The following is a 269901-nucleotide window of genomic DNA, read 5'->3' as shown; positions in this document are numbered from 1 at the left end:
AAGCAGCGCAGTACCAAGGCATGGGCTGATCAGGACCAGTCCGGCACGTGCAGGCTCCCACCTGGGCTGAACTCTATCCACTTCAGCCATAGGCTGGACCTGTTGGTGCTCAAAGATCCACCTTAGACCTTAGGCCTGCGGAAAGGGTAGTAGGTGAGCAAGGGGACATAAAGGCATTTAATTCCTATGCTTGCCCTCTGAGATCTTCCCTTTTAGCTTCAGTAGTAGGAAGAGTTAGAGAGAGAGAGAGAAAAGGCTCAGAAAATCTATCCAGTCTTCCCCTCAGGCCAAGAATTCTTGGTATTAGAAACAGCAAATTATATTTACCGGAAACACGGGACCTATGTTAATTAACTGACCTCTCTTGCTTTAGCTTTGGAAGGAATGAGGTTCCATCCCTAAAGGGGCTTATGGTAAACCTGATCTCCCTCTCTGAATCTGAAGTTTCCACTAAAGACACATCCAGTTGGAAAATTTTGGAATAAAGATAATGGGAATTTTTACTCCATGAAAAGGTAACGATAAATTTACTGGGTCTCCTTGTCATTAATCTTTCTCCTTCTTGGTTCATCGTGTACACATCCTACCAGTTTAACCTTAAAAAAACAAAAACAAAACCCAAACAGCTTTTTTTTATAGAAATCTCCTAACATAACAAAAGTAAGGAAAAATAGTATCATAAACTCCTATTGACCCTTTCCAGGCTTCAGTAATTACAAACATTTCTTTGATTATCTTAAATCATCCAGCATGGCCTGGAACAGTGTTTTCTAAACTTCTGTAAGCCCTGTACCACTCTAACCTCATGAATTTTGCTGCACCCAAGTACCATTTTGTTGTGATTTATTTAAGATTTTGACATCAGCATGCATTTAAAAAATTAAATGAATATATTTTAAAAGGAAGCGTTACCATACTTCATTTAGATTCTTTGACTATGCTGGAGAAATGAATTTCAAGAGCATGTCCTGTGAGTTAAGCCAGTATTTATTCAGGTAGGGCAGGAAGAGAAATGGGAGAAAATAGCAGATCCAGGTAGAGAAGAAGGGGCTGAAAAGTGATAAAGAGGGCTGATTTACAGGCTACAATTTCCCATTATAGGTTAAAAATGCCCAGGTTTTACTTGCATGGTGACCCATGCAGGGGAGAAGGCAGCTGGAGCCTGAATCGGGAGGCAAAAAAGTGCAGGCAAAGAGCAAGAGGGCTCTCTCAGGCCTTGCGCCTGGCTCTTGAACTGTTAATTATCCCACCCCTTTGCTAATGCAGGGGAGGAGTTCCAGCTGTTTACTGTTTTGATTACTTATTTTCCCCATCAATCTCCCAGGAGGGTCCAATGATAAAGTCCTTAAAGAATATCCCAGGCTTCTCCTGGCTTCTGGAGGGAGTCTTCTTTTGAGTGGCAGAATCTTGGGGAGGGTCTTCCAGCAGCCATCCTGGGGTTGCTGATGTCCACATGGACTTCTTGCCAGGTTTCAGATCCATCTATTGTTTCCCTATCTTACTAGCCTGCTTCAGAAGCATCACAGAACTATCATAAATGGAAACCAGGATCACTTGCCATAAACGGAAATTGTAGAAATAAATAGATAAATGCATAAATACAACAAAAACATTGTTAAATGTCGGATATTGTTGCCTGCCAACTTCGGAGCTTGAGATCTACTCAAAAGGGTGGGGAGGAAGTTGTTAGCAAATGTTAGAGATGTTAAAAATCCTATCAACACCAAACTGAGGCTTTCTTCCAGAGTTAATCAGGATTGAAAGAGAATTTAAATGGAATTAGCTCCTCCCTTACATTGTTTGCTCCTGTACCATCCAAAGGTTTCCAGGGTGCTCTTTCCACATATCTCTAGAGGCGCCAGCGCTGTAATCTGGGAAACCCTGTGCTAAACAACTCAATTTTCTCTTTCCACCCTCAATTCCGATTGGTACCTATGATGGTCACTTTTATGTGTAAACTGGGGTGTCCAGTTATTCAATCAAACACTAGCCTTGCTTTTGCTATGAAGGTGTATTGTAGATGTGGCTAACATCTGCAGTCAGCTGACTTCTTTAAGATTACCCTGGGTTACCTGAGGTGGGCCTCTTCCAATCAGGTGGAAGGTCTTAAGAGCAGAACTGCCTGTGGGCGGCAGGTAGCCCGCCCTTCCTGACAGCCTGCCCTAGGGACTTTAGACTTGCCTAGCCAGTCCCCACAATTGTGTAAGCCAATTCCTTGCAATAAACCTCTTGCAATATATATACTGCATATATATCCATTCTTCTGATTCTGCCTGGTGGAAACCCAGCGATAGTGAACCCCATATGGGTGTTCTGCGGCAGCTAGAATCATATTGTGGTTCCCTTAAAATGCCAAGTGCATCTCCACCTCTGTGGCTTGGCTTAGTCCTTTCCCGCTGCCTGGAATGTTCTCTTCCATGAGCCCACTTCCCAAGTCTTACGTCCTGCCTTCAAGGGCCAGTCTGAATAGACATGGCTGCCTCCAGGGAGCCTGCCTGGCTTCTTCAGGTCTGTCAGCACTCTCTCCCTTTGCTGAATCACCCAGCCTTATGGGAGACCACCTGTTTGGACCTCAGCATAACTTATCTTTTTATGGCCCCTCAAGAGTCAGAACCAAGACTTCTGTATCTCGGTCTCCCCAATACCCGACCATTGTCGATGCATTTGTCGATGATGCTACTGAAGCTCTGCCAGCGTAAGAGGGCTATCGTTAGCTTTCTCATGCTTCCTAATTCCTGTACCTTCACACCTGCCAACATTTTCATCATGTGGAACACCCCCAACCATCTTCTGGGACACGACAAGCTAGAACAGAAGGGGGCCCTTTAGCTGCCGCCCAAAGCAGAGAAGAGAAACGAAGTAAAAAATAGAGGAGTTATGTCAAGAGGCCTGAGGTCAAGCTTCCACTTTCTCCACTTCCCAAGCTGCAGGGATTTGGAGTCCTCCCAGGCTCCACGAAGGGAAAACCTGACAGAATGGAACTGAATGTCTAACATCCTGGGCCCAAGAGCCAAGCAAAAGAAGGACACTAAACGGAGGTGGAAGGGGGCCATGGGGGCTAAAATCCTGGAGCTTAGTGGAGGAGAGAGTCCATCAAAAGGTGGTTCCTAAGTTCTGCAAGACAGGGAGAGGGATAACCAGGTGGGAAGCCTGGGAAGAAGGCATTAGGTGACCTGCAGCAGCCGGCAGGACAGGACTGCAATAAAGGAGCCCCACCCGAAAGGACACACCCTCCTCGGAAGTAAGGACAGGGTGCAAATTCCTTCTGGACTCCTAGTATGCTTGTGATTCATCAGCTCCTCCTGCCCGTTCTCAGCGATGGCTGCGCCATTCTGCCCTGGGGTGGGGTGGGAGTGCGAGTGAGTGCAGGGATCCCTGCCAAAAAGCTGAGTAGGGCGGGCTCCTGCAGCCCACCACCCTCCCACTCCAATCTTGCCCTCCAGACCTTTCTCACCTCTCTGCGAGCAGAAGGAATATAAATTCCCTGGGAGGAGAAAGTAAGGGGCATGGGCCTTCTGACTCCAGCTCAGTTACTTCTGGAGTAAAAACTTTCTCCAGAAAGGCCTGAGATTGCAGACTTGCGCTCCAGTTTGGCTGCAGGGAAATCTTGAGGTCTGACCTTTCCTCTGAGGTGGGGCAGTTCAGAGAGAGCTCTGCAGTGTGGCTGGGGATGAGAGGGAGGAAGAGAGGGGCAAAACAGGGGCACAGTCCCTCATTAAGGACTGGAGTCCTGCTGAATGTACTAATGACAAATACATTTTTCTCCTCAATGATGAACTCTTAAATTAACTGGTTACCAACTGAAGCTCAAAATCAACAGTGAATGACAAGCTTGCTCTCTGTAATCATTTCTCAGGGATCAACATCTGACTAATAAACACAGGAGAGAAAAGTTCCCCCTCACTAGTAATCAGGGAAATGTAAATTTTATCAAGGAGGTACTTCCACCTACCTTTTTAAAAAGCCTTCTCTTACACAAGCAGGTGGGAGTATATGTACATAGGCTTTCTGAAAAGCCACTTGGTAATACATAACAAGAACTTTGGGAAGTGCATGTAGCTCAAGTGGTTGAGCGCCTGCTTCCCATGTATGAGGTCCTGAATTCAATCCCTGGTACCTCCTAGGAACGAAAAACCAAACAAATGAAAAAACCAACTCTCATTGGGGAGCAGATATAGCTCAGTGGTTGAGTGCCTGCTGCCCATGTACGAGATCCTGGGTTTATTTCCCCGTACCTACTAAAAAAATTGACGCAGTAATTTCACTTCTAAGAACTGATTCTAAAGAAATAATGAGGGAAGAGGACTTGGCCCAATGGATAGGATGTCCGTCTACCACATGGGAGGTCAGCGGTTCAAACCCTGGGCCTCCTTGACCCATGCGGAGCTGGCCCATGCGTAGTGCTGATGTGCACAAGGAGTGCCCTGGCACGCAGGGGTGTCCCCCGCATAGGGGAGCCCCACGCACAAGGAGTGCGCCCCATAAGGAGAGCCGCCCAGCCTGAAAGAAAGTGCAGCCTGCCCAGGAATGGCGCCGCACACACGGAGAGCTGACACAACAAGATGACACAACAAAAAGAAACACAGATTCCCGGTGCCACTGATAAGGATAAAAGTGGTCACAGAAGAACACACAGCGAATGGACACAGAGAGCAGACAACTGGGGGGGGAGAGAAATAAAAAAAAAAGAAATAATGAGGCGCAACTCACCGTGCAGTATGCCCGCAGTTCATGCCTTGGACCGTATACTTTTCTCGTTTCCTTCTTTCTTAATAAATTCTTTACTCCCTTGCCTATACCCCCCCCAAAAAAAACCCCACAAAAAAACAAAGAAACAAAAAAAGAAATGAGCTGTGACTTGATTTTAAGCAAAGGTTATTCTTTTTGCTACATTATAAATCTATATTGGAGAACATTATGTCATTAAAAATGGCATCTGCTGGTATAAGCAACATGATCGAACCTGGGACCTGGTATATGGGAAGCAGGAGCTCAACACTGAGCCACTTCCCCAGTGGGCATGTTAAATCTTTGCTAGCTTGGGCAAGCAACAATGCCTCTCTGAGCCTCACTTTTCTAATCTGTAAAATGAATTTATCAGTAGCTACCTTGGATAGTGGCTGTGAGAACTAAATATGATAATGTATGTAAAATGCTGTGCAGAGTTCCTGGCTTATTATAAGACTCAATAAATGTGAGCAATTATTTCACCATGGACATGGATACTTTTTTAAATAAGGGAAAAGAATCCTAATTCACACTAATTTAAAATAATATTTTAGAAGACTTGGTGATGAAGCAGAACACAAAATAATGTTCAATATATAAGCAAAATACAAAGCATGTAAATATGATCTCACTTTTGCAACACACACACATACTCACCCACTAACATAGGTACGCATTTCAAAAACACTTAAAGGAGTGTTACCAGTGGTTATGTTATGGCTTATGGGTGATAGTCGTTTTCTTCTTTACACTCTAGTGTACTCTACTCGCAAAGGTTTCTACAGTAAGCCCTTGAGCGTTTTTTAAAACACAGAGATTTTCAGAAGGTCTGAGTCTCACATGTCAAGAACCTAGAAAGAGCTGTGTGACCTCCAGCTGTGTGGCTGTGCCATCCGTGGCAGGCTCCACGGGGAGCAGAGTCACCGCTCTGGGGCCCGAGTATCCTGTGAAATATATAGACCAGGTCACAATGGCTTGGGGGGCGTGATGGCCTTGGCGGACCTTCCTGGGGACGGGGCTCTCTGCCACCTAGGCCTCTATCTTAATGAGATAAGGTATGTGAGAGCACTTTGCCAAAGAGAAATCTCCATCCAGATCCGTGATTCGGGGGCTTACTCCAGAGAAAGGAGGCTCTCCCAGAGCATTCCATTAAGGAATTTCACACTCTACCTCCTCCTCCAAACTCGTCTCTTTTTCTCCCTCCCCTGGACAGAAATATATTTAGTAACCCTATCTAAATCCCCTTCTTTCCCTTAATTTGATTAAGGAGCTAAGGGAACAAGGGATGAAGTGGGGGATGAAGAGAGCGGGAGATTGAGCTGTGGGGAGAGATTAGCGGAGCTGCATGTGTATCTTGGGCCAAGTGCTGCCTGAGTGTGGACAGGACAAGAGCCTCCGGCACTCAGAACAGCGGCTCAGAGCGCATGGGGAGGGGACGCAGTGGGTTGCGGAACACGTCCCCGTGGCCCATGGGAGAAGAGGGGTGTGGGGGGATACGACGACACATTTCCTAAAGCAGGAGCAGGCGACTCGCGGTCTCTTTTTGCTTCCTGGAGAATTAGGGTCTTGGGGTCCCTAAGAGGTTCCAAGAGACTAATGTGTTGGGTACTTTCACATATGTCTACTAATTTACTCTTTTTTTTTTTTTTTGCCGGGGTTAATTTACTCTTTGTAAGTGTCATCATCTCCCAGGAAGCTGATGCTCAGAGAGATTAGATACTTTGCCCCAACGCATGCTGGTCATTAGTGGATAGGGGTACTGGGGCTCAAATCTGGGTCTGCCTGATTCTACCACTCTCCCTGGCAAATACTAGCCTCTGACGGGAAATAGCAGCGGCCGTCACTTATTCAGCCCTAGGTGCCAGGCACTGTGCTGTGTGCCTCACAACCATGTTAGCTCATTATTTAGTCCTCACACGACCCTATGAGGAAGGTACTATAAATTACCCAGGTTTACAGATGAGGAAACTGTGGCTTAGATTAAACAAGTAATCTAAAGTCACAGAGCTGGCAAATGGCAAGAGACCAGGGCCCTGGAGAGCCAGGAAGGTAAAGAAACATTGGGGATGCGGTGCTCAGAGTGAGAGGGCCGGGTCTCATGTGCGCCTCTTGCGGTGGGCTGGCTGCTCAAGGACACAAGCCTTACTTTATCCCGTCTTCCCCGCCCCAAATGCAATGCCTGGAACAAAGGGAATGCTTACTGCAAGCACTAGTGGTACTTGATAAACTGGGCTATGAAGTCTCCCCTGGAGGCCAACTTGGTGAGGATTAGTGAGACATATTTGTCTAGGGATTTCCAAGTCCCAAATGTCACAGTGCTGGCCTTTAGAAAAGGCTCTGTTGGCAATGGGGATCCCTGCAGAAGGCTTTAAAGGTGACCAGGACCTTGACAATGAGCAAGCAGGGGTGGGACGGGACTGGCACATGCTCCCTACTGTTTCCTTCCAAAGGGACATCTCAGGGACATCTCCAAACCCTGGGGGATAAAACATCAGAAAAGAGATGGGGAGCGGGGAAGCCTGCCTCCTGGGTGGCTTAGAAAGATGGGGGAGGGAGGAAGAGGGATTAGTGTTTTAAATAATAGGGGTCTAAGACTCTTCTAGAAATGGGTTTGCAAGAATGAAGGCAGAAATTTGGTCTTTTGTAGAGAAAGGACTAACACTCCTCCAGGAAAGATCCACAGGCTACAGCAAAATTCTCTCTCTACTGATTAATAAAGACCTCATTGCTCTATAGTCTACGGCAGCTTTAGATTTTGTATTCGGGCTTCTCTTCCTTCTACAACCCATTGAGGAAGGTTACCAAAGGGCAGAGAACAGAAACAGGCACCGAGTTCCTGGGCCAACTCCAGAGCTTCCTGGCCTGTATTCAGGCAGCCCCAGCCTTTCTCTACCTCCTGCAACAGTTCTTGGTGTCTTTATGTGAGTTGCTTATTAACCAGGGGATATAAGGACAGTGGGAGGGGAAAGCCAGTGAGTGTGATTCAGAAACAGAGCGTTGGACAAAGCTGACGTGTGCAGTGTCTGACAGAGGCAGCTGGTGGGAGGATGGAACCAGCTTTTGGGCACTGCATTGGAGCATCAGATTGGAGGGCCCTGTGGCCTCAGGGGCAGGTGGGGAGGGCCAGGAGATAACTGGTAGCACTTCATGTCCACAGAGGAGGTCCATCTACTTGGATGCAGAGGGAATGGATGGCCCTGAGGCAGCTGGAGGCATCCAAGTGGGGTTGGGACAAGGCTTGGGGCTGACAGACTCCCTTAGCTCAGCAAACGGAGGAGGCTCTTACAATTCTCCAGAGTCTCCTCTTCCCTTTCCCTTCTCCAACAGACTCTCTTTCAAGAGGAGTCCCAGAATGAGCATCTAAATCCTGGGCATCCTCTTCCCTCTCTCCCAGGAAGCTGCTGATGACTGCCACAGTCTATCTACAGATCAAGTGCTGACTGGCTACATCCGCCAGCTGGCCCCTCAGGGTCAAACCAAGGAAGCAGCACCCTGAGGTCCTGAGATGGTTCCTGACACCAGGCCATGGAATGGCTTCATGCTGTGTCTAAGGAAACAGGCTCAGCCAGGCTTCGGTTGGCTACACTACTGCACGTCTTAGGTTTCAGGTTGGTACCAGCTGCACTGAGGGAAAATGGGTGGGGAAATTCCCCCGTTTGGCTTTGGTCCACATGGTGGATGGCTAAAGGAAGAGAGAGCTTAGAGCTGCCGTGGTAGTGCCTTAAAAATAAGGATATAAACAAAGCCGCCGAAGTCTGCCGGTGGAGTGCCCAATGCACACCGAGAAGAAACGTCCTGACTTACCCTTCAACCCAGGCTCTGCAAACAGAAGTGACCCAGCCTTCATCTATCACCTCAGAAGCTAAACAACTTCCTCGGATGGCCCACAGACTATAAATCAAGAGGGCCCTGGCTTCTAAGAAATCTGTATACAATGAACAGCCTTCAGCGAGAGACTTCTTAAGTTTCAGAAGCCAGGACCAGCAGGTCATACTTCCGTTGACTACAGCAAATGACCTTAAATGTGTTGCCTCGTCAAATCTCAGTCCTCATCAATTAACAGGGATAATGTTAGTATCTGTCTCATGGCTTTGAAGTGAAAATTCAATGACATAATTGATGTAGAGTGCTTAGTACAGTATCTCGGTAAATGTTAGCTGTTCTATCTCTATCACCTCATTGGTTGAAAGCACATTCCCAGGTTCGAAGCAGGGAGAGAGAGACAAAACAAAACGAAACAATGCACTCTAATACTAGTCCAAAATAAGGAGAGCCGAGGGCCAGAGGCGCAGTGATTTCCTAGCATGCAAGGCTTCTTTCCCCTGCTCTCTCACATACGTGTCTCTGCCAGACCTGGTTACACTTGGCAACCTGGGAGGCCTCCAATTTGTTTAAATACTCAGAGAATCCAGACAGAAACTTAGAACTGCTGGGGTAGAGACAAATTCAAACACACCGGGGCATCTGTGAAATGCAGTGTGAGGAATAACCACAGAAGGTAGTTTGTTCAGCCTCTATGAATGCCCAAGGAGCTGTGGGCTACACAGATAGCTCCACTCTTCGAGCAGGGCAGGGGAGCTGGCTTAAGCATTCTTTCTCCTCATCCATACTTCCACCACAGGATCACAGGCCCTGGGACAGCCACGTTTGCCTCCCAGTTGCATGGGTAAAGGCACGGTGGCGTTTCTGCTTGAAGGGGTGGAAGCCCAGAGCCTAAGCACCTGCTCTGCTGTCCTAACCTTCCCTGCCTGGGACCTGGAGCTAAGGTAATGGGGTGACCCAGCAGGCAGAGTCGAGCGATTCCTGCACCGTGTCGCCACGCAGGGAAAACCTGGGCCTGCGGCCTGGAGGCGGCCCTCAGCACACCACCTTTGTCCCTGTTTGCTCCGGGACAGGGCGGGCGCTGCCAGCACTGCTCCCCTCTCGCTGTGTCTTCCCGGGCCTCCTGGCTGATCCTATGTTCCCGGGGACCTAAGAAGACCTGGCCCTGGTGGATGGCATGTAGAGACCTCTTTAGGCAGCCCAAAGGCACTTGGGGACATCCGGAATGACAGGGCAGGTGGGACTTACAGGGATGTGCATTCTCTACCCGCAACGAAAGCTCTTCCCTGTAGGCTCTTGTCCAGCCAGAAAGCTTATCATTAACTAGTCATCTATTCCTCTACCCAAGGACACTCCGAGGGAAAATATCAAAGAACAGGGCCTCGAATGTGAGCTGGGCAGGTTGCTCTACTCTCTTTAGGCTTTGCTCTCCGACTCTGGTGGAGGAGAGTGCTCCTCTGTTAATCTTGCTCACTGCCAGTCAGTGACTGTCTTGAGAAAGCTGTGAATTCTCTTCTGGCCACGTTTCCAGGTGCCTGGTTCCCCAGGACAGACGCGGGTAGGTGTAGGTGGTGCACAGCTCTGGCGGGGCAGTGGGGGCGCTCTCTAGCTCTTTTTCGGTAAGACTTCCTGCTTACTCTTTTCTTTCTTATTATAATTTCCCTGGATGACGCCACAGAGCTTGAGCCAGACAAGCAACCTTTCTTGAGCAAAGTCTGTGGGTTTTCTCTTCATTTAAGGAGGAAGCTGGAGCACGGGTCCCTATCCCCTTCACCTTAGAGAGGGCACCTCAGCTGCCAGTTTCCTTTCTGCTGGCAGGGGATCTCAAAAAGGTCAGAGAGAAGCATCCTTCTCATTCTCAAATAAACAAATCCAACCCATGTGCTAGAGGACTTAGGGTATATTAATAGCCAGATATTTTGTTTTCCTAGTCTGTGCTTATCCCCTTCCACTAGTATGAGCGATAAGAGAACACAAAATGTTCTCCACCAGCCACCCTTCTCTCCTCCCCCAGGCAGAGGCAAGCCAGGGGTGTGAGCTATTCTGTTTAAAGCCATCACTGATGTACAGACTCTGAGAAAATAGACTTAAAAGTTTATATTCCGTCTCTCTTGGCTACTGTTGCTGCTCAGCAAAGAAACCCTATATTGTTTAAACCCTCCGGGCAAATGGGTTGCAAGGCAACCTTCAAACAATAGAAAATACCCCAAAGTAAAAATACAGGCATCAAAGGAGGGAAAGATTGGTAGCTCTTGGGCGAAATGATTCCAAAATTAGGGCAAAGGAGAATGTGGCCAACTTAGCTGCTTTTATGTCATATCAGTCCCCTGTTTGCCTGCTTTTACCCTTATTCATTGCTTTTCCTGGGCTTCTAGTCCTTTCAGTGGTCACCAATGTCTCTATTGGGTGGGCCTGTAATGTTGGGCTGCTCCTTGTCCTAAGTAAAGTTTTAAAAACTCCAATCAGTGCACTTTCTCCACTGGCTCCTAGCACTCGCAGTGATCTGAACTCGTATTCCCAGGAGTCTCTAGAAACCCAAGAACAAGGAGGGCTGGGATAGGAGGGCTTGGGAATGGAGCCAAAGCAGAGGATACCAGCAACGTGCTCACTGGGACTTTCCTGAGTCAGACTCCAAGGCCTGTGTCCTTGCTGGCCATTCGCCTTTCCCTGTAGGTCCTTGCTGCATCCATAAGGGCCCCTGGCTCCTTGGGCAGCCCTGGGCTCACATCAGCCCAACTTTCTCCCTGGGAGCAACTCTGCTTAGCAACAGAAGGTAGAAGTTGAGAATCTACGTGAATACTTCTAGATTATTAGTGGAAGCCAGTTCTCTTCTTAATGACAAGGGTCATTGGGCGTCAAGTGTCTAGAACTCAAGCTTTGGATCCTGAAAGGCAACTGTGGTAGAAAGAATAACCCCCGAAGAAGCCTTACATGGCAAAAGGGACTTGGAGATGGGGAGAGGCTCCTCGATTATCTGGGTGGCCCAGTATAATCACAAGGGTCCTTATTAGAGGGAGGCAAGAGGGTCAGAGGTAGGGCGATGTGTTGAGGGAAGCAGAGGTTGGTGTGTTGCCATTGCTGGAAGGGGCTGAGGGCCAAGTAATGTGAGTGGCCTCTGGACGTGGGAAAAGGCCAGGCAGAGGATTCTCCCCTGGATCTTCCAGAAGGAACCCAGCTACATATACTTTGATTTAGCCTTTTTAAAACCCACTTGGACTTCTGATCTCTAGAAATATGTTTAGCTTTAATGCACTAAATCTGTGGTAATTTGTTGGAAGCAGTAGGAAACTAATACAGCAACTAAGAACCTAAGGAAGTTTTATAAGGATAAGAAACCTAGAGGGAAATGGACTTGGTTCAGTGGTTAGGGCGTCTGTCTACCACATGGGAGGTCCGTGGTTCAAACCCGGGCCTCCTTGACCGTGTGGAGCTGGCCCATGTGCAGTGCTGATGCGCGCAAGGAGTGCCGTGCCACGCATGGGTGTCCCCCACGTAGGGGGGCCCCACGTGCAAGGAGTGCGCCCGTAAGGAGAGCCGCCCAGCGCGAAAGAAAGTGTAGCCTGCCCAGGAATGGCGCCGCCCACACTTCCCGTGCTGCTGACGGCAACAGAAGCGGACAAAGAAACAAGACGCAGCAAATAGACACAGAGAACAGACAACGGGGGGAGGGGGGGATTAAATAAATAAATAAATAAATAAATAAATATCAAAACAAAACAGATAAATGTTTAAAAAAAAAAAAAAAAGAAACCTAGAGTTATTTGGAATCTGGGCACTCCAGTATTCCAGGCAGATGATGGTGAAAGCAGGGGATGTCCTCTGCCTTCAGTTGCAGAGGCCAGCAGAGACACCCAATCAGCTGGCTGATCCACTCTTCTGTATGATGGCTTACTTAACAGACCATCAACACACCACAACTCAATAAACCGGCTGCTCTCACTTTGCCCACTTACAGGGCAGGCTGATCAATGTATTATTCGATAGGCAGACTTGAGCAGCAGGGACCTTCTTTGCTCCCATAACATAAGGCCCATCCCAACCGGTGTCACTCAAATGGAAATCAGACTGGATAGGGAAACTGGGAGAAAGTAAAGAAATCACCTCTACGACCCCACTCCAGGTTACTGGACAGAAACTACAGAAGAATCTCTTGGACTTGTGACTGGAAGGGGACATGTAAGAGACTCTCTTCTTCTGTGAACAGGTTGCCTTTTTTTCAAACTATTCTCTGATTAAACACCTTTTAAAGGCTTGCATAAGGGAGCCTAGGAAACTGTATCTCAACCAAAAAAAGAGAAAAACACTTAGGATTTCTCTAGTTTCCTGCCTACTAGACACATAAGCCCTTTAGGAACACAATTTACTGTTTTCACTGTATTGCCAGGAGACAAGAACCAGTCCCATTTTATAATTTGGGGCCCTGAAGCACAGAGGGCAAGCAGTATGGATGTAGTCACACAGCAAGTCAAAAGGGATGGACCCAAACCAAAACTTTCTTGATTCCTAGATGGGCCTGGCCCCTGAGTTCTCATGCTAGTCTCATGAGTAACCAGATCAGGAGGGTGTGGCCTCAGGGTAGGTGGTCTCTGTGGAATGCAGAAATGAAACCACTAAAACCTGCCAGCACAAGGCAAGTTACTGATGCCCCAGTGGAAAGATTTTCCAGACCAGAACTTGGAGTTGCTCTGTGTGTCTGTTACATGTGTGTGTATGTCTGTTGTACATGTATGTGTGTGTGTGTGTGAATTTGGAAGGTGCTCAGGGGAGGAACGAAGACACCAAACAACTGCTGGACCATGGTGCTTGGCACTCTACCTTGGATAAATAAACCCATGAAGAGATTCATGTTTTCTAGCATCAGTAAAAATCATTATTCCCCTACTCTTCCACTTCTCCTCTCTCTCTCACACACACATACACCTGTCATTCTTTTGAGAAGAAGCTGGAATCTAAGGTTAGGAGCAAAATAAACAGATTCCCCAAACTCACTGCAAGGGGCCTGAGCTGGCTTATCCTTAATAGTCACTGAGGCCTCAGGGCCAGAGCTATCAACACCCAGAGCTCTGTGCACCATCCACCATTCTCACTACTGTTTCATAATAAGGGGCTTTGCAAAGCCCCCTCATTTTGTGACCCCCAAATTTTGTGACTCTCAAGGACTATGAAAGAGGCCCCCTGTTTCCTCTAAAGTATAAAGATTGGGGAATGAGTGGTTTGTGTCCAAATTGTACTGTGGGGTTTCAAGTATTTTAAAAGTATAATGGACTGCCAAAGTGGTTGTTAGGTAAAAGCACATGTAGAAAGGAAGCCGACAGCTGCTTTCCTTTAGGGGCACAGTGGGCAGTACTGAAACATGGAGTCTGAGTCAGATCACGCAGATGGCAGAAAACAGCAGCTGGAAAAGGTGAAAACAAACCCAGTGGCCCTCAAAACTCAAATGGAGGAAGGTGACTGAACAATTGGTGGTCCAGAGAGGCCAAGATAGGACTCGTCATAGGATTAAAGGAGGGAATGATGAGACATGGCTCTTGTGGACTCAGGCTTGGCTTACTATCCCTAAATCTTATCTTAGTCCTAAACTAAACATAATCTTTGTCCTCAAATACCCTCTTCTTAAGCTGTATACATGTACTGGGACTTGGGGCAAATGATCCGATGGGAGAAAAGCCCCAGACTCACTGACCCACTTTATGAGGCCAACTTCTGAGAAGAAAACTACTAACAACTCAAAAATAATGTCTGTCACCTCAAGACAGACACATCACAGAAGATATGTAACAGAGGAGACCGTGAGCTTCTAAATATCAGGCTGACTTCTAGACATCCTTCAGGACTTAGCATCAGTGACAACTGATACTAAGTGCTCCTGCATTCCCACAGCCAGTGAACCTCCCCCATCATGGGAACCCTAATAAAACTGTACATTACTCAACTATTCTCAAATTAGACGAAAAAATGTTATCAACAAATGGAGATGTGGTCTGCAAGATGTTGAGAAAAAGAGTGTCCCCTACTCCAATCAAGAAGTTGACAGCATTTATATTGAGGTATACAGATGAGGACAGAGACACAGTCTCCTGGTCAGTTTTCCAGCCACTACAACACTGAACTTACTTACAGTTAGAAATAAAAGTACCTTAAAAGTTTGCAGCTACTCTCCAGGCTCTCCATAAGAGCATTTATTTACCAACTGTGTATTAGAATCCTTGATAACTGGAAAAGAGATAAGTTGGCTACCAGACATATTCCAAGCCCTGGGGTTCAATTTCTAAATCTGTAAAACTTTTAATCAGACTCTGTAAAGTGAGGATTGCAACAGTGTTGCTTTCCCTGGGAAGGCCCTGCTTGACCTTCCCTTGTGACTTCTTTCTCTCTTAAACAATAATAGCCTTAAAAAGGCCCCCAGAATCCCTTTGGGCTGGAAATACCAAGGTGAAGAGTAGTAGCCAGCCCCTTTATGTACCACACTCACTCCCATTCCACTTTCTTTTCAGGCTCAGCTGTCCTGACTGCTTAGCAATGATCTCTAGGCCAATCCATATCTAAACCAGGTCCACAAACTCCTCTAAGTTTCAAAAGTTCCCCTCCCCTCTTCACTTTCCCTTTTAATTTCCCCAGGCAATAACACATTTTAATATCACAATGAAAAAGGAATATGTGAAGGGTTTGAACAGTAAAGGTTTTCAACCTTGCCATGGGCAGGTTCCATAGTGGAGAGTTTTCCATAGAATCACAGCATTGGGGAAAACAATGAAGCTGTAAGGAGAAAAATGGTAGGGGGAAAACCCAGGAGAGCACAGAGGGATGGAGCGGTGGGATGGGAAGGGAAGATGAGACTTAAATATTTTAGACTCTCAAATGATTATGTCCAGCCCTGACCACTTCCTGGAACGTGAAGGTCAGACTCCTAGATGAAGCTCCTACCTGATACTCCTTCCTGGATGTCCAACTGGTGTCTCAAACATAAACACAGACAAAGTAGAACTCTTCATTTGACCCACCCTACCTCAATATGCTTCTCCCTTAACCATTCCTAGCTTAGTACATGACAAAAATCTGAAAGTCATTCTCTTTTTTTAAGATTTATTTCTCCCTACCCCCTTGCTGTGTCTGTTTGTTATGTGCTCATCTTCCTTTTTTAGGAGGCACCAGGAACCAAACCCAGGATGTGGGAGGGAGGTTCCTAATCACTTGAGCTACCTCTGCTCCCTGCTTTGTTGTGTCTCTCATTAGGTTTTCCTCCTTGTGTCTCATTGTATCATCTTGTTGTGTCAGCTTGCTGTCTTCTTGTCTTCTTTAGGAGGCACTGGAAACTGAACCTGGGACCTTCCAAGTCGTAGGCAGGAGCACAATCGCTTGAGCCACAGCCAGTCCCTGAAAGTCATTCTTTTTTTTTCTTTTAAAGATTTATTTTATTTATCTCTCCTTCCCCCATTGTCTGCTCTCTGTGTCCATTTGCTGTGTGTTCTTCTGTGTCCGCTTGCATTATCCAGCAGCACTGGGAAACTGCGTCTCTTTTTTGTTGTGTCATCTTGCTGCATAAGCTCTCCGTGTGTGTGGCACCACTCCTGGGTGGGCTGTGCTTTTTTCATGTGGGGCAGCTCTCCTTGTGGGGCACACTCCTTGTGCGTGGGGCATCCCTGTATGGCATGGCATTCCTTGTGTGTGGCAGCACTGCGTGTAGGCCAGCTTACTACACGGGTCAGGATCAAACCCTAGACCCTCCCTATGGTAGACAGACGCTCTATCAGTTGAGGCACGTCCACTTCCCCTGAAAGTCATTCTTGATTCCTCTTTAATTGACCCCCCCACAGTAGAAAATCTTATTGACTCTACCTTCAAAACATATCCTGAATCCACCCACTTCTTTCCATTTCCATTGCCATTATCCTAGTCTAAGCCATCATCATTTTTCATCTGGGCTACTACAACGGTCTCCTCAATTCACTCTTCTACTTCCATTCTATAACACCTATGACCCATTTTCCATCTGGTAGTCAGTTATTTTAAAAATTCAAATCAGATCATGTCACTTTCTTGCTTAAAAGTTTTCAGTATCTTCTTAGAATAAAATCCAACCTCTTTACCCTAGCTCTAAAGCCCTTCATAATCCAGAATTTGTATCTCTCTCCTACCTCACCTTGAATCACTCTTCTCTGACTCTGCCCCACCCACAATGGTCATATTGCTCATCCTCAAACAAGCTTAGCTGCTTCCTACCTTACAGCCTCTGCACTGGTAGAATATTTTGTCTGGGATATTCATTCTTATATCTGTCCGTGGCTGGCTCCTTCCCATTATTCATATTTCAGATTAAATGACATTGCTTCAGAGACATTTTCCCTGAGTATCTCAGCTAAAGTTGGCATGAGGTCACTTATTTCTATGTGATATTTTTCTCACTTACTAACTTTTTTAGTGTCTTATCCACTTGAATGTAAGCTCCATAAGGGCAGTAGGCTTTATCATTTATACCGCTGATCCCACCTAAAATAGTGAATGGCACAGAATAGGTGTTAATAAGTAGTTGAATAGATAATGAAAATATAATCATTCCCTGACATAAATGACACCTGTTTAAAAGGAGCAAAGCAAGGAACAGAAGATATTAAATAAGATAAAGACATCACTAGAAAAGAAAACTAAAGACTGTTATCTCTTATAAATACAGAAACAAACAAAAATTCTCAATAAAATATGAACAAACCAAATCGAGCAACATATAAAAAGGATTACATACCATAACCAAGTGGGATTTGTCTCAGGAATGAAGAGTTGGCTTAGCGTCTAAAAATCAATTAATATATACAAAATGCACCAAAATATACAGAATATACTCCATATATACAATAGCAACATATATAATAATAGGGTATACTATAATAATTGAGTAAAAGACAAAAACCACATGATCATTTCAATAGATGAAGAAAAAACATTCGACAAAATCCAAGATCATTTCATGATAAAAACACTCAACTGACTAGAAATAGAAGGGACCTTCTTTAGTATGATAAGAGGCATCTACAAAAAACCCACAGCTGACATCATATTTAAGTGGTGAGAAAATGAATGCTTTTCCCGAAAATCAGGAAGAAGACAAGAGAGTTCACTCTTGCTACTTTTAGTCGATATCGTCCTAGAGGTTCTATACAGGCAATTAGACAAGAAAAAGAAATAAAAAGTATCCACATTGAAAATGAAGAAGTATACCAAATCCAATGGATGTGTCATGATGATGGGAACGAGTGTTGTTGGGGGGGCGGAGAGGGGGGGTGGGGGGGTGGGGTTGAATGGGACCTCACATATATATTTTTAATGTAATATTATTACAAAGTCAATAAAAAATAAAAAAATTAATAAAAAAAAAAAACAAAAAAAAAATGAAGAAGTAAAACTACCTCTATTCAGGGATGGCATGAAATTTTTTTTTTAAGATTTATTTTATTTATTTCTCTTCCCCTTCCCTTCCCTCCTCCCCCATTGTCTGCTCTCGTGCCCATTCACACTGTGTGTTCTTCTGTGTCTGCTTGCATTCTTGGTGGGACTGAGAATCTGTGTCTCTTTTTGTCGCATCATCTTGCTGCATCAGCTCTCCATATGTGTGGCACCAGTCCTGGGTGGGCTGCGCTTTTTTCGTGCGGGGCGGCTCTCCTTGAGGGGTGCATTCCATGTGCGTGGGGCTCCCCTACGCAGGGGACACCCCTGCATGGCATGGCACTCCTTGTGTGTGGCAGCGCTGCATGTGGGCCAGCTCACCAACATGGGCCAGGAGGCCCTGGGTTTGAACCTTGGACCTCCTATATAGTAGGTAGATGCTATATCAGTTGAGCCATATCCACTTCCCAGCATGACTTTATATATAGAAAATCCTAAGGAATCCATTAAAAAACTACTAGAACTAATAAACCTGTTCAACCAGGTTGCAAGGTAGAAGATGAATATACAAAAACCAATTGTACAATTCCATTTATAATAGTATCAAAAGGAATAAAACACAGGAATAAATTAAACAAAAGAAGTGTAAGACTTGTACACTGAAAACTACAAAAATAGTAGAAATGAAAGATGACCTAAATAAATGGAAAGATATCCCATGTTCATATATAAGAAGACTTAATATTGCTAGAATGGTAACACAGTCCCTATCAAAATCCCAGCTGATTTTTTTTGCAGTAATTGAAAAGCTGAGCTTAAAAATTCATATGTAAATACAAGGAACTCTTGATAGCAAAGCAATCTTGAAAAAGAACCACCAAGTTGGCGGACTCACACTTCCCAATTTCAAAACTTCCTCAAAACTTACAATAATCAATAAAATATAGTACTGCCATAGGGATAATATATGTACGCACACATACATACATACATAATGCATTATTATGGTGTATATAAGATATATATAGCTGTATGGAGTAGAATAAAGTCCAGAAATAACCTCTCACACCTTCACATTTATGGTGAATTGATTTTTTTCTATCTGATTGCATCATAATCTTTTTGGTGTGTTGCTTCGCCATGCAGGGGCCTTGCACCTCACGGTGCATGTCTGAGATGACTTTTTTCTCTTTTTACTAGGAGGTCCCGGGAATTGAACCTGGGTCCTCTGTATGGTAAACGGGAGCTCAATTACTTGAGCCACAGTTGCTTCTCAAAGATTTATTTATTTATTTTTCCCCACCCCCCTTGTTTTTACACTTGCTGTGTCTGTTCATCTTCCTTTCTTTTTAGGAGGCACTGGGAGCCGAACCCAGGACCTCTGATGTGGGAGGGAGGTGTCCAATTGCTTAAGCCACTTCTGCTCCTTTATGGTCAATTAATTTTTTGATTGGTCAAAAAAATTCAAAGGGGAAAGAACAGTCTCTTCAATAAATGATGCTGAGAATGGGATATCCACACGCAAAAGACTGATGTTGGATTGCTTCCTTACACTATATGTAAAAATTAAGTAAAAAATGCATCACTGACCTAAATGCTAAGAGGTAAAACTATAAAACTCTTAGAGGAGGGAAACGGACTTTGGCCCAGTGGTTAGGGCGTCCGTCTACCATATGGGAGGTCCGCGGTTCAAACCCCGGGCCTCCTTGACCCGTGTGGAGCTGGCCATGCGCAGTGCTGATGCGCGCAAGGAGTGCCCTGCCACGCAGGGTGTCCCCCGCGTGGGGGAGCCCCACGCGCAAGGAGTGCGCCCGTGAGGAGAGCCGCCCAGCGTGAAAAGAAAGAGCAGCCTGCCCAGGAATGGCGCCGCCCACACTTCCCGTGCCGCTGACGACAACAGAAGCGGACAAAGAAACAAGACGCAGCAAATAGACACCAAGAACAGACAACCAGGGGAGGGGGGGAAATTAAATAAATAAATAAATCTTTAAAAAAAAAAAAAAAAAAAACCTCTTAGAGGAGAGCATAGGGGTAAATCGTGATCCTCCTGGGTTAGCCAAAGCCTTCTTAGATATGACACCAAAAGCAAAAGTGAACAAAAAAATAGCTAAATTGGGCTTTATCAAAATTAAAAACTTTTGTGCTCCAAAGGATACCATTAAGAAAGTAACAACCCACAACCCACAGAATGGGAGAACATTTTTGTATCTCATGTATCTGATAAGGGACTTATAGCCAGGATATATATATATAAAATGCATATATGTGTGTGTGTATATATATAGTGGATATATGCATATATATAAACTCATAACTCAACATTAAAAAGACAAACTGATTAAAATGGGCAAATAATGTGAACAGGCATTTCTCAAAGAAGACATACAAATGGCCAATAAGCACATGAAAATTAGTCATCAAGGAAATGCAAATCGAAACCAGAATCAGATACAACTCACATCCACTAGGTTGGCTGAAATAAAAAAGACAGATGCTAACAAGTGTTGGTGAGGAGGTGAAGAAATTAGAACCCTTATACATTCCTGGTGTGGCTATAAAAAGGTACAGTCCCTTTGGAAGGCAGTTTGGCAGTTCCTTAAGAAGGTAAACATGGAGTTACCATTTGACCTAACAATTCTATTCCTAGGTATATATCCAAGAGAACAAAAATATTTGTGCACAAAAAAGTTATATATGAATGCTCATAGCAGCACTGCTCATAACTGTCCAAAGTGGAAACAATCCAAATGTCCATCATCTGATGAACAGATAAATTAAATGTGGTATAGCCATAAAACAGAATATTTGGCCAGTAGAAGAAATATAGTATTGACATATGCTACAAATGGAAGAACCCTATGCTAAGTGAAACAAGCCAGACACAAAAGGCTACATATTATGATTCCATTTATATGGAATTTCCAGAATTGGCAAGTTATTATACAGACAGCAGGTAGATTAGTGGTTGACAGGGCTGGAAAAGTTGAGGGGGAAATGGCATATGATTGCTAAGGGATACAGGATTTCTTGTAGGGGAGATGAAATGTTCTAAAATTGAATGCGGTGATGTCAATATGCTAAACCCACTGAACTGTATATTTTAAATGGGTGAATTGTATGGTATTTTACTTATATCTCAATAAAGCTAAAAAAAGTAAGATAGGAAGATTGAGAATGAATGAACTCTGCTTCTTTTTAAAAAAAGTACTTGTTAGATCAAACAATATCTACAGTTGGCACCTGTGATCGCTCAATTAAATGTGGGAACAATGTGAGGTCGTTGCTAGGACAAAATAAGGGAAGAGTGTTCACAAACAGGAATACAGCTAACTCAACCTGAACAGGCTAGGAAGAATGCCTGCAGGCTTCAGGGAAAAAATAAACTAGCAGCAGAGACACATTATAAAACAGTTCAAAAAAAGTTTTTTAAAAAATTTCTTTTGGGCGGCGGACTTGGCCCAGTGGTTAGGGCGTCTGTCTACCATATGGGAGGTCCGCGGTTCAAACCCCAGGCCTCCTTGACCCGTGTGGAGCTGGCCATGCGCAGTGCTGATGCACGCAAGGAGTGCCCTGCCATGCAGGGGTGTCCCCCGTGTAGGGGAGCCCCACACGCAAGGAGTGCGCCCCATAAGGAGAGCCGCCAAGCATGAAAGAAAGTTCAGCCTGCCCAGGAATGGTGCTGCACACACAGAGAGCTGACACAAGATGACGAAACAAAAAAAGAAACACAGATTTCTGTGCTGCTGACAACAACAGAAGCGGACAAAGAACATGCAGCAAACAGACACAGAGAAGAGACAACCGGGTTGGGGGGGAAGGGGAGAAATAAATAAATAATCTTAAAAAAAAATTTTTTTTTTCATAGCATATGTTTTATTTTTCTCCCCTCCCTCTCCCCTCCCCCATCTCCCATCCTCATCCCCCACCCCCATCCCGTCCTGATGTTTTTGCTGTCTGTGTCCATTCGCTGTGTGATCTTTTCTATCTATTTCTCTTTTTGTCTTCTCTTCTCGTCTTTCTCCTCTAGAATTCACTGGAATTCGATCCTGAGGACCTCTGATGTCGAGAGAGGTTCCCTGTCATTGTGTCACCTCAGTTCCTGGTCTCTGCTGAGCTTCACCTTGACTCTCCCCTTTGTCTCTCTCTTGTTGCGTCATCTTGCTGCATTAGTCACTTGCACAGGCACTGGCTCGCTGCATGAGCACTGGCTCACCACACGGGCACTCACCTGGGCACTCGGTTCTCCACTCAGGCACTCGGATTGGCATATGGGCACTAGTGCAGGCGCTTGGCTCACCATGCAGGCACTCACATGGGCACTTGGCTTGCCATGCGGGCACTCATGTGGGCACTAGTCTTGCCACATGGGCTCTTGGCTCATTATGTGAGCACTTGCATGGGCACTAGGCTCACCACGTGGGCACTAGGCTTGCCATGTGGACACCCACATGGGCACTTGGCTTGCTGTGCGGGCACTCAGCTCACTGCACGGGCACTCGGCTAGCTGTGTGGGCACGCTTTCTCTTCTTTTCACCAGGAGACCCCAGGGATCAAACCTGGCTCCTCCCATATGGTAGGCGGAAGCCACATCTACTTCCCTCAAAAAAAGTTTCAATAGATCTAACACATTTCTAGAAAAACAAAACAGCACCTAAAACCTTCAATACAAAATTTGCAAAGGTCTTTAAGGCCTAATTGATAATTTTGTATCAAATAGTTTTTCTTCATTGAGGATGAACTGCATTGTTTAATCATTTTACAAAACCTATTTTGATTTCTTGACAAGAGAATCTGGAAGACCAACTGTGCATTTCAATTTGCCTTTCCTCATTCTGTGTTGATTATGCTTTGGGATATTAACTTAGACAATATTTGGAGTTTATAGAATAGATTGCACCATGAAATAGATATTAAAAAGGATAGCATGGAGTTAAAAGTTCTAATAAAAGTTTCATTTTTATTCTGCTATTAAAGTATGACTGACATGGTAAGAATTTTCAAATTCTGATGGGGAGTAGATGTAGCTCAGTGGCTAAGTGCCTACTTCCCATGTATGAGGTCCTGGGTTCAATCCCCAGTACCTCCAAAAAAAAAAAGTTTCTGGCTGTGTTTATCTTTACTTTTTACTCCTGCTGGAATAATGAAAACAGACTACTTGGTTTACTTTTGCAATTAATTTTACTTCCTGGTTCCTGCCTGATTATGCAATGTTTTTGGTTACAAATAGAAAAGGGAAAGTTTACATAGCTAGCTTATTATTTTCATGGTATTACATTAAAAGGACTGAAAAATGTTTCTACTTACATGAAGTTTTTATACAAATTTATTTTAAAATAAATGTGAATTTGGGGGCCTGGGCCGTTAGGTAAAGTAACGTCTCTTAGGTCTATGAGCTGATGCTATTTTAGAGTTCAAGTTTATTCCATAGTTACTGGTCTTACAGTAAGTACACTGGCTTCCTCTTTCAGCAAACTTAAGAGGTCATAAAATTGATCTTGAGTAACACAAAATCTTACATGCAGATAGATTTTTTTGATTTCATCATATTAATGTCAAAATGTAACCACTGCTTCTGTCTTTGACAACTTGATACAAAATATCCTAAAAAGGACAAATGTTCCCTTACAGTCATGTGCAATAGGTCAATTCTGAGAATAACAACTACTAATTATTCCCTGCAGGTACCATGTGCTTTCCTGAGTTACTACTTCTCCCTTTAAACAATAATTACACAGACACATTTGTAAGTGTCTTAAAGGCATAACCTCCATTTTCCATAAACTTCACCTTAAGCCTTGAGGGTGTTCTAACATTAAATTTAAATAAGATACTTTTGAATACTGTGAAAGAGGCAGTGACTAAGATGCCAAAGTCTCCAGGACATATCAACTTTTCTTATTAAAATCAGGATCCCTTAAATTGTTCTCCAGTAAATTCTATGACAGTATCATTGGCTGCCTCTCTTTGTGTAAAATGACAATAATGTGTTCTCTTGTAGGATACACTATAAAGACCGGGGACAATTATTTGTAATTATAAAGCTGCATTATGTTTACTTTGCTCTCTAGTTAACTTGGGCATTTGCTACAGTAGAGCCTCCTTGACTGGGGCCTGAATGGGAATTTGATCCAGCTCTGGAAAAATAACCGGGAGGCCATCTATTTGGAGAGGGCTCCTAGTCTCACCCACCATTTTCACACATTATACTGATTTGGTCCTTTCAGTATTTCCATGAAGTTGTCAGAGAAGTAAACAGGTTCATAGCAATTAAGTGACTTAACTCAATGTCACATTTGTTCTTCAGTTAATATAGTATTTTTTTTTCAATTTAAAAAAATTAGTATTTTTAAAAAAGCTTTAGATTACATAAATTTTACATAAAAAATATAAGGGATTCCCATATACCTCACCCAATTTTCCCCATTAATAACATAGTATTTATTGGTCAAATTTATCAATGTATCTTAAGTAGCACAGAGAATACTACCACCAACAAGAAACCAATCCTGCCTTCCAGGATCTTATAGTCCAAAAGGAGAATCAGATAAGGAAACATATGGATTTGTATCTTTGAGTGGCTGACCCTATGTGCTAATCATTTTACCATTCCCAAGGTGTTCAACATACTTCCTGCACGTTCCTATCCCATCTTGGCTCACTAATCTCATCATCTGTAATACATGGAGATATGTAGGTAATGATTACATACACACATTTACATAGACACATATATTATATACGTGTGTGTGTGAAGGAGATGTGCATGTTCAATGTTTTTAAGGTGCAAGATTCCTCTACCTTCCATGATACTAAGGAATCATACAATTCATCTCCTCTACTGAGAGACCTATTGGTTCCTAGGAAATCACACCCACCCTGAGCCTTGGTAGTGACAGGACAGTGTCAAGGAAAGAATGTTAATGATTTTTCCACTAGCTGATCCCAAAAGCTCGGCAGAGGGGAGCTCATCCACTGAATATTTATATAGCGCCTTGATTAAAAAGCTCAAAGCAGTACTCTAAGTAGCTGAATTATTACCTCATTTCTGAACTGTGTATTTTAAATAAAAAATTCCCTTACCAACCCTAATTATTTGTTAGATAAATTTCATAGAAAAAAGCTTAGAAGCAAATACAACTGTAAATGGTGATAATTTCTGGGTGGTGGAATTATAGGTAATTTTCATTATTTTCTTCACCATTAAAATTTTCTGCAACAAACTTTATGGTCTTCTTTTCAATTTGAAGAGAAGTTATATAAGATTAAAAATAAACCCATAAAAAACTCAACCTCATTCATAATTTTACAAATACAAATTAAATTGACTCTTTAAAACTTATTGGCAAAAGTTATAAAGCCAACACACTTAGCGCAAACAAGGGGACCGCAAACAAGGTGCTGTCACACACTAACTGATGAGAGAACAGATTAGCGCTGCCCTTTTGGAGGGAAATTTGGCAATTCCTATCAAAATTCTATATACACATGCTTATTAACCTAAGAACTCTATTTCTAGGGTATTTTTCTTACAGAGATACTTGCATAAGCGTGCAAAGATATATGTAGAAGGGTGTTCAATAAGATAATCGAGTTATACTGTATCAGGATAGTGACATTCTTTGCAACACTATAAGATGACTCTGTATGCACATATGGTTATGTTTAGTGTAAGAAGAAAGTTGCAGAACAGTGACTATAAACCCTATTGTGTAAAATTTTAAAAGGATGTAAATATACATATATGCTAGTATATACAGTTAAAATGTCTGAAAGAATACTCCAAAATTCCGAGAAAATACTTCTGAAAAGTGCTGGGGTAGGTGAGGACTTTTTTTTACTTAATATTCTTTCATATTATTTGAATTTTCTTATATTGAACATGGATTTTCATACTTGAACAGTTTTATTGAGATATAATTGACATCATATAGAATTCACTCATCTAAAATTTACAATTCAATGGTTTTTTTTTTTGTATATTCACATGGTTGTACAATCATCACCAAAGTATATAGTTGTTGGGTTTTTTTAATGGTGCCGAGGCCAGGGAATGAGCCCCTGACAGCGCTTAACCACTGAGCCACATCAACTCCCCTGAGTTGGTTTTTCGTTTGTTTGTTTGTTCTTTGTTTTTAGGAGACACCAGAGACCGAACCCAGGACCCTCCCATGTGGGAAGCAGGGGCTCAGACGCTTGAGCCACATCTGCTCCCCTAATGAAAGATATTTTTGAAAGATGCTCCCAAAATAAATTTACTATCAACAAGAGAATGTGTGTGAGATAGGATCAGCAAATGTTCAAATAGTAGGGAACAAAACACATGAACAGGCAAGAAAAATATGTGAGAACAAAATGGAGAGGCCCAGAGACAGAAAAAAAGAGAAAACGTTTTAAAACAAGTTTTAGCAAGGAACATATTAGATCTGCCTCCATTAAATAAACACTTCTGGGCTTTGTAACAAAAAGATCAAGGTAAGATATATGGGCACGATAAGGAAAAGAAAAAGAAAATAAAGAAATCTTTGATTTGATGATAATGTAAATATTTGGATAAATCAGATTTTATATAAATCTGCAGACAGCTGGATATGAACTCCATCTATGGAAGACACAGATAAAAAGAGTTACAGAAATATGTTTACTCTGCAGCTGATGCTAGATCGCTCTCCTGCCTTAAGAAGGCTGACATAGGTACTCATTCTCAAGCAATGAATTCTTACTGAAAATCAACAATGACCCACTGATTTGGTTCAGAGGATTTGAGAATATAAAGAAAGCTAGGTAGATGAATTGGCTCCTGAAACACACTGACACATTTCAAAAGTACAAAACATGCGGGAAATATTAATAAAATATTCTCTTTGGTTCAAAGTTTTATCTATGTTTTAGAAGGCTGAGAAAACATACTTTCAAAAACGAATAATGTTTTATGAAAACATTCAGCCAAACTTACACTTAATCTCTTACTTAAAATAAAAGATTTTCTCTGAGTGACTTTTCCCTCGTTAAAATCTTCCTTTAGGACTACAGATCTTAACATCTTGGAGAATATCACCTTATTTTCCTTTTGTATCTTTAAAAAGTAGAGTTCAAAAGTTGGGCAGTGGAGTTCCTGGTGCCAGGAAAAGCAAACTTTACTGCTTATCCTGTAAAATCAACTGGCTTGGGTTCTATGAGCTCTTATTTAATTATGGCAGTGTGGCAACTTTAGCAATTGCTCTAGTTCAACATCAATAAAATAATGGAAAGGTACACAGGATAGCCACACCCATGCAAAACCTGTTTTTATTAAGGAGTAAATGTCAGATTAAAAATAAATGTTGCAGTTTTTTAGTTAGGAAACTGCAAAGTAATGCTGATGCAATACTTTGTAACAATTTAAAAATTAAGGGGAACGGATGTGGTTCAAGCAGTTGAGCACCTGCCTCCCATATGGGAAGTCCTGGGTTTGGTTCCCAGTGCTTTTTTAAAAAAAAGATTTATTTATTTATTTATTTATTCCTCTCCCCTTCCCCCCCCCCCCCCTTCCCCAGTTGTCTGTTCTCTGTGTCTATTTGCTGCGTTTTCTTCTTTGTCTGTTTCTGTTGTTGTCAGCGGCACGGGAATCTGTGTTTCTTTTTGTTGCGTTATCTTGTTGTGTCAGCTCTCTGTGTGTGCGGTGCCACTCCTGGGCAGGCTGCACTTTCTTTTGCGCTGGGCGGCTCTCCTTATGGGGTGCACTCCTTGCGCATGGGGCTTCCCTACGCGGGGGACACCCCTGCGTGGCAGGGCACTTCTTAAGCGCATCAGCACTGCGCATGGGCCAGCTCCACACGGGTCAAGGAGGCCCGGGGTTTGAACCGTGGACCTCCCATGTGGTAGACGGACGCCCTAACCACTGGGCTGAGTCTTCCACCCCCACCCCCCCCCCCCAGTGCCTCCTGAAGAAAAAGAAACAACAAGCAAAACAAATGAAAAAACCAACTCAGGGATGCTGATAGTGGTTGAGCACTGGCTTCCCACAGACGAGGTTCCAGGTTCAATCACTGGTTTCTGGTACCTCAAAAAAAAAAAAAAGATCAGCTCTGTTGTCTGATGGGATAGGATGGGTCATCTTTAAAAGTAACTTAAATAATAATAGTTTTAAATCTGTTGACTATCTGTTCAAAATCATTCAGCTTGTGACTAACAGTTTCAAATCAAGCAACAAGGAATCCTCAAGAAAAGCTATCCTTCAAAGTGTGATACTATGATATGTTTACTTCCACATGAGCATGTGCATGTATAACATATGTGTGTGCATGTGTGTAACACAGCATTTTATTGGGAATTAATGTATTGTACATTTTGGAGACTAATGCCACACTGATCATTTCTATATAAACGCTCTAATCAACTGTAACATCTTAGGGAACTATGTGGAAACAGAAAATGCTACTACCTTGGTAATAGGTCATACAAGGCAATGATCAAATGACATTCTTGGCTTTTTTATTTACTTAAAAGAAAAACCGTATCAAAAAAGTTACCTAAGATTTGTCTTGTGACTGTGGCAACAAATTAAAAGTGAAACTGCTTATATCTCCTAAATACGTAAAATGTTAAGTGTAAGACTGTCACTTTAACGACAGTTAAAACCATCCATCTCTATGGGTTAACGGAGATACAACTGGAAGCTAACCTTAGCTTTCAGGCTTGAGGTTAGACTAGCAGGACTTCTATTGTCATCTGGACAGGTGGCAATACCCTTAGAAGGGGATGTCAGAGCTTCCAAAATCCTCTTTTAGATCTTACATCAACCCACAAAGAACCCTGGCTTCAAACCAAATTTTGAATGCCAGAAAGCCAAGGTGAAGGGTTAACTCTGGTTATTTTTTATTTCTTATGCTAAAATATTTTAAAAAGTAAGGACAGCTCAATTTAGATTACAAAAAGACAATCTGATGAAAAGCACATGTGTTCCAAATGTATTTTGAAGTAGATGGTTAGAAAGCTAATATAGAATTTGTGGTCTAAATATATCATTTCTTTTAGTGGCAGAACATACTGTTAGGGGGAAAGTTCCCTATCATAGGACTTACGGCACACAGTAGCAAAAATGGTTTTCTACTCATTGAATTTCAAATGTTTGAGAATATTATTATTCAGGGGCCTAGAGAGAAGTCCTAAATTGGAAAAGCAGCTGAGTCCAAGGTCATCTCTCTTGTTTCCAAATATATCTTGAAACAAATGTAAGAAGGGCACTTTGCTGAGTGTTATCTGGACATATATAGTTTCAATCAAATTCTTCAAGAAGTGTCAGAATAAAAGCTGAACATTTGTTTGACACTGCCAAGTCACTAGCAAGTAAGTCTCTCTAAGGGTTGAGGCTCTCCTTGGCAACTGTAATAATTACAATGAAAAGGATTTCTTTCTTTCTACTACACTCAAGGAAAAAAGAGATCAAGCACATTCAAATAACAATTTAAAATTTTTTCTTGAAATATAGTAAATCATACAAACTTATAAAACTGATAAAATTTCTCCTAATAAAAAACACAACTTTTTAATACTCTTTTTTTATCAGTTAAATTCCTTGGAATTACCAACTCTTTCTCACAAATCTGAAAATAAAAATGCAACAAAAAACGGTGTGATGATATAGATGATACAGAGTCATAGGTGCATCAAAGACTAAAATACTGAATTTTTAAATTTAAAAAAGAAACCCAAATACAAGGAAACAAATTATAGCGGGCTTACTGTCTTATACATCTTTGTTAAAACAAACAAACAAAAAACAGAAAAAACCCAAGGAATTAATGCACAATGGGTACAAAGTTTCTGTTTGGGGTGATGGAAAACTTTTAGTAATGGATGGCAGTGTTCGCAGCACATTATCCAACATTGTGACTATAATTAACACCACTGAATTGTATACATAGAAGTGGTTAAAATGGGAAATGTTATATTGTATGTTACCACAATAATCTTTTTAAAATAAAAGTAGAACACTGATACCTGCTACAAATGGATGAACCTTGAAAACAACTGAGTGAAAGAAGCCACACACAAAAGACCACATATTGTGTGATTCTATTTACATGAAATATCCAGTAAAGGTATGCATGTATGTATGTATGTATCTATGAAGAGGTAAGATAAGATAAAATAGGGAAGCAGATTAGGCTCAACTGATAGAGCATCCCCCTACCATATGGGAGGTCCAGGGTTCAAACCCAGGGCCTCTTTTTTTTTTTTTTAAAGATTTATTTATTTATTTAATCCCCCCCCTCCCCCGGTTGTCTGTTCTCTGTGTCTATTTGCTTCGTCTTGTTTCTCTGTTCTCTGTGTCTATTTGCTGCGTCTTGTTTCTTTGTCCACTTCTGTTGTCGCTTCTGTTGTCGTCAGCGGCACAGGAAGTGTGTGTGGCACCACTCCTGGGCAGGCTGCACTTTCCTTCGCGCTGGGCGGCTCTCCTTACGGGGCGCACTCCTTGTACGTGGGGCTCCCCTACGCGGGGGACACCCCTGCGTGGCACGGCACTCCTTGCGCGCATCAGCACTGTGCATGGGCCAGCTCCACACGGGTCAAGGAGGCCCGGGGTTTGAACCGCAGACCTCCCATGTGGTAGACGGACGCCCTAACCACTGGGCCAAGTCCGTTTCCCCCAGGGCCTCTTGACCCGTGTGGCGAGCTGGCCCACGTGCAGTGCTGATGGGTACAAGGAGTGCTGTGCCATGTAGGGGTGTTCCCTGTGTAGGGGTGCCCCATGCGCAAGGAGTGCACCCCGTAAGGAGAGCTGTTCTGTGTGAGAAATGTGCAGCCTGCCCAGGAGTGGTGCCACACACACACACACACAGAGCTGATGCAGCAAGATGACACAACAAAAAAGAGATGCAGTTTCCCTGTGCTGCTGACAAGAATACAAAGGGACACAGAAGAACACGCAGTGAATGGACACAGACAGCAAACCCGGCGGTGGGGTGGGGGTGGGGTTGTGTGTGGAACGGGGAAGGGAAGAGGAAAAAAAAAAAGATAAAATAAACATACCATGATAGGAGTCTCCCATGGAGATTATCAATTGTCATTGTCTCCAATATAGTCCACTGATGGTCCAAAAGGAAGTAGGGATAATTAAGAACAACTCCAATGATTATATACCAAACAGAAAATGATTCACAATTGTACAGCCACTTGATTCCAATTCTCTTTTCAACTTTATTTCCATTATTCCTTCTACTCTTGTCTGCCTCCTTCCTCAGGTCATTCCCTTCTTGGGGCTTTCTCTTCCTATTGAAGTTCTTGTTCACCCCTTGAGCCAAATTCTACCTAGCCCTCCAGAACAGTTTTACTTGTACTCTTCCAGCCTGCCAAATTGCTCTAGTCCAAAGGTTTTTTTTTTTTTCTTTTTCTTTGAATTCTCTCAGCATTACTTATTTCCCACCCATTTAGCCTTGACTTCTCTCAGCATTACTTATTTCCCACCCATTTAGCCTTGACCCCATTCTACAAAGCTAAACTGAAACTTTCAGACACTCTCAACCCAAAACTAAACCAAGTGCCTTAAACTAAACCATATTATAAGTATACGTAATTAAAGAAAATGAAACTATAAAATGATTCCCCCAATGAAAACTTCTTTGATTTCTGAAATATCAAATACTTTCAGAAAATTTGGACTGCATCTGTTTGGGGTTCCTCTGTTTGCCAACTGGATAATCCAGAACTATATACTGTTCCAATTGTTGGTTATATTTTTCATCTTGATAGCTATATTTAATAAGCTCCTTGAAAGTAGGCACCAGGCCTTTTCCTTGCTATCCTTTAAAGGATAACTTAATGTGCTTTGTAGTGCCTATTACAGGAGAGGGGACTGTAGATACTTGCTGCTTTCACTCCTGCTCTTCTCTCATGCTCCCCTTATCTCATCTATCTTTCTGGGCCCAGATCAATTCCTTCCTCATTGATGAAGACTCCTTGACCCCTCCAGTTTACCCTCTGTTTGACTGAGCTTTTACAGTACCACAAAATTTAGTATTTTAGAGAAGATTTTGTTATTTGCTGTCGTGTGATTGTTTTCAGTCTTGTTAATGACAGAGACTATGCCACTTTATTTTTTTTAAGGAGTTACCGGGCATTGAACCTAGGATCTTGTACATGAGAAGCACTCAACCACTGAGCTGTATCTGCTCCCCTATGCCACATGTTTTTACTGCACCTTTTCCTAGGATCTAGCCCAGCAATTCAATTACAGAGCATGAGAGCACCCGTATAATCTATGGAGCCAGGTTGGACTTCTTGAATTTTCCTAAACATGCCACATTCCTAAATGCCTTTATGTCTTCCCCTTTTCCATGCCTGCTAAAATCTTAATTTATCTTTACAAATCGAGTCCAAATCCCACCTCTTCCATTTATCTTTCCTCAATATTCCTCATCAGAATGAGTCACTTATGTCTCTGAGTTTCCTGTTTTCTGTATACATAGCACATACTTATTTTTGGTGCATAGTATTTGACTCTTTTAGACTGTGAGGTCTTTAAGAACAAAAACCAGGTCATGTTCATTTTATATTTTCAGCATTTAGCACAATGTCAGGCACTCAGTACCCAATAGATATTTGTGTATAAATAAATTAATGGACTTACAACACAACTTCATTCTCCAGTTAATCAAGTAATACCTTGCTAATTTCCTTGGTTTAGCTTTGATATTTTCATAAAGAGGCAAAAAACGTCTTTTAAAATATTTAATAGTTTCTGTCTGGATTTGATCAAATTAATATATTTTGTAGTTTTATTTAATATTTTATTCTATTTTAATCTTTATTTAATTTTCATTGCATTACTTATAAAGTGAAAAACTAGAAATAGCCTAAGGTCTGAAAACATGAGACATATATGACTTTAACACTCTCACTGAGAAAGATTTAAACTAAAGGCCTATAAAGCTTGCTCTGTATCTAAAACTATTACTCATTATTTTCATTCATTTACTTGATATTTTTCTGTATAATTTCTTCATCTGGTTGATAGAGCTCTTTTTAAAAAAAATTTAATTATAGCAGTTGTCGGTTTACAGGAAAATCCTGCAGAGAATAAGAGTTTCCAAACAAAGTTTTCCCTATTAGTTTGTTCTGCAGGCACAGTAAGGGATCACATCTTCTTAAAAAGGAGCTTATAAAGAGCACTAAAAGTTATTTTATGCATATTATAGTTTGTGAGTGGACATCGACCTTTCTGCACACAAGTATATTTATGGGACAGCAGGGCAGTTAAGAGAACATATTTTGGAGAGAGACCTCCTGGGTTTGAATCCTGGCTCTGCCACAACTGTTAGCTATAATATATTGAAGAAGCTCTCTGTACCTTGGTTTCTTCATCTATAAAATGGGACTAATTGTACCTACGTCAGAGGGTTATTGTGAGAATTACATTCATTCATACATATAAAGCACTTTGGACAGTGCCTGGTACAGAGTAGGTCTCAACAGTGGGTCAGCTGCTGGTATCATCACCCTCACTATCATCACTATTATGATTATGATAATGGCGAAACTTCAGGGAGTAAAATTTCTCAAATCCTGCTTGCATACCTGCTGTTAATGCTTTTTTCCTTTTTCCGTAAGCTTGCTTTGCTTTTTGCTTTCTCAACTAAGAAAGCTCAAAAGGTCATACTCTTTAACAGTGGAACAATTTGCCTCATAAGGAGTGAGCTGCATGTCGCTACTCCACGAAGGCTGGAAAACAATTTGCTACCTGTGCTTCAGAACTGATTCTTACACTGTAGAGATGTTGGAAGCAATTCCTCAAAGGTCCCAGCGATTAAGTGATAACATAAGTTGTTCTGAGATTCCTTTCAAACTCCAAACTTCTATTACCATGTACCAGGTCACCGTGTGCAGCCTTAAGAAGCAGTCTTGCCAGGACACTTGCTGCTATACTTTGAGCTGAGGTGGAAACTAATACTTTGACCAAAAAACAGAAATCCTTAATTTCCTTCTGTGCTCTGAACAGTGAATTTCCATAGCAGTCAACCAAGTTTGGTGACTCAAGTTTCTCAGCACTTCTAGAAAGGAAATTGTGAAATTATTGGAGGGTGTGCTGAGAAAGTACTAACAGTTTACCAAAAGAGGGAGCATTTGAGCAGAAACCCTGTGTATGTACAAGTGTCTAAAAAATGCTTATTGGGATTCTGTGTTTTACTTTTTAAATTTCTTTTGCAAGGATGTGGTGGGACTAAACAATAGTTACAGCCAACTTTCTAGTTTTGAGATTGAAAAAACCCTGAAAATAGATAACATTTAACGATCCCTCTCTATCCTCCTCACCCCTGGCTCCCAGACACCAAAGAGCTCTAATTAAGCTTCTTGTATTAAAAGGAAAGGGAGGAGCAGTCACGCCAGTTTGAATAGGAAAACGACTGCATATTTTACATAGATGCAACTTTATTTCCTCCCTGGACTGCCATGGATTGCCTAAAAAAGAGATTTGCTGCATAAGTAATCTAGATCACACCTGCATAATAATAATGGAGAAGATATAGATATAACCAAGTTTAAGGCAAGTTGATCATCAGCGTACTATCTTACCCATTCCCTGGGGCCAAACACTCCCTCACACCAAGTCAGAGAAATGACCTAAGTGCCTGGAACTCTTTGTAGAAACAAGTTTTTGATTCTCAGTCATTAGTCACTCACTCATGGTGGGTGAATGCCTGCGGAAGTCAAGGAGGTTCTTCTGAGATACAACCTTCCCTTCAAAGCCATTTTTCAATACAAACTTTGATTTTGCCTTTGTAATGGTAGCTTTGGAAAGTAACCCAGTTGTGCATGTTTTCAAATACATTTCAGAAGAATTCTACCCATACATATTTTATTTTGAGAAACATATCCAGCTTATTTTCCTTAAATTATCAAGTGTTTTGCATCATGTTAGCTTGAATATCTTTAGAAATTAAATAGAGCTTATAATTTTCCAAGAACATTATATATGTTATATAAACTAATTAAGCAAAATAATATCTTTGAAGTTATTTGGTAAGTTCAGTGAAAAGGCTTCTCTTATTACTGTTGCTCTCTGGATGAAGAAGAAAGACGAGGTATTCTACAATTTCCTGAGATTTGATTCAATTTGTTCAAATGCCTTTGCACAATGTACTAAGACCCTTCTGGTAAACTCTCTAAATGTGGAAAATACATGATCTGGGATTAGTTGGTAATAGATTTATAACAGAAAATGTATTATCCTATTATAAAATTCTTTTAAAAGACAACCTTTAAGTTGGATTATTTCCTGATCTAATACAGAAAGCAAGATAATGCAGAGGCCTTTTGAAATGTACAGTTTATACAGTCAGTCCCATGCAAGAGCTGGCAACAAGTCCTAGAAGAAGGAAATCTGTGAAAGCAGAGGCCGATTTCATAGGGTACAATTTTCACCTTTATTTGGGCCATCACATAGAAGACAGATGATTTTTGAAAACCATTAAGTACTCTCCCAATTAGCCACTAGAGTCTCAATTCTAAGGAGAAATGTAACAAGCTCTTCTTCTGTAATTGCCAGCTGTCAAAAACTGTCAGAGTTAGTCAAAGCTTTTTAATGTTCCAATCAAATCACAAAATGAGTGGAAAGTCATGGCACAAAACCCATTAAGCTGCATTTCTAAATGTCCAATGTTACATAAAAACTAAAAATAACTTTGTACTTTTCAGGCTTAAGAAATTTGCTTTTCTTGAAATAATAATGATGTTCTTATCCAGTTAATAAAGTAATTTTGGAGCTGCCTTAGTGTTTGATCTACAGATGTTTTCTGTGTGGAATAATAAATCAGTAGAATTATAAGCATAGCTAATAGATACTCTTTAAAAAGAGAAGAGGGAAACGGACTTGGCCCAGTGGTTAGGGCGTCCACCTACCACATGGGAGGTTCGTGGTTCAAACCCCGGGCCTCCTTGACCAGTGTGGAGCTGGCCCACGTGCAGTGCTGATGCACACAAGGAGTGCCCTGCCACGCAGGGGTGTCCCCCCTGCGTAGGGGAGCCCCATGCGCAAGGAGAGTGCCCGTAAGGAGAGCTGCCCAGCGTGAAAGAAAATGCAGCCTGCCCAGGAGTGGCACCGCCCACACTTCCCATGCCGCTGACAACAGAAGCAGACAAAGAAACAAGACGCAGCAAATAGACACAGAGAACAGACAACCGGGGGAGGGGGAGAATTAAATAAAATAAATAAATCTTTAAAAAAATAAAATAAAAAGAGAAGAGTGGGATGTGGATGTGGCTCAAGCAATTGAGCTCCTACCTACCACACAGGAGGTCCTGGGTTAGGTTCCTGGTGCTTCCTGGAGAAGATGAGCAAGACAGCAAGGTGGTGAGATGGGCTGACATGGTGAGATGATGCAACAAGAAGACACAAAGAGGAAACAAAATGAGAGATACAACAAAGCAGGGAGTGGAGGTGGCTCAAGCAATTGAGTGCTTCTCTTCCACATGGGAGGTCCCAGGTTCAGTTTCTGGTGCCTCCTAAAGAGAAGATGAGCAGACACAGAGAGCACACAGCAAACAGACAGAGAGAGCAGACAGCAAGCACAAACAATGAGGGGGGGATTAAATAAAAATAAAATCTTAAAAAAACAAAACGAAACAAGAGTACCAAAGACAGCAGAGTGCTAAGTTTTTTTCATCACTAGGCTTAATAATCTTGATGCTCTTTAGGTAATAAAATACTGTTTCTGTGAAAGGCACCTTATCTTTTTCAAATATTTGGAGAGGAATTCATATACGGTTAAAGGAGCACCACTAACTATTGGCTCAAAAATAGCAAGTGAGTAGCCAATACTGCACAAAGTTACCTATCTTAATGTTCAAATATTAACTCTTGAATTAAGAAGAGCTTGTTGACACACAATGAAACCCATCTTTTCATCTATTAGTGTATGGCTGATCTCTGGTTGATCTAGTGGCACAATGAGAATGCTGGTAAGCAATACTTGTCCAACCAAGATGACAACTCAAGCCGACCAAGGCTAGATTCAAATCTCTTACTAACATTGAACACTGAAATGCTTTTGTTTTCCTTTAAAAAAACCGTTAAAGAAGTTTCTTTCTACAATTTTCTGGTAAATTTAGATGCTGGATCTCATCTTTTCTTGTGATGGCCTGTAAAATTATCATAATCTCTGGCCTAGAAGGGTTTTCTGAATACCAAAAAAGAAGCTTCCAAACATTCTTCTCAAACAAAAACTGAGAGTAGAACACATTTGGGAACAAAGAAATCCAAAGTCATAGTCAAGTTTATATATTCTGTACAGGGGAGAAACAACTTTCTTCACTAAAAATTTTTTTTTTTAGGATACCCGAAATGAACTAGCCCAAGATAGACATGCTAACTATTCTGAAATCTGAGTTCTCAGTCTAAAGGTAAAGTATTTTGAAAAAATAATACTGAAACTGAAATGGAAGAGTGGCATATAAATTTAGTATTTTTCTTCAAAGAAAAGTAAAGACATCTTCAAGTGCCTTGCCCAAATGAGGCAGAAATTGAAATAACTCTGAACTCTTGAATTTCACCTGGAATCTTGTGCTAACCTTTTACTATCTATATCTGTGGTGGTCTGAAGCTGTAGGTTCACTAGGAAAACATGTTCTTACATTTAATCCATTTCTATGGGTGTGTAAGAAGGTGTGGCCCACCTCAATCAGAATGGGTCTTAATCCTGTTACTGGAATCCTTTATAAGTGGAGTGAAATTCAGACAGAAAGAGAAAGCCACAGGAATAAGAAGCTGAAATCAACAAAACCCTGAAGAGAAGAAAGAGGCCAGGAGAAGCCCCAAGTGCATTGCCATGTGACAAGGTAAGGACGAAGACCTGTCAGCAGCCAGCTCCAGAACACCACAGCCTTTGAGGGGAAAGCAACGCCTTGACTTGGACTTTTTTTTAATCTCCAAATCGTAAGCAAATGAATTCCCATGTTTAACCTAACCCATTTCAAGGCATTTGCTTGAGCTGCTTAGGAAACTAAAACAATATCCTATGACAAATTTTTATACTTAGAATATGAGTTCCCAAGGCTTAAACACTACATTAGATTTTAGGTGAAAATAAATAATAATCCTTAAATTTAATACCACACTACAATGTGACTACTTAAAAAAGAATAAATTTTGACATGTCAACTATATAATTTGAAATAAATAACCATGATGTGTGCATCAAGTTTTATTTGCCTTTAAATTACACAAATACAACAAATATATCATTCAAAATATTAACTTTTCTTGAATTAACAGAAGAAAAAGAAACTGAAGTGAAACTGTAGGAATTGCTGAACTTCAGATAAATGTTTCTTCAAAACAAGAGATATTAGTTCCTAAAAGATTCCTCTAAAGTTAAAAAAAAAAGATTAAGAAAAACATTAAGCCATTGGGTTATTACTTAAAAAAAAAACCTACATGTTTCTTAATGGATATATGTTTACATTTACAGATGGTAAACTTAAGCCTCCTGTCTCATAAAACTCAGAAGACACCACTGATGTCTAAGCTAAGCAAAACAATAAAAATCTCTTTTACATTTTAAGAAACTTTAAAACCTAAATATACCTTCACATTATTTCCAAAGAAAACATAATAGGGAATAGTTAAACTGAAAGCAAAATGTGGTACAAATCACTTTCAAGAAAATACATCATGGGATTACGTTCGTAGCTAGTAGTATCAATTAAAAGCCCAAAATGATGACATATGAATTCAGAGTATCAGTCGGTCCTCTCCTCCCTCCTGAATTACCTGACCAATGGAAGTTTGGCTTTGCTGTTTCAAAAAGCACTGTTTCTTACATTCCATCAATTGTTCAAAATCACGCCACATTTTTGCTTGTTTCATATTTGGACCATGACTTTCTCGTACAGCCTTTTGCTTCTCCCGAAGTTTCTGTCATTAAAAAAACCAAGGATGATTAAATCTCAGTGTCAGGGATTTATTTCTATTGCTATAGTCAGTGGAATATGGCATGTTTTTGCACATTTGATGAATAATAGTTAACTATACCAGGTTACCCTATGATGTAGCAAAAGTAAGATGATAGGTGTCAATTAAATTTGTTATAGAAATAGGACAGTCTGAAGTTAGAAGGAATAGAAAAATATAAAAGAAAGGGAGGATAAACAGTAAAGGGAGTCCAGATAGTAGAAAAGTATCATGGTGTAGAAGAAAGAAAGAAGAGTTTGGAAGCCAAAAGACTTGATTTTCAATCTTGGCTTTGTCACTAGCTGTATGACCTTAAGCAAAACAGTTTTTCTGGACCTCAGTGTTCTTAATTGTCACTTTTTTTTTAAGATTTATTTATTTCTCTCCCCTTCCCCCGCTCCAGTTGTCTGTTCTCTGTGTCTATTTGCTGCGTGTTCTTCTTTGCCCGCTTCTGTTGCTGTCAGTGGCATGGGAATCTGTGTTTCTTTTTGTTGCATCATCTTGTTGTGTCAGCTCTCCGTGTGTGCGGTGCCATTCCTGGGCAGGTTGAACTTTCTTTCGCGCTGGGCGGCTCTCCTTACAGGGCACACTCCTTGTGCGTGGGGCTCCCCTACGCGGGGGACACCCCAGAGTGTCACGGCACTCCTTGCGTGCATCAGCACTGCACATGGGCCAGCTCCACACGGGTCAAGGAGGCCTGGGGTTTGAACCACGGACCTCCCATGTGGTAGATGGACACTATCCACTGGGCCAAGCCTGCTTCCCCTCTTAATTGTCACTTAAGGATAATAACGGGCTAATAAGAGTAACATAAGATTTTATTTTCACATGCAATAAGAAATATGGAAATGCTTGATAAACCATCAAGTATTATATATGTTAAGTATTGTATTCCATCTTTAAATAATGCATGTATGCCCAAATAAATTAAATTATATACACTTACCAGGCAGAAGGCCCAGGGTGTTTTTTTTTTTTAAAGATACTTAAAATACATAAATGCTACAGAGACCATATAGGGGATTCCCACATGTCCTGCTCCCACATTTTCCCCATTAGCAACATCTTTCATTAATGTGGTACATTCATTGCAATTAATATAAACATTTTGGCGCACTGCCACTAAGTATGGACTTTAGTTTACATTGTAGTTTACACTCTCTCCCACCCAATTCTGTAGGTTATGGCAAGACATATAATGGCCTGCATCTGTCATTGTAATGTCATTCAGGACTATTCCCAAGTCCCCAAAATGTTCCCATGTTACACCTGTCTTTCCTTCTCCCTATCCCAGAACCTCCAGTGGCCACTACCTCCACATCAATGATATTTCTTCCATTGCTAGAATCAATAAATCTATAGTAGAATGGTAGCAAAAAAATAAAGTATACTAGGCGGCGGACTTGGCCCAGTGGTTAGGGCGTCCATCTACCACATGGGAGGTCTGCGGTTCAAACCCTGGGCCTCCTTGACCCATGTGGAGCTGGCCCATGCGCAGTGCTGATGCACTCAAGGAGTGCTGTGCCACACAGGGCTGTCCCTGTGTAGGGGAGCCCCACACGCAAGAAGCGCGCCCTCTAAGGAGAGCCACCCAGCGTGAAAGAAAGTGCAGCCTGCCTAAGAATGGTGCTGCCCACACGGAGAGCTGACACAACAAGATGACACAACAAAAAGAAACACAGATTCCCGTGCCGCTGACAACAACAAAAGCGGACAAAGAACACACAGCAAACAGACACACAGAACAGACAACCAGGGTGCGGGGGGAAGGGGAGAGAAATAAATAAAATAAATCTTTTAAAAAAAAAGCATACTATTTTTAAAAAATGAGCCCATTTATTTATTTAAGATTTTTAATTTATTTTTTTATTTATTTCTCGCCCCCCCCCCAAGTTGTCTGCTCTGTGTGTCCATTCACTATGTGTTCTTCTATGTCAGTTTCTAGCCTTATCAGCAGCACCAGGAATCTGTGTCTCCTTTTGCTGTGTCACCTTGTTATGTCAGCTCTCCGTGTGTGCAGCGCCATTCCTGGGCAGGCTGCACTTTCTTTTGCGCTGGGCAGCTCTCCTTACGGGGCGCGCTCCTTGTGTGTGGGGATCCCCTATGTGGGGGACATCCCTGCGTGGCAGGGCACTCCTTGAGTGCATCAGCACTGTGCAGGGGCCAGCTCCACATGGATCAAGGAGGCCTGGGGTTTGAACCGCAGACCTCCCATGTGGTAAGCGGATGCCCTATCCTTTGGGCCAAGTTCCCTTCCCAAAGCATAATATTAAGTGGGCTAAAATCCTTATCAGAATGGTTTCTGTGGGAGCGGTTGTGACTAAAGCAGTTGAGTGACTGCTTCCCACATGGGAGGTCCCAGATTCACTTCCTGGTGCCCTCTAGAAAAAATAAAAACAAACAACAAGCAAAACAAACGAGAAAACCAACTCATGGGCACCAATGTGGCTCAGGAGTTGGGTACTGGCTTCTCACATATGAGGTCCTGGGTTCAATTCCAAGCCCCCAGTACCTTGGGGGAAAAAAAATGTTTTTTGTTAATATTGGCCTATATGGTTCCACCTGCCAAAACTGCTCTATTCTTTGACTTTAAAATTATGAACAAGAATAAAAAAATTTTTCAATAAATATGCAAAAATATACTTTGGTTCTATATAATAGAAAATTGATGAAGAGCAACTGGACATGGTAGTAGGCCTAAAATCAGTAAAAAGGAAGAAAAGAAAGAGAGAAGGAAGGAGGAAGGGAAGAAGGGAGGAAGGGAGAGAGGGAGGGAGGGAGGGAGAGAGGGAGGAAGTGAGGAAGGGAAGGAGGAAGGGAGGAAGGAAGAGAGGAAGGGAGGGAGGGAGGGAGGGAAAGAGGGAGGGAGGAAGGAAAAAACTGAGAAAGAGTGAAATTAAGAGAAGAGGCTGGGAAATGGATTTGGCTCAACAGATAAGAGTGTCCAGGGTTCAAACCCAGGGCCTTCTGACCTGTGTGATGAGCTGGCCCATGCACAGTGTTGATGCATGCAAGGAGTGCCGTGCCACACAGGGGTGTCGCTCGCGTAGGGAAGCCCCACGCACAAGGAGTGTGCCCTGTAAGGAGAGCCGCCCAGCATGAAAAAAGTGCAGCTTGCCCAGGAGTGGCACCACAAGGATGGAGAGCAGATGCAGCAAGATGACGCAACAAAAAGAGACACAGATTCCTGGTGCCATTGACAAGAATATAAGCAGACACAGAAGAACACACAGCGAATGGGCACAGAAAGCAAACAACTGGGGGGGGGCGCGGGGAAGGGGGAAAGATTAAAAAAAAATAAGAGAAGATGGTAGTACATATATAAGGAAACAGTGTGGGAGAAACACATATACTGAGTCAGAGTGTTAGAAAATCACCAAGAGAAACAAAAACACAAGAAAAGACAGAAGCAGGCCGATAGTTATTTGCCCAAATAAGAAAATAAACTAAGCTGAGGATCAGTTTCAAACACCTTATTAAAGACTGCCCATTCCAGGTATGGACAATGAAAGTAAAGTCTTACAGCTAATAGCAAAAGAAAACAAAATGATTCAGAAAATAAAATTTGGTTGTAACCAGAAAAGTTTTTTTTTTTAAAGATTTTATTTGTCGGCGTTCCCTCCCCACCCCCCAACTTGTTTTGCACTCGCTGTCTGCTCTCGCTGTCTGTGGCTGTTTGCTGTATGCTTGTCTTCTTTTTTGGCAGCACTGGGAACCAAATCCAGTGCCTCCCATGTGGAAGGGAGGTGCCCAATGGCTTAAGCCACCTCTGTTCCCACCAGAAAATTTTTGATGCAATACATGGCATGTGAATACATCTATTGAAATCTATGTTACAAGTAAAATATCTTATAGAAAACAATTTTATCTTTATAACAAAAACAAAAGTATTTCATAAGGTCACTGAGTCAAATTAAGATTTTTGAGTGGTCTGAGCGTGCATTTAAGGTTAAGATACTACTGAACTATAACTTTCTTATATTATTAGAATAATTCCCTTGTAAGAAATCCTAACAACCCATAAGTTATTTAAAGAAACAAAGACAGTATGGGGGCACTATTTGTGCCAGAAATATTAAAATTAAATTTGCTTCATTCTCATGCATATTTGAAACCTTTAACTACATGAATACAACTACTATGTAGTATGCTATATATTTTTAACATTGTCCTTTAATACAAATTATTTTGTTTACAGATGCAATGTAAAAAAAATAGTTATCACAGATTTTACTGTTCTTTAGAGGAGGAGGTGAATATATTAGGTGGAATATTTCAGTACAATATTCCATAGTATTTGTTAAGTGAATATTTTTGTATATGGTCGTATGAACTGTAGTGTTACAGGCTGATTTAACTCCAGAAACTCAGTCACTTTGAGGAGATCTGTGGGTGTTTGTCTATGTTGGTTTGGTGGAGGATAATGGATGGGATTCTAGATAAAGCAAGACTGGGCACAAGTTTAATTGTTGAAGTTATGTGATGGATACAGGCAGGTTCATTATATTATTATCATGACTCTAATACAGGTTTGAAATTTTCTACAATAAAAAGGTTTTTTAAAAAGTGGAGACCATATCCAATTTAGCAATTACTCCATTGTTTTTGACACAATTTACTTAAAGTTCACCTTTATAATACTACTTACAGGTTTCTGAGAGTTAATTCAGCTTTTATTTATGATTATCAACACATATATGTATTAAATAATGTTTTAAACCCAAAAATGTAAAGAAGGGTGAATAATTTTGCCATCAATCATTTTTTGAGTCTGATCAATACACTGTATAATTCCATTAAGATAGAAACAAACCACATTTTTGCACACATATTTGTACAGTGAAATTAGATACCAGTATATAGTCAATATTTTAAGAGAAAAATTGCAGTGAAACAATCCCTAAGAAACAGATGAAATTATGTATAGTGCATCATGGCTAACCTTCACTATGCAATATGGACTTAAAATCCTCTCAATAATCCCAAAGCTCATTTAGGCAATTTAATGTTTTAATTTCTAATTCATCTACTTGAGTTTAAATATGAGGACGTGAACCACAAAGTGGTGAAAGGGTTTATTTAGAACCACAAACCTAGGACTGACACTGTGCACCTGATGACTGGTTCAGCTTTCCTTCAAGCTATTGATAAAAATAGATTTTTTTTTAATAATGACAAGCTTATGTGTTTAAAATAACTGCCAATGTGTTGCTTTGAGAAGTTAGTTAGAATAATCAATTAGTTGGTATTAAGTCCTGATGGTCAAAGTCCTTACTGACAATTTTACACCCTTCTACTAGGAAAGGCTCAGAGAACTGAGAAAACAAGACTCAATCATACACTCCTATTTTCAATAGCCCTCATATAAAATTGGCAGGAAGGGAGCTGAATACCTTAGGAAAGGTTTTTTAATTATTTCTGTTCAATGAATCAATGTTTGAAAAGTGCTTAGACCAGCCCCTGGCTCATTAGTAAGAGCTTTGTTTTTATTAAATAAAATTAGTGAGTAAATGCGTACTTATCTCATAAAGAGAGATACTTGAGAATAATATGAAAAAAAAAACTGTAGTGGATTTTAGGGGGGCTTTTTTTGTTATTTAGAACTTTATCATGAACTCTTCGTTACCTAACGCTAGATGATTTTTTTTTCCTTCAAAAATCCATTTGTGGAAATAAAATCCATTTATGACTTCACTTTTATAAAAATAAATTCTCTGGAAGAGTCTTCATCTTTGGTAGGGATTAACTGGGATTCAATTTCCCTCAAACACTGTACCCAAACATTTTTAAAAGGATGACAATGTCATAATCATGTAGTACATGGCTGAATTAGACACATTTAAAAAAATAAATACATTCTTACCTTTCCAAGGTTCTCCTGTTCAGCAATATTTTTGGTATACTGTTCTCTGTGGAGTTAAGATAATGATTAAGTTTCAAGTTACTTTAATTCATTCAATTATACAACTAAATTATAAATTAATCTATCTATCTAAATATATACACACACATATTTTTAAGGATTTATTTATTTGTTTGTTTGTTTATTTATTTTTCTCCTTTTGTTTCCCCCCCAACTGTCTGCTCTCTGTGTCCATTCGCTGTGTGTTCTGCGTCTGCTTGTATTCTTGTCAGCAGCATGGGAATCTGTGCCTCTTTTTTTTATCTCTCTCTCCCCTCTCCAGTTGTCTGCTCTCTGTGTCCAATTTGCTGTGTGTTCTTCTGTGACTGCTTCTATCCTTATCAGCAGCACCGGGAATCTGTGTTTTCTTTTTGTTGCATCATCTTGTGTTAGCTCTCTGTGTGAAGTGCCACTCTTGGGCAGGCTGAACTTTCTTTCGCCCTGGGCGGCTCTCCTTAAGGGGTGCACTCCTTGCGCGTGGGGCTCCCCTACATGGGGGACACCCCCACGTGGCATGGCACTCCTTGTGCGCATCAGTACTGCGCATGGGCCAGCTTCACATGGGTCAAGGAGATCCTGGGTTTGAACTGTGGACCTCCCATGTGGTAGCTGGATGCCCTATCCATTGAGCCAAGTCCTTTTCCCTATCTAAATATATTTGATAATATAGTTTAGGATACTGGAGTTAAAATGAAGCCCATTATCAAATATTTGCCCTTTCCCATCTTTAGTCAGCTCTTCTAGTAAATAGTAATTTAAGAAAAGAAAGCAAAACATTGTATAGGCAAATAAGTTCAGAGAATTAAAATGTTAAGTACTATTTCTGGGTAGTCTACCCTTAAAACAATGGCAGCCAATTTTTAAAATTTAGACTTTGTTTTTGAAGAGGTTTGTAGAAAGGAGAAAGGATACATGTTTTAAAGAAATATTAAATAGCCTCTAACCTCACAATTCCACTTCTAGACATTCTATTTTTAAAACTTTAAAAAATTTATTTATTTATTTTTTGTCTTTTTAGGCAGTCATTCTAAAGAAACACTCCCTTAACTTCGTAATGATAAAAGCAATTACTATTTATTTCAGCATAGCTTATGACAGTGAAAATTTGAAAATAACCTAAATGTGTATAGATGGGGGAATGTTTAAATGGATATTTGAACATTCATTCCAAGTAATACTATGAGTTGTAAAAAAGAATGAGGTAGATCTAAAAATACTGAAGAGGGAAGAATTCTAGATAAATTATTAAGAGGAAAACTATCTGTAGTTTAATCTTATTTTTGTACACACATATCTGTTATTGTATGTGTGGATATATACATTTATATTATTTACCTATGCATGTGCTAACATACACATACATAGAGGTACAAATGCAGAGGAAAAAATACAGAATAATGTACATAAAGTCTTAACAATACGCATTACTGGGGCATGGCAATGTGGTAACATTTACTTTTTGCATAATATACTTAGTAGTGTGTTTTGTTTGTTTGTTTTTGTTTTTTTTTAGAAGGTACTGGGGATTGAACCCGGGAGCTCGTCCAGGCAAAGGAGACACTCAACCACTGATTAAACCCACTCCCCCGTAGTGTTTTTTTTTATCAAGTATTTTTTACAAGCTAAAAAATACAAAACTAAAATTTTAATGTAAAAAATTAAAAATGTAAATAACATTGTATTGTATTTTTAAACAAAAATAAAATTCTATTTAATAGTATACAAGGCTAGAAGTCAGGTTTAAAGTGGGTGACATGAGAAGAACAAAGATTAAAGGACAATGATAAGGTACTAAAGACAAAGAAAAGGGAGACTTTATACCTCAGAGTTGATGGAAGGATTGTTTTTCTTTTCTGTGTATACCACAATGTTGTATTTAAGAAGAAATTAAACAACACAAAATTATGACTCTAAGAAATCATAAACCACAAAGAGAAAATATAACAGCTTAAGTAAAGGAAGATTAGCATTTATACAAAAAAGGAGGTAAGAGTTATTAGAATGGAGAGAATGGCAATCAAAAGTACCCTATGTCATTTCAGAGTGGAAGTGAAGGTGGAATTGGTGGACAGGAATCAGGTGGGGGTGTGGGTATGTATAGAAATAAACACAATCCTGATGAACTTTCATTTTTTCTTAAAATTTACAAGACACTGAGTCGAATTGTTTGTCTTCCCAGCTTTCCAATGAAAAGCAAGGTAGGAACATATAAAGGACAATTGCTCAGGAAGAATATAGGAGTTCTAGCTCAGATAGCTTTAAATAATTAATTTATTACCTGAAGTCTGAGAAATGCCCAGTTTTAGAATTTACATTTATAGAAAAATTTCTGAAGAAACGAACAGATGTTAAGTCCGTTTCCCATATATTCCAAATACCGCTTAGATATTAATAATACTCAGTTTTTATTTATTCAATGAATTTATTCAAGAAATATCTACAGAGTACCTATTACGTGCCAAGCATGCCCTGAGGTTTAAAGCGGAAACAGGACAGACTGGGTCCTTGCCTTCAAGAAACTCTTGCTATAATTTCCAAAGCACTGTTGCATAAGTAATATTTAACTTGATCCTCTATAGTATATACTGTTCTCATTTTATACATGAGGAAGTGACTTGCCTAAAGAAACACAACTAGAAAGTGGAAAAGCCAGGTTAGAAAGAAAGTTTTATGAGCCCTGCTCTAGTACTTTGAACCAAAATATGCTGCCTCTTTAAATAAAATACAGATTTACAGAATCTTTCCAAGTCAAGCTAACTTATTCTACTCTGATCTTACCAGAGAGTAACAATCAAAGTTGAAAATGGAATAACAATAAAAATATTGTGTCTATTACAGTATTTTAAACATGTATTGGGGAGTTTAGAATGTAGACAACTCCATTTTATTCATAATAGTCTAGGTACTACTCTAGTCATGCCACAATATTATTTTTTACAGGAAAACTAAGAATGGTAAAAGTTTATAATGATTTTTTAACTTTTCTTTAAATCCCTCCCCGCCCCCCCCTTTTTTTTTTTAAGATACCGGGGGCCAGGAAATTGAACCCAGGACCTTGTATGTGGGAAGCTGGCACACAACCACTGAGCCACATCAGCTGCCCTGGAACTGGTTTTCTCGTTTGTTTTGCTAGTTGTTTGTTTTTTTTCTTTTAAGAGGCATGGGGACTAAATCCAGAACCTCCCATGTGGGAAGTAGGCACCCACCTGTTTGAGCCACATCTGCTCCCCATAATGATTTTTTAAATGATGAAAAAGAACAGCTGGGAGGAAAACTGATGAAAAAATCAATACTTAGCTGGGGAGCAATATTTCTTTACTATTTATATTGAGTTGATAATTTTGGAAGAGATGGAATTTAATTTCTGAAAGTTTTTGTTTTTCAAGAACAAAATTAACTTTTTACATTTCTAAGTATTGACTAAATAGCTTTATTTGAACAAAGACCATACTCAATGGAAGACACTATTCAGAGTCTTAGTCAAGTACATTTTTAATTTGTTAGGGCATTAGAAAAAATATTTTTCTATTATAGGATATTGTTAGCCTGGCTTGCATTCCAGGGCACTGTATAACAAATTTTTAGACTCTGCACAGACACTCTATTTCTTGGATTTGTTTTTGTCACACTGATGTATATGCCACCCAAAATCTCAACTTCAGTCTAGAATAAATGTAAATCCTACACTCTTAGTTCTTGGACGGTAAAAATGAAACATTTGAATTGTGATGAGAGGCAAAGAAAACTTATCTTGTTCAATTACTGCATTTTCTCGAAGCTAGCAAGAAATACAAATTAAGTGTATTTGTTATGGCAGCATTTGATTTATTATAGTATACCACAAGCTAGGATTTTTTAAAAAATCACCATATAAGGACTCGTGGTATTTACACACACTGCACATTTTGAAGGTTGGCATGCTGCAATTGCAGTTTCATACAGTCACCACACAATACAATTAGCAGGCAGATATCTAGAGTCCAGGCCATAGGGGACTTTTAAGAAACCACCCTCAGGGTTTACAAAAAGCAACTTAATCCTACTTACTTAGCAGGACTGCAATATCCAGAAGATGTTTAACAAGATTTCATCTTAAATAATATCTTAGTATATGCTTATTTAAGTACTCTAAATTCATATAATTCCTTCTTATTTATAAAACTTCTATAGATGAAAACATTAAGTAACTCAGTATATAGACAACAAAATTACTTGCCTAATTGCTTTTCTTTTTTCTTGTTGATCAGAAGAGACATATGCTTTCATCTCATCAGTAGCACGACGAAGTTGTACTTCTAGGTTCTAAGAGGAAAGACTAAGTTAGGTAAGTCCTCAATACAGGAAAATCTCAGAAAATGTTTGGATCTAATTTCTTTGTATTACCTTAATCATACAATTTGTATAATGGTATCTACTTTCTTCTTGAAGACATTCTTCACGGAGTCCTCTGACTTCCTACAATATATATATTTTAATAAGCAACATCGTTGAAACAATGAGAGAGATGCAGAGAAGATGACATAAAATTCAAAACAAAGAAATACCATTAGTCCTTTCTCCTTCTGTGATTTTTTCCCCACCTTCCACCCTCCCCCCAAGATAGCTCCCTCATCTGTTTGCTTGCTATTTTTGCTCATTGTTTTTGCTCATTGTTTGTGCATTGGTTTTGCTCGTTGTCTATCCATTGTCGGGTTGGTTTTTTTTCTTTAGTATGCATTGGAAACTGAACCCAGGACCTCCCACCATGTGGGATGCAGGCATTCAACTGCTTAGGCCACATCCATTCCCTGCTCATTTATTTTGCTTGTTGTCTGTTTTTGCTCATTGTGTTGCTTGCTGGCTGCTCATTGTTTTTGCTCGATGTCTGCTTATTCTCTGCTCCTTGTTGTTTGTCTTCTTTATGAGGCACTGTGAACTGAACCTAGGACCTCCCATGTGGCAGGTGGGTGCTCAAATGCTTGAGGCACATCTGCTCCTCCCTCCTGTGATTTTAACATTGTATTATAAAACAGAAAAGGTTAGTCTCTTCTAGAGACTACTCTTATCACTCTAAAACCTGCTGGTTTAGTTATTCATTTATTATACACCTACTATGTATCCAGCCCTGTCTTAGGTACTTGAGACACTGTAGTGAACAAGAAAGACAGGTCCCTGTTCTTATTTAAGTGGAAGGAACAGATATAAGGGGAACATGGAACAAAGGTAATTTCAGGTGGGGATAAGTGCTATGAAGAAAACTCAGCAGTATACAGTGACAGAATAATGGGGTGGGCCAAGTGGGAAAGGAGAATGGGCAATGTGCAATAGGATGACTAGGAAGACCTCTCCAAGGAGGTGACATTTAGGTTGAGACTTGAAAGAAGAAAAGGAGAGAGTAAGACAAAGAGTTACTTGCTCTTCATTTTATATTTATTTTCGACTATGGAAATGATGTTAGACAAAAAGCAAAATCAAACGATTTTCTTATTTGAGTTCAAAATGGGTCATAAAGCAGCAAAGACAACTTGCAACATCAACGAGGCATTTGGCCAGGAACTGCTACAGAGCGTACAGCACAGTGGTGGTTTAAGAAATTTTGCAAAGGAGACGAGAGCCTTGAAGATGAGGAGTGTACTGGCCAGTCATTGGAAGTTGACAACGACCAATTGAGAGCAATCATCAAAGCTGATCCTCTTAAACTACACGAGAAGTTGCCGAAGAACTCAACTCAACATGACATTCTATGGTCATTCAGCATTTGAAGCAAATTGGAAAGATGAGAAATCTCAATAACTGGGTGCCTCATGAGCAGACTGAAAATCAAAAAAATCATTTTTAAGTGTTGTCTTCTCTTATTCTACTCAACAACTACAAACCATTTCTCGATTCGATTGTGATATGCAACAAAAAATGGATTTTATATGACAATCGATGACAACCAGCTCAGTGGCTGGACCGGGAAGAAGCTCCAAAGCACTTCCCAAGCCAAACTTACACCAAAAAAAAGGTCATGGTTACTGTTTGGTGGTCTGCTGCTGGTCTGATCCACTACAGCTTTCTGAATCCTGGCAAAACCAATACATCTGAGAAGTAAGCTCAGCAAATTGATGAGATGCACCAAAAACGGCAACACCTGCAGCATACATTGGTCCAAAGAAAGGGCCCAATTCTTTTCCACAACAATATCCAAATGCATGTCGCCCAACCAATGCTTCAAAAGTTGAACAAATTGGACCATGAAGTTTTGCCTCATCCACTGTATTCACCTGACCTCTTGCCAGCTACCACTTCTTCAAGCATCTTGACAATTTTTTACAGGGAAAATGCTTTCCAAGAGTTGGTTGAATACAGAAGCACAGATTTTTACACTACAGGAATAAACAAACTTATTTCTCATTGGCAAAAATGTGTGGATTGTAATGGTTCCTATTTTGATTAATAAAGATGTGTTTGAGCCTAGTTATAATGATTTAAAATTCATGGTCCGAAACCGTAATTCCTTTTGCACCAACCTAATAGACCATAATTTGGATGTCAGATTTTATGTTAAGGGTAATGGGAAGCCAATGAAGGGTGTACTAAGTTTTAAACAGGCTTCTTTGGTTGTTCTACGAAGAACAAACTTTAAGAGGGTAAAAGGGAAGGCAGGGAGATGAGGTGGAAGGGATTGTGGCAGTTGAGTGAAAAGCAATGTAGCCTGAACTTCAGTGGTAATGGTATAGATGGTGAATTCATTTTGTACACATTGAGTTTAAAGAAATAAAGATCTCTAGAGCTTAGGAGCCAGGCTTGGGAGATGGTGATAAGGATTGGAGAATCATTTGAAATTGGTGTAGTGAAAGTATGCATACACAGTAAGTGTTTACTAAATTATTAATAAAATTTTTTGTTCTTACCTGTTCTAATTTGGACCTATTGCTTTCGAGGCCCGCTGCACAGCTATCATACTGGGATTTCTTTTCATCACACTCCTGGGTTAGTTCCTAGTGTGAAAAGGACAAATGACTGAACAAGTGAAAAACAAAGGCCTAAAATGTGGCTCTGAGACAAAGCATGTCCTTGTCAGTCTTGTAACTTAACTCTAAGCTTCTTGGCATACTTAAGAGTTATTTATAAAACAATCAGACATTTGAGAATTATGACAGATGAAGGTGCTGATAAAAATAATAGCTACCATGTATTGAGCTATGTTCCAGGTTCTTTGTTAGGAGTGAGGGACACAACAGTGAACAAAAGAGCCAAAAATCCTTCCCCTCAAGTAACATTCAGACAAGTAAACAGACCACTGAGTGCAACAGTGGGCATGTACAAGGTGGTATAGGCACACACAGGATTCCCACAGGACCTAACCCAGGCTTGAGGATCACTGGGGACAGCTTCCTGGAGAAACTGATATCTAAGTGGAGGCATGAAGGATTAGTAAGAACTAGTCAGGGGGAAGGTGAACAAGAGGAAGAGAGAGCTAAAAAAAATAACAACCAGGAATACCATGACTGGGGGGAGAGCGTTAGAAACTAAGCAAACAAGAAAAATTTACGAATTTACAAGTATTTCATTATGCTGGAGTGTGTCTGGGAAGTGGTGAGAGAGGAGGCTGAAGAGTTAGGCAGGGGCTGACCAGAGGAATCCTGTAAGCCATGCTAGGGACACTTTACATGAACTAAATCTCACAAAAACCCCTGGAGGTAAGTATAAATACTCTCATTTGATGCTTGGAGACTGTCCAGGCAGGCCAAGTACCTTGTCAAAGATTACACTGCTGGAAAAGGGTGGAGTAAGGGATTTGAAGTCAGGTTGTTTGAGTAGTTTCAAATTTTCTTCTAACATATTTTGAATGAGATCATTTAAAAACCTGCTACAAATACCTAGAAATGCTACAAGTGTCTACAAATGCTTGATAAGGTAAAATATCCTTTTAAATCCGGATTGGGGGAAGATGATGTGGGTCAAATGACTGGCCTCCCGTCTACCACATGGGAGGTCCAGGGTTTGATTCTCAGGGCATCCTAGTGAAGGCAAACTGGCCCAAATGGAGTGCTAGCCTATGCAGCGAACTGGCCCAGTGGAGTGCTGGCCCATCCAGATTTCTGGCCCGAGTGGAGAGCTGGTGCAGCAAGATGATGCAACAAAAAGAGACACAGAGAGACAATAAGAGACGCAGCAGACCAGGGAGCTGAGGTGGCACAAGAGATTGAGCATCTCCCTCCCATGCCGGAAGGTCCCAGGATTGGTTCCCAGAGCTGCTAAAGAGAAGATAAGCAGACACAGAAGAACACACAGTGAATGGACACAGAGAGCAGACAACGGGGGATGGAGAGTTAAGAGAACTAAATCTTAAAAAAAAAATCCAGATCTGAACTCAACTCTCAAGGATGTAAGAGGAATTACTGAAGCTAGGAAAAAAGGATGACACAATGGCTACCCTTAGGAAGGGAACTGGGGGTAGTTAGTTAGGGTAACTGATTTTAATGTTTACATAGGACGGAAGACAAAGACTTAAGCCTCTACAGACTAAGAAGTTAGAACTGAGAACCCCCACAGTAAATCTTTTTTAAATTTTTAAACAAATTTTATATTTTTTTACACTTTTTAAAAATTAAAGTTAATAGATTACAAAGAATGTTACATTAAAAAACATAAAAAACATAAGAGGTTCCCATATAACCCACTCCCCATCCCCCACCCCATCATTTTTGTAAATTCTATTTTTTTAAAGATGTATACATCACAAAAAAATGTTACACTAAAAAATATAAGATGGGAAGTGGACATGGCTCAACTGATAAGAGCACCTGCCTACCATATGGAGTGTCCAAGTTCCGATATCCAGGACCTCCTGACCCGTGTGGTGAGCTGGCCCACATACAGTGCTGCCGCGCACAAGGAGTGCTGTGCCATGTACAGGTGTCCCCTGCACAGGGGTGCCCCACGCGCAAGGAGTGCACCCTGCAAGGAGAGCCACCCCACATGAAAAAAAAGAGTGCAGCCTGCCCAGGAGTGGTGCCACACACACAGAGAGCTGATGCAGCAAGACGACGCAACAAAAAAAGAGACGTAGTTTCCCTGTGCCGCCTGATGCAAGCAGACGCAGAAGAACACACAGTGAATGGACACAGGGAGCTGACAATGCAGTGGGGGGTAAGGGGAGAGAAATAAATAAAATAAATCTTTAAAAAAAAAAATATATATATATATATAAGAGGTTCCTGTTTACCCCTCACCCCTGCACCCCACTCCTCCCATACCAACAACATCCTCCGTCATTGTGACACACTCATTGCACTTGGTGAACACATTTTGGAGCACTGCTGCACCTCAAAGATAATAGTTTACCCTGTAGTTCACACTCTCCCCCAGTACAGTCAGTGGGTTATGTCAGGATATATACACTCTAGTATCTGACCCTGCAATATCACTTAGGACAACTCAAAGTCCCAAAAATGCCTCCACATCACATCTCTTCTTCCCTCTCCCTGCCCTCAGCAACTGTGGCCACCTTCTCCACCTCAATGCTACAATTTCTTCTATTTCTAGTCACAATAGTTTTATAGAAGATTATCAGTAAGTCCACTCTAATCCATATTTTATTCCTCCATTCTGTGGACCCTGGGATGGTGATGTCCACTCCACCTCTGGATCAAGAGGGGGCTTCGATTCCACATGGATGACGGATGCAATTCCTCTGCTTGCAGTTGTTGGCACTCTTGATTCCCTGGTGTGGTGGCTGACCATCTTCACCTCCCTGTTAGCTGACCTGGGTAAGTCCAATGAACCAGACAGTAGGAGTCACAACTCTGCTGAGGCTCAGGGCCCAGCTAGCACATGGGCAGTCCAGAGATTCAAGTCCCTTGAGTACGCACCATCCCTAGCCAACCACAGGTTCAGTAAAAGTGACAGAAGAGGCATGTGTAGGAAGGTCACATCTGAGTCCAGCTCCATTACACTCAGGAGCACAAATTCCAAAGTAGGGCCCTCTGACATGGCACAGAACTCCAAGTCCATCTGCCATGACCATATAACCTGTGGATCTCCATAGCCTTCAGGAGAACCAGCACCTAGGGTTGTATCTACTTTGTCTCTCTCTGGGGTCCTGCTGAGGTGTGCGCTAGGGTGACCCCTCTGATGACCTCCCGACTCTTTCTGGAAGACTCTTAGCTATATAAACTCATTTGTCTTTGCCATTTCCCCCTTTTATTCAAGGTCAAAAAGCATTTTTTTAACACTTGATCCAACATGTACGCTGAGATATTCTTCTGGTCTGAGTTGATCCTTTTATCCAAGGTCTCTTTCTAGTTGCATCACCAGTGAGTCATTGGTAGTAATCCCTTGGCACCAGGGAGGCTCATCCCCAAGAGTCATGTCCCACACTGCGGGGAAGGTAATGCATTTACATGCTGAGTTTGGCTTAGAGACTCACAGTAAATCTAAACTGATTTTCAACCTGGGAACTTGTGAGTAAAGGGCGAACCCCAGGCCTGGACTGATGCACGTCAGCCTGAGAATGTTTTTACACAGCACCATTTCCTTGGAAACAGTAGAGTTAACATAAATGGTGAATGTCTGTGTGCCTGTGTGTGGAATTGCATCTGGGTTGGGATGACTAGTACAGTATAAAAGATTAGTGGGAAAAAAGGGCTGTAGCTTTTATGTGACAAGATGACTTATGGACACCTAGCTCTTATGGATGATAGTCCTGCATGCCCCAAGTAGGAGAAAAGGCAATAGAGGTTGTACACTTAGGTAGCAGCTAGCAGCTGGGCCTCCCAATGAGATGAAGATGCTGTACAAGATGAAAGTTTTATGTTTTTTTTTGTCTGTGTCTGACTACCAAACTGATCGGTAAATGCAGCTGTACTGCTGCAGAGACAATGGATAAAAAAGGCCTGCCCCCAAGCAGGTTAGGGGTTTGAATTTATCCTACCTCCATGGTCTAGGAGTACCCAAGCAAAGATATTAACTCAAAGTTAGCTCCAAGCTTATGATATTCCTAAAACACTTGGCAGAGGAACTGCAAAACCACTTAGAGGGATGCACCCTCCATCTGGGCTGCCAGGATTTAAGTGAAAAACCTACAAAAGATAAGCTTACAATCTTCACAATCCAAAAATATAAAATACATATAAGGAAACAACTGATCCATTATGAGTGAGAATCAGAAGACATAAAAAACAGCAGGACACTGACAATACCAAATGCTGACAAGGATGTGGAGAAACAAGGCTCTTTCACTGCTGGTGGGAATGCAAAAAATGGTACTTTGGAAGACAGTTTGACAGTATCTTACAAAGGTAAACATAGGTTTACCTTATGATCCATCAATTGCACTCCTAGATATTTATCCAAGGGAGTTTAAAATTTATGCCCATGCAGAAACCTGCACACAAATATTTATAGCAGCTTTGTTCACAATTGCCAAAAACTGAAAGCACCCAAGATGTCCTTCAATAGGAGAACAGATAAATAAACAGTAGGACATCCATTCAATGGAGTATTATTCAGGAATAAAAAGAAATGGGCTACTGATTCATAAAAAGACATGGAGGAGATTTAAATGTATATTGCTAAGTGAAAGTCAGTCTGAAAAGGCAACATATTGTATGATTCCAACCATATATGACATTCTGGAAAAGGCAAAACTACAGAGACAGCAAAAAGATCACTGGTTGCTACGGGTATAGGGACTGGGGATGAGTGATGAATATGTGGAATGCAGGGCATTTTAAGGACAGGGAAACTCTTCTGTATGATGTCATGGTGGTAGATACATGACATTATGCATTTTCCAAAACCCACACAACTGTTCAATGCAAAGAGTGAACCCCAATGTAAACAACAGACTTTAGTTACTAATAATCAATATTGGCCCACCAATTAAAACAAATTTACCACTCCAATGCAAGATGTTCGTAATAGGGGAAACTGTGTGTATATGTTTGTGTCATACATAGTAACTGCATTTAAAAAAAAAGAGATTTATTTATTTATTTCCCCCCTCTTCCTCTCCTCTTGCCCTGCGGTTTTTGCTGTTTGTTGTCTGTGTTGTCTTCCCTTCTCATTTTCTCTCCTCTAGGATTCACCGTGGTTCAATCCTGGAAACCTCTGATGGGGAGAGAGGTTCCCTGTCAATTGCGGCACCTCAGTTCCTGGTTTCTGCTGTGCTTCACCTTGACTCTCCCCTTGTCTCTCTCTTTTTTGTTTTTTTAAAGATTTATTTTTTATTTATCTCCCCTTCCACTCCACCCCCCCCCCCCCAGTTGTCTGCTCTCTGTGTCCATTTGCTGTGTGTTCTTCTGTGGCCACTTCTATCCTTATCAGCGGCACTGGGAATCTGTGATTCTTTTTGTTGCATCATCTTGCTGTGTCAGCTCTCTGTGTGTGTGGCATCATTCTTGGGCAGGCTGCACTTTTCTTTCATGCTGGGCGGCTCTCCTTATGGGATGCACTCCTTGCATGTGGGGCTCCCCTACGCGGGGGACACCCCTGTGTGGCACAGCACTCCTTGCGCGCATCAGCACTGCGCATGGGCCAGCTCCACACGGGTCAAGGAGGCCCGGGGTTTGAACCGCGGACCTCCCATGTAGTAGATGGATGCCCTATCCATTGGGCCAAGTCCGCTTCCCCCTTGTCTCTTTTTTAACGCATCATCATCTTGCTGCGTGACTCACTTGCGCAGGGCACTCACGAAGGCACTCACGAGGGCACTGGCTCATCACGTGGGCACTGGCTTGCCATGTGGACACGCTTTCTCTTCTTCTTTTTCACCAGGAGGGCCCAAGGATCGAACCCAGGTTCCCATATGGTAGGAGGAAGCTCTATTACTTGAGCCACATCTGCTTCCCTCTCTAATTTCTATGCAGTATTTCTGTAAACCTAAAACAGCTCTAAAATAAAGTGTATTATTTTAAAAAGTGAAACATTTGAACTATACCTCCAGGAATTATGGATACCACAAATAAACCTACTAAATAAGTATGTTTAAAACAGTTAAAATAGGGAAACGGACTTGGCCCAGTGGTTAGGGTGTCCATCTACCACATGGGAGGTCCGCGGTTCAAACCCCGGGCCTCCTTGACCCGTGTGGAGCTGGCCCATGCGCAGTGCTGATGCGTGCAAGGAGTGCCGCACCACGCAGGGGTGTCCCCCGTGTAGGGGAGCCCCACGTGCAAGGAGTGCTCCCGTAAGGAGAGCCGCCCAGCGCCAAAGAAAGTGCAGCCTGCCCAGGAATGGCGCCGCCCACACTTCCCGTGCCGCTGATGACAACAGAAGCGGACAAAGAAACAAGACGCAGCAAATAGACACAGAGAACAGACAACCGGGGTGTGGGGGGAATTAAATAAATAAATCTTTAAAAAAATAAAAAATAAAAAATAAAACAGTTAAAATATAAAGAACAGAAAAGAAAGAAAAAAAGGACACAGTGTGAAAAATAGACAAAAGTGAAAAATACAGTCATTGAAATAAAAAATTAAGTGGATGGAATAAACATAAGATAGGCACCGTTGAAGGAGATAATGAATGGTCTAGAAAACAGAGCTGAAGAAATTACCCAAAACTCAACACAGAGAGACAAAGAGATGAAAAGATGAAAGTGAGATTAAGTAATAAGGGACAGAATAAATATGTCAAACATACATCTAATAGTAATTACTGGAGAACGGATGAGAAAAATAGAGAATATCTGAAGATATTATATAGAATTTTCCAGAATGAATGGAAGACAAAGAGTATAAATTCCAGGAGAATAAACAAACTACATACAAATTTAGATACATGATAGTGAAACTGTACAACATCAAAAGTGAAGGTAAAAATCTTAAAATCAATTATAGGGAAGACATTATCTAAACAGAAATGATAAACTGATAGTACACAATAAGAGAAACCAGAAAATGATGAAAACATACTTTTGGACTCAGCCATTATTTAAGAAAAATTTTTAAAAAGATGGTTACTTGTAGTAATGATTCTTTACTGAGAGAACTATTAAAAGACAAAAAGAGGAAACTAAATATCAGGAAGAAGGAAGGAATAAAATATAAAAAGCAATGAAAAGTTAGCAAAAGAATTGCAAAATATCCAGGTAAATCTAAATAAGAAATTGTTGTATAAAATAATAATTATAATAGTAACGATGACCATGAGAAATTCTTTTAGAGATATAGAAATAAGACCAAAATAAAATACCGGAGGATAACAATACACATGCAAAGCAACACAGGGTGTTACATTACTATAAGGTTTCTATATTGTTTGTAAGATGCTGGTTAACTTTACGTTTTGTTAAATAAAGAATATATGTCAAAATCTTAAGAATAACCAATATAAGAAAAGAAATAGCAGTGAGAAAAGGAAATAAAGGGGAAAAAGAGGATAAAAGAAAATATGATTGGTGTAATGGAAGGTAGACAAAGAGAAAAGAAGCAAATAAAAAATAAATAGAGGGGAGCAGGTATAGCTCAAGCAGATGAGTGACCACTTCCCACATGGGAGGTCCTGTGGTTTGGTTCCCAGTGCCTCCTAAAAACAAAAAGATAAACAACAAGCAAAACAAACAAAAAACCAATTCTTGCATTTAAAAGCATTTTAAATAATTATAATGATAAATAGTCTGATTTTTAAAAAAATATTTATTATTATTATTTTTAATTACATTTAAAAAAATATATGAGGTCCCATTCAACCCCACCGCCCCCGCCCCCCACTCCCCCCACAGCAACACTCTCTCCCATCATCGTGATACATCCATTGCACCTGGTAAGTTCATCTCTGAGCATCACTGCACCCCATAGTCAATGGTCCACATCATAGCCCAGACTCTCTCACGTTCCATCCAGTGGGCCCTGGGGGGATCTACAGTGTCCCGTAATTGTCCGTGAAGCACTATCCAGGACAACTCCACGACCCGAAAACGCCTCCACATCTCATCTCTTCCTCCCGTTCCCCACACCCAGCAGCCCCCATGGCTACCGTTCCCACACCCATTCCACATTTTCTCTGTGGACATTGGATTGGTTGTGTCCATTGCACACCTATGTCAAGTGAGGGCTTAGACTGCACATGGGTACTGGATGCACTCTTCCCGCTTCTAGTTGTAGACACTCTAGGCTCCATGTTGTGGTGGTTGACCTTCTTCAACTCCATGTTAGCTGAGTGGAGTAAGTCCAATAAGTCAAAGTGTAGGAGCTGAAGTCTGTTGAGGCTCTGGGCCTGGGTGTCATATTATCAGTCCAGAGATTCAAATCCCCTACATATATCTTAAACCCAGCACCAACTACAATTCCAATAAAGTAGCATGCAAGTCTTGTGAAAATGATTTTTTTTTTTTTTTTGGCCTTACATATTAGGCACTGTGAAGAGCCTGATTACATGTATTTCATTTACTTTTTACCTTATTAAGAAGGGACTGTTTTACAGATGTGGAAACTAAGGCAGTATAGAGATGAAGTCACTTGCCCAAGGTTATCAAGGGTCTGCCTGCCGCACAGTCTATGTTCACTATTATTGTACCCAGATGCATTCCTTACAACTCTCGCCTCTGGTACAATGAGTGGAATCTGCCTTTCACCTGCTGTCATTTTCCAATCATAGCAAGTTGTAACATTTATCCTAAATCTATGCCACATATCCCTTATTGGCCCTAATATTGAAAGATGGCATTACTTAGTCACACACACTAAATGGTTCTTGTACTGAACTAATAGATTAGCACTACATTTCAAAAAAATTAACAAATGTGGAGCAGAATGGCTTAGTGGAAAGAAAAGGGGCATTGGACTGAAACAGACTCCAGATGGAATCCCTGTTCCATCACTTATCTTGTCTTAAGCAAGTTATTTAACTTCTCTAAGCCTCAATTACCTCATCCATGGAAAATCAGAAAATGTTTCTTTCATGTGGTTGTGAATATTAAATGTATATATGAGAAGGTGCTAATATACCTTGCAAAAGCTCAATAATTATTAATTTATCTAATTCTGTGGAAGTCCACTTCTATTTCTTTGGGATAGGTTTGAGATTATTTGTCAATCCCCAAAAGAGAAAGATTATGTTTATAAACTAATGTATTCCTCTGGGTTTGATACCCTTTGATTGTATGGGGGACCTATGATTAAGTGTACTTAATAAAATCAATTTAGGGTTTCTGATTGGGCTATGCCAGTAAGGTGTAACTCTAGTTGAGATCCCGCCCCCTTGGTGGGCCAGTATAAATGGACACTCAAGAAGACATGCAGATGGGACGCAGACTTGGCCCAATGGATAGGGCCTCCTTGACCTGTGTGGAGTTGGCTCATGCACAGTGCTGATGCGCTCAAGGAGTGCCGTGCCACACAGGGGTGTCCCCTGTGTAGGGGAGCCCCATGCGCAAGGAGTGTGCCCTGTAAGGAGAGCCGCCCAGTGCAAAAGAAAGTGCAGCCTGCCCAGGAATGGCTTCGCACACACGGAGAGCTGACACAGCAAGATGACGTAACAAAAAGAAACACAGATTCCCAGTGCCACTGATAAGGATAGAAGCGATCACAGAAGAACACACAGCGAATGGACATAGAGAGCAGACAACTGAGGTGGGAGGGGGGAAGGGGAGAGAAATAAATAAAAAATAAATCTTAAAAAAAAAAAAAAAAGAACACATGCAGAGGAGAAAACTTGGTCATTTCAGTCCTGTCAAGTAACAGAAAGGAAACGGCTCAAACAGTTAAAGCCCCAGGGGAGAGATGAGCCATTTGCCTAAGAGTTTGCAGCTGACTTTGGGAAGAGTCAAGACTGATACAGAAGACCTGGAAAGAAACGAGCCCTATGCCAGGAGAGAGGAAGCCCTGAGAGACCAGCCCTTTGCCAGTCAGTAGCTGAGAGAAAGGAAGCCCAGAGGGGAAGGCTGAACCCTCACAGAGATCAGCGACATCTTGCTTCAACACATGGCAACTGACTGGTGAGAAAGCGACCCTGATTGGACACTTTAAGGCCTTTTAACTGTAAGCTTTTACCCCAAATAAATACTCTTGATAAAAGCCAACAGATTTCTGGTACTTTGCATAGGCACCCTTTTGGCTGACTAATACACTCTAGAAGGCTCCACTTAACCATGTGCTTACTCACTTTTTCCCATAATGAGTCTGGTGTGGTTTTATTATTATCAAGCAAAGAGACATCAAAACAATCAGTAGTACAGAAGATAAAGAGGATATTCAAAAATGACAAAAACAATCCATTAAGAAGACATAACAATCCTAAATGTGTATGCACTTAATAGACGATTGAACAATACCAACCACCAAATAGAACTAACCGATTCATGACATTGTCCTATTTGTACTGTTAACCAGTCCATCATTCACCATGGGGTTCACTGTATTATACAGTCACCTGCCTTGTTCATTCCATCCAAAGTGTACCCTCAGTGGCTCTCAGTTTCATCACAGAGTTATGCTGTCATTAGCTCAGTCCATTTCAGAATGTTTTACTCCAAAAAAAAAAATCCCATACCCCATTATACCTCCCCCCATTACTGAGCCTTATCACTGATCGACAGTATTGTCTTTGCCATGGCTGTAAAAATATTACAATTTTATTGTTAATTACAGCCTACATGTTATATTAGTTGTATTCTTCCATGTATCTTCATATTCTTAATATCTCGTAATAGAGGAACTTTCTTAAGTTTGTACTATTTTTTTTTTAAGATTTATTTATTTATTACTCTCCCCTTTCCCCCCACCCCAGTTGTCTGTTCTCTGTGTCTATTCACTGCGTGTTCTTCGTTGTCCACTTCTGTTGTCACCGGCATGGGAATCTGTGTTTCTTTTTCTTGTGTCATCTTGTTGTGTCAGCTCTCCATGTGTGCAGCACCATTCCTGGGCAGGCTGCACTTTCTTTCACGCTGGGCGGCTCTCCTTACAGGGCGCGCTCCTTGTGCGTGGGGCTCCCCTACACGGGGACACCCCTGCGTGGCACAGTGGCACTCGTCGCGCGCATCAGCACTGCACATGGGCCAGCTCCACATGGGTCATGGAGGCCCGGGGTTTGAACCGCAGACCTCCCATGTGGTAGACGGACGCCGTAACCACTGGGCCAAGTCCGCTTCCCCTTAAGTTTGTACTATTTACCACAATCACCATCCACCACCAAAATCATTGTTATATAGTCCCTAGAGTATCCTCTAGCTTTCTTTCAATTGACATTAACCTCTCTACACTACTCCATTATACTCATATAATGTGTTACCATTAACTATCCATTTCCCCACATTTAAATCTACCTTATTAAATATTCTACATACATTCAGCATCAACTCCCCCTTCTCAACTCACATTCTATCTCTTAGTAACCTATACTCTAGAGTTTAACTCTAGGAGTTTATTCATCGTATTTAGTAGTTCATATTAGTGAAACCACACAGCAATTGCAGTTTTGTATATGGCTTATTCTCTCAACATAAAGCCATCAAGGTTCATCCATGTTGTCATATGCACCACAATTTCATTTCTTCTTCTAGCTGAATAGTATTCCATCATATGTTTATACTAATTTTATTTATTCATTTATCAGATGATGGACACTTGGGTTGTTTCCATCTTTTAGCAATTGTGAATAATCTCACTAAGAGTATTACTGTGCAAATGTCTGTCTGTATTATTGCTTTCACTTCTTTTGAATATATTCCTAGTAGTAAGATTGCCAGATCTTATGGTGGCTCTTTATTTAGCTTCCTGAGTAAATGCCAAACTGTCTTCCACAGAGGCTACACCACTTTAAAATCCCACCAACAATGAAGGAGTGTTCCTATTTCTCTGTATCCTCTCCAGCAATTGCAATTTTCTGTTATTTTAATAATGGCCATTCTATAAGACATGAAATGATATCTCACTGTAGTTTTAATCTGCATTTCCCTAATAGCCAGTAATGTTGAACATTTTCATGTTTTTAATTTTTAAAATTTTTTTTAAGTACTGGGGCTGAACCCAGGACCTCTTATGTGGAAAGTTGACAAACAACCACTGAGCCACATTGGCTCCCCTGAATCGTTTTTTTTTTTCCATTTGTTTTGCTTGTTTGTTTTAGCTTTTTCTAAGAGACACCAGGAACTGAATCTGGGACCTCTCATGTGGGAAGCAGGTGTTCAACCACTTGAGCCACATCAGCTATCCCATTTGCATTTCTTCTTTGAAAAAATGTCTGTTCAGTCACTTGTTCATTTTTAAATTGGGTTGTTAGTCTTTTTTTTGGGGGGGGGGGTTGCTAGTCTTTTTATCAATGAACTGTATGATCTCTTTATATAAATGGAGATCAAAACCTTATTGGATATGTGTTTCTGAAAATTTTCTCCCATTGAGTAGGTTGCCTTTTCAACTTCTTAATAGTGTTTAACTTTGAGGAGGTCCCATTTATCTATTTTTTTTTTTTTAAGATTTATTTTTATTTTTACTTAATTCCCCTCCCCTCCCCCGGTTTTCTGTTTTCTGTGTCTTTTTGCTGCGTCTTGTTTCTTTGTCCGCTTCTGTTGTCGTCAGCGGCACGGGAAGTGTGGGCGGCGCCATTCTGGGCAGGCTGCTCCCTCCTTCGCGCTGGGCGGCTCTTCCCATGGGTGCACTCCTTGCGCGTGGGGCTCCCCCACGCGGGGGACACCCCCGCGTGGCACGGCACCCCCTGCGCGCATCAGCACTGCGCATGGGCCAGCTCCACCCGGGTCAAGGAGGCCCGGGGCCCGAACCGTGGACCTCCCATGTGGCAGACAGACGCCCCAACCACTGGGCCAAAGTCCGTTTCCCTATTTTTTCTTTTGTTACTTGTGCTTTGGGTGTAAATTTTAAGAAACTACTGCCTCCCATAAGATCTTGAAGATGTTTCCCTACATTTTCTTCTAGGAGCTTTATGGTTCTAGATTTTATACTTCAGTCCTTGATGCCTTGGAGCTAATTTTTGTGTAAGGTGTGAGATAGAGGTCCTCTTTCCTTTCTTTCAGCTATGGATATCCAGTTCTAACAGCACCATTTGTTGAATAGACTGTTCTGACCCAGCTTGGTGGGTTTGACAGCCTTGTTGAAAATCACTTGACTGTAGATATAAGGGTCTATTTCTGAGGTTTCAATTCTATTCTATTGGTTAATATGTCTATCTTTATGCCAGTACCAGGCTGTTTTTACCACTGTAGCTAAGTAATATGCCTTAAAGTCAGGAAGTAAGAGTCCACCAACTTCATTTTCCTTTTAAAGACATTTTTGGCTACCTGGGGCCCCTTACCCTTTCAAATAAATTTTATAATTGGTTTTTCCATTTCTGCAAATGAGACTGTTGGAATTTTTACTGGGATTGCATTGTATCTGTAAATCAGTTTGGTTAGAATTGACATCTTAACGATATTTTAGTCTTCCAATTCATGAACATGGAATGTCCTTTCATTTATTTAAGCCTTTTTTGGTTTCTTTTAGCAATGTTTTGTAGTTTTCTGAATACAAGTGCTTTATGTCCTTATTTAAGTTTATTCCTAAATATTTGATACTTTTAGTCATTATTATAAATGGATTTTTCCTGACTTCTTCCTCAGACTTCTTCCTCAGACTGGGTCATTAGTAGCATACAGAAATGCTACTGATTTTTGGGTATTAGTCTTGTATCCTACCATTTGGCTGAAGTTGTCTATTAGCTCTGATAACTTTGTTGTGGATTTTTCTGAGATTTTCTAGGTATAGAACCATATCATCAGTGAATAATGAAAGTTTTACTTCTTCCTTTCCTATTTGGGTGACTTTCATTTCTTTATCTAGACTAATTGCTCTAGCTAGAACTTCTAGCACAACAGTGAATAACAGTGGTGACAGAGGGCATCCTTGTATTGTTACTGATCTCAGCAGGAAAGCTTTCAGTCATTCAGCATTGAGTACAATGCTAGCTGTGGGTTTTTCATACACACACTTTACCATGTTGAGAAAGCTTCCTTCTATTCCTATCTTATGGAGTTTTTTTTTTAAATCAATAAAGGATGCTATACACACACACGCACACACACACACACACATTTATTTATTTATTTCTCTTTCCTCCCCTGCGTGTGCATCCCCCCCCCCACCCAGTTGTCTGCTCTCGGAGTCCATTCGCTGTGTGTTCTGTGTCTGCCTGTATTCTTGTCAGCAGCACCGGGAATCTGTGTCTCTTTTTGTTGCTTCATCTTGCTGTGTCAGCTCTCCATGTGTGCGGCCCCACTCCTGGACAGACTGCACTTTTTTCGTGTTGGGCGGCTCTCCTCACGGGGCGTACTCCTTGCACGTGGGGCTCCCCTACACGGGGGACACCCCTGCGTGGCATGGCACTCCTTGCTCACATCAGCACTGTGCGTGGGCCAGCTGACCACACAGGTCAGGAGGCCCTGGGTTTGAACCTTGGACCTCCCATGTGTTAGGCGGATGTCCTATCCATTGGACCGAATCCGCTTCCCAGGATGCTATATTTTTTCAAATGCTTTTCTGCATCAATTGAGATGGTTCTGTGGTTTTCTTCTTCAATTTATTAATGTGGTTTATTTCACTAATAGCTTTTTTTGTGTTGAACCACCCTTACACACCTGGGATAAAACACACTTGATTGTGGTATATAATTACTTTAATGTGTTTTCGGATTCAGTTTGCAAGTATTTTTTTAAGGATTTTTTTTTTAATTGGATACCTTCATTTATTTATTTTTGTCTTTATTTTTTTAATGTTACATTAAAAAAATATGAGGTCCCCATATATCCCCCACCCCCCTCCTCCCCCCATAACAACAACCTCCTCCATCATCATGAGACATTCATTGCACTTGGTGAATACATCTCTGAGCACCACTGCACCTCATGGTCAATGGTCTTGTTAAGGATTTTTGCATCTATTCATTAGAGAAATTGGTATATAATTTTCTTTTTACATAGTATCTTTATCTGCTTTTGGCATTAGGATGATGTTGGCTTCATATAATGAGTTTGTTAATGTCGCCTCCTGTTCAATTTTTTGGAAGAGCTTGAGCAAGACTGGTATTAGATCATCTTTGAATGAATGGTATAATTCACCTGTGAAGCCACATAGTCCTGGGCTTTTAATTTTGGGGAGGTTTTTGATGACTGTTTCAACTGCTTTACTTGTGATTGGTTTGTTGGGGTCTTCCATTTTTTCTAGGGTCAGTATAGGTTGTTCACGTGTTTCCAGGAATTTTTCCATTTCATCTACATTGTCTAGTTTGTTGATGTACAGTTGCTCACAGTTCCCTCGTGATCTCTCTTATTTTTGTGGGGTCAGTGGTTGTGTCCCCTCTCTTGTTTCTGATTCTATTTACTTGCATCTTCTCTATTTTTCTTCATTAGTCTAGGGTTTGTTGATTTTGTTGATCCTCTTGAGGAATCAACTTTTTGTTTTGGTAACTATTTTTTAAATTTCTGCTCTGATTCTTATTTTTTTCTTCAATTTGGTTTGGGAGTAGTTTGCTGTTCTTTTTCTAGTTCCTCCAAGTGTAGTTAGGTGTTTGATTTTAGCTCTTTTTTAAATTTTAATGTAAGCATTGAGGGCTATAAATTTCCTTCTCTGCACTGTGTTTGCTATATCCCACTAATTTTGATATGCAGTGTTCTCGTTTTCATTTGTCTTGAGATATTTACTGTTTTCTCTTGTAATTTCTTCTTTGAACCAGAACCACTGATCATTTAAGAGTCTGTTGTTTAATCTCCATATATTTGGAAATTTTCCCTTTTTCCACCTGTTGATTTCCACTTTCATTCTGTTATGATCTGAGAAAGTGTTTTCTATAATTTCAATCTTTTTAAATTCACTGAGACCTGTCTTAATGATACAACATATGGTTTATCTGGAAGAAGGATCCATGAGTGCTTGGCAAGAATGTTTATGCTGCTGTTTGGGGGCATAATGCTTTATAAATGTCTATAAGTTCTAGTTCATTAAATCATATTATTCAAGCTCTGTTTCTTTATTTATCCTCTGTCCAGAAGTTCTATCCAGTACTGAGAGTGGTATATTGAACTCTCCAACCATTATTGTAGAAACACCTATTTCTTCCTTGAGTTTTGCCAGTGTGTGCTTTATATATCTTGGGGCACCCAGGTTAGGTGCATAAATATTTATTATAGTTATTTCTTCTTGGTCAATTGCCCCTTTATTAATATATAATGACCTTCTTCATGTCTTATAACAATTTTGCATTTAAAATCTATTTTGTCTGTTAATAGTATCACTACACCAGATCTTTTTGTGTTACTATTTACATGGAATATCTTTTTCCAACCTTTAACTTTCAATCTGGTTGTGTCTTTACATCTAAGGTGAGTCTCTTGCAGAGAGCATATAGATAGCTCATATTTTTTTAATCCATTCTATCAGTCTATGTTTTTTGAATGGGGAGTTCAAGTCCATGAATAACATTCAATGTTATTATTGTAAAGGCATTACTTACTTCATCCATTTTGTCCTTTGACTTTTCATTGTCATATCGTATTACTGTTTTGTCTTTTTACCCTTTGATTTATCCTTCCTAATAAACCTAATTCCTTTTTCATCTATAAATTGATTTATATTTATATTTTACATAAATGGAATCATACAATGTGTTACACAATATACTTAGTTCATAGTAGCAAAACCATACAATATTTATCTTTTTGTAATGCTTGCTTCACTGAACATAATGTCCTCCAGGCTCATCCATGTTGTCATATGCTTCATTAGTCAGCCAAAGGGGTGCTGATGCAAAATACCAGAAATCTCCTGGGCGTTATAAAGGGTATTTATTTGGAGTAGGGGCTTACAGTTACCAAGCCATAAAGCAAAAATTACTTCTCTCACTGAAGTCTATTTGGAGCAAGATGGCTGCAGACGTCTATGAGGATTCAGGCTTCCTGGGTTCTTACATTCCTGGGGCTTGCTTTTCTCTGGCTTCAAGGTTCCTTCCTTCCTGGGGTTGGCTTCTCTTTCCTCTGCATGCTGACTTCCCAGGGCTCCAGTTTAAGTCTTTAGGATCAAACTCCAAAATCAAAACTCTAACATTAAAAGCTCCAACTCTGTCCTTTGCCATGCCTTTCATCTGTGAGTCCCCACCCTCCAAGGGGTGGAGACTCAACGTCTTAATGACATTGCCCAATTAAAGCCCTAATCACAACTCAATCATGCCCAGTAATAGACCAGATTACAAATATAATCCAATATCTATTTTTGGAATTCATAACTATAGCAAACTGCTACATATGCTTTATGACTTCATTTCTTCTTAACAGCTGCATAATATTCCATCATCTGAATGCACCACAGTTTATTTATCCAATCATCAGTTGGTAGACACTTAAGTTGTTTCCAACTTTGAGAAATCATGAATAATCCTGCTATGAACATAAGTGTAGAGATGTGTCTATTTGTGTCACTGTTCTCAGTTCTTCTGGGTATATGTTCAGTAGTGTTATTGCAGGTCACATAGCACACCACATAATATACCACATTAACATACTGAAGGAAAAAAAAAACATGATCATCTCAGTTGACACATAAGTGGCATTCGACAAAATCCAGCATCCTTTCTTGATAAAAACCCTTCAAAAGATAGGAATAGAAGGAAAACTCCTCAATATGATAAAAGGCATATATGAAAACCCACTTCTTTAGGAACTGCCAAACAGTCCTCCACAGTGGCTGTATCATACTGCATTCCCACCAAAGTGAATAAGTCATCCTATCTCTCTACATCCTCCCCAGCACTTGCAGCTCTGTCTTTTTAATAGTGGCCATTCTGATAGGTATGAAATGATATCTCATTGTAGTTTTGATCTGCATTTCCCTAATCATTAGTGATGGTAAATATTATTTCATGGTGGGTTTTTCACCATTGGTATTTCTTTTTGGACAAGTATCTTTTCAAGTCTTTCGCCCATTTGTTATTCAGGTTGTCTTTTTATAGTTAAGTTGTAACATTTCTTTATATATCCTGGATATTAAACCCTTATCAGACATGTGATTTCTAAATATTTTCTCCCATTGAGTTGGTTGCCTTTTTGACAAAGTCCTGTGAGGTACAAAAGTGTTTAAGGAGGTCCCGTTTATCTATTTTTTCTTTTTTGTGTGTGCTTTGGGTGTAAGGTCTAAGAAACCACCACCTACAACAAGGTCTTTAAGATGTTTCCCTACATTTTCTTCTAGCAGTTTGATAGTCCTGGCTTTTATATTTAGGTTTTTGTTTGTTTTTTTAAATTTTTTCTTTTTATATTTAGGTTTTTGATCCATATTGACTTGATTCTTATATAGGGAGTAAGATAGGAGTCCTCTTTCATTCTTTTGTTTATTTTATAGATATCCAGTTCTTCCAACACCATCTGTTGAAGAGACTGTTTTGTCCTGTTAACATGGACTGAGTAGATTTGTCAAAAACCAGTTGGCTATAGAGGTGAGGGTTTATTTCTGGATTCTCAATTCTATTCCACTGATTGATGTGTCTATCTTTCTGCCAGTACCATGCTGTTTAGACCACTGTAGCTTTGTAATATGTTTCAAGGTCAGGCAGTGAAATTTTTTCCATATCGCTTTTCTTTTTTACAATGCTTTAGACTATTCAGGTGCACTTTTCCTTCCAAATGAATTTGTTAGTTGCCTTTTCAATTTCTGTAAAGTAGGCTGTTGGAATTTTGATTGGTACTCCATTGAATCTATAAATTAGTTTGGGCAGGATTGACATCTCCACGAAATTTAGTCTTCCAGTCCATGAACATGAAATGTTTTCCCGTTTGTTTAGGTCTTCATTGATATCTTATAGCATTTTTTGTATTTTTCTGCATATACATCCTGTACTTCCTTGGTTAAATTGATCCCTAGGTATTTTATTTTTTGTTGCTATTGTAAATGGAATTTTCCCTGATTTCCTTCTCAGATTGTTCAAAATAATGTACAAAAACATTACTAATTTTTGCATGTTGATCTTGTATCCTGCCACTTTGCTGAGCTCAAGTAGCTTTGCAATACACATTTCAGAATTTTCTAAATATAGGATCAAGTCATTTGCATATAGTGATAGTTTTACTTCCTCTTTTCCTACTTGGATGCCTTTTTTTTTCTTGTCTAACTGCTTTAGCTAGAACTTCTAGTACAATGCTGAATAACAGTGGTGACGGTGGGTATCCTTGTCTAGTTCCCAATCTTAGAAAGCTTTTAATCTTTCCCCATTGAGTATGATGTTGACTGTGGGTTTTCATATATGCCTTTTATCATATTGAGGAGTTTTCCTTCTATTCCTATCTTTTGAAGGGTTTTTATCAAGAAAGGATGCTGGATTTTGTCGAATGCCTCTTATGTGTCAACTGAGATGATCATGTGTTTTTTTTCCTTCAGTATGTTAATGTGGTGTATTATGTTGGTTGATTTTCTTATGTTGAACCAGCCTTGCATACCAGGAATAAATCCCACTTGGTCATGATGTATAAGTATTTTGATAATGCTGTTGAATTTGATTTGCAAGTATTTTGTTGAGAATTTTTGCATCTATATTCATTAGAGAGACTGGTCTGTTATTTTCTTGTAGGGTCTTTAAATGGCTTTGGTATTAGGGTGATGTTTGCTTCATAAAATGTGTTGGGTAATTTCCTCCCCCCCTCTTCAATTTTTCGGAAGAGTTTAAACAGGATTGGTGTTAATTCTTTTTGAAATGCTTGGTAGAATTCACCTGTGAAGTCATCTGGCCGTGGACTTTTCCCTGTTGTTGAGATTTTTTTGGTGAGATTTTTGATGATGGATTCAATCTCTTTAAACAGGCTGGTGTGTTAAGTACTTGTATGTCTTGTAGCATCAGTGTAGACTGTGCATTTCTAGAATTTTTTCCATTCCATCTAGGTTGTGTAGTTTGTTGGCATATAGTTTCTTATAATATCCTTTTATGATCCTTTTTATTTCTGTGTGGTCAGTCCTAACTTTCCCCCTCCCATTATTGTATTTATTTGCATCTTATCTCTTTTTTTCTTTGCTAGTTTAGCTAGGGGTTTGTCAATTGTATTGCTCTTCTCAAAGAATCAGATTTTGGTTTTATTGATTTTCTCTATTTTTTTTTTTCCCCTCAATTTCATGTTTCTGTTCTAATGGTTTATTATTTCTTTCCTTCTGCTTGCTTTGGGATTGGTTTGCTGTTGTTTTTCTAAGTTCTCCAGTTGCTCAGTTAGATCTTTTGAGTTCAGCTCTTCATTTTTATTTTAAATATAGGTGTTTAGGCTATGAATTTTCCTCTAAAAACTGCCTTCACTGTATCCAGTAAGTTTTAATAAGTTGTGTACTCATTTTCATTCGTCTTAATATATTTACTGATTTTACTTGCAATTTCTTCTTTGATCCACTGACCATTTAGGAGTGTGTTGTTAGTCTCCACGTATTTGCATTTTACCTCTTTCCTGTCTATCACTGACTTCCAGTTTCATTCCATTATGATCTGAGAAAGTGCTTTGTATAATTTCAATCTTTTTATATTTATTGAGACCTGAAACATGACCTAATGTGTTCTATCCTTGAGAAAGATCCATGAGCACTTGAGAAGAATGTACAACCCACTGAGTTTGGATATAATTTTCTGTATACGTCTATTAGGTCTAACTCATTTATCATATTGTTCAAGTTCTCTGTTTTCTTGTTGATCTTCTGTCTATTTGATCTATCTAATGATGTGAGGGTTGTGTTGAAGTCTCCCACGAATATTGTGAAGATACACATTTCTCCCTTTTTTTTTTTTTTTTTTAAAGATTTATTTATTTATTTAATTTCCCCCCTTCCCCTGATTGTCTGTTCTTGGTGTCTATTTGCTGCGTCTTGTTTCTTTGTCCGCTTCTGTTGTCGTCAGCGGCACGGGAAGTGTGGGCGGCGCCATTCCTGGGCAGGCTGCTCTTTCTTTTCACGCTGGGCGGCTTTTCCTCACGGGCGCACTCCTTGCGCGTGGGGCTCCCCCACGCGGGGGACACCCTTGCGTGGCACGGCACTCCTTGCACGCATCAGCACTGCGCATGGCCAGCTCCACACCGGTCAAGGAGGCCCGGGGTTTGAACCGCGGACCTCCCATATGGTAGACGGACGCCCTAACCACTGGGCCAAAGTCCGTTTCCCCCTTTTTCTTTTTTTAAGATTTATTTCTCTCCCCACCCTCCCCCCCAGTTGTCTGTTCTCTGTGTCTATTTGCTGCGTCTTGTTTCTTTGTCCGCTTCTGTTGTCAGTGGCACAGGAATCTGTGTCTCTTTTCTTGTTGTATCATCTTGTTGTGTCAGCTCTCCGTGTGGGTGGCGCCATTCTTAGGCAGGCTGCATTTTCTTTCACGCTGGGCGGCTCTCCTTACGGGGTGCACTCCTTGTGCATGGGCCAGCTCCACATGGGTCAAGGAGGTCCAGGGTTTGAACCATGGACTTCCCATGTGGTAGGCAGATGCCCTAACCACTGGACCAAGTCTGCTGCCCATTTCTCTCTTTTGTTTTGCCAGAGTTTGCCTCATGTATTTTGGGGGCACACTGGTTAGGTGCATAGATATTTATGTCTATTATATCTTCCTAGTGGATTGCCCATTTTATTAATATATAATGACTTTCTGTATCTCTTATAGCTTTTTCACATTTAAAGACTGTTTTGTCTCCTGACTTCACTATCTGAGTCAGAGGCAGTTCCTGAATAATTGCTTAAAAATACATACATACATACATACATACATACATAAGGTTTTGTCTGATATTATTATAGCTAACCCTGCTCTGTTTTGGTTACTATTTGCATGGAATATCTTTTTCCAACCTTTTACTTTCAGCCGGTTTGTATCCCTGGGTCTAAGGCAAGTCTCTTGTTAAGGAGCATATGGATCGTTCATGTTTTTTAAATCCATTCTGTCAGCCTATATCTTTTAATTGATCAGTTTAATCCATTCACATTCAATGGTATTACTGTAAATGCATTATTTACTTCCATCATTTTATTCTTTGGTTTTCATATGTCATACTTTCATTTTTTTCTTTTCTTTTTCGTTTTCATCATATTTTCATCTGTCTTTTTACTTTTTTGGTTATCCTTTCTGCTCTTCTTTCTTCTATTCTCTCCTCCAAGCCTCTCTCCTGTCTTTTTCTTTCATGCTGTAAGAGTTCCCTTAAAATTTCCTGAAAAGGTGGATTCTTTTTTACGAAGTCTCTTCGTTTCTGTTTGTTTGTGAATATTTTGTACTCACCTTCATATTTCTTTTTTTTTTTTGCTTTACATGCATCTCAAATTTATTTAAACTAGAATTTTAAAGTGGCATTATATTTACTAGGTTCTCACCCTTACCCAATTAATAGCTTGTGACTCTAGGGTAGTGTTAACTGCAAAGGTTTGAATTTTATCTACGTATTAATCCGCATAAGGTTTAATTATCCATTTACAAAATAAAAAAATCAATGTCTTTAATAAAAACAGATCACATGTGTGTTTCCTTTCCATGTCTGTAAAATGAAGGACTTTTTCTGGTTGATTTTCATTGCCAGTTTTTCAAAAATAACCTCATGGCATGAGCCCTCAGGAAGGAACTTCATAGCCAACTGGCCTTCAAAAGATAGCTATGCCTCATTCAAAATGAGGCTGCTATTTAGGAACATCAATATCCTCATTAGACTTCAATCAACCCCAAGGATGTTTTCAAAAATGTCATGTCTTTACTAACTTTCATCAAATATCCTTCTGCATTCTGCAACTTTCTTTTGCATCTTAGTATCGCCACACAACTTAGTATTGGCATAGCATTAGTAGATAGGGCCATTGTGCCTATATATATACTGGCCACCAACTCTCAAATCCTGACATAAATGGTCACCTTCATATTTCAAGGAGAGTTTTGCTGCATAAAGAACTCTGAGCTGGCAGTTTTTTTCTTTCAGTATCCTAATTGTATCATACCATTGTCTTCTCATCTCCATGGTTTCTGTTGAAAAATCTGCACTAAGTCTTACTGGGCATCCCTTGTACATGATCGTTTGCTTCTCCCTTGCTGCTCTGAGAATTTTCTCTTTTATATTTGATGTCTGGCATTCTTAGTAGTATGTGTCTTGGAATAGGTCGGTTTGGATTTGTACTGATTGAAGTATGCTGTATTTCTTGGGCATGAAAGTTATTTCTTTATTGAGAGTTGGGAAATTTTCGGCTTTTATTTTCTAAAAAACTCTTTCTGCCCTTCTCCCCTTCTCTTCTCCTTCTAGAATTCTGATGATATGTATGCTGTTGCGTTTTGTATTGTAATTCAACTCCCTGAGCCCCTGCTCAATTTTTTTCCATTCTTTTCTCTCTCTTCAATTTCAGCTGTTCTGTCTTCAGTTTCACTTATTCTTTCTTCTATCATTGAGTTTGCTGCTGTATACCTGTAATTTTTTTTTTTTTTAATTTACCTATTGTGTTTTTCATTTCCATGAGCTGTTACTTTCCTATTCAGGATTTCAAAATCTTTGTGTTTGCCCAATATATTCTATTTTTATTTTTCAAGATTTATTTATTTCTGCCCCCCTCCCTCATTGTCTACTGTCTGTGTCCATTCACTATGTGTTCTTCTGTGTCTGCTTGTCTTTTCTTTAGTCAGCACCAGGATCTGATCCTGGGACCTTCTGGAGTGGGAGAGAGGTGCTCATTCTCTTGCGCCACCTCAGCTCCCTCGTCTGCTGTGTCTCATTGTTTCTCTTCTGTGTCTCTTTTTGTTGCATCATCTTGCTGAGCCAGCTCTCTGCTCAGGTCAGCTTGCTGCACAGGTCAGCACTCCTGTATGGGCCAGCTTGCCATGCAGGCCAGCACTCTGCATTAACAGCTCTCTGCTCAGACCAGCTTGCCTTCATTGGGAGGCCCTGGCAATCAAACCATGGGCCTCCCATATGGTAGTAGATGGGAGCTCAACTGCTTGAGCCACATCCAGTTCCCCAATGTCTTCTCAACGTCATTAATCTCTTTAGCCATACTGTCTTTCAACTAAATTTAATTTTAGAAATTTGTGAGCATCTCTTTTTAGTTCTTCTCAAATCCTGTGTCTCTTCTGGGGCTCTGATATAGTCTTTTCCCTGGGTCATTTCTTTCATTTTCTTAGTGTGGCTCACAATTTTTTGCTGATGTCTTGGTATTTTATTAGAATGGTAGTTTATGCAGATGCTCAATTTCTCTCTTTCATAGGGGTTTAGTGGTGGGAGGCTCTGTGTTACTGCTGCTCTTTGATTATTGGCTCAATCTGGATCATTAGGATTATCCCTGTTAGGTGCTAAAAACTGGCCTCTGGACTCAGTCATGGGTTGCAGACTTGCTTCCTATGGCCTTGGGAAGGGAGGCTATAAAGGCTGGAAAGATCCTCTCTCACTAACTTACTTTCTATTTTCTCACATGCACTTTCTTGGTCTGTCAACAGATGGTCCTCTTTCACAGCCCCCTCAGTTCAATGCCTGGTCGGAGTGTATTTGCTGCAACAGGAACAGGATCAATGTGATATAAGTTCCTGCCTGACAGCTAAGGGCCTTGTAATTCAAACTTTCTCAGAGACAGTTCTCCAGCCTGTGCTGGCAGCCCCCTCCCTTTTCCTGGGTAGGAAATAATCCTATTTCCTTTTGCATCCTCACTGATCAGTACCATTTAGTATGGAGGGAGATTGGAAGTGCCCAACTCTTTAGTCCCAAGCTGGCTCCCAAGGTAAACAACGGCGTGGTCCCACCTGGCCTGGAAAGGCTCAGTGAACAGAGCAGACAGAATTTTTTAGTCAAAAGCTCAGACAGTCTTAGTCTGTGTCCCTCTCTCTCCCCTCTCCTGGGGAGGTGCATCCTCAACAGTTGGTCCCAGTTAGTAGAAAGGGAGACTGAGGTCAGATCTCTTTAGTGCCTAGCTGGCTCCCAAGGCAAACCATGGTGCAGCCCCACCCAGCCTGGAAGGGCTTGGGGGACACAAAAGACTAAATCTGTGGGTCAAAATCTGAGTCAGCCTAAGGCTGTGTCCTTCCTCCTCCCCTTTCTTGGGGAGGTGGGTCCATGGGGCCCTGTTTGTCTGTAGCTGGCCCAGAGACCTGAGAATTCAGAGAATTCAAAACTATCTTTAGTGTGGGGGAAGGTGCTAGCAGTAGCAGTTGCAGCCTTTACCTCACAGTTTTGCCATTGTGATTCTTTTCCTTTGTCCCTCTTTTCTGGGCAGTGTTCAGCCTTTGCCTGGTATCTTAAACCTAGAAGATTCCACCCCCCCCAGGCCTTTTCAGTCTGCCCTCTAGCTATTTTTCTGGAAGAGAAGAGAGTTTCATGATTTTCAAGTTCACCAACTTCCCAGAACTTATAATCTTCATTTCTATACTCTTCTCCAAGTCTCTTATCCTTGTTTTTTTCCTTTCAGGCTGCAGCACTCTCTTTAGTATCTCTTGTAAATCTGGTCTTTTCCTTTCTTTTCTCCTTCTGGGACACCAATCATGTGTATGTTTTCACATTTTGGATTGTCATTCAATTCTGAGACCCTGTTCCATTTTTCCCATTCTTTTCTCTTTCTGTTCTCCTGTCTTTTCCAGTTCAGATGTTCTGTTCTCAAAATCATTACTTCTGTCTTCGAGCAATTCAAGTGTGTGTTATGTGCCTCTAATTTTTTTTTTTAGAAGTTACTGGGGATTGAACCCAGGATTTCATACATGGGAAGCATCACTTAACCAATGAGCTACACATCCACTTCCCAATGAGACATGGTTTTTGCACTTTTTTTTTTGTTTTTAGGAGGTACTGGGGAATGAACCCATGACCTCATATATGGGAAGCAGCCACTCAACCACTTGAGCTACATCTGCTCTCCTTCTAATGTATTTTTTTAAAAGACTTATTTATTTTATTTTTTATTTATTTCTCTCCCCTTTCCCCCCTAACCCCCTCTTGTCTGCTCTCTGTGTCCATTCGCTCTGTGTTCTTCTGTGACTGCTTCTATCCTTATCAGCGGCACTGGGAATCTGTGTTTCTTTTTGTTGCGTCATCTTGCTGTGTCAGCTCTCTGTGTGCGGTGTTATTCCTGGGCAGGCTGCACTTTCTTTCGTGCTGGGCGGCTCTCCTTATGGGGCGCACTCCTTTGTGCGTGGGGATCCCCTACGTGGGGGACACCCCTGCATGGCACGGCACTCCTTGCGCACATCAGCACTGCGCATGGGCCAGCTCCACACGAGTCAAGGAGGCCCGGGGTTTGAATCGCAGACCTCCCATGTGGTAGGTGGAGGCCCTATCCATTGGGCCAAGTCCTCTTCCCTCTAATGTATTTTTAATTTCATCCATTATGTCTTTCATTTCCATAAGCTCTGTTACTTTTTTTCCCCTCCCACATTGTCTACTCTCTGTGTCCATTCTCTGTGTCCACTTGTATTCTTGTCAGCAGCACCAGGAATCTCTGTTTCTTTTTATTGCGTCACCTTGCTGCATCAGCTCTGTGTGTGCATGGCACCACTCCTGGGCAGGCTGAGTTTTTTGTGTGTGGGGCAGCTCTCCGTGTGGGGTGCTCTCCTTGCATGTGGGGCTCCCCTACATGGGGGACACCCCTGCGTAGCATGGCACGCCTTGCACACATCAGCATTGCATGTGGGCCGGCTCACCACACGAGTTAGGAGGCCCTAGGTTTGAATCCTGGACCTCCCATATGGTAGGTAGATGCTCTATCTGTTGAGCCAAATCTGCTTCCCTTGAGCCAAATCCGCTTCCCCCAGTGGCTTTTCAAATCTCCTTTATCTCTTTAGTTCACAGTTTCCTTCAACTTCTTGAGTAGATTTAGATTTGTGTGATTATCATTGATTAGTAGCTTTAAATCCTATGTTTTGTGAGGATTTTTAGATTGTTCCTCTGGCTAGGCCATCTCTTCTTATTTCTTAGTATGGATTGTAATTTTTTACTGATGTCTAGGCATCTGATTATGTTGATGAATTTACTCTGATAGTTTTTCTCTCTTGCCTAGGGTTTTTGTATCATGGCTCTTTTTTTTTTTTTTAAAGATTTATTTTATTTCTCTCCCCTCCCCCTGTTGTCTGTTCTCTGTGTCCATTTGCTGCATATTCTTTTTGTCCACTTCTGCTTTTGTCAGCGGCATGGGAATCTGTGTCTCTTTTTGTTATGTCATCTTGCTGTGTCTCTCCGTGTGTGCTGCGCCATTCTTGGGCAGGCTGCACTTTCTTTCGTGCTGGGCGGCTCTCCTTATGGGGTGTACTCCTTGTGCGTGGGGCTCCCCTGCGCGGGAACACCCCTGCATGGTACAGCACTCCTTGCGCACATCAGCACTGCACGTGGGCCGGTTCCACACGGGTCAAGGAGGCCTGGGGTTTGAACCGCGGACCTCCCATGTGATAGACGGACGCCCTATCCACTGGGCCAAGTCCCCTTCCCCATTGCTCTTCTTTGATTTTTGGTTCAATTTAGTTCTAAGTCTTTAAAATTGCCCAGCTTAATTGTACAAAGAATGGGACTGTATAATACAGTTAATCCTATAGTGGAAGATGGACTGTGGTTTACTAATACAGGCTGTTAATAATTGAGTAAGTTGCAGGAAAAATATACTAAATATAAGATACTGGATATAGTTAGTAGTAATATTTTGATGCTGCTGTCATAGTTTGTAACAAATGTTTCATAACAATGCAAGGTGTTGGTGGTGGGGTCATATATGGGAGTCCTGTATGCGTGTTTGATTTGTAAGTTCACAACTTTTACTATACATTTATTGTTTATATAGGTTCACGTATGACTGATATACGTCAATTTTTTTTTTTTAGGGAACCAAATACTTCTTTATGGTGAACCATAGTCCTATTTATCTGACTACAATGAAATGAAACTAAAAATCATTAACAGGAGAACTGGAAAACTCACAAATATACAAAGTTAAAAAAAAAAAATACACTGCTAAGGAACCAATGGATCAAAGACAAAATCATCAGGAAATGTGGAAATACCTTTTTTTTGTATTTTATGTGTCATTTTATTTTTGGAAATACCTTAAAAATTTTTATTTTAACTTTATTTTTAAATAAGTTTTAGATTACAGAAAAGTTACATTGAATATATAGGGCATTCCCATGTATTCCACCCTCACATTTTCCCGATAACATCTTATATTAGTGAGGTATATTTGTTACAATTAATGAACAGATTCAATATCTACTAACCATGGTCTATAGTTTACATTATGGTTTATTCTTTGCATTGTACAATTTTATAGGCTTTGGCAAAATGTATAATGGCCTGTATCCATCATTGCAGTCATGCAGAACAATTCCAATGCCCTAAAATGCCCTATGTTCTACCTATTCTTCCTTCCCCTTCCCCTCAGAACCTCTGGTAACCACTATCTTAATATCAATGTTATAAGTTCTTCCATTACTACAATAATGTCTTTTTTTAAAAATTTGGTTTTTGGTTATATTCCCCCCTTATGTTAAATTTTTTTAACGACCAAATTATCAAAATAGGGTCAGTGACTCACTAATTGGGCATAGATCTGATCCAAGGAGTCTGGGACATGAGACAACAAAAAGCGTTTTTTTCTTTTTGCAGTTTTCCATCCTGCCAGCATATGGTGCTCTTTAGCAAATCTTTCCAGGGAGATGTCTCAACCTCCACTTGCCTGTGACCCTGGTCTTGCCAGATTTGAGTTTCAAAGCAGGCTCTGCTGGCCAAACTCACTGAAAAGGAACTACTCTCCACTTTCCACTGCACCATCCCTCTTCCCAGGGAGGATAACATCCATTCCCTTTTCAGCTGGCTGCAAGTGAGTCATGGGTTTTATCCAGGCCGTCTGTCTTGAGGGTAGGGGATGGGTGCCATTCCTGGCCATGGGGCTAGTAATTCATGATTTTCACTTTAGCTTTTTCATCTCTCTTTCCCTCACTGTCTTAGGTGATATGCAGCACTCTCCAGGTCTGCAGGTCCCCAAAACAGCTCCCTTGGACAACTTTTTGCCCTTCCTCCATTGTTTTTGTAAGAGAGCTGAGACCTGCCTACCTATTCTGATGCCATCTTCCAGGAAGTCCATTTGCTTTGATTTTGAAAATTCTTTAATTCAACAGATACTTCTTGACCACCTACATTGCTCTAAACTTGGTTTTATAAACTGGACACTCCCAACTCTGGTTGAGATTATAGTAGGGATCTTAAAGGGGCAGCAATTTTTTTAAAATCCTAAAATAAATTCTATAAATATACAAAGTAATTTCATTAATATCATATGTGCTTGAACCAAAATTGCGGTGAAGTCAATGTCTCTAAACACGTTCATTCCGTGAAGTCTTCTTAGACCTTGTCTTGCTCCAAGCTCCTTTTAGCATACCATCACATCTAGGCAGACAATTACAAATTCGATTTTGAACCCTTCTTTTCCTGAGCTCTTCCTGGATATTAACCTTAATGTGTTTCTAACAGAATTAGTCTAATTCTGTTAACTAATAGAATTAGTTTTTCCTCATGCCTTACCTAAATTGTTAGTGGCTTTAAATCTCAAAATTATATTTGATATCTTCTTTTTTTATTTGTTTTCTACCTTTTTAAATTTTTATTTCTCCCCCCTCGCCCCATTTCTGCTCTCTGTGTCCATTTGCTGTGTGTCTTCTGTGTCATATTCTCATTAGGTGGTTCCAGGAACCCATCCTGGTATCTTCTGGAGTAAGAGAGAGGTGACCATTCTCTTGCTCCATCTCTGCACCCTAGTTCACTGTGTCTCATACTGTCTATTCTCTGTGTCGCTTTCATTGTGTCATCTTGCTGCATCAACTCTCTGTGTGGGCTGCACCACTCCTGGGCAGTCTGCCCTCCTGAGCAGGGTTGTAATCCTTGTGTGGGGGTCTGTCCTTGTGTGGGGGACACCCCTGTATGGGGGAGACACTTCTTGTGTGCAGCAGCACTCCATATGGGCCGGCTCATCACATGGGCCAGGAGGCCCTGGGTGTCAAACCCTGGACCTCCTATATGGTAGGTGGAAGCTTTACCCATTGAGCCATAGATGCTTCTCTGATTTCTTTTTTTTTTATAGGTACATATTTCCTTTTAAATTTTTATTTATTTACTTATTTATTTTTTCTCTCCTTTGCCCCTTCCCCCTTTCCCCTGTTGTCTGCTCTCTGTGTCCATTCACTGTGTGTTCTTCTGTGTCCACTTGCATTCTTGTCATGTGGCACTGGGAATCTGTGTCTCTTTTTGTTACGTCATCTTGCTGCATCAGCTCTCTGTGTGTGCAGTGCCACACCTGGGCAGGCTGCACTTTTTTTGCAGCTCTCCTTATGGGGTGCAATCCTTGCCCGTGGTGCTCCCCTATGTGGGGGACACCCCTGCATGGCATGGCACTCCCTGCACGCATTAGCACTGTGCATGGGCCAGCTCACCACACGGGCCAGGAGGCCCTGGGTTTGAACCCTGTACCTCCCGCGTGGTAGGCGCATGCTCTATCAGTTGAGCCAAATCCACTTCCCTCCCTTTTTTATTGTGGTAACATATATATATATGTGTATATATATATATATATATACACATATATAAAACACAAAACTTCACATTTTAACTATTTTTAGGTGTATAATTCAGTAATATTAACTACATTCTACAATATTGTACTACCATCACTACGATCCAACACCAAAACATATTCATCTTCCCAAAGAGAAACTCTGTACTCTTCAAGTAGTATTTCCTCATCACCAACCCCAGAAATCGGTAACCAGTAATCTACTTTCTGACTCTATGAATTTGCTTATTCTAGATATGTCACATTTGTGAAATCATACAATAATTGCCCTTTTGTGTCTAGCTTATTTCACTCAACATGAGGTCTTTAACGTTTATCCATGTTGCATCATGTATCAGAATTTAATTCCTTTTTATGCCTAAATAATGTTCCATTGTATGAATATTCCATATTTTGTCTACCATTCATCTGTTTATATCTGCAATCTTTTTTCACTTATCCACAACTAGTGCTTCCTCATATATTGTTTAAATCTTTTTTTTTTCTTCTTTTCCATTTCTTCTATCAATACTCTATCTAGTTCTCGTCCTTATCACCTCAATCCCAGGCTATCAAAAGGCCTCCTAATTGAGCATCCTGCATTTGATGCTGCTTTTATTTATCGAAAAGTAATTATAAAGACTAGGACAAACAAGGGGAATGTGAGTGATACATTATGTAAAATAATCTCAAAGTAACTGAGTGCAATGAATACTGTAGTTCCAATCATGAAAAAAGTTTACAGGAGAGGATAAGGATAAAATGCAAAGAAGAACACTGTTCAGTTGTTAGTAATAGGATAAGGGGTGGTACTCTAAACATGTTGATTAAAGTACCTGACATATCCATTGCCTCTCCAGAAGGAAAATTCCCTGCTTAGGGAAGCTCTAGGCAGTCACATTTGGTACCGTATCACCCTCCTTCCTCCTCAACCCACTCCTACTCCCAAATATAGCTGACTCATACTGAACTGTCCTGAGGTCTCCAACAGTCTGTGAGGTGCATCAAAAACTGCCCCAGAAGAGAGGACTTGGACCAGACTTTTGCTCTCAGGAGTCTGGACAGAAAAATGTAGAGAAAATAGGGATGTTAGTAGTGAAAACTAATAGAAAGTATATAGAGAGAAAGACCATAGTGTGAGATATGGACAATAAGGGGACATACATAAACTAAGGTTATGAATATGCCAATCCAGAGAATAAGGAAACACAATACGATAGAAGACACAGAGATGAGAAATCTGGCTGGCAGCAGAAAGACAGAGCAAGAAGCAGATGCAGAGATTCATCAATTCATGTTATTGGTGCTGTGTTAATATCAAGAACTTGGCTCTGCCCTTTAACAGTTGTGTGGCCTTGAGCAAATCCCTCTTCTCTCTGAGCCTTTATTTGCTCATTTGTGTAAAGAGGAGTCCCTACCTTACTGGGTTGTTAGGAGGCCTAAATGTGTTAATACATGTAATAGTGCCTGGTGTATAGAAAAGACTTCATAAATGTTAATAATATTATATTCATAATCATTATTCACAGTTCCTGCTGCTGAGGCCCCAGAAGCTTCCCTGGACCAAAGGTTCTAAACCTTGGGTTTTTATGTAGTACAATTCCTTTACTGCTCTAAGTATCCTTTCAACAAAACCCCTCTGTTCCTTGCAACGCAAATAGTCAAAAAAAATATAGGTGGATTTTTTTTTATAAGTGGATTTTTAAAAGCCTCTAATGTTACATATTTTTTTTCAATAAGAAAACATTTAAAATATAAGTGTATTTAAAAGTCTATTTACAAATGCAGATTTTATTATCTTACTAACAGGGAGAAATCTTATCATCACTAGAAATACATATAGCAGTTCTTTTTGTATTGAGTAAGGTGGCTCACTCAAGAATATCATGGAAGAAAAACAGGGAATTAGAATATAACTGTGAAAACAATTCTTGATGTCCTAAGTCGGAAAGCTTGCTCAAAAAGCTTCCTCTTTCTTTCTGTAAATTCACAGTCTTTTACTATACACTTATTGTTTATGTATGTTCATGTATGAATGATATCCTTAAAAAAATTTTATTTAAAAAAATCCTCTTTCTGCAACTTTTTTTTCCCTGACAACCACTTTATTTGCTTTCAAGTTATGCATTCAATTTTTATATATTTTTTCTATATTTGATTTTTTTAAAAAAATTTATTTCTATCCCCTCCCCCCCAGTTGTCTGCTCTCTGTGTCCATTCCTGTGTATTCTTCTGTGAACGCTTCTATCCTTATCAGCGGCACTGGGAATCTGTGCTTCTTTTTTGTTGTGTCATCTTGCTGTGTCAGCTCTCCGTGTGCGTGGTGCCGTTCTTGGGCAGGCTGCACTTTCTTTCGCGCTGGGTGGCTCTCCTTGTGCTTGGGGCTCCCTTACATGGGGGACACCCCTGCGTGGCACAGCACTCCTTGCATGCATCAGCACTGTGCATGGGCCAGCTCCACACGAGTCAAGGAGGCCCGGGATTTGAACTGCGGACCTCCCATGTGGTAGGCAGACACCCTATCCATTGAGTACTTCCCTATATACTTGATTTTAATTTGGGTTATCTTGTTTTTCTTGAATTTCTGTATGTGTTTGTCCCATCTCATCTAGCAAGACTATGAACTCTGGAGAAGATGGACTTGTCTCCTCCATTTCTTTTACGATGGCAGTTATGTGTAATGTAACAAAAAGGAGATATGAAATAAGATGATATAGATGCTGGAAAGTCAAGTCCCAACTGTCTCACACCTATATTTAGATAAGTCAGTAAACCTGTCTCAGACTCATGGCATTTCTGTAAAGGGGAGATGTTCTCTATCTGATTTCAAAGCCCATGGGATTATTCACTTTGCTTCTCTCACTCTGATGGATGAAATTCATGAAAAGTTTTATAGTTACATCCTCGGACATATGCAGTACAGCTCATATTCAAAACTAAAATTACTACACGGACAGTGATGAAATAACAATTGGTAATGTCAAATGGTCAAGGCTACCTAATCTTGATAAGTGGAAGGTATTTACCTTCTGACAGTTTATCTTGAAAGCAGTGGTTAGAATTAGCTTTCAGGTAATATTTCATCACTTATCATAAGCTACCAGAGTTTGTCCCCAGCTTGCCCCCTAGCAAGTTCATTAGCTAAAGTTAACTTGTTACTACTCATTGGCAGACTGTGAACTTTTACTAGGACATAGAAGATTGTGACTCATATTTATAGCTCTGACATGCATATAATTTAAAGCAAAAATCTCATCTGGCTGAATTTTGAGGATTTCAGCTTAAACTCTGTATTCTCCTTTCCCCTCCCCCAGTAATATATTACTGTAAGTAGCATAAATTAAACAAAATTCCTTACAGGTTACATTTTTACTCTCTTTTGTAGAATAATAATAACAATAATTTTTTTCTATAAATTGTCCAAGTAAAATAGTAAGGGTTGTAATTAGTGTGTCTGAACAAAGAGGATACTGAAAGAATCAAAATCACTTACTTGACATTTCTGACGTAACTGTCGTAGTTCTTTTATAACTGGGGCTAGAGCTGACTTCTTTTCAGATACCAATGAATTCAGTTTTTTCACCTGTTATTTAAACAAAAAGCATGATGTCTCAAAAAAAAAGGAATTCAAAAGCAGAAAAACACTACATGCATAAAGGTATTTATTGCAGGGTTATACAGAAGAGTAAAAAAATCTAAATGATTGAAGTAATGAATACACAACTATGTGATTATACCAAATACTATTGATTATACACTTTGGATGAACTGTATGCTTTATTAAAATATGTACCAATAAAACTGATTTGTTAAAAAAATATTTTAAAAAAATCTAATTTACTTCAATACTAAACAATTAGGAAGTGATGTAAATCTTGATTCCTCAATAAGATGATACCATTTAACTAATCAAAATGGTAACCATCAAGACTGTAAATGAGCATGGGGAAACATTAAAATTTTTAATATTAATATTTGTACCTAATATTGAATGACCAAATTACAAAGTTGTCTGTATACAACTACAATGTTATATTATGTAAAAAAAATACAACTATGTAAAGAATACATAAACGTGGATGGGGTGATAATCAGAATGGATATGAGTCATAGAGATGAGCAGGGTTTTGGAGGCTTCTGCTGTGCTAAATGTTAATTTTTCAGTAGTTAGACTGTGGGGAGATCCAGAAGGTCCTGGGGAGTAGCCCTTGAGGCCCAGGCAGCCAGTGTGGACACTTTGATAGTCTGGGGCCGCGGCCATTTACAAATGAGTAAGGAAAATTTTCAGCATTTTAATGCCTGGTGTAGTTGTACCAGGGCATTCTAGCTGAATAGCAGTCTTGAATATGAAAAGAGACTAAGGACATACACAAAGCTGAAATACTTTTATTTGTTAGGGTGGTATGATTTGGGAAAATTTATTTTTATCCTAAAAATTTCTTTAATGTTATGTAACTTTTACACATTTAAAAAACACAAAATGCATAAACTTTAGAGTTAAAAAACAAAACAAAAAGATAAGGACAGATAAAAGACTAATGTAAGATGAACAAACATGGTACAGAAATAACAAGTTTAAATCTTTCACTGAAAACAAAACAAAAGAAATACAAAAACATCTGCCTTCTAGTGACACAATAAAAGAAACTAAAAAAAAATTATGGAATCACCATTTCAGACATGTCATCCAATGTCCGTCCTTTCATTTCATCTACTTCACTCTTCAGTGCAGATACTCTTTCTAGTTCTTCTTGGGTGTAACTATATCCAGATATACCCTTTTTTTCCTCAATAGTTTGCTATAAGTAAAGAATAAAAAGGCCATAAAATGGGTGTCAAAACTTCAATAATTCCTATAAAAATATACAGACTTAATATATAACAATAAAGTTATAAATAAACTAAATTAGTTTAGACTCTTAAAGGACAATATTATATTCAGTAATAATTACATGTTTTGTAGGTTATAAATCTACATGAAATTTTACCATGGTATCTTCAGGTGCTAAGAAGTATTTCTAATTTTAGACTTTAGCATAATGCCATGTACTTAGCAAAGAACCTAAAACATAGAATGCATTCAGTAAATATTTGGTGAATGACTGAATTCTCAAGGGATCAATTATACTTGCATTTATTTGCTCAACTATATTGATTATATATCTAAATGTGCCAAGCATATTTCTAGGCACCAGGTATTTATCAGTGAATGAAAGAGGAAAAAATCCATCCCTCACAGAGTTTACTTCTAGTGGGTATAAACAAATAGTACATATAAATAAATAAGTAAGTAAATAAATAAATAAATAAATAAAGCACAGAGACAGTTGAGGTGAGACTGAGGCTGGAATCATAAATAACTGTGGTTAAAAAAGGTTTTCCTGAGAAGGTAACATTTAAGCAAAGACCTGAGTGCACATGCAAAAGCCCTGGGGTGGGAGCATACCTGGCCTGTTCAAGAAATAGCAAGGAGGTCAGTGTGGCTGAAGACAAGAGTGAGAATGAGGTAGGAGGGAAGGAAGGGATGGATGATTTAGGGCTAAACTGGTTGCTAGGACAGTTTCAGTTTACATCTGTTGCTCCTTTTACTCTCAAAAGTGTCTAAATTAGTTATATTTTTAGGCCAATGAGCTAAGGATTTAGAGTAGAGGAATTTTTAAATGATCACTTTAATATCTGTGCTGACAACAGATTATAGAAGGGCAAAGGTGGGACCAGGGAAGCCATTAGAAGACTATTCCAATAATTCAAGTTAGAGATGATGGTAGTGTGAGTCAGGGTGGTGGTGGTGGTGGAGGTAATGAGAAGGGGCTCTCTCTATATATTTTGAAGGTAGATCCAACAAGATGTTCTGACAGATTAGATGTGGGATGTGAGGGAAAGTCAAGGATAAAGAATGGCTCTGAGGTTTCTAGCCTAAGGAACTGAGAGGCTGGAGTTTCCATTTGTTGATATGAGGAAGAATGGGGATGAACAGGTGTTTTTTGGGGGTGGTGAAATCAGAAGTTTAGTTTTGGACACAATAAAAATTTGAGCTGTCTATTCAATATCCCATTGGAGATGTCAAGATGTTATATAAGGAAGCAGATGTGGCTCAACTGATAGAGCATCCACCTACCATAGGGAAGGTCCAAGGTTCAAATCCAGGGCCTCCTGACCTGTGTATTAAGCTGGCCCATGCACAGTGCAGCTGTGTGCAAGGAGTGCCATGCCATGCAGAGGTGTCCCCTGTGTAGGGGAGCCCCATGCGCAAGGAGTGCGCCTTGCAAGGAGAGCCACCTCATGTGAAAAAAGCGCAGCCCACCCAGAAGTGGCATCACACACACGGAGAGCTGATGCAGCAAGATGATGCAACAAAAAGAGACATGGATTCCTGGTGCCTCCTGACAATACAAGTGGACACAGAAGAACACACGGTGAATGGGTACAAAGAGCAGACAATGGGGAGGGGGGGAGAGGGAAGGAGAGAGAAATAAAATAAATGTTTAAAAAAAAAGATGTTATATAAACAAGACTGGAATTTGAGAAATCTAGGCTGGAGATATAAATTTGTGAGCTGTCAGCATACTGAGGGTCTTTAAAGCCAGTATGGATAGGGAAGCGGACTTGGCCCAGTGGTTAGGGCGTCCATCTACCACATGGGAGGTCCATGGTTCAAACCCCGGGCCTCCTTGACCCGTGTGGAGCTGACCCATGCCCAGTGCTGATGCTCGCAAGGAGTGCCATGCCAAGCAGGGGTGTCCCTCGTGTAGGAGAGCCCCACACACAAGGAGCGTGCCCCATAAGGAGAGCCGCCCAGCGCAAAAGAAAGTGCAGCCTGCCCAGGAATGGCTTCACACACATGGAGAGCTGACACAGCAAGATGACGCAACAAAAAGAAACACAGATTCCCATGCCGCTGACAACAACAGAAGCGGACAAAGAAGAAGCAGCAAATAGACACAGAGAACAGACAACTGGGACAGGGGGAAGGGAGAGAAATAAATAAATAAATAAATCTTGGAAAAAAAAAGCCAGTATGTATAAGATCATCTAGGGAGTAAGGGTAGATACAGAAGAGAGCCAAGGACTAAACCTGGGAACTCCAACACTCTGACCTTCAAGAAACAAGAACTAATTAGCAATAGAGTTTGAAAATAATCATATAAGGAAGGAGAAAAACCTGGTAGATATAGTCTCCTAAAAGACATAAGAAGAAAAATTTTTTACAGAAGGAAGTAAACAAATTATGTCAAATGCTGCTAGTAAGTCAAGTAAGAGAAGGACTAAGAGTTGATCATTGGTTTTAGCAGTGTCTGGAAGGTGTTGGTGATCTTGATAAAAGAAATTTCATTGGATTAGTTGGTGTGAAAATCTGATTGGAGAAGGTTCATAAGAAAATAAGAGTAACCAAAAAAAAAGAGAAAAAGACAAGGAGACTGAGAATGGGAAAAGATGAGTTAGAATTTGAGGCTGCCAATAAGACTGGTACCTAAAGAAGAGGAAACTATAAGAGAATTAGCCCAAAATTCTGTATGCAATTTTACTTTTATTTTTTTTTAAGATTTATTTTTTGTTTATTTCTCTCCCCTTCCCCGCCCCAGTTGTCTGCTGTGTCCATTTGCTGTATGTTCTTCTGTGTCCGCTTTGTATTCTTGTCAGCAACACTGGAATCTGTGTCTCTTTTTCTTGAATCATCTTGCTGTGTGCGGCCCCACTCCTGGGCATGCTGCACTTTTTTTGCTCTGGGTGGCTCTCCTTATGGGGCGCACTCCTTGCGTGTGGGGCTCCCCTACACGGGGGGCACCCCTGCATGGCAGGGCACGCCTTGTGTGCATCAGCACTGCACGTGGGCCAGCTCACCACCCTGGGTTTGAACCCTGGACCTCCCATGTGGTAGGCGGATGCTCTATCTGTTGAGCCAAATCCGCTTCCCCAATTTTACTTTTGACATTACTGAATCATAAACTGTGCACACACAAAGTACAACTCCAGCAGATGGGTTACTAAAGAGCTGAGCAGAGATTTCCACAATCTCATGGTGCTAGGGAAATAGAAGCTGGAATCCAAGACTTGTCAAGGTGTAGGAGCCTTATTAAGTGTCCAGGCTATCAGCTGAAACCCAAGGAAGGCTACTTCCTAGGAGTAAGGAACACTTTGTAGGAGTGAAATCTCTGCTACAGGCATAAGGACAATGTCTTAGGAGTAAGAGAAAAATGGAAAAATACTAGTTCTAACGAAACAAAACATTCACTCTCAAATGTATCAAGGTGATCTATCACCCCTTTCTGCTTTCCAGAAAAAAATTAAATCTTTAAAGGAAGACATACAGCCAGAGCCTCTACAATTTAATCAATGAAAAATTTCAGAAAAAAATTGCCAGATAAGCCAAGTAACAAGACCCAACTGGCGAAAATCAAGAGAAAAAAACCCCCACACGCTCATGGGTGAATTTATCAAACAGGAACTTAAAATAATTTTGATTAATATAATCAATAGAATACAGGAAAAATTGGAGAATGTTACAAAACCTGGAATCTATGAAATAGAATCAGATGAAATTTCGAGAACTGAGAAATATAATAACTGATACTAAAAATTCAATAAATGGATTTAATAACTGAATACAATATATAAAGAGGATGACTTAACTGGAAGAGAGAATAACACAAAAAGTCCAGATTGAATCACAGAGAGAAAAAATAATGGGAAGTGCGACAAAACAAAACTCATCAGAAATATATGGGAAATGGTAAAAAAAAAAAAAGTCTAACATTTATGTAACTGAGTTCAATTAAGAGAGAAGAGAATGAGACAGAGTAATATATGAAAAAATACTGGCTACAAGCTTTACAAAACTGACAAAGGATTCAAGAAGTTTTATAGACCCCAAGCTAGACAAATAGAAAGAAAACCAACCTAGGAAAATCATAATAAAACTGCTGAAAAGACAAAGACAAAGAGAAAATTTTAAATGTGACCAGAGAATACATACTATTTTAAAAAAATAAAAACAACCATCAAACTGACAGTTCACTACTCAGCAGAAATAATGGAAGCCAGAAAACAATGGAATTACATCTTTAAAGTGCTGAAAGAAGATAGCTGCCAACCAAGACTTCTTCATTCAGTGAAAATGTCCTTTAAAATGAAGGTGGAATCACGATGTTTTAAGGGAAAAAAAACTTGAGAGGATTTATTACCAGCAGACTTGCTCTAAATTGAAATACTAAAGATGAGCTCATCAGACAGAAGGAAAATGATATCAGAAGAAGAATGATGATATGGGAAGGAAGAAAGAGCCAAGAAAAGAGTAAACATGTATATAAATCTGAAGAACACTGAATAAAATAATATCATGTGGGATTTAAATTACATATGAAATTAAAATACATATCAACAATAGCACAAAATATGGAGAGGAGGTAAATGGAGTTAGAGTTTTTTAAGGTTCTTGCATTGCCCAGGATATGGTAAAGTACAAAGGTAGGGAAGACTATGTCAAAGGTGCATGTTATAATCTCTGGCATAAGCACTAAAAGGATAACAAATATATATATATACTCAATAAGCTAAAAAGGGGTAAGCACAGAATAATAAAAATATTTGACTAACACAAAAGAAGGAAAGAAAGGAGGAAAAAAAGGAACAAACTACAAATGGGACAAATATAAAACCTCTAAAATCAGCAATTATAGTAAACGAACTATATACTTTGAATAAAAAACAAAGATTGCCACATTATATATATAAATATATTTAAAAAATGAAACCTAACTATGTGTTCCTTACAAGAGATATATCATAAATATAAGAACAGAGAAGGGAGAAGCAGATGTGGCTCAAACGATTGGGCTCCCGTCTACCATACCGGAGGCCCAGGGTTTGAGTCCCAGGGCCTCCTGGTGAAGGCAAGCTGGATTGAGCAGAGAGCTGGCACAGCAAGATGACGCAACAAAAGGAGACACAGAGGAGAGACAATAAGAGATGCAGCAGACCAGGGAGCTGAGGTGGTGCAAGAGATTAAGCACCTCTCTCCCACTCTGGAAGATCCCAGGATCGCTTCTTGGTGTTGCCTAAAGAGAAGACAAGCAGACACAGAACACACAGCAAATGGACACAGAGAGCAGACAACGGGGTGGAGGGGTGGGGACAGAAGTAAATAAATCTTAAAAAGTAAAAGAGAAGGGTTGAAAGGATGCAAAAAGATATCTGTCACTTAAAATAAAGTTGATGTGGCTGTACTGATAACAGTTAAGTAAAGTTTAAGGCAAATGATATCACTAAAGATTAAAAGGGATATCTCAATTACTTTGTAAAAATGCAATTTATGCTACCAGATCCCTATGGGATCAGACTGAAAATTTCACTCCAGTTGAACCTACTTTTTCCCCTGCTTTATCCCACTTCCTTTGTTTCCTTTCTCATAAGAGCACTCCCTCAATGAATCACATGAATAGGATTAAGAATTTCTCTCAGGCTCTGCTTCTAGAGAACTTGACCAAAGACAGTTGGTACCAGGAGTGGTCTTAGGAAACAGCTCTAAGGATGGATTTCTGGAATAGGATCACTTATTGGATGAATGGAACTGAGGACTCCATCACTGGTGGTAGGTGAAATAGTGATAGTCCTAAGCATGCTCTAGCAGTGCAACTGCTAAGATTTCAAGAGAGACTGCTGAGAGGAACATAGGTGACTAATGGTCATAACTACCACCCTTCTGGATTCACCATGATGTCTGCACCAAGGCTATATGCCCCCCAGGCTAATTCCTATAAAATCTATACCTGAATGGAGTAAATTTAATGTGAGAAATAAGTAGATCTTAGCAGGGCAAGGGGCGGACTGTAGGGGATGCCACTGTGTCCCACTCAAACCAAATTCCAAGCTGTTATGAGTGCTGATTGCTAATGGCTCATAGCTGCTCCTTCTCCAGAGCATGCTCTCAGCCTAATGAGAGTTGTCTCACCTAGGAGGTTACATCCCACCACAGCCAATGACTGATTGGCATAAGCCCACAAAAGATGAGTCCCCTTGCCTCAAAGCAGAACCAACTCTAGGGTGTCATTTGTGCTTCAGAGTTTCTCATGGGATTAGAACGAAATTGTCTCCATGTGAGACCATATCCTTGTATGGCTTTTTTCTGCTTCCCTCGCTCCTCTTCTTTTGAGGAGGGCACTTCCTCAATAAATGACTTGTATAAGAATTCTCTTCTTAAGCTCTGCTTCTAGGAAACTCAACTTAAGAAAAAACATAAAGCAAAACTGATGGAACTAACAGGAGAAACAGATAAATCCACAACAGTATTTAGAGATTTTAACAGATCTCTCTCAATAACTGGTAGAACAAGCAGACAAAAAATAAATAAGGATACGGAAGATGTGAATCATGGTTAACACATTTGATTGAATTGACAAATATAAAACACTATACCCCAAAATTGAAGAATGTACATTCTTTTCAAGTACACATGAAACAACTGCCAAAATACATCATATACTTGCCATAATGCAAGACACAACAAATTTAAAAGGACTGAAATCACAGAGTATGTTCTCTGATCACAGTAGAATTAAGCTAGAAATTAACAACAGAAAGGTAACTAGAAAATCCCTAAAAATTTGGAAATTAGGCAATAACCCATAGGTCAAAGAAATCACAATAGAAATTAGAAAATATATTGAGGTGAATAATAATGCAGTTACAACACAAGAAATTTAGAAGTTAGCACCTGTGAGAATCCATGTTGATTTACAGTAAATTTTTCAGTTTGAAGTATATTAGCAATATTCAACAGCATGAGACACAAAAGTTCGTATTGCCAGCTAAATGGAAACACAACTGGCTGAAATTTTTGTTTACCTCTACCAGATTATTGCTAGCCTGTAAACCAACATCCTGATGAAATAGTATTCTCATGGGTGAAAGAAAAAAAAAAGCCAAATTAAAAAAAACTCAGAGATAACTACCATCCACATAAGAAGAGTTTGCTGTTAGAGGGACTAATCTTGTGTTAACTCCAGATTAACTTCAACCAAGGCACAAAATACATAAGGAACAAGTCTGCAGGCAAACTTCCACATAGTACCTTCCATATAGCTCTTTGAAAAGCTCTTTGGAAGTACCTGCTTAGAAATTTCTGCCCAGCAGCCATGATAGATAAATATTTTACAGCCACTGTCTTGGTATTATAATTATACTCATTTTCATAACAAACAAACAAACAAAAACCTATTCAGAATTCAATTTCTACCAATAAACCCAAAGGCAGCACACATAAAAATGTTAGTGCTTACTGCTAAATTTAAAATAAATGAATCAGGGAAACGGACTTTGGCCCAGTGGTTAGGGCGTCCGTCTACCATATGGGAGGTCCGCAGTTCAAACCCCGGGCCTCCTTGACCCGTGTGGAGCTGGCCATGCGCAGTGCTGATGCGCGCAAGGAGTGCCTTGCCACGCAAGGGTGACCCCCGCGTGGGGGAGCCCCGGAGTGCGCCCGTGAGGAGAGCCGCCCAGCGTGAAAAGAAAGTGCAGCCTGCCCAGGAAGCGCCGCCCACACTTCCCATGCCGCTGACGACAACAGAAGCGGACAAAGAAACAAGACGCAGCAAACAGACAACCAGGGGAAGGGGGGAGAAATTAAATAAGTAAATAAATCTTTAAAAAATAAAAAATAAAAAAATAAATAAATAAAATAAATGAATCAGCTTATTTAACACCTCTGTAATTAGCCAGAGAAAATTAATAATTTTATGACTTTTCCCTAAAACAATGACTTCAATATAAACTTGTAACCCACAAACCTCCTAGCATTTGTACTTATGGCGGCCTAAGATATTACCAGTTGATGTTGAATATTTTCATGTCGTTGTTTAAGAAGTTCTTCTGTCCTCTGCAAGAGACCGAATTCAGCTTTAAATTCAGCTATTATCTGATGCTTCTTTTTGAAAACTGTGCTCTTGCTTCGAAGTTTACTGACATATCGTTTGAACTGTAAAAAAAAAAAAGACAATATGTAATTTTATTAGTAGAAAAGTAGTTCCTAAATATTATATATAATCTCAATGTATTGGAAAATTTTTTTTCTTTACTGTCCAACATGCCACAGAAGTATACAATAAAATAATTTTATTTAAAAAAAATTGGGGGAAGCAGACTTGGCCCAATGGATAGGGCATCCGCCTACCACATGGGAGGTCCACGGTTCAAATTCCAGGCCTCCTTGACCTGTGTGGAGCTGGGCCACGCGCAGTGCTGATGCACGCAAGGAGTGCTGTGCCATGCAGGGGTGTCCCCCACGTAGGGGAGCCCCATGCACAAGGAGTGCACCCCATAAGGAGAGCCGTCCAGCACAGAAGAAAATGCAGCCTGCCCAAAATGGCACCGTACACACGGAGAGCTGACAAAACAAGATGACACAACAAAAAGAAACACAGATTCCTGGTGCTGCTGCTAAGGATAGAAGCAGTCACAGAAGAACACACAGCAAATGGATATAGAGAGCAGACAACTGGGGGGGAAGGGTGGAAGGGGAGACACAAATAAATAAATAAATCTTTAAAAAAACAAAAAATAAAAAAATAAAAAAACTTGGAAAGAGTAACTGCTCAATTAAAACACTTGTGGGGAAACGGACTTTGGCCCAGTGGTTAGGGCGTCCGTCTACCATATGGGAGGTCCGCGGTTCAAACCCCGGGCCTCCTTGACCCGTGTGGAGCTGGCCATGCGCAGCGCTGATGCGCGCAAGGAGTGCCGTGCCACGCAAGGGTGTCCCCCGCGTGGGGGAGCCCCACGCGCAAGGAGTGCGCCCGTGAGGAAAGCCGCCCAGCGTGAAAAGAAAGAGCAGCCTGCCCAGAAATGGCACCGCCCACACTTCCCGTGCCGCTGACGACAACAGAAGCGGACAAAGAAACAAGACGCAACAAATAGACACCAAGAACAGACAACCAGGGGAGGGGGGGGGAATTAAATAAATAAATAAAAAATCTTTAAAAAAAAAAACAAAAAAAAAAAAACACTTGTGTATGTTTATTTTTTGAACCCATCTAAATATTCTAAGTCCTTATATAAAAGATTTCTTTCTGGGCTTTATAACTAAGGATTAGGAAAACAGAAGTTAACCCTATAAGAGTAAAAAAGTAAACAAAAGAAAGAAGGAAAAATAGGAGATGATAACAATTCTAGTTGTGGTCTTATTGTGGTATATTTTATGTACAGTTGTAATGGTTAGGCTAATGTGTCAACTCAGCAAGGTAATTGTGCCTAGTTGTTTGGTCAAACAAGCACTGGGCTAACGTAATACAAAGCATTTATGAACTTTAGTTACCATTGACTTTACTGCAGTGGTAAATCATAGATATCTGATTACAATTATATAAATCAGGGAGACTGCCATCAGCAATGAGTGACACTTTATCCAATCAGTTGAATGCCTTAAAAGGGAAGTGATTCCAGCATTGAGTGAGAATTTCCCAGCTCGTCTTTTGACAGTCAACATCTCCTAGAACTCATCAAGAAACCTTTACTGGACTTTTATCAGAACCCCTGTTTGCAGCCTGCCTGAGGAATCTGGACTTGTGCATCCCCATGATCACGTGAGAGACACTTATAAAATCCATACTATTGACACATATCTCTTGTTGATTCTGTTTCCCCAGAGAACCCTGACTAATACAGCTTGGTATTGGGAGTGTTTCTTGAGGAACAGTCTTAAACATGGGGTGTCTGAGGTGGTTCTGGGAGTCTTGCAATTGGCTCTCTCCTCTAATTGGACTCTAGGGTATTGACGACTCCCTTTCCAGTAATGAAGAGGCTACAGTCCATGGCACGAGTTGTTAATCAAGATATTAAAAATATCATCACTTGATTCCCCTACTTCCTTGCTTATAAGAAGCAAGGATGTGGGTGAGAGTGTTTTCAACACCTTAACAGAGTTTTGTGGAGTCAAACGGTATAATAATGATGGCTGGCTCCTCCTACATACTCTGGATACTGTTACAAAAGAGATGAGTTAAAGGCTTCAAATTTGAAACTTAAATGCCATGTGAATAATGGGAAAATTTCTATGTGTGCTCCGAAAGAAAATCTTGTCTCCTGTAGCCACAGGCTCAAAATATCTGAAAACCAAACTCAGACTCTCCTTGTATGAACAGCAGAGTTACAAAGAAACTAAAATCTCAACCCTGCAGGGTTTCTGCAGTTAAAGTGAAGGCACTGATTGGAAAAGAGTGGAATCCAGAGAATTGGGATAGAGACATATGGGATGATGATGATATTGACAGAGACAATGGAACCCTGAATTCTGCTGAGACTTTACTAGATAAGCCTGCCATGGCCTGCCCTGTCCAGGCCACATCTTGTCAACCTTGTTTCATCCAGCCTCCAGCCTCCCCCAGGGAGTCTCAAACAACTTCCAGTGCTGAGGTAGGTCCCAGCCAAACTGAAACCTGACCTGCCCAGCCTCCAGCCTGCCCCAGGGAGTCTGGGCCTCCTCCCAGCCCTGAGGCACGTACCAGCCAAACTCCAGCCTGTACTGCCAAGCCTCCAGTCTGCCTGGAGGAAACTACCTTCCAACCCCTGCCTGAAGAGATTAACCCTTTCTCACCAGAAGAAAATACAAGGGAATGCTCTGAGGTCAGTAGCTTGCAAGGCATTTCTAATCCTTCTCCTTACCCACCCCACCACCTCTCTTGTCTTTGAGACCTATTACTAAAATCACAACAAGCCCCCAAAGATGAACTACAAAGTGTGACCCATGAGGAAGTAAGGAATACTTAGAAAGAACTGCTTGAGTTTTCCAACTTTTATAGACAGAAATCAGGGGAATATGTGTGGGAATGGATACTAAGGGTATGGGATAACAGTGGAAGGAATATAAAGTTAGATCAGGCTGAACTTATTGATATAGGCCGACTAAGCAGAAATTCTGGATTCAATGCTATAGCTCAAGGGGTTAGAAAGGGTTCTAACAGTTTGTTTGGGTGGCTGACTGAAACAGGGACCAAAAGATGACCTAGCATGTCTGAGACTGAGATGTCCAATTTGCCCTGGTATACAGTAGAAGAGGGAATTCAAAGGCTTAGGGAGATTGGAATGCTGGAATGGATTTACCATTTGAGAGCTGCCCACTCACCCCAGGAATGTCCAGAGGACACACCTTTAACCAGGACTGTGAGGAATAAATTAGTAAGGCTAACTCTATCTTCCCTGAAGAGCTCTGTGGTTGCTCTTCTCTGCAGTCCAGTTATTACTGTAGGGAAGGCTGTGATGGGATTAGAATCCTTAAACATTATGGGAATGATCAGATATTGCAAGTATCAGCAGTTAATCACCAAAGTCAAGGTGGGCGTGGCTACCGCAATGAAAGGTAGATTCAAAAAAGCACTTAAAATAGTCTGAGTGTGTAGAGCTATGGTGTTGGTTAATACATCATAGGGCACCTAGCAGTGAAACAGATGGGCAGTCTACTAAATTTCTTCTGGATCTGTATAAACAGAAGAGTTCTAGGTTGAGTGAACAAAACCCTAACTCAAATTACAGATGCAGAGAATCACGGCCCCTTAATCAATTCCAAGACTTGAGACAGTTTACACATCCAGAGCCCCTTGAATGAGAAGAAGGCCAGGTCTCCTTGGGGAAGGATCCTGTTAAACTGCCCAAAATTCTACTGTTAATCTTCCTTCCACCTTTCCCCAGAGAGATCTACGGCCTTTTACCAGAGTAACTGCACTGGGGAAAAGGAAATGATCAGACATTTCAAGGATTATTAGATACTGGCTCAGAAGTGACATTAATTCCAGGAGATTCAAAACGTCACTGTGGTCCACCAGTCAGAGTAGGGTCTTATGGAGGTCAGGTAATCAATGGAGTTTTAGCTCAGGTCCATATCACAGTTGGTCCAGTGGGTCCATGGACCCATTCTTTGGTTATTTCCCCAGTTCCAAAATGCCTAATTTGAACAGAGATACTCAGCAACTGGCAGAATCCCCACATTGGATCCCTGACTTGTGGAGTGAGGGCTATTATGGTTGGAAAGGCCAAGTGGAAGCCACTAGAACTGCCCCTACCTAGCAAAATTAGTAAACCAAAAGCAATACCAGATTCCTGGAGGGACTGCAGAAATTAGTGCCAACATCAAGAATTTGAAGGATGCAGGGGTGGTGATTCCCATCACATCCCCCTTCAGTGCTCGCATTTGGCCTGTACAGAAAGCAGATGGATCTTGGAGGATGACAGTAGATTATCATAAAGTTAACCAGGTGGTTGGGAAACGGACTTGGCCCAGTGGTTAGGGTGTCCGTCTACCACATGGGAGGTCCGCGGTTCAAACCCCGGGCCTCCTTGACCCATATGGAGCTGGCCCATGCGCAGTGCTGATGCACGCAAGGAGTGCCCTGCCACGCAGGGGTGTCCCCTGCGTAGGGGAGCCCCACACGCAAGAAGTGCGCCCCGTAAGGAGAGCCGCCCAGCGCGAAAGAAAGTGCAGCCTGCCCAGGAATGGCGCCGCCCACACTTCCCGTGCCGCTGACGACAACAGAAGTGGACAAAGAAACAAGACGCAGCAAATAGACACAGAGAACAGACAACCGGGGTAGGGGGGGGAATTAAATAAATAAATAAAATCTTAAAAATAAAATAAAATAAAATAAAGTTAACCAGGTGGTGACTCCAATTGTAGCTGCTGTCCCAGATGTGGTATCATTGCTTGAGCAAATCAACACGTCCCCTGGTACCTGTTATGCAGCTGTTGATTTGGCAAATGCTTTTTTCTCAATTGCTATTAGTAGGGAGCACCAGAAACAGTTTGCTTTCAGTTGGCAAAGCCAGTAGTATACCTTTACCGTCCTGCCTCAAGGGTATATCAACTCTCCAGCCCTATGTCATAATATTGTCTGTAGGCATCTTGATCATCTCTCCCTCCCACGAGACATCACACTGGTCCATTACATTGATGATATCATGTTGATAGGACCTAGTGAGCAAGAAGTAGCAAAGACTCTAGACTTATTAGTAAGGCATTTGCATGAGAGAGGATGGGAGATAAATCCAACTAAAATACAAGGTCTTTCCACTTCAGTGAAATTTCTGGGTGTCCAGTGGTGTGGGGCTTGTCGAGATATCCCTTCTCAAGTGAAGGATAAACTGTTGCATCTGGCCCCTCCTATGACCAAAAAAGAGACACAATGCTTAGTTGGTCTCTTTGGATTTTGGAGACAACACATTCCTCATTTGGGTGTGCTACTCTGGTCCATTTACCAGGTGACCAGAAAAGCTGCTAGTTTTGATTGGGGACTAGAACAAGAAGAGGCTCTGCATTAGGTCCAAGCTGCTGTGCAAGCTGCAGTACCACTTGGGCCACATGATTCAGCATACCAAATGGTGCTGGAAGTTTCAGTGGCAAATAAAGATGCTATCTGGAGCCTTTGGCAGGCCCCTATAGGAGAATCACAATGCAGACCCTTAGGATTTTGGAGCAAAGCCCTGCCGTCCTCTGCAGATAACTACTCCCCTTTTGAGAAAAAGCTTTTGACCTGCTACTGGGCTTTAGTGGAGACTGAATGCTTAACCATGGGCCATCAAGTTACCATGAGACCTGAGTTGTCTATCATGAGCTGGGTATTGTCTGACCCACCAAACCATAAAATTGGGTGTGCACAGCAGTACTCCATAATAAAGTGGAAGTGGTATATACAAGATAGGGCTTGAGCAGGTCCTGAAGGCACACGTAAGTTACATGAGGAAGTAGCCCAAATGCCCATGGTCACCACGCCTGCCATGTTACCTTCTCTTTCCCAGCCCACAGCAGTGGCCTCTTGGGGAGTCCCTTACAATCAGTTGACTGAGGAAGAGAAAACTCGGGCCTGATTTACAGATGGTTCTGCACGATATACAGGTACTACCCAAAAGTAGACAGCTGTAGCAATGCAGCCCCTTTCTGTGACATCCCTGAAGGACAGGGTGAGAGCAAATCCTCTCAGTGGGCAGAACTTCGAGCAGTGCAACTGGTTGTTCATTTTGCTTAGAAGAAGAAATGGCCAGAGGTGAGTTTGTACTCTGATTCATGAGCTGTCACCAATGGTTTGGCTGGATGGTCAGGGACTTGGAAGGAACGTGATTGGAAAATTGGTGACAAAGAGGTCTGGGGAAAAGGTATGTGGATAGACCTTTTTGAGTGGGATAAAAACATGAAAATATATATATATATTTTTTAAAGATTTATTTTTTATTTATTTAATTCCCCTCCCCTCCCCCAGTTGTCTGTTTTCTGTGTCTTTTTGCTGCGTCTTGTTTCTTTGTCCGCTTCTGTTGTCGTCAGCGGCACGGGAAGTGTGGGCGGCGCCATTCCTCGGCAGGCTGCTCCCTCCTTCGCGCTGGGCGGCTCTCCTTATGGGTGCACTCCTTGCGCGTGGGGCTCCCCTACGCGGGGGACACCCCTGTGTAGCACAGCACTCCTTGCGCGCATCAGCACTGCGCTTGGGCCAGCTCCACACGGGTCAAGGAGGCCCGGGGCTTGAACCGTGGACCTCCCATATGGTAGACGGACGCCCTAACCACTGGGCCAAAGTCCGTTTCCCAACATGAAAATATTTGTGTCCCACATGAATGCTCACCAGAGGGTGACTTCAGTAGAGGAAGATTTTAATAATCAAGTGGATAAGATGACCCACTCTGTGGCTAATGCTCAGCCTCTTTCCCCAGCCACCTCTGTCATTGCCCAGTGGGCTCATGAACAAAGTGGCCATGGAGGTAGGGATGAAGGTTATGCATGGGCTCAGCAACACAGACTTCCCCTTACCAAGGCTGACTTGGCTACAGCCACTGCTGAGTGCTCAATCTGCCAGCAGCAGAGACCCACACTCAGCACCTGATATGACACCATTACTCAAGGTAACTAGCCTGCTACCTGGTGGCAGGTTTACTACACTGGTCCACTTCCACCATGGAAGGGGCAGAAATTTGTTTTAACTGGAATAGACACGTATTCTGGATATGGGTTTGCATTTCCTGCATGCAATGTTTCTTCCAAAACTACCATCCATGGACTTACCAAATGTCTTATCTACCTCCATGGCATTCCACACAACATTGCTTCTGATCAAGGAACCCATTTCACAGCAAATGATGTGCGGGAATGGGCACATGCCCAGGGAATTCACTGGTCTTACCATGTTCCCCATCACCCTGAAGCAGCTGGATTGACAGAACAGTGGAATGGCCTTTTGAAGATGTAATTACGGCACCAACTAGGTGGCAATACCTTATAAACCTGGGGCAATGTCCTCCAGGAGGCTGTGTATGCTCTAAATCAGCATCCACTCTGTGGTGCTGTCTCTCCCATAACCAGGATCCATGGGTCTAAGAATCAAGGGGTAGAAATGGGAGAGGCACCACTCACTATTACCCTAGTGACCACTAGGAAAATTTTTGTTTCCTGTCTCTGCAACCTCAAAATCTGCTGGTCTACAGGTTTTAGTCCCAAAAGGAGGAATGTTGTCACCAGGGAACACAACAATGATTCCACTGAATCATTAAAACTGCTGCCTGGCTACTTTAGGCTCCTCTTACCTCTGAATCAACAGAGAATTACTGTACTGGCTGGGGTGACTGATCCTAACTATCAAGGGGAAATAGGACTGTATCTACATAATGAGGTAAAGAAGAGAGAGTTGCCTGGAATACAGGAGATCCTCTAGCACATCTCCTAGTACTGCCATGTCCTATGATTAAAGTCAATGGGAAATTGCAACAACCCAATTCAAGCAGGACTAATAATGGCCCAGAATCTCCAGGAATGAAGTTTGGTTCACCCCACCAAAGAACCACGGCCAGCTGAAGTACTTGCTGAGGGTAACAGAAACATGGAATGGGTAGTGGAAGAAGGTAGTGATAAATATGAACTTCAACCATGTGACCAGTTACAGAAATGAGGACAGTAATGGTCAAGAATCTTTGGGTGGCGGACTTGGCCCAGTGGTTAGGGCGTCCGTCTACCACATGGGAGGTCCGCGGTTCAAACCCCGGGCCTCCTTGACCTGTGTGGAACTGGCCCATGCACAGTGCTGATGAACGCAAGGAGTGCCCTGCCATGTAGGGGTGTCCCCTGCATAGGGGAGCCCCAAGTGCAAGGAGTGTGCCCCATAAGGAGAGCCACCCAGCACGAAAGAAAGTGCAGCCTGCCCAGGAATGGCGCCGCACACACGGAGAGCTGACACAAGATGACGCAACAAAAAGAAACATAGATTCCTGTGCCACTGACAACAACCAAAGCAGACAAAGACGACGCAGCAAACAGACACAGAGAACAGACAACAGGGGTGGGTGGGGGAGGGGAGAGAAATAAATAAATCTTAAGAAAAGAAGTTTTAATTACTTCACTCTAATGAAAAAAAACCAAACCTGTTATTAAGTAATACCAACTAGAGTTTAGAAAAGCAAACAAAGAAGGGAGCATAGAAGAATTCATTTGATATGTACTTGTATCATGTACTAGGCACTGTGATAGATCCTGATGATACAGCTCTAATCAAGATACTCAGAGGTCCTGCCCTCATCAAGCTTAAGGAATAGTGGAGGAAAACACTGACAGATATTTACAATTATGGTGAACATTACAGGAGTATAGGAGTATAGGGGCCCTAAAAATAAATGATAAGAGTCTTAACCTATGTTATGATGGAGAAGGAAGGTGGGAGGGTGGTATTTAGGGGAAATGAGTTACAGAAAGCTTCTCAGAATAAGTTATATTGAAGGCAAGACTGAAGGAATAAGAGAGTGCTAGAGGAAGGAGGAAAGAGGCAGGGAAGAGCATTCCAGGGAGAGGGAAGAGCACTGGCTCACTAATGGTATTGCTAAATGTGAAAAGCAAATGTGAAAAATTAGAAAATGTAAAAAATTATGAAACAGTACATAATACTTTTTTTAATCGCTTCCTTTTATATACCATCAACACTAATAATTTTCAGATGCTTTTTATTACATAAACTAACTCCTTCTGTTATATTAACTATTTTTTGCATTTTTAAATTTTATCTTTTAATATCAATGTTACAAGTTACTCCATTAACACAAGATAGTAATTACAATAACAATAAATCTGCTTTGGTCCATGGTTACATTCCCCCCTTATTTTTGTTCATCCCTCAATCTTGAGGGATTTGGGACAATGTCCACTCTGCTTCAGGCTCAGATTAACTATTGCTTTATTAACTACATTATAAAAACTTCTGCAGTAAGAACCTGCCCTACTATATTTAAACACCTCAGTCCACAACAAAAGCAATAAACTTCCAGCAAGGTAGCAGACTAGAAACATACCAGACTTTATTCTCTCCCAGAAAAATAGCTAGAGGACAGACAGAAACAGCTTGTAAAAAAATCTTTTAGGTTGAGGACACCAGGGGAATGCTGGACACCACCCCAAGGAGAGAGGGGCAAGGGAAAAGAATCAAGATGGCAAAACTGTGAGCTGAAACTTGCAGCTGCAAATATCAGCATTATGCCCCATCCTATAGACACTTCTGATTTCTCAGGCTTCCAGGGTGGTGGCTACAGACCAAGGAAGCTCCATGGATCCACCTGCCCAGGAAAAGGGTGAGAGGGAGACACAGCCTAAAGCTGGCTCAGCTTTTTAACCCAAAAATTTGGGCTACTGCCTCCCATGAGCCCTCCCAAGCAGGGTGGGGCTGCACTATCATTTGCCTTGGAGCCGGCAAGGGACTGAAGAGATCCGACCCTCTCAACCTCCCTCTCTAAAGACCGGGACTCGCTGTTGAGGATGCAGAGGGGAATGGAATGATTTCCTTCCCAGGAAAAGAGAGGGGGCTGCCATCAAAGGTTGGAGAACTGCCTCTGAGAAATTACAAGGGTCTTAGCACCTCAGGAAGGAAACTCTGTCACACTGATCCAGTCTATGCTGCACCAAACACACTCTGACCAGGCACTGAACTGAAAGAGCTGCCAAAGAGTGCCATCTATTGGAAGACCAAGGAAGTGCATGTGAAGAAAATAAGAGAGTCTTTTTCCTGTCTTCATAGCCTCCCTCCCCAAGGCAACTAGGAAGTGGGTCTGCAACCCATTACTGGGTCCAAAGCCCAGTTTTGAGCAACTCATAAAGATAATCCTAAAGACCTGGAACAAGCTGAACCAAGAATCAAAGAACAGCAGTAACACACAGCCTGCTACCACTAAAGCTCTACAAAAGACAGAAAAATCAAGCATCTGAGTAAACTCACCACCCTAATCAGATGCCTAGACATCAGCAAAAAATTACAAGCCATACCAAGAAAATGGAAGAAATGGCCCAAGAAAAGGAATATATCATAGTCCAAGATGATACAGGACTTGAGATAATAATCAATGAGGTGCACACAAATTTCTAAAATCAAATTAATGAGCTGAAAGACAATATGGCTGAAGAGATAAAGGACATCAAGAAGGCACTGAACAAGCATAAAGAAGAATTTGAGAAGTGGCTGTGGTTCAATTGATTGGGCTTCTGTCTACCATATGGAGACCCCGGGTTCGCATGCCGGGGCCTCCTTGAAAAGGCAAGCTGGCCTGCACCTGTGGAGAGCTGATGGCCCGCGCCCACAGAGAACTGATGCCCCGCACAAGTGGAGAGCTGACGGCCCACGCCCACGGAGAGCTAACAGAGAGAGAATTCTGAGAGCAGCAAGAAAAAAGCTATGCATAATATGTAAGGGATACCCAATAAGATTAAGTGCCAACTTCTCATCAGAAAACATGAAGGCAAGAAAGGAGTGGTATATTTAAGATAGTGCAAGAGAAAAACTGCCAGCAAAGAATTTTATATCCAGCAAGATTATTTTTCAAAAATGAGAGTGAGTTTAGAATATTCACAGATAAACAGAAACCGAGAGAGTTTATAACAAAAAGACAAGTTTTTTAGGAAATACTAAAGAGAATGTTACAGCCTGAAAAGGAAAGACAGGAAAGACAGGCTTGGAAGAGAGCCTAGAAATGATGGTTGTATCACTAACAGTAACTAGAAGTGTCAAAAGAGTGGTGAAAATAATATGGCAGATAACATCCAAAGGTCAAAATGGATGAAATAAGAACTGCCTTTATAGTAATAACATTGAATGTTCATGGGTTAAACTCCCCAATCAAAAGACACAGACTGGTGGAATAGATAAGAAAATATATGGTTTTTCAGGGTTTTTTGCAAGGGTATAGGACACGTGAGTGCACCAAAGTAGCAGCAGTTGCAGTTGCCGTAGCCTGTCTACAACTTCACGATGCTTCCTTTGGCCAAAAATGCACTGAGTCATCTCAGAGTTCGAAGCATTCAGGAAGCAATGGCAAGGCACAGTCACCAGAAGCATACACCTGATTTCCATGACAAATACAGTAATGCTGAATTAGCTAGTGGAGCCACTTTCTGTGTTGCTATATGGATATATGTAGCAACACAAATTGGAATAGAATGGAACCTGTCCCCTGTTGGCAGAGTCACCCCAAAGGAATGGAAAGATCAGTAATCATCCCAATTGGTGTGATATTAAATTGTTTCAAAACCAACTCATAATTGATAACAAGTAAAAGCATTATGTACCCATTAAAATATGGCATTGTTAAAGAAATAAAGTACATTTGACACCTTTAAAAAAAAAAAAAGAAAATATAAACCATCTATATGCTATCTGCAAGAGACTCATCTTAGACCCAAGAATACCAATAGATTGAAAATGAAAAGTTGGAAAAAGATATTCCACTCATGCAGTAACCAAAAAAAAAAAGCTGGGGTAGTTATACTTATATCAGATGAAACAGACTTAAAAAGCAAAACTGTTTTAGAGACAAGGAAGGACATTACATATTAATAAAAGGGGTGATTCACCAGGAAGAAATAACAATCATAAATGTATATGCAACAAATCAGGATGCCCCAAGATACATGAGGCAAACACTGGCAAAACTAAAGAGAGAAATGGACATCTCTACAATAATAGCTGGAGACTTCAATACACTACTCTCAGCATTAGATAGAACAACTGGGCAGAGAATGAATAAAGAAACAGAGATCTTGAATAATAATGATAAATGGACTAAACCTAATAGACATATATAAAACACTGCACCTCCAAACAGCAGGCTATACATTCTTTTCAAGTGCTCATGGATCTTTCTCCAGGATAGACCATATATTGGGTCACGAAGCAGATCTCAATAAATTCAACAAGATCAAAATTATACAAAGTACTTTCGCTGATCATAATGGAATAAAGTTGAAAATCAACAAGAGGTAGGACAAGGGAAAATTCACATATATACGGAGATTAAATAACACATTCTTAAGTAATCAGTGGGTCAAATAAGAAATTTCAAGAGAAATCAATAAATATCTTGAGACAAATGAGAGTAAGAACACAACACATCAGAACCTATGGGATTCAGTAAAGGCAGTGCTGAGTGGGAAATTTATAGCTCTCACTGCTTACATTAAAAAGAGAAGAAAGACCTAAAATTGATGACCTAACTACACAGCTGGAGGAAGTAGAAAAAGAACAGCATACTAATCCCAAAGTAAGTAGAAAGAATGAAATAACAAAGATCAGACAGAAATAAATGAAATTGAGAACAACAACAACAAAAAAACAATAGAGAGGAAAGCAAATGTAGCTCAAGCGATTGGGCTCCTGTCTACCATATGGGGGGGGTCCCAGGTTTGTTTCCCAGGGCTTCCTGGTGAAGGTGAGCTGGTGCAACAAAAGAGACAAAGAGGAGAGACAATGAGAGACACAACAGACCAGGGAGCTGAGGTGCCTCGAGCGACTGAGTGGCTCTCTCCCACATCAGCAGTCCTAGGATTAGTTCCTGGTGCCTCCTAAAGACAAGATGAGAAGAGAAGACAAGCAGACACAGAGAGCACACAGCAAATGATCACAGAGAGCACAGAGCAAGCACAAACAACAAGGGGGAGGTGATTTTAAAAATTTTTAGAGAGAACTAACAAAACCAAAAGTTGGTTCTTCAAGAAGATTAACAAAATTGACAGGGAAGCAAATGTAGCTCAATGGATTGGGCTCCAGTCTACCATATGGGAGGCCCTGGGTTCACATCCCAGGGCCTCCTTGTGAAGGCAAGCTGGCCTGTGCCCACAGAGAGCTGACAACCCACACCCTTAGGGAGCTGGCACAGCAAGATGATGCAACAAAGGGTGACAAGCAGACACAGAAGAAGACAGAGCAAATGGACACAGAGAGCAGACAGCAAGCAAGCAGCAAAAGGGGGGAATAAATAAATAAGTCTTTAAAAAAAAACCTGACAAATCCTTAGCTAGACTGACTAAGGAAAAAAGGAGAAGATGCAAATAAATGAAACACAAAATGAAGATGGGAACATTACTACTGACCCCACAGAAATAGAGAGATCATAAGGATACTATAAACAACTTTATGTCATAAAAACTAGACAATGTAGATAAAATAGAAAAATTCCTAGGAACATACAAACAACCTACACTGATTCTAGAAGAAAGAGAACACCTTAATAAACCAATCACAAGTAAAGAGATTGAAACAGTCATCAAATATCTCCCCAAAATGAAAAGCCCAGGAATAGATGGTTTCCCAGGTGAGTTCTATGAAACATTCAAAGAAGATTTAATACCAATCTTACTCAAGCTTTCCCAAAAAAACTGAACAAGAAGGAATGTTACCAAACTCATTTTATTGAGCAATATCACCCTAATACCAAAGTCAGATAAAGATATCATGAAAAAAGATGAAAGATCACTTCTCTAATGAATACAGATGCAAAAATCCTCAATAAAATACTTGCTAAATGAATCCAACAACACATTAAAAGAATTATTCACCATGATCAAGTGGGTTTTATACCAGTCATGTAAGGGTGGTTCAACACAAGAAAATCAATCAGCATAATATACCACATTAATAAATCAAAGAAGAAAAATCATATGATCTTATTGATTGACACAGAAAAGGCATTTGACAAAATACAGCATCCTTTCTTGATAAAAATACTACAAAAGATAGGAATTAAAGGAAACTTTCTCAACATGATAAAGGTCATATATGAAAAACACACAGCTAACAGTGTATTCAATGGTGAAAGACCAAAAGCTTTCCCACTGAGATCAGGAACAAGACAAGGATGCCCACTGTCACCACTGTTGTTCAATATAGTGCCAGAGGTTCTAGCTAGAGCAGTCAGGCAAGAAAAAGAAACAAAAGGCATCCAAATTGGAAAGGAAGAAGTAAAAGTTTCACTATTTGCAGATGATATAATCCTGTATCTAGAAAGTCCCAAAAAATCTACCACAAAGCTGCCAGAGCTAATAAATGATTTCAGTAGTGTCAAGATACAAAATCAGTGGTGTTTCTACACAATCGTAACACACAATCTGAGGAGGAAATTAGGAAAAAAATTCCATTTACAATAACAACTAAAAAAATCAAATATTTAGGAATCAACTTAACCAAAGATGTAAAACACTTGTATTCAGAAAATTACAATGCATTGCTAAAAGATATCAAAAAAGACCTAAATAATTGGAAGAACACTCCATGCTCATGGACTGCAAGACTACATATCATTAAGATGTCAAATTGATATACAGATTCAATGCAATCCCAATAAAAATTCCACCAGTATTTTAAAAATAAATAGAAAATATAATTATCAAATTTATCTGTAAGGGTAAGAGGCTCCAAATAGCCAGAAACATCTTAAAAAGTACAAGTGAATTTGGAGGACTCTCACTTTCAGACTTGAAATCATATTACCTACCTAGAGTGGTAAAAACAGCATGGTATTGGCATAAAGATAGACACAGACAAATAGAACTGAACTGATGGTTCAGAAACAGACCTTCACATCCATGGCCAAGTGATAACAAGCCTGTCAAACCCACTTTACTGGGGCAGAATAGTCTATTCAATAAATGGTGCTGAGGGAACTGGATATCAATATCCAAAATAAAGAAAGAGGACCCCTATCTCAAATCTTATACAAAAATTAACTCAAAATAGATCAAAGACCTAAATATAAAAGCAAGAGCCATAAAGCTCCTAGAAGAAAATGTCAGGAAACATATTAAAAACCTGGTGGTAGGTGATGGATTCTTAAACCTTACACCAAAAGCACAATCAACAAAAGAAAACATGGATAAATAGGGCCTCCTCAAACTTAAACACTTCTGTGATTCAAAGGACTTCAAGAAGGTGAAAAGGCAGCCCACTGAATGGAAGAAAATATTTGGAAACCACATTTCCGATAAGGGTTTGATTTCCATTCTATATAAATATGAGATCATTCAACTCAACAACACAAGAGCAAGCAATCCAACTTAAAAATGGGCAAAAGATTTAAATAGACATTTCTCCAAAGAAGAATTATAATTGGCCAAAAAGCACATGAAAAAATGTTCCACATTACTAGCTATTAGGGAAATGCAAATCAAAATGACAATGAGTTATCATCTAACACCATGAAGAATGACCATTATTTAAAAAACAGAAAACAGTAAGTGTGGGAGAAGATGTGGAGAAATAGAAACACTTCATCACTGTTGGTGGGATTGTAAAATGGTGTAGACTAGTGGAAGACAGTTTGGCAGTTCCTCAGGAAGCTAAATATAGAACTGCCATATGTCTCAGCAATTCCTTTACTAGGAATATATCCAGAGGAACTAAAAACTATGACACGAACAGACATCTGCACACTGATGTTCACAGCAGAGTTATTCACAAATTGCCAAAAGATGGAAACAACACAAGTGTCCATCAACCAATGAATGGATAAACAAAATGTGGCATATACATACGATGGAATACTATGCTGCAGTAAGAAGAAATGAAATTGGGACACATATAATAACAAATGAATCTTGAAGACATTATTCTAAGCAAAGGAAGCCAGATACAAAAGGACAAATATTGCATAGTCTCATTAATATGAACTAAATACGAAGAATAAATGCATGGAGTTAAAACCTAGAATATAGGTTATTAGGAGATAGGAGGGTTGAGAAGAACTTCTGATGCTTAATGTATGCAGATGTTTTAACTAACTTGACTGAAGAAGTGTAGAAATGGATAGAGTTGATGATAATACATTATAGGGAGTAGCAGGTGTTTTATAAATGGGATTGTGGCTGAAAAGGGTAGTCTGGGGAAGTAAATGTCAATTGAAGGAAAGTTAGAGGGCAGTGGATGCAACTCAACTCATGGGAGGTTCATGGTTCGGTTCCAGTCCTTCCTAAAGAAGACAGTGAGCTAGCGTGACGGGCAGGCACAGCAAGCTGACACAACAAAAAGCAGGGGGCAGAGATTTCCAGTGCCTCCTAAAGAAAATGAGCAAGACAGTGAGCTGACATGACAGGCAGGCGTGGCAAGCTGACACAAGATGATGCAACAAGAGACACAAGAAGAAGAAACATAATAAGAGACACAACAAAGCAGGGAACGGAGGTTGCTCAAGCAATTAGGTGCCTCCCTCCCACTTTAGAGGTCCCAGGTTCAGTTCACGGTGCCTCCTAAAGACATAGCATACAGCAAGTACAAAGAATGAGGGGGTAGGAGAAATAAATAAATAAATAAATAAAATCTTTAGGGGGAAAAAAAAGAAAGCTAGAGAATAATCTAAGGACTGAATAACAGTGAACCCAGAGGTGGATGCAAATTGTGGTTGATGGTATACATGCCAGAGTGTCCTTCTCTGAGGTAGAGAGACTGTACATCACTACTGCAGCGTGGTGGGAATGTACAGAAGTATGGGAAAAATACAATTGGTGTGACTTATGGACTGTGGTTAACAGCAATACTGTAATATTCTTGCATCAATGCCAAAGATGTACTGTGATGATAATGGGAGGGTATGGAAAAAGAATACCAAATACAGGCTATGGACCATAGTTGGTCCATGATGACATTATCTCATAATCTGTAACAAATATTCCACCACAGTGTGATGTGCTGGTGAAGGGGTGTTATATAGAAATTCTACACATGTGCGTGATTATTTTGCAAGTTCACAACTTCTATAATAATATATTTTTTAAAAATAGAATGGGTTGAGGGAAAAATACACTGAATGTAAGATAGGGACTATAGTTAGTAGTAATATTTTGACAATGTTCTTGCATAGTTTGTAACAAATGTTTCACAACAATGCAAGGTGTTGGTGGAGGGGTGATGTATGGGACCCCTGTATGATGTTATGCATGTTTATGTTATAAGTTGACAACCTTTACTATATACTTCTTGTTTATGCATGTTCATGTATGAAAGAGATATTTCAATAAAAATATATTAAAAGGGCACAAAAAATTAAGTGCAAAAAAGCAAGATTCAATAAAAGTGCATACTGTATAGTCCTAAAAAGACTGAAAAACTCTTCACATAGCAATAATCTTGCAATTCCTAGTTCAGAAATAATTTCAACATGGCAAACTTTGAAAAAATTTAAAAACACTATATTTTTGAGGTAGGAAGTTAGTTCAAAATATTTTTCTATTCATGATTAAATTAGTTTTAATATTAAGGAATCTGGCCCACACATTGCAAATTTTCAATGGTTGGATCACAGAAACTGGTTTAAAAATTTAAGTCATGCCAATGTAATGAGAGTCTATTAACTTGCAAATTTTCCTTTTAAAGAATAACTGAGTAAGCCTGACAACCACAGATGCAGAATCCCTAGAGTAACTATATGTTCTATTAAAAGTGTCCTGGGCAAAGTGCCCAAAATGAAATCAACCCTGTTCATCTGCTATCCTTTGTAATATCTAGGCCAATTTCCCCTTTCTCTAACTTGCTGTGCTCCAGAACTATTTTTAAAAGCTAAAAGCCATAAATGATTTTGGTGAAAGAACAAACCCACAAATTACTCAATGTACTCTATGCTGATTGGGTATTAGTTGACATCACTGCCCATATCACCTAAGGAAAGGGTAGGCAAGGGTCAGCTACCAATGTTTTTTTATCCCCTCATTGGAAGTTTCTTCCAATTATCATTTGGATTTTGAGTTATCTCTGAATTTTTAATGTTATAAAAAAAATTATGAACATACTAAAGCTAAATCTTCAGACACATTCTTAATGTGTATAGGGCCTATTTCCAGAAATGGTCAAAGGGAATATGGGCTTTTGATACATTCATCTAAACATGATATCTTACTTTTTATTTGCATTTCTTAAATTAGTAGCAAACTTCACTTTTTATTTATGTTTATTGAGCATTAATGGGGTTTTTGTTGTTGTTGTTTTAGTGATTTGTGTGTCTACAGCTTATTTTCCTGTTGGGGAATTGGTATTTTTTTTTCCCTATGGATTTATAAGAGTGATTTTCAAACTTTTGGTCTCAGGAATCCTTTTATACTCTTAAAATTATTGAAAATCCCAAAGAAATTTTGTATATGTGGGTTATACATATAGATAATTGCCATATTAAGAATTAAAACTAAGAAAATGTAAAAAGACAAGTACATACTCCATTAGATACCAGAGGGATGTCATCATCATTCACAGAGCCTCTGGGGACCTCCACTGTATTCCACTCATGAGAGAATAAGAGTAAAAACCACCCCGCTTCCTTTCCATTCCTGGGACAGAGGAGTCTGAATAGTGACTTGGGAGGGGGACAGTGAGGCAGGAGTGGGAAGGCTTGGATGCACATGCCAGACATGGGCAGCTGTATAGAGGCATGGTCCAGAGAGTCCAGAGGTCAGAGATGAAGGGAAAAGAGAGGGTTGGAAAGTCATGCAGAAGTACAGACCAGTGAGCTAGTGTTTGGGAACGTAATAGTGGAGGGAGTTATGGAGGTGCGGGCTAGCAGGCTGAATTGAAGGGCTCGGGATTTTGAACAGTGGGGCTGAGGAGACTGAGAAACCACATGGAAGCACAGACAGGCAGAAATGGATGCTGAGGACGTGGAATGGGAAGGGGGTCCTGGGAAGCTATGGGAAGCATGGGCACAGAGGGTAAGGATGTGACATGCTGGGGGTACAGAGTTGGTGTGTGGAGGAGGAAGCCAGAGGAGCTGGTAGATTAGTTAAGGTGAGCAAAAAAGTTAACTGATTGAGTAAATAAGTAAATGTACTAAGGAAAAAGAGAGTCACATTTCTCAAGGTCAGAGAGGATATTTTAAAACATGGAATGAGAATGCTAGAAAGAATCCAAGATGTAGGACTAGAATTAGAGGTATTATATTGAAGTCATTGTTTTGTAATACATGTGTACATTTAGATACAGAAAGTTATTTGTTTCTGAGCACAAATATATACATATACATACAATATTGTACTGAAGGAACTAGCCAATGCAATAAGAAAGAAATAAAAAGGTATAAGGATTGTAAAGAAAGAAATAAAATTGTCATTATTTGCATATGATAGGACTCTGAATAAAATCCAAAAGAATTTAAAGATAAATTATTATAATTAATATGAAAATTAGCAAGTCTGATGGATACAAATCAACAGCAAAAAGCAACTGCATTTTTATATGCCAAGAACAAAGACTTAAAAGATGTAATTTTACAACCACACACAAATGTGTGGAACTCCAACAAAAGATTTGTAAAACAAATAGGGAAAATTATAATGCGTTCCTCAAAGACATCTAAGAAGACCTAATAAATGGGAAGTTTCAGACACATGGATTGAAAAACTCAGTATCATAAAGGTGTCAAATTGATCACAGATACAATGCAATTCTAATAAAAATTCTAGCAGGTTTTTGCATAGAACCTGCTAAGCTGATTCTAAAATTTATATGCAAGGGCAAAAAGATAAGAATAGACCTGGCACACCCTGAAAAGAAAGAACAAGGTAGAGTAGGGATATTGTGGGGAATACTTGGTAGATAACACAATTTATTAAAGAGAAATACACACATAAACATACATGTATATACTTACACATGGAAACACATTTTCACCTACTCTATATTTCATACAACTTTAAAAAATTAAGTATTTTGAAAAGTAAATAGAAACTAAAGAATCAGTCTAGATGGTCCCAAATTTAATCAATAAGAGTTTCCAAAGGAGGGAACAAAAAGGGGTTGGGGGAGAAACAATGTAAGAACATTTCCCAAAACTAAAGGATATAACATAGGGTCCCAAATTAAAAGGGCCAATGGAATGCCCAGCTCAATAAAAGAAAAGAGAGGCTTACACTCTAGCCCATCACCTGAAAATTTAGAAGATCAGAGAAAGAGAGGACCCCAAAAGTTTCAAGAGGAGGTAAAGTAAAAACCACAGTGACAATAAAAGGTTGCATCCAAAGGATGGGAAATGAACAGCCTAGGTCAGCAGCACTGAATATTAGAAAACAGTAGGGGAAGTGGCACAATGGATAGGGCATCTGTCTACCACATGGGAGGCCCCCGGTTCAAACCCCGTGCCTCCTTGACCCGTGTGGAGGTGGCCCATACGCAGTGCTGATGTGCGCAAGAAGTGCTGTGCCACGCACGGGTGTCCCCCATGTAGGGGAGCCCCACACACAAGGAGTGCACCCCATAAGGAGAGCTGTCCAGCATGAAAGAAAGTGCAGCCTGCCCAAGAACGGTGCCGCACACACAGAGAGATGACACAACAAGATGACGCAATAAAAAGAAACACAGATTCCCGGTGCCATGATAAGGCTAGAAGCGGCCACAGAAGAAAACACAGCGAAGGGACACAGAGAGCAAATAAATGGGGGGGGAGGGTAAGGGGACAGAAAAAAAAAAATCTTAAAAAAAAAAACAGTAGAACAATGCCTTCAAAATTTTTAGGGAAAAAGATATTCAACCAAGAATTTATTACCTAGCCAAACTATTAATCATGTATAAGGATGGAACAAAGGCAGTTTCAAACATGCAAGGTCCTCAAAAAATTAACCCTTCAAATTAATTTTTTGATTAATAGAAAATAGTCTCTAAGACAACAGGAAACAGGAAAGAGGAGACTTGAAATGTAGGAAACAGGGGCTCCAAAAGAAGAAAGCAGTAAAAGGAGTTTCCAGGTTAATGAATGGGACACTCCCATTAGAGTTGTACAGCAAGCCTAGAAAGAATAATTAGACTGGAACAGAAAAATTAGAGGGCCCCAGAAAGGATGAATCTAAGAAAAAATATATAACTGATAGATAACTGTACATGGCCATATACCATATTGAGAAATTATAAGGTTCTATTAGGGGAAGCAGACTTGGCCCAGTGGATAGGGAATCCATCTACCACATGGGAGGTCCGCAGTTCAAACCCCGGGCCTCCTTGACCCGTGTGGAGCTGGCCCATGCACAGCACTGATGTGCGCAAGGAGTGCCGTGCCACGCAGGGGTGTCCCCACGTAGGGAAGCCCCACACACAAGGAGTGCGCCCCATAAGGAGAGCTGCCCAGTGAGAAAGAAAGTGCGGGGGGGGGGGGAGGGGAGAGAAATAAATAAAAAATAAATCTTTAAAAAAAAAGGTTCTATCAGAAAGTCTGGAGCTGAATAATAGGTACATATAAAACTAACCAAATAATAACAAAAAATGAAGTCAATATTAATTTTGGGAAAAAACAAAAGTAGTAAAAGAATGGAAATATAATTATGGTACACTATATGGTTCAGCTGTAAACAATATGTTTATGCAATCATAATGAATATACTAATTATTTAACCAAATATAAATATAATTATATTGGGAGGCTATAGAGAAGGAGTATGGGGGTTGGACCGGGAATAGGGCGTATAAGAACTAAATCCTCATTTCCCATGGCAGTACATTCAAAAGGGAAAAATCAATAAATTTCAGCATAAACATCATATTTAGAAACAAGGGAATAAATATTAGAAGAAAGCTAAAAGGTTAAGAATGGTTTCCTTTGGGAAGCATGTATTGGGAGTGTGGAGTGGGATGATTATTTTCATTATGAGCTTTGCAATATTACTTTACTTTTTAAGCTACATGCATGTATTAGTCTAAAAACTTGAAATAAACTAAAAAGAGAATATATTTAAGGAACTTTACCACCAACGAAAACACAGCTAATAGACTTATTTTGAATAGATCTTGTACAATTAAAAACTAAATTTGCTCATAATTATGTGTTGCAATAATTTATATGAGCATCGATTCCTAAGTAATTTCATTTAGAAATTAATCACTAAAGGTCATGGGGCAGTGGGACAGGGTCCAGAAGGAGTTCAGAGAATAGTTATGGGCTTTGGAATTAGAGAAAGTTAATTTCAAATCCTGGTTCCACCACTTAAGGAAAAACTGGACAAATTACTTTTTCTCTTTATGTATCAGTTTCTTTACACTGAAAAAAACATGATAATACTACTACTCATAGTGACTATCAGAATTACATATGAAAATGTATAAGGCAATTAGTACAGTGCCCAGTTCAGTATTTAATAAATAGTAGCTACCATTATTTCAATTTTGTCATAATGATTTAATAAAACAAATTCTTGACTTATATCTGCAACTACTAATCACCATAAAACAATTAGTAGTCATTTTTTAAAAAGATTTTTTTATTTACTTATTTCTCCTCACCCTCTCATTGTTTTGCACTTACTATGTCTGTCTTCCTTGTTTCTTTAGGGGGCACCAGGAATTGAACCCTGGACCTCTGGCATGGGAGGGAGAGACCTAATCACTTGGGCCACCTCTGTTCCCTGCTTTGTTGCGTCTCTCATTATGTTCTTCCTCCTGTGTCTCTTATTGCGTCAGCTTGCTATCCTGCACTGGGAACCTTTGCTTTTCTTGTGTTTCTCATTATGTTTTTCTTCTTGTTTCTCTTGTGGCATCATCTTGTTGTGTCAGCTTGCCACACATGCCCATTACATCAGCTCACTGTCTTCTTTAGGAGGCACTGGAAATGGAACCACAGACCTCCCATGTGGTAGGCGGGAGCTCAACTGCTTGAGCCACATCCGCTTCCCTAACAGCCAATTTTTGAATATATTTTATTATTTTGTAAAACATTTTCATAAACTTTGAGGATCAAAATACAGTGTGAAATATTATATATGATCATTTGTCTAAAAAATTCTATGTAGCTTTACACAAGATCTGTAAAATATACTAAAATTCTATAAAAATTGAATAGTGGATAATGATTAAAATCTGTTACTCTTGTATGACTGAAGAGTACCTAGAAAATAAGAGACAATTTTTTGCTCATTCTGCTTTAAATACTAAAGAGATAAAGAAATTTCAAGTAATTAGAATTAGAAAAGTAAATACCTAGCTGTGATGGATGCTATTAGAATTAAAGTAGCATAAGCACTACTCCAAATGGCTACAAATTTATATACTCTGAATACAATGGTGTAAAAATGCTGTGTATGTGTCTCTCTTTTTTTTTTTTTTCCTGAGGTACTGGGGCCAGGGATTGAATCTAGGGCCTCATATGTGGAAAACTGACACTCAACCCCTGAGCTTCCCTGGGATTTTTCATTTGTTTTGCCTGTTGTTTTTGCTTTTGTTAGGAGGCACTGGGAACCAAATCTAGGACTTCCCATGTGGGAGGAGGGCACTCAATTGCTTTAGCCACAACCACTCCCCATAAATCTCTTTTAAACCAAGATTGGAAGAGAATTAAGACATAAAAATAGCCATTGTGTTGGGCAAGATTGGGTTATTAGTGAATTCTCTGACATTTCTTTATAAAAATATTTTAATTTTAATAACTTAAACATAATATTTAAAAAGTAATTTCTTAAAGCAACTCTGGTATAGTAGATAAGCAACAAATCCTTGGAACATTAAGGAAAAAACATCCTATAGTACACTATATCCAACAAGTCAAGCAAACAAATGTGTCATTAAAGTGAACTAAAAAGCTTGCCACTAAGCAGGAAAGCCCATTATAGTAGCTATTACCAATCATATGGACTAATATATATTTGCAATCTAAATTTGTCATTTATGAAAGAGCAGCCATCATTCTAGATGCTGAGATCAATAAGATTAATGCTTTATGGTTAATGCCAGCAGGTGCTGAGAGAGTACTCAATTATGTAAAGCTCTAATCTTTATCTCTAACACTGCGTGCATTTATTTGGTTTTGGTAATGGATTAATGTTTTACAGTGCTAGCCTCTGGCTTCAGGACCAAATTTACAGACTCAGCTCCTTTGTGATGGAAATGGAATTTGACAGATGTCCTTTTACCTTTTACCATTTAATGTGTTTTAGAACCTTTAAAAGTAATGATTAAAATCTGGGCCAGCTTTTTAAATGGATGGGGAAGCTTATTTCCCTAAGTACACGACCATTTACAAATGCTTTTTCAAGCCTATCTGTAATTCAGAAGTATTACTGGATTCCAGACATCATTCAGGATATTTATGTGAAAACTAGATTCTGCTCCTGCTGCAAATCTCCTATGTCATTATCTGGCATGAAAGCCACTTCCATAATAATAAGCTATAAGGACTTTACAAGACAATCATATAATAAGAATTTTATATTGTACAAGAATCACAAAGAGCTTTTTGCTGAAAATCACTATTTCTATTTTACAAAGAAAGAAACCTATAGAGAAATCGATACAACTCACCAAAATGTAGTGAGGTAGAAAAACGGGACTAGAACAAGTACTTTTATTGTCAGTTTGCTGGTCCAAGATCCATGCTATTTTCCATTTCCCAATTAAATCACCTCTGTTAATTATTCCATCAAATGATTTTTAAACACAGAAAACTACAGGAACAGGCCCAATGGAGGTAGGTGTGAGACAGATAACGCCAACTATTTCAGGGTATCATGAATATGCCCAATGGCCATGTTTTCACCCATTTGTCAGGGTCTTGCCAGCTGTCTGAATTCAGGCTTGCAGAAAACCTGAAAATGTCTTATTTTTATGTCAATCTCCAATAAATCATTTAGATTCCCTGTAGTCTGGTCTCAGAGCTGCTATAACCTTTGTTTTCTGCTAAAATGATAGACTTTTCAAATCACACATCATACCTGGTGCCATATAAACACACATACAAATGCAATTCTAACCTTTTCCAACCTGTTAGTGTTACATTTTTAACTTTAAATTAGAAAATCTCAGCAGGCCAAGGATATACAATGTAACTACATATGGTTATGGATAGTTAAGTACCATTTCTTTTTTAGAGAGTTTATAATAAGCAATATGATATATGCTGGTAGAAATCTGTCTTAGATGAAACTTGCTGCAAGGAACATCCATCTGTGAAACACAGTTAATCATACCATCCAAGGTCTCTGTGCATCTATTATAAATCAAATCACCACCACACAGCTGTTACTATATCTCTAATGGGTTTGTCAACTGCTGTCCAAGCAATTAACTCGCCAAATAATAAAAAGAATGAAAACTGTGAAAAATTCTCATTTTGGTTTAAAATTATGGCATTACTTGAGTTGCATGCATAATGCACTACTTCTATTACAGTGAATTGAGCCAAATTTATCTGATTCTGTTTTGTTCCATCTCTCAGGAAATTTTAGGGGCAATGGGTCCTGCTATGAACTCCAAAGAGTACAATGTGATTTGAAGGGTTCTAAAAATATCACAGGTTTGCCAGGGCTCACTTAGATGGGTGGATGATTCAATTACAAGTGTCAAAATCTGATTCCTAATTTTGTGGGATCTGACAGCTGCAGCAAATCTTGCCAGGATTCCCCCATCTTCATAGTGCTTCTCTTTGAAGTATTTAAAGAAATTTCATAATCTCTGCTGGTTAGCTCTAGGAGTTCTGTCACTAGCTGTAAAATGAATTGGCTGGGCCTTTCTAAAGCTGCTTATAATAATACTTGACCAAGCACATTTTTAAAGTAGCTACAACTGCAAAACAGCTGAGCTTCTTGTAATGGCTAGGGGAGAAAATACAACGGACTATATATCCTTACACCATAAACCAGGAGTGACCTTTCAGTGGATGAAGTGCCAATGGAACCTTAACCAGAGGTTCATTTGTTACTATAAAAAAAGTTCAGATCCAAAAAGCACGCATTCCTTTGAATGACAGCTCTGGGAATGCTACTAGCATTATCACTGGGGTTGATTTTTTGCTTGTTTTACAAATCATTAAAGCAGAGACCATGAAAATATTAACCGAAAGAGAGCTGGGGTAGCAATACTAACATCAGATAAAATAGACTTTAAGTCAAAAGCTGTTACAAGAGACAAGAAAGGTCACTGTATACTGACAAAGGGGTCAATTCACCAAGAAGACATAATTATAAATATATATGCATCTTATGGCAGGGCCCTAAAATCTATAAAGCAAATACTGACAGGTTTGAAGGAAGAAATATATGGTTCTACATTAATTGGAGGAGACTTCAAAACACCACTTTCAGTAATGGATGGAACACCTAGACAGATCAATAAGGAAACAGAAGGTTTGAAAAATTCTATAAACCAACAAGACATAACAGACATATATAGAACAGTTCACCCAACAGCAGTGGAGTACATATTCTTCTCTAGTGCACATGGAACATTCTACAGGATAGACCATGTGTTAGGTCACAAAACAAGTCTTGAAAATTTTTAAAAAATACTGAAATCATTCAATGTATCTTCTCTGACTACAGTGGAAAGAAGCTAGAACACAATAACAGAGGGAGAATGGAAAATTCACAAATGTGTGGAAATCAAAAAGCACATTCTTAAACAACGAATGAGTCAGAAAGAAATCATAAGGGAAATTAGGAAATATCTTGAGGTGAATGAAGAAGAAAAATCAACATACCAGAACCTTTGGGATGTGGCAAAGGCAGTGCTGAAAGGGAAACTTATAACTCTAAATGTTTATATTAAAAAAGAAGAAAGATCTTAAATATTAGATGCAACCTCACAACTGTAGGACCTAGAAAAAGAAGAACAAACTAAGCCAAAGTGAATAGAAGGAAAGAAATAACAAATATTAGCGCAGAGATAAAGGAAATAGAGAATAAAAAAACAATAGAATCAATGAAACCAAAAGTTGGCTCTTTGGAAAACGGACTTTGGCCCAGTGGTTAGGGCGTCCGTCTACCACATGGGAGGTCCGTGGTTCAAGCCCTGGGCCTCCTTGACCCGTGTGGAGCTGGCCCATGTGCAGTGCTGATGCGCGCAAGGAGTGCCGTGCTACACAGGGCTGTCCCCCGCGTAGGGGAGCCTCACGCGCAAGGAGTGCACCCATAAGGAGAGCCGCCCAGCACGAAGGAGGGAGCAGCCTGCTGAGGAATGGCGCCGCCCACACTTCCCGTGCCGCTGACGACAACAGAAGCGGACAAAGAAACAAGACGCAGCAAAAAGACACAGAAAACAGACAACTGGGGGAGGGGAGGGGAATTAAATAAAATAAAAATAAATCTTAAAAAAAAAAAAAAAGTTGGCTCTTTGAAAAGATCGATGAAATTGACAAACCTTTAGCTAGACTGACAAAGAAAAACCCATTGAAACCAAAACTGAAGTCATAAAGGAAAGGGGGGACATTACTTCAATCCCACAGAAAAAAAAAGGATTATAAAAGGATACTATGAATAAACTGCCCACCAACAATTAGATAACATAGACAAAATGGGCAAATTCCTAGAAACATACAAACTACCTACACTAATTTATAAGAAATAGAAGTTCTAAACAGACCAATAAAAAGTAAGGAGAACCAGTGACAAAAACCACACAACAAAGAAAAACCCAGGACCAGAGGGCTTCACTGGTAAATTTTACCCAACATTCCAAGAAGAATGAACACCAATCCTGTACAAACTCTTCCAAAAAGTGGAAAAGGAGGGAACACCTCCTAATTCAATGAAGCCAACATCGCCCTCACACCAAAGCCAGATAAAGATATTACAAAGAAGAAAATTACAGACAAATCTAATGAACACAGATGCACAAATTCTCAGCAAAATACTTGCAAATTGAATCCCACAGCACATTAAAAGAATGATACACCATGATCAAGTGGAATTTGTTACAGGTATGTAAGAGTGGTTAACATAAGAAAATTAATTAACATACCACATTAATAGAAAAAAAAATGATCATTTCAATTGGTGCCAAAAAGGTATCTGACAAAATCCAGCACCTCTTCTTGATAAAAACACTTAGAAAACTAGGAACAGAAGGAAATTTCTGAAACATGATAAACACATCTACAAAAAACCCACAGCGAACATCCTACTCAATGGTGAAAGACTAAAGATATCCCTTGAAGATCAGGAATAAAATAAGGATGCTCACTGTTACCACTGTATCCAATATTGTACTAGAAGTCCTAGCCAGAGCAATTAGGAAAGAAAAAGAAATAAAAGGCATCCAAATTGGAAAGGAAGAAGTAAAACATTCCCGATTTCCAGGTGACATGATCATATATATAGAAAATTCTGAAAAATTCACAACAAAGCTACTAGAGCTAATAAACAAAATCAGCAAAGTGGCAGGATACAGGAACAACACACAAAAATCAACAGTGTCTATGCACTAGTAATGAACAATCTGAAGAGGGATTAAAAACTTTTCACTTACAATAGCAACAAAAAGAATCATATTTATAGCAATAAATTAACAAAGGAGGTAAAGGACTTATACATGAAAAACTACAAAACATTGCCAACAGAAATCAAAGAAAACCTAAATAAATTGAAGGATATTCTGTATTCATGGATTGGAAGACTAAATATGGTAATTGTCAATCCTACCCAAAATGACTTACAGATTAAAAAACATGCTAACCAAAATTCCAAAAGCCTTCTTTGCAGAAATGGAAAAGCCAAACATCAAATTTACATGGAAGGGTAAGTGGCCCTAAACAGCTAAAGCCATCTTGAAAAATAAAAATAAAATTGAAGGAGTCACATTTCCTGACTTTAAAACTTATTACAGGGAAGTGGATTTGGCTCAACTGATAGAGCATCTGCCTACCACATGGGTTCAAACCCAGGGCCTCCTGACCCATGTGGTGAGTTGGCCTGTGCACAGTGCTGATGTGTGCAAGAAGTGCTGGGCCATGCAGGGGTGTCCCCTGCATAGGGAAGCCCCATGCGCAAGGAGTAGGCCCCACAAGGAGAGCCACCCCATGCGAAAAAAGCGCAGTCTGCCCAGGAGTGGCACCACACAACAAAGAGAGCTGACACAGCAAGATGACACAACAAAAAGAGACACAGATTTCTGGTGCCACTGACAAGAATGCAAGCGGACACAGAAGAACACGCAGTGAATGGACACAGAGAGCAGACAACGGGGGGGCGGGGGAGGGAAGAGATAAAGAAATAAATCTTTAAAAAATAAATAAAACTTACTACAAAGTCATAGTAATCAAAACAGCATGACACTGGCACAAGATCAGAAACCCAGAACAGAGTTGAACTGAAAGTTCAGAAATAAACCCCAACATCTATGGCCAATAGTTTTTGTTTTTTTTTTCAGGTACTGGGGACCAGGGATTGAACCCAGGATTTCACATGTGGGAAGCCAGCACTCAACCACTGAGCCACACTGGCTTCCCTGAGTTTGTTTTCTCATTTGTTTTGCCTGTTGTTTGTTTTTGTTTCTTCAGGAGGCACCGGAAACCAAACCCGGAATCTCCCATGTGGGAGGTGGGCACCCAACCACTCGAACCACATCTGCTCCTCCCAATTGATTTTTTTTTTTAAGATTTATTTTTTTAATTTATTCCCTCCTTACCCCCTCCCTCCATTGTTTGTGCTCACTGTCTGCTCTCTGTTTGTCTTCTTTTTTATTTTAGGAGGCATTGGGAACTGAACCCAGGACCTCCCATGTGGGAAGGAGGCACCCAATCACTTGAGCCACATCCATCCCCTGCTTTTGAGTCTCTTAATGTGTTTCCTTGCTCTGTCTCTTCATTGTGTCATCTCGCTGCATCATCTTGTTGTGTCAGCTCACCACACCAGGCCATCGTACCAGCTTGCTGTCTTGCTCATCTTCTTTAGGAGGCACCAGAAACCAAACCCAGGACCTCTCATGTGGTAGGCAGGTGCCCAATTCCTTGAGCCACATCCACTTCCCCCCAAACTTTTTTAGATTATTTATTTATTTCTTCCCACCCCCTTGTTGTTTTTGACTTGCTATGTCTGTTCATTTCCTTGTTTCTTTAGGATGCACGGGGAACTAAACCTGGGACCTCAGGTAAGGGAGGAAGGTGCCTAATCCCTTGAGCCACCACTACTCCCTGCTTTATTGAGTCTCTCATTCTGTTTTTCCTCCCCACCTCTCTTGTTGTGTCATCTTCTTCCATTCAGCTCACCACGCCTGCCCACTTCTTCTAACAAATGTGGAAAAAAAAATACAGGGTATTCCCTTATAACCAACCCCCTCCCCCTTCCCACCCTTCCCCACATTAACAATATCTTTCATTAGTGCGGTACATTTGTTACAATTGATGAACACATATTGAAGCATTGCTACTAACATGGACTATAGTTTACACTATAGTTTACACTTTGACCCACACAAATTTATAGGTTTTGACAAAATGTATAAATGGTCTGTATTGGTCATTGCAATGTCATGCAGAACAATTTCAATGTCCCAAAAATGCCTCCATGTTATACCTATTCTTCTGTCTCCCAGCCCTCAGAACCTCTCGTGGCCATTATCTTTTCATTAATAGGATAATAATCAGTCTACTTTAGTCCACAGTTGCATTCCCCCTTATGTTAGTTCATTCCACAATCTTGAGGATTTGGGGATAATGATGTCCACTCTGTTTCTGATTGAGAGGGGGCCAATAATATATTAAAAAGATAAAACACCATGGCCAAGTAGCTTTTAACCTATAATCCAGGGTTGGTTTAATATTAGAAAATCAACTTACACTATAACATACCACACTAAAAAAACAAAGAAAATCATCTCAAAAGACAGAGAAGAAGTATTTGACAAAATTCAACATCCATTCTTGATTAAAACACTCTGAATAATAGGAAGAGAAGAGAAATCTCTCAATCTATGAAAAACCTACAGCTAACATCATACTTCATGGTGAAAGACTGAACGCTTCTCCCCTGAGATCAGGAACAAGACCGGGATGCTTGCTCTTAACCACTTCTATTCAACATCGTACTGGAGATTCTAGCTAGTATAACTCTATTTGCAGACAACATAATGGTTTCTGTAGAAATTCTGAAAGTATCTACCAAAAAAATTTAATAGAATTAATAATTGAGTTTAACACGGTTATAGAATACAAGAATAGCATACAAAAATCAATTTTATTCCTCCATTCTAGAAAATATGTACTTGGAAATTTAAATGAAAAACAGTACAATTTATACTAGCATAAAATATAAAGTATTTAGGGATAAGTCTGACAAAACATGTAAAAGATGTGTTTTCTGAAAGTTATAAAACATTCCTGAGAGAAATTAAAGACCTAAATAGAGAGATACACCATGTTCAAAGATCAGAAGACTTAATATTGTTATTTATCAATTCTCCCCAAATTGATCTATACAATGTTGCAACCCCAATCAAAATCTCAGCATGCTTTATTGTAGAAATTGACAAAATGATTCGAAAATTAATTTAGAAATGCAAAGATCCTAGAATTGCCAAAACAAACAACAAAGTTGGAGGACTAACACTATCTGATTTCTAGAATTATCATAAAATTACAATAATGAAAATAATGTGTAACTGGCATAAAGAGAAATAGATGAGGAGAACATAATACAGTCCAGAAAGAAATCCATACATAAATGGGCAACTGATTTTTAAAAAAAATTTATTGAAGTATATCACCCACATATAAACATACATAAATAAGTGTATAGTAATAGTTGTGAGCTTACAAAACAAACATACATATAGCATCACACAGGACTCTCATAACTCACCCTACCACCACCACCTTGCATTGTTGTTAAACATTTTAAACTAATGATTAAAAAGCATTGTCAAAATATTACTACTAACCAAAGTATTTTCCCCAACCCACCCTATTATTATTATTATCATTATATCATTTATATATGAACATACATAAATAAGTGTATAGTACAAGTTGTGGACTTACAAAGCAAACATGCATAATATTATATAGGGGTCCCATACATTAACCCTCCACCAACACCTTGCATTGTCATGAGACATTTGTTACAGATTATGAAAGAATATTGTCAAAAGCTTACTACTAATGATAGCCCTTATCTTACATTTGGTGTATTTTTCCCCCAACCCACCCTATTATTATTTGTTAAATATGTATTATGACAGAAGTTATAAACTTACAAAGCAAGCATGCACATATACAGAATTCCCAAACAACAGCCACCTATCAACACACCACACTGTGGTGGAACATTTGTTAGAGATAAAATAATACCATCTGATTGGTACCATGTCCACAGTGTACACTGGGCACACATTCTCCATACTGCCCCATTATCAACACAGTACATCTTTGGCATAGATGCAAGAATATTACATTATTACTGCTAACCATAGTCCATAGATCACTCCAGTTGTATTTTTCCCATGCTTTTCCACACTCCCACCACCCTACAGCAGTGATGTACATTTGCTCTAGATCACAAAGGACACTCTTGCATTTGTACCATCAACCACAATTGATGATTTACTGTGCCATTCAGTTCCTAGATTATTCTCTAGCATTCTGTCAATTGGCATTTACATCCCTAGACTACCATTTTCAGTCATATTCCAATTTATAAACTAGCTGTTACTATTTGTTACCATCCACTCTATACATTTCCATACTTTTACATTAAAGCTAATTAAAACTTCTACATATATATTTAAGTATCAGGAGTCCCTCTCAGTCCTCCTCTTATCTCCTTTAAGAATCCACCACCTACCACCAGGGCTTGAAGATATTTTTTTCCTACAATTTCTTCTAGAAGCTTTATGATTTTTGCTTTTGTATTTAGGTTTTTGATCCATTTTGAGTTAATTTTTGGATAAGGTGTGGTACTAGGACTGTTCTGCCCAAGCTGTGTGGGTTTGACAGGCTTGTCAAAAATCATTTGACCATACCTGTGAAAGTCTGTTTCTGAACCATCCATTGGTCTATGTGTCTGTCTTTATGCTAGTACCATGCTGTCTTTACCACTATAGCTAGGTAATACAATTAAAGGCTGCAGATGAGAGTTTGCTTTTCCTTTTTAAGATGTTTCTAGCTATTCAGGATCCTTACCCTTTCAAATAAATTTGATAATCATGTTTTCATTTTTAAAAAATGCTGGTGGAATTTTTATTGGGATTGCATTGAATCTGTGTATCAATCTGACTAGAATTGACATCTTTATGATATTTAGTCTTCCAATCCATGAGCACAGAATGTTCTTCCAGTTATTTAGGCATTTTTTCAATTCTTTTAACATTGAGTTGCAGTTTTCTGAATACAAGTGCTTTATATCATTGGTTAAGTTTATTCCTATTTGAGTTTTATCTGTCATATTTTATTTTCACCACTCTTTTGACACTTTTGATTACTTTTATTGATATAATCTTCATTTCTAGACTCTCTTCCAGGCCGTTTTCTCCTGTATTTTCTTTTCAGACTCTAGCACACCCTTTTGCATTTCCTGAAAATCTGATCTCTTGGTTAGAAATTCTCTTAGTTTCTGTTTATCTGTGAATATTCTAATCATGCCATCATTTTTGAAAGACAATCTTGCCAGATCTAAGATTCTTGGCTCGAAGTTTTTCTCTTGTAGTATCTTAAATATATCATACCACTGTCTTCTTGCCTCCATGGTTTCTGGTGAGAAATCAGCACTAAATCTTATTGGGTATCCTTTATATGTTATGCATTGTTTTCTCTTGCTGTTCTCAGAATTCTCTCTTTGTCTTCAGCATTTAACGTTCTGATTAGTATGTGTCTCATAGTTGGTCTATTCAGATTTTTTCAGATGGGAGTACGCTGTGCTTCTTGGACATGGATATCTATGTCCTTCGATAGGGTTGGGAAATTTTCTACCATTATTTCTTCAAATATTCCTTCTGCCCCTTTTCCCTTCTCTTTCCTCCTTTTGGGACACCCATGATACATATGTTTGCACACCTTGTGCTGTCATTTAGTTCCCTAAGACCTTGTTCAATTTTTCCCATTCTTCTCTTAACCTGTTCTTTTGCATGTTTACTTTCAGAGGACATTTCTTCAAGCTCACCAATCCTTTCTTCAGCCTCTTCAAATCTGCTATTATATGATTCCAATGTTTTTAAATTTCATTTATTGTACCTTTCATTCCCATAAGGTCTGCTATTTTTCTATGTATGCCTTCAAATTCTTTATGTTCATCCAATGTCTTCTTTATATCCTTAATCTCTTTAGCCATCTCATTGAATTTTTAAAGGATATTTGTTTGAACATCTATGATTAGTTGTCTCAACTCCTTTATGTCACCTGGAGCCTTGTCTTGTTCCTTTAACTAGGCCATATCTTCCTGTTTCTTGGTGTGGATTGTAATTTTTTGTTGGTGTCTTGGTATTTGACTTACTAGAGTATTTATTTTGGGTGCACTCTTTCTCCCTTGCTGGTTGTGCAGCAGGAGCCAAGGATGTAGTTGGTACTATAAGCTGTGGATGCTCAAGCTGCCCTCATTGTCCCAGGGACCAATGAAGTTTCTCCCAATTTTCTCCTTTGCCAGGGGTAGGACAGAGTCACAGCTGTGTGGAATAATCAAAGTTTTGCAGGCCTAGACTATAGCTGACCAGAGAGACTGATGAGGTTTCATGCCCCTTTCTCCCCTGCCTGGGGCAGGGATGGAGCTACAGGTGAGGGCAGCAATCTATGCAATGCAGGTCCAAGATGACTGCAATTGCCCCAGTAGACTTCTGATTATTCAGTCTGTGCCAGCTGAAGGTACCTGCAGTTGCCCGGATAGGCTGGTGCAGGGCCAGCCAGCCCCCTCCCTGCCAGAGGTGGGGCTGAAGCCTAGGCTAGGACTGCAGACTGATCTGGATGAAAGAAATCAGTTCCTACTGTCACTGTGATTTTTAGTCCTGGCTTCCCCTCAGGCTGGGGGTGGAGTCAAAATGGTGGCCACCAGCCTCTTTCTGAACTGGACAGATTCACACCCTAGCTGTTTCTAGGGTTATACCTCAGCTAGCTGAGTCTACCAATCAGTAGCCAAAATCAGTGGCCAACCATCTCCTCCTGCCATCTGGGAAATGAAGCTTTCAATTCCAGCCACAGAATAGCTCCTGGTGCAGCTTGCGTGCCAAAGTAGGAAAATCACCAGCCTCCATGGCTTGGTAATTTCCTGGAGAGGCTGGCACAGGTCCCCGCAGCTTCCTCCCTGCTGGAGGTGGGGCTGGAGCCTAGGCTACAGCTGTAGTCTGATCTGATGGAAAGAAGCCGGTCCCCACCAGCACTGGGATTTTTAGTCCACCCCGCTTTCCCTAATGCCAGGCACAGAGTTAAGATGGCAGCTACTGGCCTCTTTCTGACTTAGAGAGGCTCAAAATTCAGCTGTTCTCAGGATTATACTTCAGCCCACAGAATTTGCTCATCAGTAGCTGGAGTTGGTGCCCAACCGTCTCTTCTTCCCCCATTTTTGGGAAGTGGAGCTTTCAATTCCACCTGTGGAACATCTCCCCGGGCAACTTGTGCCTCCAGTGAAGGATGGGCACCAGCTTCCATGGAGTGGAGTACTCTATAAATCTTCTCTGCAGATGGGCAGTCTCCTCCTTCCATTCCTTGAAGGATGTAGCAGGATGCTCTCCTAGAGCGCCCAAACAGGTGTTTCAGTTAGCTCCAGATAGCTCTGGGTGTTTACTAACCGCCCTGTAGCAGGAGCTGACTCTAGGAGCTCCTTACACCTCTGCCATCTTGCTGGTTGTTCTGGCAGCTGATTTTTGACAAAGGTACAAAGGCAACGCAGTGGAGGAAAGATAGCCTTTTCAAAAGGGTGCCGGAATAATTGGATATACTTATGCAAAAAAAGAATGAACTTGGAGTCACACCTCACAGCACATACAAAAATTAACTCAAAATGGATCATAGACTTAAATGTAAACCTAAAATTCTAAAACTTCTAGAAGAAAACATAGGAGAAAAATTTTAGGAGTTGGAGTTAGGCAAAGATTTCTTAGATGTGATGCCAAAAGTACACCCATAAAAGAACAAACAGATGTACTGAATTTCCTCAAAATTATAAACTTCTGTTCTTCCAAAGACACTACCAGGAGAATTAAAAGATAAGCCACAGACTGGGAGAAAATATTTGCAAAGCATACATCTGATAAAGGAGGTGTATCCAGAACATATAAAGAACTCACAAAACTCAACAAGAAAATAATTTAATTTAAAGATGGGCAAAAGATGTAGTCAGTTCACCAAAAGAAGATATAAGAATGGCAAATAAGCACATCAAAAGCTGCTCAACATCTTAGTCATTAGGAAAATGCAAATAAATTGAAACCACAATGAGCTACCATAGCTTTTAGAATGGCTAAAATAAAAAAGACAGCCCATACTAAGGGTTGGCAAGAATATGGAGGAACTCAAGCTCTCATACATGGCTAGAAGTTCAAAATGGCACAACTACTTTGGAAAAGAGGTTGACAATTTCTTAAAAAGTTAAACATATAGTCAAGGCAGGCTAGATTAGGGAATAAAAAGACCAATCTGGGACCTGGTAGGAAAACACTGCGGTGAAACACGTGGCCACAGAGACCCCATAAGATGACTGCTGGAAGAATCCCGCGAGAATCCCAACTTGGAACAAGATTTCACTGGGATTAAGGAAAAGCCCCAGATTTTATCAAGGGACCTTGTCATTGGGCTCCCTGGGGGAATTGATGGGTGGGGGTAACCAATGAAAACAACAAACAACTGAAATTCCTCCCCCTGAACTTAGCAAAGGGGCAGAATAAATAATGATTTAAAAAGCAAGCATGGAAGTTACATCAGCCTGTTATGCCCTTTCTCTCCCTGCCTGGACCAGCATGCAAGTAGACCTGGGTACTAATCTCTGATGGGGATTTGTAATCTGTAAATAAGCCTTTTTTCAGCCCTTTGGCCCTTTTAGGCCCTTTTTGGTCCTTTTTCCTTTCTGCCTGGACCAGCCCACACAAGTATATCTGGGATCCACAATCTGTTTTTTTCTCCGATTTCTCTTTTCTCTTTTTTCATAATAAACTACTGGTCTAACGAAATGGGCATGTACTTAAATTCTTTTTTTGAAACATAGCCAAGAACCTAGAGAAAATCTGGCAATATACGTACCATATGATCTAGCTATTCCATTACCAGGTATTTACTCAAGGGAAAAGGACATACATGTCTATACAAAAAAATGTACATGAATGTTTATAAGAGCTTTATTTGTAGTACACAAAAATAGGAAATAATGCAAATGTCCACCAACAGGTCAATGTATAAACAAATTATGATATATCTATGTAAAAGAATATGACTCAGCAATAAATAAGAATGAACTATTGATATATACAATGATATGAATGAATCTCAAAGTAATTACAGTGATTGAAGCCAGACAAAAAAAGATATGTACTGTATAATTCCATCTGTATAATACTCTAGAAAATGTTTGTTTTGTGGGGGGGTAGGGAGGAGTGGAAGAAAAGGATTATAAGAGGGCAAAAGGAAACTTTTTTTACCTTTTTTAAATTCACTATCCTGATTATGGTGATGGTTTCATGGGTACATACATATATAAAAACTTACCAAACTGTACATTTAAATATATGCAGTTTATTGTGTATCAATTATATCTCAATCAAGTTGCTTGAAAAAAAAGGGGGGGGAAATTTCTCTGTGTGACAAAAGATGCCATATACAAAGTTAAGAGACAAGTGACAGACAGGAAGAAAACAACTGTCTATATTAAGAACTAGAATATATATAAGGGAAACCGACTTTGGCCCAGTGGTTAGGGCGTCGGTCTACCACATGGGAGGTCCGCGGTTCAAGCCCCAGGCCTCCTTGACCCGTGTGGAGCTGGCCCATGCGCAGTGCTGATGCGCGCAAGGAGTGCCGTGCTACACAGGGGTGTCCCCCGCGTAGGGGAGCCCCACGCGCAAGGAGTGCACCCATAAGGAGAGCCGCCCAGCACGAAGGAGGGAGCAGCCTGCCGAGGAATGGCGCCGCCCACACTTCCCGTGCCGCTGACGACAACAGAAGCGGACAAAGAAACAAGACGCAGCAAAAAGACACAGAAAACAGACAACCGGGGGAGGGGAGGGGAATTAAATAAATGAAAAATAAATCTTTAAAATATATATATATATATATAAAAATATGATAAATCAATAAGAAAACATTCAATCCATTAGAAAAAAAAAACAGAAAGAAAATAAACTGGCAAATGAGAGAAGAAATATAAATGACCAAACATGCACATGGATAGATGCCCAATCACACTAGTAAGCAGGAAAATGAAAACAAAATACTGTTACAATAGCAGAACGTCAGATTGAGATGATCAAGTGCTGGTGAGTTTTAAGGAACAGAGGAAACATACTCTTAGACACTCCTGGTTGTAATAAATTTGGTACATCCATTCTATGGAACATAATGCAGTAAATGAAATTAGGTACATGATAACTATTACTATTGTAAGTATTATTTATTAAGTGATTCCTATAAACCAGGAACTGTTTTATATTGTTTACTTGTACTAACTCATTTAGGCCTTACAGCATTATTATTCTCTACTTTACAAATGAGGACACTGAGGCATAGAAAAGTTACTAAGTGGCAGAGTAGAGATCTCCTCTCCAGTATTCTGGTTCCAGAGCTAATGTTCTTAAACCTCTAAAACAGCCTCTTCATTTACTGACATGAAAAAAAATCTCCAAGACATATTAATGAAAAAGAATTGCACAACACACACAGGATAACACCAATCACATTTTTAAAAACAAAACAATACTAACTATATCTGAATGTACCTCCAGAAAAAGAAATGAAAGGAACCTTAAAACTGGAAGCAGTGGTTTCTCGCTGGAAAAGGGCCTTAGGGTCTAGGACTGGAAGTAGGAGGTACTGAAGGGGCACTTTTGCTTTATCTGTACTGTTTGATTTTCATATGATGAGGATGTATTCAATTATTACTTGTATAATACGATTTTTTATGACTAAAAAGTCCAAAACATTGATCCAATGCAATCTTTTCTCCACTCACTGGACACCTTACTTCTAAAATGTTCCTCATCCTGCTTCTGCTGGAATCTTTTAAAGGGTAGAGCACTCTACTCACCCAAAGCAGCCTGCTCCATTATTCAAGGCGGCTTTTGTGGTAGAAATTTTTCCTTATAATCAACCAAATATTTCTAATCACCAGTCATTGGTCCTAATTTTGCCATCTGTCAAACAAGCAAGAATAATACTAAGCCATCTGGACCAGAAGTCTCCAAGACTACACCTAGGATCAGTGATTCACTAGGAGGACTCCCAGGACTGAGCAAACAGATGTACTCATGGCTATGACTCATTACAGCTAAAGGACACAAAGCAAAATAAGGGAAAAGGCACAAGAAGTGAAGTCCAGAGGAAATCAGGCACAAGCTTCTATTAGTATTCTCCCAGTGGAGTCAAAGAGGCACTTAATTTCTCTAGCTTACAATGTAAAAGTACATATAAAATGTTCTCAACCTGGAAGTTTACTAGATATTCTGTGCTCAGTGTTTTTACTGGGGGCTGGTGATGTAGGCATTCTCTGCCTACCACATACCAAAATTCTAGACTCCAACAGCATATGAAAACACTTATACATGACAATCAAGTGGGTTTCACTCCTGGTATACAAGGTGGTTCAACATAAGGAATCAATTAACATAATACACCACATTAACAAATAGAATGGAAAAAAACCACATCTCATCTCGATTGATGCAGAAAAGGCATTTGACAAAACCCAGCATCCTTTCTTGATAAAATGCTTCAGAAGATAGGTGTAGAAGGCAAGTTCCTCAATATAATAAAGGGCATATGTGAAAATCCCACAGCCAACATTATACTCAATGGGGAGAGGTTGAAAGCTTTCCCTCTAAGATTAGGAACAAGACAAGGATGCCCACTGTCACCACTGTTATTCAACATAGTGCTAGAAGGTCTAGCGCAATGTAGCATTTTGGTATTACTTATGAATTCCAAAAATAGATATTGGATTATGTTTGTAAACTGGTCTGTTCTTCTGGGCATATTATATTGTATTAGATTCAGAGGCTTCACTTTTACTTGATTAAATAATGATTAAGGCTTTGATTGGACCATGTCAGTAGGACACTGAGTCCCTGGCCACCAAGGGTGGGGACTCACAGAGAAAACAAGGCAGAGTAGTTATTGGGAGTTTTAATGATGGAGCCCTGGGAAATAAACACATGGAGAAGCAGACATGTGAGGAAAGAGAGAAGGCTCCATTAGACACACAGCAGAGGCCCCAGGAAGAGATTAGAGGTGGCCTTGTGGAGAGAGTAGAGAAGCTAAGCCCAGAGAGAAATGGGAGAGGGATGAGACTTATTCCAGCCTACTGCTAATAGTAGAAGAAGTTGGGACCATGAAGCCTTAAGAGGAAGAGGAGCCGGAATCCTTGCAGATGTCAGCAGCCCTCTTGCTCCAACATGTGGCAACAGACTTTGGTGAGGGAAGTAACTTATGCTTTATGGTCTGGTATCTGTAAGCTCCGACCCCAAATAAATACCCTTTGTAAAAACCAACTGATTTCTGGTATTTTGCATCAGTATCACTTTGGCTGATTAATATACTCAAGTAATTAGGCAAGAAAAAGAAAAAAAGGCATCCAAATTGGAAAAGGGTAATTAGGCAAAAAAAGAAATAAAAGGCATCCAAATTGGAAAATCACTATTCTTAGATGACATGTTCCTATAGTTAGAAAATCCCAAGACATCTAAAACAAAGCTACTTGAGCTAATAAATGAGGTTCAATAAAGTGGCAGGATATAAGATCAACATGAAAAAATCAGCAGGATTTCTATACATAAGTCATAAGCAAGGAAATCAAGAAAAAAATTCCATTTACAATAGCAATGAAAAGACTCAAATATCTAGGAATTAATTTAACCAGGAATGTAAGGGTCTGTATTCAGGAAACTACAAAACAGTACTAAAATAAATCAAAGAAGACCTAAACAAATGGAAGGATATTTCATGTTCATGGATTGGAAGACTAAAAGTCATGAAGATGTCAACTCTACCCAAATTGATTTATAGTTTCAATGCAGTATCAATTAAAATCCAACAGCCTACTTTACAGTAATAGAAAAGGTAATTGCCAAGTTTAATTAGAAGGGAAAAGGGTCCAAAAAGGTCAAAAATAACCTAAAAAAGAAGAGCGAAGTCGGAGGACTCATGCTCCCTGAACTTGAAATGTATTATAAAGCTACAGAGTCAAAACAGCATGTATTGGCATAAAAATAGATACATTAATCAAAGGAATCAAATCGAGAGTTCAGAAACAGACTCTCACTTCTATGTGCAACTCATTTTCAATAATCCTACCAAGCCCACTCTTTTGAGACAGAAAAGACTTCAACAAATGGTGCTGGGATAACAGAATATTCATAACCAAAAGAATGAAACAGGATTCCTATCTCATTCCCTAAACAAGAATCAACTCAAAATGGATCAAAAACCTAAACATAAAAGCCAGGACCATAAAACTCCTAGACGGTAACATAGGGAAACATGTACAAGACCTTGTGGTAGGTGAAAGTCTCTTAAACCTTTCACCCAAAGCATGAGCGACAAAAGAAAAAATAGATAAGTGGGACCTCCTCAAAATTAAATATTTCTGTACCTCAAAGGACTTTGTAAAGAGGGTTAAAAGGCAGCCTATTCAATGGGAGAAAATATTTGGAAATCACACATCCCTCAAGGGTCTAATATCCATGATATATACAGAGATGCTACGACTCAACACTAAAAAGACAAATGACCTGATTAAAAAAAGGACAAAAGACCTGAATAGATATTTTTCTAAAGAAGAAATACAAACTGTGAGAAAACACATGAAAAAATGCTCAGCATCACTGGCTAATAGGGAAATCCACATCAAAGCTATAATGAGATATCATTTCATACCTATTAGAATAGCCACTATGAACAAAACAAAGAAACTACAAGGGTTGGAGAGAATGTGGAGAGACAGGAATGCTTATTCACTGCGGTGGGAATGTAGAATGATACAGCCACTGTGGAAGACTGGTGGTTTCTAAGGAAGTTAGATATAGATCTACTATGTGATCCAGCAATACCGCTATCAGGTATATAACTGAGAGCAGTGACACAGACATCTGCACACCAACGTTCATAACGACATTATTCAAGATTGCCAAAAAATGAAACAACTTAGATGTCCACCAACTGACGAATGGTAAACTGTGGTATACACAGACAATGAAATGGTGATTATACTAAATGCCACTGATTGTACACTTTAGATAAATTTTATGGTTTATGAACAAAAAAAGATAAGGTGGGTTGGGGGAGAAATACACCAAAGGTAAGATATGGACTATAGTTAGTAGTAATACTTTGAGGATGCTCTTTCATAATTTGTTGCAAATGTTTCACAATAATTCAAGGTGTCTGTGGTGGGGTGATGAATGGGAGCCCTGTGTGATGTTATGCATGTTTGTTTTTTAAGTTGACAAATTTTACTATACATTTATTGTTTATGTATGTTCATGTTCAATCAATAGTTCAAATCCTTGCTCTGCAACTCACTATGCGACTTTGGGCAAGTTACAGAAATTTCTCGAAGACTGATTCCTTAGTTGTAAAACAGAGACAATATTTACCTCATAGGCCTTTTGAGAGGACTAATTAGGATATATTTTTAAAGTGCTCAAGAAAGTGCTGAGCACACTGTAATTGCTCAGTGAAATACATTACTCTTTATATATGGCAGCTAAAATAACTCTGATTAGTGTTATCTTAGCCCATCTTGAATCTGTTTAAATTATTTATTCCTAAGCAGAATCCTATTTTTAATTGCTTCTAGTTTGGGGAATACTAATATCAGTTTTTAAGTTGCAAACTACATTCCTAGCTTTCAAATTCTTCATCCAAGTGAACGATAAACATAAAAAGTATTAAGAGCTAACACTGAGAACTTACTATGTGCTCGGTGTTGTTCTAAGCACTTCATAGGTATTAAGAGGACTCATTTTATCCTCACAATAATTCTAGGAGGTATATAGCTTAGGAACATTCACATTTAACAGCTGAGTGCAAAGAGGTTAATGAACTTATCCTAGGGCACCCAGCTATCTACTAAGGGACAAAGCCAGGATGCACACTCAAACAAGGAAGATCTCAAGCCTGTGCTCTTCACCGCTCTACCACACTGCCACTCGCTCATGTGGTCACATGGATGGTCACTCTGGGATGCCAGATGTTCTATGTTGACAGAGACTTGGAGCTTTTCAGAAGCTTTGACACAGTTATTTCATGCGCTCTTCCTAACAACATTGAAAGGCCGTCATCTCCATTTCATAAAAAGAGAAATCAATCTCAGAAAGGTGAAGAGATTTGTTTAAGGACAATAAGAATATGTGGGAAAGGCCTGGATCCCAGCTACTTATTATCTGTATGAGTCTATAATCTTTCTGAGCCTCTCAACTGCAAAACAGAAATATAATAATACCCTTCCATAGGGTAATGGCAGGAAGTAAAGCAGTAGATATTTGTAAAGCATGTAGCCCACAGCCTTGTATATAACAAGTACTCAGTAAATGCTAGTCCCCTTCTCCATTCCTCAATCTCCTTCCTTAGGACTCCCTGGCATGGTTGTCCTTCCAAACTCCAGGCTACTCCTTCTCAGTACTCTCTCACCAGACTGTGTTAACAGACGACAGGCACAGAACATTATTTTTTTATCATTACCATGTGATACTGAATCAGACACCTCAGTGAAGTCCAGCTATATTATATAATTTTAAGCATAACAAACTTCCTTCCTTTTGTTCATATGGCCTATCACTTTATCAGAGAAGAAAATAAAATTGGTCTATCAAAATTTGTTCTTTATAAAATTATGTTGAATGTTCCCTGATACCTTCTGTTCTTTTAGGTAACTGCCAAATTTACTTGATTTGTTCTAGTTTCTGACCAGACATTGTTCAAAATTTAAGTTGACCAAACTTTTTTTTTCTTTTTAAACAATACTATTTATTTATTTATTTTTAAGATTTTGAAATTTATTTCTCTCTCCTTCCCTACCCCCCGCCCCAGTTGTTGGCTCTCTGTGTCCACTCACTGTGTGTTCTTCTGTGACCACTTCTATCCTTATCAGTGGCACTGGGAAACTGTTTCTTTTTGTTGCGTCATCTTGCTGTGTCAGCTCTCCATGTGCACGGCGCCATTCCTGGACAGGCTGCACTTTCTTTCATGCTGGGCAGCTCTCCTTATGGGGCGCACTCCTTGCACATGGGGCTCCCCTATGCAGGACACATCCCCATGTGGCATGGCACTCCCTGCGCATGGGCCAGCTCCACACAGGTCAAGGAGGCCCAGGGTTTGAACTGCGGACCTCCCATGTGGTAGACGGACGCCCTATCCATTGGGCCAAGTCCACTTCCCCACCATGGACTCTAAAAAATAAAAGTTACTATCTGGGCATGAGGCTCTTTTCCTCACATTTGCATACAGGAAACACCTAATACTGAATTATAAGCACTGTTCATGGCAAATATACCCTTATCAATCAGTATTACCAGTCAACTGGGAAGCATTTTCTTAAGAAAAGATTAATATGCTAGGAGGGAGCATGGTCTCTCAAAAAGCAAAATTGCTGCATAACTAATCTTTTTTTTCCCTTGGGTACAAAGGATGTCACGAAGCACACATTTTTGGCTTCCAAGTATCATTTAAAATACTCCCATGTCTTAAAGCAATCTGGAAGCTGATGTTAAAAGCCAAAGGAAATTTTTCAATAAGTGTTGACTTCCTAAACCTACTAATTGCCCAACAAGCTAAAAGGCTTGTTTTGGGAAGGCTAAAATCACAACTACCACCAAGAAAAGGGGTACTGTGGCAACAACTCATTTGTGTTTGGCACAGTGAATTTTACTGCTAATTTGTAACAGCATGGATTTAACAACTCTTGGCGTCTTTCATTCATTCTTTCTTGATCAAACTTCATGAAAAAGGGATAGAGAATTATATTTTTTGTGCTCAAGCTTAGGTATCTATAAACATTACTTGTCATACAAATCTCATGAGTTTGACAAAAAGATAAATGAAACAGCAGCTATTAAAGCATTGTTCAAAATTTAAAGTATATTTCAGTACAATATGATTTTAGTTTTTTACCTTATAAACATCAATGGTGAAGTTATTTCAATGATGCCAGCCCTACCAGCCAAATACAAATGATTGATAAGGTAACTTAGTGATATTTGCTCAGCTCTTTATGGAGGTACATTTATCAGCAAATATGAATTTCAATCTTATCTATTCTCATTCATTCTGTTTCACATTTGAAATTTAATACTCATAAAATAAATCCAATATTATTCACTTAATCAAAAAGTGAAAAACTGGAACATTATCTCATAAAACCACTAAGATCTCAGCCATTATATAATAAGAATATTTTATTGCAAAATGGCTTATTTTCAGTTTTAAGTAAATAATTGTTATAAACTAAGATGAACTTCCCATTATTGATATTCAAACTAAGAAAGTGAAACACATTAACAGTTTCAAACAAAAACAATACTCAAACACCTTTGTCCCATGAGATACCTCAATTTACCTCATCTCCCTTCAAAACTTCAGTGCCATCAAATTCACGAGTCTGATTTGTCTTCACTGATGCTTCTCTCTCAAGGCTGGCTAGCTTCTCCTTTGCCTCCTGAAGTTCCTCAGCTTTAGCTTCTTTTTTACGAGAAATGATGGATGCCTAATTGAGCATTAAATAAGGATAAAATAAGATATACAATCAATTTTCTATTACCTTGTGAAATTATCAGTATTTTAGATTTTTCCAAGCTGAATTTCAGCCTCAGGTTGGTTTCTCCGGACCAATACCCCTTGCCTCATGACCTACCAACACCAGTTATATATTTAGTTTAAATATGCAATGTATACTGAATATCAATCTAAAAACATTAAGGAGGACAAAAGTCCTGAAAATAAAGGAGATTATTGTCAGAGAAACAAAAATGCAATAATAATAATAATAATAATAATTTTTAAACACTGAAATATAATGAAAATATGTTCTAGGTAAGTAAACAGAAGCTAATGCTAACTAAGTTTATTGTTCTTCCATATGTTCTGGATTCTTTCATTGAAAGAAAACAAGAATGTTTGCTCTCAAAACTACAAACACTCAACAACAACAACGAAAAAACAAAACTACAAACACAGGTCTTCTCTAAGTTCAAATATTCGTACTTTTAAAATGAAATGTTATAAACAAGAAAATATTAAACTCTCATCCTGGGGAGTCCTGCTGTGTTCTCAAATAGAGGGACAAGAACCTCTTGAGTACACAGGCCTAAGCAATGCCTAATAAAAGAAAAGAGACTATTATGTCAAGCCCTCGATATTAATGCACATAACTATGAATCTTATTCTTCAAAAATTGAAATTTAGTGGTTGCCACAGATTCCAAGGGGAGGAGGGGGGAGAATGGGGCAAACATAGGGCATTTTGGGGGCACTGGAATTGTTCTGCATGATCTTGCAATGATGGAAACAGGTTATTACATGTTTTGTCAGAGCCTATGAAAATATACAGTACAAAATGTAAACCAGTGACCATTTAGTAGCAATGCTTTGGTATTTGTTCATCAATTGTAATGAATATACCACAGTCATGTAGGGTGTTATTGGTAGGGGAGGATAGGGCAGGGGGAGTGGCATAATAAAAGAAAAATTTTTAAATGTTAAAACACCTGTTGTATTTGGAGCATTCTGATACATAAAATGCAGGTTCAAAATCAAACACCTGACTCCCCAGAATTATGCAAATGAGTACAGAAGCCAAATATCAATAGCTGTTTGCAGCCATGAATGCAGCATTTTATATTGTCTAGGAACTCTTTGGGGATTTTCTTAAATGAATCATGGTGTACTAGTTTAATAAAATTATTAAGTCAAACTGTCTTCTTAAATGAAATAGTGCAAATATTTTCTTCAAATAAATTTGACAGGAGAGGGGGATCTAGTGGAACCCTTTAAAAATTCTACTGTCCTTCAAGTTTTTTAAAAAAAGAAAAGAGAGCTGATGAGAGAATGTTTCTCTCTATAGAAGTATTCAAGTAAAAAAAATTGAAGAAGGAATGATAGAGTATGAAAATTTTGTAGAAAGTGATGGTGTACGGTATCCTACCTTAACATGATTAAATAAATAAATATAAACCTGAGTTCAAAAGCCAGCATCTTCTTTTAAAAAATTTTTGTGGTTACACACATACACCTCAAAATTTTTCCTTTTAACTACTTTCAAGTGTATAATTCAGTGGTATTAATTGCATTCTGAATGTTGTGTTACCATCATCAGCATCCTTTACTGAAACTTTTTCCATCACCTCAAACAAAAACTGTGTACCTATTTAGAAACAACTCCCTATTATCTCCCCCAAACCCTGGTAAACTGTAATCTACTTTCTGTCTCTATGAATTCGCATTTTCAAGGTATTTCGTATAAGTGAAATCATACAAAATTTGTCCTTTTGTGTCTTACTTCACTTAACGTGATGTCTTCAAGGTTCATCCATGTAATAACATCAGAACTCCATGCCTTTTTAAAGCTGAATAATTGTCAGTTGTATGTATAGACCCCATTTATCCATTCATCTGTTGATGTACACTTGGGTTGTTTCCACTTTTTGGCTATTGTGAATAATGCTGCTATGAGCACTGGTGTACAATTATATGTTTAAGTCCCTGTTTTCAATTCTCTGGGGATATATATCTCAAAGTGGGACTACCAGGTCATATGGAAATTCTACGTTTTACTTTCTGAGGAACCACCAAACCGTTTCCACAGCAGCTACACCAATTTACATTCTCACCAACTACGAACCAGGGTTCCAATTTCTCCACACCCTTGCCAATACTTGTCATTTTTTTGTTGTTTTTAATTAATAACCATCCTAGTAGGTATGAAGTGGCATCTCATTGTGGTTTTGACTTGCACTTCCTGATGACGAACGATGCTGAGCATCTTTTCATGTACTTTAGGAATTTGTATACATTCTCGGAGAAATGTCTATTCAAATTCTTTGCCCATTTTTTAAAAAAAGATTTACTTATTTATCTTCTTCATACCCCATTGTTTGCATTTTCTGTGTCTGTTCATCTTCTTGTTTCTTTTTTTAGGAGGCATCAGGAACTGAACTCAGGACCTCTAATGTGGGAGGGAGGCGCCTAATCACGTAAGCCACCTCCATTCCCTGCTTTGTAGTGTCTCTTGTTATGTTTTTCCTTGTGTCTCTTGTTGCATCATCTTGTCACCTCAGGTCACCATGCCTGCCTGTAGTGCCACCTCACTGTCCTACTCATCCTCTTTAGGAGGTACCAGGAGCCTCTGCTCCCTGCTTTGTTGTGTTTCTATGTGTTTTTTTCCTTGTGTCTCTTGTTGTGTCAGCTTGCCACACCTGCCCATTGTGCCAGCTCACTGTCTTCTTTAGGAGGCATGGGGAACCAAACCACAGACCTCCCATGTGGTAGGCAGGGGCCCAATCGCTTGAGCCACATCTGCCTCCCCTGCCCATTTTTCAATTGTATTGTCTTTTTGTTGTTGAGTTTTAACAGTTCTTTATATATTCTGGATATTAAACCTTTATCAGATATATGATTTGCAACTATTTTCTCCCATTCTGTAAGCGGTCTTTTTACTTTCTTGATAATGATCTTTGATGCACAAAATTTTTCATTTTGATAAAGTCCATTTCATCTATTGTTTCTTCTGTTGCTTGAGCTTTTGGTGTCATATCTAAGAAATCAGGAGTTTTAATGCTGGAGCCCCAGGAAGTAAACACACAGAGCAGCAGATATGAGAGGAGAGAGAGGGCTCCATTAGACACGGCAGAGGCCCAGGAAGAGAGATGCACTGTTCATCTGAGAGTTTACAGCTGACCTTATGGAGAGAGCAGAGCAGCCAAGCCCAGAGAGAAACAAGCCCCAGGAGAAGAGACTTATCCTGGCCTACAGCGGAATATTGGAAGAAGCTGGGAACACAGACCTTTACGAGGAAGAGGAAGGCTGAAATTTTGTAGGTGTTGGCAGCCATCTTGCTCCAACATGTGGCAACAGACCTCAGTGAAGGAAAGTAACTTACGCTTTATGGCCTGGTAACTGTAAGCTTCTATCCTAAATACCCATTATGAAAGGCAAAAAAAAAAGAAATCACTGTCAAACCCAAGGTCATGAAGGTTTTCGCCTACATTTTCTTCTAAGAGTTTTTATGGTTTTAGCTTACTCATTTAGGTCCTTGATTTGTTTTGAGTTAATTTTTGTATATACTGTGAGGTACATTCTTTATTAGAGAAGTTATGGGTTTACAGAACAATCATGTATAAAATACAGTATTCCCATATACCACCCCACCACCAACACCTTGCACTGAAGGTGCATTTGTTACAATGATGATAACACATTTTTACCAACTGTAGGAAAGTGACTACTCAATTTTCCCAGCACTATTTATTGATAAGACTATTCTTTCTCCATTTATGTACTGGGCATTACAGTACATGTTGAAAGTAAGTTGGCAAGAGATATGTAACCAAAAGTCAGCATCTTTCTTAACTAAGAAACATGAGGGCATTTTTCATTAAAGTCAGGAACAAGATAAGGATGCCTATAACCTCCACTACAGTTTAAATAGTCTGTTGATGTTATTAGCCAATGCTATTAGACAAGTGAAAGCAATTAGATGCAGAGATGAAAGGAAAATTTGGAATTTACAGATTATATGGTTATGTATCTAAAAAAACCCAAAAGAATAAATTGAAAACCTAAGCAAACAAATCAATAGCTTTCATAAATGAACAAAATCAGTTTGAAGACATAAAAAAAGACCCCATTTATAAGAGCAAAAAAAAAAAGAAACACATAAGCATATATTTTTTTTTGTAGCAAATTTTTTGTCTTTTTTTTTTTTAAAAGATAACATAGATCACACAAAATGTTACATTAAAAAATTTGAGACGGAGGAAAGCAGCTGTGGCTCAATCAGTTGGGCTCCCATCTACCATATGGGAGGCCCTGGGTTCACGTCCCGGGGTCTCCTTGTGAAGGCAGGCTCGCCCGCATACTGCGGAGAACTGCCAGCCCAGGCGCACAGAGTGCCACCTGGCCTGCAAGCACCACAGAGAGCTGACTCAGCAAGATGATGCAACAAAAAGGGAGACAAGCAAAAATGCAGAAGAGCACGCAGTGAAAGGACACAGAGAGTGGACAGCAAACAAGATGCAAGGGGGGGATATAAATAAAAATAAAATACATACACAGAAGAATGTACAGCGAATAGACACAGAGAGCAGACTGCATGCAAAAAGTCGTGGGGGGCAGATAAAAAAATATATAAGAGATTCCCATATACCCCACTCCCCATCCCCCCCTCCTCCCCCATCAACAACCTCTTTCATCAGTGTGGCACAATCACTGCATTTGGTGAATACATTTTGGAGCACTGCTACACTGCATGGATTATAGTTTACACTCTCCCCTAGTCCATTCAGTGGGTTATAGCAGGATATATAATGTCCTGCATCTGTCCCTGCAATATCATTCAGGACAACAAGAAAAGTCCCAAACTTTTATGAGGAAAACTGTTAAAAATTCCTAAAACCCAGAAAAGTAAACTTGAACAAATGGAAAAACATACCATGTTTTTTTTAAAAAAGATTTATTTATTTATTCCACACAACCCCTTACTGTTTGCACTCACTGTCTGCCCGTTATGCACTCTCTGTGTTTGCTTGTCTTCTTTTAGGAAGCACTGGGAACCAAATCAGGGATCTCCCATATGGGAGGGAGATGCCCAATAGCTTTGAGCCACACTGGCTCCCTGCTTGTTGTGTCTCTCATATGTCTCCTCATTGCAACATCCTGTTGCAACATCTCATTGTGTCAGCTCACCGCACAGCCCTTCTTGTCAGCTCATTGTCTTGCTCATCTTCTTTAGGAGGCACCGGGAACCAAACCTGGGACTTCCCACATGGGAGGCGGGCACCCAATTACTTGAACCACATCTGCTGCCCGCACACCATGTTCTTAGGAAGTTTCAACATCATAAAGATGTAAGTTTTGAATTAACTGATAAATATAATACAATCCCAATAATTTAAAAAATTATCAGTTTTTTTCCCCCTAGACCTAAACAAGTTGATAATAAAGTTTCTTTTAGAGGAACATGCAAGCATGAATAATTAGGAAAACCCTGACAAAGTAAAGCAGTTGGGGGTGGAGGAGGCCAGTTTTACTGTATGTTAGAACTTGATTATAAAACTTCTATATATGAAACAGTTGATATGGGTAAATAAACACACAAATAGGCCAATGGAACAGAACAGGAAATCCAGAAATAAATCCAATAGCATTTAAAAATTTAGAACAAAATAAAGCAAAATCTCTTATCAGTAGAGGAAAATGGACTAACTGGTATTGGGACAATTAGGTAGTCATATGGAAAAAGAGATGCTATGTACCATACCTGTAATCCACCAGAAAAAATTCTAAATGGACAAGATTTAAATATAAAAAATTAAGTTATTTAAATCAAAAAAGAAAATGAGTAAATTTCTCTATAACCTAACAAAAGTAGGGAAAAACAGTTTTAACTATGACAAAATCTGGAAGCAATAAGAGAAAGGATTCATCAATTTGATCTCAAAAAAACAAATTTTTTCATGGCAAAAAGGACACCATAAGCAAAGTAAAAAGACAAATGAAAAACTGAGAATAAAACATTACAATTTATAAGCCAGGCAAAGAGTAAGTATTCATAATATATAAAGATTTTCTAAAAATAGAGAAAAGGCCAAGAACCCTATAGAAAAATGGTATCTATATATATGAAGCAACAATTAAGAGAAAAAGAAATTAAAATGGCTGTTACTCATATGAAAAGATATTCAACCCTGTTTATAACAAGATAAAGATAAATGAAAATGAAAACTATTAGGGTATACCAAGTCTCATCTACAAGGGTAGCAAAAATCCAAAAGTTCAAAAACATACTCTATTGGTGAGTGTAGCAGTTTGACATAGTTATGAATTTCAAAAATAGATATTAGATTATGTTTGTAAACTGGCCTGTACCTGGGCGTGATTAAATTATGATTAGGGCTTTGATTGGGCCATGTCAGTAAGGTGTTGAGTCCCTGCCCCTTAGTGGGTGGGGACTCACAGGTAAAAGGCATGCACAGGACGGAGATGGAGTTTTTGATGCTGGAGTTTTGAGTTGGAGCCCAGGAAGTAAACACAAAGAAGAAGAACACAGAGGAATAGAGACAGCTCCTTACACATGACAGAAGCCCTGGGGAGAGAGACAGGGCCTTTTACTTGATAGTCTACAGCTGGCCTTGTGGAGTGAGCACGGTAGCTGAGCCCAGAGAAAAACACAGCCCCAGGAAGAGAGAAACTCAGGAAGCTTGAAGTCTTAGCAGACATAAGCAGTCATCTTGCCCCAACACGTGGCAATAGACTTGGGTGAGGGAAGTAACTTACGCTTTATGGCCTTGTAACTGTAAGCCTCTACCCCAAATATATACCCTTTATAAAAACCAATAGATTTCTGGTGTTTTGCATCAGCACCCCTTTAGCTGACTAATACAGTGAGGCTGTGAGAAAACAGGCACTCTCATATTGCAGGTGGTACTGTAAAATGGTACGCTCCCATGAAGAGGAATTTGACATTATCTAGCAAAATTATATATGCATTTACCCTTTGATGCAGCCATCCCATTTCTAGGAGTCTATCTCAAAGACACCTGGCAAAAATATGCAAAGACATATGCATAAAGCTATTCACTGAAGCATTATTTTTTTTGGTTTCTTTTATTCTTTGTTTTATTTTTTTTCTTTTTTCATTTTTTAAAAATTTTATTTTAGTTGTTGAAGCATTATTTGTAATAGAAAAAGAATGGCAACAATCAAAATGTCCATCAATTGGAGACTGGCTGAATAGACTGTAATATACCCACTGAATGGAGTAGACCATGTAGCTGTAAAAAGAAAGAAGTATACCCACTAGGTTGGTTATAATAAAGACATAATAACAAGTGTTGACTAGGATGTGGAGAAATTGGAAACCTCATAGACTGTTGGTGAAAATGTAAAATGATGCAGCTGCACTGGAAAGCAGACTGGCAGTTCTTCAAAATGTTAAACATAGAGTTACTATGTATGACCCAGAAATTCCACTCCTAGGTATATATTCCCAAGAGGAATGAAAACACATGTCAACACAAAACCTGTACACAAATGTTCATAGCAGCATTATTCACAACAGTCAAAAAGTACAAACAGTTCAAATGACCCTCAGTTGATGAATGGATGGATAGACAAAAATGCCATGTAATGGAATATTTGGCAAATAAAATGAAACGAAGTACCGACACATTCTAGAACATAGATGAACCTTAAAAACATTATGCTAAGAAAAGAAAGGAACATATAGTATACGATTCCATTTATTTGAAATGTCCAGAATAGGCAAATGCATAGAGACAGAAAGAAGATTGTAACTGCCTGGGCTGGAGGTTTGGTGAAAACAGGGAGTGGCTGCTAATGAGTACGGGATATTCTTTTCGGGGTAATGAAAAAACTAAAATTGATTGTGGTGATGATTGCACAACTCTCTGAATATACTAAAAACTATTGATTTTCACTTTAATTGGGTGAATTGTATGTATGGTATGTGAATTATTTAATCTCAATAAAATTGTTATAAAAATGAATAAAGGTTATTCTACTGTGGACTTATCTCCAGCATATATTGTTAAATTTTTAAAAAAAGACAAAAAAGAAAAGTATATATAATATGCTCTTGTTTCTCTAAGAAGAAAGATAGATGAGCATACATATTTATTATAATCTGAAAAATAAGCCATAAAATTTCAAAAACTTGTTTCCTATGGGGGAAAGAAAGAATAGATTGGAGAGAGTACAGGTAAAGACACTAGAAATTTCTTTAAAGATTCCTGGTTTTATAGATTTGGCTTTGGAGCCATGTAAGTATTTTAAATAATTATAAAACAAGTTAATTCCTAAAAGTAATCCCTAAAACTTGAAACAAACCTGTATATATATCTCCAATCTAATTGGTGGCATAATCATAGAGTGAAACTACTTAAGTGACTTTAAAACAAGGACTGTATGGTTCTTATGGGATATATACTAAAGACAAAACAAATTGAAAAAAATTTAAACAATTTTTAGTACTAATCATAGTCTTGGTGGTAGTAATGATTGGTACTTGTATTCTGAGACCGTTGCGTGTAAAATGTGGAATAAGACAAATGACGAAATTATCTTGGTGTCTTTAAGAACCAGGATTTTGAATGTAGAATTGGAGACAGATGTGAGAATAATGAGGTCAAGAAAAAACTCGGTATTCCTGAATCTGTACTAGAAGGATTACCATGAACTCATGGATTACTTCAGGGGAGAGAAAGGAATAAAAAACCAAAACTTTCCTACCTCTGGCCAAAGAAAAGACCTAAATTGTCCATTCCAAGAGCAATGAGGGAAGCAGACATGCCTTAACTGATAGTGTTTCCTACTATATGGAGGGTCAGAGTTCGATCCCGAGGGCCTCCTGACCTGTGTGGTAAGCTGGCCCATGCTCAGTGCTGCCACGTGCAAGGAGTGCCATGCCATGCAAGGGTGCTCCGTGCACAAGGTGTGCACCCCACAAGGAGAGTTGTTCCATGTGAAAAAAGTGCAGCCCGCCCAGGAGTGGCACCACACACACGGAGAGCTGACGTAGCAAGATAACGCAACAAAAAAGACAGTTTCCCAGTGCTACTGGATAATGCAAGTGGACACAGAAGAACAAGAACACACAGAGAATGGACACAGAGAGCAGACAATGGGGGGGGGGGGAAGAGAGATAAATAAAATAAATCTTTAAAAAAAAAAGGAGCAATGAGAACTCTGGCATCCAGATTGTGGTCTCTAAGTATCATTTTCTATGAAAACAAATCAGAGTTCGCTGGAGAAAGTCTAATTCTAGGTCTAGGGTAGGAAATGTAAAAGATGAGACTAGAAATGTCTTAAGTCATACCAGAATGCAAGGAAATGATCAAGGACTACTAGAATCTTGAAAGGACTAAAAACTTAACTTGAAAAATGTTCTACCAGCCAAAAATGGGACAATTTGAGTATCGCTAAAGAAAATATTTAGTTTATTAAATATGCTTATTTCTATGGCTCATAAAGACAGTAAACAAATAAATAGCTAAACAACACCAACCCTAACTGATCACTTTTACTGTTTGAAAATACAAAGGAAACCAACTCATTCTGAAAACTAATAGGTAACGATAAAGTTCAAGCATGTATCCTGCCTTTCCTATATGAACATGCTTCCAAATAGTTGATGAGAGGAAGCTTCCCTTATAGAATTATTCCAGTTAATAAATGAAGAAGGACTAATGGTTCAACATTTTGCAACCTTAAATGAAATTAATGAATTGGCAATGATAATAAATGGTTGCTAACTTCACAAAAAGAGAGTCAATCAAACATTATGTACCACCGAATGAAATGACACACCACCACCTAGAAAGTATTCTTGCCCAAAAAAGTATCAAAACAGAATCTGTTTTAGGAGCAGATGTAGCTCAAGTGGCTCAGTGCCTGGTTGCCATGTATGAGGTCCTGGATTCAATTCCCGGTACCTCCTAAAAAAACAAACAGCAACATCTGTTTAGGCTTCTAGTTCTAATTAACAGAAAATACAGGAGACAGAGGAACATGTTAAAAGATACCATAGGGATGCAATCAGTAAAATCTAAATCATAGAAATGCTATAGGATAAATGACCAAGTTTCCTCAATAAATAAATTGCAAGAATTTTATTAAATAAATATAAATAAATGGGTAGGAGAAACCTACATAGTAAAAGATACTTGAATATATCAACCAAATGCAGTGTATAAATGCTGTATCTATCCTGATTCAAACAAAGCAACCGTAAAAAGGAAATGACACAATTAGGGAAATCTGAACACTGCCTAAATATGTGCTGATATTGCAAGAAAGGGTCTAGATCAGTGGTTGGGTGCCTGCTTTGCATGTACAAGGTCCCGGGTTCAATCCCCAGTACCTCCTACAAAAAAAAAATCACTGATATTAAGGAATTATTGTTACTTTTTTCAGATGTGGTAGGTCACTGTGGTTTAAATTTTTTTAAAGTTTATCTTTTACAGAAAAAAATCTGAAATATTTACAGATGAAATTACATGAAGCCTTTATAAGATCTGCTTCAGAATAATTATGTTGGGGATGGGGGGTATATATGAAACTGGCCTTGATAGCAGTAGCATAGGGACCTTTGAGGGAATATTGTACTATTCCCTCTACCTTTGAATATTGTTGAAATTTTCCACTATAAAGAGTTTTTTAAAATTCTAGTGTTCTTGAATTTTTTGCTATATAGCTCAGTGTTTTCTGAGGTTATAGACTACACTTCACACTAACCTCCTCTTGGCTGGGTTCCTGTCAGATAAACCATGGCTTTCATTTGAATCATTTGTTGAAAATACAAAACAACATATATACCCTTACAACCTAATAAAAATTGCCTTATCGTTAAAATTTAATTTATTTTACAAATGCAAACTTTAAATCTGAAAAAGTTATAGTGCCTTTTAGTTCATTAAAGATTATAAATATTTTTATTTATACCGCTAAGGAAAGCTTTCGATTATAAAAGATGAAATTCTACACTCACAGAAATAAACACAAACAGCTCTATCACAACAGCTGGCAGACACTAAGGAAACTAGGCATTATCAGCTGTACTGCATTTCTAACTTGAACATGCGTCTTTTGTGGCTTTTCCACAAACACTGTGTTAGAACCTGGAGATTAACGCAGCTGGTGGTTTAAATGGTAAGGTTCACCAAGAAGATTACAAATCTAAACATGTGGGTCAAAAGAGTAGTCTTACCTGTTGTCTATACAGTGAGAGTTTGCCTTCAATTGGCTCATTTCTCATCATTTTCTTTTCAATCAGCTGATTGATCTGTGTGTTTATTTCATTTATCTAAAACAACATGAAAGTAAAAAATGTTAAAACTCTCTCCCTAAGATTACACAAAGTAAATGACATCTGGCCAAGGCAAATTTTGAATTTAGAATTCTTTTTTTTTTTTAAAGACTTTTATTTATTTCTCTCCCCTCCTTCCCCCCAGTTGTCTGCTCTCTGTGTCCATTTGCTGTGTGTTCTTCTGTGACTGCTTCTACCCTTATCAGTGGTACCAGGAATCTGTGTCTCTTTTTGTTGCGTCATCTTGTTGTGTCAGCTCTCCATGTGTGCAGTGCCATTTTTGGGCAGGCTGCACTTTCTTTTGCGCTGGGCAGCTCTCGTTAGGGGGTGCACTCCTTGCACGTGGGGCTCCCCTACGTGGAGGACACCCCTGTGTGGCACAGCACTCCTCGCACACATCAGCACCTCATGTGGACCAGCTCCACATGGGTCAAGGACAGCCAGGGTTTGAACCATGGACCTCCCATGTGGTAGGTGGACACCCTATCCATTGGGTCAAGTCCGCTTCCCTGAATTTAGAATTCTTATCATCAGTGATTCAATGGAAGGAACAGTTTTCATTAATGTTGAGAGTAAGTTGGTATAATTACTGTTAAAAACAATTTACATTTAATGGTACATGATATATTTTAACACATTTTAATTACCTGTACGGATTTAACCATCCCTGTCTAAATTATCCTAAAGAATTTCACATGTAAAACATATACATAATTATCAATAAGGTGATATGTAAAATGCCAAAGCTGTCCCCCCTTCACTAGGCCAAAGTGAAAAAGATGAGTCTGAACAAACATCCCCAAGGGATTTAGTAAAAGGAATTCATAAGCCCAGCTAAGAATCCATGACATCTAAATGACATCTAAAATCTTTCCTCATGGGAAACGGATTTGGCTCAACTGATAGAGAATCTGCCTACTGCATGGGAGGTCCAGGGTTCAAACCCAGGGCCTCCTGACCTGTGTGGTGAGCTGGCCCACGCACAGCGCTGATGTGCACAAGGAGTGCCATGTCACGCAGGGGTGTCCCCTGTGTAGGGGAGTCCCACGTGCAAGGAGTGCACCCCTCAAGGAGGGCCGTCCTATGCGAAAAAAGCGCAGCCTGCCCAGGAGTGGCACCGCACACACAGAGAGCTGACGCAGCAAGATGACACAACGAAAAAAAGAGAAACAGATCCCTGGTGCCACTGACAAGAATGCAAGCGGACAAAGAAGAATACACAGTGAATGGACACAGAGTGCAGACAACGGCAGTAAGGGGGAAGAAGGGGAGAGAGAAAAAAAAATCTTTCCCCATGGGACGTAGGTGTAGCTCTGTAGTTGTGCGCCTCTTTCCCCTGTACGTGGTCCTGGGTCCAATCCCTGGTACCTCTTTAAAAATAAATAAATAAAATAAATAAATTTATAAAAGATAAAATCTTTTCCTGTTATAATAACCTAATGATTCTATGATAACTGTCATTTATCCTGGTCATTCATCTAAATCTTTCCAAAATGTAATAAAATAAAACTGATTGAAGTCAATAAAAACATTTGGTACATCAATAAATTTTTTAAAATTACATAGCTTTCAGTATATCTATCCTGAGAAAGACTCGGGATCTCCTGTTAATGCTATGATATTAAATTTGAGCTAAATCTGAGATGATCTATTAATAATTTCTCTACGTAAATTAAAAGAATAAAATGGTCAGAATTATGGATTTAATGGTGGTGGCTATTAAGCACAAAGTAAGCACATTAAGGAATTATCAATTCAAAATCTTTCAATTTTCATGATACTTACTATTAAATATCTATTTATCTATATCTGATTAGTGCTTTATTTCTAGGGAACATAATGTAATAAAATGACACCAGATTTCAATGAGCCTTACAACAAAGTTACTAACTCCAAAGTTGGCGCACAAGGGTAATAAAAAAATATTACTTTAAAAATAAAATTGCTATATTATTCTTGAAATAAAAATTAAAAAGATTTAACATATTTAAAAATTTGCCATCTGAATGCAGTATGAATACAGAAATCTATGAATCAATATCATGTATATTAATATTAATTTATATGTGCAAAACTGATTAGTTTCCTAATCAGTTGACTATGCTTTCATAAGCATCGTATGGATTATGTAACCACCATTACATTCTACTATTCTTCATAGAGAAAGTTATCACTCTTAGCACAGATTAACTAGAGCCAAGAGTGTGACACTGTAGAAAGCAGTTTATATAATTTTCACAGGACTGGAGGTGAGATAAAATTGAGAGCTATAAAAAGATGATTGTCACTTACCTTAGATTCGAGTTCAAGAAGATCAGAATGGCCCATAGCTGGCTCTGAAACCACTTTTTGTAAAAAATGTAATTCTTTTTTCTTGTTTTCTAATTCTTTAGGAAATTTTTCTGTTACCATATATGAATTAAACTTTATCTCCTCCTCTAGCCTCTTCACTAAACCTTTAAAAATAAAATAAATGAATATTTAGCTAAAAGAGTAGGGTATAATGATAGTGTTTTAAATATAAGACCTGGATAGTCTAAAGCATTCTGTATAATATCTACTATAGTACAATAAAAGATTGGCATTAAAATCCTTTGATTTAAAATTAGAATTAAGAGACAAATTAAACAACACAGAATATTTAAATAATTATAGAAAAAAGTGATAACATGATCTTTCAAAATTACAACCTAATTACTTAAAACCCCACAATATACAAAAATAACATTTGCAGAGCCAGATATATGTTGGGGTCTGTAGTAGTTTGATATAATTGATGAATTCCAAAAAGAAATATTGGATTATGCTTGTAATCTGATCTGTACCTGGGCATGACTGAGTTATGATTAGGGCATTGCATCCCTACCCCGTAGTGGGTGGGGGACTCACAGATAAAAGGAATGGTGAAGAACAGAGTTGGGGATTTCTGATGTTAGAGTTTGATGCTGAAGACCTGGGATGTCAACACCCAGAGGAAAGAGAAGCCAGCCCCAGGAAGGAAGGAACCTTGAAGCCAGAGTAAAGCAAGCCCGAGGAATGTAGGAACCCAGGAAGCCTGAAGCCTTGCAGATGTTGGCAGCCATCTTGCTCCAAATAGACTTTGCTTTATGGCCGGATATCTGTAACCTCCTACCCTAAATAAATATCCTTTATAAAAGCCAACCAGTTTCTGGTATTTTGCATCAGTACCTCTTTGGCTGACTAATACAGGGTCATATTTGCTTCTTAAATATTTAAGAAAGACATGAACCAAATGATAATAAACAAATGAAATCTAACCCAATTTCTCTCTTATATTAAGTGATTGGGGAGTGATGTAGCCAAGTGGTTGAGGGCCTGCTTTCCATGTACAAAGTCTCAGGTTCAATCCTCCTAAAAACAACGAACAAATGGGGGAAAAAAAAAACTCATTGAGGAGCTCAGTGGTATGAGCACCTCCTTCCCAAGCATGAGGTCCTGAGTTCAATTCTCAGTATCTCCTAAAAAAATGAAATAAAAAAAGTCAAAGGATGAACTGAAAAAAAAAAAAAGACTATTTACTCTTTTTCTTTTGCAATACTTCTGAAGCAATTTATACTTCTACTCTAATACTTTTTATGATAATACATTATAATTTGTCAGCTTCAAACTATTGAAGACATTACTAAAGATACAACAAGTTAAAACCTGAAGAAGAGAAATGATCTACATTCATAAAATTTTAGGCTTTCCATGTTTTGGTTTTGATTTTTTAAAGTATTAGCTTATAGTTAAGTGGCAACTTATATGTTTAAGATTTAATAGTTGTCTTATTTTGACAGAGTGCACAAATATACACACACAGATTTTCAGTGAAGAATAGTTTTGTTATAAATTCCCAGCCTAGAGGGCTTTAAAAAGTTTATTTCAGATCTTTCCATTACACATTTACACATTCTGGTTTGACTTTTTAAAACACTGGATTTCCGGTTTAAGTAACCTACATACGTAAACTGCATAACAAATCTGGCCCAAAACTTTAAATTATTTTTAGTTCTGTTGTGCTACACATATATTAACATGTAAAAATTTATTCACGGCAAATTCACAAGTTTTCCATTCATCTCTTCAACTTCCCCCCTTGTCAGAACTGGGGAAAGGGAAGGAAAGGCAAAAGTTTAGAGAATTACACTATAATTAGGCAGTCATTCCTATGTGGTTTCCAATTAAATATACAACCTGGCTTTTTCGGCTAATAGATTACTAGATTTTCCATCTTCAATTTCTTAAACATACCAAATGTAACCGAGATGCATGGAATCAAAGCCAAAAATGTTTTCGAAGATTTAAAATTTCTAAAAAATATTTTCTCTATTAAAAATACTTAAAATTCTAGAAAATTATTCTATAGTGACAGAAAGCAAATCAGTGGTTGCCAGGGGATGGGTAGAAGGGTGGAGAGGGGCAGTAGAAGTTACAAAGGAGTACAAGGAAGCATTTGGATAGACCTTATTCAAATAAATAACCTAGTTCAATTAAACATCTGTTTAAATACTCTTTTCCTAGGCTGCTAAACACAACCCTTCTGTTTCCCACTATCCAGAAAAGCAGGAACTCCTTAACTTCCTGCTCCCTATTCCCTGTATACCAATAAAATACACACAGCACACACATAATATTTTCATCAATATTTTCAGCCGTTTTTCCTTCCTAGCTTCTCCTCCTGTGGAAGAGATAATTTTCTTCCTATTTAGGGTTAAGCTCTCTAACTCATACCCTCCCCAACTCCTTAAATAGTTCTCTCCATCCCTCAACAGCATATTTATTGAAGGCCTGCTATGTGTAATTTAGTGTGCTGGGGTCTGGAAATACAAAGACCAAGATGACTTGGTGACGATCCTCAAGAAAGTCAAGTTGAGTTAAGAGGAGTCAGATATGCCAAAATTAACATATTGTGTTAATTGCTGTAGAACATTCTGTGCAATCCCTGAAGTACATCGGGAGCACAGAGGAGAGCTTGTTAATAAGTCTCATTTCCCCCCAGATATCCAAATCACAATTTGTCTGAGTCTTTCCTTCGGCATATAAATACCATGATACCTCTGTCCACCCTCAAATTGGGCACAGGACTGACTCTGTCAATCATATGTATACTTCCACTCCTGCCTTCCTTTCAAAAGCCTTCGAGGGAAGTCTGCATTTTCATATCCACTTCTTCACCTATCATTTGCTCCTGGAGCCCACTGTAATCATGTTACTTCAGGCTACTGTGCCTCTGCATGGAATGAAAGGTATCCCATTCCTCCTTCATCTTTCCAACTTTTCCTACCAAGTCCAGGACGCTATCTGACTGTGTCAGAGTGAGGGCCTTGCCTCTGTTCTCCTAGAACCCTATGGTGAGACCATCAGAATGTTCATCACACTGCCTTGTAATTGCCCACTGTTTGTCATTCCTCTATTAGACTATGAACACTGTAACAGAAATATCCTTGTTTTCTATTCCTAGTACTTAGTACAGTACAGTACCTAACATACAGGAGATGCCTAAAAAATATTGGATTTTATAGACTATGGGCTTGGGGATAATTATTTCTATTATGGTACTACTTAACAGTGCAGTTCATTTTGTTGTTTCACAGCATCTACTTTCAATATATTACTTAGAGTAATATTTTAAGCCACCATCCCAAGATGTTGCCAAAATAGATTTCATTACAAAAAACGATTATGGCTTTTCTGGCCCAAACAAATTCTATTTAGGCTAGAAGTGAAAACCAAAACAAAATAAAGTCTATCAATTTAAATAAAAAAACAATTATTACTAATACTACAAAAATTCTTGGATATTTTATTTAGGTACTAAAGATAAAACATAATAGCAAGAAATACTTGAGGTAATAAAATTGGGGGTAACTGATATGGTAAAAACACAAAATTAGGCTAACATTTGCAGGGCTTCTGTTTTTGTTTTTTCTTTTAGGAGGCACTGGGAACCGAATGAGGGTCTTCCCATGTGAGAGGCAGGCACTCAAATGCTTAAGCCATGTCTGCTCCCTTCTCGTTTTTGTTATCTCTTGTTGTTTTTGCTTATTGTCTGCTCTGTGTTTGTTTGTCTTCTTTAGGAGGTCCCAGGAACCGAATCTGGTACCTCCATGTGGGAGGTAGGTACCTAACTGCTCAAGTCACATCCACTCCCTGGGCTAACATTTGAAATTATATTGAACTGGATTGAGCAACCAATTAATTTTCTGTATAGTACATCTTTCAATTCTTGTTTTAATTACCTTTATATCTAAGAACTTAACGGTAAATTTTAATACTTTCTTAGCAAAAGTAAGCCTACACAAAATAAACTGCTTATTGATTTTATTTTTTAAGTGGCTCTAATTAAATAGATTACTTTTGAGGTTTCATCTTAATTTTTTATAGTAGAGACATGAAGGAATTGACAACAAAGAACATATACTAAAAAGAAATATCATCCTACTAATAAAGGTTAAAAACAGAAAAATTTTCTTTTGTGCAGAAAATGAGCATTTTCCTAAAAAGTAGAAACTTGGTGAATAAAGAATCAGGTGATGCCAATAGCTAAATGCACACGATTTCCAAATAATGCTTGCATCTGAATTTATACTGACTGAGAGGGGTGAGACAATCTGTGGAAAGTCCCTAGTCAACTTGTATCAACCATAAATCTTATAGGAATCACTGTACTAGTTTCTTACATATCTATTAAATATACACTACTTGATTCTAAGATGCCATCAATTCTAAGACACCATTAACCAAATTACAAATATCCTGTGAAATGTACATATCAATTGTAAAATATATTCCAATTGCAAAAACAATTAAAATGAGAAAAAAAATGTGTCTAGGATTAAGGAACTAATGTACTACTTCATTTAAGAGCTTGAGATATAATTTACATGCTATGAAATTCACTCAAAGTGTACAATTCAATGGTTTTTAGTATATTTACAGTGTGCAATCTTCACCAGAATCTAATTTTAGAACATTTTTATCATCCTCGAAAGAAACCTTGTACCCATTAGCAGCCACTTCCCATTCTTCTCCCCTTGAATAACTGTTCTCCTACCCAACATGCCCCAGACACAAGTAACTACTAATCCACTTTTTGTCTTTATAGATTTACCTATTCTGAATGTTTCCTATAAATAGGATCACATAATATATAGTCTTTTATGACTGGCTTCTTTCACTTAACATGTTTTTGAGGTTCATCCGTGTTGCAGCATGTATCAGAGTTTCGTTCTTTTCTATTGTTGAATAATATTCTGTTGTATGGATATATAACATTCTGTTTATCCATTCATCAGTTCAGAGTCATTTGGGTTATTTCCACTTTTTTAGCTACTATGAATAATGCTGCTATGAACATTCATGGACAAGTTTTTATGTGGATATGTTTCAATTTTCTTGGGTAGAATTAGGAGTGGAATTGTTGGGTCATATAGTAACTATGTTTAACATTTTAAGAAACTACCAAATTGTACGATTTTACTTTCCCACCAGCAATGTATGAGGGTTTCAATTTATCAACACACTTTTTTTTCCCTAATGATAACTTTTTTCTTTTCTTTTTTTTAAAAATTTCTCTTCCCTTCCCCCCCCTCCCGAGTTGTCTGCTCTCTGTGTCCATTCACTGTGTGTTCTTCTGTGAGAGCTTCTATCCTTATCAGTGGCACTGGGAATCTGTGTCTCTCTTTTTTTTTTTAAAGATTTCTTTCTTTCTTTCTCTCCCCACCCCCCCAGCACCCCGGTTGTCTGTTGTCTGTGTCTATTTGCTGCGTCTTCTTTGTCCGCTTCTGTTGTCAACAGCACGGGAATCTGTGTTTCTTTTTGTTGCGTCATCTTGTTGTGTCAGCTCTCCGTGTGTGCGGCACCATTCCTGGGCAAGCTGTACTTTCTTTCGCGCTGGGCGGCTCTCCTTACGGGGCGCACTCCTTGCGCGTGGGACACCCCTGCGTGGCACGGCACTCCTTGTGCGCATCAGCACTGCACATGGGCCAGCTCCACATGGGTCAAGGAGGCCCGGGGTTTGAACTGCAGACCTCCCATGTGGTAGACAGACGCCCTAACCACTGAGCCAAGCCCTCCGCCCCCTTGTCTCTTTTTGTTGCGTCATCTTGCTGTGTCAGCTCTGCATGTGTGCGGTGCCATTCTCGGGCAGACTGCACTTTCTTTCGCACTGGGTGGCTCTCCTTACGGGGCGCACTCCTTGCACGTGGGGCTCCCCTATGCAGGAGAAACCCCTGCGTGGCAGGGCACTCCTTGCGCACATCAACACTGCACATGGGCCAGCTCCACATAGGTCAAGGAGGCACGGGGTTTGAACCATGGACCTCCCATGTGGTAGGCAGACGCCCTATCCATTGGGCCAAGTCCACTTCCCAACACACACTTGTTATTATCTGCCTTTTCTATTATAATCATTCTAAGTATTTTATCTTATAGTATAATAGTGTATAGATTAATACAGAAAGATGAACTAACCCTCCACAAGTTGGATATTTATACTAGAACATTTCTCCAATACTAATGAGAGCTTTGCACTGCTCTTCGAGTATGCATGGTCTCCCTTTTTTTTTCTTTTGAGGTGCTGGGACCAGGGATTAAACTAGGACCTTGTATTTGGGAGGCCAGTGCTCAACTACTGAGCCACATTGGCTCCCGAGTTAGTTTTTTCATTTGTTTGCTTGTTTGGGGTTTTTTGTTGTTTTTTTCAGGAGGCACTGGAGACCAAACCTGGGACCTCCCATGTGGGAAGCAGGCGCTCAACTGCTTGAGCCACATCCAGTCCCCTGGTCTCCCTTTTGATCAGCTAAAACACTTTTTAATTGCCTAGATTTGGTGGTATAACATGAGATATTAGAATGGTTTTATCTTCTGTGTAAAGCTCATGTGATGAGAACAAAGCCATGGACAATACGGAAAACACTCAGTTTTAAGAGTTGTTTTACTTTGTCAAAGGCCTGCCATTGCAAAGTACCAGAAATGGGTTGGCTTTCACAAAGGGGATTTATTTGGAATAAAAGCTTACAGTTCCAAGGCTATGAAAAGTCCAAATTGAGGAATCATCAGAGATGCTTTCTCACCAAAGTGAGCTGCCATGTGTTGAAGCAAGATGGCCACCAATCTCTACTGAAGTCTGAGCTCAACTGAGGCAACCAAACATAGGGCTTATCTCTTTCTGGGCCTCCTGTATCAGCCTCTGCTGTTCTGCTTTCTTCCTGAGTTTGCTGTAAGCTATCAGGCATATAGCAGGGCTCATCTCCTCTTGAGCTGCTCCGTGGGCCCAGCATCTTGAGACCTCATGCTTAAGTGACCCTGTAGTTCTCTCTCTTACATGGCAGAATCAAACATGGCAGCTTCCTTTTCCTGTGTCTGTCTCTTTTTGTATATCCATTTATATCAGACCCAGTATGAGGGTGGAGACTCAACATGAACCATGCCCCACTGACATAGTCCAATCAAAAGCCCAAAGTCGATCTTATTAAGTAATCTAATCAAAGGACCCTCAACCAAATTTAATGCAATCAAAGGGTATTATACCCCCAGGAATAAGCTAGTTCAAAAATATAATCTTCTCTTTTTGGGATTCATAAAATAATTTCAAATTGCCACAAGAATCCAGCATTTTATTCTTTTGCTCTTAGCTCTAAAACAATGATTCGCATTTTTTCCATCCTTTTTTTTTTTTCAGATTTATTTTTATTTATTTCTCTCCCCTTATCCCACCGCTTGTTGTCTGCTCTGTGCCCATTCGCTGTGTGTTCTTCTGTGTCTGCTTGTATTCTTGTAAAGTGGCACCAGGAATCTGTGTCTCTTTTTGTTGCATCATCTTGCTGCACCAGCTCTCTGTGTGTGCAGCACCACTCCTGGGCAGGCTGCGCTTTTTTTGCACAGGGCAGCTCTCCTTGTGGGGCAGGCTCCTTGTGCATGGGGCTCCCCTACACGGGGGACACCCCTGCGTGACAGGGTACTTCTTGCGTGTGGCAGCACTGTGTGTGAGCCAGCTCACCACATGGGCCAGGAGGCCCTGAGTATCAAACCATGGACCTCCCATATGGTAGGCGAATGCTCTATCAGTTAAGCCACATTCATTTCCCTTCGTCCACCTTCATATGACATCCATCCTAAGTCCTTTAAATACTTATATGCCAGATAGCTCCCCTTCACTGTGGTTACCATTATCTTCACCCTCTGGCTAAAAAACTGGATGGAAATTTAAAGTACTCAGGTGAAAACCTAAATATGTCTTCATCAAGGCACTCATTCAATTGGAAACAACGCTCCAAAATGCTAAGATATCACTTGATTATACTTAAATCCAACTAACTGGTTACTCTTAGGAAAACTCATGATTCAAACTAATATAACACAACAAAAGGACTTTGGTCAAAGTCCTATAATAATTGCCACTTACTTTCAGGCTTTGCATCTGCTGCTGCATGGCGCATACTTTTCAGCTGGTTTTGTACTCTTTGTAGTCTCTGCACTGCATGAAATAACTTTAAAATATAATTAGATTCATTACTTGGTTAGTCTATCGAAACCTACTACTTACATAGGCAAGTTCCATATAATTCTTCTGATATAAAAGGAGCTAATAATAAGAACTAAGTAAATTACTGTGATAAACCCAAAATATAATAGGTTCTCTCAATACCTTCTCATGTAAAAAAAATTTGTTAAAGCTTTCAGAAATTTTTCCTTTAGTTATTTGTTGAATTTGGTGATTAAAGATTTAAAAATACTTGTTAAAGAAATGCATACACCATATTTTTCTTCTTATAAAATGTTTTCCTTAAATCTGAGGAATATCAACATTCTCATAAATGATGTCTCAGAATCAGAAAATGATCCTAAGTAGCCATTCAGAGTTTGGGCAATGTAGCTCACTGCAGCAGTGAAACTACTGTGATGCCAGGGCAAGCTTCAAAAGAGCCAAATATCTAAACTGCCAGCTAAGTAGAAAATGGAGCTGCATTGTCATACATTTCTAATGTGTAAGTCTACCCAGATTTTAAAACAGACTTTAATAAATAAGAGTAATACTGCCTACCTTCTGGCCAAATATATTTTTCCTTTAAAGCAAGGTCTAAAAAATGTGGAGTGTAGGTGACTTTGAGCCTTTTCATGATTTGATTATTGCCCAATGGAATAAAATTTAGAGGGTACTATGACAAATGGAATAAAAAGGATGTTTTCATAGCCCAGAATCTCAGGAAGCCCTTTAAAAGTTCTAGAAATTAACCTTACTTCTTAACAGCATAATGAATCTTCCATGATGCTGGGACTAGCTGAGTTTAAATAGTATAGAACCCAAAAGGTGATATTGTTGTTGCTGCTAGTGGCATAAAATACTCTTGATAGTAAAAGAGTAATTCCTCATGTTAACAAAGTGATGGAAATATGAATATCGACAATTCTAAAATTTTTTATATTCAAATTATCAGAAAGATTTCTCTCACGACAAGAATATAAACTTTTATGTGGATACCTGATTCTTTTGTTCCTGTTTCTGTTGTGCAAGAAATTCTTCCCTCTCTTTTTCAACTCGAAGTTGCCTAGCTATTTTAAGCATCCGTTGATGATTCTGAACTGTCTCCACCTACAGTAAGGGAATAAGTAGTACATGTTACTGTCAAGTTTGAGGAAAAAAAGCAGCATGTCACGTGACTCAGATACCCACTTATCGTTTCCCTTTGGTAAACAGTACTCCCTAGGGATGATAGTGAAGCTCTAGACTCCAGGTCCTTAAAAGTTTTGGGCTTCTGCCTAGGGAGATTTCCTTTCCGTCAGGGCTATTTGAGTCCATCCTCAGATATACACCACGCCTGGCTTAATCTCTATCTGCATTCCTAAGTCTTTTCAAGTCCTTGGGACTTGGGGCCAATGTCTTACAGCGTTAATTCTTGCCTTACCCTTTTCTTCAAACGTTCAACTCTCTTAATGAGCTGATCCTTTTCTTCCTCCATTGCACTGATATCCTAAAAAGTAGTAAAGAGGACATTAGCAGAGAAAGTATTCTTAGTCTGTAGAATTCAGATAAGGTGTTTTTTGTTTTTTTTTAGGAGGTACTGAAGATTGAATCTGGGACCTTGTGTATGGGAAGCAGGCACTCAACCACAGAGCTACATCTACTTACATACGTACACATCGACCATTTCCATCACTTATAAATAGGGCATTAAGGAACAAATATCCTCTTTTAGATGAAGAACATTTCTATCTTTCCCCCAGGGTTCTCTATGCAAGGTAAGTTAGTTGACAGTTTGCTGTACATCTAGAAAAGCAAATAAAACATAATGCAGGACAGCGAAGATACAAACTAGCACTTTTGTATTCTGAGTCCAAATAAGGGCAAACAATTTTTTTCAAAACTCTTCCATCACAGAAAGTGTGCAGGTCTAAATACATGAACAACAGCTGCTGACATCCCATCTGCTCTGTTAAATACCAAATCATAGGGGAGCAGATGTAACTCAAGTGGGTGAGTGCCTGCTTCCTGTGTACAAGGTCCCCAGTTCAATCCCCAGTACCTCTTAAAAACAAATAATAAAAAAACTAAAAACCCAACTCTCATTGGGAAGGAGATGTAGCTCACTGGTTGAGTGCCTGCTTCCCATGTACAAGGTCTTGGGTTCAATCGTCAGTACCTCAAAAAAAAACAATTAAAAAAACATATTCTGCCAATTTCCCATCAAAATTATTTCAAAACTATGATGTTTCTGAGACATAAATTTGTGTCTGGTTTTGCCAATTAACGAGTTTCCTTCCTGAAAACACTTTAAAAATAAACTGCGTTCTTTTTAACGAGCTCCGTACTACTTTTTAAATGAAAACAAACCAAAAAAAACCTTCCTAAAACTAAAAACCAATAGTTTAATTAAGTCTACAATACTAAAGACAAAAATACATGGTAGTCAGTACTGATAAGACTGGGGGAAATGGGCATTCATACTACTGGTAGAACTGTATTGGAGAACAATAGCAAACCTTTTAAAAATGTGCATACCTTCTGACCCAGTAATTCCACCTCTAGGAATCTGTCCCAATAAAATATTCATGAAAGGGCACAGACTTCCCTATAAGGAGTCTCATCGGTGCTAATTATATCTAAAATTTGGAAATGACCCAAATGTCTGAGAATTGTTAAATAAATGTGGAATGATACAATGAAAGTCATTAAAAATATGCAGAAAAATGTTTAATGACATGGGAAAAGTCATGATATGACATTATTCGAAAGAAGCAGACTACAACACTTACATATAATACAATGCCAAGAAAATTATTTAAATGTATTCATCAAAACATCAGTGGTGGTTATCTCTGGAGCACGGGATTATGAGTAAATTATTTTCTATTTCTTTTTAATCATATTTCTAAATATTCTACAAAGACTATAATCAAGAATATGTTAGTAATAATAAATAAAATAAAAAATACAGACTCTAATCTCTATCATTGTTAGTCTATTCACAGTGACATAATGGAGGAACAGGAAAAAAATACCTATTATTCTTCTTTCATGCTGTGTGATAAATGTCTTATGGATCTTTCTCCCCAACAAGACCTGAGTTCACTTTTCATTTCTAAGCCTCCAATAGACTCTCAGTGAGAACCTACCATGTACCATGATAGGCACAAGGAATACAGAGGTGAACAAGACACAAAGGCATGGTCCCTGCCCTCTTAATGCTTGATGGTAGTTGGGAAGGAGACATTAAGATAATCACAGCATTATCCATAATAACAAAAAATGAAAACAAAAATGAATAAACTATTCATACTGGAATATTACTGAGTCATTAAGAATCCTATTATAGAAAAATAACAATGGGAATATAATCACAATGTTATGATTAAAAATATAATCTACAAATGTATAGCGTGGCCCCAATTTTGTGTGCATGTGTGTGTGTGTGTATATATATATATGTGTAAACGTACATAAACATACACATGCAGGGGGAAAATATCTGAAAAGATATAAAACGAAATATTAACAATTGGAAGATTTTTTTCTTCTTGTTCTATATTTTCTAACTTTTCTATTATATATTTAATTCTCATATATATATAAAAAAAGACTCAAATATATCTTTTTTTTTTTTTTAGGAGGTACCATCCTTTTTAATTTTTTAATCCATGGTACTGGTCAGCATGATACATAAGAATTTGTAAATTTACTCTGGCCTCATTAATTTCTTCAGTAAAGAACTAGTAAAGGTCCTACAAAAAAATATCTGCCATTTGCTTTTACTAGCCCCTATATGGACTTAAGATTCACAAAAATGCTAAAATCTACTCTTATTCAAATCCAAACAAGTATATTTTCTTTTCTTTACCCTTCTTATTTCTGCTGTAGAAAATCCAGATGTCTTGAGCTGCTCACATTCTTTATGCAAAGTTTTAAAGGCTTCCATCAATTCTTCATACTAAAAAAATAAGTTAATAAACTAATGACTACATCCAACAGGCTTTTCTTAATTGGGTTACCCATTAACTTATAGTGATTACTTAAATCATTATAAGAATAGCATTAAAAACATATCAATTTAGAATACAAAAAATAGATCTGTATAATCTGGCCAATAAATATTCCAGCTTCATCTCTGGTACCCTTCCACCTCACATTCTATGCACTAGTTCTTTTGGTCTTTCAGTCCCTGGAACATTCCATGCTCTCACCTCTAGTCTGCACACCCTATTACCTCTGCTTCAAATAACCTATAGTGCCCTCACTCCTAACCTGGATAAATCCTACTCATTTTTCAGGTCTCATCATACCACTATCTTCAGAGAAGCGTCTCTGGTCCTGCAATGCTCAGAGTCAATATTAAGTAAACATTATAATTGCCTAGTAATTTGTCTGTTCTCCTTCCATTAGGTGGTGAAGGCCAGGAGGTAAAGAATCATTGATTTTGTATGCCTTTGTATCCCTGGGGTTAAGTGAAAATTTGCTGAATGAAGAAATCATAATTGTTACCACAAAACTTTTAAAAATTAGTTATTTTATATGAGCAATGATAGGAAATTACTAATACTTTTCTTGATTGATCATATCCCACAAATGCACAAATTATTCATATAACGTATTCTGAAACTCTTCATTTGGAAATACAAGGTGCATTTTTCATTAGGGTCTCTGCTAAATGACTGGCGAAATATGTAACTTATTTTACATACACTTCATATATGCTTCAAGAAAAATTATGTCCATTCTTCCCATTGGCTCTGAGCATAGTTAGTGAAAACTATTAAGAAATTTCCTCAAGAAAAAGTAGCTATTATCAAACTTACTGAGAGAGGAGGGTAGGGATGAGGCAATACTTCACATTTACACTTCTATATTTCCCACATTATTTCAGACCTTCAAAGGTAAGGACTGGGTCATCTCGTACTACAGTTCTCCCATGGCATCTAATTTGATGTTTGACATTCAAAAAGAATGCCCAATCTAAACCCTCTGCCTAATCAGGAAGTCCTTTGAGTCTAAGCCTAGCTTCTTTGCTTACCCACAATCTCTGAAGGGGGCTCACATGTCTTGATTTGTTTGGGATACTGGCAATTTATACCTTTTATCCTAGTGTGATTATTATCCTAGCTTCTTTCTCTCTGATTTCGATGATTAACTGTATAGTCTCTTTACTAATCAGTGGAGAGCTCTGCAAACACAAGCCCAGAATCTTACCTATTCATAATTCCTAAGTAATAAATTATTCTAAAATACCAATTTCAGAGTTCTTTCTATTTGCATACCCCTAAACTAGTATTTGTGTGCGAAAGTTAATATTTTAAGACTGCACAACAGCTGAACATTAGTTGATACTGTTCTATTTTGGTCCCACATTTGGCCCTACAGAGATGGTAACTACATTAAAGAAAGGGTAACGTATATTTGAATACGTACACTTTGAAATCCACTACAGATAGTTAAAAAATACCACTTATGTGCTATGTACCTGTTTATTAGTGTCAGCCACAGTTTCATCCTGAAGAAACTCACTTGGTACTTCAAGTTTTATTAAAAAACGAGCTAAATATGCTCTTTTCTTCAATTCATTAGTCCTCTGGAGAAGCCAGTGGAGTACTGGGTAAATTACAGGTTTACTTCCAATCACCAGACCCTGACGAAAAGTACTCCTAAAAAGAATACACACACACATACAGACAGAGAAACTTATCAGTAAGCCTAGGAAAGAGACAGTATTTGCTCAAAATCTAATCTTCAATTTTTTAATTACTTTCCATAATTTTTTTTTTTAGGAAGTAATGGAGACTGAACCCAGGATCTTGAACATGGAAAGCAGGTGCTCAACCACTGAGCCACATCCGCTCCTCAATGAGAGCTGATCTTCCCATCCATTTGTTCATTTGTTTTTAGAAGGCACGGGGCTGGGTGGGGGGGAGTCAAACCCAGGACCTTGTACATGGGAAGCAGGCACTCAACCACCTAAGCTACATCCACTCCTCTACAATTATTTTTCAAAAAACAAAACAAAGGCTATTCTAAAGTCAGTCTGTTTATTAACAACAAGCATAAAATTAGGCCCTCAAGATATCACCAGAGAACTTGGAGTTAGTTGTGTTGCAATGATGAACTGGTATAGCCAGCCTTAATACTGCACTTCATTGACTGGGCAGGGTTTAAATCACTTTTATTTAGAATGACAGATAAATGATAAAATATATTAATGGATTTGCCTGACTTTTTTATGGAGTGTGCGTGGAGGGGGAAGAACTGATTCACTTAAGACTTCTAAATGACAAAATAGTATTAAAAGTTTTAGGATTATTTTGAAATTCAGCGAGAGGCCATCAACTGAGGGACTCCAGATACTGTCTAAAAATGACTGACTGTGGTATGGCAAGGCTTGGATGTATTAAAACATATTTTTAAAAAAGCAATACGTGATCAGATTCTTACATGTCTGTAGCATTTCCTGGAGGTTTGTATTTAAGGATGCCAAGCAGGCTCAACATCCGTTTCGCTGTCTGGTCTGGCATCTCCTCTCTGATATCAACAACTTGCTAACAAATAAAGAAATAGAAAAAAAAATGTTATTGTTGAATATCTAACAAAAACAATATTTAACCTCACTGACAAAAAGGATTCTGCTAGTGCAAAACAGGCACAATGGTCTCTTCATAAAACAGATTAAGAATGGAGGCCCCTGATTCCAAATAAAGGATACACAAGTCAGATCAGGATTCACATTAAGGATGTTAACCTGATTTTAAAAAAAACAACAAAGCGGTCTCCAATGAAAAAGACCAGAGTATGAGAGACATGAGCTAACTTGCAATACAATGAAACCTTTTGTGGAAGCTTTTTCATTCCCTGACCAAATCTATTTTTGTCTGAAATTAGAGAAAAACTTTCTAAATAAGGTACAAGTAGATAATTCAATTTTGAGCTAGTAGAGAAACCATGAAGAGTATTTACTATTATTTTACAGTCATGGAAAATAAGGCCCAGAAAGCTTAAATAAAGTGTCCAAGACACATCTACTCAGAGGTAGAAACTGGCTTTCCCGTTGCCCTTTCTACCACAAAGAGAAAAGTCTTACCTTTGGGTCAATCTCAGCTAGAACATCATTCAAAACTTGTAATAGTTGCATTGGCTCCAGGGAATCAAATGTGATTAAATTATAGTTCTTCTTAAAAGGCTCCTTATTGAGCTTGTCCACAATGAATTTGATTTGATCACTCATAATTAGGTCTTGTAACTTTTACTGAAGAACAAAAATGGAGACCAAAATCCCTCAAAATTGGTAACAAAAGTTCTGGAAAAACATCAGTATTAAGTTCATAGGAATGAAAAGCTTAATTCTTCTGGCATACAAAATGCTGTCAAAAGGGTTAGTTTGCTGACAGAAATCAGATATGAAGAAAGCTGCAGTATATACTGTTGTATTTTGGGTTTCTTTTAGGTACCAGGGTCGGGGATTGAACACGGGACCGCACATATGGGAAGCTGGCACTCTACCACTGAGCCATACTGGCTCCCGTGGGCTGGCTTTTTCATTTGTGTGCTTGTTGTTTTTGTTTTTAGGAGGCACTGGGGACGAACCCGGGTCCTCTCATGTAGAAAAGCAGGCACTCACCTGCTTGAGCCACATCCGCTTCCTTACTGTTAATATTTAATATCAAATGTTTTTTTGTATATGTATCTGGGGTGACAGTCACTATCTGAATTAATATAGAAATATGAATAATAAATCCTGCCTCCTGTATACTGTACAGCTCTACAATTTCTCCCCAGAGGTAAAAATGTTAGGCTGCAGATATGCTTGCTTTTTTTTTTTTTTTTTTAAATAAGCATCCTATATATATAAAACACTGGGCGAGTTTTTCATGAAAATCCAGATTGCCAGCTTCTCATGAAAAATCAGATCTGGCAACCTTGTGCCCACATTTTTGTGTGGCTACAACCATCTCCTCAGTTTTGTTCTGATTCCCTCTACCAGACAATCTTCACCCATTTATGTCAGCAGCTTGGCACTGTAGGCACCCACGAGGCCGCCCTTGATTAATTCAGGTCTTCAATTCCTCTTGCTTGCAATAAGGCAACTGCGTCCAGTTTTGTGGTCCCTCCCTTTCCCCATTCCCAATCATTTGTTGGCCTCTCAATTGCCCACAAAATAAAGTCCAAACTTCTTGGACTTCAAGACCCTTTATGATCTAGCTCAACCTAGCCTTTTCCAACTTAAATTCCAAACTGTTCCCTTTCCAATAACCAATTCTTCAACCAGTTGAAATAATCACTGCTCCTTAAATAGTTTTTCCACCTCTATGCCTTTAGGTAAGGCTGTTTTCTCTGCCTAGAAAGACTGTTCCCTCTTCCCTCATCCCCAGAGGTGAACATTCCAACCCTGTTCACCAAATGCAATTTCCTCCAGAAAATCTTTAAGTCATCTCTTATCTTCTGCAAAGTAACAACTCCTTCCCCACACTCTACCTGAACATCTCTCCTAGTGTGACTTTTTATTTTGTCTTACTTATGTACACACTGGATGTTATCTACTAAACTTGTCTAAGTTCCTTAAGATAGTATCTGTGCCTAATTCCATCTTTAAAGACCCACTGTGTCTAGAACAGTAAATTCTTCCACTAGGCTGAATAAATTGGTTCAATGCCCAAGGCCAGAAAAAAACATGTGTCAGCCTAAAAGAGGGGTGAGAAAGATCATAGCTTTTTTAAAAAAGGATTATCTGATATATAAAATTGCCAAACAGCTTTACCAAGGTCCCTAGTGTTTCTTTCCTGCATGCAAATATCACTTGTTTAGTATGGAAAGAAGTGGTAGAAATATTGCAGGCAGGCATTTTTTTTTTCAAAATTCAAAAATGAATTAAAATATGAATTGCTAAAAACTGAAAGAAGGAAAAACTGTTGTAGTGCTCCCTAAGAGTAAAAACCATGAAATGGAAAATGGACAGATGCTATTTTACCAAAGACATTAGCTGAAGCAGCACACATCTTGCTCTGAAACAGGTGTTTTAAATTGGGTGGGTGGAACTGGATATTTAGAAAATATTACAATGTAAAGATACTTTCCTTTCTTCACATTCATAAAATTTTTAATTGACAATTATATTGTTAAGAAATAAAAAAGGAAAAAGGGTAGCAAATGTGGTTAAAAATTTGAGATTTCTTTTAAGCTATAAAAGGAAAACTTTTACATAAGTTAAAAAAACAAAACCCACATTGGATTTGCAAGCTTTCTACCGTTGAGAGATTTAAGTAAAAGCCCACGTCAGAACCTTTACACATACACATTCATACTTCATTTTAAATGATTTAGAAATGAACTATTGGTCTCTTCTTTTTTCAATCCTTGGATAAGTAAGTAACCAGATCACCAGACGGGGATGAGACACTAGTTCGCTTTCTCCGCCTAGTTGTTCACCAGCTTTCCCAATGGTCACTCATTAAGGACAAAGATGTACAGAACAGGCAGGCTGTCTATGCCTATGGGCTTTAGCGCTCTAAAATCAGCAAAAAGCAATTAATAATCCTCTTCCAGTGGAAAGTCACCACACTAATTCACAAGCACTTACCCACATAAGACACCGAGGGGGTGGGGGGGAGGATTAAAACCAGGACGTGCGTTTATCTGGCACAACTCGGGACAGGAACGACGCTGCCCTGGTCCCAGGCTGGCACCAGAGCTGAACCAGCCTCCTAGGACTCAGGGGAGGGGACAGGGGACCCCACAACCCGACCCAGGCTCCTCGCGGGGCAGCTCTGGGATCCCCGACGATTCCTCCCGCGGGGGAAGCAGACTGGAGCACCGTGAGGCCCAGAAGGGGCACGACCCCCGATCTGGGGGGCTTAGCTGCTGCGGCCCCCTCCCCTTGCGAGGTGCAGCACGGGGTAGGGGAGGGGGGCGGGGACTTCTCTCCTATTTCGGGGATCGGGGGAGTTTCCGGCCGAAGGTTGGCGAGGTTACCTCAGTCTCCACGAAACCACTTCCCCCCCCTCTCAGGATGAATCCGGGCTCTATTAGGTTCCTAGAGACCAGCTCCTTGGCAACGGTTACTAGGCTGAAGAGGCACGTCACTTCCGGTGGGGAGGGCCGGGCGCGTTTCCGCGGGGCCCCGGCACGCGCGCGCCGGGGGCGAGGCCGGAGGCGGGGAAAGGCGGCGCCAGGCGCGCTCGTGTCGGGCCCACGTGTAACGCGGGTCTGCAGTCCTGAGCCCGTGACGAGAGTCACGAGCATCTGGGGGCTGTTCGAAATCACAAGCCGTGACCGGGACTTTTAGACGCCCGACGAGAAACCTTCCCAAATGTCCAGCAGTTTACATTTTTCAAAGTACCATCTGCATTATTAACCTGTGCTAAATGCCTGTGTTGTTTGTTCGTTCATTCATTCATTCATTCATTCATTCACTCGCTCCCCAAACACGGCTTATGACTCTTTTGTGGGGGTTGGAGTGAGAAAGCATTTGGCCTGGGCTTGGAAGTCAGGATTTTGGCATGAGTATCTCCAAATTAGGTTATACATAGGACAACTGTAGGGTGTCTGGCAGGATTGCAAGAAGTCTTCATTCATCATATAGATTTCAGCTCCTGTGTCACATTATTGGGCCACATTGTACTGGGAATTAAAGTTATTTTAAATCCAGTAATTTTTTAATATCTAAGAGCCTGAAAAAAAAAAAAAAAAAGAAGTAAATGGCCTAAGGCTTCTTTTGGTTTCTGAGAGCCTCTCTTTAGGCATAGGTAGAATGAATTAAATCCTCCTTAGGGCTGACTGAGGTTCACATCCTATGTGAAGGGCAAGGATGAGGCTCAGAAGACTAGTGGAACCAGCTGGTTTGGAGGTGACCTTGGTAAATGACATTTTGAACCCACCCTTATTTAGTCTGGAGACCACTTCACTTGGTGATTTCAGTTTGCAAAATGTAAATACATAAAATCCAATTCCATACTGAGGCAGTAAAATAGGGAATCAACAGATGGATCTGGAACCTGGCAGGAAGCCCATGTCGCTGTGAATACCCTACAAGATGGCTACTGGAAGACCCTTGAGAAAACTCCTATTCGGAACGAGATTTCCTCCAGAATCAAAGCTATTCTGGCCCTCTTCCCCCCACCCCCTACCCCGCCTGGATCAATATGCAAATAAACCTGAGGATTTATAATCTGTAATGGGGAAGTGTAGTCTGTAAATGGCCCTCTTTATCACTCTTCAGCCCCTTCCTCTCTACCTGGGACCCATGATCTGTTATTTTATCCCATTTCTCTTCTCACCATTCCTTAGTAAATTACTGGCTAACTAACCTGACTTGCTCTCGAAATTCATTTCTTGTAGCTTAGCCAAGAACCTACAAAAAATCCGACAATACAACCTGAAAACTTAGTTGTCTGCACAAACATCTTGGAAGAAACCAACAGCAATTTTAACATCCAACTTACGACAAAACATGAAGGATGCGCCCAGCACTGTGCTCCCATGGAGCCAACCACAGTCTAGAGGGCGAGGAGGGCCAGTGAAAGGGGCACCTTCAACACAAATGTGATAAATGCCATAACAGAAGCACCCAGTGATGGGGCGCCCCAGAGGAAGGGTTCCAAGTTTATTAGGAAGGGAGAAAGCTGTGCTATCCAGAAAGGTTCGGCCAGACAAAATGATGTTTAAGGATCAGCAGAAATTAACCAAACAGGAAAGGGGAGAGTTTTCCAGACAGGGGGAAAAGAACGTTCAAGACGGTTCCCCTTGCTGGTCACCTCTGACTCAAGAAACACCTAAGACGGGTCCCTGCCCACAGATACTCATCATCAATTGGGGGCAGCAACACTTAAAAGCCTTGCAAAGCTAAATAAACTTAAGCAACTCTTGGAGAAACAATAAAGAATTTGTACGAGGGATGTATAAATAACATCCTGTCGGGTATGCTAGGAGCTGCTGCTGATTGCCTGGGTTTGAATCCTGGGTTTGCCACTGTTAGCTGTGTGTCCTTGGGAAGTTACTTCACTTCCCCAGAGGTTTCCTCATCTGTAAAATGTGGATAGAATTAAGACGCGGCTTGGGGGCTGGGGCGGTTGGTATGAGAAATGAGTTAATAAAGTACCTAGAATGGAAAGAATTACAGACATTTTACTTTTTCTTTTTTTAAAAATGATATGGTTAGATTTGCTCCCTCTCCAGGGTCTACAGATGCAGGCTGTACAAAGACAGAAGTGGCTTATCTAGAAGTTTTTGTTCCTCCTCTGACTGTTCTTATATAAACACTCTGCTTTTCAGTTAGAAGAATGCAATCCAGCTCAATCCAAGTAAGCAATGGAATCCACTCTTTGCCCTCAAGCTTGAATGGAAGTTATGCTAGATAGGGTTGCTCTGAAACCCAGAAAGAATTTGAGGCCAGTCAGCATGCTTCCTGAGATGGTCTTCTGAGAAGCTTCTATTCCATCTTCAAGCCAAGAAAGAGGAACTATAGAGAGTCCTGCACATACAGGGTCGCTGCCCGTCTTCTGGTCCCAAACAAATGGGATTTGCTATCCCAAAGATAAACCCCTGGATGGATTCATCCAAGAGTCTAAGAGGAACATCTCAGGAACAATTTTGCAATGGTGAAATCTTGCGGGTTACATCTCAAGGCAAGTCACGTGTCAAGAATTTTAGCTGCTATGTTGAGTCTTCTCTGTAAGCCTCCAAAGATGCCTTTTGGTTGAAACATAGCTGACATGTTTAGTAGGTGGAGGGAAGTCCCAGCCAAATGAGACAGCCTTTCTGAAAGATTCCCACTCTCACCCCATTCTCAACTGCTTTCTTTTTTTAAACAATTTTATTGAGATATAATTCACATACTCATTTAAAGAGTACAGTTCGATAGCTTTCGATACATGCCCATAGTTATGCAATCACCACCACTACCTAAAGATACCCCCAAAAGAAACTCAGCTCCCCTCAACTGTCATCCTGCATTCCCGCCACTCCCCCAGTCCTAGGCAACCACTGATCTACTTTCCATGTCTATAGATTTGCCTATCCTGGAAATTCCATATAAATGGAATCGTACAATATGTAGCCTTTTGTGTCTGGCTTCTTTCACTTAGTTTTCAAGGTTCTTCCATGTTGCAGCATGTACCAGTACTACATTTCTTTTACTGGCCAAATAACATTCCATTGTACGTATTACCACATTTCATTCACCAATTCATCAACTGATGGACATTTGTTTCTGCTTTTTGGCTATTATGAATAGTGCCGCTCTGACCTTTCCTGTGCATACTCCCATTGTCTTATGAATAAAGATTCTGTTGGCTAAATCAGGTAAGCTAGTTATTTACATAGGGGACGGTAGAGAGGGGCAGCCATTCAGTCTTAGGGTTTGTCTCTTCTTTTCATTTCTTCTTTATTTTTGGCCTCTTGGGTGCCCATGGTTGTAGACTACAGGGCCTAAGATGTGGATATTTTAGCAGTCTTGCTTATGATCACAGATTGTTATTGTAACCGACTCATTACTTGCCACCAAAGCTCTAAAGTCCCCAACCTGCTCCTTGCTGAAGCAAGTTGCAAATGTTCACCACCTTCCAATGGAGAAGAAAGGGTGAGAGATGACAGAGGGACCCACAGCTACCTCTCCCAATGCCTTTATTTAACTTTGTAGCTACTGTAAGGATCACCCACAGTCATGAACCTCTGCATGGGTTAGAGAGGGGGAAAAAAATCACTCTTGGCCAAGTGTATTTTTTAATACTCAATTTGGTACAAGTATAAATAAGATTTCATTATTTTATGTAATTGTAAAGTTCAAGGATAGTACTACCTTCAGCTTGGTCTAGGAGCTCGGTGATGTTATCTTGACATTCTTTCTCCTTTCATCTGTCTCTCATCTTTACTTTCCTCTCAATAGGTCATGAGTGGCAACAGGCTTACATTCTGCCAGTCTAGCAACCTCAGTCAACATAGACCTTTTTCTCCAATAGTTCCAGCAATATACTCAGGGCTGACTCTCATTGGTCTGAAGCACATCAGACTATTCTTGAACCGATTGCTGTGGCCACACTAATAGACTAGGGGAGGGTAGTCCCCCCAAAGAGAGAGCTGGATTCTGTTACTAGAGGTAGAGATGTGATGCCAACAAGAACAATGGATGTCCAGTAGAATTGGTCAGAGAAAGCAGTTTTAACAGAAGAAAACCGAAGAAGAAATGAGGCTGTACTTATTGTGGGGGAGTATCTGTGTTAGTGAGAACCTTCTCCCTGACTGCCTGCCAACAAGTTATCTCTTTTCAATGCTAGGCTTCCATCGTGGGCCAAATGAGGCCTTGGGTTACCAGCAGACCCTCCAGGCCCCCACAGAATCTGCGATGCTGTGAGCATAAGGTCTCCAGCCCCTTCTCATTTCAGAACTTCCAAACAAGAACTTTCCTATGCAGTGTACAGAGAAGCCAAGCCAATTTTCTGTTTTTGGTATTAAATTTAGACCTTTCATCCTGACCATGAGATATTTCTGGATTCTGCTCGAGTATTCAGTGAATGCCAGTTTCCAAGATGCTATCCCATCTGGGGCTACTCTGCACACTGTGCACTTTATCTCATCCTTTTAAGACTGGGAAAAAAGACCTAGGCTTGGGAACAAATTCGGAAGTGGGTTATTCTGTTACCCACTAATTGCCATTTAATGCTTTTGCCATCTAGGTTACTTGGAGATGAAAGAAATTAAATTTAAATGGAAACCTGAATTGAGTTTTGCAAATATTCTGAATTGTCTCTGCTCTGGTCATTTAATTTTGTGGGTTTAGTAGCAGTATGTGCTTTCTTAAAGGGGGTAAAAAGATTCAACAGAATGGATAAGATTCCAGGGGCCTTATTAAATGTGTGCCTGGTCAAACACATTTTGTCAAATAGATGCTATGGTTTGCAAAGACTTGAAATCACTGATGAGATTAGAGGGCAATACAGTGTATCCAAAATAATATGCAGTTCATATTAATTATGGGTACGGATTGGTTGCCAGTATGGATTGAAATGTAGGATGCACATACCATTCTTAATGGGCTCAAATAATAATGCCATCACTTACTGAGTGTTTACTGTATGTCAGGAACTTGCTAAATACTGAGTGTTTACTGTATGTCAGGAACTTGCTAAATACTTCACATACAAGCCAGAATGTATTAAAATATTTATTTGTGTGTGTACTCCTTCTGTTTCCCCTCTCCTTTAAACAATTTGCATTTCCTCACCTCAAGGATTTTTGCAGGTTGAAAATCAGAAGCTGTACTTCCTGTGTTTTACAAAGGCCTAAAGTCTTTGGGGGAGATTATACTGGTTGCTCCCAGGGAAGGAGAAGAGGGGACTTATATCAAGAATAAAAAGAGAGATACTAAGAAGAGTGAGAAACAACCATGGGTTGAGCCATCCTGAGCAGTTCCCAAGAAGGGAGAATACCCCAGGGAGGCCAAATCCTGAGTCCAGTAGCTTCCAGTCTGGCCAAAGCTTTCTTTGTCCCAGATCCGACATGAAAGTACTAGTGCAGTTGTGCTGGAAGGGACCAGGCCACCCGGGGTGTTGGGTGGCCAAGCAGTCCCCAGGGTTGGCCACTGACAGAGGTCTCCCCAAGACATTCCCGCTGCAAAAAAAGCCCAGTGACCCCAGGGGTGAGGTGCGGGAAAAGGATACCCGATAATGATTGAGATTCTATTTCTCAGGGAACTGTGGCTCCGAGTTGGATTTAAATTGCTTATACAATAAAATGCACTTCCTCTTGCAAATCTGACTTACAGACTAAAATTGATAAACTGGGTGAGCATCCCGGCAGGGTGAAGATTGCACCCTCTGGGTAATTGGAGAAGAGCCTAATGAAGGGACTATTTTTAGTGGTGTGGGCAGGGTTTAGGGAAACCAAACAAGGGACAGCGCACCTCTGGGGCCAGGAACAGAAGGTGGCCATTGCAGTCCCTAAACCTAGAGCAGCCAGAAAAAGGAACGGGCCCCAGGACCCCAAGAGAGAGGCCACAGGGTGGGGGCTGGCTAACAGGAGCCTTTGGCTGAAGGCTGCAGCCAATCCTGACCTTGCTGTCCTCCCACCCGCTGGTCCCCTGCCGGCCTCCCATTGGCTAAACCCACCTGGGAGCAGCTGCCGTCATCTGTGCAGGTCATCCATGCCTCCTGGGACACAGGGCAGGGAAGAAAGTGGCAGAGTGTGGGTCTGCAGGGCAAGCTGACTGGACTACACACTGCTCTGCGTGGGACAGCCAGTGGTAACACCCTCTCCGGCTCTCTCTGCCTGCAGGGGCTTTGCCAAGGAACCCTGTCTCTCACCCACAGGGGCTAATGGTCTGAAATCCAAGCCCACACCCCGTAACCAAAGAGTGGAAAGACAGAGAGAGAACGTTTGGCTGATGATGGGGGGGGGGTGTATTTTCATTTTAGATGCCTTTCAAGTTTCTTTTTTCCCAGCTGAGTGTTTGGTGTATTTATAGAATTCAGGGGGAGTATTTAAGGGTAACTGGCAGTGAAGCTGCATTTGGGGCTATCAGGAAGCTCAGAATCATGTGGGAAAGGTTGATGGGAGGGGACAAAAAGAGGCAGGAAGCGGTAGGGCACAAAGTGGCTTTCTCTTTCATGCTGCCAAGCCGTTTCTCCCTCCTGGGCTGGTGACGTCAAATCAGGATCTGATAAGAGTGCTATAGATGGACTGATAGAATCAAAATGATGGGCAAGGGGAAGACTGGCTAACTGTAGTACATACCTATAACAGAACAGCCTTCAGCCATCTAAAGGAGGGAAGTTCTGATACATGCTACAACACGGGCGCGCCTTGAGAGCACGCTGCCCAGCAAAAGAAGCCAGGCACCAAAGGCCACAGATTGTATGACTCAGTTTCCGTGAAATATCCAGCCTAGGTGAATCCAGACAGACAGAAAGTAGATGAGTGGTTGCCTAGGCCCAGGAGGGAGGGAGAATGGGAGCAACTGCTAATGGCTCAGGGTTTCCTTTTGGGGTGATGAAAATGTTCTGGAACTAGATGGAGGTGGTGGTTGCACAACATCGTGAGTGTAATAAATGCCACTGAGTTGCTCACTTTAAAATGGGTAACTTTGTGGTATGTGAATTGCCCCTCAATGTTTAAAAAATGATGGAGAGGCAGGGCCTTGTAAGGTCAACCTCTCCAGCCTTGCAAGCTGCTCTCTCTTGGCAGCTCAGCTCCCAGGCGCTGCGGGGCCCAAGGCCTGCTGTCACTCATTCTGCCCTCTCTCTACTCCCCAGCCCTGGCAGGCCCTTTGGAGTCTGAAGGCTTTTGCACTTGCTTCTTCTCCCTGGCCTTTCTTTTCCCCTAGTCGTGCTGGACTCCTCCTCCTCATTTGGGTTTCAGCTCCAATGCCACTTTCTCAGGAAGGCCTTTTCTCCCCATCTTATTTAAGGTAACAAACCTATCAGTCATTCTCCCTCACTGTTTTTCAGACGGAAGTTCATGAACTATCAGTGAGTAATGAAAGCTGTTTAGCGGGTCTTGATTAACATTTTTTTAAATGAAATGAAATGGAATAGAAAATATCACACAGAATAAGGGTTTTTGTTTCAGAAATATTTCTAGTGGCGTAACAAACCACTTCAAATATATTGGCTTAAAACAACTGGGTGAACAAAGCAGGGCCATGTAACACAGTGAACCCCGAGGTGAATGATGGACGGAGGTTCACAGTATAGATAGGAGAACATTCTCTCACGAACTATAACAAATGCACAATACTGATACATGGTGTTAGTAATAAGATGGCCTGTGGGGAAAACACACCACATATAAGCTGTGGACTATAGACTGAGGTTCACGCACCAGTTATAACAAGTGTGTCACAACAATGTAAGGTGTTAGTGGTGGGGCGATGTAGGGAAGCCCTGTATGGTATAAATGACTGTTTTGTAAACTCACAACCTCTCAAATTTAAAAAAAAAAATTAAAAAAAAATAAAGATGAGTTCAGTTTTCTCTGTTAATGCAAACACCTTTTTAGTACATTGTTGGTTTTTTGAGGTACCAGGGCCGGGAATTCAAACAGGGACCTCAGATGTGGCAAGCAGGCACTCAACCACTGAGGCACATCATTTTCCCTTAATATAGTTTTCCCATGGCAAAAATAAAGGACAATATGATTTTCTTCCAAGATTTTTCTCATTAGGATGAGAAAGCAATAGAATGAGAGCAGAAGCCAGCAAGCATCTGAGAGGAAGCAAGTGTATTTAACTTCTTTCAAACCTCCATGTCAGTACCTGTTATATTAAGTTTACCTTTCAGTTCTTTTTCTTAATCTCTTCTCTTCCAGACATTGCAGTATTTTTAGTACTTCCTTAAATCTTTTTTTCTTTTCTTTATATATATCCAATTTTTTGGTAGGTACCGGAAAGAGATACCCAACTCTTTCCTCACAACTCACTCCTAACAACTAAGGTATTAGAATTGGAAACAAGAAGGATCAAGAAAAGCAAAGCCTATTTCCAAATACATTGCACCTTAATTTTAAAATTAGACTATTGGCTTGCCACCTTATGTATATTTCACTTATGGATGCTTCACAAATACAAAAAAGCCAGCAACCCCCTCCAACTGTCTATATATGCTTAACCTGAAAGAAGAATGGCTGTAGCTAGATGGTTGAGCACCTACACCCATAACTGCTTTTGGCTTTGAAACGAGTTAATGAAGGCAGGGGAGTTTTCTTCCCCACTTCCCAGTGGATAATAGCAGAACACACTATGCCACAAAATTACCCATTCTCTGGGATAAATAGCCTGGTTTAACCATTGAAATAGATCTCTTAGAGAAGACCCCTGAGAATTTGAGACCCCTTAGACCAACCCCTCCCTTTCTCTACCTTGATACAGTGTTTGGATAGGAGGGTACACTACTGCTCAGTGTAGCAAATACTTGGGCTTATTAAAGAAGATCACTTTTCAGAAGACTTCAGTGGACCACAAGTATATTATGGAGGAACAGATTTTGCTAAGACATAATCTAGTTTTATACCTCAATCATGGATCAACTGTATGTAGCTAACTTGCAGTTTAAAAGGGACCCCATCAGTAAAAAGAAAGCATTTTTTAAAACTGCCTGCCTTTAGTTAAATTCACACTTTCCCACCTCGAACTTAAAAGCATGTCAAACAATCCACATCCGATGCCATAAAAAGGAACTGCAAGGGAAAATGGTACAATCTTAGTGAATGGGAATTGGAATTAAAAGGGTTTGCTGTCCTTCTTAGAATGTTCTAAAATGTCAAGGCAGTTGCTTGTGTTTAACTGTGAACAAATAAAAATTTATTGTTTGGCACTAAAAAAAAAAAAAAAAGCCAGCAGCCTCCGCGTGATCATCTCTTGGTGAAGAAGCAAGAGCATACGAACTATCTGTGGAAGCTTTAAGGTCCTGGTGTTGGTGGGCTCACTGTTTTACTCAGCATAGTCACCTGAATTTAAAAAACACAGGTGTAAAGAGGTTAATTTTCTGTAACTTTTTAAGTCACTAATAAGTTTGTATTCTTCAAGTATACGGTGCTAACACAACACAATTAGAAACTTTCACTGCCTAAAAACAAAAACAAAAATCACAACTGGGGCCGTAGTCCTGGCTGCCATTTCTCATTCATGGGGTCTTTCTCTTTTTCTCACTGCTCATGGTCTCTCATCATTCAACCATCTGGCGTGAGCTCCCAGCGGCTGTGTACCAAGAGCGCAAAAGACGAGGCCACCAAGCCTCTTAAAAGCTTAGGCCTAAAATCCACAGGCTTTAATTTCTTCCACATTTGATTGGTCAAAGCAAATCACATGACCAGCCCAGAGGTAAGGGAAGGCGAACAGGCTCCGCCTCCGGGTGGGAGGGGCCGCATGCGCATACCTGGAGTGGGAACCACGTTGGCAGCCAGCTGTGCAGACAACCTACTGCAGTTGTTTGGGGAAAGTTTTACTTCTGTTTAATGTATTTGCATAGGTGTGCGTTAGGTTACGAGATAAACATATTTATCCCTGTGAGTCATAGTCAAAAAGTTTTTTAAAAAACCTACATCCCTTTTTTTTTTATTTCTTTCACAGCACTCTAAACTTCATTATAAATCTCTCCTCATTAAAATATAAGCTCTGGAAGGGCAGGGACCTTGTCTATCTTATTTATATCTCACAGGGCCTGGCACTTGATAGGTGTTTCCTAAGTATCTGTTGTTGTTGAATAGGTAGTAACAGTTATCATTTATTGGGTGCTGAGCACTTAAATGCTTTACCTCCTCTAATTCATTTAATAGATATTTAAGCACTTTCTGTGTGCCAGACACTCTTCTAGAGAAGCTGTGAACAAAATCCCTCCCCGCCCAGAGTTTACAATTCACCATAAGACAGATACTGTTTTGACAGATTAGGAATCTAGAGTCAGAGAAGCCAAGTAACTTGGCCAAGGCCACACAGCTAGTAATTTTACCGCAGGACCTGGCTCTCCTCCTCACTGCTGGAGCTGTTGGGTTTTGCAGATGGGCAAACAGATCTCAATTCCTGCAATTGCATCTCGGAAGGGTCAAAACTTGTCTTTCTGGGAACTGGATACTGGGCAGTGGGAACAGGAGAGTCCCATGACCTCAGGAGCCCCTACCCATGGCCCCCACTCCATGAAGGCAGCTCACACCTGGGGCACTGCAGATTTGAGACACAGGTCCCAGTCGCCCCCACCGTCTTATCGGCATGTGACATCCCCAAGTGGCTGGGGCCTGCAGGCCTGGCAAAGAATGCAGGCCGACCAAAAATAAACCTGCCACATTCCTTGGCAGCCCCCTGCCCCTTCCCGCTCTCCAGCCATCCATCCGCGCTGTGGAGTCTGCCAGAGAAGGCAGAGAAAGGCAGAGCAGGGTTGGGGAAGCAAGCACTGCCGTCCAACCCCCCGGAGAAAGCGGGAGCCGGGAAGAGAGGAAGAGAGAGAGAGAGATAACCTTATATGGGAACATGCGCAGACAATATGTGGCAATGGCTTAGAGGGCAGCAGAGGTCAGATACCAAACAGATGGAAGAAATTAAACATGGGACAGAGCGTGTTCCTGGGCCCTGAAAACAGCTCTTGTTTCACAGGGAGTTCGCACAAAGCCTGGCCCGTTTCCTTTTTTGCCTAAGCTTTGCAAGATGTGCATCCTAAACTCGACATGACTTTGAGTCAAGCCTCTGACTCCGTGGCTGGGCAGATGTGTGAATCCCCTCAAGTCATTTCTTTGATGACAAAAAAATTCTTCTTTGCTAATAAAAAGGAAAAGCCGGGACCGATTTCCCAAGAGTTTTCAATATCACTCCAAAGGCATATAAATTAGGTTAATGAGTAAATAAACCTGCCTTTCTCATTCATTCGTTCAACAAATGTTGCAAACCAATTACATACCAGGCTCTGAGCCAGGGGCTGGGAAAACAATGTCAATTAATAATAATAATAACAGTTACCATTTGTGGATTTTCACTCATTTCAGAAATATTTCACTAAAGAATAACTTACTTAACACCCACCATGTTCCAGTCATTGATGCTATAGACATTGATCCAGAATCATCTGGGCCCTCCCTTGTGGAATCTTCAAGGGGGATGAGGGAAGGTAGAAATGGCAGGTATTGCGCAAGTGATCCCATGTGGTCTTCACAACAGCTCTTTGAGTGAGCAACCAGTGCTGTCTCCATTTATTTATTTCTTTTTCTCAAAGTTCAAGTAGAGAAAGTTCATTAGATCGTCGGTGCGGCAGGGGTCTGAAGAGAGACTTCGGCCCCTATTGTCTCCATTTAAGAGAGTTTTTCACCTCAGTACAACTTACATATGGGGCCAGACAACCCTTAGTTGTGATGGGCTGGCCTGTGCATTGTAGGATACTTAGCAGCTGCCCGAGCCTTTACCCTCTAGATGCCAGTACCAACAACCCTAACAAAAAAATGTCCCCAGACATTGCCAAATGTCCCCTGGGGGACAAAATTGCTTCCAGGTGAGGATCACTGATGTAACAGGTGAGGAAGTAGAGGACTGGAGTGGGTTAAGAAACCCTCTAAAGATCAATCAACTGACAAGTAGGATTCCCACGTGGGTCCCCTGGTTCCAAAGTCCATGAACTGAACCTTTACAATGAGAAACTCTATTTCTTTGGCAAGAGGTGATTGTGCGCTGGGTTGGTTGTAGACATCAGCATCTCATTTCACAAAAAGGAAGTCATCTGAGTTAGTTCAAGTCCTCTGCAAAGAAGACACCAAGACGGGCTCAGACTTGTAAGAGATTCACCGAGGCCCTCACACTGAGATGCAGGCTGGACACCTGTGAAGGGAAAGAGGGAAGGAAGGATTGGGTAGAAAGAGTCTTGGACATCAGTGCAGTTCTAAGAAAAGTTAATCCAGGCTGATGGAGAGTTCCTACGCCAAAGTCACCTGTTAGAGAAATCCCCTACTGGGCAGGAGTGGCCTGCACCCGTAGTCGTGGCTGGGAGCAGCCCGGGGGGTGGGTTGGCCTCGGCATGAACATGGTGGTGGGTCCAGAGGGGTGACAGTTGGGGCTGTCAATCAACCATGCTGTTTGTTCTCTGTGTCCATTTGCTGTGTGTTCTTCTGTGTCCGCTTGTATTCTTGTCAGTGGCACCGGTGATCTGTGTCTCGTTTTGTTGCGTCATCTTGCTGTGTCAGCTCTCGTGTGTGTGGCGCCCTGCGCAGGCTGCACTTTCTTTCGCACTGGGCGGCTCTCCTTAGGGGACACCCCTGCGTGGCACGGCACTCCTTGCATGCATCAGTACTGCGCGTTGGCCAACTCCACGTGGGTCAAGGAGGCCCTGGGTTTGAACCGTGGACCTCCCATGTTACAGTAGGCGGACACTCTATCCATTGAGCCAAGTCTGCTTCCCAAACCATGATCTCTTGAAGGAGATCTGATCTGTACATTCTTGTGGCTGCCAAATCATCAGAGAAACAATGCACAGAATTACATTCAGCTTAAGGCAAGACATTTAAAAAGGCACCAGGGATGCAGTGGGTGACAAAGCCCAACTGACATCCATTAAGCAAAAGGGTTTATTTTCCTTGCAACGTCTCAAGCTTCTAAATGACCTTTGAAGTCAACTTCAACTTGGGTACCACCAGTGAGGAGGTAGAGTGCAGCCTCAAGGGCTACTTTTTAGCTTCTGGCTGTGGGCACTTTCTGAGCCTCTCTTCTCTGTCTGAATGATGGGTTTAATCCACCCTATCTTATAGGATTGAGGTGAGGATTGAATAAACATATATGAGAGAGTTCATGGAATTTTCAGAAGAGGATTGTATTAATTGGGTTTCTCCAGGATATACAAGTGACTCATGAGACCGTGGGGGCTGGCAAGTGTGAAATTTATAGGGAGGTCTGCAAACTGGGAACTCTCATAAAGGTGAGGCTGAAGTCTTTTGTCTGAATTCCTTAGGGGAAACTGATTGGCTGAAAATCCTGACAAGAGATAATCTCAGACTGAGGTAGAAATTCTTCTTCTGACCTCTGGAATCCTTAGTTCTAGTTTTTAAGACCTTCAATTTATTGGATGAAGAGACTTCCACATTGCTAAGGGTAATTCCCTTTGTTGATTATAGTTGCAATTTACTGATTGTAGATGCAATCAACGGATTATAGATGCAAATCTCACCTACGAAATACCCTCACAGTAACAAGCAGGCCAGGGCTTGACCAAACAAGTGGACACCATAATCTAGCCAAGCCGACACATGAAATTAACCAACACGAGGATGGAGAGCCTCCTGCACAAACTGGACATCACCCTGCCAGTCGCCCTCTCATCCTTTCAACTAAGAGTCATCTCTGTACCTACACAAAACCGACTACAAACATAGCCTCCCCATGGACTAATGTGACAGGTAAGTTGGGCTCAAAGAGTGTTTTAAAAAATTAAGCCAACACTTAAAAAAAATTGATATATTTCATATGAAATTCCAGATTTATAGGTTTCCTCGAAAAATGAAAAAAAAATCTGGCCATACCATATGGCCCAGATTGGCTGGAACTGAGGATGGAGTGCCTGCTTCAGACGGGGCATGCACTGTGCAGTTTGCTACAGTTTGTACCATTCCTATCTGCTCTAACCCTAAGGCCAAGTGTCAATTGCTGATTATCATTATGTGTGTGCTGATGCTTTTCTTCGACGAATATTCCCTTGTCCCATATATTTATCAAAAGGGGAAAGGAATGGGTAGACTGGTAGGGCTTATGATCTTTCACGTACCTGTCCCCACTTCGCTCACTTACAGTACTGCCTGGTTCCCGAAGCACTGAAGTTTGCCTTTTAGCTTGCCAACCTTTTAACACCTGAAATCTCCATCCTAAAATTATCCCTACAGGGCCTGGAGCTAGGTCAGCTATGCTCAAACCAGAGCTGAAGGTTGATAGTAGGAGGCGACTGCTCAAAGAAAGATTGGGTGCTGTTATCAGAAGGGGGGAGTGAATGCTGGGCAAACCCCCAAACCAGATACCCACTAAATCTAGCATCTCCCCTACCACTGACTTCTTCCCTCAAGCCTTCCAGCTAGTACCAGTTTGCCCCCTGCCCACACCCTGTTCCTGGTGTATGCTCTTATTCTCTTCAAAAGGCCACCTTATATCCTCTTTCTCCACTCAAATAGACTCCAAAGCCCAGATCAAGCCTCCCCTAGTCAACCGCTCCAGAACAATGAAATCATTCTGGGAACTCCTAGCACAATGGGAACCTGAACCACACACTCCAGCACTCAGCTTCATAGCTGTTGCTTGAATGCAGGAATAAATGAATGAAGAGATCATTTGCATGGGTTGCAATAATTGGAAAACGGCCAAGATTGGAAGGAAATACATAAAAATGTTAGCAATGGCTACCTTTGAGTTATCACTGGGAGATTTTGGCTTTTCTTCTTTATTCCTTTCAGTATTTCCTACAATGAGATCATACAAAGGATAATAGTCGTATTGAAGGGATGCAGGTCTGGTTTAAGCAGCGTGAGGGCGAGGAACGAGCGGCGGCTCTGTGAGACCCCAGAGCCCGGCAGCGGGGCACACACACGGGGTGAGAGCCCACCCTGAGTGCTAATCCCACAGCATCAGCAGTTGGAGTGGAGATGCCGATTACCTTCCCAGGAGCCTTCCCCCCTTTCCCCTTTCAGACTCTCCAAACCCCAGTGGTGAGTGGTGTGCTCCCTCCTGCAGCCGGCCAGGTGCCTCATGGGAGCTGACCCGGCACTTGCTCGAGAGGAGGAGTCCTGAGCAGTGGAAGCCAGGCTTTCTCAGCCTTGGCACTTAGTTCTCTGCTGTGGGGGGCTGCCTGTGCAGCGGAGGAGGCCGGCAGCATCCCTGGCCCCTACCACCGGGTGCCAGTAGCAGACCCCCTCCCCAGTGTGACAACCAAAAATGTCTCCAGACATTGTCTACTGAATGTTCCCCTAGGGAGCAAAGTCTCCCAGACTTGAGCGTCCCCGGTCTAATGATGTCAATCCCATTCATTCCCGGCCAGGGACGGGTTGAGGTAGGGCCGATGAGAGGTGAGAGCAAGTTGACTGGGGAGGGAGGCTCCTTTCACAGAGGGAATCGAGGAAGATTCTTCCGCCTCGGGATATTGCCTTATTTGGACGTGATGTCTGGGAATGCCTGTCCTCTTGCAACCGGAAGGGACACAAGGGGAATTAACCCGAGGGCAAAGGCGTCATGATAAAGACGGGGCAGTGAAACAAGTGGAGAGAACCTGCAGACCTCGCTGCATTTAGCTACCTTACACTCTACTTCTTGTTCTGTGAAGTAATACCTTTTCCTTCATGTTAAGCTAACTTGAGTTGCACTTTTCTGGTTACAGCATCTTAACTGACACACAAGGCTGTTAAGGTATTGCAGAGAAAATGACAGTCCAAAGCTGTGATTCTCTGGTTAAGGGATGGATATCAGAATCTGGAGTAGGGGAAATTTGTCTCCTTTGATAGTCCCTGTGGAGAAGCACACCGATCGAAGGCTATTCCAGTTCCACAGGCAAAAGCTCGTAAGTGTGTAGCAGTGCAGGTGCTGAGACAAGGAAAGGGGTTGAAATCCTTTTGCAAAACAAGGAGCAGATTTGGAGAGCTTATTACATCAAAAATCCTGCAAAACACCAAGTTCTGTAGTTTCTGGGAGTCCCCTAAACAGCCTCTAAAATGGAGCTGATAAAGAAAATGCTAAGCCAAGCATCATAACCTTAGACGCCTCGGTTTGTTCATCTGTAAACTTGGGAGAAATAAGGCGAGAATCTAAGGCGAGAATCCTCTAATATTGAGAACCATAGAGCAGGTAATGGATTGTTGGTGTTAAGAAGCCCAGGCACACCACAGTGTATTCCTGGTGGTCAAATGGTCAAGATTTAGGAGGTGGTATGGCCACATAGTTCATTTTTTATGGCATGCCTTATTAAATTTCTTTTACTTTTGAGCTTTGGTTTCCCCTTCTGTAAACTGCGGCAAGACCTTGCTGTGACTACACACTGAAGATAAAATAAGGCTGTTTGAAAAAGAGACTCATATATTACTATTATTATTTCTACCACAATTTTCTTGTCCAGCGACCAACAGCAACCCGGCACAGCCGCCATAGCCAATGCCGGTGCACCGTTGCCCCCTGCTGGTTGGATGTGGTGCCACACAGGGTTACCGAGGTGTCAGGGAGGACGGGGACGCGGGAGTGGGGACCCCTGGGAAATGGAAGCTCCGAGAGGGAAAGGCACTTGCCCCACGGCATGGAGCTAGCCATGGTCAGAGCTGTGTCTCGAAGTTGAACTCGACTCCTGTTTCTTAGCTTTTTCCAGAAGGAGAAAAAGGAGGCCTGTCAAGCTCACCCACTGAGGTTCCACCCTCTCTGCTCTGGGACTTTTCTAAATGGTCTGAGTGGGCTTTTTTCTCTCCTGCTACGCCTACTGTGTCCTTTCCTCACCACCCAAACTCCTTGGGCTTCCTTGTCCTTTTCTTCACCCGAGGGTGCCCTCCTGTGGCACTGAGGTCCAAAGTCCTGCTGGGTGCTGGATGCTTTACAAAAATTATGTCACGTCCTTTCGACCACTCCATAAGGCAGGGGTTCTCAAACTTTCTTGTTCCATGGACCCCTTTGCCGGTCAGGTATAAATCACGGACGCTGACTAAGTCCACACTCTACTGTGTATTATTTAATAAATATATCACACCCACACCAACATGTCCCCACAAGAAGAATGGTTTTTCTGAAGTTCAATTCAAGGTCCTGGACCCCTGGTTAAGAAGCCCTGCCATAAGGAGATGCAGGAAACTAAAGCTCAGAGAGGTTAGGAAATCTGCCTGAAGCCCAACAGGCAGTAAGTGCAGGAGCTGGGATCTGAACTCTTCGCCTAAGTTCTCCAAAGCACGCATTCTCTCTGCCACTGAAAATCAAAACAAAGCAAATTACCACAGTAAATTGTGTTGAATGCATAATTAAAAGAACAAGAGCAGGGTGGGGAGAGAGAGAGATAGAGAAAGATTTGTTGGTTCTGTTGGAGAACACTGAAACATAAAATAAAATTATAGGAAAAAGGGAAGGAACAAAGTCCCTCAATCATAGCTACCATATATGAGACTCTAAATACTTCCAATATATATTTTAATAGACAACAATTGGCGATTAACATCTTATATAAGGGAAACTGAGGTATGTACCACCCAACCCATGTCCTTGCCAGTTATTAATATAACATATCAGGCTCAATATGTTAGATATTGGACACACTGAAAGCCCACCAGATAATGAAGGGGGACAAATAAGAAACTGATATACCAAACTCTAATTCTTCTTTCACCAACTGTAATATAAATATTCACCTTTACATGTTGGTGTTTTGGGGGACCATCCAAAATGGTAGCACTGAATTGAATCTGGTCTACAAATTTTAAGTCTTTCCCAGCAGGAGAATTGCAACACTTCTCCAACTTTATAACTATCTTTCTGAGGCTGAGCAAGTAAGGTGTTTTCTATATTTGGAACACTGCATGTTCGTTCTAAAACAAAATGTAAAATGATTTAATTAGAATATATAATCTATCACTGGCAAATTAAATTTTATACATGTCATGTAAAAATGAGGTGCTGTGTGCTACAAACACAGATGTGCATTAAATAGTTATCTTGCAAAAAAATCTTACATTAAGGTTTTGTACACCTTCAGAACAATACATGTGTCCTGAAAATATATTTGCAAAGTCAACTTGCTCATTTTGGATCTGATTTTTTCATTAACATTGAAATAATTTAATGTTAACTCCTCCTTTCACATTGATTAATATTTAAAATAAAAAATTGGAATTTAAAAATTATAATCTTGTTAAGAAGAAACTATCCAAAAGTCAATTATTAACATATAATCATAATATTAAATATAAATTAACTATTTTTAAAAGTAATGTCAGGAAAAAAGTAACCAAACAAATTTGCTTTCATTTAGCGGCTTAGCTGAGAAAATCACCTTTGAATGAGGATCACTGGAATTCCTCCCCTATAATTCAGTTCTAATCAACTACATAGCAATTAGTTTATTTGTATGTGTGCTTGTTTATATATTTTGTGCTCATTTTATACAAATTGCTTTTCTTGCTGCATTGTGGTAAATACTAATTTACAGGGAAAAACCTGATTCTGGCTGTTGGGTATTTTCCAGCTACTATGTTTATATGAAAGGTGACTAAAAGACGAGTTTGAATGAACATATTCATAATTAGATATATTTGTCTTTGTTCAAATGTCAAACTCATAAATCCTAGTATTGACACTGAAATGTTCTCATGAATACTTTACTTCTAATTGTAAACTTTGAGGTTGATAAGAACACTATCTTTATATGGCTTATGATAATTTTTTGAAACCTCTCATCAAAGCATAGACGTCACGGTACGTTTGAATTAAACTCAAATATTAGCCCATCTGCATGCAGTTTTGTGTAAATTACTGAGGGAAGAACATTTTAAAAGAATATTATATTATCATTTGTTCATTTAATCATCAGAGAAATAAACTCTGTTCCTTATTTCTAAAACAAACAAAAAACCTGTGTTCTTTGAATGCCCCAAATCGTAGTTGCTGGGCAGACAAACAAGTGATGAAGCAATGCAGGGGAAGGGTTTTGAACACCCACCATGTGCTGGCAGAATCACCTACATTGTCCTGTTAATTCTTCTATTGACACATGGGAACTTGAATCCTGTCCACAACAGAGGCACAAATAGGGAACTGAGTCCTAAAAGGTTAAAAAATTCGCCGAGGAACACTTTACAAAATCTGGGATTAAAATTCGAACCTCCCTGCCTGGTGCTAGTATCTAAGTGAATTGTGCTTTTAGAAACCTAACTGGGGGAAGTATAGGGCAGCCGGCGTCAGGCTGGACTGCAGGCCTCGCTGCCGGGAAACCACTCAGACGCTACTGCAAACTGTTTCCTTCCTGGAGGCCTCAGGGTTCAAGGCCCTTCTGATCTAGGTTCAGATCCCACATTTCTGAGCCCTACTATGTGCCAGGCTCTGGGTTAGGTATTTTATTTAATTTAATCCTTGTGACAACACTGTGAGGCAGATACTATTACTATTCCCATTTTACAGTTGAGCAAAGTGAATTTGCAAGAGTTTAAGTATCTGGTCCAGGTGCATGTGGGTGAGCATGGGTGTTGATGAACCTCTAGCATTCCAGATGATGCTGTCTTCACGCTCTTGTTCTCCCCCATCTGCAGACAGGAAAACCAGAGTTACAGACATGTGAAAGTGACGTGCCTCAGGGCCTCTGCACCTGCTATTCCCTCTGCCTGGAATGCTATTCCCAGATATCCTCACGGCTCACTTCCTCACTCAAAAGTCACTTCTCAGACTTCCGGGAAGATGATGGACTAGAAAGATACAGGACTCTCTTCTCCTCCAGCAAAATAGCTTAGAGGGCAGGCTAAACAGTCTAGAAAAATACCTTCGAGGGTTTAGGACACCAGGCAAAGGTTGGCACTGCCCAGAGGACAGAGGGACAAGGGAGTGAAATCACGACCACTGAACTGTGAGTTGAAACCAGCGGCTGCTGCTACTGGCACCCTCGCCTACAAAGCGTGTCTACAAAGACACTTCAGAATTCTCAGGCCGCTGGGCCTGTGGCTACAGACAAAGGGGATGCAGGGAGCCACCACCCCAGGAAAGGGGAGAGAGGGGGACACAGCCTAAGGCTGACTCAGCTTCTTTTTTTTTTTTAATTTAATTTTTTATTTATTTCCCCCCTCCCCAACCCCCTCCGTTGTCTACTCTCTGTGTCCGCTCCCTGTGTGTTCTTCTGTGTCCACCTGCATTCTTGTCAGCAGCACTGGGAATGTGTGTCTCTTTTTGTCACGTCATCTTGCTGCATCAGCTCTCCTTTTGTGCAGCACCACTCCTGGGCAGGCTGCACTTTCTTCACATGGAGTGGCTCTCCTTGCAGGGCGCAGTCCTTGCGCATGGGGCTCCCCTACTCGGGGGACACCCCTGCGTGGCACGGCACTCCTTGCGTGCATCAGCACTGCGTGTGGGCCAGCTCCACACGGGTCAGGAGGTCCTGGGTTTGAACACTGGACCTCCCATGTGGTAGGTAGACGCTCTATCTGTTGAATGCCTCTCTTCTACGTGGGAGGTACCAGGTTCAGTTCCCTGTGCCTCCTAAAGAGAATATTAGCACACAGCAAATGGACACAGAAAACAGACAGAGTGCAAACAATGGAGGGTGGGAGTGGGGTGGGAGGATAGATAAGTAAAATAAATCTTAAAAAAAAAAAAATCCACCTCCCTGACTCAGCTTCTGATCCACAAATTTGGTCTACTGTGTCCAAGAGCCCTCCCAGGCAGGGTGGGACCACCCACTGGTTTGCCCTGAGAGCCGGGAAAGGACTGGAGGAATCTGATCCTTCCAACCTCCCTCTCTTCTAGCTGGGACTAATTGTTGAGGACGCCCAGGAAAGGGGAGTGAGAGGTCCACAGCTAAGGCTGACTCAGCTTTTGACTCACAAATTTAGTTTGCTGTGTCCTAGGAGCCCTTGCCTTGGGAGCCAGCAAGGGGCTGAACAAATACGACCCTCCCAATCTCCTCTACTAACCGGGACTGATTGTTGAGGACTCAGAGGGGTATGGAAATATTTCCTAGCCAGGAAAAGGGAAGGAGCTGCCAGAGAAGGCTGGAGAACTGTCTCTGAGAAAGTTTGAATTACAAGACTCCTAGCCTCCAGACAGGAAGCTCTATCACGTTGATCTGGTCTGTGTTGCAACAGATACAGTCTACCAGGCATTGAACTGAGAACTGTCAAAGAGTGCCATCTGCTGGCAGATCAAGGAAATGCATGCAAGACAATTAAAAATAAATAGGTTTTTTTCTGGCCTCTATAGCCTCCCTCCCCAAGGCCCTAGGAAGCAAGTCTACAACTAATTACTGGGTCCAGTGCCCAGTTTTGAGCAACCAGCAGGACAATCCTAACAATCCAGGTTGAGCCAAGAATCAAAGAGCAGTGGTAACACATAGTCTCCTGCCACTAAATCCCTACAAAAGAGAAAGAAATTGAGCATCTGAGTAAACTAGGTCCTAATCAGATGCCTAGACATCAGCAAAAAATTACTAGCCATATGAAGAAAATAGAAGACATGGCCCAAGAAAAAGAATATATCAAAGCCCCAGAAGAGATACAATTTGAGAGAAACAATCAGTGAGACATGCACAAATTTCCAAAATTGAATTAATGAGTTGAAAGATGATATGGTTAAAGAGATTAATGACATCAAGAAGACATTGAGTGAACATAAAGAAAAATTTGAAATCCTGAACTGAAAAGTAACAGAGCTCATGGGAATAAAAGACATAATAGGTGAGATCAAAAACACATTAGTGGCATACAACAGCAGACTCAAAATGGTAGAAGAAAGAATAAGTGATATGAATGAAAGAATAGCTAAAATAGAGGAGAGAAAAGAATGGAAGAAATTGAGAAGGGGCTCAAAAAGTTAAATGACAACACAAAACACAACAATATATGTGACATGGGAGTTCCAGAAGAAGAAAAGAAGGGAAAAGGGGCAAAAGAGGAAATAATAGCAGAAAATTTCCCAACTCTCACAACAGAAATGGATTTACATGGGCAAGAAGCTCACTTTACCCCAATCAGATAAATCCTAATAGACCTACTCCAAAGCTACAGTGGTCAAAACAGAATTGTACTGGCATAGAGATAGACACACAAACAGTGGAATAGAATTGAGAACCCAGAAATAAACCCTCACCTATACAGTTAACTGGTTTTTGACAAACCTACCAAGTTAATGTTAATGGAACAAAACAGTCTCTTCAACAAATGGTGCTGGGACAACTGAATATCTACAACCAAAAGAATGAAAGAGGACCCCTATCTCACTCCCTATATACGAATCAACTCAAGATGGATCAAAGACCTAAATATAAAAGCCAGGACCATGAAACTACCAGAAGAAAATGTAGGGAAACATCTTCAAGACCTGGTAGTAGGGGGTGGTTTCTTGGACCTTACACCCAAAGCACATGCAACAAAAGAAAAAGTAGATAAATGGGACCTTCTCAAACTTAAGCATTTTTGTACCTCACAGGATTTGTCAAAAGGGTAAAAAGGCAGCCAACTGAGTGGGAGAAATGATTTGGAAATCACATATCTGATAAGGGTTTAATATCCAGGATATATAAAGAACTGTTACAACTTAACAATAAAAAGACAAATGACCCAATTTAAAAATGGGCAAAAGACACGAATAGACATTTGTCCAAAGAAGAAACGCAAATGGCAAAAAAAAAAAAAAAAAAAACACATGAAGAAGTGCTCAACATCACTAAGGATTAGGGAAATGCAAATCAAAACTACAGTGAGATATCATTTCACCCCTATCAGAATGGCCACTATTAAAAAGGCAGAGAACTACAAGTGTTGGAGAGGATGTGGAGAGATAGGAACACTTATTCACTGTTGGTGGGAATTCAGAATGGTACATCCACTGTGGAGGACTGTTTGGAAGTTCCTAAAGAAGTTGAATATAGACTTTCCACATGACCATGCAATACCACTACTGGGTATATACCCAGAAGAACTGAGAGCAGTGACACAAACAGACATCAATCGTGGCACTATTCACGATTGCCAAAAGTTGGAAACAACCCAGGTGTCCATCACCAGATGAATGGATAAACAAACTGTGGTGTATTCTTACGATGGAATATTATGCAGCTGTAAGAAGAAATGAAATTGTAAATTATATGACAACACGGTTGAACCTAGAGGACATTATATTGAGCGAAGCAAGCCAGACACAAAAGGACAAATACTATGCGATTGTGTTACTATGAACAAAATATATTGTGTAACACTGTATGATTTAAAGTATATATATATATGTATCCAGTACATTTGAGAAATGCATGTTTTTATTCAACTGTGCTTTCTTTTTAGTTTCTAATTGTTTATATTTGCAATTATTAAATGCACAAAATAAAGATTTTTAAAAAGTCACTTCTCAGTTTAAGTTTTAAACCTTACTTAAAAGTTCAGCTCCCACACTTGCCTTTTTTTTCCCATAGTGCTCATTGCCATCTTTTTTTTTTTTTTTAAGATTTCTTTCTCTCTCTCTCTTTCTGTTCCCTTCTCTCTCCCCCTTTCTCCCCCCTTCCCTCCTGCCCAGTTGTCAGTTCTCTGTGTTCATTCGTTGTGTGTCCTTCTGGGTTTGCTTGTATTCTTGTGAGCAGCACTGGGAATCTGTGTCTCTTTTTGTTGCATCATCTTGCTGTGTCAGCTCTCTGTGTGTGCAGCATCACTCCTGGGCAGGCTGCACTTTTTTCACACTGGGCAGCTCTCTTTATGGGGCGCACTCCTTGCACATGGGGCTCCCCTACGTGGGGGACACCCCCGCACAGCACAGCACTTGCGTGCAGCAGCATTGTGCGTGGTCCAGCTTATCACACGGTTCAGGAGGCCCTGGGTTTGAACCCTGGGCCTCCCATGTGGTAGGCGGATGCTCTGTCTGTTGAGACAAATCCGCTTCCCCTCATTGCCATCTTACAGACTATGTATCTTACTTGTTGATTATTTATCCCGCTTCTTTTGAATGAGAACCCTGTGAAATTTTGATCTGTTTTGTTAACTCACATATTGCAGAGAAACCCCTGGCATTCAATAAAGATTTGTTGAATAAATAGATTAGAAGGAGAGCGTGATGATGAAGAAGCGCAGCTCCCCTACCCCGCACGCCTTCCCCGCTCTCCCAACCCACTGCCCCGGCCCTCTCCAGCGCTAAGCTGTTCTTGATCCTCACGCCTGTTTACAGAGATCCTGGACCTGGACTCATCTTCTTCCTCCTTTTCCTGAAGAACTGAATCCAAAGGCTCTCGCTTAGCTCAGCCCCTTAAAATCTGCCTCTGCTAAGAGTTTGAGATAAGGCAGGGCAGGAGAGAAGAAAATGAGTCCATCAATGTGGGGAGACTGCCTCCTCCACGGCCACATGGCTCCCTGCAGCAATTTATCATACCCCAAACTGCAGGTGCGAGGCCACCCAGTGCCCTAGGGGGAGGCCCTCACTCCCCGGCTGCTGCGCAGGTGGCTCCTCAGAGGGGGCATTTACAGAAAGGGGCAGCAAGCCCCTCAAAAGATTCTCACCTAACAGCCACTCTGTACACAGCCCTGTACCAGGCACTCAGCCAAATTAAAAACAGAAGAGGTGGCCATTCATTCATTTATTCATTCATCTTTCATTTTGGTGGTCATCAAACATTTGTTGAGCACCTGCTATGTGCCAGGCACCGCCCTGTGCTGTAGCCCTCAATGTCACAGAGTTTACAATCGAATTCACAGCCTAGACGGCAACACCGCATAAATCAGGGATTCCCGACCTTGGCTCTGTGGGCCTCTTGGACCAGATGATCTTTCTCGAGGGGACCTCCCTGTGCACGGCCAGGTGTTTCTCAGTGTCCCTGGCCTGCAAGTCACACTCCCCCAGGCATGACAACTAAAAATGTCTCCAGAATTTGCCAAATGTCCCCAGGGGCCCACAATCGCCCCCAGTTGAGAACCACTGTTCTAGACAAGTCTCCTTTTCCCCAATCCAGATTGAACCATACTTTCCAGAAAGAAAAAAAGAACTTAAAAATATTTTTGCAGTTTGATCTTTCCTCTGTCTTTTTTTCTGTTCCTAGTGAATTTGGAAGGGGGGTGCCTAATAGCAGCTAACATTTGTAAAGGGTACAGAGTGTTCATTTTTGCTCTAATGATAAAATTATGAGCCAGCACTATATCCAGCACTTTAAGTCCCTTATCTCAATTTCTCTCACGACCGCCCTGAAAAGAAGATGCCATCAATGCCCATTTCACAGATGAAGTAATGGAGGTTCAGAGAGGTTGAGCACCCACAGCCACACCAAGAGTAGAGGGCAGAGCTGGGGCTCAGATCCAGGGCCTGAGATCTTCACCACCACAGTCAGCAGCCTCCTTCTCATTCATCCATGTATCTCAGCCCCTGGCGCAGAGTCCTGAACATAGTAGGTGCTCAATAAGCATCTGTTGCCTGAATGAACAAACAGAAGGATGGGGGAAAGGATTAGGAGAAAGATCTGGAGAAGCATGGGCTGCTATTTCTGGGCTTGTTTCAGGAGGAACATCTATTCTCTTCTTGTCATCATCCCTTCCTCCTTCCCTCCCTCCCTCCATTTGGCAAGCATTTCCTGGGCACCTGGGTTGTACAGGCACTTAGGAGGGACCCTGCTCTCAAGATCTCATAGTAGAGCAGGAGAGATGAGATATGTTCAGAAATAACTACAACATCAGATACAAAGTGCTAAGCCATATTCTGAGTGTCTGTGGAGATGCAGTGTCAGTCAAACTCTTTTGGTTAAAGGTGACAAAAATCCCTGCACCAGTTGGCTTAAGCAAAAAAAGGGAAGTATTTGGCTCCTGTCACTGAAAACTCAATGCTTCAGGCAGGGCTGCATCAAGACATTCAACGAGGTCTTCAGGAATCCCTCCATCATTTCCCTCCGGTGTTCTTTGAGTTGACTTCCTTCCTTACTATCAAGATGGCCACCAGCAGCTCCCAGCCTATAACCTATCAGCTAGGCAACTCCAGCCGAAAGAGACCACCACTTTTTTAATAATTTCAGCCAGAGTTCCAGGAATCTCACTGGACTGACCTGACTCATGTACCTATTCTTGAGCAAAGCGCCCATGGGCAAGGGGCACTTTGATCGAGAACTGGGTCTTGAACCCACCCATGAGACCTGTGGATGGGGACAGCTTCACCTGAGCTGTTATGGACTGAGTTGTGCCTCCCAAAAAGACTTGCTGAAGTCCTAACCCCCAGCACCTCAGAATGGGACCGTCCTTGTAAAAAGGGTGAATGCAGATGTAATTAGGCTCAGGGAAGTTAAATAGCAAGCCACAAAGCTGGCCTATGAGCTCAGGACCACTTAGTCAAATCACCTCAAGAAAACGATTTTCAGAATAAGGATGTAGTTTTCATAGAATCTTCTGGAAAATCTATTGCCCCAGAAAGGGCAAGAATCAGAGTTGTACCAGGGACCAGATTAGTTAGAGTTGAAGAACCTTCCCTCTAGTATCCTCATTTTACTTGACTTCTCAGTGTCTTTGTCTTTTAGTTCCTATTCTTGGTAGAGACACCAGTTGGCCACCAATCAGGCAGTAGTTTGGTTCTCCTGGGAAGATGACCACGCTGTTCCAATCAGCCACGGCTAGGGGTATGAAGGGCTGCTGATTTCAAGGCAAAGGTTGAGCTAGAAGAAGTTGGGCATGGCATAAAAATCTTGTAGTCTCTGCTACAACTAAAGATTTGAATACTGGGTTGTTGAACCTGGGCATGGAGCAGCCACTGTTCTTGTCTTTTAAGAGCTTTTTCCTCTTCCATTTATTATTGATAATATCATTAACCTATTATTCATTGAACGTTACGATGTGCCAGGCATGGTACTTTCAATCAGTAATCTCATTTCATTCCTTAAAAGAAAATTACGCAGTCGGAGACCTTTCTTCGTGTATGGCAACTCCAGGGACATTTGGGATTTAAGAGGTGTGCTTTGGGGAAAGAACTATAATTATTCAACTTTCATTTAATGAGAGAAGCTAAGGGGTAGGTGGAGTTTTAAAGGAAGGCAAGGAACTGGGCAGGCAGATGCTAAGTGGGAGATTGTTCCAGGCATAAGGGAAATGGGGGTGGGTATGCAAAAAAGCAAGAGAGAGCCAGCCAAAGGAAATTCGGTTTGATTGGATAAAATGGACAGTGAGAAGGAGGCCTGATAAGAGGCAATGGCAGGGGCAGGGGGAAAGTACAGAGCTCTTCAGTTCTCAGACTCTCCCACCACCCCCTCCCCTCTCCCAGCAGGTTAGCCTAACCAGGGTCCCCCACCCCTTCTCGCTGGAGCGTCCTCCCGACCTGCTCCTTGTCTCTGGCCCTCATTTCCTATTTGCTGTTCCTGGATTGACCCATGTCACTGTCTCCACCTCTCCAGCCCCAGCTCAGTGACCTGACCCCGATTCCTGCCCATTCCATGGGATTTTCCACTTGGTTTGGAGCTCTTGAGCCGAGACTGTGATGAGTGCCACTCACGGGTTCAACAAAGAGGACCCAAGCAAGGCAGCTGCTCTGACATGACGAAGGCGTCAGTCCGGTGGGGGCCAAGCGGCTGTGTTTTAGGTGGTCGTTAGCTTGTAAGGGATAGGTACTCAGTCCCACCACCTCACCCATGGAGGGCTCGTTACGGGGTTGCTCCGAGAAATAAGGAAACAAGGACAGAGGTTGTCATTTGGTCGGCCTTCATGGACTCCAGAACTGGAGAGGAATTCTCTATTTAGGGCCACTCCGGGGAAGCTTGGAGCAGCCGGGACTCCACGCCACAGCCCCACCCACCCTCGGCTCCTCCCTGCCTTCTCTCTCTATAGTTGCTTCTTTTTGTTTCATATCCTAAATTTCCATCTGTTCAGCATAATTTCATGATGCTTTCCCCCTCGATTCTCTGTAAGAAAAAGCCCAGTTGGCATTAAACTAGTGGCTTTCAGCTCTGCTTTAATGACAGAGGTGGCAACTCGTGGATGCAAGAAGGTATTTCCCCTCCCGGGAGGGCTGTAATCAGGCCCTTAGTGGGCCTAACTAAGGGGCTGAAAAGGAGAAGCTGCCAGGCAGGTAAAGACATCCTGAAAGATAAAAAAGTGTTTGGCTTTTGAAATTTAGGGACAACCCCTCCGTTGAGATGGAGGGTGAACATCTCTTTGGTGTCAGTTGGTCTGCAAGGAGAAGCTGGCCGGTCAAGACTGATGGGCAAAGACTGGCGATGTATAGAGACGTCAGGTGTCTTCCCACCATCCACTGTCAGAAGGAGGACCCTCGCTTCCTCCACTCACCCCCAGCTGCTGCATTCAGGATTGCAGAAGGCCACGTTAGTACAGGAAGCGGCCGGCCGGCCTCAGACCTGGAGGGAGATTTTATAAGTCTCCAAGACACAGAGGATTATCTTGTGATCCGGCAACGTCACTCCCAGACTCTTACCCGAAAGAACTGAAATTAGCACTTACACAATGAATCTTCACAGCAGCACTATTCACAATAGGCAAAAGGTAGAAACAGCTCAAGTAGTCATCACTGGATGATTGATAAACAAATTGTATTCTAGCCACACAATGGAGTATTATTCAGTTATAAAAAGTAGTGAAGTGCTGGCACAAGCATCCTGGATGAACCTCAAAAACATGATGCTAAGTGAAATAAGCCAGACACAAAAGGATAAATATATGATTCCACTCACAGGAAATATTCAGAAGAGGTAAATTCAGAAGAGGTGGTTTCAGGGGCTCAGGGGGCTGGGGGAGGGAGGAGCAACTGATGAATGGGTCAGGGTGTCCTTTTGAGGTGATGAAATGTTTTAGAACTAGGTAAAAGTGCTGTTTATACAATGTTGTGAATACACTCAATGCTGCCGAATTGTTCGCTTGAAAATGGTTGTCTGTTTAATGAAATAAAATTGCCATGGAGAGCGTGTATATTTGACTCGTGGGGAGAAGAGTGGAGAGGAGGTTCTTGGGGGTTAAAAGAAATCCAGCATCTCCAAGAAGGACAGAGCAATCACGCCCAGGAGAAGCCGAGTGAACCAAGCCATGCCCAGTACCTGAGTCGAGACAGGGGGATGAAGAGGAGCTTCCTGCCGTAAAGTGTTCAAACCCCAGGAAGGGCAGCTTAGAGGGCGGAGATAAACCACCTTTCTACTCCTGTACCTTAGACCTGGCCAGTAAAGAGGCAGCTTTGCTCACACCACTTCCGGAACAAATGTAGAAGACCATAGTATGTAGGAGATCCGAAGGGTTATAACCTCTAAGACTATTTGAATGAGTTGGCAGGTCCAGTGGGTCCCTAAATTGGGAGAAGGATCCTGCAGGTGGGGCAGCCCCCCAGACCTCTCAGAACCCCAGTCTTGTAGGTGGCTGCAATAACAAATTCATGCTCTCGCATTCTCAGCACCGCCCTGGAATTCCTGTTTTCTTCCCTCTCCTCAAATCTCCTCCCCTGTGCTTTCCTTTTCACTCTCACCAGGCAACTCTGCCTCCTGTTTCCCAAAGAAAATAGATGCCATCTGACTGGGAAGGCCCTCACCTTCCTTATTTATCTGCAGCTGTACTTGCCTCTTCCCACAGATTCTGGCAGCAGGACTGTTCACCGGAACTTTCGGCAGCAACAGAAATGTTCTGTATCTGCCCTGTCCAATAGGGTAACCCCAGGCATATGTGCCTAGTGCAACTGAAGAAGTGGGTTTTAATTGAATTTCATTTTAGTGAATTCAACTTTAAATAGCCACATGTGGCTAGTGGCCACCATATTAGATAGTGACGGTTTAGTGTAATTCAAAGAAAAACAGTTTTGAATAGCAAGACATTGGGGATTCTCTTAACTCTGTGATATCCCTAAGTGGTAGATTTTTGAGCAACTTACAATAAGAAAATTTTTAAAAAGATTTATTTATTTATTTATCTCCCCTTACCCCAACCCCCCCAGTTTTTTGCTCTCTGTGTCCATTCGCTGTGTGTTCTCCTGTGACCGCTTCTATCCCTATCAGCGGCACCGGGAATCTGTGTTTCTTTTTGTTGCGTCATCTTGTGTCAGCTCTCCGTGTGTGCAGCGCTGTTCCTGGGCAGGCTGTACTTTCTTTTGTGCTGGGCGGCTCTCCTTACAGGGCGCACTCCTTGCACGTGGGGCTCCCCTATGCAGGTGACACCTCTGCGTGTCACGGCACTCCTTGTGCGCATCAGCGCTGCACATGGGCCAGCTCCACACGGGTCAAGGAGGCCCAGGGTTTGAACCGTGGACCTCCCATGTGGTAGGCGGATGCCCTATCCATTGGGCAAGTCCGCTTCCCAAACAATAAGAATTTTGAACTAGGTGACGAGAAGGAAGGAAGGAGAGGGTTGAAGAGAGAGAGAAGAATGTTAGAGAGGCACAGGCACTGAGATATTGCCATGCAGAAACAGAGGATAAAAACATTGCTTTGACATGTGTTCTCAGTTTACTTGGTTACCAAGGAAGAAACGACACTGAACCGTGGCTGAAATATTGTAAACCTGAAGGCGACCAAGAGAGCCGCGTCAGTGCTGCCCAGCCATGCTGGTGATGACGCACACGCCAAGACTGAGTGAAGAAGACGTGAACGCCAGCCAGGTAGAGAACAGGTGAGTGTGGCATGACCATCAGGTGAGTAGTTCAAAAGGCTTCCAGTTGTTTTTGCATTTTCTACTGGCCTTAGTTTCTCAGGACTGCCGTAACAAAGTATCCTAAACGGGGTGCCTTAAAACAGCAATAGCTTATTCTACACAGTTCTGGAGGCCAGAGGTCCACAGTCAGGTGTGGCAGGAGCAAAGTCCCCCTGGAGGCTCTAGGGGAGAAAGCTGTCTGGCCTCTGGCAGCTTCTGGAGGGCCCAGCTGTGCCTTGGGCTAAGCCCTGCCTCCATTGTCACATGGCCTTCTCCTCTCTGTGTGTCTCTGTCTCTTCTTGTGACACCAGTGACTGGATTTAGGGCCCACCCTAATCCAGGGTGACCTGATCTTAACATATCTTTTTATTTTTAAAAGATTTATTTATTTTTAAAATTTATTTCTCTCCCCTTCCCCACCCACCCCAGTTCTCTGCTCTCTGTGTCCATTCGCTGTGCGTTCTTCTGTGTCCACTTGTATTCTTGTCAGCGGCACCCGGAATCTGTGTCTCATTTTGTTGCGTCATCTTGCTGCGTCATCTCTCTGTGTGTGCAGCGCCACTCCTGGGCAGGCTGCACTTTTTTCATGCTGGGCGACTCTCCTTATGTGGTGCACTCCTTGCATGTGGGGATCTCCTATGCGGGGGACACCCCTGCGTGGCAGTGCACTCCTTGCGCGCATCAGCACTGTGCGTGGGCCAGCTCATCACATGGGTCAGGAGGCCCTGGGTTTGAACCTTGGACCTCCCATGTGGTAGGCAAATGCTCTATCCATTGGGCCAAATCCACTTACCTTAACTTATATCTTAATTCCTTCTGCAAAGACCTTATTTCCAAATAAGTTTGCATTCACTGACAGGTACCTGGGCTAGGACTTGCCACGTCTTTTTGGGTGACACAATTCCACCCATGACACTACCTTAATGCAGAATGTGTGCAACACAAACAGAATTGTGACTTGTATGCCCCATGTCAGGCAGCTGATTTTGCTCACTTTGGATGGTCCGATCACAATTCTAAGTTACACACCTTTTTAAATCTGAAAAGTTAGAATACCCAATGACCTCCCTTAAATGACTAACCAGTTGTTTCAAGATCAATTTTTGAGTAATTCCTTTCTCCCCTGATTTGAAATGCTTCTTTTTATCATTCACTATATTCCCGCATACTTTTAATGTTTTTCAGAGGCACTGGGGATTGAACCCAGGACCTCCGAAATGGGAAGCAGGTGCTCAACCACTAAAGCTATGCCCACTTTTTATTTACTACTTGGCTCTATCCCATTCCATTCATTTATCAGCAAGCTCCCTCACTAGCATCACTTTAATTATGTAGCTTTACAATCTCCCTTAATGTCTGCTATGGCGCTGGTTAACAGCACCCTTCCCCCGCGGCTTCTGGGTATACCCTTGCCTCATGCCTGCTAGTCTCCTTGGTGCTGGTATCCCTTGGCATCTTTCCTTAGTTACGTCAATGTTTCTAAAGCGCAAATGAGATCATGGCACACTCTGGCTTAGATCCCTGCCTTATTGTCCTCAGGATAAATTCCAGACTCCTTAACAAGAGCACAGAGGGCTGAATTCGATTGGGTTCCCCCAGGGAGCAGACCTAGCAACAGAAATTTACGTGGGAGGTGACCCCAGGAAGGAGAATGAGGAAGTGAGACAGGAAGGAAGGCAGCCCATACAGGAAGCACCAGCGAGCAGGAGACAGCGGTGAGCAACTGGGGCCCCAGGCCCCTGGGCACCCCTGGGCACCCCTGGACACCTCTGGGAGATGGTGTAGATGTACCTCCATGGCCCCACCTGAGGGTGAGGAAGCTGAGCTCTTTCTCCAGCAGCCAGTGACTGAGGGCTTCTCGCCAGCTGCCCAGCCCTGGAGCCTCTCTATCGCCCTCTCTTCCTTCCTTTCTCTCCACTCCTCCCTCAACCCTCCTCTCTCTCCCTTCAGGGTCCCAGAAGCCTTGTTTGTTCCGTGACCCCGCCCACGGCCACTGCTGATTGGGCCAGGGATGAAGAGCTAGACCAATCAGATTCACTCTCCTGGGGACCTGGAGTTGAGCAACCTGCTCTCACGGGGACCCTGCCACTCGCCCCAGAGAAGCAAAGAGAGCCAATGTTTAGAGACACTCTCAATGGGTTCACAGACAGACAGACAGAAGGGGACCCACACAATTTTAGGCATACTGATAAAGCAACCGCAGCGCAGGACTCTTCAGTTTCAGTCTTATTAATAGGTTGTCATGCGGTAGGGTTGCATTTCTTGCACTTAGGTTCTGGTAAGTAACACTGCTTCCTGGAAGTGCTCCCTTTCCAGCGGAAGCTAGCTCAGTTGACTTTCTGTAACTCATTGCCAGAAATGCACATGCGGCACACACACACACACACACACATTTAACTGAGAGAAATTCACTCTCTAGGCATCCAAATCTCCTTTCCATTCCATTCACAGCCATTTTATTTCATTCTGACTTCCTGCTTCACAAAGTAACAGATGGAGCGTCTGTCTACCATGTGGAGGGTCCAGGGTTCAAACCCAGGGCCTCCTGGCCCATGTGGAGCTGGCCCACGTGCAGTGCTGCCGTGTGCAAGGAGTGCTGTGCCACGCAGGGGTGTCCCCGTGTAGGGGAGCCCCAAGTGCAAGGAGTGCACAAGGAGAGCCGCCCTTCGTGAAATAAGCACATCCTGCTCAGGAGTGGCACCACACACACCGAGAGCTGACACAGCAAGATGACGAAACAAAAGAGATGCAGTTTCCCAGTGCTGCTTGACAGCACAAGCAAATGGACACAGAGAGCCGACAACTTGGGGGGGGGGGGGAGAAGGGGAGAGAAATAATAACAATTTTTTAAAAACCAAGGTAACAGAGACCACCCGCCATTCCTGACAATCCACTTGGTTCATCCTTTTTGGACGGTGTAAACGCTTCCGTCTTAACCCCACCAAGCCCCATACACACACATTTTCCCCTGGACTCCATGCCGCCCATCAGAGGCCACTGTCTTAGTTTCCTGCAGCTGCCGTAACAAAGGACCACACTCTGGGTGATTTAAATGACAGAACTTTCTCCCACTTCCAGAGGCCAGAAGTCTGAGCTTGAGGTGTGGACGGGCCACCTCTCTCTGGTCTTTTGCCTCTTCAGCTTCAATGTCAAAGACAAAACTGCCCCAGACCACGTTAAATAGGCCAGGAAGACTTTACTCAGTCACCTGTAGCACAGGTGAAAGAGAAGTCAGCTCTGCGCAAAGGCAGGACAGGGGGCTCTGTGGGGCCAGGAGTGGGTGGGGGGAAAAGCCCTGGTGAGGCGGTGGGTCCCTGGGACGGCTGAGAGATTTCAAGATGGGGACCACGTGGTTCAGTGTTTTCCTTGCAAGTAATTAGACCATGTGAGTCTGTAAGGGCCAGGAGAGAGGAGGGAGATAAGGAACGTCCCCTTTAGGATCTTTCAGGAACCTGGGGAGCTGGGGTGAGAGGGAGAGAGGCAGGTGGGTGGGAGCGAGTTTGATACTTAGAGTAGCTAGGGTTTGAAGTTGTCTTTTATTTCCTTTTTCTTCCCCTACAGTCTGAGTTGTTTTTCTCTGCAGCCCCACGACTGCCAGATTGGTTTCAGGGTAGTCAGGATGATGGGCAGGGAGTGGATAGGGGCACAAAGAGCAAGCCTGGCTGCTTGGGCAAGAGAAAGCAAAAGCTTGTGGCTCAAGTGATAAGGCCTCTGCCTACCACATGGGAAGACCCAGGTTTGATCCCTGGGGCCTCCTGGTGAAAAAGAAGAGGATGCATGCCTGTGCAGTGAGCCAGTGCCTGCGTGGTGAGCCGAGTGCCCATGCGAGTGTCTGCATGGCGAGTCGAGTACCCACGTGGTGAGCCAGTGCCCGTGTGGCAAGCTGAGTGCCCATGAGGTGAGCCAGTGCCCACATAAGTGAGTCACGCAGCAAGATGATGATTCAACAAAAGAGAGATGCAGGGGACAGTCAAGTGAAGCACAGCAGAGACCAGGAACTGAGGTGGCACAATTGACAGGGAACCTTTCTCCATATCAGAGGTCCCCAGGATCGAATCCTGGTAATCCTACAAGAGAAAGACCAGAAGAGAAGACAAAAAGAGAAATGATACAGAAGATCACACAGTGAATGGACACAGACAGCAAAAACAGCAGAGTGGGGGAGGTGAGGGAGGGGCAAGGGAAGAAAAAAAGTCTTTGTCACCAGCAGTCCTTGGCTTCAGCCTCTTTTGTCACATGGCTGCTTCTTCTAGATGGCCTCTCCTCTGTCTTGACCTGGATGCTTTCTCTACCTTTTGTCCTATTTTCAAACATCCAAGAAACATCCCAGGTCATGGACATCAATTGCCCTGCCTGCCCATCGCTCCAACCCTCTTCTTCTAGGCAGATAAACCCCTCCCATCTTAGAGTCTAGTGGAAACTATTTATCTAGAGTCATGGTAGCCACCCCTGGCTTGTGGGAGGGGCATGCATGTGAACCAAGATTGGCCAAAAGAGTCCATCAAAGTCTACTTAAAGGCTCCAAATGGAACTAAAGAAAGAGGGCGCCTTCCATTCTGGAGTGAGACATGGGAGATGTGAGCCCAGGAACTGCCAACAAGCTAAGAGAAGGAAGTCAAAACCCAAAGAGAGAAAATAGCAATGAAATGAGGATGATGACAATGAAACTAGCTGACAGAAGGCACCAATCTAAGTATTCAACATAGATTATCTCATCTGAGCCTCAACAATCCTAGGAGGGTGCTATTATCACCCTTATTTTACAGATGAGGAACTAGACTAAAAGAGAAATTGGATGGGTTTGAGCTGGGTTTAACGCTCCACTGTCGTGTTCTTCGGTGTCTGTATTTTATTTATTTTATTTCCCCTCCACCCTTGTGGCTTGCTTGCTATCTGCTCTCTGTGCCCATTTGCAGTGCGCTCTTCTGTGTTTTTGCTTGTCTCTTTTTCTGCTGCGTCACCTTGCTGAGTCAGCTCTCCATGGCGCTTTGTGGCCCTCGAGCCTGCCTTCACAACAAGGCCCCAGAACACAAACCCAGGGCCTCCCATACGGTAGACGAGAACCCAACTGATTGAGCCACAGTCGCTTCCCCCTCCTGGCTGATTTTGAGATTCATTGATCCGTTATCAGGGCCCAGGGATTAATGTTTGGGAATATTTGAACTTTGGGCACTTTGGAGCAACCAAATCTCCAGCTTTTCAAGCTAGCCCTTGACATCTACCTGGTGCTCCTCCACTTACATTACCTTCTTTTTTTTTTTTTTAAGATTTTATTTTTATTTATTTAATTCCCCTCCCCTCCCCCGGTTGTCTGTTTTCTGTGTCTTTTTGCTGCGTCTTGTTTCTTTGTCCGCTTCTGTTGTCGTCAGCGGCACGGGAAGTGTGGGCGGCGCCATTCCTCGGCAGGCTGCTCCCTCCTTCGCGCTGGGCGGCTCTCCTTACGGGGTGCACTCCTTGCGCGTGGGGCTCCCCTACGCGGGGGACACCCCTGTGTGGCAGGGCACTCCTTGCGCGCATCAGCACTGCGCATGGGCCAGCTCCACATGGGTCAAGGAGGCCCAGGGTTTGCACCGCGGACCTCCCATGTGGTAGACGGACGCCCTAACCACTTGGCCAAAGTCCGTTTCCCTCCATTACCTTCTTATTTAGTGCTGCAATGTAGGCAGGTGGTGTGTGTTGGGTTCCCCGGGAGAGCAGACTCTGAGATGGAGGCTAATACCAGATGTTTTTTCTAGTGTGCTCTTGGACACACCACAGGGCTCTTTCCACTACCCCACAGCTGCCTCTCAGGGGCATCTTATTGTCCTGGTTATTGGAGGTTACAAATGTGCCTGCAAGAGCAGACTGCCGAGGGCTGTTGCTTGCGTGTAAACTCAATCATTGGAAGTTCCTGGGTGCCGGGGTAATGAGTTGTTTTGCAGTCTGGCACCAGGTATCCTCATAATAATTAGAACTCATAATTATTATTGAATTTTGTAGAGCAGGATGGCTAAAATTTATAGAGCACTTACTATGCTAAGACTTTAAATGCCAAGCTCCTTTAATTCCCACCACCACCCTAAAATACAAGTATTAGGATTCCTCTCTCCATTTCACAGATGAGGAGACTAAGGCACACGCAGGTCATCTAACAACCCAAGCCCTCTTCCTCCTCAGAGCTTGCCCCTTTCTCCCACCCCTGATTGACTGCGTCTCATTTTTAGATTTCAGTGACGCCTTCCCTGGCCACCTCATCGATAATGGACTCTGTTTCTGTCTTTGGCAGCATTTATCACAACTGATGTGCTCACTGGCTCCTCCATCAGGCAGGAAGCTCCACGAGGGCAGGGCATTTGCCTGCCTGTTCACGGCCACATCTGTTAGTATCCCTTGCTCTCAGGAATGAACGAGGGAAGGAACAGCATGAACAGAACTGCACAAGATCCTGAGCGGGTAGGTATTATGCCAGGATTTGAAGCCAGGCAGTTAGTCCCCTAGAGCCTATGTTCTAACCACCAGGCTTTACTGCTCTAATGGGTCCTCTGGGTCTCTTCTTTCTAAAGATGAAAATTACTGTCTCAGCCAGAGTCCCCGCAGGAAGGAGATGGCATACTCAAGAGGGATAGCTAATGAGGGCCCATTGGTAAAGGCATGGGCAGAGTTGGGAAGCCGCCTGGGCTTGACTGGAGTGGGGAGCCTGAAGGGACAAGGCAGGAAGAGGTGCCCGGAAGCCCTGACAATGGGCCATTGGGAAGGAAGGCGCCAGGGGACTTCACAGCCAACCTCCCTGTCCCCCTGCTCTCCAGTCCCTGACCTGAAAGCCCCAGGGAAGGGGAGCCCCTGATGCTTGCAGCCCACATATGTGAGAGTACAAATGTGCTCAGACTGAAAAAGTACAAATCTGCCTGGCCCTTGAGCAGGCTGCAGCGGTAACAGGAAACATGATTTCTCCCGAGGACACACTGTAGCCGGGAAGTGATGATAACTCCCATCTTGGAGTGGCTATTGCTTTCTTACTCCCTGGGAAACTTTGCTCCCTAAAACCATTGACATGGGAAGTGGATTTGGCCCAACGGATAGAGCATCCACCTACCACATGGGAGGTCCAGGGTTCAAACCCAGGGCCTCCTTGACCAGTGTGGAGCTGGCCCACACACAGTGCTGATGCGCGCAAGGAGTGCCCTGCCACGCAGGGGTGTCCCCAGCATAGGGGAGCCACAAAGCTCAAGGAGTGTGCCCCGTAAGGAGAGCCGCCCAGCATGAAAAAAGTGCAGCCTGCCCAGGAATGGCGCCGCACACACGGAGAGCTGACACAACAAGATGATGCAACAAAGAGAGACACAGATTCCAGGCACCACTGACAAGGATGCAAGTGGACATAGAAGAACACACAGAGAACGGACACAGAGAGCAGACAACTGGGGGGGAGGGGGCGGGGAAGGGGAGAGAAATCAATAAAAAATAAATCTTTAAAAAAATAAAACCATAGACTATCAGAAACTTTGCTGTTTGGAATTATATTAGTCAGAATAAAACATTCTATTCCTACCTGGAGGATATAAGTCACCTGAGAGAGAGAAGCAGCTTCTATTTGCAACTGAGGTACAGAGCTTCAAATGAGGGGTTTCTGGACACAACATTCCAGATCTCTCTTAGCTGTATTGCTTCCGAGGACATGAGAACTCGGGTCCACTTTGCAGTCCAGATTTGATGTCAATCACCATATACAGCCCGGCTTGGTGCCTATAAAACACAATTTCGTTTCGATTTAATCTAAGACCCACCCTTCCTCGGAATCCTAGAATAACTCTTCCTGTGCTTGGTGATGCCCGCCCCACGGTTCCTCTGGTGACTGCACCCCTTGTTGCAATGGGTCAGTAAACCTTATTTTGTTTGGTTGTTTTTGGTGTTCTTCAGCTGCTTGGGTTGGGTCAGGGGTCACCCTCCCTGTGGGACAGAGCAGAGTGGAGAAGGCTGGAGAGGGGCTCCAGAGAGCTGTCTTAGCTTGCCAGGACTGCTGTAGCAAAGCTTACCAGAGGGAATTATTGTCTCACACTTCTGGAGGCTAGAAGTCTTAAAATCAAGGTGTCAGAGGGGCCGTGCTCCCTCTAGAGCAGCGGTTCTTACCTTTTTTGTTCCACGGACCCCTTGCCAGTCAGGTGAAAACCATGGACCCCCTCTCAGAATGCAGAGGCAGATAGTTTTATGTCAGTCAAGTAGTGTTGGGTCAAACAACTACCGAAATTTCAAAGTATGGATGAATGTAAGTGATTTTTCAAGATATGCAACAACTGTAATGCGATACGAAAAGAACAAAGCGTAACTTACTGCAGACATTCATAAGTGAAGGAAATGCTAGATTTCAGCTAGAGGTCAGAGAAAAGACAGAGAATAAGTTGAGTTTTGTCAATTCAAGCTCCCAGACCCCCTGAAACCCAAGGGGTCCGTGGACCGCTGGTTAAGAACTCCGGCTCCAGTCTGCAGGGTTCTTTGTGCCCCCAAGTCATGCTGGTCCTCGGCCTGTAGCACTACGCAGTCGCCCCCTCTGTCACGTGCCTACGTCTGTCGCTCTGTCTGAGGGTGTGTCAGCTGTCTGTCTGCCTATCCAAATTTCCTCTCCTTATAAGAACTCTAGTTATAGTGGATTAGGGCCAGCCCTGATCCAGTTTGGCATCGTCTTAACTAATAACATCTTCAAAGATCTTATTTACAAATGAGTTCACATCCAAGGACGGGGGGGGGGGGGGGGGGGGGGCAGTGGAGTGGGAGGGTGGGAGTGGGGTTAGGATTTGAACATGTCTTTTGTCGGGGGGGGGGGGGGGGGGGGGCACAATTCAGTCCATAGCAAGTGTCAAGCCGGAAATCGCCAACAGATATCAGGCCCGCCTCCCCCCACACCAGCGAATCTGTTCCCTCCTCCGCTTTGCAGGGGGTGTGTCAGGAAGCAGTGAGGGGCAAGGAGGGGGCCCTTCAGGCCTGGGGCACTCACACACAAACAGGCAGGGCGAGGGGCTGCGGGCATGAGCCCCTCAGCCTCTGAGTGGGGCGAGGCGATGGAAAGATCTGGGCCCTTTTCTGAGGCACAGCGGAAGCCCTGGGGTCCTGACCTTTGAAGGGCGCCCCGTTCTCCTGACCATGACATGAGTCAAACAGGAAAAGAAAAAGAGGAAAAGGGGGAATTCTAAAAATGCCCTTCCTCTGAACACCCCCTTTGTGCAGCCGTCTGGGGGAGGCGGCGCGCGGCAGAACTGGAGGCCTCCGGCTCTTCTTGTTTATCCGCGGCCCGGCTGGGGCCGCCGCCAGGGCCCGCCCCCACGGGGCCGGCGCTGCAGGAGCTGGAGGCGGAGGGCTTCCGCCGAGGACCCGTTTCGCTTGCCCGGGCCTCGGGCCGGCGGGGGCCGGGAGCGCCGCGCTCGCCATGCCGGGCCGCTGCCGCTGCAGGGACGCGTTCCAGTACGAGAGCAGCAAGGTCATCCGCATCCAGAGCGTGCACTACGGCACCCTGCAGTGGATCTGCCACGTGATCGTCCTCTCCTACGTGAGGTAGGCGGGGAAGGGGGCAGGGCATCCCTGCAGCGTGCACCGCGCCCCGGACTCCGGGGGGCAGCTTGGCGCGCGCCTCCTGGGTGCCACCTGGTTTTCAGATCGCAGACGCGCATCTCCCTGCGAGCTGGGAGGCTGGGCGCGAGGAGGCAGCGGCGGGGGAGCCCGAGCCCGGCTGCTGAACGAGGAACCCGGGGAGGCGAGGGGCGCGCCTCCTTCTGCTCTACCCCAGGCCCGCCAGGGCGAGCGGGGCAGGGCGTGCCTGGGAAAGGAGGGCAAGCAGCACCACCCCGGATTCCCAGGGAGGAGGCCGGGGCTGCAGGGCAAGGCCGGGTGCTAGCGCTGCCGTTTGAGTCATCACCGCTGCAGGGAGAGAATAGGGCCAGGCTTGTCGATGGAGGCTTTAGGTCCTCCCCAAACGTCAGGAGAGCCTCTCCTGCGCTCTCTCCTTCTAAAACAGCTTCACTGAGGTATCATTCGCATGCCACACAATTTGCCATTTAAAGTGTACACTTCACTGGTTTTTTTAGTCTATCTGCAGTTGTACAACCCTCATTGCCATAATTTTCGAACATTTTTGTACCCCCTAAAAGAGCCCCATACTTATTAGCAGTCAATCCCCATTTCCCCCTCCCCAAGCACCCTCGCAGCCACTAGTCTGCTTTCTGTGTCTGTGGATTTGCCTACTCTGGATATTTCGTAGAAATGGAATCATTTTAATACAATATGTGGCCTTTCATGTCTGGCTGCTTTCACTCAGCATAATGTTTTCAAGATTCATTGATGTCATAGCATGTATCAGAACTGCATTCCTTTTTATTGCCAAGTAATATTCCATCATACAGACAGTCCACATTTTGTTTGTCCATTCGTCCATTGATTGACGTTTACGTTGTTTCCACTTTTGGCCATTGTGACTAATGCTGCTATGAACATCCATGGACTGGTTTGAACAACTGTTTTCAACTGTCCTGGGCATACACCTAGGTGTGAAATTGCTGGGTCATATGGTAAGTCTGTATTTAACATACTGAGGAACTACTTTGGAAATGTTACATTCCCACCAACACTTGGGTTCCAATTTCTCCACATCTTCGCCAACACTTGTTATTGTCTGACTTTTTCATTATAGCTCCTAGTGAGTGTGAAGCGGCATCTCGCTGGATTTTTTCTCTCTCGCTCTCCCTGGATTTTGAATTGCATTTCCCTAATGTCTGATGCCCCATTACTCTTAGTGATGCTGATGCTGATGCTGATAACCTGAATCTATACAGGAGACAGCATGTAGTTCAGTAGCTGAGAGAGCAGCCTATGTTATATTCCTGGTTATACCTCCTTGGCCAAGTAACTTAACCTTCCTGAGTCACAGTTTCTTTGTCTGTTCAGAGGCTTGTTGTGATAATTAAATAAGAAAAAGCATGAAAAGCCATTATCATGATCCCTGGTAGGGGCTCCGTTAATAGTAGCTATTTTATAAAAAAATAATCTTCTAGAATGCAATGGGCTCTCTCCTATCTTTTGACCCTCAGAGTAACCAGGCCTAAGCTTGGGATTTTTTTTTTTTTTAAGATTTATTTTTATTTATTTAATTCCCCTCCCCTCCCCCGGTTGTCTGTTTTCTGTGTCTTTTTGCTGCGTCTTGTTTCTTTGTCCGCTTCTGTTGTCATCAGCGGCACGGGAAGTGTGGGCGGCACCATTCCTCAGCAGGCTGCTCCCTCCTTCGCGCTGGGCGGCTCTCCTTATGGGCGCACTCCTTGCGCGTGGGGCTCCCCTACGCGGGGGACACCCCTGTGTGGCACGGCACTCCTTGCGCGCATCAGCACTGCGCATGGGCCAGCTCCACACGGGTCAAGGAGGCCTGGGGTTTGCACCGCGGACCTCCCATGTGGTAGACGGACGCCCTAACCACTGGGCCAAAGTCCGTTTCCATAAGCTTGGGATTTGAGATCTGGAAATATGGATTCAAAAATCCTTCAACTCTTTGAACCCTGATTTTCTCATCTGTAAAATGGGAATAATAACTCTTGTGAGAATTTCATAAGTTAATAAATGAACAGAGGTTAGAAAAATACCTGGCACATAGCAAGCCCTTATTAAGTGTTAGTTCTTCTAAATAATGTATATATTTTCTTGAGGTACCAGGGCCAGGGATTGAACCTGGGACCCCATATGTAGGAAGCCAGTGTTCAATCACTGAGCCACACTGGCTTCCCTGAGTTGGTTTTTTCATTTGTTCTTCTTGTTGTTGTTTGTTTGCATTTTTAGTTAATGGTAAATGCTTTCTTAAGTACCAATAGAAAGCTTGCCAATCACAATTCCATGTAGGAGGTGATGTGACTTCTTGGCATTCCTGAACCCAATTTCTTTTTTTTTTTAAGATTTATTTTTTATTTATTTCTCTTCTTCCACCCCTGCCCCCCAGTTTGTCTGCTCTCTGTGTCCATTTACTGCGTGTTCTTCTGTGACCGCTTCTATCCTTATCAGAGGCACCGGGAATCTGTGTTTCTTTTTTTTTTTTTTAATTTCTCTCCCCTTCCCCCCCAACCCCGCATCCTGTTGTCTACTCTCTGTGTCCATTTGCTTCGTCTTCTTCTTTGTCCACTTCTGTTGTTGTCAGCGGCATGGGAATCTATGTTTCTTTTTGCTGCATCATCTTGTGTGTCAGCTCTCCGTGTGTGCGGCGCCATTCCTGGGCAGGCTAAACTTTCCTTCCCACTGGGCGGCTCTCCTTACGGGGCTCACTCCTTGCCCATGGGGCTCCCCTATGCAGGGGACACTCCTACATGGCAGGGCACTCCTTATGCTCATCAGCACTGCACATGGGCCAGCTCCACATGGGTCCAGGAGGCCTGGGGTTTGAACTGCCGACCTCCTATGTGGTAGGTGGATGCCCTATCCATTGGGCCAAGTCCGCTTCCCAAGCCCAATTTCTTAAAAGCGAATGGTTGTATGTATAAGAACAGATTAATATGAGAATATCTATCATGATCAATATTTTTCTTTAATATGGTAGAGTCTCATCTTACATGCATTTCACTCCCTCTAATTCAGGTGTACATATTCCATGGGGGCATGGAGGGAGAGAAGCATTTAAATACACAGAGCAGCAGTGACTCGATGCTCAGGAGTAAACATGGGTGAAATACTTGAATTTGGATTTCCCTCAGTCAGTCCATTCTCAAGGGCTTTCTGTCGAGTGAGCATCTTGCCACTCTGCCTGTGACTCTAGATATATATTTTTTTACCCAATATGGTTCTTAAAATAAGCCAACACCTTTATCTGGAGAAAAACTGGAAAAAAATCAACTTGTTCTAGAGCTTGAGGAAAAATTTCTTCTGATGGACTCCCTGAGCAGGGATTGGGGGAGGCAGCTTGCATCAGAGAGGACTAATGTGGACCACAGGTCGAAGTCCAGACAGGCTTGGACAATGTTCAGAACATACAGCAGGAGGGAGCAGGTTTGGCCAAGGGGTTCTGGGTTCAGAGGCTGTCCCTGCTAGGACTTCAGGGGCCAAGAGCCAGGACGAGGAAGTGAGAGAGAGCCTCAGTTATTGAGGCTGGGGTTCAAGGGAGGGCCTGGCCGTGGAGGAACAAGACAAGAAGCCACCTCCTGCAGGGTAGAGGAGGTGGACCTGCAAGAATGGCCTGGTCCTAGCTGCACACCAGCTTCTCATAGTCATTCACAACCCAGTTCAGATCAGGGGTCAGAGGCGGGAGCTTCAGAAGGTCAAGTGGCCCCATCTTCCAGGGTCGCAGGACTGTGTGGACAGGATACCTAGCTGTGTTAGGAATGTTTGGTTTGTAACAGAAACCTAACTCAAGTTAGCCAGAAAGCCACAAAGGGCGTTTGATTAGATGACATAACTGGGAAGTGGAAGAGATAGGATTGTCCTCTGATAGGGGTAGATGTGAGAGTTCAAACCCTGCCATCAGGGCTGGGTCTCTCCTCCCACACCTTGGCTCTAGCTGCCTTTATTTGGCTTTCTACGCAGCAAGACGGCACACTCACATCTTCACATTTCACAACTGTAGGAGAGCAAAGAAATCTTTCAGATAGGTCAGGCTGGAGTTACATCTCCATCCCTGAACCAATCGCTGTGGCTTGGGTAGTGGTGTCATCTGATGGGTCAGCTCCGGGACAAGTACTCATCCATGCGCCAAGAAGCCCTAGCTGAGTCATGCTCAGTGGATTCTCTTTAGGAAAGAAGAATCTGTTACTAGAGGAAATGAGGGAAAGGAAGTGGAGAGAGTAGACAGACAAAATGCAAATACCCATTTCAAGGTCTTTCAAAAAGCCAGAAATTCCAGAGACTTCTGAAGGCTACTTCTTTAGCCCTGGCTTGTCTCAGGCCTGGGCTGTAGAGACTTTAGTCCAGGTTTCTGCCAAGGCTAGGCTCACTGTATACTTATCTTGGCCCCTTCCTCAGTCCTTCCAGGAGTCTTGCTCCTCATGAGAGGATCCTGCTCCTCATTTTGTACATGTTGCTTGGCCCAGGGGAGTGGCTGACTCACCTTGAACCTTCATAGCTGTTTGGTTTGGCTGCGACCACCAATCTGCTGCTTATACCACCTGCCTATGGCTGGTGCCCCTTGGAGAGTTTTTCAAGATGGACCTTTAGACATCTTCCTCCCACTCAACAGAAATGTCTCTGAGAACCAGCTCCTGAAATTCCACGGAGTTTGCCAACCCATGATTCTGTTTTATCTTTCTGTCCTCTATGAGATGGGAAAAATGGGATATGGATTTACTCGTGGGAAAACAGACTCAAAAAACAACGTCTGCTTAATGTTGGCTTTATTTATATCATCTCACTTGATATTCTGGGACTCGGGTATTTTTTCTCACTAGTATAGAGATAAGGAAACGGAAGCTATGAAGGATTGAGTTATATTTCAAAGCTCACCCAGTTAGAAAGCGTGCTCTTAACCCACAAACCATGCTACTGAAGAGGTTATCTGTCACCTGGATAGCCCAGAAACCAGGTCTCCCAATTCTGGGGTCCACTGCTCTTCCTTCTTCACCATGATCTTTCTTATCTTTCTGGGTTGGTCAGGGCAAGTGAAGGACCAGAGGGAGGCTGGATGAGTGTCCCAGAAACTTGTCCTTGTTCATGAATCATTCATTCTCCAAATAATTAGAGTCAAGCACTGTTCAAAGGTGCTGGAAATTACAGCAGAGAATGAAACAAATTTCTACTCTCATGGGGTTATAGTCCAGTGGAGGAGAGAGACATGATACGATAAAGCAAAAAGACATAATAAAATGTCTGATGGTGGCAAGTGCTATGAACAATAACAAAGTGGGGAAGAGGACAGAGGGCAAGGAGAGGCGAGTATGAGCATGTGTGTGATAAGGAGACATCTGGGCATGAAGAAAGGGCACAAGTCATCAAGTATCGGGGAGAAGAGTGTATCTGGCAGAGGGAACTAGAAAGTCCAAAGGCCCTGTCTTGACAGGGGAGTCAAGGAAAAGCAAGCAGGGTAGTGTGGCTGGCATAGAAGGAACAGGCAAGATAAGGTAGTGAATGAGAGGGAGAAGGTGCATTGGAGAGGTGACATGGGCGGGGCAGATCATGTGGGGTCTTGCAGGCCACTGAGCTCGTTGGTTGTCATTCTGAGTGATGATGACTTGTAAGCAGAGAACTTAAAGATATGTGCCTTCTCTTGGGAAGATTTTGTTCTTTCTTAGAGACCAGTCCACCACTCAGAAGCACTTCCAGAGGCCACAGAGGACTAGAGAAGGTTGAGAGAGGAACAGAAGAACCATCTCTACTCCCACACTCACTACTGCTTCTCCTCGACATGGTCAGCCCCCACCCAGACAAACAGCAAGCACAGTACTGTCCCAATGGCCCCGGGCGGTCCATCACCGGGAGCCAGTGCAGTTGCTGCTTGTTTGTGGCTCCTGGCTGGCTGCCTTTCTCGCCTGAGGGTGGCCACGAACCTCAGAGGGTGGACCTCCTCCAGTCGAAGTGAGTCAACCCCAGAAATGGGAGGAGGCACCCAAGGCCAGGGAGGAGCAAACCCACCCAGCCATGGACCCCATGGACCTCCCCTCTGGTGGCGAAGAAGAGAAATAGAAAGTTTTTACCATATTCCCATCTCACTCTGGGCCCCCAGAGTGATGTGATAGAGATGGGAAGGTGGTCAAGAAAAGATCCCCTTCAGGAGGAGAAGAATCCAGCCATATGACACATGAGGCAAAGAGAAGAGCAACTGAAAAGATCTGGAAACAAAAGAGGAACAGTAAGAAGGATAACATATCCAGAACCTGGTGAGAGAGGAGGATAGAGGAGGAGCCCAGGTCAGAGAGGGGGGCAGGGGCCATTCCATGGCAAGCAGCTGGACTTGGATTCTAAATGCCTTGGAAAGACACTGAAAAGGTATATGCAGGGATTTATGTTTCTAAAAGCTCACTTCAGCCACTGTACAGGGAGTAGAGTGGAGGAGGGCCACAGTGAAGAGGGGGAGGGGACTAGTGAGAGGTCTACTGGAGTAACCCAGAAGAGAGAAGATGGCGGCTTGGATTAGAAGGGAGCAGGGGAGCTGGAGAAAAGTGGACCGAGTTGGGATATGTTTTGGAGGTCAAACTGATGGGTGTGGGGGAGGGGAGGGGAACTCCAGTGTCCTGGGTGGATGGTGATGCCTTCTAGGACATGAGGAGGACTGAGGAGCAGCAAGCTTGAGGACTAACATAACATGGCATTGTCAACGATGTTGAGTAAGCAATTAAAACACCCTGAACAGTGGACTGTGGGAGAGTGTGGGCTATGGTGTGGACAATTGACCATGAGGTACAGCGGTGCTCAGAGATGTATTCACCAAATGCAATGAATGTCTCATGATGATGGAGGAGGTTGTTATTATGGGGGGAGGAGTAGGTTGAGCGGGGTGGGGGGTATATGGGGACCTCATATTTTTTTAATGTAACATTAAAAAAGTAAAGAAAGAAAGTGAAGGCAAAACAAATAAAAATAAATAAAACACCCTAAACAGGGAACTGGACTTGGCTCAATGGTTAGAGTGTCCGCCTACCCCATGGCAGGTCCATGGTTCAAACCCCGGGCCTCCTTGATCTGGTGGAGCTGGCCCATGCGCAGTGCTGATGCGCGCAAGGAGTGCCCTGCCACGGGAGGTGTCTCCCGTGTTGGGGAGCCCCACGCACAAGGAGTGTACTCCGCAAGGATAGCTGCCCAGCACGAAAGAAAGCTCAGCCTGCCCAGGAGTGGCGCTGCAAACACGGAGAGCTGACGCAGCAAGATGACGCAACAAAAAGAGACACAGATTCCCGGTACCGCTGACAAGAATAGAAGCAGGCACAGAAGAACATTCAGTGAATGGACACAGAGAACAGACAACTGGGGTGGTGGGGGGGAGAAATAAATAAAAATAAATCTTTAAAAAAATAAAAATAAATAAAATAAAACACCCTGAACAACTGCCATTTTCAGCTTCCCTTTATTAATGTCCAATACCAAAACATTTAAAAGACTGGAAGTACATAATCTCAAAAAAAAAAAAAAAAAAACCCTGAGAGTACCCACCTGGCCAGGTGCTGGAGGCCAAGTAGCGGGCCCTGCAGCGGTGCCAGCACAAGAATCAGGAGCTCAACGCCCACAACCAGAAGTTAAATAACCTCCTGGCTGCGTGAATCATCTGGTTCTGGACACTGTTGACCTGGAGATTGTAGAAGAGAGGTTACTTGTTCACCTCTCACACAGGCAAGGATACCTAGGAGCTAGAGACCTTATTGTGGGTCAAGGAATCAGAAATACAGTACGTAAGACAGAGAATTAGCTCTCAAGGATGTGCTACATGTAGACAGCATTGCAGGACCAAGAAGCACACTGGTGATGAGAACAGAGACATCTACATGGAGCTCAGCACTGAGAAGGTGAGGGCAGACTGTGACATCGGCAGGTTGAAAGAGCAGCTCAAAGCAGCTACAGAGGCACTGGGTGAAAAGTCCCCTGAAAACACCACTATGTCGGGTTACAATATAATGAAATCTAAAAGCAGCCCTGACTTCTTGAAGAAAGACAGGCCCTGTATCAGCCAAAAGCTCAGAAATACCAGGTCGCAGAGCCAGAAGGAAGGCCTGATAGCGCAGGAGCAGTGGACGCTCTTTGAATCTAGGGACTTGAAGAAAAACTGTCTGTCCCCACCCAGCCTGAACACATACCCCTTTCCCACCTGGCAGCAGCACAGCCCAAGCCCTGCTTGCTGTCTGCACCTGCATTTATTAATATTATTGTTATTACTGTTATTGTTATTGTCATCATCAACGCTTGTTGTGGGGGGGGTAGGGGGTATACGGGAACCTCTTATATTTTTTAATGTAACATTTTTTGTGTGATGTATACATCTTCAAAAAAATACAATTTACAAAAATGATGAGATGGGGGGGTAGGAGTAGGTTATATGGGAACCTGTTATGTTTTTTGTTTGTTTTATGTCTTTTAATGTAATGTTCCTTATAATCTATTAACTTTAACAAAAATAAAAACCAAAAAACTGTGGATGTGGAAGCTGTATTGATTCTGACTTTATCAAAGCTTCTTGTCCATGGTATTCTAAAGTTAGTCCATCAGTGGGAGGCTGCAGAGGGAGCTCCACCCCCCACCAGGTGTCCTGTTAGACACCCTTCCAGGCTGTAAGCCCAGGACTCATAGCCTGCCCTTAAGCTAGCTCTGCCTTGCCGCTTGTGAGGTAAGGAGATGGGGCCAGGGTGCAGTTTGGCCTCTGCTACATGGTGGCGCTGTTTGCTGCTGGGGTAGTTAGCATGCCTTAGGATACACTTAATTCCTTTTGGGCAGAGAAAAAGCCATCAGAGCATTCTGTTTTTGCCTGGCTCACAGAACTGACCACGCACTAGTCTATGGGAGAAGCTAGAGGAGGAGATGAGGAGCCTGGTGCCTAGCGCTGACTGAGCCAGCCGTGGGCTTCTCTCCGTGGGAGGGACACCAGCGAGAAGGACAGCACTTTGTATTTGTTCCACTGATGTGGCTTAGAACCACACCCCGGGTAACAGCGGTAAATTTGTCACAAACCGAAAACCGTTGAAAGGAACCATCTTTAATTAAGTCTTGCGCGGGGCGCGTGCTCGCACACAAGATATGTTGAAATCCTAACTCCAAGCACCTCAAAATGTGACCTTATTTGGAAATAGGGTTGCTGCAGATGGAATGAGTTAAGGTGAGGCCATAGTGGAGTGAGTGGGCCCTAGGTCCACCATGACTGCTGTCCTTGTAAGAAGAGGAGAAGAGACACTGCAACAGGGACATGCAGGGAGAAGATGGCCACGTGAATTCAGAGGCAGAGATTGGAGTGATGTGGCCACAAGCCAGGAATGCCAAAATTTGCCAGGAACCACCAGAAGCTGAAAGAGACAAAAGAGCATTCCTCCCTGGAGCCCTTCAAGAGAGCATGGCCCCACCGACAAGTTGATTTTGGACTTCTGGCCTCCAGAAGTGTAAAAGAATGAAATTCTGTCGTTTTAAGCCACCCAGACTGTGGTACTTGGTCACAGCAGCTTTAGAAGACTCCTGCAGAGTCTGAGGAAGGATGGCCCGTGAGATCTGAAGGCAGCCGGGAGAATACGGATTCCTGGAAATGAAGGGAAGATTGGGGCCAATGGGATCTGCGGTGACCTGGAGCTCTGTACCCTGGAAAAACATTTTCTTAATTTTAATCCATTTTCGTGGGTGTGGGCCCATTGTAAAGAGGACATTTTGATGAGGTTACTTCAGTTAAGGCGCAGCCCAATGGAATCAGGATGGGTCTTAATCCTATTACAGGAGTCCTTTATAAGCAGAATGAAATTCAGACACAAAGAGAAAGCTAAAGGAGAAGCGGGAAGTCAAGAGAACTCAGAGAAGCCAGAAGAGGCTGCCGTGTGCATGGCCAAGGGGCAAGAAATTCAAGGGACCAAGGATGGCCAGCAGCCAGCACCAGAATGCCACCGTCTTCTAGGAGAAAGCTTTGTCTTGATTTTGAACTTCTGTCCTCAGAACTCTGAGTCAGTAAATTCCCATTGTTCAAGTCAATTGTTCCAGCATGGTATTTATCCAGGGGTGCTAAGAGGTCCAGGAAGAGCAGGTCTGTGGCATGCGCCGGTCCATCGGATTTAGAGATGATGATGCTGTTTAGTTGGCAAGGGAAACTCTATAGGAGCGGAGGGGGTGGAGGCCAGACCAGAATGGCTCGAGGAGTGAATGGAAGTGTGGAAATGGCTATGGCGACTGACTCTTTCAAGAGTCTTGGCTACAAAGGAGAAGAGAGACATCGAGTGGTTGTTGAAGAATGCAGAGTTGAGGAAGGGTTTATTTTTAAGTTGGGAAAAGCTTGAGCATGTTTAAACGCAGATCGAAAGGAAGCAGGAGAGAGTTGACAGAATAAATGGAGATTATCATCATCATCTTTATCACCACAACCATCACTGTCACCAACTAACAACCACAGGGAAAACGTGGTCTGCTCTGAGACTGCTCTGATTGCTAGTCATTTCTTCCTTATACTGAGCCAAAACCTGTCTTTACCTAACTTTCACCTTTTGGTTACAGTTCTGCCCTCTTCTCCCTCTTGAACTTGATACTCTTCAAATGACTGACAACTGCCATTGTGTCTCTCCTCTTCTTCAAACTAATAGGCCCAACTCTTCCAATCCCTTTTTCCCTGATACTGGTGTCCAGTCCTTTATTCTCTCAGCCAAGCTCACAGCCACTCTCTTGCTCGTCAAGTCTCCCTTTAAAGGCGGTACACACACGCTGGCTTTATCTGAAACTGGTCGACCTTCTGTGGTTTAGCAAAATGAATCAACGTGAACTGTGCACACCCTTTGACCCAGAAATTTATACTAAGGACTTAATGCTTTGGGTGAAAGAAATGTTTGTACAAGTTTGTGCAGGGTAGCATGAGAGGAGAGCAGAGGGAGGTAGTGCAGCCTGGTGGGTAAGGCATAGGCAGTGTGGCCAGACTGCCAGGTCCAATCCATCACTGCTACTTACTTGTAGACTTTGGGCAAGTTACTTTTTCTATGTGCCACAAGGTGGGCGTAATACCGGTACCTTCCTTGCAGGGAATTTTTGGGGGGCGAGGGCTGAAAGAATTAATATGTGTTAATAGAATACACTGAGAAGATTTCCCAGCACATAGCGGGGGCTATCTTTGGGTTACAAAGAATGTTTATAAATGGGAAAACTAAACAAAAATTCCAGTTAAATCCCCATCCACAGAGGTCTAGTTGGCAAATTATCACAATCTATCTCTTAAGTTGAACCATGTGAAATTGCCAGTATTCGACCATCTTTGTCTACAAAATGATAGTTTCATATGTTTCAATCTAAAGATTTAGAATTTTCTGTAGCCATCAAAAATGATGACATATCATAGACCTATTCTTATTATAAATTTATCTGGATAATCATGGAAAGAAATAGCTTATTGTTGAGTAAAAATTGCAAATTACAGTATAGCCATGGCCATTTTGGTAACATTGAATACACGTATTTGTGTGTCCAGGTATCAACATAAAGAGATGTCTGGAAGGCACTCAAAATTTCAACAGTGGTCATCTCTCAGAGAGAGAATATTGGAAACTTTTCATGTTCTTCATGCTAGTTTGTGATACATATGCTTTTACAATAACCAAAGGGTTTTCTTAAATTCCTAGAACCTGGACCAGGACTCCTACTTTGGCCAGATCAGGACATAAGTCAATGGGCTTTTTACCACCCAAGGGCAGAATATTCTACTTTTTTCACCAAAACTGAGGACAACAGTAGTTTTTTCTGGATGATATAACATAGTGTTGGCTCATCTAAGCTTAGGGTTATCTAAAATGTTTAGGTCTCACATACTTCTGCCAACTGGAACATTCCAGGGTATCCAGCTGCATAATTGATTTTTTGAGCCCCAGGACAGGACCTTACATTTATCCATTACATTTCATCCTATTGTAAACACTAACTAATAATTGGGAACTCACTCCCTGTTCTCCACATAGTAGAGTGCCTGGGAAGTATTGTGTTCTGGGGCAGAAGCTGTTGAATGGGAGAAAGAGAAAGAGGGAGAGAGAGAGAGAATGTGGGCACGTTTGGGAGGTATGAAAAAGGTTTTCTGTGCTAGATGATGAGAGGGAAGAAATACAGGAGCCAAAGGCAGATCGACGTAGAGAGGGTGGCTTCCTCATGCTGCAGTTAGCAAGGAACTGAAATCCTCTCCCTCTAGCTCGAGGATACGTGGGGTCGGCTGGGGTGGGCAGAGTTCTTCTAAAGCTACAGCAGGCCTGTCATTGTGACAGCTGAGGAAAGGCCCCTGAAGAGCCCCGTATCCTAATACCTGGCAGCTGGCACCTAATGTGGTAGACGGAACTTTGCAGACATGATTAAATTCAGGGTTTTGAGATGAGGTTATCTTGGTCACAAGGATACTTCTAAGAGAAAGGTAAGAAGGTTGAAATTGGAAAAAGAAGATGTGACAAAGGAAGAAGAGTTTGAAATGGTGCAACTATGAGCCAAGGAAGGCAGGCAGCTTCTGAAAACTGGAAGAGGCAAGGAACAGCTTCTCCTCTAGTGCCTCCAGGAGGAACAGCTCCTGTCCACACCTGGATTTTAGCCCTAGATGACTGATTTTAGACTTGTGTTCTCCAGAACCGGAAGATAATAATTTTGTGTCATTTTCAGCCACTACGCTTGTGATCATTTGCTCCAGCAGCAGTAGGAAACTCATACATGCATGAACACAGGGACCGTAAGAGATAGCCAGTCTTGCAGCTGGGAGGATGCCAGGACCTCAAGCTATGTGGCCTCTCATTTCCACTGCGCTCTCCCTCACTCGTGTCTCCTGATCAGAGTCTTCCGCTTGCCCCTCGCCCATCACGGCTGCCCTCAACTCTTGGATCTGGCCTCCACCTTACACCACAGCCTCTCAGGGTCACATTGTATGTTTTGTAACACTTTGGCCTTTAAGGGCCCCTTCTTTCATAAAAAAAAAATATATATATATATATAATGTTTTACTACTGGGTTGGCCTAAAGATATTAATACTACACGTGAAAACCTTCTCTGTGACCTAAGCGTTCATTTTTCCTTCAGATTTTAAAAGAAACGAAAACGTTTTCCTAGGCCACTAAATGAACTGTGTCCCTAAACACCACATCTGCTGTGCCCCGTGAAGGTTAATGGAGCCGCGTGGAGCTCTGAAGCTTCTTGCTTCTCTTGGTCAGAGCCCCCAGAGAATTCCATTAGGCCAGCTGCCCATCCCACCATCAACTGCGGTGGGAGGCCAGCAGGGGCCAAGGGCTAAATAAAGAAAGATTATGTTTGTAAACTTATCTATTCCTTTGGGTATGATATACCTTGATTGCATTAAATTCAGCAGAAGGGCCTTTGATTAGATTATTTGATAAGATTGCTTTGGGCTTTTTTTTTTTTATTTTTAATTTTGATGAAATCCAGTTTATCTACTTTTTTTTTTTAAGATTTATTTTTTATTTATTTCTCTCCCCTCCCCCCCCCCAGTTGTCTGCTCTCTGTGTCCATTCGCTGTGTGTTCTTCTGTGACTGCTTCTATCCTTATCAGCGGCACTGGGAATCTGTGTTTTTTTTGTTATGTCATCTTGTTGTGTCAGCTCTCCTTGTGTGCGGCACCATTCTTGGGCAGGCTGCACTTTCTCTCATGCTAGGTGGCTCTCCTTACGGGGCGCACTCCTTGCGCGTGGGGCTCCCCTATGCGGGGACACTCCTGTGTGGCACGGCACTCCTTGCGCTCATCAGCTCTGCGCATGGGCCAGCTCCACATGGGTCAATGAGGCCTGGGGTTTGAACCGCAGACCTCCCATGTGGTAGGCGGACACCCTATCCATTGGGCCAAGTCTGCTTCCCTACTTTTTTTTTTTTAATTTCTCCTCACTCCCTCATTGTCTGCACTTGCTGTGTCTGTTCATTGGTTACTTGTCTTCCTTAGGAGGCACTGGAAACCAAACCCGGGACTTCCTGTGTGGTAGGCAGGAGCTCAATTGCTTGAGCCACATCCGCTTCCTGGCTTTTGTTTCAGCTACTTCAGTGGGTGTGACTCAGGTTGAATTCCTGCCCCTTGCTGAGTCTGATAAAAATGAACACTCACAGACAGCCACAGGAAGAGAGAGCTCTGTCATTTTTTTTTTTGATCCTGCAGTGTGACAGGAAGAAGACGACTCAAACAGCTGAGGCCCTGGGGGGAGATGAGCCATTTTACCTGATAGTTTACAGCTGGCATTCGAAGGAACCAAACAGCCGAGACAGATGTAGAAGGCCTAGAAAGAAACAAGCCCTATGCCAGGAGAGAGAGAACTACAGGATCACAGAAGCAGGAAGCCTCAAGAGGCTGGGCTTTGAGGAGGACAGGGTGAGACCAGCCAGAGGTCGGCCGCCATCTTGCTTCACCTCATGGCAGCTGACCTTGGTGAGAAAGCATCTCTTACGGTGCCTTGCGTTGGTCTTGTACAGCCTTGGAACTGTAAGCTTTTACCCCGAATAAACCCCCTTTATAAAAGCCAACAGATTTCCGGTCCTTTGCCTCGGCACCCCTTTGACTGACTAATACAAGGAGGTAGAGAGCCTGTACCCCCGAGCCGAGTTAAATACCGATTCTACGAGTTTCCCATGACTGCAGCAGCAAAGTGACACAAACTTGGTGGCTTACAGCAACCAAAAGTTATTCTCTTACAGTTCTGGAGATCAGAAGTCAAAAATGGGTAGGCGGCCCTGCGTTCCTTCTAGCCTCTAGGGGACCATCTGTTTTCTCGCCTTTAGCTGCTAGAGGCGGCCGCATCCCTTGGCTCACAGCTCCTTCCCCCATCGTCCGGGCCAGCAGCACAGCATCTTCCTTCTTCTCTGACCCCTGCTTCCATCTGTACATCCCTCTCTCTAGAACTCTGACCCTCCTGTCTCCTTCCTACAAGGACCCCTGGGATTGCCTTGGGCCCACCCAGATGATCCAGGATAATGTCAGCCTCTCAGGATCCTGAATTCAGTGCCACCGGCACATCCCTTTTGCCATGTAAGGTGCCACAGCCACAGGTGCCGAGCTCAGGATGTGGGCATCTCTGGGGGCCACGATTCTGCCTCCTTCACAGGCGGTGAGAAAATGCTGGCATCTCTGGAGAAGGAAAGAGAGTTGGGAGAGAGAAGGCAGAAGAGGAAAGAGGTGTCAGAGGGGCCAGTGGAGCGTTCGAGGCATTTGAGAAACAGAGGTGGCTGCCCGCCCCGGGTTAATCACTATTCAGTCGTCATCAGACACGAGAATATTCAGATATGAGAACAGTTCACTTTCGGGTCAAGTCCTTTCACTTCAGTGTCACCTTTGCTCTGTGAGCCCTGACACTGTAAAGGGAAAGAGGCCCAGCTGAGAGGCAGCTCCTCCCCGCAGGGCCGCGGGCGCCCCGGAACCATGGTGGCGGGCAGCAGCTTGAATTCCCTGTGCCAGCACGAGACGGCGAAGGTCGTCAGCATCGAGAGCACGTGGCTCGGGACTCTGAAGACGGTCCTGCTGGCGGGCACTTGCCTTTACATCTGGTAAGCCTGGCCCCTGAGCCGGCCTGAGGGGCTCACGGCCCCCAGCCTCGCTCTCCAGCCCTTCTCTGCCCTCCCTGTGAGCCGCCCCCTCAGCTGGACTCGCGGGCGTGCCCCTCGCAGGGCCCCGCTTCTCCCCCTCGGCACTGCTGCCCCTGCTTCCAGTTCCTTCAGCTTTCCTCTCCCCCCCCCCCCCCCAGCCCACCCAGCCCTGCAAGGCCTGGCGAAACTGCCAGCTCCTCATGCCCCAGCTGGCTCCAGGGGCTGGTGGTTTTGTCTAGAGACAAAAGGCCATAGGGCTTAGGGAGCTGGGCAGTTACCCCCTCATCAGGGACCAACCCCAAGGCCTGGAGGGGGTGACAGGGCTTATCTGCAGTCGCAGAGCACGTCAGGAGAGTGCTGCCGGCTCAGCCACTAGAACGTTCTCTGCGTAGGGCTGGATCCTGCCGGCTCCCTCCCTCTTCTTTCTTTGAAGCAGCTCTGAAACTCCTTTATTCTTAAAATCACATGATTGCTATGCCAAGACAAGCTTTCTAATTATGAGAGGGTTGGATTCCATTAAGGCTGATCTGTACCCTGTTGAACATTCTGGAATAAGTTTGAGAGATCAGAATTGAGCTTCCCAAACAGGGGGTAAGGGGTCAAACTGGTCTAGTGTTATTCTGGGGTAATATTGCAATATTCAACACAAAAAAATTGTAGTCACTATATATGTGTTGTGATGCCAGGCTGAAATATATTGTTGAATAGGTATTGTCATATTTAAATTATATTTCATAACTCTCCCATCCTTGCTAATTGGATCCCAAATCTGGATCTTTAGCCCAAACATCTTGCCTGATGAGCTTTCTTTTTTAATGTTATGTTGCAGTTACAAAAATACTGAAAAGTATTGAGAATAACATAATCAACACTGTGTACCAGTTTAAGAAATAAAATATTACTAATCTCCCTTGAACTGCCTGAAAATCCCCTCTTCATCACATCCCCTTCCTCTCTCCTTAAAAAACCGCACTGAATTTGTGTGTGAATTTGTCTGTTTATATATTTCTACAACATATGTCTGTATCTGTGAAAATATATCATTTTGGATCTCTTTAAACTTTGTATCATAGCATGCCCTGGTATATTTTTTTCTCAATGTTATGTGGCCCTAATCAATTCATTTTCACTGCTGTAGAGCAGCCTATTGTACAAATCCAACAATTTATTTATCCATTTTTTTTAAGATTTATTTTTTATTTATTTCTCTCCCCTTTCCCGCCCCAGTTGTCTGCTCTTTGTCTGCTGTGTGTTCTTCTCTATCCGCTTTGTATTCTTGTCAGCAGCACCCAGAATCTGTGTCTCTTTTTGTTGCATCATCTTGCTGCATCAGCTCTCCGTGTGTGCAGCACCACTCCTGGGCAGGCTGCACTTTTCTTATTCCGTGGGGCGCACTCCTTGTGCATGGGGCTCCCCTGCGCGGGGGACACCCCTGCGTGGCAGGGCACTCCCTATGCACATTAGCTCTGCACGTGGGCCAGCTTGTCACACAGGTCAGGAGGCCTGGGTTTGAACCCTGGACCTCCCATGTGGTAGGCGGATGCCCTATCCATTGGGCCAAATCCGCTTCCCATATTTATCCATTCTAATGTTTGAGGACATTTAGGTTGTGCCCAGGTTTTTGTGCTCATAGAAAATGCTGTATAAATATTCTTGTGTATACCTCCCTGGCCACCTGTCCAAGGGTTTCTCTAAGGCACAGACACAAGAGTATAATCTCTGGGCCATAGGGAATGCACTTCTTCAAATGTTCTGATGTTGCCAAATTTGAGCTGTCCCTTCCTATACCCCCCAGGGCTTCTCAGCCCTGGCTGTACCTCAGAATCACCTGGGGAATCTTTTAAAAATATACAGAGGAAAGTGGATGTGGCTCAAGCAGTTAGGTGCCCACCTACAACATGGGAGGTCCCTGGTTCAGTTCCCAGTGCCTCCTAAAGAAGATGAGCAAGACAGTGAGCTGATGCGACCGGCTGGCATAGCAAGCTGGTGCAAAAAGATGATGCAACAAGGAGACACAATGAGACACACAATGAGCAGGGAGCAGAGATGGCTCAAGTGATTAGGTGCCTCACTTCCACATGAGAGGTGCTGGGTTCGGTGCCCATGCCTCCTAAAAAGAAGACTAGCGCACAACAAACAGACACAGAGAGCAGACAGCAAGTGCAGACAATGGAGGAAGGGGGGGGGAATACATAAATAAAATAAATCTTAAAAAAATATATATATATATATATAGGTACCTGGATAACTCCCCGCGTCTATTGAATCAGAGTCTGCAGGGATGGGACTGGAAAGCTGCAACTTTGCAAGTACCCTGGGGCGCTATACTGCATAGCCGAGGGTGAGACAGTGGGACCAAGCCTTGGCTAACTGTCTCGGCTTGATCAGACGCTCCTAGAGGGCAGCCGTTGGCTTGCACTCCCTCCTATCACAAAGAGCTAAACAAATGTGCTGAATGAGTACACAAACATTTCAAACGAACCCTCTTTTAATCATCCAGGGCAGTGAGAGACAGGGGAAACAAATAAATGGTGGGTGGGGGGGATACTTTCTCCCTCCATTTCCTTCCCTATCCCCACCATGGGAATCTAGATTCCTATTCCGGAGAAAGTATTAGCAGCCAGTGAATGATCAAAAGGAAGGACACCAGAGGCAGGGTGGCATCCTCAAGGACAAGTATGGCACGGTTGCTACAAGGACCGGCTCCAGGACCAGACAGGCTGAACGTGGACTTCAGTTCTGCAGCTGCCCGCGTGAGCTAGGCCAAGTGGCTCCGCCTCTCTGAGCCCATTCCCTCATCCACAAAAGAGTCATAACAGCACCTATCTCCTCCTGCTCTTGTGAGGATTAAAGGAGACGGTGCGTGTGAAGTGCCTGGCACATCTAAGTGCTCCATAATCAGTAGCTGCTATCATCAAGATTGTTTGTAATCTATAATGCTCCCGAAAACCAGGTGGCCGACCCACCAGACACGCCTAAGACGGAAAACTGCTGACATGTTACTGAGCGCCAGGACACAGCTGGTGGACCAGTCTGGGGTGACCTTTGGTACTCGAGAGGCTGCCTGGTAATTAGGGTCCACATTAGGCATATTAAAGTGTGGGGCGGAAGGCATTAGTTTCCATGTACTGAGGGCTTAGTGTGTGCCACAAACCATTGAAGAAATTTGCATGCACACATCATTTAATCCTCACAACACCTCATATAATACCAGGAGTCAAAAATGCTTTATGACCTGAATGAAAGGGGGAAATGGAAAGGACAAATGAGTTTATAAGGCTATGAGTCTCCAAAAAGAGCCGGGAGGTTATCAGAGGGGTCGCCCTTATGCACACCTGAGCAGAGTCCCAGAGAGAGATAAAGTAGATACAACCCCAGCTATTGGTTCTTCTGAGGGCTGCAGAGACCCACAGGTTCTATGGTCACGGCTGATGGAGTTCAGTGCCATGTCAGTTGGCCCTACTTTGGAGTTGGTGTTTCTGTGTGATGGAGCTGGGCTCAGATGTGATCTTTGTCCACAGCCTCTCCTGTTACTTTTACCGGCTCTGTAGTTGGTGCTGGGGTTTAGTGTGTACCCAGGGGACCTGAATCTCTGGACTGACCATGTGATAGGCAGGCCCTGAGCCTCAACAGACTTGCAACTCCTACAGTCTGGTTTATGGGACTTACCCCACTCAGCTAACATGGAGGAGAAGGTCAACCACCACACAAGGGAGCCAGGAGTGCCTACAACTGCAAGCAGGGGAATTGCATCCAGCATCCATGTGGAATCTAAGCCCCCTCTTGAGATAGCTGTGGAGTGGACACAACCATTCCAAGGTCCACAGGATGGAGGAATAGAGTATGGATTAGAGTGGACTTACTGATATTCTATTCATGAACTATTGTGATTAGTAATCGAAGCAAATGTGGCATTGGTGTGGAGAAAGTGGCCATGGTAGCTGCTGGGGGTAGGGAGTGGGAGGAAGAGATGTGATGTGGGAGCATTTTCGGGACTTGGAGTTGTCCTGGGTGGTGCTGCAGGGACCGTTACCAGACATCGTATGTCCTCCCATGGCCCACTGGGTGGACTGGGGGAGAGTGTGGGCTATGGTGTGGACCATTGACCATGAGGTGCAGCAGTGCAGAGATGCATTCACCAAGTGCAATGAATGTCTCATGATGATGGAGGAGGTTGTTGTTGTGGGGGGAGGGGGGAAGAGGGGTAGGGGGTGTATGGGGACCTTATATTTTTTGAATGTAACATTAAAAAAATAAATAAAGACAAAAAATAAACAGAGGGAAACTGAGTCACAAAGAAGGTAAGTCATCCAGCAGAGCTAGGATTTGCCTGGGCAACTTCCAGAACCTGCATCCGCAGCCGCTGCCCTGTGCCTCCCTCAGCAACACCCCTGGTGCTTTCTGTGTCTTCCATTTAGCTTTGCTTTGGTGAGTGACAAGCTGTACCAACGGAAGGAGCCTGTTGTCAGCTCCGTGCACACCAAGGTGAAGGGGATAGCCGAGGTGAGCGAGGAGACCATGGAGAACGGTGTGAAGAAAACGGCATGGAGTGTGTTCGACACCGCAGATTACACCTTCCCTTTGCAGGTGAGCACTTGTCAGAAGCCTCCGAGGGTCCATCCCTGCTCACTGCCACCACCACCCCCTTACCCGGGGCCCAGAGGCTCACTCCAGAAAAGAGCATTGGTCAGCCCTACTTACACAGCCCTGCGAAAAGCCCAACGGAGAAAACCTAAAAATGGCAAATCTGGGTCAGATCCATCAGCTCACCGGGGGATGCTGCTTTGCTTTATCAAATCCTAGAGGGTTTCTCAAAATAGCAGCATGTCCTCGTGCATTGAAAACACAATTTGATGCACTCACACTTGATTTATACGCCGCCTTTTAGAAGCAGGGCCATCGAGTCAACCAAGGTCTGTCTAGCTTCAGAAGGGCAAAGAACTGTCGAGCGGAAAAGTTGTTTGTGTGGCATTTTATCAACAAAAATGTTTCCATGAGATCATTTCACCCTTGGGTACTTTGATTGCACAAAGAAAGGCTATGGATGGCAGAGAAAGGGTGTGTGACGGAGACAGTCTAAATTTGCAAGAAGAAAAAAATGCAAGTAGAATTGTCCAACAAGAGAAATTGCAGTGGGGTTGAGACAAGGGACAAAGGGGGCACATGCGCAGCCCTGGGGAGCTGGGGAACTTTGCAAAACCATAAAACCCAAGCGGCTTTCTGTTTGTTTCTAACAGTGGGTCATTAAAAGCCCCAGCTATTGCCCAGGTGGCGGGATGCCCTGTCGCCCGTCAATTAGAGTCTTGGATAATCTGACGGGGTTTAGATGAAGCCTCCTCTCCCGCCCTGCCTCCCCAGAACCCCTGAGCTTCGATTTAATGGGATTTGACTGTGCCCCAAAAAAAAGAAAGAAAAAAGAAAAGGCTGCTTTTAAGACTGGAATGGAACGTGAATACTTGATCAGTTTGAATGTTCCTTTGCTTTCCTTGGGCTCAGTCGGGGGGCTCATCGAGCTTCGATTATCAAGCCCTGGGCACATTCTGAATTGCCTTAGACCCTGAGTTTTGGATTGAAACTTAGAAGCGTGGAAAGGTCCCTCCACACACGCACGCACACCCCCAGGTACGCAGCCAGCTGGATTACTAAGAGGGAGTAGTTCTGTTCTAACAGCACCAGCATTTTCCTTCTTCTTCCCTTTTTCTCCGCAGGGAAACTCCTTCTTTGTGATGACAAACTTTCTCAAGACTGAAGGACAATCTCAGGGACGTTGCCCCGAGGTAAGAAGACAGGAAACTGTTGGGTGGCTGCTAAGAGTTCCTGGAAGAGGCACAGGTTAAAGGAAACAGAACCGAGGCGCACTGGAGCCCGGAGACGCTGCCTGAGCACCTGCCTCTTTTGTGGTTAGGATGCTGGGCTGGGCAGAAGAGCTGAGAGGACATGCCGGCTCTCTGTGGCTGTCACATTTCCGTCTGTACCCCTCAGTCTCCAGCTGCAGGCCTAGGGGCCAGTGCAAACTGGAGCCCTGCTCTTTCCATCTCTCACTCCGTGCGCAGCTCTGGACAACAGCGGTCTTTGCATATTTCTTTTGAGCCTCACCATAACTTCTAGAAGGATAGCAGAATTTCCAGCTCCATCTTGGGGCTGAGAACACAGGCTCAGAGAGGTTGAGTGACTCCCCCAAGTCGCCCAGCTTGCTGGAGGCAGCGCCAGGCTTAGAATCCTGGGTCCTGGTTGACAGCTTTTCCTACCTCGGTTCCTGGTGGACTGTCCGCAGGGCCGGTCCTGGACACGTCGCAAGCGGCTTGAGTTTGCCTTTGTCCCCCTTTCACGTGACGTTCTGGCCTCTATACCAGGTACTAAATGCCCCACGTCCTCCCCGCCCCCGTACAGGTTTTCTAGACCTGGCTTTGCCCTCTCCACATGCTCAACCTCCCCCCACATCTTTCTGTAAACTTGCTTCCTCAGGAAACTCTGTCCTGCTCTGTCCCTGCACGGTCCTGTTCTCCGCTTTGTAGGAGGAAAGCTAGCTTCTCTGATCAGCTTAGCCGTACCCGCGTGTTACTCGGCGTGACCTGGGGCTCCGCCACCGCCGCCCCCACCCGCCGCTTCCTGCTCAGGTGACAAACCCGAGCTTTGAGCTTTCAGGGACCACTCCCTGCGCGGCGGCAACGGCGGCAGCATCCGGTGGGTCCAGTGCCTGCAGGGAGGGTGCTGCCCTGGGGTCCTGCTCACCTGCCCACGTGGTGGCCGGGCCCAGTGCCTGAGCTCTGGGGAAAGCGCCTCACTCTTTGCATTACCCTTGCCATCATTTGCACCTGAAGCCACAGCCACGGTCACATCTCTTGGCGTCAGCCTCAAGCTCACTGGCCCTAAAAAGAGGTCTCTGGGTGGCGATTCCGCCTCATCTCCCTCCGCCTGCCCCTGCTCGACTGATGAACTAGCAGGAGGCCCCCCCACCCCGCCCTCCCGCCGCCCCTCCCTGCGGGGCCCCGCTACCCGCCCTGGGGTCCCAGGTGCTCTTCTGTCCCGTATTCCGGTAATCCCTCCGTCCCACTCCCCCACCACTTACACACAAAGGCTTGTATTTTATTTATGTATTTAATAAATATTTAATAATAGACTTTATTTTTTAGGGCCATTTTAGGTTCACAGAAAAATTGTGTAGAAAATACAGGGTGCCAGGTACCACCCCTCACCCCGCACCCAGTCTCCCCCATTCACATCCTGCTTTAGTGTGGTATGTTGGTTCCCAATGATGAACCAATATCGATACATGATTAGTAAGTAAATATTAATTTAGTAATACTAGACATTCTTATGGGATAAATAGCAATTCAGTGGTTTGTGTTAGGGTTCCCTCTTTGTGTTGTAGAGCGTTTTAACAAGTGCATAATGTCATGCATCCATCATCACAGTATCACGCAGAATAGTCAGACTGCCCTAAAAATGCCCTGTGCACCATCTATTCATTCTCCTTCCCCACTGAGCCCTGGCAGCCACTCATCTTTTTACTTCCTCCACACAAAAGCATGTTCCAAGTTTTGGTGTTTTTTTTTAAGTTTTTTTTTCATTTATTTCTCTCCCCTTCCCTCCTGTTGTCTGCTTTCTTTTTCCATTCGCTGTGTGTTCTTCTGTGACTGCTTCTATCCTTATCAGCAGCACCAGAAATCTGTGTTTCTTTTTGTTGCATCATCTTGCTGCATCGGCTCTCCATGTGTAGTGCCATTTTTGGTCAGGCTGCACTTTTCTTTCGCGCTGGGCGGCTCTCCTTATGGGGCACACTCCTTGCGCGTGGGGCTCCCGTATGCGGGGGACACCCCTGCGTGGCACGGCACTCCTTGCGTGCATCTGTACTGTGCACGAGCCAGCTCTACACAGGTCAAGGAGGCCCGGGGTTTGAACCGTGGACCTCCCATGTGGTAGGCAGATGCCCTATCCATTGAGCCAAGTTCATTTCCCATGTTCCAGGTTTTTGAGACTTGTCAGGAAGAGAGCTAGGGTAGCCTAGAGATCAAGAGTCTGGACTCAGGAGTGAGACTGTTAATGGGCCAGAACTAGCTGTGTGACCTTGGCTGGTGACTTCACCTCTCTGTACCTTGATGTATGCCACTGTAAAATGGGGCTAATGGTGAACACTAGCTCAAAAGACTGTTGAAAGAAGCAAATGAGCAAATACCCATGACACACTTAAAACAAGACATGGTACATTTAAGGACACAATAAAGTGAGCTGTTTCGATTAAAATAAGTTCCTCCTCAGAGAAGAAGTCACCCCATTATTTGGACTGGTGAGAACCCCCAGGGCACTGCCAGTCCAGAGAACACCAGGGGCGCCAGGGTCTGTAACTACTTGGGATTTTAATCCTAAGTCCTGATGCCCCTTGGCTGGCTTGGGTTGGCCTAATGGGAAATTCTCCTCCTCTCTTTGCATATTGACACTACCCGGCCTCTGATCCGGAAGTGAAAGTCAAGGTTGGGCTCAGTGTCCCACTCAATCACCATGCCCGTGCCCCAGGTATACAGGAAACAAGAACACTTGTTCCAGTCTCTACTGCTGCTTAACAAACTACTCACACCTGGCGGACTTGAAACAGCCGCCATTTTGTGAACTCCCGGTTCAGTGGGTCGCCCGAGCTCAGCTGGATGGCTGTGCTGGCCTCAAGGGGCTGGAGCCACTTGGAGGCCCAGCTGGGACACTGAGATGTCTGGGCATCTCCTCTCTAAGTAATCCCAAGGCTCTGCCTCTCTGCACAGTCTCTCCATGTGGTCTCTCAGCAGGGCAGCCACACATTTTAAAGAGCAGCTCAGGTCCCCCAAAGCCAGGAAGCAAAAGCTCCCAGACCTTCTGCTGCCTTCTTTTGATTATGTAATCACAGAGCTAGCCCAGATTCAAAGGGAGGGGACAAATCTCCACATCTCAACGGGGAATGTAACAAAGAATTTTTGCCCATCTTTTTTTTTTAGGAAGAAGTTGAACCTTTTTAAATTGTTACTAAGCAATTTATTTTGTTGCAAGGCTGTTGCTTCATTGTATGAAAATAGCACCAACAAAAGTGATATTTTGCAAAATTTAGATAGTATTATTCCTCATCTGACACTGTACAACTAACAAAAACTTATCTCCACTCTCAGTTATTTCCACTACAAATATCATTAAGTATTTTGACCCAAATCCAGGGATGGATGCAAGCAACAGTTACAATACTATATAAGGCTTAAAATAACTGTGTTACCTTCGAATTATATAATTTTACAAGTACTTTTTACCTTGGATAATTTCATGAATTCTGAATATAATGACTAGATCCTAGTCTAAATCACTGGGAGATGTGAAAAAGATGCCTATTTCTAATTATCCTTAGAAAGTTATGGGGTATTTTTTCTCAATAGCATCGTTGGAAGGAGTAGTTTCTGTTTTTCTATTGGTATTACTAAAAGTTGCTATTACAGGGAGCAGGTGTAGCTCAAGTGGTTGAGCACCTACTTCCCATGGACGAGGGCCATCCTGGGTTCAATCCCTGGTACCTCCTAAAAGCAAAGTTGCTATTGTAGGTCTCTAACCACCAGTAATTTAAACTATTATTGGATTAAGTTGTTTCAGACCAGTTTACTTCAGGGTTCCATTTTTCACTCATTAGATTTTATGTATTTCTCATATGCTACTTCACGTACTACTTCATCAAGGTCTGAAGAGCTATGCAGGGTCATCTTTTTGTTTTATTTTATTTTATTTTATTTTTATTTATTTTTATTTGTTTCTCTTCCCTTCCCCGCCCCCCCCCCAAGTTGTCTGCTCTCTGTCCATTTGCTGTGCATTCTTCTGTGTCCGCTTGCAATCTTGTCAGCAGCACCAGGAACCTGTGTTTCTTTTAGTTGCATCATCTTGTTGCGTCAGCTCTCCGTGTGTGCGGCACCACTCCTGGGCAGGCTGTACTTTTTTCACGCTGGGTGGCTCTCCTTACGGGGCGCACTCCTTGCGCGTGGGGCTCCCCTATGCGAAGGACACACCTGCGTGGCGCAGCACTCTGTGCACATCAGCACTGCGTGTGGGCCAGCTCATCACGGATCAGGAGGCCCTGGGTTTGAACCCTGGACCTCCCATGTGGTAGACGGATGCTCTATCAGGTGAGCCAAATCCGCTTCCCCGCAGGGTCATCTTGGTCAGCCAACCATCTTCAAAACAAGATTTATTGACAAGTCCTGGATTTCTGTTACTTCTCCTGAGAGGAGAATAAAGTTCACTAACAGCTTGCACACTTTCCAAAGCACCAAATTCATCTTGTTGGTTCCAATGTGTCCCAACCTCAGGAAGACTACAGTAAACAATATCTCCTGTGCAAAATTGCAGATTCTGCTGTTCCAGTACCATTTTCTGTTGTTACCCATTCATGTTTGTCTATGACTCCTCACTGACAGCAGGTCCAGGAGGGCAGGAGCCCAAGGCCGTGCAGGCTGCAGACGGCGATCCACGCGCCGTGCGCCACATGCAGCGCCACCTTTACGGGGTTGCCAAGGGTCGGGGTGTAGTCACCACAACACCAGCCACTGGGGACAGGGCAGGGATGGCTGCGGCCATCTTTCATGCAGCAATAATAATAATAATTTTTTAAAAGGATTAAAACAAAACTAATTTTAAAAAAAAATAGAATTTCTTCGGAAGAGCAAAATAGAACTGATTTATCTCTTCCCTTAGACAGCCTTCCTGCTGATAGTCAAAATACCTTATTTTAACTTTCCATGCCACAGGGAACTATCATTCATTCCTTCACTCATTCATCCACTCCACATTTATCAAGCTCCTACTATATGCCAGGCACTAGGGCTATGAAGATATGGTTCAGATTTTGTGTTCAGAAGGTTGACAGTCTAGTCAGGAGTCACAAGGGAGGAAACAGGGGCAGCCTGGGAAGAAAAGAGAACATGAGAGAGTTGGAAAACTACGAGAAACGTCCACTGGCCAAGTACTATGGGCTAACTGCTTTTTTTTATACTAGCCTCCATTTTGTCAGTTTACCTAATCAAATGAGGCTTTTTTTTTAAGTTTGTTTTATTTATTTCTCTCCCTTTCCCTCCCCCCACCCCATTGTCTGCTATCTTATGTCCATTCGCTGTGTGTTCTTCTGTGTCTGCTTGCATTCTCGGCAGCACTGGGAATCTGTATCTTTTTGTTGTGTCATCTTGCTACATCAGCTCTCTGTGTGCGGCGCCATTCCTGGGCAGGATGCCCTTTCTTTCGCACTGGGTGGCTCTCCTTACGGGGTGCACTCCTTGCACATGGGGCTCCCCTATGCGGGGGACACCCCTGCGGGGCAGGGCACTCCTTGCATGCATCAGCACTGCACGTGGCCAGCTCCACACGGGTCAAGGAGGCCCGGGGTTTGAACCCTGGACCTCCCATGTGGTAGGTGGGTGCTCTATCCATTCAGCCACATCCGCTTCCCCTAACTGCTTTCTTTTCGTAACAACCCTGTAAGTCAAAATGATCCATTCTGCTTTTGCAGAGGAGGAAACTGAGGCTCAGAGAGGTGAAGTGACTTGTCCAAGGATACCCAGCTAGAAAAGGGTGCAGCTATTGCCAAAGCCCAACGTACCAGGATCCAGGCCCCAGGCCCCTCCCTGCATCCCCGGCCGTAACCACACAGGCTGCGCGGAGGATGACGAGCAGAGGCTCGCCTCCCGCCTGGGCCTGCTCTGGTTTGCTCAAGGCTGGCCATGAACCCTGCTCCCTAGAAAGTGGGAAGCCGGATGCACGTCAGCCGAGCACCTCATTTCTCTTTCCCAGCTTTTCTCCTTCAGCGCCAAGGCCCGGCTGGCCTCGTTTTCTCTGGCAGAAGCGCCTGCTGGCTGCAGTCCCTGCTTTGCCCACTGCCTGCGGAGTCCTTGTGCCTGTCGGCACCGCTCAGATCTGCAGCCGCACAGCCCTGGGACGAGCCCATCTGCCCCCCCACCCCGGAGGCTGCCCCTGAAAGCCGTCCCTGGCTGCCCTGTAAATTTTTTAATTCAGTTTCCAATTTTAATTTTTAAAAACATCTACTTTTAAATTATTTATTTATTCCTTTAAAATTTTCTATTGGGATGTGTTTTAGTCCGCCTAAGGGGCGCTGATGCAAAATACCAGAAATCTGTTGGCTTTTATCAAGGGTATTTGTTTAGGGTAGAAGCTTGCAGTGACAAGGCCCCAAAGAGTCCAACTCAAGGTACCCTGAGAGGTACTTTCTCAACAAACATCTGTGGCCACGTCTTGAAGCAAGACGGCTGCCGATGTCTGTGAGGGCTAAGCCTTCCTCCTTCCTCCTTCCTCCGAAGGCTCCACGGGCCCAGCCTCTTCCGACCTCAGCTCAGGCTGGAGGGCTCGTTTCTTCTGGCTCTGTTGCTCTGGTCGCTTCACAAGGTCAGCTGTCGACTGTCAGGCGAATGGCCCATCTCTCTTCCGGGGGGCCGCGGGATCAAAGCTGACTAGCTCTCTCCTCCTCCGTGTCTGTGGCGCCCTCTCTGTTCCTCTGTGTGGCTTCTGTGTGAGTGTCTATTTATACAGCCCACCAAGGGGGCGGGGACTCAACCCTGAGTGGCCCTGATGACGTGGTCAAATCGAAGCCCTAATTTTGACTTAATCAAGTAAACTTAGTCAGGCCTTTGAATTTAATACAATCAAAGTGGATCCCACCCGGAGGAACAGGCCAGTTTACAAACATCATCCTTATCTTTTTGGGGTTTGTAAATAATCTCAAACTGCCACAGGATGTAATGCACACACCATCCAGTTCACCAGTTAATGGGTCAATGATTTTTAGTATATTCACAGAGTTGTGCGGCCATTATCACTATCTAATTCAGAACATTTTCATTATCCCAAAAAGAAACCCTATACCTGTTAGCAGTCACTCTCCATCCTACCTCCCTATCTCCCTGCCCCCTAGCCCTTGGCAACCACTAATCTATTTTCTGTCTCTATGGATTTGCCTATTCTGGGCATTTCATACAAATGGAATCAGACTATGTATGGTCTTTTGTGTCTGGCTTCTTTTATTTAGCAACATTATTTCAAGGTTCATCTGTCCTGTAGCATGGGACAATACTTCATTGCTTTTAAAAAATGTGTTTGTTTTACTTATTTTTTATTGTAATAACATACATAATATAAAATTAGCCATTTTAACCATATTTATGTGTACCATTCAGTGGCATTAATTCCTTCTTCAATGTTGTCCTACCATTACCACTTTCCATTACTAAACCTTGTTCTTCATCTCAAACGGAAACTCTGTACCCATTAAAGACTCTAATTCCCCTCCACCCAGCCCCTGGAAATCTCTACTCTATTTTCTGTCTTTATGAATTTGCTAGATATTTCATACAAGTGGAATAATATAGTATTTGTCATCTTGTGTCCAGCTTACTTCATTTAGCATAATGTTTTCAATGTTCATTCATGTTGTTGCATGTATCAGGACTTCATTCCTTTTTATGGCTAAATAGTATTCCATTGCAAAGGTAGGCCACATTCTGTTTATCCATTCATCTGTCAATGGACACTTGGGTGGCTTCCACCTTTTGGCTATTGTGATTAATGCTGCTGTGAACACTGGTGTACAAGTATCTGTCTGAGTCCCTGCTTTAAATTTTTCTGACTATTTACTAGCAGAATTGCTGGGTCATATGATAATACTATATTTAACTTTTTGAGAAACTGCCAAATTGTTTTCCACAGTGGCTGTACCGTTTTACCTTCCCATCAGCAATGCATGAGAGGTCTAGATTTATTTATTTATTTATTTATTTATTTATTTATTTATTTATTTCTCTCCCCTTCCCCCCACCCCCAGTTGTCTGTTCTCTTGTGTCTATTTGCTGCGTGTTCTTCTTTGTCCGCTTCTGTTGTTGTCAGCAGCACGGGAATGTGTGTTTCTTTTTATTGTGTCATCTTGCCGCGTCAGCTCTCCGTGCGTGTGGCACCATTCCTGGGCAGGCTGAACTCTCCTTCGCGCTGGGTGGCTCTCCTTACGGGTGCACTCCTTGCGTGTGGGGCTCCCCTACGCGGGGGACACCCCTGCGTGGCAGGGCACTCCTTTCGTGCATCAGCACTGCACATGGGCCAGCTCCACAGGGGTCAAGGAGGCCCGGAGTTTGAACCGCGGACCTCCCATGTGGTAGACGGACGCCCTAACCACTGGGCCAAGTCCGCTTCCCAGAGAGTTCTAATTTCTCCACATCCCCACCAACGTTTGTTATTTTCTCTTAATAATAACCATCCTAATGGGTGTGAAGTCATATCTCATTGTGGTTTTAACTTGCCTTTCTCTACTGGCTAATGACGTTGAACATCTTTTCGCATTGCTTATTGGCCGTTTGTATATCTTCTTTGGAGAAACATCTTCAAGTCCTTGGTCTGTTTTTCAAAATTGGGTTATTTCATTGATTTTCATAGCTGAATAATCTTCCATTGTATGGATATACCATATTTTGTTTATCCAGTCATCTGTTGGGTTGTCTCCATTTTTTACCTGTTATGAATAAGACTGCTGTGAACACGCATGGGCGTTTGTATGGACGTAGACATACACTTTTTTTTTCCTGAGGTAATGGGGGGCCGAGGATTGAACCCAGGACCTCGTATGTAGGAAGCCAGCACTGAGTGACATTGGCTTCCCTGAGTTGGTTTTATCATTTGTTTTGCTTGTTGTTTGGGTTTTTTTTGTTTTTTTCAGGAGGCACCAGGAACTGAACCTGGGACTTCCCGTGTGGGAGGCAGGTGCTCAATCGTTTGAGCTACATCCACTCCCCGACATCCACCTTGAAGTATCTTAGTGAAACATGTTTCTTATCCCCTCTACCTGGTCTTTCCTCTGCAGTATCCCACCCGCAGGACCCTCTGTTCTTCCGATAAAGGTTGTAAAAAGGGGTGGATGGACCCACAGAGCAGAGGTATGTTCTGTTTCCTTCCCTGAGACTCTGGGGATGGGATGGTAGGCCTCTTGCTGGCATCCACGATGCCCAGTCTAAGTCTTTAACCTTTTGGCTCTTGGCCTCCTTCTTCCACCATCACCAAGCCATAGGCATGCCATTTCTGCCCTACGCTTTGGCTCTGCCCCAGCTACCAACTGCTGCTGTCTGGGAATGTGACCCCAACATCCTAGTGAGGGATGATCCTGAGAGCCCACCAGAAGAGCAAGTTCAGGTTCTAATTGATAGAAAAGTCAGATGATCCTTAGCAGCACCTGAATATCCTAAATTTCTCCCGCTTGAATTATTCCCCAATGTCAAGGGCCATGAAAAAAATCTGCCGGGCACCTGCGGGAAATAACCACAGTAATCCACAGAATTTCCAAAGCTCTTATTTTAACTTAAACAGGCACATGGATATCACATTCTCTTCCACACTGTATTTGAGTTGGTAGATAAACAATTTTAACATTATGTACTAATTAACTTTCCCCTCTGGAATCTGTTGGTAACACGGACACCCCAGAAAGGTGTTTCATGCTTAATCCATGCCGTGTACCCCTCTGTACTCCGAGGCCCATTTGAGAAGTCAGGTTTGAATCCTTTTGTGCCAGCAAGAGAACACGCCCTCTACAGCTACCCACCCCCACCCCAGGTTTCTTTTCTTATTTAAAAAAAAAAAAAGGAGCAAACAGAATCTGTGGTCCTTCTAGACTCTCTCTGATCATTTTCCAAAGAGCTTACTGTTTAAAATTTTTCTGCTTTCATTTGCCTTATGTAAGTTGTGGGTAGGACGGGGTTTCAAGGAGATAGAAACTGCTTGGGTTGAAAAGCGTGAATAGTCTCAGATCAGGCGCGTGAACCGCCTCCTTCTGGAGCAGTTGCTCTCTGCTTCTTTCACACCTGTGCTCCTGCGGCCCTCGATCCCCACAGGAATCCAGACGGGAAAGTGTGTGCCCTACAAGGGGAACCAGAAGACCTGTGAAGTCTCCGCCTGGTGTCCCACCGAGGCCGTGCAAGAGGCCCCCCGGTGAGCCGCCCAGTGGGGACACCAGCAGGGACCAGGCGAGGCCCCGCGGGGGACTGTGCTCAGAGCTCCCCCTTCTCAGCATGGTCCCCCAAAGCTCTGCTTCTTCCTGGCTTGGTGACCTCTGTGCCAGGCACGCGGCTTGGCAAGAGCTGGTGGTCTCTAGCAGAGCCCTGCTTGCTGCCCAAATATTGAATTATTGTACCAGCTGGTAAATAGCTACTGCTCCAAGCACCCTTGGGCACCCCTGGCTCCTGACTGCCCCGGCTCCTCCGGGGTTCCTCCAGGCCCTGATCCATGTTGGTCAATGTCAAGCTGGGTGTTGAAGGATGGAAAAGAGAGAAGGAGGGTGGATGGAAGTAAGGACAAAAGGAAGGGGGGGGGGAAACAGAAACAGGGAAATGAGGAAGGAAGGAAAGGAAGGAAGGAGGGAGGGAGGAAGGAAAGGAGGAAGGGAGGGACTGATTTGGTCAACAATGTGTGTTGTGGGGAGCAGATGTAGCTCAGTGAATGAGCACCTGCTTCACATATACAAGGCCCTGGGCTCAATCCTTAGTACCTCAAACAACAACAACAACAAATAACTAGGTGTGTTGTGTAGGCCTGTGCTAAAGGCTTGGAATGCCAAGATGAGAAAATTATTGTTCCAGTCCCGAAGGGTCCCGGAGCCTGTTGGTACAGGGCTGCGCAGGAGCTGGCTGGTACAGCTCTGAGCCACATATGCCCGTCCCTTCCCAACTCCAAGTTCAGAGACATCCCACTGGTATCTTGAAATCAGCCATGATGGGAGTATTTACAACCTGATAATCAGGAAATGGTACACATGAGGGTTGTTTTTTTATCCTAGAGCTGGTTGTTAAACATTTACCAACACACCTCTGCACCTGTGGAAACATAGGGTGACATCAGAGTGTGAGCAGTGTTCCAGTAAATGCTATAGGGGCCTTTAGAAGGGAAAGATTCCTCCTGGGGACACTGGAGAGGCTTTAGGGAGAATTTTGGAGGGTTTCGCACCCATCACTTCACTCATGTCAAGGACCAAAGTGAGAAGCAGCCGCCTCTGACCCCCCGTTCCGCGCGGTCAATGCCCCGCTCTGGCGTTGCTCTGTCTCAGGCCCGCCCTCTTGAGGAGCGCCGAGAACTTCACTGTGCTCATCAAGAACAACATCGACTTCCCGGGCCACAACTACACCGCGTAAGTGCCCAGAGTGTCTGAGTAACATATTACCCCAAGCCTCCGCAGCCTAAAACCACCGGCGCTGAGCTCGCCCGGCCTCTGAGTCAGGAGCGTGGGAACGCAGTTAGGGCCGGGCTTGTGCGGCCCGGGGAATCCTCTGCCAAGTTCACGTGCACGGCAGTGGACAGGAGGAGCTGGCTCCTCGCCATGTGGGCCTCTCATAGTGCGGCTTGAATGTCCTTAGTGGTCGGCTTGTCCCTAAACCAGTAATCCAGGAGGGACGGAGAACAAGCCAGCCAGAGAGCACCCCAGGCTCCCCAAACCACGGGCTGTTCTAACCTAATCAAGGTCCCGGCCCTCCATCACATCTGCGGGATTCGCCTGGCCACCCGCACCCACCTGGTGCACAGTGGGAGGCGACTGCACGAGGGGTGACACCCGGGAGGCGGGGGTCCCTGGGGGCCCTCATGGAGTCTAGCTACCACACTGATGGATCCCACTTTTTTTTAACATATATATCACATGCAGGAGAAACATCCTACCGGATTTGAACGTCTCTTGCACCTTTCACAAGACTCAGAATCCAGAGTGTCCCATTTTCCGGCTAGGAGATATCTTCCGAGAAACAGGAGATAATTTTTCAGATGTGGCAATTCAGGTTGGTGGTGTCTTTGTACAGTGGGGTGTGGGAGTGGGGGTCGGGGGTGGGGGGTCAAATGGCAGGAGGCTGGGCCACTGGGTCTCAATAATATGGCTCAAGTTTATTGAGCATCTAGTAAACCCGTGCACAGTGCCAAGGGCTTCACTTGCCTGACCTCATTTAATAATCCACAACAGCCCTAAAAGGGAGGTACTGGGTGTATGAGAGTCCTTTGGCTGCTGTAACAAATGACAACAAACCTGGTGGCTTAGAACAACACACATTTATTCTCTTAAATTCTGGAGGTCAGAGGCTGAAGTCAGTTTCCCTGGACCAAAGTCAAGTTGTCAGGACAGTGCTGGGGCTGTAGGGGAAACTCTGTTTCCTTGACTTTTCCAGCTTCCAGAGCTGCATTTCTTCCATTTTCTGACTCGTGGCCCCTTCCTCCATCTTCAAAGCCTCAAGTGTATTATCTTGCTTCAGTGATCAGATTGCCTTCTTTTTTGTTGTTGTTGTTGCATCATCTTGCTGCGTCAGCTCTCTGTGTGTGCGGTGCCACTCCTGTGGGTTTTTTTTTCACTCAGGGTGGCTCTCTTTGCAAGGTGCACTCCTTGCACATGGGGCACCCCCACGTTGGGGCACACCTGTGTGGCACGGTACTCCTTGGGCGCGGCAGCTCTGTGCATGGGCCAGCTCACCACATGGGTCAGGAGTCCCTGGGTATCGAACCCTGGACCCTCCCATATAGTAGGTGGACACTCTATCAGTTGAGCCACATCCGCTTCCCTAGATTGCCTTCTTCTATATCAAACTTCCCTCTACCTGTCTGTATGGACACACACGATTGCATTTAGTGCCCACCCAGCTAATCCAGGATAATCTCCCCATTTTCAAGATCCTTAACTTAATCACATCTGCAAAAGTCTTTTTTTTTTGCCAGCTAAGCTATTATTTACGGATCCCAGGCATTAGGACCTGGAATATTTCTGGGGGTCATTATTCATTTGTCTAGTTGCAAATTACAGAAATTCAACTCAAATGATGACACAAGCAAAAAAATAAATGTAATCTTTTTGGCAAAAGACGAAACCAAATTCAGCTGGCTTAAGCTATAAAGGAACCAGAAAGCTTATATAAAATGACCTGGATCCTCTAGTGTCCCCAGGGAATGTTCCTACCTCAGGAGCTTTCACTGGCTGTTCCCTCTATATGGAACATCTTTCCCTAAACATAACATTAGCGTCTCCCTCATCTACTTCAAATATTTGCTCCACTGTGAGCTCAGTGCAGCTTTCTCTTACCCCTTCCCAGCACTCCCCATGAACTTCCCTGGTTTATTTTTCCCTTGCATTATCTAAAGTACTATGTATTTTACATGTCTGTTTGTTTGTTTCAACTCCCCTTACTATAATAGAATGTAAGTAGCATCAGGTCAAGGACCTTTGACTCTTTTATTAATTGCTCTATAGTACTTAGTATGTAATAGTCAATAAATATGTGTTCAATGAATGAAGGCTATAATAGCTTCAGGCCTAGTGCATCCGGGGAATTCCTCACTCGCATTAGCAACGTTTCAAGTGTTCAGTAGCCACATGTAGCCAGTGGCTAGTGTACTATACAGTGTAGATATAGAATATTTCCATCATCACAGGAGTCTCTATTGGACAATGCCACTCTAGCCTTTCACACTCTTTACAGCTAAGGCTCTCAGCCAATAGAGGCCTTTTGTCCTGTGGGTCTAGCCAAAGTCTCTGGGAAGGCTCTGATTGGCCCATCCCTGAACCTATCAACAGAGCTAAAAGTATGCACTGTCCTGATTGACAAGGCCTGGGTCATGTGCCCAAAATCCTGGAGCTGGGAAAGAGGTCTGCAGCATTCAAACCACTGCGCATGGGGAGAGGTGGTCTCCCAGAGGAAATTCCAGGTGCTTTTACTAGAAGTAGGAAAACTGGCTGCTGAGCAACAGAAACAACAGTTATGCACTTGCACTATGGGAAGGCTTAGTGCCTTGCATATTGAAAGCACACAATAAATGGTAGTTTTAATTATTCTGTGTTATTCCCCCCTTCCTCCAGATCAGAGCCTGTTTGTTACTCACCTCTGTATCCCCAGCATCTTGTGTGCTATCTTGAAGTACCATATTTCACTGATCCATTTTTTTTTTCACTTTTTAATAGTTCTGAAATCAGGAAGCACCTTCAATTGACAGAGCCTCACAGTTTAATTGATAGCATTTTTTTTCTTAGAGGAACATAAAAAATGCTGGGCCTTACAAGCCATGCTATCCAATATTCAATGAGCATTTTTTCTCTGCAAAGCAAACTTCCCTTCAGTGATCATTCCTAGCAGCTGTGACACCCAATGCAGGGAGGTGCTTGGGGCTTGTGTCACACCATGTCCAGCAGGGCTTTGAGACTGTTCCTTGTCTTCTGCAGGGTGGAATCATGGGCATTGAGATCTACTGGGACTGCAACCTGGACAGATGGTTCCATCACTGCCGTCCAAAATACAGTTTCCGTCGCCTTGACGACAAGACCACCAATGAGTCCTTGTACCCTGGCTACAACTTCAGGTAAATTAGCACTGCCAATCAAGACTCACCCGGCGGTGAGTGGGCCTTGATGCTGCAGAGCCTTTCAGATCTACCTGAACTCCATCTAAATCACATCCCAGCCCTCAGTAAGATGAGTCTCCTGTCCCCAAAGCAACAGATGAATGGAAAAGATCTTCTCTGAGACCCAGGTGGTGGCTGAGTTTCTTGTACAAACTTTTTTGGTTTTAATTATTAAAGACATGCATATTCTTTGTAAAAACAACACTAGCAAAACCCTTGGGAAACAGAGAAAAGCATAGAGAAGAGGATAAAAAAAAGACCCATAATTCCACTAGCCCAGGCTAATCAATGGTAGTCTGCTGCTGAACTTTGTCTATTCTGATTCTTTCATGAGGTTCATTTGAGACTACATCACATGCAACTGCTTTGTTTGGCATCCCGCTTTGTTTTGTTTGTTTCCAAAACCCAGGTCACTCAAAATTCTTTATGGCTGTCACATTAATGATCATCATATTATGATTGCATTATGGATATAATGATAACAACAGCTACAATTTAGGGAGGGTCTTCTATGGACTAGGTGCCCTATGTCATCTCCTGGCTAAAGCCTAGAAAGGTAAAGCGACCTGCCAACACCTCCAGCGATCAGTAGAAGCTCCATAATTCTAACCCTGGTCCCTCTCACCCCACTCATGCCTTTCCCCTCCATCTCATGACTTCCTCACCCATTTCCCTATTATTTGGGCTGTTTCCAGTTTTTCTACTATAAATGACTTTGCAGTGTACATCCTGGCACACAAATCTTCGATATTTAGGTTATTCTTTAGAATAAATTTCTCCAAGTAGAATTGCCGGATCAAAGGTTATGAACATTTTATCAGATGCTTTAAGTTTTTTAACATTTCTATGACTCATTTTCATTTCTAGGATTCATTTTTGGTTCTTTTTCAAAGCCACCTACTGTTGTCTTGCTGGGCCCCATTTTTACCCTAATGGGCCATCCGTGTCACACAGCTCCTATCACTCAGATCTAGTGTCTGCAGTAACATGGGCATGACTTCTCTCTGGGCACTTCGGAATATTTGTTGGTGGACTTGTCTTCTGCAGGAATGACCTGCAGAGTTCTGGGTGGGCTGTGGGACCTGGATGCATTCCTCTGGGGTGACTGTGCGGCTTCCTTCCCCACCTGCAGTGCTGACTTACTTGCCGGGTTTCTTTGAAGTTCATCGTGTGTGCTTTGGACTTGCAGGGCTTCAGCCCTATGACTTGCCTGTGCATCCAGTTCATGTCCATTCCTCACGTCCTCCTTGCTGTCTTGGTGCCGACCCATTAATTTTGACCCTCAGCACAGCCAACTCTTCTGCTCTTGACTTTTGCCCAGTGGTGACTCTCTGTGCTATCATAAATGCCAGTTTCCGTGGTACCTCCTGTTTATATCATTTGTTTAGCCTGTTCCTACTACTCTGTCCCAGAAGCAACGTGGCCCTTTAGCTTGTGGCTTACAGTCCGCAGTCTGTATGTCCTGTGGGTGCCAAGCAGGCTGCTGTGCATGTGGTTATGGCTCCTCATTTTGTGTCCTGGTTCCAGACACAAAGCAGGCATGCACTGTTCTCTCTTCAGAAAGACTTGCTAAGTTCATTCCTAGAGTGATGAATATTCAATTTGGCCATGAAGCTGATCAGAAATTAATACCAACATTCCTTATTTCCTCATTTCTCAAATATATATTGAAGAAAAAAAATGTATTGTGCCAATGGGTATATATTTGGCAAACAATATAGTCCAGGTCACTACTTTCATGGAACTTTTATCATGGAAGGAGTAAATGGGAAAAATATAAGTAAATTTAAAAAATTCCAACAACTCAACATTATTAGTCATCAGGGAGATGCAAATTTAAACTAAATGAGAGAAAAAGAGGAAAAATGAGATGCAACCACATACCAATCAGAATGGCTAAAATTAAAAAGAGACTAACCATTCCAGATTTTGGCAAGGAGAAGCAACTGGAACTCCCCTGCTTTCCTGGTGGGAACATAAAATGGTACAAGCATGTTGACAAATGAGTTGGCAGTTTCTCATAAAGTCAAACATATACTTACCGTATAACCCAGCAATTCCATTCCTAGGTATTTATCCAAGAGAAATGAAAACATATGTCCGCATATGCTTATAGCAGCCTTATTCACAATAGCTCACAGCTGGAAACAATCCAAATGTTCAACAAAAGATGAGTGGATTAATAAATTGTGGGATATTTCTACAATAGAATACTACATAGTATAAAGAGAAAGAAACAAACATCTGAAACACACAACATAGATGAATCCCACCAACATTGTGTTCAGTGAAAGAAGCCAGAACTAAATGAGAACATACTGTTTGATGCCATTTACATCTAGTTTAAGAACAGGCAAAACATATAATTGAAAACAGAACAGTGGTGGCTGGGCTGGGGGATGGGGGCTGAGTAAGAGTTTTCTAGAAAGGGGCACAAGAGAGTTTTCTGGGGGAAATGGAATGTTCTAGATCTTTGTAGGGGTGAATACACAGTGTATTCATTATTCAGTTGTTAAAACTCATTAACCTGAACCCTTAACATCTGTGCCTTGTACCTCAAGAGATTATATTTCAGTAGGAAAAAAAACAACAAAAACCAAATCCAACAAAACCACTTCAGATGATAAAGGCTATGAAGAAAGTCCAACAAGGTGGTCTGGTAGAGCATGGCAGAAGGTCTCTCCGAGTGGGGGTAAGACCTCTGCAGGCATCTTTTGATTCTCTAAGAATTGTGCTTTCCCACCAAGAAGAGAAATGGCACAGACAGGAGCCTGTGTAATGGGAATTTGTTGGTGATTTGGGCCTGAAGGGTATTGGGAATGAAAGAAAGAGAAAAAGGAGAATGAAACAAAGAGAAAGAAAGAGAGCGAGCTGGGATCAGGCGGTCTGCGAGTAGAGACTCCTCAGACAACTTTGTTGTTTACAAGGGGCTCTCTATATACCCCAGTCTACATGACAACAAGCATGCAGTTAACTATTACCCATGATCTGAGGAACTCAAAATCTCTTAAGTTACAAAGTCTAAGTGTTCTATCGAACTACAAAGTGTATCTGCTCATCTTTTCTTTTCAGTCTTTAACAGCTTCATCCTGTTTGCTGGGAACTCTTAATTACCGCATTCCTTAGGTTGCAAGCGTAGCCATGGAAACAGCATGTCTCTCTTTGCAGGACCACTAAGCCTCAGTTTCCAACAGGAATTAATAGGGAAAATGTTTTAATTTCTTTTTTTTTTTTTTTTTAAAGATTTATTTATTTATTTAATTTCCCCCCCTCCCCTGGTTGTCTGTTCTTGGTGTCTGTTTGCTGCGTCTTGTTTCTTTGTCCGCTTCTGTTGTCGTCAGCGGCACGGGAAGTGTGGGCGGCGCCATTCCTGGGCAGGCTGCTCTTTCTTTTCACGCTGGGCGGCTTTCCTCACGGGCGCACTCCTTGCGCGTGGGGCTCCCCCACGCGGGGGACACCCTTGCGTGGCATGGCACTCCTTGCGCACATCAGCGCTGTGCATGGCCAGCTCCACACGGGTCAAGGAGGCCCGGGGTTTGAACCGCGGACCTCCCATATGGTAGACGGACGCCCTAACCACTGGGCCAGAGTCCGTTTCCCAATGTTTTAATTTCTTGACGTCCCTTTAGTCCTTATGGTCTAGAATAGCGGTTCTCCCGGCCCAGCTCCCAAAACCAGTGTCGCATGGGAACTTGTTAGGAATGCAGATTCCCGGGCCCCCCTCTAGACCTACAGAACCGGATGTTCTGAAGATGGAGCATCTGGGTGTTCACGGATCCCCTGGGGATCCTGCTGCCTCCTGCAAGGTTCCAGGTCTAGACCCTCACTAAGCAAACCAGCAGCATCAGCTTCACCCGGGAGCCAGTTGGAAGTGCAGCGCCTCAGGCCCCACCCAGACTCGCTGAACCAAAGTCTGCGTTTCACCAAGATCCCTGAGAGATGTGCGTGCACATTAAAGTTTGGGAAGCACAGGGCTATACTAGATCTCATCCCAAACGTTTTCTTTTCAGGTGTTTCCTAACCTCACTACATTTGGTCTCCACAGTCAGCTTGCCAGTTTCCTGGGGGAAGGAATAAAATAAGGCATCGATTTAATCTCTGCATGTGCACATACGCAACACACACACGCACCCTCTGTATTAGTCAGCCAAAGGGGTGTTGATGCAAAATACCAGAAATCTGCTGGGCGTTATAAAGGGTATTTATCTGGGGTAGGAGCTTACAGATACCAGGCCAGAAAGCCTAAGTTACTTCCCTCACCAAAGTCTGTTTGGAGCAAGACGACTGCCGACATCTGCGAGGGTTCAGGCTTCCTGGGTTCCTACGTTCCTGGGTTTGCTTTTCTCCGGGTTCAAGGTTCCTTTCTTCCTGGGGCTGGCTTCTCTTTCCTCTGCATGCTGACTTCCCAGAGCTCCAGGATTAAGTCTTCAGCATCAAACTCCAACATCAAAACTCCAACATTAAAAGCCCCCAACTCTGTTCTTCCCTATGCCTTCTATCTGTAAGTCCCCTCCCACCAAGAGACGGGGACTCAACGCCCTAATCATAACTCAATCATGCCCAAGTACAGATCAGGTTACAAGCATAATCCAGTATTTCTTTTTGGAATTCATCTCTTGTATCAAACGGCTACACCCTCCCTTCTTCCCAACACTTCTACTTTTGGAGAACACTGCTTAAGCAAAAAAATGGGTCTATTTAGGTTTTACCTAAAACAGCTTCATAAGCTGGTAGATCACACTCTAATATGTTTTTTATTTTTTGTTTATGTTTTGGGCCTGCACAATGTTCTAAAAGTTGAGATATTGTACATAAAATTCTGGACTTACTGCTTTTCTGGAAAAATTAAATTATTTGACAACCTGGGCCCAAAATCCCACATGAAATCAGTTTTCTAGACCTGAGTATCAGTGGCTCCCTTTAGAAAGGACATGCATTCTTTGGTTTGCCACCGTCCCCACCACTCCTTATTGCCTTCTACCTGGCCTGCATCACTCATTTCCATTATCTCCCTGGCCCCTGTCAGCATCTGAGTTTGAAACTCTCGCCTTCAAGGCTGGCTGAGATGAAGACACAAAAGGCTTATGGAATTTTCATCCAGGGCCCTGAAATAAGCTCCTGGTTTAGGTAATGTTTTGAGCATCCCTTGCTGCTCTGCTGAATAGCCTTATGGCTGTTAACAAGAAGAGAGCACAGGATCAGCAGTCCCCTGCCTGCCCTCCCAGGCTCTTTCATTTTTAGCAGCACAGGCAAGAGGGCAACCAGAGGTTAGTAATTGTCCTTTGAGCTGCCGAGCTAAGCCTAAGAACATAAGCTCCTGGAGAGATCCGAGCTTCTGAAGAACTGAGATGGGTATGATGTTAATATTCCTTTAGGACAAAGTGTTAGAGTTTTTGTTGTCTGAAACAAGCACCAGAAGAAATCTTTGGCCAAAAATGAAATGTCCCCATATCTGATGGGTAACTAAGCAGACAAAGTTATTTTCAAATTGCCACATAGAAAATATCATTAAGAGGGAAATTAGAGGTCCTATAGGACCAGGGCTGCTGTAACAAAGTGCCACAAACTGAGGGGCTTCAAACAGAAATTTCGTCTCTCACAGCTCTGGAGGCTGCAAGTCCAAAACCAGGCGTGCGCAGGCTCTGCTCCGCCACGGGCTCCGGGCAGGCTCCTGGCCTCTCCAGCTTCTGGCGGTGCTGGCCATCCTTGGCACTCCGGTCTTCATGTGGTCTTCTCCCCTGTGTCTGTCTGTCTGTCCCTGTGTCTTCCATGGCCTTCTCCCCATGTCTGTTTGTCCCTCTGTCTTCACATGGCCTTCTCCCGTGTCTGTCTGTCCTTGTGTCTTCACGCAGCCTTCTCCCCTGTGTCTGTCTGTCTGTCCCTGTGTCTTCCATGGCCTTCTCCCCAAATCTGTTTGTCCCTCTGTCTTCACATGGCCTTCTCCTCTGTGTCTGTCTGTCCTTGTGTCTTCACGCGACCTTCTCCCCTGTGTCTATCTGTCCGTCCTTGTGTCTTCCATGACCTTCTCCCTGTGTCTGTTTGTCCCTCTGTCTTCACATGGACTTCTCCCGTGTCTGTCTGTCCTTGTGCCTTCACGTGGCCTTCTCTCCTGTGTCTGTCTGTCTCTATCTTCACACAATCTTCTCCCCTGTGTCTGTCTGTCTCTCTGTCTTCACACAGCCTTCTCCCCTGTGTCTGTCTCTCTGTCTTCACACAGCCTTCTCCCCTGTGTCTGTCTGTCCCTGTGTCTTCACACAGCCTTCTCCCCTGTGTCTGTCTGTCTCTCTGTCTTCACACAGCCTTCTCCCCTGTGTCTGTCTGTCCCTGTGTCTTCACACGGCCTTCTCCCCTGTGTCTGTCTGTCTCTCTGTCTTCACATGGTCTTCTCCCCTGTGTCTGTCTGTCCCTCTTTCTTCACATGGCCTTCTCCCCTGTGTCTGTCTGTCCATCTCTCTATCTTCACATGACCTTCTCCCATGTCTGTCTATCTGTCTCTGTCTTCACATGGCCTTCTCCCGTGTCTGTCTCTCTATCTTCACATGGCCTCCCTTGTGTCTGTCTGTCCATATGTCTTCACATGGCCTTCTCCCCTGTGTCATGTCTGTCCATCTCTTTCTTCACATGGACTTCTCCCATGTCTGTCTGTCCCTATGTCTTCACATGACCTTCTTATAAGGACACCAATCACTGGATTTAGGGCCCACCCTACTCTCGTCTGACCTCATCTTAATTTAACTAATTACACCTGTAATTAGTTCCAAATAAGGTCACAATCAGAGGTCTCAGGTGGACATAAATTTTTGAAGGACACTCACTAATACATAAAGAATATGAGAAAACATAACTTTCTAAAACATAGGAAGTTTGAAGAAGTGGATCACATTACAGAATTCTGGCCTTCCCCAAAAGAGCTAATGCAAAATGTCCTTATTCAGTGAACACATGACTCTGTATTTACAACATGGGTGAAATGGGCCAGACTGCACGGAAACTGCCAGGCCTTCACATGGCGCGGAATGGGTGTGTGTGGTGAGAGCATCCTCCTCCAGCGTCTCTGAAAGTGTGGCCCACTGGACCCCCACATCAGAACCACTGGTACCTTTGCTATAAATACAGACTTGTAGAAACATTCCAGATGTTCTGAAACCACCCGTTGGGGCAGGGCCCAGGAATCTGCATTCTTAAGATACTCCCAAAGTGATACTTCCCCTCAGTTTAAGAACCACTGAAACAAGACCCTTCAAGCAGAAACTCAAGTACAAGGTTGACGGTCCCAGGCATAGACAGAGAGAGAACACAAACCCTGTGGCATGGAGCAGTGATCCACCGTCACTCTGTCATTAAAAAACAAAGAAGGCAAGAGAGCAGCAGAAGAAAGCACTGTCTTGGAATGAGAACAATCTAATGCAAAGAAATTGAAGCTTTTCTGACCGGAAGCAGGTACTAAAGGACCTGAGAATATGTAAAGGATCTCAACGTCAGATTTCAGGAGCTCAAAAAAAATTAGTTTCAGATGTTCCTTACTATATTTTGGCACAGCATCTGTCTTCTTCTCTCCACACACCTGTAAATAGACTGTGAATTAATAGCTCAGAAAGAAATATATACCCTTATCTAAAAACAACCTCCAAAAGGTGGTGAGAGGGAGGAACGGATTTAAAAGATTTGGGAGGCATGTGGTTTAAGCCTCCCTAATTATTCATGACAAGCACGCCACTTGACCTGACATAGCACTGCTGAGAGTTGCATATTTGGGGTGACCTGCTGAGGTGCACCTGTCCCCAAGCCAGTAACTAGTAGGTAAGTTGCACCACCACACCACCTCCACCCTTCCTTCTAGAAGTCAAACCTATTTTTCCCTTAAGACATACTCAGGTTGCTGGAAGATTTTGAAAATTTCCCTGCTTGTTAATACAGTATAGGTTAAAAATTTCATTTTAACCTGAAAATAAAAGCAGATTCTCCATGACTTTATGATGATAGAACAGAAAAGAGGGTGCCGTGAGGTCATGGCCCTTTGGCTCCAGGGGAGCAATTTATGGGTTAGGATTGTGTTCTTTCACCAGCCAACCATAGCCAAGCTAGAAAACAGACAAGGAAGACTACAGCAGCTACCATTTTGAGTTTTCTTTTCATACAATACCAGTCGTTTCACATAAGTTTTTATAAACATGGGTCCTTTTCCTCCTACAGATATGCCAAGTACTACAAGGAAATGAACATTGAAAAACGGACTCTGATAAAAGTCTTTGGGATCCGTTTTGACATCCTGGTTTTCGGCACTGTAAGTTTCTACTCCCCAGTCCCTCCATCCCTGCTGCTGTGTCCTGGTGGTCACAGTAACTCCACAGCGTAAGCAGTTTGGGTCATAGCGATTATCTGGCACTGGGCATTTCACATGTAGAATAAGAAAGAACAACTGTGCTTGGGCTGCTTCTGTCCATGAACAAGCCATCTGATGAAAATGAATATAAAGAGTGGAGTTGGGAAAAAAATCTGTTATTCAACTTTCAGAAGACTGATGTTAAGAAACAGAAAAAGGAGAAATAAATCCCTCTGTGAAATAGTTTATAAGTAACAGAGTCCAACTCAAATTGGCTTGGGGAGGGGAGGAAGAGGGCTTTTAAAATATATTTTGGTTCATAATACTGCAAAGGCCAGGGGTAAGGCAGGCTTCAGGAATGGCTGGATCCAGGCATTCAAATATGTTACCAGAAATCTGCCTCCCTCCAGCTCTTATATCTGTTCTTCTCTGTTTCAGCATCATCCTCAGGCTGCCTGTCTCTATGTGATGGGTCAGGCAGCTCTTTATACCTTACACGTTTAGGAATCTCCATGAAAAGAGAGCTCCCTGTTTGCCAAATTTTAGCAAAGATCTCAGGCTGATGCCATTGGCTCTGACTGGTCCAATTTGGGCTCCGTGCCCCCTGATGAACTGACCCCTGTGATCAGGGTATGCCATCCTCTCAGTGGCTAGTCTTGGAGCAGCTCTGAGCCAGGGGCTCACCCCACCACCCCAGACCCACGACTCAAGGACAGAAATGCTTCTCCAAAGGAACACTGGGGTGCTACCTCCAGGAGAAAGAGGGAGGGGATGCCAGGCATGCCAAAGGAACACCTGCGTGCCCCACCTTGCCCAACAGCATATGGCAATAAGCAGCATGACCGCCAGTGAGCTACAGCTGAGAGCATGGAAAGAGCATCGGGAATAAAAACCACAAGGACACCCAGCAAACGGGGTGCAGACATGCTCTGCTCTCTCCCTGCTCCCGAAATAATCTCAAACCACTTCCAGGGAAAGCTCATCTGAAACCCTCACCCTCAGTGAGAAAACAACAGCCCTTCTATGGTTCTCCCCTCAGACCTGTGGGTCCCAATGCTTCTTTGGCTAAAACATTCACGGGTCCAAGCACAACCTAGAGAGCAGAGGTAAAAGTCGTGTTTTCAGCCCCTGCCATCTGTCTGTGACTTCCTGCCCCCTGGTGCAGTGAACACATCGGCTGCTGCTGTCAGAGCAAACGCACTAGCCTGCCACCCCGCCCCCCCCCCCCCGGCCCCTGCTGGAACTGACAGGTGCACGTGAGAGCAGAAGAGCCTGGCTCTGAATTCCAATGCTAATCTTCCCCCCTTTGTTTTCAGGGAGGAAAATTTGACATTATCCAGTTGGTCGTGTACATCGGTTCAACCCTCTCCTACTTTGGATTGGTAAGGGAATCTCTGTCCCAAAGGTTATCGAAATGACCTGGCAAGAAGAAGTTTCCTAACACTGCCCCTGTCCGGGTCTTCCCCAGGCCACTGTGTTCATTGACTTTCTCATCAACACTTACTCGAGCGGTTGGTGCCGGTCCTGCGTGTATCCCTGTTGCAAGTGCTGCCAGCCCTGCGCGGTCAACGAGTACTACTACAGGAAGAAGTGCGAGTCCATCGTGGAGCCCAAGCCGGTGAGGGCCGCGGCGCGGGGTCTGGAGGCTGTTTAGAGGAGGCGACAGCCGAGACCCCTTAGAGCTCTCGGAAATGGGCGCGCTCAGAAGAGCACAGGTTTAATCCCATCTGGTCAGTCTCAGGACTTGGCTTTAGGGAAGCATAGAAATGAAAATGGAAAGGCAAGCTAGAAGGAAGACAAATTTTATACGCCAGAACTTGTCCATTTTTTCAGACAGTTGAAAAGTTGGTTGTATTGGGTGACATTTAAACAGGAACGCCTTCCAGCCTGGGATTTCTACATTTTGCACCTGCTCTAGACACACTCACACGAGTGTCCAAGTGGCACACTTGGCACTGTCTGTACCGGTGAAGAAATAGCATCTACCCCAGTGCCTGCCAGCAGGCCAAGGGTGAAATGAACTATAGTAAATCCCTGATAAGGAACATCAGGCATCAGTAAAAAAGAATGAGGCAGAAAACAATAATAGCAAACATCACTATCGCACGACTATGTGCCAGGCAGGCTTCTAAGTGCCTTACAGATATTCACCCACTGAGTCTTCCCAACAGCCCGATAGCTGGTGCTCTTGTTGTCTCCACTGTTAGGGGTGAGGAAGTGGAGGCACAGAGAGGTTAAGTCATTTCCCCAAGGCATTCAGCTAGTAGCGGCAGCGCTGAGACTCCAGTGCTACAGATGCTGGCAGGGGCGGGCATCCCAGATATGTTTTAAGAGGAAAAAGCAAACCCTAGAACGTATGTGTAGTACAACACTGGGGTCCCGCAGGGCTGCCGAAACGAAGGACCCCAACCTGGGAGCCTAAAACAACAGAAATGTATGCCCGCAGCGTTCTGGCGCCCAAAGCCTGAAATCAAGGCCTCAGAAGGGCCACGCGCCCCCGGGGACTCCCGGCCTTGCTCGAGGCTGGTGGCAGCGTCCCTCCAGCCTCCGCTGTCCTCCCCAGGCCGTCTTCCCTCTGGCCTGCGCTTCTCTGTCCACATCTCCCTCTTCGAAGGACACCCGTCATTGGATTTAGGGCCCACTCTAATCCAGCCTGACCCCTTTTCAACTTAGTTACACCTGCAAAGACCCAACTTCCAAATGATGTCACACTCAGAGGTGCTGAGTAGACATGAATTTCGAGTGTGCTCATATGTTATCCACCCCCCCACCCAGATCGCTCCCTCATCTGTTTGCTCGTTGTTTTTCTTGTTGTCTGCTCATTGTTTTGGTGGGTTTTGTTTTGTTTTTTTGGTCGTTGCCTGCTCATTGCCTGCTTTTTCTTTAGGAGGCACAGGGAACCAAACCCAGGACCTCTCATGTGAAAAGCAGGAAGAGCGGATGCTTAAGCCGCATCCACTCCCTACTTGTTTGTTTTTGCTCGTTGTCTGCTCATTGTCTGCTCGTTGTTTGTGTGTCTTCCTTAGGAAGTACTGGGAACCAAACCCAGGACCTTCCATGTGGGAGGTGGGCGCTCAACTGCTTGAGCCACATCTGTTCCCCTCTATAAATTTTTACATACATTGTGTGTTTGTGCAAAAAGGTACTGGACACAAACAAAAGTGGTAACAGTAGTTGCTTCTGGGAAGGAGACTAGAACAGTCAAAGGGAATTTTGGCCTCACCTACATTGTTTTGATTTGATTAATTTAGGAAAAAATAGGCCTCATAGGGCTTTACTAAGCAAGTCCTTGGCAACTGACTCCATGAATTCTCCCAGAGAAATCCCTGGTGCTCAGAAAGAACAAAGAGGATTTCTTTGTCTTTCCCTCATCCTAGAACATTACTGTCCTCCCTTTTCCAGCAGCTGAATGCATGACTCATTGTCCATTGTGCATGTATTTACAAGTTGAAATAAAAGCTCATTTTTGCAGCTAAAAATGATCATGACTTCATGGCCCTGGGGTGAAATTTAATGAAAGTATAAATAACTTAAGATGCCACCATATAACTTTGTGGAGATAATCAGTCGAAGGTAACTGATTATATATGTACATGTAACTTATAAGAAATTTACATAGTGCCTGGGGAGACCTGAAAAATATAGGCTATAAGCTGTGGACACTCTGCTCTCCTGTTAAGGTACAAGGAGTTCCTTTCTGATTTCATGCATTCTTGGTTGGTGAGAATTATTAGTTTGGTTAAAGGAGAGTTTATCATTTGGTAAATGGGGATAGCAGTTGTCTTTAGATATGTTCAGTAATACAAGCCTCGAAAATTCCATACTAAAATGGGTAAAGTTTTTAAACTTCTTTTCTAGACATTAAAGTATGTGTCCTTTGTGGATGAGCCCCATATTAGAATGGTGGACCAGCAGCTGCTTGGGAAAAGTCTACAAGATGTCAAGGGCAAAGAAGTCCCAGTAAGTTAAAGCATTATCTTTTTTTTTTTTCCTCAAAGAAAACTTACTATTAAAGTATAAATACAGTTAGAAATGTATAAAAATCGTAATTGATGGTTTTGGTTTTTTTTAAGGAGGTACTGGGGATTGAACCCAGGACCTCGTATGTGGGAGGCAGGTGTTCAACCACTGAGCCACATCCACACCCAATTGATGGCTTTTAACAAAGTGAACACACTCGTGTTGAAAAATTGAATATTACTAGCCAGTTACTATCATCCTTAAAAAGAAACAATCACCCTGTCTTCAAAGATTAGTTTACCTCTTTCTGGATGTCATAAAATTAGGGGGAAAATTATCATACAGTATATAATCTGTTGAGTATCTGGCTTCTTTCCCTGAACATTATATCTGTAAGAGTCATCCATGACGTTGCATAAAGCCATAGTTCATTCTCTGTTATATACTGTACATTTTGTAAACATACAGTGTATTTATCCATTGTATTGTCGATGGACATTTGGATAGTGTTCATTTTGGTGCTAAATACCAATAATGAATATTATGATACATGGCTTGTGGTAAGCTTATAGATGTGCTCTGCTGGGTAATTACCTAAGAGCGGAATTGCCGAGTCACAAGGCTCCGCCTTAGTAGATATGGCCAAACATTTCTCCACGGTGGTTGCACTACTTCACACTCCCCACAGCAGTTCTGGTTGCACACCCTCACCAACACTGAGTATTTTCTGTCTTTTTAAATTTAGCAATTTGGGGAGGGATATAGTGGTATCCTATGGCAGTTTTAATTTGCATTAACCTAGTGAGCTCAAATCTCTTTTCATTTGTTTATTGGCCATTTGCATAGTCTCTTTTGTGAGGTGCTCATTCAAGTCTTTTGCCTATTTTTTTTCTATTAGAAAAAAAAATCATATTGATTTATAGGCATTCTCTGAATATAAGCTCTTTGTTGGATATGTATATTACAAATATTTCTCTCCCTCTGTGGCTTACCTCTTATAGACCAGTTTATCTTTTTTTTTTTTTTCCTTTATGGTCAATGCTTTTCATGCCCTGTTTAAGAAATCTTCCTCTACTCTTTGATCATGAAGGTATTCTCTGTTGCTTTTTCTAGAAGCTCTATAGTTTGACCTTTCAAATTTAGATCAACAATCTCTCTGGAACTGATTTTTTGTACATGGGGTGAGGTAGAGGCCAAGATTCCTTTTTTCCATGTGGCTATCCAATCAGCACACTTTAGTGTCATGTAATCATTTATATATGTTTCTGGACTCTTTTCCATTGGTCTATTTGTATATTCTTCTGACAATACCATACTGACTTGATATCTAATGATCTAAGTTCTTCTTCTGCAAGTTTGCCTTGGCTATTCCTGATTGTTTGTATTTCCATGTAAATATTAGAATCACATTAATTTCTACCAATAAAAAAACCCTGCTGAGGTCCAACTATATTGGCAATTTGAGAAGTTACATCCTGACAGTATGAGTCTTCAAATCCATGAACATGGTATATTCCTCATTTACTTAGGATTTCTTTCATTTCTCTCAAGAATGTTCAGTAATTTTCACTCTAAAGATCTTGGACATCTTATGCTACACTTATCACTATAAGTCTGTTCTTTATATGATAGAAAAGTTTTAATTTTAATTTTATTTTATTTTTGTTGTTAATACATATAAACGCAATAGATTTTATTTATTTCTTTATTTTTGTGGTACTGGGGCCAGGGATTGAGCCCAGGACCTTGTATGTGAGAAGCCGGCGCTCAACCACTGAGCCACATCGGCTCCCCTGAATTGGCTCCCTCCCCTGTTGGCTTGTTGTTCGTTTTCTTCTGTCTAAGAGGCACCGGGGACCAAACCTGGGACCACTCATGTGGTAAGCAGGCACTCAACTGCTCGAGCCATATCTGCTCCCCACAATGGATCTTTAAATATTGACCTCATGTCCAGCAACTTTGCTAAATTCACTTATTTATAAAGTTTTTAGATTCCTTTGAATTTTCTTTGTATACAATGATATCATCTATGAATAATGACAATATTATTTCTTTCTTCTAATTCTTATGTCTTTTTTTTCCCTTGCCTTATTATCCTGGCTAGAACCTCTAGTACAATACTGAAAAGATGCAGTGATAGTGGGCATCTTTGGCTCACTTCCCATCTCAGGGAGAAATCTTTTTATATTTTACTATGCATATATTATTTGCTGTAGGCTTTTATAGAATGTTCTATTCAATTAAGAAAGTCTTCCTCTGTTTCTAGTTCGCTAAGAATTTTTATCTTGAACAGATATTCAAATTTTGAAATAATATTTCTTTCTGCTCCTTTTGAAATGACCATGAGTTTTCTCCTTAACAAATTTTTTTCTATTAAGTAGTGAACTCCATTGATTGGTTATCAAATTTTAGCCAGTCTTGCACTCCTGGGCTAAACTCAATTTGAATGAATTTTTCTTTGTATTTATTGCTGGATTCAAATCTCTAATATTTCATTTAGGATTTTTACATCTCTTCTTGAGAGAGAAAGGAATTTTTCCATTCTTGGTAATGTCCTTGTCAGGTTTGGGTATAAAGTGAGTTATTTTTGTTGTTGTTGTCATTTTGTTTCTATTGTGGTAAAATATATATACATAAAATTATCATTTTAAACATTTTAAAGTTATAAGTCAGTGACAGCACATTCCCAGTATTGCACAACCATCATCACTATCTAGTTCCAGAACATTTTCATCATTCCAAAAGGAAATCCTGTAAATATTCAGCAGCCACTTCCTCCTTTCCCCGTTCCCCAGCTTCTGGCAGTCACTAGTCTGCTTTCTGTCTGTGGATTTACCTCTTCTGGAATCACAGACTCTGCAGCCTTTTGTGTCTGGTTTCTTTTACTCAGCATCGTGTTTTCAAGGTTCACACATGTTGTAGCAAGAACCAGCACTTCATTCCTTTTTATGGCTGAATAATATTCCATTGTATATCCATACCACTTTTTGTTTATCCATTCATCAATTGAGGGACATTTGGGTTGTTTCCACCTTTTGCCTATTATGAATAATGCTGCAGTGAGCATTGGTGTACAAGAGTAAACACAAAGGACTGCAATTATAGCAACTTCTCTTGAGGACGACAGTCACATATGCCAGCAGAGGTAGTCTGGTAAGAAAAGAGAGTGGAGATTGAGTCAACAAATATTTGCTGTCCGCTTCGTGCTGGGCGCTCCCCCAGGCGCGGTCCCAGATACGGGGATTCGGCAGTCAACAAAGCAGGCAGGATTCCCCGCTTCCACATGGAAGAAGATTCAGGTAAACATGTAAGGTAATAAAATAATTTTAGATGGCCAATCAGTACTTTAAAGAATGTAGAATACAGTGACATGATAAAAGAGTGTCTTTGATGGGGGTCAGTGGGGGGGAGTCTGGAAAAGGTCTCACTGAAGAGGTGACCTCTGAGTTGAAGCCTGGCCCCTCCGAAATCCACTTTCCGAGTCATAAAATGGAGATGAGAGTGCGTATCTCCTGTGCTTAGTAGAAGGCTTAAGTGAATCATGCTTCTTAAGCACTAGCAAGTCCTGATACAACATGTTTAATAAGTATTATGATGAATGTAATACTAAATGTAAATCTATAAACTAATAATGAAAGTAAAGCGTTTAGAACCTCATGGCTGCCATTGCTGATGAGTTTGGAAACTGGGCTTTTTCAGAGACCCCCGCTGGACTTCACCGACTTGCCCAAGCTGCCCCTGTCTCTCCGCGACCCGCCTCCGGTCCCTGGACAGCCGGAGGAAATGCAGCCGCTTAGAGGGGAGGCAGGCCCTAGCCCCGGGGACGGCCCCCGCTGGTGCCAGTGTGGGAACTGCCTCCCATCGCAGCTCCCCGAGAACCGCCGGTGCCTGGAGGAGCTGTGCTGCCGGAAGAAGCCTGGGGCCTGCATCACCTCCTCGGACCTGTTCAGGCAGCTCGTCCTCTCCAGACAGGCCCTGCAGTTCCTCCTGCTCTACCAGGAGCCCCTGCTGGCGCTGGACTCGGATGCCACCAACGCGCGGCTGCGGCACTGCGCCTACCGCTGCTACGCCGCCTGGCGCTTCGGCTCCCAGGACGTGGCTGACTTCGCCATCCTGCCCAGCTGCTGCCGCTGGAGGATCCGGAGAGAGTTCCCCAAGAGCCAAGGCCAGTACAGCGGCTTCAGGAGCCCGTACTGAAGGCCGGGAGCGGCCGGCACCGCAGCCTGGCCCTCGGGTGCATGCTGACCTTCAACTCCAGCCCCACGTTCCAAGGCCTGTGGCCAACGTCCCAGCCAAAAGGAAACGTGCCTTCCTGTCCTCCAGCCCCATATATGTCAGAGAGCAGTGACTGCCCCGAACCTCTCAGCCTGGCCTGAGACTCAAGACACTGAGCTTTAAGGCTCACTTCTGTCTCTAGGGAGTTGTGTGCCCCTTGATCTTTTAGCCTTTGTACCTCAGGCTCTTGTTACCAAAGCTGCTATCTCACAGAGATAGCGCGAGGACAGATGGAGACAAAGGACATGAACTGCCTTATTAATACTTCAGGTGATTCCGACCCTGCTAAGAGATGAGAGACCCACTGCCCGGCCAACCTGCTCAACCACGTGGTTGTCTTAAGCCACTAAGTTTTTGGGTCATTTGTTATGCAGCAACAGATAACTGAGACAGAGAAAGTCTGATTCTCGGGGACACAGACTTAGCTCCTATCTTCCCTGAGGTTCATAGGGAGAGCCTGGAGCACCCCTGGAGCAGGGCCCCCAAGGGTTTGGGTTTCTATCTGGCAGTTCTAGGAGGGCTGCAGATCAAATCAGGGAAATCACCGGGCCAGCCCCGGGAGCCACCTGCTCTCCGTGGCGAGCTACCTAGAAACAGTCCTGTCCACATCACAACTCCATGGCAGGAGGTGACTACTGCTGTCAGAACCCGGGAAAACCACCTTGATGCCTTTAGAGCGTGTGCTTGGCAGCCAGTCAAAATTGATGCAGCCTGGATGTGCCTTAAAAAGCAACCTGCACCCAAACCTTTACCGTCCCATACATCAACTGGTAAGAGCGTGAATGCTGATGGTGCTGTTCCAGAATCCTGCTGTAGGGGTTCCTTTTTTGTGGCCTTGGCAATGGGGTTGGCTATTTATTCCCCAATCAACCATCTCGAAGAATAAATAGTTTAAAGATCACTGCTCAATACTGAGACTGATGAGAGATCTGTGAGTATTTTATACATACTCTAAGATTTCTTACCGTTTTGATACTTTTTAAAAATTCAGCAGCTTCCTACTGTATTAATGTAAAATATCACAGGAATCTTTTTTGGACCCAGGATTTTATCTGGCTTTAAACTCAGGAATCAAGTTAATTAGGCCAGATTGGACTTTCCCTTTTACTACTTTTCAGAGATATTTTTGCCAACTGGATTAGATACGGCTTCTTGGAAATTATTTACTCTAAGAATTCTTTGTAACGGCTAGAAGTTTCTGTTCTGATGGCCTCTAAGTCTTTATACTTTCATCTTTGGTGCCTTATTCCTAATGTGTTTTTACCACCTCGTCAAGGGCCCAGATGGAGTCAGAATTTAGAATAACAAATTATCACTGGATCCACCTACTGTTTTCCTTCACCTTCCCCACTGGTGCGCCGAGCAAGAGGGTGATGTGTTACTTCAACTGTGTGCAAAATGTCTGGCACTTCCTATAATACAGGGACCATCTTTCAATGCTTATTTTTAGTCGACTGTGTAAAATAATGTTATCGCCAAAGGCATCCCAATGAGAGTCACATTTGTGGGATCTGTTTCCTTGCACTTAAAATCATTCTTCTGTTACGGTAACTGCACAATATTCACTGCTTCTTGCCGATTTCACATAGAATTGGTCAGAGACTTGCGTTTCTCTCTTGAGCGGGGACCTCTTCGTAAACCCTTCCTCATTCTAGCTAGGTGTCGTAACGCAACTGTTTTGATAATTAAAAAAATAATGTGTGGTTCATGTTTCTTTAAGTCTTCCCTTGACTTCCTTTTCTCAGAAGGCCCCCAAATCCCAACTGATTCATTCCTTGACACATTGATTCAACAAATATTCACGGAGGCATTCACAGGTGCCAACGATGGATAAGGTTGCTGCTCTCAAGGAGATGAAGATTAATCAAATAATTCAAGCAAATGTAAACTTGCAACTTGTGGCATACATTGTGACAAAGAAGGTAAATGATGCTCTGAGAGCCTAAAATAGGGGAATGTGACTGGTGTGGGGAGATCGAAGAAGGCATCCCCGAGGAAGGAATCTTGCCTGCAATCTGAAGGATAAGTGCTAGTTAACGAGGTGGAGGGGAAGAGAACAACGTTCTAGGCAGCAGTAATAGCATGTGCAAAGGCCCTGTGGCAGAGAAAGCATCGCAGAGGCGAGACTACCTAGAGCCTTGTAGGCAAAGGCCAGGAGTTTTGCCTATATCCTAAGAAAAACAGAGAGCCATGGAAGAATTTTAAGCATGAGCTTAATAAGACCTTTTGTGATTATTTCTTTTTTCTAATTAGCCATGTTAAAGTGAATAATACAATGGCGTTTAGCACATTCACCATGTTGTCCAACCACCACCTCTACTTCCCAAACATTTCCAGTAAGCAATTTATCCCCATTTTCCCCTCCCTGCAGCTCCTGGCAACCACTGATCTACTTTTTGCCTCTATGGATTTTCCTATTCTGGAAAAATATAAAAGTGTTCATGCAATATGTGACCTTTTGTGCCTGGCTTCCTTTACTTAGCAGGATGCTTTCAAAGTTCATCCTTATGGTAGCACATATCAGTACTTCATTCATTTTGGTGGCTGAATAATATTCTATTGTATGTACATACCTCAATTTGTTTATCCATTCATCCGTTGACGCATCTGATTTTTTAAAGAACACTCTGATCTCTGTGTGGAGAATGAACCAGGAGTGGCAGTAGATAAGGTTTTAATTTTCATTTCCGTCTCTCCTCACTCCACAAAACATTTGCCACACATATGCGGGAAAATGGACTGATTCTCTTTTCTTTCCTCCTCTTCCTCTTGGAAAGTCACAGAAAGGCTGCCGGTGGGAGACGGAGAGGAAAGGCTTGGGTGTGCCTTGCAGTTAGAATATCCCCTGGCCCCAGTCAGCGGGGATGAGCCTGCTTGTTGGGCTCCAGGTCGGGGGTAGAGACAAAGGGCCGTCGACAGAAGCCACCAAAGCAATGCAATGTCAGTGAGGCCTAAAATCAAGGCCCAGTGTTAGGGGCTGCTTTGACACTTAGTGAAATCAGGGGACCTCCAATGGCCTAACTGCAAGTTCCCCGCCTCGCTCTGCTCCTGAAGCTAAGGTGCCCTAGTCAAACGACGCTCCTTACCAAACAGCAATTGTGGCTCCTGCTTATCTCTGAAGAGCCGGTTTCAGTTCCCTGCCAGCCCATGGAATTACTCAAAACAGCCAATCCCATCCTCCCACGGGAGCCAGGGGGCCACCTCACCCTCCTGTCACGGCAGCCCCTGTGGGGTCACTCTGTTCCCAAGTGCAGCCCTGTGTGGCCCTGCCTGGCGAGCTGGGAGTAGAGGTAACTACGAGTCTGCCGTCCATCTCGGCTGTCCAGTGCTGGGTGTGGGGTGCCCACCTGCCCCGTAACCCTAGCGGGGGAAACCCTGCCTCAGCGATGGGGTGAAAATTCCAGGCCCACCGGCAGCCCTCAAAAACTAAGAGGCTTGTCTTGGCTTCCTGGAATGCACGAAGTCATTGCCTGCACCAAACACTGCCTCCTGGAGCTAGCAAGGAGCTATGTCCACAGCCTCCGTTTATTCCGATTATCCATTGAATGCACTGGGGGCTGGTTTCGCTTTCCGCCACTTGGACATTTCTCAACTCATATTTTAATCACATGCATTCATCCTGCTGGGAATCCCTGGGTGTCCCTTGACTCAACTTCTACTCTCTTTTGAATAGATTTAGGTATTACTATCTTCTTTCGCTTTTACTGTGCTCTTTCTACTTCCTGTTTTCCAAAATAAATGATAATCTCTGGAGAAGAGTTGGCATCTGACATCCTTAGCTCTTGTTAATGAATTATGAAGTCATACAGGCCTCATGCTCAGGGATCAGGGGAGAAGATGGCCAACACTGACAGGCCATTTCAACCAGATAATTACTGTATTTGATAAGCTTTGATAAGGGCCAATTCAAACTAGCATGGGCTTATCCAATCTGGTCTCACAAGGTAAATTATGATGGTTCATATTTTGTTTCCCCCAGCAAACAATAAACTCTTCAAAGGCCAAGAACTCATGTCGGTTTGGTGTTCCTCATATATCGACTTCAGTATGGTGGCGCAGTGGGGAAGAGCTCGGGTACTGCAACAGCATCTGGTTTCGAACTCTGGCTCCGCTGTTCATGCGTTAGTGACTCAGGCAACTTATTCAATGCTTAGGAGACTCAGTTATCTCTTTGGATCCGAGGGTTATTTTGAGTATTAAATGTTATGAGTGTACTGGTACAAATAGGCACTCGATACATGTTAGCTTTTATTATTATTTAAAGTGTTTCTCCAATGTCTAACTATGCCAGCCATTTTCATTGTTTGGATGATCCCAAGTATCACTTCTGAGCTCTC

General features: G+C 42.1%; 2 protein-coding genes across 5 annotated transcripts; one reads left to right on the top strand and one right to left on the bottom strand.

The window, feature by feature from the left end:
• Positions 1–35311: 35311 nt before the first annotated feature.
• Positions 35312–172869, bottom strand: IFT81 (intraflagellar transport 81). Of its 4 annotated transcripts, none has more exons than XM_071209788.1 (19): positions 172755–172869; positions 169870–170034; positions 169227–169330; positions 168262–168442; positions 166645–166734; positions 164215–164280; positions 163791–163901; positions 162714–162798; positions 154598–154761; positions 152207–152302; positions 140826–140972; positions 94995–95144; positions 86845–86973; positions 85668–85757; positions 51632–51718; positions 49140–49211; positions 48973–49058; positions 44718–44763; positions 35312–38818 (listed from the first exon to the last, which is right to left on the bottom strand). In XM_071209788.1, exons 2-19 carry the CDS (start codon positions 170011–170013, stop codon positions 38636–38638), a joined length of 2031 nt encoding a protein of 676 aa, XP_071065889.1. In that variant the 5' UTR covers positions 170014–170034; positions 172755–172869; the 3' UTR covers positions 35312–38635. The 4 variants fall into 4 exon arrangements, with proteins under 4 accessions (XP_071065889.1, XP_071065890.1, XP_071065891.1 ...); XM_071209789.1 differs by having other exon boundaries at positions 172363–172793; XM_071209790.1 differs by lacking the exon at positions 51632–51718 and having other exon boundaries at positions 172755–172866.
• A 39563-nt stretch (positions 172870–212432) lies between these two features.
• Positions 212433–269569, top strand: P2RX7 (purinergic receptor P2X 7). The gene is made up of 13 exons (XM_004475480.5): positions 212433–213014; positions 233028–233196; positions 234318–234386; positions 243458–243530; positions 244482–244578; positions 245690–245770; positions 246281–246410; positions 248828–248964; positions 257200–257290; positions 258646–258711; positions 258798–258947; positions 261188–261289; positions 264989–269569. Exons 1-13 carry the CDS (start codon positions 212890–212892, stop codon positions 265484–265486), a joined length of 1788 nt encoding a protein of 595 aa, XP_004475537.2. The 5' UTR covers positions 212433–212889; the 3' UTR covers positions 265487–269569.
• The last annotated feature ends 332 nt before the right edge of the window (positions 269570–269901 follow it).

This window comes from Dasypus novemcinctus, chromosome 19, assembly GCF_030445035.2.
Source record: "Dasypus novemcinctus isolate mDasNov1 chromosome 19, mDasNov1.1.hap2, whole genome shotgun sequence".
Lineage (NCBI taxonomy): Eukaryota > Metazoa > Chordata > Mammalia > Cingulata > Dasypodidae > Dasypus > Dasypus novemcinctus.
Note: the sequence above shows the minus strand (reverse complement) of the source record. Positions and strands in the feature narration are given on the sequence as shown.

Bases quoted from the DNA above. Each gene is read 5' to 3' on its own strand.
- P2RX7 (XM_004475480.5), top strand. From the start codon at position 212,890: ATGCCGGGCCGCTGCCGCTGCAGGGACGCGTTCCAGTACGAGAGCAGC. The intron at 233,197-234,317 runs GTGAGCACTTGT...TTTTCTCCGCAG, and splicing joins ATTACACCTTCCCTTTGCAG to GGAAACTCCTTCTTTGTGAT. The intron at 246,411-248,827 runs GTTGGTGGTGTC...TGTCTTCTGCAG, and splicing joins TTTCAGATGTGGCAATTCAG to GGTGGAATCATGGGCATTGA.
- IFT81 (XM_071209788.1), bottom strand. From the start codon at position 170,013: ATGAGTGATCAAATCAAATTCATTGTGGACAAGCTCAATAAGGAGCCT. The intron at 166,735-168,261 runs GTACATAGCACA...TTATTTTTTTAG, and splicing joins TGGCTGACACTAATAAACAG to TATGAAGAATTGATGGAAGC. The intron at 152,303-154,597 runs GTAAGTGACAAT...ATGTTGTTTTAG, and splicing joins TTCTTGAACTCGAATCTAAG to ATAAATGAAATAAACACACA.